At 38.9% G+C, this 288,358-nt stretch overlaps 10 protein-coding genes and 1 long non-coding RNA gene across 34 annotated transcripts in view; 6 read left to right on the top strand and 5 right to left on the bottom strand.

Moving 5' to 3' along the window:
* Window positions 1-62,842: 62,842 nt before the first annotated feature.
* LOC142036641 (uncharacterized) lies at window positions 62,843-79,426 on the top strand. Of its 2 annotated transcripts, XR_012652177.1 has the most exons (4): window positions 62,843-63,697; window positions 64,506-64,550; window positions 66,467-66,625; window positions 76,375-79,426. It is a non-coding gene; the product is annotated as an uncharacterized LOC142036641 (long non-coding RNA). The 2 variants fall into 2 exon arrangements; XR_012652178.1 differs by lacking the exon at window positions 64,506-64,550 and having other exon boundaries at window positions 62,844-63,697.
* A 7,916-nt stretch (window positions 79,427-87,342) lies between these two features.
* Window positions 87,343-92,565, bottom strand: PDP2 (pyruvate dehydrogenase phosphatase catalytic subunit 2). 5 transcript variants are annotated; one of them, XM_075040022.1, is made up of 3 exons: window positions 92,505-92,558; window positions 91,424-91,515; window positions 87,344-89,587 (listed from the first exon to the last, which is right to left on the bottom strand). In XM_075040022.1, the coding sequence occupies exon 3, from the start codon at window positions 89,526-89,528 to the stop codon at window positions 87,927-87,929; it is 1,602 nt and encodes a 533-aa protein (XP_074896123.1). In that variant the 5' UTR covers window positions 89,529-89,587; window positions 91,424-91,515; window positions 92,505-92,558; the 3' UTR covers window positions 87,344-87,926. The 5 variants fall into 5 exon arrangements, with proteins under 5 accessions (XP_074896127.1, XP_074896123.1, XP_074896125.1 ...); XM_075040024.1 differs by having other exon boundaries at window positions 91,424-91,489; window positions 92,505-92,525; XM_075040023.1 differs by lacking the exon at window positions 92,505-92,558 and adding an exon at window positions 92,211-92,366.
* Window positions 92,566-102,891: 10,326 nt separating this feature from the next.
* Window positions 102,892-111,958, bottom strand: CA7 (carbonic anhydrase 7). The gene is made up of 7 exons (XM_075039373.1): window positions 111,919-111,958; window positions 109,683-109,880; window positions 106,982-107,100; window positions 105,242-105,337; window positions 104,941-105,003; window positions 103,298-103,453; window positions 102,892-103,014 (listed from the first exon to the last, which is right to left on the bottom strand). The coding sequence occupies exons 1-7, from the start codon at window positions 111,956-111,958 to the stop codon at window positions 102,892-102,894; spliced, it is 795 nt and encodes a 264-aa protein (XP_074895474.1).
* Window positions 111,959-117,468: 5,510 nt separating this feature from the next.
* NAE1 (NEDD8 activating enzyme E1 subunit 1) lies at window positions 117,469-132,848 on the top strand. Its single transcript, XM_075040021.1, has 20 exons — window positions 117,469-117,581; window positions 118,722-118,825; window positions 118,916-118,976; window positions 119,925-119,955; window positions 120,563-120,634; window positions 120,940-121,019; window positions 122,154-122,263; window positions 122,624-122,733; window positions 123,333-123,395; window positions 123,647-123,710; window positions 124,795-124,886; window positions 126,131-126,190; window positions 126,279-126,412; window positions 128,032-128,107; window positions 128,468-128,507; window positions 129,555-129,641; window positions 130,705-130,797; window positions 131,278-131,392; window positions 131,468-131,517; window positions 132,557-132,848. The coding sequence occupies exons 1-20, from the start codon at window positions 117,526-117,528 to the stop codon at window positions 132,664-132,666; spliced, it is 1,608 nt and encodes a 535-aa protein (XP_074896122.1). The 5' UTR covers window positions 117,469-117,525; the 3' UTR covers window positions 132,667-132,848.
* TERB1 (telomere repeat binding bouquet formation protein 1) lies at window positions 132,823-154,167 on the top strand. Of its 14 annotated transcripts, none has more exons than XM_075040008.1 (20): window positions 132,823-132,912; window positions 135,899-135,957; window positions 136,879-136,989; window positions 137,180-137,308; window positions 137,779-137,910; window positions 138,374-138,434; window positions 138,532-138,647; window positions 138,776-138,898; window positions 139,437-139,589; window positions 140,729-140,860; window positions 142,285-142,410; window positions 143,376-143,533; window positions 144,304-144,665; window positions 146,294-146,355; window positions 147,269-147,361; window positions 148,711-148,881; window positions 149,371-149,451; window positions 150,925-151,038; window positions 151,437-151,549; window positions 152,095-153,024. In XM_075040008.1, exons 2-20 carry the CDS (start codon window positions 135,924-135,926, stop codon window positions 152,377-152,379), a joined length of 2,556 nt encoding a protein of 851 aa, XP_074896109.1. In that variant the 5' UTR covers window positions 132,823-132,912; window positions 135,899-135,923; the 3' UTR covers window positions 152,380-153,024. The 14 variants fall into 14 exon arrangements, 12 of the variants coding, with proteins under 12 accessions (XP_074896109.1, XP_074896112.1, XP_074896115.1 ...); XM_075040011.1 differs by lacking the exon at window positions 132,823-132,912 and having other exon boundaries at window positions 133,042-135,957; window positions 152,095-152,212; window positions 152,888-154,167; XM_075040014.1 differs by lacking the exon at window positions 132,823-132,912 and having other exon boundaries at window positions 133,042-135,957; window positions 152,254-152,307; window positions 152,888-153,065.
* Window positions 154,168-155,403: 1,236 nt separating this feature from the next.
* DYNC1LI2 (dynein cytoplasmic 1 light intermediate chain 2) lies at window positions 155,404-183,968 on the top strand. Its single transcript, XM_075040000.1, has 13 exons — window positions 155,404-155,589; window positions 156,535-156,608; window positions 157,036-157,152; window positions 163,443-163,673; window positions 170,160-170,326; window positions 170,668-170,761; window positions 171,331-171,466; window positions 171,806-171,917; window positions 173,001-173,060; window positions 173,807-173,848; window positions 174,296-174,413; window positions 175,419-175,535; window positions 180,955-183,968. Exons 1-13 carry the CDS (start codon window positions 155,495-155,497, stop codon window positions 181,059-181,061), a joined length of 1,470 nt encoding a protein of 489 aa, XP_074896101.1. The 5' UTR covers window positions 155,404-155,494; the 3' UTR covers window positions 181,062-183,968.
* An 11,156-nt stretch (window positions 183,969-195,124) lies between these two features.
* On the top strand, window positions 195,125-236,394 carry CMTM4 (CKLF like MARVEL transmembrane domain containing 4). 4 transcript variants are annotated; one of them, XR_012652173.1, is made up of 5 exons: window positions 195,126-195,851; window positions 214,914-215,090; window positions 227,505-227,603; window positions 228,550-229,376; window positions 229,697-236,394. XR_012652173.1 is itself a non-coding variant. In XM_075040002.1 (4 exons), the coding sequence occupies exons 1-4, from the start codon at window positions 195,666-195,668 to the stop codon at window positions 228,721-228,723; spliced, it is 636 nt and encodes a 211-aa protein (XP_074896103.1). In that variant the 5' UTR covers window positions 195,126-195,665; the 3' UTR covers window positions 228,724-236,394. The 4 variants fall into 4 exon arrangements, 2 of the variants coding, with proteins under 2 accessions (XP_074896104.1, XP_074896103.1); XR_012652172.1 differs by having other exon boundaries at window positions 228,550-229,497; XM_075040002.1 differs by having other exon boundaries at window positions 228,550-236,394.
* Window positions 236,395-241,207: 4,813 nt separating this feature from the next.
* Window positions 241,208-259,244, bottom strand: CMTM3 (CKLF like MARVEL transmembrane domain containing 3). 2 transcript variants are annotated; one of them, XM_075040004.1, is made up of 5 exons: window positions 258,415-259,236; window positions 249,210-249,365; window positions 247,301-247,396; window positions 245,909-246,026; window positions 241,210-244,236 (listed from the first exon to the last, which is right to left on the bottom strand). In XM_075040004.1, the coding sequence occupies exons 1-5, from the start codon at window positions 258,526-258,528 to the stop codon at window positions 244,208-244,210; spliced, it is 513 nt and encodes a 170-aa protein (XP_074896105.1). In that variant the 5' UTR covers window positions 258,529-259,236; the 3' UTR covers window positions 241,210-244,207. The 2 variants fall into 2 exon arrangements, with proteins under 2 accessions (XP_074896106.1, XP_074896105.1); XM_075040005.1 differs by lacking the exon at window positions 245,909-246,026 and having other exon boundaries at window positions 241,208-244,236; window positions 258,415-259,244.
* Window positions 259,245-259,521: 277 nt separating this feature from the next.
* On the bottom strand, window positions 259,522-262,674 carry LOC142036635 (chemokine-like factor). 2 transcript variants are annotated; one of them, XR_012652174.1, is made up of 5 exons: window positions 262,508-262,674; window positions 262,247-262,405; window positions 261,535-261,630; window positions 261,123-261,244; window positions 259,522-259,919 (listed from the first exon to the last, which is right to left on the bottom strand). XR_012652174.1 is itself a non-coding variant. In XM_075040007.1 (4 exons), exons 1-4 carry the CDS (start codon window positions 262,583-262,585, stop codon window positions 259,815-259,817), a joined length of 438 nt encoding a protein of 145 aa, XP_074896108.1. In that variant the 5' UTR covers window positions 262,586-262,670; the 3' UTR covers window positions 259,522-259,814. The 2 variants fall into 2 exon arrangements, 1 of the variants encoding a protein (XP_074896108.1); XM_075040007.1 differs by lacking the exon at window positions 261,123-261,244 and having other exon boundaries at window positions 262,508-262,670.
* A 34-nt stretch (window positions 262,675-262,708) lies between these two features.
* TK2 (thymidine kinase 2) lies at window positions 262,709-277,135 on the top strand. The gene is made up of 10 exons (XM_075040001.1): window positions 262,709-262,886; window positions 263,443-263,480; window positions 264,357-264,431; window positions 265,876-265,929; window positions 267,508-267,597; window positions 269,052-269,125; window positions 274,672-274,760; window positions 275,069-275,148; window positions 276,450-276,530; window positions 276,930-277,135. Exons 1-10 carry the CDS (start codon window positions 262,724-262,726, stop codon window positions 277,026-277,028), a joined length of 843 nt encoding a protein of 280 aa, XP_074896102.1. The 5' UTR covers window positions 262,709-262,723; the 3' UTR covers window positions 277,029-277,135.
* Window positions 277,136-281,245: 4,110 nt separating this feature from the next.
* Window positions 281,246-288,358, bottom strand: part of LOC142036629 (uncharacterized) — an 8,082-nt gene continuing 969 nt past the window's right edge. The window contains exon 2 of the mRNA XM_075039999.1: window positions 281,246-286,800. Within this exon, the coding sequence (XP_074896100.1) occupies window positions 285,295-286,800 (1,506 nt within the window). The 3' untranslated portion in view covers window positions 281,246-285,294. The remainder of the gene's footprint in view (window positions 286,801-288,358) is intronic.

The following is a 288,358-nucleotide window of genomic DNA, read 5'->3' as shown; positions in this document are numbered from 1 at the left end:
GCCTTTCCTCATAGGTGAGGTGTTCCATCCCTCTGATGATTTTTGTGGCCCTCCTCTGGACCTGTTCCAACAGCTCCATGTCTTTCCTGTTCTGAGCTCGACACAATACTAGTAGCAGGTGGGGTCTCACCAGAGCTGAGTAGAGGGGTAGAATCACCTCCCCCAACCTGCTGGGTTTTTTGATGCAGTCCACGATATGTGTGGCTTTCTGGGCTGTGAGTGCACACTGATGTCTCACATCCAGCTTTTCATCCACCGGTACCTCCAAATCCTTCCCCACAGGGCTGGTCTCAATCCCTTCATCCCCCAGCCTGTATTGATACCGGGGGTTGCCCCAACCCAGGTGCAGGACCTTGCACTTGGTTCACGTGGGTCTACTTCTTGAGCTTGTCCATTGTTCTGAAATACCTCATAACTGGGACTTGTGGTATCTGATGAGGCACTTTATGATCACTGTTTCAGCACACTAGCTCTAATGCTTCAAAGGGCATCTCACTCATCTTTTGGAAACATTCTGGAAAGTTAAGCTGAAGGGATTTGCCCAGCTTCCCAGCAAAAGGGTCTATTAAATTAGCTCTGTATCTGCTTCTGGTCTACTAATGTCAAAAAAGGAGCAAAATCAGGTGCATCAGGGTTTACAATGCAGAAGAACGTGTGTGGACCACAAAGTAAAAGCAGTGGGTTTAGACCACCTTAGGTAACACATTATTGACATCATCAAAGACTGGAGTAGTGACAGAGGAGATAATATGCTATTTTCTTGAGCTGATCCTGTACAGGCACACTCAATATATAGATCACCTTTACCTGCAAAAATATATTAAAATGTTCTTTTTCACAATATACTTTTAAAGCATGTTAGTTAACATATTTTTAGAAGTCCTCTTAGTCATATCTAAATGCATCCCGAAGGGATTTAATTTAGATTGCAATTAATTTTCCTCTCCCCTACACAGCAAGTACAAATGGTATAAAAAGCTCCTACATGAAACAGGAAGTATTTTAAAGCCAGCACAGATGTCAGGCAGTCATGATGCGAGGCAAAAATCAGCAGAGTCTATGACCTATTTGGTACTATATTCTTCTCACATTGTTATAAATCAGGAGTAACTCTACTGAACTCTGGTTTATTATACTGATGAAAATGAGGTGTAAGCCAGAGAATAAGATCCTTGATTAATCACAAGAAGTTTTTCTGTCTGAAATACTTAATTGCCTTCAGCACGTTGGTTTCCTCAGTGTATTCATTTGGCTTGCATTGGTCATGCTGTTTTGCGTCATGTCTCAGAAGGTGGCTTTTAACAGCAATATTCATCGTATTGTAGACGTTATAAAAGGTTTGCTGTGCATTTCCATATGTTCGTAAGAGAGGCAAAAGTTACTTCATGCCACAGCAGCAGGATTCATAGTGTGAAAGCTAAATGAGTTTTAATGGGTACTTGTTTGCTCCAATTTGTAACAAAAACTCTTGAGAACAAAGTAAAAATAGGTGGAGAAAGGTAGTGCTACAATCCATAGCGCTACGTTACTGACATTTAATGTAATAGCACTTTCCTAATGCTATTTTCTAAATATTACTACTGTTCCAAATATTAACCCTTACATGGTCTGTCCCCACCTTCACATTAATGGGAACACATTATATGGAATTACATGCTTTATTAATGTTTACTCCTCAGAACAATCCTGCAAAACATTGTTGGACCTCTACTATCCCTCATGAGAAGAGACAGACACATTTTTGACTTGGCAATTAGCAGGTCCTTTGGGATTCCCCGTGCATGTCAAACCATAAGATCCTGACAACACCGTTCAATTTGCATTTAGCAAATGCTACGTGATTGCATAAGCTACGAACACATAGAAATTCTCCACTATGTCTAGAAAATCCCACTTACATCGGCGTATAGTCAAAGGTACAGTTTAGTTATGTTTTGACCATAAAGACAGCTACCTCTAGTGTAGAATACAAAAGCTAATTAGCAGCTGTTTAATACACATACAAATGTAAAAACTGGACTATATACTTCAAAGTATGTTTCATTTTGAAAAATTAAGCAACACTGTATTAAAATATAGAAAGAAAAGAATGCACATTGTTCACATCAGGGAAACTCGCTGAGTCAGACCAACAAGGCCACAACCCCTCTAAGCAATATATCCATTTGTTGTCTACTTCACACTCTCGCTAAAGAGACAAGAGAACTGGGTTTCACTCACACCACGTGTTAAAAGAAGAATGTTGTAGAAATCCTACCACCCCTGAGTAAAGCCCTAGAGAGGCCTAGGCCTCAACTCATGTTTGATCTATTGCTGCGTTTCTTGGGCCATAACTGAACTCAATGCAAAACAAAAGGAAACACCAGCAATCCAGGAGGAAGTACTCCACCCCATTTGGAGCGGTACAGATGACTACAGAAGACAAGGTGCCCCAATATCTGGGCCTTGTATTTCCATAATTTGTACAAAACATTGTATTTTGTTTTAGTTTTGTAACTTTGGCAAGCCTGTCACCAGGAGATATAGCTGACACACAGAGACACACACAGGTCCCTGAAGACTCTCACTCAGCATATGTTCTTACTGTTGACTTCCCCCCACACATCACACATACAAACATAACATACACCCTAGTAAGTTCTTTGACCCCACATTCTCAGGTTAAGCTCTCTTTCTGACAGTTTAAGAACAAAACCAGCAAGGACTTCTCTGTGCCTTCTCCACATGCTTCCAAGACAGAGACCTAACACAAGATACATACAGTCTGTAAAAAAAAAAACATCTCCAGCTGCTGAGCTGAAGGGTTTAAATAGCAACAAGTGGAAAGAAGAACCACCTGTGCTTAAAGCCCCAGGCCACACTTTAAAGGTTTTCTGTGCAATCAAAAAAATCATGTCGTTCCACTACTAGCCTAAACAAAACTGCCAGTAAATGGGTTAGTAAGAAAGACAACAAATATAATGAGAGCTGGCAACTTTGCGACTACAAAACGGGGCTGATAAATACTGTAAGGCTCTTGAATGACTCAGAGAAAAGGTGCTATAGATTTGCTCTTGCTAGTGTATCTCATTTACAGCAGGTAGCTGACGCAGTCCTAAGATTTAAAAACTTACAGGATGTAAGTTTAAGAAAAGAAACTATTGAACAGGCAGTGAATGCAGAATTGCTTGAACACAGTAACGATGGGTAGGTACACACTGCTCTGTCTTTTCCACCTGAAAAAACACCAAACTCTCATACAAAATGCCTATTAAGTACAATGCATTTAATGTTTTCAGGACAGGCATATGCTTGCTAGGAAAACAAATGTGTCTATAAAAAGTATTTGTCACGTTGAACCTCACTGTGTTTTAGATTAATTACTGTTCCACCAAAACCAATTTGCAGTCTTTAAACCTGGAGTATCCTCTATGCCTGGCTGTGCCACTGATTTGGATGACCCTTCCACACCAAATGCTGAGTTACAGTGTAAAATCCTCACTCAGACTTCAAGCCAACCTTCAGAGCATATGTTACAGATGGATTCAAGGACATGGGCTATTTCTTTAGCTGTAGAAGGGAAGCTACAGCTGGGCAGTTCTCCCTTGTTTTCTACTGAAGTGTTTGAACAATTATAGACCTTAAACCTCAGGGAAACAGAAGTCGGTTACCTATTTTGAAACCATGTAGAATGCAGACAAGCATGTGAACTAAACAAAGGAATGTTTTTGGAGGCTCAAGGATGTACTGTCTCTTTTAGAGCTAGGAATAAGCTCTACGTTTGGAAAGCTGTTTAGATGCTGTTACCACAAAAAGAAAAAAAGTCTTGAACTCCCTATACCACCCCAGTGAGTAAACTCTGAATAACCAAATTAATACACAGTAGAGAAACAAGAGCACACAACACAGCAGCTCTCATATCATGGAACTCCTTGATTTTATATTAAAAAAAAGGTCCTTCAGTAATATCTGGTGTAAAATTTTCCATCAGGTTTTCAGTTCTGACTTTAAGTTACCTAAGCAGTAGAAATGTAATAGCTTGGCATTAGTCAGAGTGGCCCTTTATAATGATTTCGGCAATGCTGATACTTTCTGTGACTCCAGGCAGAAAGCTTTTTACTAGACTGTATCCCAATGCACCTACCACTAGATGATGATGCCCCCGATGACTCCTATCCTCATTTCTTTTGTGAATAAAATCTAATATGCAAAGTTTTATTTTATAGCAGGTTTTTTCTGAATCTACAGATTATAAAGTACAGCTGAGAATGTGCAAATTGTTATCCTTGAAAAACACTGCCTGATGCTTTATGTACACCCACACGATGCATCACCAATAATGACAGGTTGGATTGGGGCTTTTTGTAGTGCAGTGAAAGGTCTTTTTGAAGTTCATTTTGTGTGCCTGCAGTCATTGTGTACTGTATGAAAGATTCTCGAAAGACTAAGTCCATACTAATGTAACAGCCATAGAAAATGTTGGAAAGTGCAACTAAAAGAAGTCAATACATATGTTTAGGGGATTAAATAAATCTATAAATATTTTTTTAAACCCATAACTTGGAATTGTGTCAATAAACTGTGCTTATTATTTTGCATCAGTAGGAAAGAAAAGAGAAAGGGAAAGGGAGCAAAAAGACTTAGGGAGAAATTACTTTCCTTTAAAAAAACTACAAAAAATTTAATAATTTCAAATGTTGCAAGACAGAACTATGTCTGCTCCCCCAAAACAGAATATCCAGCCTGAGAAGTTTTTAATCACATGCTATATTGACTGAAGAATTAATGTCTTGGCTTGGGCTTCAATTGGCTGGCTCTGTAGTAGATTCTCCTGCCTTAGACATTTTGCAAATGACATTTTATACAGAGAAAAATTACCTGGGAAGGCAGAGCAATCTCATCTTTTAAGAAGCTAACAAAGATTACAATGCTCTGTTTAAACGTACATCACAGCATTGTGTTACAATGGCACACAGAGGTGCATTCCTGGTCACGTCTCCGTATTCTTCATGCAATAGCATAGAAAACACCTATTATTTAATTATGAAATTAAAAATTCAAGTCTGTAAACTGCTCCTCAATGTATTTTTCACTTATTTTTATATTTCCAAATGCTATGTAAGGCTGTCCACCATAATGGGAAGGGCACCTAAAAACAAACCCAAGGCTGAGACAGTAATTTTAAGTGTTTTCATGGAACTGGGAAAAGAGTTTTCCCCTCTGGAAAAACAGCTGGTTGCCCTCACTTAAGAAGGTCCTTGTTTATGTTTATGTTTTAGATAAAGGCTAAGGTCAGAATAACAGTCAGGAACAATGACCAATCTGGACAGCTAGTTTCTTAGATTATAGGAAGGCTGTTTAAACTATCACTGAAAATGTGTGTCAAATTAAGCAACAAACTCCAAAAAGAAAGGTTCAGATGAAATCAGATTTTTTTCCAGCCTTCTAGTCTAATATTGCTCCTCTAATGTCTAAAATACCGCTGTCATTCAGTTGATTTCTTTTGTACCAGGAACAGTTTAACAGTGAAACACATCATCCATATAACTCCGTTTTGGGTAAACAGATTGAAAAATACCAGGCTTTCCTAACTTCTCTCTCCTGGCTGCTATTACTTTAGTACTGACACAGCAACCTGATATAAATCTCACCCTCTGATACAAAAGCAAAAACATCCTCTGCCTCCCTTGTGATAACAGAAGAGCACATCTTCCCTCATTCAAGAGTTCAGAGAAATTTCTATAGCTTTCAGGTATCAGTCACTACAGAATCATTAGAAAGCTGCATCACCAGCTCAACAGAAATGTAGGAGGGAAGAACATTCAAAGATAAATCTACATCCCCCTGCCAAGCTCCTTTAATACAAGCTTAAGGCCTACATCCCCTCCCACTCCTGACATTCCTGACTCCAGTCAATGAGATTACTTATACAGAGGAAGTGGGAAAGGAACTCAGCAAAGTTCTGAACTAGAAAAAAGGTCCATACAGAGCAGATTGAGGAGGGCTACCTTCTGTTCAGAGAAGCCAGGCAGAGTGAAAGGTAGGAGGTGGCCTGCAATTCAGTGACAAATTGCTGGAGTTCTCAGGGGTCTGCAACTGTCCTCACCAAGGAAACACTGGTAATCATGAGTCAGCTTGACATCATCTCTATCCAGCCTTAGACAGTAATGCCCATCACATTGGCACGCCAGGCAGATCAGTATGCCTGGAGCGTAAGGATTTAGGAGCTTATGTAGCTATGTTAGCTTGTCTGAATGGGCCCCTCTGTTGGAAATGGGAAGGGGGACTTTCTTAAATCCAACTTCTGAAAGCTCTTCCCCCGAGTGCCTCCAATAACAAAGGAGTGACCCATGCTGTATGCTGTGCAGTCATATTGCTATGATAGCAAACATTACCTCAGAAAAGTGATAGTGAATATAGGTCGCAGCATTGCCTAGAACAAGATCAGTATGGTATCTAGGTGGCTGTCTTTCATTTGCCCACATACTCCTTCATCTGTCCCTCAGCAGAGCAGCTCTCTCCCCAGAGCCCAGGAGCTGTGCTTCTCTTTCCTGGCACCTCTCTCTTATTCAGGGCTGCTTGAAGACCTTTTCCTGGCAACACTTCATTTCCTTTCTAGCAGCAGATGCTGCAGTCACCTTAAAGTGAAGATTTAGCAGCCAGCAACCCAGGATTATCAGCAGCGAGTAATCAGTACAATCATTACAAGCCTCTGAAAGACACATGAAAAGTATGGTACAGATCTATCCCAGATGCACCCCAAATTCTTCCCTTCTAGCATGCTCGGCAGAGGTGTCGTGTCCACCACCTTACTACCATTGGCAGTAACAAAACTGAAGCTAACCATGAGTAAATAAATACCGAAAAATATACAAAATCAAGAATACAGAAATATCCCTGTACCAAAGCAGCTGCTCTAATTATTTAGCAGCAGCTAACAAGAAAGGGAGCTTAATTTCACATTCTGAGACTGGCTGTCATGCTTTTGCAAAAGAATTATAAATGTCTTTGATAAGTTTCTCTTATTTGTAGACAGCTCTGTGCTAGACACATCCCAGGTCAGCAATTATCATCTAATTGTGCAAGTCAGATTTGGAGAATCAGTCTCTAGGATATTGTGCCTTAGCAACAGTGGTAATTGCAATTGTAGAAAACATCCAGGTACCTCCAGGTGCCATTTTTCTTCCAGAACTTCTGAATGTGAGTTATCCTCAGACAATTTCCAAGTTAAGTCAGGAGATCCCAATTTTCAAAAATCATTCAACTCAGATGAGATTCTCCTGCAATCTTAAATCTACTCTGGGTAATTCTTTTGTATTAGGAACATTGGCTTTGATACTGCAAAACCTGTGATTAATTTAGGCTTAAGAATAATCCCATTAAATTCAGCCTTCTCTTGTGTATTTGCAGAAATGCTGCTGTGTACACAGGTTCACTATGAAAAGCAGGTTTGCTGTGTGTTGCACATTGGAAAGCAAAAGGGAAATGTGTATGGCAACAGGCCAATTTTAATTAGGAGAACAGGAAATGGATCTTGGGTATATGATCTTCAAGTGACAACTGATGAAAGTGTTTCATTTACATGAAGATGTTTAAAATCATTTACATGCCTGTGTTTTGGACTGACAGTCTTATTTTTCTCCCCGAAAGGCTAAACTCCACACTTAGACATTCTTACCCCTACATTCTTGGAAATACCTAAAATCAGTGCTGCATTTTCCTAGTTTCTTACTCCAACCCTAACTGCCTCTTCAGCTTGCATTGTTTGAGCAGTAACAGAAACACAGGGGTGTCTAATGCACAGAGTAAAGCCTGCTGTTGTTCTATTTATTGGAACTCCAAAGGGAATCCCTCAGGCATGCAAAGATGCAAAAGGGGTAGGAAAAGGTTGCTTAAAATAGCCATCTTATTTTAAACATGGATTAGAGATTGCACTGTCTTTGCTCATAGCAAAGCAAGTAACGCGGTGAGGGAACTGAGTCACATGACTGTATCCACATACTTTGGGAATACAGTCATATGGGTTAAGAGGCACAAAATCTAAACAAGATCACCCAAGAAACACATTAATGCTAGCATAAACAAATGGATGTTTAAATTAGAATGAGGCCCCCATAATGGCTCTGCCTTGTTATTTTGAGCACTGATGAGGCATTGCACAAATCCCATTTATAAGTCACCTTCTCCTTTCTCCTTGTTAGGAACTGTTCTGCATCCATGGAGTTGAAAGGGTTTATGTCTTATAAAAACAACTGACAAGCTGTATTTCATGAGGACTGTACAGTCTAAACACAGGTGTTTGTAGCTACATTTCCATGGTAACAGCAAAAAAATTGGTTATAATTTTTTCAAAGTTTGCTGTCCATTCTTCCTTAGACTATCTGGCATAAAAGTGTTTATTGCTTTTCACCAGTGCAGTACTGCAGAAATATTTTTAGCTCCGCTAACTCAATTTCATATTTAAATCTATCTGAAAATGAGTTAACTTTCAGTCTGCCAAAGGATGTCAGGCAAAGCTTTCACCAGTTTGATTTTGCTTTGGCTTGTGATGATGGAAAGATTACACCACGTAACAACAAGGAAATGTGTCCCAAAGTTCTAGAAAAATTTCATTATTTTATTTCAATTTCATTATTACCCTTTTGAATTTATTTGATATAAAATACTGCTGTTTGTTGAACTGTGGAGGCTTGCACTATCTCATCAGAAGTCTGAATAATAACATAATTATATATTCAAAGGATCTCAAAGCAGATTGAGAAAATTACATATGCAAGTCCTGCAATATTGCAGGAAGCAGGCAAAAATTGTTATATTTGACAATAACTGAGGTAGAGATTAGTGATGGCTGGGTATTTAGATGTTCTTTCATAAATCCAGTTAAAGTCAATAGAAACTGGTTAACTTCAGTGTCATAAAAAGCCTGCGTACTGATACATAGAATGAGTCTGGCAGAAATGAAGCTCCAAGTCCAGCATTTCTTGATTCCCAGATGCCTTCTATAGCTAATAGACCATATCTCAACATTTTTTGATAATATAAATTAAGAAGCCTATTATGGCAAAAAACATTGTTGCAGTCTTCAACCACAGCTGCTTTAAGAGCAGACACTGTACTGCAGCTAGATGTAAGAGCAATGTTGTCTCTAGTTTCATCCCAAGGCCTGTTGCCTGTCTAAAAAGACTAACTGATAAAAGGGATTAAGTTCTTTTGATAAGAACAAATTCTGGGCTGCTAACACCAGACACAAGCTTCTTGGTTCATACTCAGGATAGGTAAGGAGATGGAATGATAGCACAAGAACTTCCTAATGTTCACCCAAAGTGCCTGGACAGCGCTCCAACTAGAAGATTTCTACAGGGCAGTTTAATTTCTGTGCCTACTTATTCTTACTAACAATCTTCTGTAGTTGCCAGCAAAAATTTAATGGTGTTTATGAGGGACCCTTTGTCCTTGAGACTGAACCATTCCAATGTTACTAATACTTTTTTTGAAACTTGGAATATTTCCATTTATAATAATGTTTTACCCATGATTCCAGGTTCAGTGGCAAAGTAGAGAGGTCTATTACTATTTGAAGGGGAGCTCCCCTCAGGGCTTTTTTTTCAGTTGATCCAGCCAGAAACATTTATGCAATACTAGAGTTTGACAGAGGAAGTCAGGCAGAGGTAAGTATAAATATAAGGAACAACCAGTCTGAAGTTGTAGCATGACTTCTTCAACTAGTGCTCAGAAGATTCGAGTACACAGAGTATTTTGTTAATATGGATTAAGGAAAATTTACATATGTGAAACAATAGGATTCTTAAAGATAAGGCCAGGGAAACAGTCTTTTGCCTGCCAGTAACTCCTTGTCTCACAGCACTAGGCTTTATGACCCCATGCTGCCCTGCCACTCAATGGATAGCTCTTCGCATTTCTGGGCAGTGGGAAAATGCTATTATCTCCTCCTACAGAAGAAAAGACACGAGGTAGAGTCACTTACCCAAATTCATACAGGCAGCCTGTGACTAACCTAGGAATTATATTCTGTTCAGTACCTTATCCATTAAACTCCTCCCTTCAAGAATAAGCTTCTGATATCAATTGCAGAATGCAGTTCTATTTTCCAGTACAGAAAGACTGTACTGGATTAGGAGAAGGATTTGACCCTCAACTATAAAACCAGTGATTTCTTAAATATAACTAACTTGGACTTTAATTCTGATTTGAAGCATTAAATCTGTTTGGATTTTTACATCAGTATTGCATTCCTTTATACTTCCTCCATAGTTATTTTCATGGGACTAAAACTCATGACCTTTCACTATGTAATTAGTCGTAATTCCCCCCAAATACCAGGCAAACCAACTGTAATTTACCTGAAAACAGTCAGAATGAAAACCCCAGCCTCTGGCCCAGTGAGGACAGAAACAGATCACAGTCTTAAAGGTGATGCAGAGGGCCCTCTGATCGAACGGTGAGCACAGAAAGCAGTCCGCGTGCTCCTGCAGCAAGCCAGGTCTGGCAGCAGCACTATTATTAAGCAAATCTGTGCTTTAAATACTGTTTCATGTCCTCTTAAACTTGATCCCAGAATCCATCAGCCTATAACAAGCATTAATAAGAAAGAATACTAAGCCAAATGTTGAGCTGGGTAGACATACAGTACAGATCTTATTGTCTACACTATCTGGTCTTGGATTTTTTTGGATGTCCTTACTATGATGCTACTGTCCCACTTTTCCAAAGGGATGTAACAGAAAAGAGTTTACTGATGTTTCAGTGATGTAGGAACATATGGTCCTAGATATTTATAGAAAGAGCCCTGGGACTTCCATATATTAGGAAAGCCTGCAAGCTGCCATCTGGGATCCTGAAGTCTATTTTCTGTCAGTGATAACACATTTTACCTTTAGGCTTTAGATTTTTCTCTGGAATATATAAAGCTGAGTATAGTGCATGCAATGAAGTCCTGTTTGAAGATCTCTATAGACAAGCTCTCATTTGAAATACTGTCATTTGAAATGTGATCAATACTTGTCAGAGAAATTTATAAATATAAAGTAATTTTAGCTGTGTCTTTGTCGTCCAGCTCATAGCAGAAATTCTCAGCTTATGGACAAGACTGACTACTTAGCTTCTTTTGGTGTTGCATCACTTCCAAACTATATAGGCTAGCAGTTGAAAAGTTGAGTATCTACCAGCACAGTCCACATGCTGCATGGAGTAGTGTAAGAGTTCATTTTTACGCCTCACTCTAGCTGGAGACACAGTTGGCAGAGGGGGAAAAGGAGTAAATTTTTTTTTTCTTTTTTACACACTAGCTGTCCACTATTATATTCTCCTGTCCCCTTCTTGTTTCCATTAGTTCTGCTAAAATAACACTAGGCTTTGTGCAATCTATAAAAAACCTTACTGAAAAGTTTTATGTAACACAAGTTACAAGTAGCTTTTGCAGCTCAACACAGAACTTTAATAATCTTAGCCCCTTTCAGTCCTACACATCCTTATAATTTTTCCAGATTTCTTTTTTTAGTATTAAAAGGGAGTTGAATGTTACATCTATACTGCAGATCATGCCAGAGTTTTTATATGAATGGAAATATTCATGCCAAATTCCACTAAGATTAATAACAAACACTTTAATCATATTACTTAAATGGTTTTTTTCATCAATTTGAACTGTATCAGCATGAGATTCAGGTTCTTGCTGAGAACAGGCTACTGTACAGTGATCCACTTACACTGCTGATGACAGTGATGGATGAGAATGACAACCCGCCAGTATTCACCCAGGAGTTTTATCAGATAGCACTCCAAGAGAATACAGCCAAATGTGAGAATGGTTCTTATGCAGTAACACAGGCTGTAAAATTATGATGAGTCCACCACAGCTCTGAGAAAGAATAATAATTTATTTAGGACTTAGCTTTAGGACAATCTTTACTTCAGTGAGAATCTTACCTTAGTAGCTGCTAAATGAGAGAAACCAATTCATGCTTTTTTTTGCACAGGATTTGCAAGAGCACTTGAAAGATTCATAGATTTTGATCTAGAAGAGGCATGATCATTCATGAAGTAACAAAAAACCTTTAAGGAAAAGCTTAGGAATCAGCAGTGGGGAAAAAAAAATACTGAAAGGTATGAAAGCCCTCATTAATCTAATTGGAGGTGAAACTATAATATCTGAATTTTCACTATTTATTTCTCATGTCCTTCAACATATGCTTTAACATCTTGTTTTATTTGTATTTCTGCAAAGATAAACTCATTACCACATTCTTTATATAATGTTATATTACATAAAAATTGTCTCAAACCAGTGAAATTAAAAACAATTGAATTTAATTCTAAACAATTTTTTTTCCTGAGAAGTTATCAAAGAATATATATCCTTAAAACAACCTTTAACTGCTGTATTTATAGGGTTTTTTTCATTCACTCACAACTCAGTATTTTTACTGTTTGCAAGAAGTGAAATCATCACAGTAGAAGCAGAGAATATTAATGACCCAAAGACTAATAATTCTAAAATTGCTTATGAGATACTGAGCCAGGAGCCTCAGGTATCAAATGGCTTTTAATTTCATATTGGCAAAGAAATTCGAATGATAAGCAATGAAATTGGAGTGATAACCTTGCAGGATTACAATTTGAATGCCAGTGCTGTGAAGCACTGTCAGCCTCCTTGCTCAAGCAGCAGCCCTTTCGAGTGGCTCTGAGTATAGCAGGTTTTCTGTAGTCCATAGGAAAGAGCAACTGCTAACTTCATGTTCATTACACTGGCCATTACCATGATTCAACGAGGATGATGCAGTGATTCCCCAGTGACACAGCACTATTGCAGCCCCAATGACATGGCTATTTCTATAGGAACTTTATAAATACCAATGGCACTCAGTCTGAAGTGACCAGTTTGGCCTATAGATCCATTTTACATAGAATATCCACATACATACACTCACAATACAAACAATTTTACAATTGAGACTGCTATAGAAGATCACTTACTGGACAGATCACTCCAACTTTGTTATCCTGACTTCTCTTGTAATCAGATTTAGAACAGATCTTGAATCCTAAGAGGAGATTATCTCTTGTCAAACCTACAACATCACAGACCCTGCGGCAGACAGTCAGGACAGCATCCTGTTAAAGAATGTCTGCTTCTGTATCAAATATTTACTTTGGGTCAAGAAGCCTTGAAAGTTCACTTGTGTTTCCTTGCCAGATTTCAGCAGCTTTTGTAACATTTTCATTAATATGGTGGATGTAAACAACTCTCCTACCTTCTCACAAAGGTAAACCAGATTTTTATTAAATTTCTGCCCCTGATAACAGCGTATTGCTTACTATAGTAGTATATTAGTGACTGGGAAGCATTCTCTAGTTGCAAAGACTTTCTCAGAAGCATCACCCACTAAGTGATTATCATTGCAGCCATATTCTTTTCTCCTCTCTGTTCTATACATGAAGTCCAAACACATAGTTGACACTCCAATAAACAGGGGAAAAAAAGGGACACAAATTAACAATGTATTTATCAGCAATGAATAACAAGCCAATATTTTAATGAGTTGATTGGTACATACCTCTTGTGGCCAATACATGGGTGGTTCTCTTAGCTGTACATGATCGTACAGAGGTCTGATTTGTGCGTGACTGAACACATATGTCTACTTTTGCACCTTTAAGCACGTATTGGAGTAAATATCTTTTTTTTGGCTAGCAGTACCTGTATTTGCTACTTTGGGTGTGCATGTGTGAACCATCTATATAGGTATGCATGAAGATTTACCTACTCTTGCATGGGCCTATATTTGATGAACAGTCAAGAATCTATTTGTGTAGGTTGTTCATCCAGTCACTGAGCTACAGAATGGCTAACAATCTCGAGATGTTAAAAAATTCAGAATGAAGGCTCCCAGATCATGAAGTTATTCTAAATACCACATGCGTACACCCAGACACATTGACACACACATTATGCAGGGGAGAAGGGGAGAAGAGTTGCCTTTTGTTTTTAAAACCTCTGCATTTCAATCAAGTCACATTTCTATCCTGTCTCCAGGAGATAAAGCTATAATCAAAGTACCAGTTTTCTGAAGATTTGCATTGACAGCATGAGCATTGGGCATACTAACTTGGATGTCTACACACCTGTAAGAACTCTTCAAAATACCAAGTGCCTCTTGAGGCTTTTACAGTAGGTCAGAGTTTTGACCTACTCTTCCAGGTTTTACAAGGTCTTCTTTCCTTGGTGCAAAATTGTTTTTTGAAGACATGTCTTGCTTAGGTTAGAAAAATACTCTGATGAACTGAGACCAACTTCGATAAGATTGACAGCTTTTTCTTGCAATCTCAATATTTCTCTGTTGTTTTTAGAATAGCAAGTGAGGGCTTAAGGCTGAGATAAACACAACAACAAACATAGAAGTGATTCCAAGCATCCTTGATAACTATCTGGCCCATTAAAATGTTGTCATTCTTATTATAGAAGGTGCAATGTTTGATCTCAGAGGGGAGAGATTAACACGCCAGACTTGGAAACTTTACTCTAATAGCTAGCTGTTGAAGGAGTGCTGACATCTTAGAGAATTGCACTCTGGAGTATTGAATAATGTTCAGTTACTCAGCAGCTTAATTACTTCCATATGTGGAGAGCTACGACAAGGGTTAAGGGTAGACCTAACTTTGCTCCCACTAAAGTCGGTAATAAAATTTTCATTAATTTCACTAGGAGAAGAATCAGGCTAATTGTAGTCTGATACTCTGTCACAAAGATTTGTTCATTGTTTTGAAATCTAATTACACTTACATAAATAGTGCTGGAAGGGAGAAATTAATGTATTGCATGGTATATTTATTAATCTCATATAGAGCATCAGTTTTTCTATGCAAAAATACTTTTCTCACCTCTTCTTCTCTCTACTCTGCTTTTTTTTTTCTCCTTAATTCACATGGTCAATTTACCCTAAATTGTGATTTTAGGATTACTAAGAGATGGATAATAACTACACAGTGACAAAGCTCACAGCACAGCTGGACTTTGACTACTTGAACTCCTAGATGTTACAATAATGCTTCCAAAAGAATATAATATTAAATTAATTAATTTTAAATTAAAAAGTGGGGGAAAAAAATGTCTATCGGGCACTGTATATAAACACTATAGCAACTATCGTAGATTGTACCAATCTCTCTCCTGTTACTATAGCTAAAAGTAACGTATTTCAAGATATAAGCCAGAAGCACAATAAAAGCTACTATTTTTATAATCTTTTTCAATGTGAAACAGACAACTCATTTTTCATGAAGATACAGAAGTAGATATACTGATAACAAATACGACCAAAACAGATAAAGCTATGATATTCAAGTTCATTCCGGTTTTCTGAAGAGGGAACCTTCAAAAGTCTAAACGACCCACAGACCAGCGCTGTGAGCATCTGGTCTGCAAAGGTACCACAGGATTTTAGCTGGGGAAGAAATAATTTGAAGCTTGTGAACCAATGGGTTAAAATTGGCTCAAATTAAGAGGTTATGACACACTAAAATCACAACTTTAACTCAGCCAGTAGCTGTTTACATATTCGGGTAGAGTCCCTTAAAAAACATGTTTTGTGATACGTAAAAGGTTCATAGCATTGCAAAGCTGATATTTTTAGCTAGGATAATTCACAGGTCAAAACATCTCACAGAAGAGAATTACCAGTTTAAGCTAATTTCTACATTTAAACCTCTGGGCTAGATAGAAAGTTTCATAAAAAAATAACAGAAAGTTCCATACAAAACCAATCCAGAGTAACTATGAGTTTTGTTGAGTAATTCTGGATTTCTCTTGGAACTGGAAACAGAATCTCACTATTTGTGTTTTCACCTCAGACATTAGACTAATTCAGCTAATAAATACTAGGATACTGGTAGCTCCTAATACAAACTGTAGAGCTATAAATTCTAACAGCAGATGCATGGAAAACTAATAAGAACACTTGCATGATTTTTTTTTTAATTACTTTTTTTTCAGTCAGCTCTGTCCATAGTTTGCTCTTGCTGTGGTACCATATGACAAGGTAAGTGTAATTAGTACTGAATTGCCTGAATATGATTGAATCTGACAAATTAAAGTATATTCTCAGATATTTACCAGTCTATGGACTAATCTTGTATAGCTCTTTTGCCTTTTGTAATATAAGACCTAATAAGGATTATTTAGAAGCAGTCCAGTCTGACCCATAAATCTGAAGGTCTTTTCTTCTGAACAGTTAAGGTAACCACGGTTTGTGAGAATACCTTAATGACTATTCTGAGCCTCGCTTTTACTGTTATAAATGTTTTTTTCCCTGACTGTAGGGCAAAGTACACAAGCCCTTCTGAGGTAAAAAAAAAAAAAAAAAAGAAAACAAAACAAACAAAAACAATGGAGAAAAGGCACTTTAGTCTTACTGCAAAGTATATTAATCAGGGTTACCACTATGTCTTCACCCAGGGTGTATTGTATTAAGTTTACCTCTCTGTAGAGCTAACCTTTAATATTTTCTACCTCCTATTTACTCACATATAATTAACTTACAAAAGACCACAAATTTATAGGTGTGAAACCAATCGTAGAGACTTTTTTACCTGTCCTGTGTTTTAAAAAGGATATTTGCCATATCTAGTGTCTCACAAGGAATATCTGAGAAACAAAGTCTAAAAAAAAGTTTTATCACTCGGCATTCCTTTTCCTATAGTTTTCTACCCAAGATGAGGATCTAAAAAAAGCCAAAGCAAATGGACAGTAGACTATTGCCAAAAAAAGCAGTTAGAACTCTACTCAAACTTTCCCTATCAATTTTTCCACGTTTAATTATTTGCTGAAGTACTTCCCTCCTCTTACTATCACAGTGCAAGTACCGGTTTCACTAATTATTTGTAACATAGTAGCACCTAGGAATCTACTCTTCAGACTGGACATTATTATACTAATCTCTGCAAAGACAGAATGGGACAAAAGCTCCCTGTTCCACACAACTCACTGTACCAGTAATTCTGCTTTAGTACGGTAAAACAGATACCATCCTTGAATAGATTCTTACAATACAGAGGTAAGAACTGAATGAAGCTCCAGACTGGAACTCTGCATTTACTAACAGTACTTACAACATGCCTACTTATCACAGGCAACCATTATCACTTTCCATGGAGCTGAAACAGTATTAAAATGAAAGAAAAAACCCTCAGTTTGTTGTAATCTAGTTTCCAGCTAACTCCACTTTTCTATGAGAAACAGATATTTCCCTCTTTTCCTGTCTGGAAAAGCTCAGCACAATGCGATATAAAGCTACAGAAGAAAAAAGGAGATACAAACATTTTTTTAAAATTAGAATTAAATTATTTCCTTCCTAAAATATAGCCTTAAGCTCCTGGAAATTAGCGTTTGGTTTTTCCTCGACTTTAACCAAGCAATTTGCCTGTAATTGAAGTGGCAAGTGACACTACAGAATAAGTAAACAATTAAGTCATTGCACTTGTAAAAATAACATGAATTTTTTCTACAGTCATCTCCATTAGTAGAAGATGGGGCTGTCAAGACCTGGTCTTTCACTCCTTATACTAACCTCTGCCCCACTGTAGTGGGAATCCTGCTTGGTAAGGGCTATGAAATGAGGTATAGGGATGCATTTTTCTTCAGGTTTAAGAGGCAACAATAGAAGTCATTAAAACACGGTGTGGATTTTGTCCTGGGACCATATGAGTCACTAATAAATAAAGGCAATGAAAAAAAGATTACCTTTTAGTAATTGTATAATGCAGGACATCCTTATTGGTTTACTTCTGTGTAAACCAGCCTTACCTTTCCACTGACGTCAATGAAAGGGTAAAACCTGGGCTTTTTAGTGTCATCAATGAAAGTGCTAATACTCTTAAGCAGACAGCCATGTAAGTGATATCATCCTTTCAGTGAGGTCAGCTAGAACAGTAGGTTTTTAGTCACTGCATGTCACTTACAGGGCAGTTTTAGCTTCTGACAAAAGTGGCATAAGGTAAAACAGACTATTCAAAACTAGGTACCCAGTGAGTTCTCAGTCAATAAACTAATACGTACAGATTTGGACAAGGCTGGCCATTATCAGCAAACATCAAATTTAGTACAAACTCTGTCCAAAACAGAAGTGGAAGATGTTAATTCAGAATTAGGCTTTAAAATTTTTGTTTAAATGTGAAAAGTTTAAATAGTGTTTTATTCAGTTTTCAGATTACTAAAGTAAGGAGTTTGGTATTGCCACCTAAAGAGATATTTTGTCCTTTAACACATGATACAACCTATTGCATCCCAGCAGAGACTCCAGAAAATACTCTGAAGTGAAACAAAAGGAATATGGCAACATCATATTTGAGGGACACATATTGAACTCCAAAAACCTTGTGTGGAAAAATGCAAATGGGGGTTACCTGTACTTCATGGGGCTCTCCAGGCTTTAATCAATCTGTTCAGCTTGAGTAGAGGTGTCACTCCTGGCTGCCATCTTCCCTTGGGGGCTCTCTCCCTTTCACACGATGAGCATGTCTGAGCAGCAGTAAGTAGCACCACTCAGTCCCACTCCACTCCATACAAAAGCATCTAGAGAAAACAATGGTGGAGAACACACTAGCAGATTGTGTTTTCATGCGTTGCAAGTCTACGCGCATTGAGGCTGAAGGGGCTTAACATACTGTCAGTGGGAGATGTGTGGCCAGCATCTGAAAAGTTGGAAACAAAAGGAAAAGACTAAGCTGTTTTAAAAAAAACATCAAAACACTTATAAATAATGTAACAGTGATCCAGAAAATGCTGGGTTTGAATGGAATGGAATTTAGATAGTTAGATCCCAAAGTCTGAGGAACAAATCCATAGCCCTCTCCCAAACTAAACTAATTTGGTCTTACTCTCCAGAGTCCTTAATTCCTTTGATTCCAATAAGCTTGGCTCAGATTTCTAAAGTGTAGAATTTGACATGTAAATTCTTAACTTACTAAGAAAGATACAGTCAGTTTCCTCCCTCTGATCAACACATCAGTCACATTTCTGGAAAAAAGTTCCATAGGGGAAATGCATTCAACTCATCCTGCCACTGAAAGCTACAAAAATGAATTCCTGTGTCTCTGGACGAGAGGTGGAGAGTTGCAAGCAGGCAAACAAGGATGACCTAAGTCCTCACACTGTAACAGGAATCCCCAGCACCACACTGCCTGTTCTTCTGAAGTCTCTGTATCCATCACTGTTACCTTGCAAGATTGCGGAGATTAGTTTAAAAGAAAGGCACACAGAAAACACAAGTGCTCATTTAACTGCTATTAAAACTACAGCTAAACTAACTAGGGAAGTAAACACATAATTGTTTTCTACTTTTTCGTGAATCTGTTTTCCAGAGGGACACAAAACCAGACATGTTTACAGGTAATCACAAATATAATCACTTAGGAGAGACCACAGATACTAAGTGCAGCACAGGGTAGTGCTTCAGAACACAGATGTGTCTATTTGATTTGTGTTTATAGAGTAGCCCGTAAAGAGTGATGACGATTACATTATTATAATCTCATTTTAAATCTTTGAGATAAATGCTGACTTTGTTTTAGTGTTTGGTAAGCCATCAAAGTTACGAATAATTCTACTCTGTCTCTACAATTTACTGTGATATGTGTACTGTCTTGACGCAAGCCAGGCATGTCTGGAAGTAAATCACCACATTCAAGACAGTTGGAAATTTAAGTATCCATCAAATTATTGTGGTATTCAGAGAAATTGTCCTTACTAATTCTGATCTGGATCCTTTATCTGTAGCCAAAGTTTTGCTTAGGTAGGAGATAGTCATCCAACTACTTTACTATTTTTTCTTCTCCTTCAGAGGAATATTTATCTGGGGATGATACAGGCTAGATGGAGGAAACAAAGGTGTTTAACTTAATTTGAAGGTTTAAATCCTTATTTGTGATGCATTATCTGAAAAAATACTAAAAACATTGAATTATTAAAAGTGGAAACTACATCCAGAAATGAAGAAAAAGGGCCCAAACGAAAAAAAGGACTATACCTTGGTGGTTCTCTGTAACTGTATTCTGTTTCAGTTTTACCCTATGGGAACTGAGGATTGCTCTATCTATTAAACTCACCTGGTGAGTCTCAGGTTCTTTTTCTGTGGAATGAGTGAAATATTATTAAATGTCAGTTTTTTGACTTCCTGGAGATGCTGTGGTGAAAATGCATCTTCCTTTTAATGATTTTGTCATATCTTCATTATTATAGAGGCCACATGCCAAAACATCCACAGGGTCCATTTACTATTTACAGAACAAATTAGGTTCTTAGCAGGAGAAAGCAATGCACACACTTCACAGAATGCACTGGGAACTGTGCCCTGACCAAATAGGAAGAAAAGGAAATTTCCACCCCCAGTGAAATCTTGCATGTAAATCTGAGCTGTGCGTCCTGCACTCACTGGCCCACAACAGATGTCTTAAATAGCACTGCTAATTATGTAACAGGAGATCCTTACAAAATAGTCGATGTATCTGACAACTGAAGTAGAAGAAATGCTAGTGATTCTTGTTACATACATAACAGTATGGGCTATGGAAAGATTTATCAATATCAAGAACAGCAAACATCAAGAGGCAAAAGAAAAGAAGGCACCAAGAAATGGGCTGGTGTCCAGATGGATTTAAGGCAGGATTTGGCCAAGAAAGCAGGAAACTCACTAGATCTTAGTTATAAGCTCTATTTCTGAGAAATTTAATGGAAGAACATAAAATTTAATCAAAGAAAAATATTTGTAAATGCTAGATAAAGCCTAAAGCAAAAAAACCTAAGAGTTTTGGATGTGAAACCACAAACTGTTCCATTAGAAAAATCAAACAAAACTGGCAGCTGTTGTCAGTTTTTGTGCAAGTTTATTAGCAACTACATCTTATAACCGAAGTGGGTGCTGGCTGAAATTTGTCAGCTTTATTTTAGTTGTTCATTAATATTTCTAGTCAAAACTATATATCTATTCCATAAACTCTTGGAAAGTTTCAGCATTGTATCAAGAAGTAGAGAAATAAAAAAGTTACAGCCAAATCCAAAACATTCTTCCCAAAGGTTGTCCTGGCAAGAACTGTAATATGAGAATTTTATTCATAAGTTGTAGCTGGTATCATTGATGTATTATTTACTCTTTCTTAATTATACCCATATTTATATGCTTCGCTGTCTAATAAATATAATAGCCAAAATCTATAAGGAATGCTAATTGACAGAAAATTTTGTTGAAAAAGACATGTGGACTTTGTTTTCTTGATGTTGGAGAGGTTGTTAAATTAACACAAGAGAACAAACTATATATAATAGCATCTGAATGCTACCATTTGAGGAAAGGGTATGAAAAAGATGTGGATGCTTTGAAAATGCTTCAGTCATTTGTGGTCAACCTTAAAACCTATGGGGTGTTTTTTCATGGCACAGCAGATTGGTATTTCATTTTTTATTCAGAACCTAAAACGGACATTGCAATTGTTTAAGGAACATCCAGGGTAAGAGTGAAAATGTTGCCCATGTTGTAAATGCATGAGTCTAGAATTCTGATTAAAACTGAAGCAGTAAAGTTATAGATGCTTTGGCACCCTGCCAGCAAGCACACAGGCACTAATGAGCTAATGCATAATTTCTTTCAAAGCACAGTCTACAATTCAAATTATTTTTTTATTTGCCTTGGTAATGTGTACCCAAACAACATTAACACAAGAGCATAGATTCTTTTTGAAGTAGATAAACCACTGGTTAATAGGACTGAATACAAGGGAATACCATATAAAAGAACTTAAAAAAAAGTCTAGATTTTTATTTTCTGCCAACGCTCACAGTACATCTTTTCATGTAAGTTTTACCATGTCTGTATCCTATCTTGGACTCAAAGCTTGTTAGCATTGATGTTTCTTTTCCTAGATTGGTTAGTACAGCTGCTTCCTTTTCAATCCTCCTGATTCAGCTTCCTCCCACTTAAGGCACTGATTTACTCTTCTCTACCATTTTGGATATCCTGGACATCTAAGTTCCAGGTAAAAGAGGTGGGCATCCCTCTAACACGGCACAACTATCTGCTGTGATGGAGCTGTTGCAGTCCTTTACAGTCATTCCACAGTGCAAAAAATTCCAAGAACTGTAAGAGTTATTTCATCTGCAAACAATCAACTGTAAGGCTGTTTTAAAGCACATATTACACACAACCAACCAGCTTTCAACATCACAATATACAGAGTGCAAAAGTATTTCAAAAGGCAGGATATTTTTAAAAATCAAACTAAAAACCAATGGCCAAGAATGTTATTCTGCCCTGGTAGTAAACTACCCAAGTCCTCTCCCAATGTTCCTTGTTCCCAAGCTCCTGCTCCATTTCAGTCACCATGGCTCCAAAATACAAAAGCACAAAAGTAGTTCAAGCAAAAGGTAACTGGAATTTCTTAAATAAAGCCCAAACATTGTCATTGCCTAGATTTATACCTGGACATGACTATAAAGATTAAAACAAAACCAAGAAATTACCGCTTTCATTTAGACAATGAAGATGGAATTTTTCTTAATATTAAGGCAAAATTATTAGCAGTTGAAAATCATATCTTACAAGTGGAAAACATCAGGAAGCCCTAATAGGCACATGCCTTTATGTCTTTTTCACTACTTCTCTTTGGCATGTCAGCCCTAGCTGGGTCATATCCCTTCATTCCTGTCAATTAAATCATTACATTTGACTGAGGAGTAAGCAGTCTTGAATCACTTTGCAACTATTGTAGAATAAAAGCATATACAGTGACCATTAGTGCTTGATAACAACAGATGTTGTGAAAGTAGCCTAATTTGACTTGGCCTTTTGTTCACCTGCTCATTCTCTTAAAGGGGAATTAAAGTCAGCTTTGCCCATTACGAACCTGCGAATGACAGTACAGATGCAAAGCTGAATGCCAGGTCCTTTTATTTTTCACTTCTGAAAACATAAATGAACTTCAGTATAGCTCACCACTACATTTCACTTTGCAGCTGCTCCCTGAGAAGTGAGTTGCTGAAGTGGTTTGCCATTGATGGGCACTATGGACAGTTTGGGTCACAGAGGGCCTAGACAGGGCAGCGACACAATGCAGGTCGTTGCTCAGGATCAAGGTAAGAATGGTTTGGGGTTTGCAACAGAAAACAGCATCTTTCTATCCATCTCTCTTTAGGACCAGCACACCAAATTCTGAGGTGGCACATATGGATACAAGTTGCACATTGGTAAATGAGTATGTAGGATAAATGATTGGCAGAAAACATACTTGCTGTGTACTAGGTAATCTCTGACTCCACAGTTGTCCACGGAAGAGTGCACCTGTGAAAATCCTATGATTCTGTTAGTTTTGAAGGCAACACAAAGATAAAGATTTCTGGCCTCAAATTCCTGTCCTTAGACTGAATTGTCAAAATTGATAGTTCCCTCTTGCCTAATATGAAATACTCTTTCAATAAAACTCTTCCTTTGTGGGTCATCTATTACTGGAAAGGCAGATTACCTGCACACTTGGACCTGTGGAGAGGATTCTGTGGCACAGAGTGGATACTGCAAGGATTGTTAGAAACCTTTGATGTGGTGGTTTATTCCTGCAAAATTCTATTGCTGATTACAACAGAGAAAATTTACTGTAACCTATTACAGCAGTGTGATGAAAATCCTTTTCTTTTACACAAAACATGTCTTTTCCTGCAGTCTTTTCCTTTGATTTAAAAATAAAGTTAGCTGTTTCATAACCAAATTGAGAAAGTATCTCTTAATGTCACAACATCATATCATTAAAAACAATATGAATGCACCTAAAGAAAAGCTAAATGGCTCTTACTGGACTTAAGGCCTTAACAGCAATACACCCTGCTTCCAAACTGCATACACGGCAGCCTTGTTGAAACAGCTAGACTTAAAAATTGTCTCAGTTTTTTAGTGTCAAGGGGGTTGGCAACGAGATAATCCAGTTTACACTGAGCATCACAAACATCAAAAATTCATTGAGACTTTTCTTCCTCAAAAACTGCTTCGAAATCAGCAGACACTGGGAAGCAATCTAATTGTAAAAAATAGCAGACTATTTCTAATGACCGGAGCTGTTAACTCAAGCACAGCAGCATAGAGGCATCAGCCATTTATTGCTCTAGAAGCTACTTCTCTGCAGTGATTCACGCTTCAGTGACGTCACCAACCAATTTACCTAAAAAAACCCTGCAAGTAAGTTGGATAGGAACGTTTCCTTTTCAGTATCTGTCTGAATCACACCTAGCTGTGACAGCAGATGGGGAATCTTCTCTTGCCATTGTGAATGAAAGAACCATATGTGAAAGCAAGTGCTGTAATTTAAACATTCATCTGTGTCACATGAAGTTGTAGTGAGCTGGCTGCAGTGGATAAAGGTTGGCACTCAGATCGCCTCGAGCCAGCGACAACTTCTGAATGGTAAATCACTGAATATATTAGAGGGTAAGGTCAACAAGATGACTGTGATCACATTTCTTTATAGACAATTACAGTGAGAAGCAAATGGGATGATTCATTCTTAAATATAAATAGTATCCAGCACTCCAAAAGCCCAATCCTGAACAGTTTCAAAAATCAGGACTGGAAGGAGCTTAGCCTCTCATATGAGAAACTCAATAGCTTCTACTATTAGGCTTTAATATCTTAGCTTCAGGTTCACTGGTGTCAGAGGGACTGCATTCCCAGCCTTTCTTCAAGAGTGCACTCACAATCTGGGCTGCTGGGAGCAGGATTCTGCACATGGGCCTAACAGATACTGGCTTGTTACTTTTACTAATCCACTACTGTTTGCTTGAAAGATTAATCACAGTGTGAGATTCAAAGGTAAGCAGTACATCACTCCTTCCATCATTTGTTCACATTGTCAAGGAAGAAAAAAGAATTCATGGCTTGTTTCGCATCATTTTTTTTGTCCACTAGCTTTGGAAGAGATTTCCTAGCCACGCAATTTATATTTGTAATTTGAGAAATACTAACATGAATTACACATACTGATTGAATCACTTGGAATTCATGAACTCACATGGATGAGACTTCTCTTGTAATCCTCCGAGCATCCTTTCTCTGCCCTCACTTCTAATTTCTGATTTAATAAAGGTTGTTTTTTTTTTGTGGGAGGCTAAAATTATGTGTATTTCTTTAAATGAAGTTGAATCAATGCAACACAAAAAGGCATTATACTGCTTCTGCTTCAAAATCTCTATTTTCCAGACATCACACGATATCACCTGAGACATGACTCATATAGACATTGTAAGATTTCTTTTTAGCAATGTTGTAATGACACAGCAGAGACTGCATTTGCAGCTGCTGCTTCTAAATCTATCCTTACAAAGTAGCAGACATTTGTGCATGCAAGTAAGGATGCATTCTCACAAACTTGGTATTCTGTAAAAAATATTGCAGTATTTTCCTTGTATGCACATGATCTACATTTTTAAATAATTAGAGAACAATTGAAAATCTTGCTCTGGAAAGTCTACTCTTATTCCCTATAAGCAAAGGCATAAAGACTTTTTGAATACAAAACTTCAAATTCATAGAATAATTGAGGTTGGAAGGGTTCTCAGGAGGTCACATTCTGGAGAGGTCCAATCCCCTGCTCAAAGCAGGGCTAATTTCAAAGTTGAGTCTAGTTTCTCAGGGCCTTATCTGGTTGACTTCTGAGTATCTTCACAAATGGAGATGCAACAAAATTCCACATATTCTGTATAATAAAGATACACTTCTTCCTACCATTATTAGGGTCCTCTAAGACAGAATTGCTTGAATTGTCTTCCAACATTATGGCTGGTTTAGGTCGTCTAAAGACTTCATATAACACCTACTGGCTTCTAATCTAAAATATTATAGTAGACGTATTCCCTATGAACTTAATTGCTTTCACATCTCTACACATCTACCCATTACTATAAACTATGCCACTTTACCACATTAGAGTTTATAATTGGTTGCTGACCAAAATGGGGCAGAAGACTTTTTTTTCCCCCCTTAGGTAACTATGCAAGTAAAACACAGTGAAAGTGCATTTGCATTTGGGACTTACTGCCTTAGCATACACAGCACCTTACAGGTAAGAGAACTTAGTCAGAAACAGTACTTTTCATTTTGACACCTTCAATTACACAACAGATGAATGTTATAGGCAGCCAACCACTCAAAAGCACATTATTTTCTACTAAAGCTAGAAGAAAGAGGATGTGTTTTGAAGCCATCTGAGCATTCCAAATTCTTGCACGTTCACTTTTTCTGTGGATATTGGTGCCTTCTACATGTTCTCTTACAGATGCACGTCTAGATCTAACCATGGGAAACACCTGGCTGGAACCCAATGCATACATTGTTCACATTATCCTGAAAGAGAATAGAACTCCATCTCAAGATCTAACACATACACATAGTAGACAATAAGAAAACATTTGCTTTCCAATTGTCTCCACTACAACAATAATGGTTAAGACACACTATATGCTTATATTTTAAGGTAATTTTTGTTATTTATCACTGTAGAGCATCCCACTGACTTTAGATCTTAATTTTTGAGGACATCTTCAAAGACAAGCACTTATAAGTAAAATTTTCCTTCCAGCATTTTGGAAGCTCAGTGAGAACACAGGGAAGGGTTTTGTTTCTTGAAGATCAATATCATTAGCAAAATTTTAGGCAACACTGTTTCCCTGTTACCTCAACTAGGCAACATCTTTGGGAAATAGAAAATACTGTGAAGAGATAAGATTATAAAAAGTGAAAGAAAAACCCAGAGAGGTTTTCCAGATCATATTTAATCACAAATAGTTCAGCTGGTCCATTCACCCATCCTGAGGAAGGCAAGAGGATTCAAGAATAGTCTCTAGGAAATGCACTGATGGAATCGGACAGTGTGGACCAACTAGATCAGTAGAGTTCCCAGAACTCTCATGTCCACAGTGTGTAGCAAGGGTGGGTAAAAAAAATCATGTTGTTTCCTTCCCTAGTGAGTGATCATATTAGGATCTCACCATAACTGCAATTACAGGTAGAAGTTCTTGGAACACCTCCCCACAAACAATACGTTGTGCTTTGTTCTTTGTCCACCTTTTAGAGAAAAGTGGGTAAGTTAAATATTGCCCAGAGGTGGACCAGAATATTCACAGGACACTTTGCTAATTTGGCAAACTATATTCCCTTATCCTCCCTGATTAATCTGCACCTGCTCATGAGGATTTAGGGCACCATCAGATTGGTGATGAGAATGGTGCCTTTCGGCTTTATAATCCATGCATCTATGAAATGAGGGGTATTCATAGTAAGCATTTCACTAATCGTCTAACTTGCCAACTCATTCTAAGCTTCCCAGCGTTCATGTTCCAAAACAAGATTAAAAGAAAATGGTTTCCCACTTAATTCCCAAAAAGCTGAGGAACATCTAGGTATTTGCTTATATATTTAGCCAAAAAAAGGAAAAAAAATCACCACATTTTTCAGAGAATTGCATGTTATAGCATTGCCTTCCTAGCAGCCTTATGTTAAGGTTGCTCCATGCATTCTCACTGATGCTATTTTTGCTACCTTACTCTAAACTGTTCTCCATGCCAAAATACATTTTTAGAAAAAGCAGTTTTGTTAATCTGACAACACGTACATGAAAGCTCTCTTTTGCCTTCTGCCAAGAACAAAAACTCTTAAGTTTCTGTTTTGCTGCTGAGCAGTTGCCTCTGCATGTAGTAAGTTACCTGCAACTTCAGCAGGATATAGACAGTAAACTATTTTCTTGTCCTTGTTTCTGTCTTACTACCTCTAATGCAGGAAATGACTGAAGAGAATAAAGCTTGTCCAAGACTGTTTATTTTTTCTTACACATCCAATCTGGATTAGGTGCACTCAATGTCCCAACAGTACACCATTCTAATTATCAGTTCAGATATGGTATTTTAATTTAAAAAACACATTTTAATAATGAAAACTGTTAATGGCATTTATCTGCTCAATCACTCTGTTAGCAAGCAGTTTCCCAGAACTTTTTTCCATGCCATAGACTCAAGTACCTATGGTGATAACTGGGTGGAAAAGCAACTCAAATATACTTTGAAGAAATTGCTGGCATAATGGCAAGGGTTTCCAATAGTGGCATTCACTTTCAGAGAAGGACTGTAGAGGAAAAGTGAGTTACTGAATAAGCAGGGAAGGAGAAATCAAGAGTCTGCTTTCTGTTGCTGGCTAAATCCTTGACACATGAATCAGAGATGAAATCACAAAACTAAGAAGAAATATGAGCTGTTAAAAACAAGTCTACATAAATAGTACATCTTGTTTGACAGACTTAGTGAAATTTATTTAAGGGCTAACGCAGAGGACACAGGAGGCTGAACAAGGCAGGAAATAACATAATCCACAGTGATGAAAAGACACCTGCTGCCTTGCAGCCTAGTGGGCTAGTGAGTGAAGGTAGCAACAGTGACAATACTGAGCAAATAAGAGTAAAATGTGAAAAAGGAGTCATAAGAGGAGTATGGAATGGGTAATCATCTGGACCTGCACCACAGTAGTTTTCAGCATTTGTATCCTATGAGTCTGAGGAAAACAGCCTTCAATTTATACTGTATACTGAACTTTGCCTCTGGCCTTGAAGGTCTAAGTTGTACCTGCTATTGAAGAAGTCATGGCATCTTAAAATAGAATTAAGAACAGATTGCCAACATGGTTTTTTCCTGCTGTTGTCAGTGACCTACAAGATCCATTTATAAATATTGCTCACAAATTTCTCCAGGCCCTTACTCACCAGTGTGGAAAGGCCAAGGACTGTTACTGCTGCAGCACAGCTGAAGAAAATAATTTCCACCCAGAGAAGAGGGAAGTGACTTGCTTTGCTCTTATATTAGTCAACTGGCATCTGTGCAGAGCTTCCTGAATTGTCCTTGATTAAGAACTCAGATCTGCTTCTATTAAAGGTAAGAGTAAAGTGTAAAATTAAGAAGGCTACCAGATAAGTTAATTTTACTTCGAAGCTGGAGAATAGGATACTACCTGGCCACAACAACTGTTCAAGGCAGATTGAGTATTGTCCATCTAAAATGTTATTTCCTATGTTATTTCCATGTTCTCCTTTCCTTATTTCCAGAATATTGCTTATTAGTGCTTGGTTTCTCCATACCTGAAATAGTTCACAGAAATGTGCCAACCATGGAGTCTACTCTCCCTGATGGCCCTCAACATCATGAAGGGCTCAAATCAAAAGAAAGCTCTACTGTGACACCTGTGAGACTGATGCCAGCTACCTGCTCATGAGATGTAGAATTCCTGTTGGAATGAGGCACGGTTTTCCTCTTCTGATAAGGTGTTATGGCCACTGTTTTTAACTGCAGTAAACCAGAACTGGTATCTTTTAGGTCACATTAAACTTCCACTTTGGACTGGGCGCAGTCTAGTACCTTTACTCAGTGCGTATGTAATATGCCAAAAACAAACTTCTACTCCCATGCTTGCACTAGACTGAATTGTACATAATATGAATGGTGGTTTCTCTAATGTGCCCGAACCCTCAGTGTCTCCTTGAAAATCAGCCCTGTTATACTGAACAGCAGGTATGACAGGAAGTAAATAAGCATGACCAAGCAGTAATTATTCAACCCAGGACAGCACACATAAATCGATCTTGCAGAACAATTTAAGCTTCCTTCTTTGGTTTGCAGCTCCCAGCTACAACAGTTACATGCCTGTGAGATGTGCCTTCAGGGGTATGTCCCTTTTTATTAAGTAGGCCACTGCATCAGATGTCAACTGTTTGTTGACAAACTGGAACATGAGAAAGTAAGTTATATACCAGGCCTTGTCTGGCACAGCTATGGAGTCATCTGGCAGTATTGGTTGTGGATATCGATGGATAAGGACACTAAAGCGAATGCAAAATACCGACAGAAAGCCCAGTAATTATTCAGGGCCTGATCTACAGTAAGGGCGCATTAGCTTTAGTGACAGTATTTCTCACGAAATTTCATTATTTCATGAGATGTCTTCTGCATTAGGGTCCTGACCCTGTTCCCACATTCTACATGAACTGGAAACAGATGAAATTGTATGATGGTCTAATACACAATTTGCCACTTTAATGAGTTAGGGTTTTTAATAGCTAATGCACTGCAGTGTGCTCTGGCTGAGTCCCTAAGATGTTTCAAAAGCCCAATTATATCTTATAAGGCCAGCAGGCACTTATTTTTAAGAGCCCGTGATTCAATATATGCCTGGGTTCAATGCTCCCTGTAATGTTTTGATGTTTTTTATAAAAATTGCTACAGCGATTCATTTGCATGTATTTCTCCTTTGTTTGAAAGGGAATCGTTTAGAGTGACTATTTTAAGGACAGTTAAGTGGAACCTCCTAAGCGTGAACACTCTGAAAAGATAAATGGAAACATCTAATATTTATGCTGTGCTATTTTACTGCATCTCAGTCACGTAAAATCAGATCACTATCCTACAGCTCTTGTTTTAAAAAAAGACAGCACTAAAAGTAATAAAATGTAGCAATAATTGACTTAACACAGGTGATGATTTAAAGATAAACAATTCAGAAGCAAAATTCTAGCACTCTTACAATGCTGAAATTCTGCTGAAAAAATGCTGAAAGACAGGAATACAAAAGAAAAGACTCATCTACCCTCAGACAACAATTTTACAGTGTCCTTGCTTCAGTCATAGCTGCATCCGAAGTGATTTTGGGTTGCATCAACCTCTTGCTCCTGCTTCCAGTACATCCTGAAGATGTAGTTCATATGTTCTGGCAGTGACCCTAGTTTCCACTAACTCTTGCTTCCCTCAATATTATGCCTACACAACTGCTTGTGGGGTTACAGTACAAACCTAGTCAATGATACTTGTGCTAGCATAAAGGGACAGTGAAATACAGCACAAAATCTCCTTGAATGGGCTTTGCTGCAGAAATCAGACCCTTGTCAAAATACAGCCTCACAAGACTGCAGGAAAGATACTGATCTCAATTCTATGAGCAATGAAACTATGGATATGAATATGCATGTTTTACCAAATCAGAGCTATACTTAATCCAGTACCAACTCAGGAACTGACTGGTACTTCTGTTCATAGGGTCCACGCACAGTGGCATAAGGACCCTACAACAGCAACCCTGAGTGATAATCACAGCTTCATGTTAGACAACATTATCCCTGGTAGAGACTTCTTCAGGCCTTCAACTATGAGACTGAATACACCAATTAAAATTGTCTTAGTGTCAACCAGTATAACTTTAGCTAGTCTTCTTGCCCATATAAAGATCTAGTCCCTCTTTGAATCTAAGTTCTCGATCCTTAAATTTCAAGGATCAGGATCCAGTGTGCTAGACGGTCAAAGGGTTTCTTTGTTAATAGTATTTTGGATCAGGCTTACACAGATAGACTGATCAGTGGATTTGCAAAATTTGTAATAAGTGTTCAACTTCTGGCACAACTTGGATCTCTGACTGAATTCTGAAAGACTATTTGTGTGCTTGGAGTTGAAGTTGACAGCTATATTAATCATTTCCCCATAGGTTTTGAGGAGCGTAACACAGCTATTTTTTCCTCCTACAAAACATTTGCCAAACCTTTTTGACTGACAACATTTTTATAAGTGCAGACATTTGCAGACAATATATGAACTAAAATTCACCATTTAATTGTTTCAAGTCATTCACCTACTTCTAACAGTGTCTAGTAGTATCCCATATTAGGGTTAAACCTTCATTCTCAGAACTGAAACTTGGATGCTAAATATAAACTTGAGCCTAATCCAAGCTCTTGCTTCAAAAATGTTAGTTTATACAGCTGACTGTGCTAAGTGGGGCTGGAAAGTTGTTATTGCTGAAGAAGTTCCTTACTATTTTAAAGCAACCTTACCAGCTATTTCTTTGCTGTATCTCTCACTGTCACATTGCTGGTCATTGCTAAAAATACATGGAGTATTTCATCCTTTCTCCCCAGAGCAGTAGGTGAGAGCAGTGAAATGGTTAGGGGCTTTCACAGCTGACATTCTGTACATCCATCCACACATTTGGCTAGGAACAAAGTTGGGTGAAGAAACATGGGCAAAAATAATCCATGAAGATAAAACAAACTCTTAACTTGCTAATAAAGGTCTGTAAGAGCACTGAGAATACTGTATGTCCCCCCAAAAGAGGGGGGTGCACCACATCACCTGGCATGACAGTCATATGGCAGTTACTTTCCTCCTCCTCTACTAGGGTGCAACTTGATCTAGCCTTACCTGTCCTTTAGAGTTTGATCCATCTACAGCTGTTAACAGAATCACAGAATTGTTTAGGTTGGAAAAGACCTTTAAGATCAAGTCCAACCATTAACCTAGCACTGCCAAGCCCACCAGTAAACCATGTCCTTCTACTCAAATCTTCACTTGTGCTTTGTTATCCTTCTCATTGATTTCCAAAATGCAAAGAAACTAAAGCTGAATTTAGTTGCCAGCTCAGGATTTCCTACTCTGTGAATGTTCAGAAACACTTCCACAGATTTTCTTTCACTCTATTTCCAAAATTGGCAAAGGAGGTATAACTACCTTACTGCATGTTAATAGTGACCAAGAAGAGCTAGAAAGTTCTGGTCAATATTAATAGTTTTTAATATTAAGATTTCAAGCAGGATCTGCTTCTGTTAGGAGCCACAGCTCTACATAATAGACTGTTGGTCTGGGTCTCATTGCAGAATTGGAATTTAATCTCCAGTTTTTCAGACAAGAAGGTGCTTCCACATGAGGCAATTTGATCTTGTGGTCTTCCTGTTTAGTGCATTTGTTCATGACAGGCTCCTCTTTCCTTTGGAGGAAGGGGTGCTTTGGTCTCTTCTTAGTCTCAGTGACTATTTGCTTGTGTACTAAGGATGGACAATGCAAAGAAGCAGCTGGGAGGACAGAAGGCAAGTTTACACCCATTTCTGCAGTGATTTTGGCATCCTTGTTGGTACCATTGGAACTATAGGTACATAACTGTCCATAAAACAAAAAATCTGAATCTATTTTTTCATTGGAAAACCTACAGCCCCTATTTTACAGCTAATAACATTTCATTGCTGATAATCTCTACAACAAGTTCTGTTTATTTTCCCTTTACTTCCTTAATTTAAAAATTATTTAGATGGAAAACAGTGAGGACTTTTACAAATTATTCTGGTTAAAATTTTTAAGTGTCTTTAAATATTTTTTTCTTTCCATTTTATTCCCCCAGAAGGTTTCCTTGTGCTAATTATCTTTGTTCATTTGGTCTTCTTGGGAATAAATAAAAAAGCTCATGAGACAATGCTCTTACAATCCAGAGTATGCTTTGGCAAAATGAGATCATTTATTTTACAAAACGCTTGTGAATGCATGGACCAGCAAAACTGTGCTATATTCACTTCAGTATATATAAGTGTGTTATTGGAACATGCAAAATTTAAAAGCCAAACTCAAAGTTAGGTATCTATCAGGAATTTTCCTTAAGCCAAGAAAACAGTGATTAGAACTGTAATTACTGGTCATCCTAGCTTGAAAGTTTGAGTTGGTTTTAAAAGTAACAAGGAAGAGCCAGAAAAAGCCGGAGTCTGGGTGTTGGAGTTTACACCATTTTCAGTACAAGAAATGCCACTCTTTTCTCTTCATGGGTCAGATCCCAGAAAGTACAAAAAAAGAGAATCTTTCACTCCGCTCCCATTTAGGTCGAAGGTAAGACTCCTCTCAACTTGGATGAAAGCATACTCAGGCCAGAGAGAAACAGCACAAAGTAGAAGTTAGTCTGGTCTCCATGGCAGCCTAATTAGGTAGAATTTGTTCCCCCTTTTCCCACATAAGGCACTTATTATTAGAAAATAGCCTTGTGCCCCTGATGAGAAAAGTAGCATTACTGTGCGTGGTGGTACAATAGAACATCCTGATCACATTGTCTATGGATAATTCACTGTATTTCTCCATTGTATGACTGACTGCATTTTTAAACACCCATTACTGCCAAAAGAAGTTTTCATCCCTGTTTTCTCAAACAGGAATTTCTCCTCCCTATCCCCTAGCTTCTTGCTCCTAATTATCAACTGACAAGATCAAAAGCCTAAAAAATACTCTTCTGTTCTTTGTGCTCCATAGTCCAGTACAAGTAGGAAATGAGGACATATGCTTTAATAAATAACTACAGTAAAGAGCTACAGATTTGTCTGGGAAGCTTTTTAGTAACTTTGTACCCACTGTGAATTTATGGGACACAAAGCAATTCAACAGTAACTGGTGATTAGAGCTTATGAGTTTTATTGTTCTAGAAACTGTATAAATACAATAAAGTTTATTCAATATTACAATTAAATGACCCTTTGGTTTTATCTGATAAACTAAGTGATTTGTAAGCTAAACTATTCACTAAAGTATTTCCATAGTTACTCCTAAACTGTACCCATGAAATGTCAGACAATGAATAAGCATCGTAAGAAATGAAGGCAGTAGCATTAGCACTCATTTCATATCCCCATTCTTCAATACTGAAATTCAGCAAGAAAAAAGTACTACTGTTCTATATTGTTCTCTACGGATATAAAACATCAACAAGCAAACCACCAATAAGCATGAACATGTGAGTTTACTGGGGCCATATACTAATCCAAATGTTTAAATGCCTAAGGGATCTCTTCTGTAATTGAAAACCCTGTGTTGGTGCCAGGTTTGTTCACACTTTGTCTTGAAAGATTCTGCCTGTCATCTGGAACAACATAAATGCTTTGTCTATCCTAACTGCAAAGGAAAGCTAGCAAGGTTAAACTAGCCATTCTGCTTTGCAGTAGGGTAGTTTGGGGCAGTCATGGTGCACATCAGCTGACAGATGGCAACTTCTCAGGACAAACTAAATCAATCTCTTTGCAAGTGTTTTACTGTATCCTATACACCTAAGTTAGCAGAAAGGAGGAATTCTTCTCCAAAGTCATAGAAGTGTTTTTAACAAAATGTGACTTTGCTCTTATTCACATGGCAGATGCCAAATACCCTAGGGATCTCTGGATCCAAGGAAAACTTGTGTTTTGGTGGGAAAGGTAAGCATATCTATTTCTGAAACAACTCTAGCGACTACCTTTAAACAGGCTTCAGTTTATGGGAGGTCAGTTTTTCAGCTACACATACAGGAACCAGGCTTTTCGAAGGGGACAGTTTCATAAACCAGCAAGAATTATCACTTTTCCTTAAAGAGTAGCAACTAGAGGGTCTCATATACTTCCTATTATGAAGGGAAAAGGCAAACTGGTTTACATTCCAGTCTTCCTGTTCCCTTCCACTCTGAACAAGAGTGAACTGTTTTGTTTATTTATATTCTGTACCCGTCAATCACTTCCTCTTATATCCACTAAAAATATACTACTTTTGTCACCTGGTACTTACAACTTTCTTAAATAAGAACATGCTAACTTACTAGTCCAAGGTAGGAAATACTTTGCATGACTATTTAGGGTGAAGCTGTTTCTGTGCCAGAAACCAGCAACTACCTATTCACAATATAAGAGGGAATTGACAGTGAGAACTCATCTTGAGTCAAGCAGCAGAAACTGAAACACATTCCGTGCTGCCCCCCCCCCCCCCCCCCACGTAGCAGTAAGCATCTTCTCATTAGCTAATCCTAACGTTGAACATAATCAACAGCTTTCTGTAAAACTGCAATCTATGTGCAGTATCTAAATGCAGTCCATGCTTACAGTGGCACTTAAGACTAGTGGAATAAAACTTTAGCCCCTTTTTACTGGGATGCTATTTGAACAATCCTTTTTGGAAATTGAAATACAGCCAGTCAGCTGAGACTGCTTTTGCCAATTTAGACTTCTGATTTATAATTCATAGAAAATAAATACCGAGCCTAAGTGGTTGAGAGGAGTGTTTTTGTACTTTTGTAACAAGGAAGGGAATTTTGTATGAGGGAATTCCCTTGTTTTGTAATAATGGGAGGGAAGCTTCCTTATAATTGAGGCTGATTTCATAGTTTTGAACTTGCAAAATAATTAAATCTACCACCTGTGTGTTTGGACCTATTTTTAGTAGCTCTTAACTGGAAATACAGCTGAAATACAGCAGCTGATGGGGCAGGGAGATAGTGTAAGTGCACCCAGGGGCATGCAGTACAGCATGTTTTGTTTAAGCTTGGTCCTGAACCCTACACAGACATCCAACTGAAAACCAAAAAAACCCTGTAAAGTGAAAAGGACATCTTCCAGCAATTTTTCAAACTGAAAAAGCCCATCTAGAAAAAGATATTATTGAAATCAGGTAGAAATATTGTGGAAGACAATTTTATAAACCTGTGGAAGTTTGCAGGACTGCTCTGTCCCAAGGGGTTTCCAGGCAAATAATGCCATAGAAGAGCTAAAATGAGTTAATGGGTAGGAACTCCTTTAGGCCCAACTAACAAGCTTTTTGGGGACAGAAGGAACTAACACTTTAAATAAAAAAGGTTCTGCAAAACAGACAAGCTTGAAGAGAAAACTTTGATGAAATTTACATTTTGCTTACTGAGAAAAGGACCAAGTTTAATTTAAATACAGAGCATTTAGAGCAAGAGGGACACTCCCCCTCCTTATCTAGGGATTCTTACCCTTTGAAAAACAACCCATCATTTCTGCCCTTTTTTTTTTAAACGACTTAAAGACAGTTTTCTAGCATATATTTCTGCCAAGTACAAGTAAAGTATTCAGGAGAATGCAGAAAATATTAGCATCTTTTCATAGCACAGGATTCTGACTATGCTAGATGTCAGGCAGTTAGTCCATCAGATTAACTTCCTCACAAAGTTTATTTTTAAATTTGTTCCAGGAAAATTATGTATTTCCCAGCAAAATTATCACTAATGTGCTTAATAAACAGTTTTGAGCCAGTTGGATAAAACTTCCCCAACAGATACTCAGGGATTCCCTTTTTCTTCTAAGTATTCATTTCCTTACAATGGTAATACCTACAAATGAACCAAGTCTTTTATCAATATTTGGCACATATCTTAGATGGACCCCTTTAGTGAATACTATTTTGTTTAGATAGAATCTAAGAGAATTTAATGTCATTTCAAAAGTATCCTCATGAGCTATTCAGGTCCACTGTTCCTTGCAGTCTTGCAAGGACTTCTTTCCTTGCAAGAGCATCACTGCAAGAATATTGGTATATTTAGCTGTGAAATTCACAGTAAAAAAAAAAATTAACCTTTATTGTTTAATTCAGGCTGTGCAATTTAATAAACAGGCAATGAGCAACCATCTTAAATTTGTCATGAAAGATCAAAAAAGACTGAGTATAACATAAAAGGTTAGTGGTAGGTAAGAAGCAAGTTAGGCATTTAGCATTTCCAAAACAAGATCCCTTCTACACAAAATGTAAATGATTGTACCACAGGTCCTCAACTGATGCATCTGAGGAAACAGAATTGATATTATCTAATGATAGATATATTAATGGCTCCAGATTTCAGTAAAGCACATTGATTAGTCCTACGACATTTGCTTTGGGCAGCCAGGTGTTGTTTATTCAAACATAAGAGTTGCCTAAACTGCTTTACCAATGTGTCTCCAGGTCATTAGCATTCTACTGAAATCATTAAGATGAACTTCCTATTTTTAGCAGTCCAAAAAGCATATTCTGCCAGAATTACCTTAACATTCAAGCAGCAAGCAGTTAGGGGAGCTGAAATTGCATTCATTAAAATCTAAAGCCTGACAGTTCAAATGTCAGATGTTTATAGTGACATGCTGATGATTTTGACAAGTCCTCTCAATCTCCCATACATAATTTTTGCTTTCATGGTGGAAATGTGCAATACTTACTCAGACCCAGAAATAACACCAGCTAAGTGGCCAAATGAGGCAAGTTTCCAGTCCAAAAGCAGCTTAAAAATGAGCAATGAATGATTAAATAAACGAACCAAAAATGAGAATAGAGCCACTAGTGTACAAGGAATGTAAACATGAAGTATATTTTTAAACTTTTTTCCATCCTCAGAATAGTGCAACACCTTAAGGCAAGTGTTTGCTCTGGAGCCGAAACAGAGGTTTGTAAGCATGATCTTGATCTCTTCAATTGATGTACAAATGCATCTATATTGACAAAGTTCTGTTAGTTTAATCTGCTCCGTAAACCAGTAATGATCCATTAGTATCTAATTTGTGGAGTTATAACATATTCCATGTACACATGGATACACATTTCCATTTTATATGTACCTACAGAAATATACATATTCAAGTTCCCATTTCACAAAGATATGACTAGTTAGCCTAGTAACTACACGCAAGTAGAAATCTGTGATAAGGAAATGCATTCTCAACTCCTGTGAGTTTTAATGAGAAGTCAGGTTATTCAAGTGTACCCCAATGTTTTGGATTGTCACTTTAGTTCCAAGATTCCTCTTTCTGTTTGCCAAGTTGAGAACCCAACAAGGCTTACAATCTCAGTTGAGGCATTTGCATATGAAACTGACAGAAAAATATTTCTACTACTTCTAATACTAGTACTTAATAGGAAAGGTTAGTGTAATAATGGTAAAACAGAGGTTTAGTCCTGGGCAATTTACTTCTTGTTTGTATACAACAGAGATAACATTCAGGCTTTGATACATAGTGTCACATGCAAGTAAAATGCAGCAATTTTAAATGGAAATGCTACATATTTAAACATTTTTATTCTTGTAATCAATTAGGGAAAACAAGAAAAATCTCCTTCTGAAATACTCATCTCAAGAGGCAGAATGTTCTCCTGGAAACTCTCTCTTCATTTTCAAGATTGCTATACAGTTCCTTCTACCTCTGGAAACATCACTAATTACATATTTCAGTCACTAAAATGCACAATTACCCTGAAGAGATGTGTAGCCAGAGTGCTAATAGAGTAAATACAGCAATTAGACTGCTATCCAATCCATGCATCTATTCTACATACATATATGCACTCTAACATTTTTATTTAAATGTCATTATTTCCTTGAAAGCTACAGATTTCATATATTTCATGAGAACATGTTTTCTCTCTGAGTTTTTTAGTAATAATTTTTACAGTTGTAATATCCCATCTTGCTTCCCCTCCAAGCTGCAGATGGGGAAAAGAACAGCCATATTAGGCCAAATCATAGGTTCATTGAGCCCAGTAACCCCAGAATAGTATAACAATAGGGCTGCATGTAGAGAGATTCCTGAAGAATATTCTCCAACACCAAGGAATTTGCAAGACTTAAGTGTTGGACTCTATGATCTTCAGGGTCTTTTCCAACCTTTATGATTTCTTTACCAAAAGTACATGGGAATCCTTTTTCACCCATTTAACAAAACTTAAGGTAACTTGCATTGCCTCCCACTTGCTGCAGGAAAACAGCATGCACCAAGACCACTGTCACTGCTTAGCTGGAGTGTGGTAGCTGTTATACTGCAGTTATGTGGTTGTTCACGTGAGCCATAACACTGCCAGAAGGGCTTCAAACAGTGGAAGCCACAGTGAGAAGGAGATTAAGGACCCAGGTCTGGCGTTACCTTGTACAAATGACTTGAGGTATGAAGTGTTGAGGCTTGAGAAACAGCATAACGATTGAAGGTGTAACTTATCCTGTAGAACCACCATATAACACCAGATCTTGCTCTTAGGTAAAATCAAACAGCTTCTTTTAGGTCACATATAGACTGGTTTCTTAAAGAACTGAAGCTTACACATCTATATACTTACATATTTATGTATAATCAATCACTTGTGCATCTGTCAGTCTCAAAACAAATTTTAATCTAGTGGACAATTTCACATAATTAGCAGGGCTGTTAGAGAAATGTAATACTATTAATAGAAGTTAAATTTAGGAGGCCTCCATCCAACAGAATAAAAACCATGCAACCCCTGGACAGCAGACAGTTCAGTCACCATGTATATGGCTTCAGATCAGCTACAGTACATACTGTAACTCAGTCAGCTGGCCAAAGACAGACAGGTAGAAAACGTGGGACAGCTGAGTGTACTGTAATGAAAAGCCAGTGAACAGTAGCAGAGAATCCTAGGAAACATGGGAAGGATCTGGACAATTGCAGTAAAGGTTATGGGAAATGTGGCAGAGCTGAAGATAATATGGTGAGATGAGGAGGCTTTGCATTTATAAACTGATGCCTTTTTGGCCTCCCCAACTGCAATTCAGCACATGCCCTGCAGGTTTCATGAAAATAGATAACAGAAAAGTAGAGAAAGGACAGAAGATAAATGCCATTCTTTTACATCTAAAAAAGAACCCTATGGAGGAGATTTACGTGAAACTACAAGCACAGGAGACATATCAGTTGGAACTCACTTTCTTCAGCACCAAGTAATCCCTAGTCTAGATTTAACTCCCATGTAGATTTTCTGATGTCTAATAAGCACACACTCCAGCTGCAGCTTTTCTAAGTGTACATTCAGCTCTTCCTGTGTCATTTCCCCATCATATAATATGGATTCGTATCAAGTTTCAGCCTTCTATAATTCACTTAAAGTCCATCAACCACAGGAAGCAAATCCTTAGACAACCAAGTTACATTAATATCTTCCAGTGAGAGTGGCACTACTTGTTTCTCTTGAAGATCTTTTTAGATGATCTGCATTACTTTTTGCTCAGTCTAATATTGTCTTACAAGTACAAAGTACCTTTATTACCATGTTGCCTGCATATCTTGTGCCTGGGAAGGAGAATATTTTGCACATACCTAGTTTGTCTGAAGACAAAGAGCATTCACCATTGACTTCAATGAAAAAGTTACATTCGTTATGTGCATCCTAAAGCTGTAGTTTCACAGGCATTTGAGATATCAATAAAATTGCATTGTCACTCAAAGAACAGATCTTCCAAACATCTCCCTTTTCTTGTGCAGAGCAAGCATTCACAGACAAGCAGTGAACAAGACTAGCAACAACAGTATTTGTCAGTCTGCTTCAGTGAAAGGATCTTTTCCACCTAGACTTGAACTTTTTCCTGAGGCCTGACAGTCTCTCTGACAGTCAGACATCCCACCTTTTGACTGTTTCCCATCACCTACTTGCCTTACTAGGCAGAGCCAACTGTTTCAAGCATCCAGATAGGGCCCACATACCCTAATTGTGTTCCTCATGCTATTTTCTTGCAAATACTGCCAACTTAAACAGTTCCTGTTTTCAGCTGCATCCACATTGCTCCTTCCACTGTGCCAGCACAACTTACGTGCCAAATGTGTGGTGAACAAGATCAGGGAACCAATCCACCTTAAAATAACATTAAAAATAAACGCTTAAGCATTTTAGATGGTCATGGCTTATTCCAAAGGAGTCCTTCACTGCTGTCCATGTGAGATGGTGACAATTAACAGGTTTTAAAAGATGAAACATTGCCCTAGATTAAGCACAAGGGAGTCAGTAGCTCTGCCTGCACTGAGTGAACATCACACATGGAATTAGAGCTCAGGAATTCTTGGATAAAAAGATTAGTAAAACCCCCATGTTTAGTAACCAAAACAGAATTAGAAAGAGTAAGACTATACAAAAATAGTAATAAAAAGGAATCCAGTAAAGTGAAACAGAAAAGTCAATACAATACCTTGCACTTTGAGGCTGGGAATGAGTTTTAGAAATAGCATAGGCATTAAGACTGACCCCTCCCCATACATTCTCAAAAATAGCACATCCTCAAAAGAACAAAGTCACATTTTTTTTTGGGGGGGGGGGTTGGTTGTTTTGTTGGGTTTTTTTTTGGGGGGGGGGGGGGGGGGGGAACACAGGGCAGAACACACCAAAAACATTTTGAAGAACACCCTCAGGCAAAGTAGTAATTTCACAACACTTACCAACTATAAACCTAACTATCAAAATCGGTACTTTCCTTTGTTAAAGCCACTGAGCTTTTTAGTTTGGAATTTATCTGAAGATGCCATGAGAAGCAAGACACCGCTATGGGGAATACTCCAAATGCCTTGGAGGAACAATAGTTATATAAATATTGTGTGCAAAGCAGCAGAGGAGGGACAGAATTACTATGGTTATTGAAGCAAAGTCGTCTTGTGGCTGCAAGAACTGCCCATGCAAGCAATCTGTAAGATAAATCATTGATATCTTTGTATATCATCTGCATGACAGTTGAATGCAAAAAAAAATAATCGAAGTCTCTACATTTTGTGTTTTCATATGTTTACATACAAGTCATAGCACCACTGCTACAAGAACCAAAACCTGAATTCACTTATGCATTCAAATTTAAAAAAAATCCTCAGTTTCAAAGATTAAGGAAAAGCCTACATCTGTGTTTGAAGTTAGCAACCAAGGTGAGTCTCTAAAAATGGGCAATCAACTAGCTTGAGCAGACTCTTTTTGTAATAAAAAGAGCAACCTCACAGATGATACTGTTAGCAAACCCTGATTAGAAAAAACTGCCCTTATGCCTTGTCTTTATCCTGTCCTTTGGCCAAGTACATATAGAGCATACATTTTAAAAAGAAAGCTAAATTGGGAAGGCATTGAAAAGGTAACTGTAAGATTCCCTTCCCTGCTGGCCAGGGCTCCCTGTCACTCACAGAAAGGGCACCAGAACTACAGAAAATCAGAGGCAAGATGACTACCAAGGGTGAGGCTAGTTCAAACTCTGCTCTTTGATTCTCTCCATTTGCTGAAACCTTTTCATGAAGGCAGCATTACTGTGTCACAGCAACATCGCTGCACACAAATAGCCCCCCTGAGAGGGAAAGGTAAAAAGAATGGCAGAAATTAGCCTTTGGCAAGGTGAGATTTTAACATTTGGGTATCAAAGATATGCATCAACCTACTGCCTTGGCATACCTGGTGTTCCTGAGGGGTCCTGTACCTGGAGAGCTGCCAGCTGCCTCAGGCCAGGCACATCCATGTCAGGCAGCACCCTCCTCAGTCCACAGAGTCTGCCAGTCCAGAGCAGCCCTACAGCACAAAGATGGCCACCTCACTGTTGGTGGTCACAGCCTCCCCAGAGTTAGATGCTGGCAGGAAAAGCAGCCTCCTCATCAGGCAAATCCACAGCGATAAGTCCAAGGCCACAGCAGAAAGCCAGCCCAAAGGTGAGGGTACAGACCTACAAGCCCATGTCAGGCACAGCCATGGCTGAACTGGAGACTACCACCAGCACCTCACAGCTCAGGAGGAGGTGACAGCCCACATTTGAGCTTAAATGGAGCCCCAGGGCCTGTGGGCAGGGGGTGTGTGTGGCCCCCAGGTGAGGCTAGTCATGGCCATTAGGGCCGCAGGGCACTGACAGCTGCCTCTCTGTCGGTGGTCACAGGCTCCAGCCATCCTAAAGCAGGGCGCTGAGGAAAAGATGGCTGCCTGGTCTGGCCAGGAGGGGGTGGTCACAGGCTGTTGTATCAGCTGCCCCATAGCGGGGCACTGGTGAGGAAAATGGCCACCTCGCCTCACTGGGGGTGGTGGCAGGCCTTGGTGCTGGCCTGCCCGAGTGAGCCCTGCACATCCACAGGCAGGGTGCAGGGCAGGGAGAGGAAACAGCCATCTTCTTCCTCGCTGACGGCACTTGGCCGTTGTCTGTGGCCCAGTGTGTCCTTCAGGGCACAGAGACAAGGAAAGCAGCCCATGGCCAGGCAGCGGTGGCCAACCCTCCGCCCGGATCAACTGCATGTGGCCGTCCCATCAGCGGTGTCAAGCCTGGGAGGACTTCTTGCACCGCAGCGGCTGAGTTGTGATGCCAATTTATATTCAGATGTTAAGGCTTTATAAGCCATTCCATGGGATTTCTGGTAAGCAGCTTCAATCTAAGAGTCCTGAAGGGAAGGAAATATCAGAAATAAAAAAGTAAGCGGTTAAAAGCAAATAATCAGACATCAAATTACAGGTTAGTGTAAATCAGTGTAAAATCAGATTAACCCAATTGCTTTTCTTATCATTGCAGCTGGTTTTCTGTTCACAATAGGATTAACAGGAAAGAAACAATAACTGGCTAAACAGGAAGGTTCAAAACTGAGTAAACTTTAAATTGTAATCAGCAAAAGCCCCAACTCGCCCATTGCATTTTATAAATAGCAGTTTAAATTTGTTAGTTGGGATTTGTTATTCAAATGGGAAAGGAAGAAGGAATTTAAAAATCAATGTAAATGGGCAGATGAAAAATTTAAAGATAGTCCATTGGAAATGTCATATGAGCCTTAATTACAAAAAAGACATCCCCTCAAAATACCTTCCTTCATTTAGTTTGTGATGCAAGTGTGCAGTAATAGCAACAAATAAGTTAATCTACTCAAAAATTTCCCAAACCAAGGCAAAGAGGTTACCCGCATCTCTTAGTAATTAGGATAGAGAGATATTGTTTTGTTGACCCTTTTACAAAAATAAAAAGATTCATTTTGGTTTCGATTTTTAGGACAAAGATGGGGATGATGACACGCAAGAGCTGGCTAATGTCATCAGGCTCTGCTAGTACAGGATCAGATCTCCAAAGCGTGCGACGGAAGTCAGTTAAGCTGCCCACAATTTGTGCCTCAGCTTTTCTGCCTGTTGGCTCTGGATTCCCCCCACGTAGGTGGGAGTTCCCCTCTGAGTCACAGAGTAGCCTGGCAGCCTTCCTGATTTCATCCCACCCACAGCTCCTCTCAAAGTGAGCACTCCCTGAGCAGCCTCCTTTACCAAGCACAGATATTACAGTTTTTCTGTCAACACACCGTGCCTTCGTGGGTGTAAGGCCTTGCACAGGAAACGCTCTAGCATGTGTCTGCTTGCAGTTGTTCAGCAGTCCTTGCAAGGCCCTTACAGATTGTGTAGATTTATGGACTGTAGCTATGGTTAAACTTCCCACACTGTGGAGGAAAGGAGTACCATTTAAAAATCCTAGGTTATTAACTTCAAAAGAACATTCCTAGTATCGACACACAAGAGCTTTGTGGCTCTGGCTGGGCATGCATCTCAGTGGAAAGTAGCATTTTGTACTTTATGCTTCCCTATGCAGCACACTGGGTGGCCTCATTTCAGACCACATCACTTCATCCCCAGGAGCTGGTGGAATTAACAGAATGCCCTTGCGAGCTTAGCAGAGATGACAGGAACTAAGGAGCTGCAGGACTGTGACAGAGGCAGCTGGGTGCAGTACACAGGCTGAGCTGTCCTTACTCAGCAGTGATACAGGAGCTTTAATCTCTAGAGTCCTCCTTACAACGCCTTTAACCAACCGCCATTGATGTCAACGTTTTCTGTGTAAAAAAATCAGTCAAATGTTTGGATGCTCCAGGTCTTTGGTCAAGATGTTTCTAAGTGGTATTCCAGAAATAGCACTAGCTTTTATTTACTCTGTAGCAGTCCACATTAATTTGCCAAGTGCCATTACATAACAGCAATTAATTACATTATTTCTTCATTACTAGCTGTGAGCATAGACTGTTTCCACAACGTGCTGAAATGTATTTCTGAAGCTCTCCTCAGTAGCTCTGAAGGGAAGATAAATGAGGACAAGCAGAGTGCCTAGATTAACAACAAATGATAAATCCAGGCCCCTCCATTGAAGCCAAATTAAATATTCTGTTGTAGGCCTTGACCTAATTCCAGCTACTTGTTATTTTTCTTGTACTTTTTCATTAAACAGATTTTTTTTTTTTTAATATCTGGGTCTGCCATGTGAATAGGCTATATACTTCCTTTAGACATATATACCTTCAGAAATTATTCTTGCAAGCTATGGATAATTTCACATGGCCTCAAAAGTTGCCACTAATTTTGCTGGAACCAGAATTCTTTATCTAAAGAGAACTCACGTTGTTAAGAATAGTGTTTTATCTACCTTGTTTTAAATGCTACAAGCTGTGTCTGCTTGCAAACAACTCCAAATGTTACTGTCAGGATATAAGTCTTAGTTTTAATCTTAAAATATTACTTCCTTTGCTTCCTTCCTTTTTTAACTTTTCTTTGGTTATTCCTACATTTTAGTATACTAATGTGTCCAGAAGTGTATAAGCTGGTATGTTGTATACTATGCTAATATATATACTGTATGCTGTACTATACTGTTTCATAGGAATTGTACTGCCTTTCAAGCACTTGTAAATAGGAGCCAACACTAATGAATTATTTAGAAGTATTTAATTAATTTAATCTTGTCTGGTTTTACAGCCTTAAAATCTTTTGAATTTGTTTTTTAATGCTCTCTTATATCTCTCTACATCTTCCTTGTAATAACTGATCCCACTGTCCCTAGGATTCAATCTCCTGTATTAGAAAAGACTCCTGTGTCTCCTATCTCATAGATTCAAAAGCAACCCTAAACTACACTGACCTATTTCACCACTGTATCATTGTCAGAGAGGAGATTTGCCAGATGTCTTAGACGTTTCATTATTCCCTCAAGGAATCTGACCTATCCTAGAATAAAACTGAGATTGCACAGGAAGGACCAAAGTCTGTTTTCAGGGATAATGAATTTACTGGACAAATTCAGACAGAGTCTTGGAAATTAATTTGTATTCATACTGGTGCAACTGGGGTTAGAATCTAGATCAAGATCTATTCTCAAAAGTTTTGCCAGCTGGTTAATAAACTGGGTGTTAAACTGAGTCCCTGTATGTTAAGCTCCTATGCTCTTAAATTGCCTTTAGCCCAGGTAGACTCTAGATATGTGTGTGTGGAGGTGTTCATGATATCGCTAGTGCATTTGCTGAGCAAAAGCTTATTATTCAAACACAGTGTCAGTTCTGCTCCTCCAGAGGCAAAATTCCAACCATGAGAGGCCATAATCATGGAAGTAAATAGGTCCACACATATGCTTGTTAAGTTACTTAACAATACAGTTCTAAAAAAGCTCAGAACACCTGACTTTTCCATGCTCTTTGGGCTTAGATAACGGTCCTCCAGGATCCTCCCTCTTCTTCCCTCAGCCCTGATTATCTCCTCCATATCACAGTTTATTAATTTCTCTTGTGTAGCCCATATCTTTTGTTTTTGACTAGTCCCTCAGCTGATTTTATTATGCTTACAAGGAATTCCTTTCTATTCTTTGGCCCTGACAAAGCTTCCAGTCATCCCTGACCATCACAGGCCTGTGGCCCTTGCAAGCCAGCACTGCCACCTGATCGCTCTCTTTGCTCTGCTTTGCTGTGTTTGCTGACTCCACACTTGCTGAGCAGCTCAGTGATAAAACAATTCTACAGCTGGAGCCAGGATACAAAGAAGTTTCAAACCGTCAACACATAACTTACTGCTCTGTTGTTTTTCAATATTATTTCCTCAGTTCAACTAAAAAAAGAATGATGCATACAGAAAGAAGAGAAAGTGCATTTTTAATCCTCCCTACCATCTGTAAGCTCCTAAGGGTATGTAATTTTTTTTACTGATCTGAGTTAATAAGAGAAGATAACACAGATAAGGTAGTCCTAAGACCTGAACTCAGTATTGTAAACATCAGCATTGACTATCATACTTCCTGCTGTGAAAAATACTTTGCATTAGATCTTTTAAAACAGGAATTAAACTGGCTGCATATCTTGAGTATATGCAAGGGTACATAAAGAACTGTGTCTGCATTTTAGAACTTTCTACTGATTCATGATAGAGATAATTGAATTATGTGCCTATTCTGATTAAATGCAAACCATACCAGAAAAAGCCCATTTGATGACCTCTGTACTGCAGTTCCTTTTTTCAAAAACAATGTTGCAGTTAACAAACAGGAACTTATATTGAGCTGTTTTGGTAGAATGGGCAGTGACAGGACAGCCTTGAAGGCAGAATAACCTGATCTTTCTCTGAGATGGCATCTCTAGCAAATCTTTTAGCATAGGGGCTGACAACAAAGGGAAGCTTACCCTTATTCTTCTTCTGTCATACAAGTTATTAATCTGACACCAAATACAATTTACTCATCTAATCTAAAGAAAAACAAAAAGTCAGTTCATAGGTATAAGCACATTCTTAGGCATGCTTACAGTAAACAATTTTACAAGGTGTTAATTAGATTTCTAGGACTGGAAATATAGTCAGATCAGACTTAGTAGGTCCAGAGCCCAATCAGAACAAACAGAAACTGTAATCTCTAACTGTTCCCCATGGAAAAATTTGGGGTGTCTTAATTCAACATGTCAGTATTGAAAGGAAAAATCCTCTGATTTATGACAGCAATGAATGCATAGTCCGTTGTCATAAGGTCTGGAAAATCTGTCTACTGCTTGAGGGGAAAGGAGACAGTGAAATCACATACACTGTGAAGATCCATACAAATTAGATAAGCAAATTCTTATTTTTAGCATTTGCCCAACAGCAAAGACAAGGGAACAGCACACAAACAACTCAGAAGGGAACAAGTAACCTAGGCTAATCCAGGGTGCATTGAAACAGTCAAGTTCCAGATGCAGGATGTTCTCATATAACTGAAGAACATGTAACTCATATAACTGAAGAACATGTAACTCATATAATTGAAGAAAAATTGTAATAGGCAATCAAATAGGGAAGACAAAACACATATTTCTGTCCCTACCTTACCACTCCAGGAGTGATCTTGCAAAATGCCAAGTGTCTTTTGCTCAAAACTGAGGGACGGAGCAAATCAGAAACTTCACTTGCCAAGATTTATGAGAGTATCTTGGCACTTCACTCTCATTAAACATCCGCGGAAGTCAAATGGGTTTTAGGAAGATAAAACTCTGAGGATCCAGGCCTTTGGTACCTAAAATAAAACTTGGGCTTAATTTGAAACCCAGCACCAAAACAGTGATTTTGAATTTTTTTTTAACCATCTGGACATGCCTGACATTTTTAGTTATAATTTTCCCTGGTTTTCTGATAGAGGCATAAAGATAGAACTCTGTAGCATAGGGAATATGGAAATCAGTCTTGAGCTCTTTCACTCTGACATATTTTAAGCAAAAAGGATGAATAACACACATTTCCATACCTCCTTCCCGAGCAACTGCCTCTACCAGAAAAGGAGATACCACCAATACATTTCCTCTCAAGGAACCTCTGAAGATAAAAAAGGAGGCCCTGCTCTGTTCTGTGAGTGAACGGGCAGAAGTGGTATCATTTAGAAGAGGAATCAGAGCTTTGGAATCTGAATGGACAGAAGATCCTCCCTGACTGTAGAGAGTAAAATTGCTTGCAATGAAGAGTGTAAGATCCAGCTTGTTGCCACTACTTCCCGAGAAAACAGCACACAGTTTCCTGCTCAGCATGCAACTCTTTAGATCCCTTCTGCTTGCTCTTCCAGATTCTCCTGTAGCACTGGATTATGCAGTCTACTCCTGAGATCAAGTGCCTAAACTTTAGGAATAGATCTGTTACTGAATCTGACCTTGAAGGCCAGTCATAATTCCACACAGATTGAAGCTCTTGTGGAATACCTATTAAAGTAGTACCATTTGATAACTTGCTCACATGTTTGCATAAGACTTCATAATGAGTTGGATAAGACTCGGTAGAAATAAGCAGTGTCTCAGGTCGTGTTATAACCCCACCATTTCTACTGTTACTGGTTCACAGATTTCAGATAGAAGGGGGGGTTGTCCAAGCAAAACTAACATTTCTTTGATCACTCATGTATTAATCCCATAATGCTACATGTATGTAAAAGTCAAGGGACATAGATCCAAATGAGTCATTCCCTGTCCCAGACAGAATATAACTGCAGTTTATATTCTGCAATAAACAGGAGAATATAGCATATGTGTCCTAGGATATAGGGATATCAGAGAATATAGGATATATTCTCCTAGGAGCTTATCTTGTTTAAAATAACTAAAATATGATCAGGATTTGTTCATGCTATAAACTGAACTAAATTGTAACCCTGTCCACTGATTCAATTTTGTTTGCAAGTAAGGACAGCAATTAAAGATGCCATTAGTCTAGTGATGAGTATGTTTCCGTCCTCCACGTGACGCTTACTTGAGCATCTGTGTTCTTGTGAGCAATCCTGTGATTAAATTCATGATCTCTGTAAAGATAATATCCTAATTTCTGCTTATTTTCTCTGAAAAATGATGTTTGTCTGTAACCTGAAGACCATACAATTAACTATATGCAGTTTAAAGTACAGCCACATTTTTGAAATTATATAAATTGTACCTAATGAATGATGTTCTCAATTCAAGACAAAGATTTTTGTTAGGATCTCTTGTTAGAGATTTTCAAAATGTTATTGCTTCAGGCTCTGTAGGACAAAAGGAAATGCTTTTATATCTGCATTGTAAGAAGTCTGAACAATAGCAGTAAAAACATTTTCCAGAGCAGAATTTCCTGGAATAGGATCTGTTCGTTATATCAGTGTGTGGCAGTATACCCACACACTGCTTGTAAAAAAAAAAATCTAAGGGAAGTCTCAGTACTTTACTTGGAACAGATCACCAAGTGGCAGTTCTGGAAAAGACTGAATTGTTTACTAGCTTTTTTCATCACCCCTTTAAAAAAGATCGGTTGCAATAGCATGGGCCTAGCATAATTAGTACCAGTGAAGGAGGGATAAGATCTTAACCTAGAAGAGGAAAAATACGGATTAGGGAGTTTTCATATCAACTGGGCCGGATGAACTTTGTCATCCTAGGATATTTAAAGAAGTAACTGAAGCAGTTCCTCAGCTCATAATAGTTCTCTTTAAAAACTGGCACACAAGGCTACCAAGTGAAAAAAGAAAAAGAAACGTAGTTCCTATTCTAAGAAAAAGTAAAGCAGTTAGCAGCTGGGGAATTATAAGTCACACCTCTTAATTAAAATTCCTGGAAAAAATACTGAAATATTTTCAAACATATTACATACAAACACATGGGAAAACCCAAAGATTCACAGACATCATAGATTTACTGAGAACAAATTCTGTCAAGACAATCTAATTCCCCTCTGTCAAAGGTAACTGGCCCTGTGAATGGAGAAGAAGCATTAGGAATCAAATGTCTTGGCTCCAGTAAAGCTGTGGCCTTGGTCTCATATAACATACACAGAAGGAAGTGTCCTCTAGATGAAGCTGCTGTAGGATGGGTGCAGCACTGTTTGGAAACTATATTGAGATTGCAATCTTCAATGATTCCTAGGGAAAACTGAAGGGTTTATTATGCTGGATTCTGCAGCAGTCTGTCCCAGCCAAGTGCTGCGCACTGTTCTCAGTAGTGACTTGGAAGATGGAATAGAGACTGTGCTTATTAAATTTGCAAATGCTAGCAAGCTGGGAGAGACTACAAGTGCGTAGTATAAATTTGGAAAGCAATCCGAAAAGAAATGCAGGTCAATAGCAATAAGTGCTATACTGTTCCAAACAGAAATAGTCAGCTGCAAAAATAAAAGGTGGGGAATAGATGATAAGGCAACATTAAAGCTGAACTTAGGAGTCTCAGTGACTCATAAGCTGGACATGAGTCAACACTGTTTATGCAGTCACAAAAAATATAAGATAACGTGCTGAGAGGTTTAAATGAAAGTGTAGTCTAGAAGACATACATGAAATAACCTTTTACTCTACTTTGCAATGGTGCAGCTTTGGCTGGAATACATTTTGGGCCCCAGTTTGGGGGGCCATTCTTCAAGAAAGATTTTGCTGAGATTAAAAAAATTCAAAGGAGGGCTACATGAGGGATCTTTTAATTTCTATGCAAGAATGAACAAAATGGGATTGTATTGCTTAAAGCATTGAATAACCGGGAAAGCAGTGAAATTCTCCTGCCCAGGATGGACAGGAAAAGAAACAAAAGCCTGAATGGCAGCAAAAAAAAAAAAGTTCAGATTAGACATTAGAAAAGCTTTTTAATGATAATAGAGAAACTCCAGAACAGTTGACCTAGGAAGACTTTGGTCTCCAGTGCTGAAAGTCTTTAAGGACACTAGTGAGGAAAGGCACAGTATAGTTTTCTATAGTGTGGCTGAGGCTTTCTAGAAAAATTTTCTATGACTTTCTAGAATGCATTAGTCTCAAGCTGCTAATAAGTCTCCGTTCAGGAGTAACGATAAGCCCATTTGTATCCACATATTATTTTTTTTACTGAGATACTCCTGTGTATATCCATAACTGCTTGCTCTTGTAGGTTCCATCTATGCAACGCCCAAACGGTGCTCTCCAGGGCAGTGCTGAGTCTGGTGCAGTTCCTTAGAGGCAGCTGCCTGCAGTGCCCATTGCTGCACACCGCTGCAGGGCCAGGCTGGCAGGCAGGCTGCAGGCAGCCAGCCCAGGCACGCCAGGCAGCCTACCAGCCTTGTTAAGCTGCTGGGCATACTTGAATAAATAGTGTCCCTGTGTCATTCAGAGGGTGCCTGACAGTCGTGCTTGTGGGCTGATTGTTGGCATGGTCAGTGAGTTTGGTCTCGATGGTGGTGTTGGGCCACTCTGGAAAGAATAGCATAGATCTGCCATGGTCAATGAGCATTATCTCTGTGCTTTCACAAGCAACATTGAAAGCCATTTACAGCCTCCCTCCAGACAACTTTTGCACCTGATTTCAGTGCTGTTATAAACTACTAAGTTTCACCCACCTACCATTCCTTAACACTTAATGTTCTGTTAAAGACAAATTCTCTTCCTAATGGCTTTATTTAAAATGTATTATCTTTCAGTAACAATCTTTATTTATCTAATTTCAGGATGATGGATATCCAATATATTGATTTTACAAAACATAAATTACCTTTTGTAATGCAACAAAGTGGATATAAATTCAATAGAGCCATGTGTGAAGATACTTGGACATAAATATGTTGTGGAGTTTAAACAGACACAAAGAGCAAGTTACATAAATGTTTTAAAGCAATAAACCCTTATTATTTGGGCGAGAAGGAAAACACTGCAACATGTTTGTTTAGTCTGTGAGTGAGTATACTTGAAACAGATTCTCCTTGTACTAATAATCTCATAAATGGATCAAGCCTCAAGTGGCAGAGCTTTTACCTGAATTCAAAGCTGGCAATTTCTACTTACATCATGCAGAATACATTCTTTGAAAACCTCACTTCTAAATAACACCAGAACCCACCCCCCACCCCGAAGTTAAAAAGGTTTATACTAGTACAATACCCCTCAAAAAAACTCCCTATGTGTTAGATACCTTCTTGAATTTAACCTGAAATTATTTCTTTTGCTCAGTGACATGTCTATGTATAAATGGACCATATAATAACTTAATAATTCTCTTATTTCCAATATAAAATTATTCTATACATCAAGAAACACTGATTTAATAAAGTAAACCTTCTACTCTTACATTTTCCAAAGGAACCTCTCAGAAAGCCAGAAACCTATTCATTATAAGATGGTCTATTTATGTTTTTATAGTATGTTTATCTCTATCATATCTGATAGCCTCACAAATAGCCTATGAATCTCAATTTTCCCACTCTGGGCAAAATTTCAAATTGAAAGCAATGAGGTGTCTGAGGCTACACTTAGAACCTGTGCATACAGTGATGTCAACAGAGATTCCCTCCCTAAGTGTTCCACAAATATATTGGCTCATAGAAGATATATTTTTCAGGAAGCTGAAGAAATAAGGAAAAGTTCAGGAAGTCAGTCCCACTTTACTTCATTGAAATGCATGTTGTTCATTTCAGGAGAATTTACTGAAAGTGCATTTCACTTAAGTCTGTTTCAAAGCTACTCAATCAGAGTAACTGAGCTTTCAGTGAGTTTTGCCCTCTGTATAATACCAAAATATTAACATTTCCAAGTAATACACAATCTCAAAATTATAGGCAATTAATTAGTTCAATCACAAAACCTTTTTCTGTCTGCATCAAGCTGCCCTATGACTCTCACCTTGTCTGAAAGTCATATGTGTGCAAAAGTAAGCGATTGCTACCCTTCTACTCAGTTTGCCTTACCTACTTCATAGCTGCATTCTGCTACGTGACAGTACATAGGCACATTACAAATATCACTGATAGTTTAATGTAACTAGCCACTTTCCATATACTACCTCCAAAATTATAACAGTAGAACATACTATATAAAAGTCAAATAAGAGTTGATGAGAAAAAACAATGTACAAATCAAGACTGTTCAAATGCATATGATTTTGGCTTTGACTTCTCATGTGCATTAGAGAGTTCTGTTAACCCCCAAATTCTTTTTCTGAAAAATCAGATAAAATGGTTGTTTATGATCTGATCATGGGTCTAAGCACAGGCAACTGGAGGAAATACTGGGCTACTAATCAAGGATCTGGCCTTTCTTTCTAAATACTAGCCAAGCAGTAATTCTGAAGAAAACTATAGCTTCCTAGCAATCATAGGTCACTGAGTGAAATAAGAAATTCAGTCTGTCTTGGGCCCCATTACAAATACAACCTGAGTGAACTACAGTCTGAGCACAGCCAGAACTGGTAAAGAACACAGACAATCTTTGCTGTCACCATTGCTAAAGACAGTCAGCAAAATACAAAAAGACTCAATGTACAATAAATGTGATGAAAACTTCCAAAGCTGGGTATAATAACATTAAAAAGAGAGACTTAGTTTCAATAACCCTGGTTAACCCCAGTCTTTTTTAGTACTAATGCATTTTTAGTGCCTACTCCTGCTTCATGTGGGAAATCTTTATTGTGGTTACAGCAACCAACTGACCTTCTTTGAAAAATCATATACATGATAAAATGGAAAAGAATATGTTCTAGTTAGATATCAGCCAGTTGTCAACCATATGCTATTTTGGGAATCACACTTCCAATACTGTAAGACAAGCCAAGATATTGGCTTCTGTCAAAGATACAGCTTTATATGTTTATAAGGACTTCAGATTTTCTACCAAGATCTTAAAAAACTGTTACTGTAAAGCTACTTGAATCAAGAGTATAGTAATTCAGGAGGTTAATTATTCTGTAGTGAAGAATATTGCATGCACCTTTTAATGGTATTTGAATGTAATTTAGCAAGGTACTTAATTGTTTACTGCTAGTATATACTTCAGGATATATGTATGCGCCTTGCTGAAGTAAAACCTAAATTACTAAAGATAAACTTCTGGGTCGAATTTTCAAAAGCAGCTTTTCATTTTATTGCTTGACCAAATTTGTTTATTGCTAAGAGTCAAAGTATAACACTGCGGAAGAATTCCAGCATCTTTGCAGATCTCCAAATTTCTGAAGACTCTGATCCTGGAAGACAAGTTATTCTGTGAGCACTGGAAATAATGAGAGACCTGCTTTCTATCAATTTGTACTCTTTATCTCCACAAATGCTCACCTACACCATTGTATTAACACAGTTTCTCTCTCCATGTGTTCTAAAGCGTCCTCAGACAGCGCTTGCCTGTAGATTGGCTAGCTGGCCTCTGCTAAATGGAGTTTTTGGCACTCAGGTTGTACCTCTGCTTCCCTCAGTGATGGCAGTACTGCAGATTTTCTCTTCTGAACAGCCTTCAGTTTTATTGAAACTTAATTATGAATTAGACTTCCATGTTTTTTTGTCAAATTTGGCTAAAATTATCCCATGGATGTAAAACATCTTCAGGGAGATAGGACTGTGCTATTGCTAATAATATGATAGTATAAATCTCATTTTCATAAGAAGCTAAGCTATAGAGAAAAAGACTGTCAGCATTAAAGAAATGTGCTTTTAGGAGAGAGAAAGTCCTTTCCCAGAATAAATCTGGGACCGCATTTCAGAAATTAGCAATGTTTATACCAATAACCTGTAAGCATAAATCTTCTGTACTATCAGAAGGTAAGAATCTGCTTTAGCATGGAGTTCTAAGTAAACAAACACAAAATAAGTAACCACAGGGTTTCTGTGAAAAGAAGGAAAAAGCAGGGGTGTGGGCAGAGAGCACAGGAAGTAGGCAAAGGGAGTAGTGGTCACCATTTTATTTATTTATTTATCTGTCTGTTTATTGAGTATTTGATTATGAACACTATATTCTCAATGGACAAAACCTGCTGTGTTTATAACTTCTCTCAGTTCAGTGGAGTTCTCCTAGGACTTCAACTGATTCCTCCTTCTGTCAGAAGACAAATCTGGGAGAGGATGAATAGCCTCATTTCTTTCCTTGGCTGAGAATATCCAGTGATTGAAGTCTCTGTCCTCAAAAAAGCATTTTTACCATCTTGTCTAACAAATTCCAGAGACAGTGACCTCCAGAGTATAAGATTTTTCTGCTGTCTAGGTTTTCCAGAGACACTGACAAAAGACAGATGGAAGGGAAAAGTTCAGTGTGTACCATGGGAAGGCCTGGTGAAGATTTTCTGGATCCAGCTCATGTTCTCTTTTTACATTTTTACCTTTCCTGGATATTGGTGGAAAACAGATTAAAAGTCCCAGGAAATGTGTGGTTAGCTGTAAAAACTGAATAGTGCCTGACACTAGCAAGTCTCAAACAAGTAGGTGCTTGTTGTCTGCCATTTTTACTGGACTCTTCAGAAATGCTTCTTACAATTAGCATTTGTGTCCTACCTAGTAACTTACTTTCATTAATTCAAACAGACTTTTTTATTATCTTGTCTTAGAATTTAACAGTTTTATGACATATTTTTACTAACCCCCTGAATGACCTAACCTCCCCATTAAAGTCACATTTCTTCCTCATCAGCCTCACAGGAAATCATTTTTCTTCATGTGATCCAATGCAATATGCAGTATGCCAGAGGTTCTCACAAGCCTTTCCAATCTTGTTTCAGATGTATCTTGTAAGTAGAATGGAAGTCCAGGCAGCTGAGGTTTAGTGCACACAACCAGTGAATTTCCTTTCTCAGTAGCTCAGCCTGCCCTTTTTGTACTGTGGGGAATGTTTTCCTGCCTCTCAAAGGGGCTGTGAGACTTCTGAAGGAGCATGAGCTCATCAAAGAAGATACACTGGGAAGGTCCAGCTCTGTGAAGTGTTATGCCCATAAATGAGGTTTCAGAAAAGCCAAGCATTCTGAAAATTTTAAAGAGCCCCTCAGTGATTTAGGTATTTATCCTTTCTAAGTTCAGCTGGATCCCCAAATTCTGTTTTAATACACCTCACATTTTTCTTCCTTGTTACTTTGGATGAAATTCAAAGCATTATAGCAATGAGTAAGAAACAGAGTAATCCTCCTAGTCACTTACTAAAAGCAAAAAGAAGAAAAGTTTCTGAGACTAGAATCCCCATCTGATTTTTTTTAATGCAAATGGCAGAAAATTACTAGAGTTAGTAAGAAAAGAATAAGAGATTCCAATAATATAGTTTGTTTGAGGGTATATTTTATGCTAACTTCATGACCACACAAATTCGGATAACACAACATCACTAAGATTTTCTGATTTGAACAGACTAGATCTAAAGAACAGGGCTGACAGTTCAGACTGAAGGGCTCAGTACATTTGCCCAGTGCTAATAATGGCTCTACGAATGTTTCCTCAGGCTTCCAAAACTTCAAAGTAGTGAAGTATTTCTTTGATTTATTTTGAAAACTTGTAAATCATACTCACTTAAAAGGCAAACTTTTACATCTCTTTTACTCTAATGACTCTTTCCTAGTAGCTTAGAATTGTGCTTTACATACAAGCCCTTCTTTCTAGAGGTGGAATTTTTACAGAACTCATTTGAAATCGGTGGCTGATTCTCTTTGCATGTGATCAAAAGAACACTGAGCTGTGAAAAATACCAAAAATCCTCCCAGTTGCAACCATGTGCCTGGAAACTGTTTCCAAACATATTTTTGGAGTTTACACATCTCTTGTAACATCATTCCAGAATGCCATTGTTGTCTAGCTCACATCTGAGCAGTTTTGCAGAAAAGGTCTTATGTTCCCTCTCGAGTTGGACATGTGCCCAAATGCACCCAAGCATAGGGTGCAGTAGGATAAAGTCTGCTTTCAGTAATACCAACTGCCAGTAAACTCAAGAGGCCTATTAAAAATAGAAATAGACAAGCAGTGCAGCCACACAAATTTTCCTGGCAGGAAAGAAAAGGGGTGCACTGGAGCTGCGACATAAATTTCAGACTCATAAGGATTCCCTCTGCTGTGGTGATCTCACCATAACTTCTTAAGTCATCAAGAGGGGCTGCTTTGTAGTAACGGTTTAGCTACAAAGTAGCATTTTACCTCATTCAATGAGGATGACAGAAACCTAAAATGACCACCCTCTGCTCTTTTCTTAGTTTCAAAATTCACTCATTTCAGTGACACATTCAGAAAGCCAGGATATGAGAATGAGTTTCTGTTTGTCCATCTCCCTATCATCTTCCAATTTGATTTATACTTCAGCAATGCTTAAGATTAGGTCTTTTGATATATTGGAGTTTTGGAGAAATTAGATAAAAAAAGACTGATTTTTTCATTTCAGCTTATTGGGAATGAAGACTTTGCAATTATTTGATGACCTGACTGAGGAGCATTCACAGAAGAGAATGAGAAGAAGGAATCGACTTTCACAGACAGAGTGAGTAGAAAGACACAAAATAGATTTGTATTTCAGAGCTTTCCATAGTGACAGCAAAAGCAAGTCGTTTGTATGGGTTCAGAAAGATTCAAAAGAACAGACCTAAAGAAGATGAAAAACATGATGAGATCACAGATCTGAGAAAGTGAAAAAGAGCCACCTTCTTCCTGCAAAATACCCTTCAAACATTGGCATGTAAAAACTAAAAAGTAAACGAGCAAGCAATCAACCAGATAGAAATCTGGAATCCAACACCGGTTCTTGCATTGCTGTTGCCTCCTTTCCCTGTTCCTGCCACCAGGTCTGGCAAGACTGGGATGAGAAGCCTGGCGAGGAATGGAGTCCTCCTTGCTGGGAGCTGCACCTCCTCTTAGGAACTGATGGCTAAGAGGGCTGTAGTGTTCTCCACATGGCTCCTTTGTGTGGAAGACCTAACCACCTCTCCTGTCAAATCAGTGGCTGTGAATGACACACAGAAATAGGGTGAAGGTACGATTGCTCACTTATGTCCTCATTACTCTTATGTGTTGCAAAGGTTCAGCTCTTTTCAGTGGTAGACCTGCTGGTACCAGCAGGGACCCAACAAAGACCATAAAATCAGGACAGTGTCTCGCAGACCTTCTTGAACAGTCAATCTGATCTCATCGTGGAGAGTATCTCAAACTGAAGATATAAACAGCCTAGTAAAAGGACTGAAACCAGTTACTCAGCAGAAGGGAAGCCTCCTTCCTCCCCCGCTCCCTTTAGTCTGAGAAGTCACCTTACACATTGCAAGAGCTTTCTCTGCCTGACAACTTGGCAGCCCTGACAAGAGCAATTTGACTTTGGGTGGAAGCTGGATCTGTGGCAAGCATACAGTTACAAAATAAGTCACGCTTTCCTTCCATTGAGTGCATGTTCTATTTATAGCACATTTCAGATTATGCAAGGATTCCCAGAACACTGCAGACTCTAGTTGAAAATTATATCTGCATAGCATGGAGTATATCAAGCAATATTTTAAAAATCCCATTGTTAGCAGAATGAGCATCTTGCAGTTACATCTACAGAAAAGCTGGGGTAAATTTGGAAAGATACCATATAGTAATGGAGAGTAGTTACAGTTCATTTTATTTTGTTTGCCAAATAATTTTGATAAATTGTATCTTTTAAAAAAGCAAAATAGTAATTGCATAAAAAAAGCCTGAAAAGCCAAGGTAAATAGTTCACTTGACTGAAAAGTGAGATTTTTCTGATGCTTGAGAGAGTATGTATTTTAGAAAATATGAGGGAATATTTTAGAATGTGAATTATTTAAGACAAGAATATCCGAACTCTAACACTTTAATGTCAATTTCCTCTCAAAGTTATGACAAAATACAGTATCTTGCTATCCATTCAGCCATAGAATAGGAACTTTCAGTGAAAGTTTGTTCTGTGATGCAAACATTACAAATTTCTTAAATTTTCACGTTGAGGGTACCAAATAATAAAGCTGGGACTTAAAATATTTCAGTGACATTTAAGGACTTCTGAATCCTCAAGAAAAGCAATATAGCAGGAGAGCCATGCAGATATAAAAGTAAAACATATATATCACTGAAGATACCTGTTTTCAGTGCAAATATACTGTAAACACCCGCATTCTTTTCCCTCAACTCTGATGTCATGTAAACTTAAAGTACTCTTATGCTTTGAAACAGGCCAATTGGCAAAGCTTATTCTGAATTTTTAAATGACTTATCACTCCTAAAGTGTGAAGCAGGAATTCCTTAAAGTCAGACTCAATAAAAGCCATTTTGAAAATTTGGCTGAGTTTAGTCAAAAACAAAGAAGATGCATAATTCTATTACAAAGTTTATTACCACTGAGTCATCACAGGTTTTCACTGAAACATCAAATACAGACACAGCTTTGGGTCAAGATTGTTCAAAAATACAAACAACAATTACTATTTTCATACCAGTACATTGTCAGACTTCACAATCTTGACTAATTTTAAATGGATGTATTGATTGGATGTCCTAGTCTATTTTAGACAGCAGATTCTCTCTAAATTCTGTTAACTGGTTTGCTGGCTAGCTAATCAATCCAAGAACAAATTGTACTCTTTCAATATATTTTTTAGTTTACTACAAAATTGTCAAGCCCTGTTATGAAGTGGACTTTACAGTCTAACAACAAAATACACCTATAGAGAAAGTCTGCAAAGTTATCTTCAATAGTAGATTAAATTAGCAACATACCCGGCCTTAACTGTAAAGTTTAACGGAAGTGTGTTTAATGTTACAAAGCAGAGGTTATACAACTAGAATTAAATATCTTACCTTCAAAACCACATTTTGTGCTTGATTTAGCAACTGAGTGTTAACAAAGTTTCTTAACAAACTAATAATGCTGTTGCCATTGTTAACACAGCATTCAGGCCTCTGTAGCTATGTATCAGATTCTGCAGTGTTTCAGTCCATTAAAAATATAAAATAAATGGGAAGAGGGGAGAGAAGAAAGGGGGGTATTTCTAGACCCCAATGTAATGTGGAAGAGCATTTTTGTGGTATTTTGGTTTGGTGATATAACCTATACTTTTCATGTCACTCAAATTTTGATCTCTGAAGTGCTATTTTTCCATCAACAAACTATGGAAAGAAGGCGATGTGAGCTCCTCAGTTGTCTATCCAATTATTCATCATTAATGGGCTGAGTTGCAATGTAAACCTTCATGCGTAACTTTAGAGTCAGAAAGGAGCCAGATTAGGCAGTTTTAATTACCCAAGAGTCATCATTTGAGCTCTCTCTTCTCATACCCTTTCATTTTTAAATCAAACGTCCACTCTCACACGTTAGTTTTCGCACATCATCCACTAGATATTGGAATAGTTTACACAAGGTGTGAAGTAGTCTGTTTTTAGCTATCTGTTACAAAGTTAGCAATGTTACTATTCTTACTGGGCACAGTGTGTAAGATATATTCCCACACTAGGAGAGTATTTAGTAAGGTCACAAGGATGCCCACTCCTTATCAAACACATTCCCTGGAAACTTGGCAGGGGTTTCATTTTACAAGAATTCAGAGGCAAATTAATGGTATTGGGTTTAGACTTACTTAAATTTTTCAATGTTTTTGCAGAAAGAGGTTTGTATTACCAAACTGTAACAGAAAATTTGTCGTCAGCAGTATTCAATGTCTAATTCTGCTTTGAGTAAATTGATTTTGAATTTATTTAATTCACTGGCTTTGGTACAGTTGCTTCACTTTTGCATGAGAACCAGGCTGTATTCACACGACTAAGATTTATTTTAGTCTCTTTTATCATTTAATAAGGAAGAAAACTGAGCTTTTTACATAATTTCAAAGATGATAACATCAAGGCCAGAGGCAAACACGGAGTAATATATGCAAGGACTAGATGCAAATATTTCCAATGTTTAAAAAGGATTTTATGTAACCCAGAGAAACAGAAGCGATAGAAGTGTGGCTCTAAATGGAAACAGAACCCTGCAGAGGTCAGAGAGCGATGTCTCTACTTCTAATAATCTGTGGGAAAGAGGGAAGTCCCCCACACACTTTGTTTCTTGTAATTTTTCTGACATTTTCCTTAGACTCTATCCTGTAGAAAGTGTCTGTGTGTGGTAGGCATGTTGCCAGAAACAGTGAGGTGGAAACTGAACACAACCAACCATTGAAGATCCTTGCAGAACCCCCAGGCAATCTATGTAATCGCAGGAGGCTCTTCAAATTCTGCTGCCAAGCCAAACCAAAATATATGTCCCAAAAAGTTGTATTAAATAACACATCACAGTGTACCCAATGGAAAATATGTAATCTGCTGTGCTTGTGAGGATCAGAAAAGAATGGTGAGCAGGGAAATCCTTATTTTAGGGAAGAGTCTTTTTTAAAAAACTTAGTAAGAGGGAAAAAAGAAGAGCAGGAGCAGAGTTAGTTATTACCATCTGCAAAAGTTAGGTAAAGCCTCAATAAATGAATGAGGAGATTCAGATCCCTCTGAGAACCCAAGAATATGTATAAAACTAAGTTATGAAACTTAGTGAATATTATATTCAACTATGTATCCTGAAAGCAAAATATATACAGCTAATCTGCAGTACAAAATATTTGCTGTGACATCATCAGATGTTTTTTGCCTGTCTGCTGTGCATTGAGGCCTACCCAACTTCCTCAGCCTCAGCAAGAAATTGGAAATTGAAGCTGAATAATTCATTAGTTTCAATTAATAGGAAAAGGACTAAGGCCTAGATCCTACCTCATACTACACCTGTGCAAATTAGAGACTAGGGGTCACCAAGAGTCTTTTTCTACCCAGGCACATCCTGTCAGGCAGCACGTACTTTACAGCAGGCAGCAGTGCTCAGGGGGAACAGCTGGCTGAGCTGCCAGCCTGCACTCTGCTCTCTCAGTGTTATGTCTTCTTCCCCAGCACACTGGTATGGCATCTTGCCATTTGCAGCATGTTCTGGCCAGAAGACGGCATTTGGATACAACTGCACTCCAGAAGTCCAGCAAAATAAATTGACTCAGCCTATCTGTCCGAATAAAGTCTTCTACCAAAGGATACCCTTTGTCAGAAGTTGGCAGTCCTGCAGAGGACAGCCACACTTAGGAAACTTGCTTTCACATCCTGCTCCATCAGAGATTTCTTCTGTGACCTTGAACAAGTAATTAGCTTGTCTATGCCTCGGTTTGCTGCCTGAAAAATAATTGCAGGGGTTCTTGAGGGTAAGATTGCAAAGCCCTCAAATACAATGGTACTGAGGACCAGAAAAGTGGACAGATACAAACTTTATTTGGAAACACAGCTTTCTACTTCAACTATCAAAAAAACCCAACTGTACCAGAGTTCAAGTATGGGGGTCAAAAAAGGCTGTGATAACAGAGAGCCTTCAAACTCTGCTCTTGGTTAATGAACATGTCTTCTGACACTTAAACAACCACTGCTGCCTGATAAACAACGCAGCGTCTTGCCCTTCTAGCCTACAGAAAGGGTCACCACACGTAGGACCTTTGAGTTGTTCTGGGAAATGCAAATCTTAGAAGACCTCACCGAGAATGATTTATTTCTGTGTTATATAATTATCATTTCTCTGCCGAGATACAAAGCTCTCAGACAGTAATGTTCCCTGGCTTTCCTCATGTGAGAGTCACAGTGCCCTTTGTGCAACATTGCTCCTGGAGCTCACGGTCCAGTAACTTTCTATCTGCCTTGATTGTAAGTGGCAGTGTCAACACTCATGCCAAAAATAAACCCTCCTGACGAATGACATGGATACTCCACAGGCTTAGAGGCATCTTTTTATAGCAATCCTTTGATTTCAGATACCAAACGTTTGCTATTTTTGGCACAGAGGCTTGGAGAAACTTTCATGATCTTTAGCCTACATGACTACTTCTGCACACAGCTGAGGTGCTGTCCGAGTACTTGTGGCTTTTCTTAAAGGTAGGGAAACATGTTTATTCTACTGGATATTTGTACTCAGTAGAGAAACAGCTGACCTAGAAAAGGGAGACACTGCTATCACATGAGGTTTTCCAAATTGTTGCTGGGGTGTTAAGGACTTGTCACTTCAAGAAGTTCTAAGATGTCTGATAGTTTGATATTTAATGTAACTACAAAAAATAATTTTTAACTGAATTAACTAGAAGTGAAATGTAACCACAGGATGACTTCAATGTATTTCCTCATTTCATGACCTGTAGAGGATATATTTACTTATTTATTTTAATAAGAGAATGTGGTACTAATGGCAGATGCCGAATTCACCCTCTGGCAGATAGAAGTTCACTATTCATTCATAGTGCAGATTGAAGGTGTCCTTATTCAAACATATTTTTTTTAAAGTCATAGTTTACCTCTAGTATAGCTCTACCAGCCATAAAAAGCACTAGAAGCTACTGTGTAGGCAGAGCTCTTGTTATTTTACCTCACATCAGTTCAGGACAACTGGATAACAGAATAGTAACATTTTGGCAGCACCACCTGATTTAGTCATTGCTATCAACATTCTGGTGAATTATATTTCTGATATTTACTGTTGAAGTCAGAGCCAAATCTCAAGGAAATGTGTATCGCTACTAAATGTTCTGTAGCTTAAGAAATGCTTGCTGGATTAGACCTAGTTTATCACAGTACATAAAGAATCTGGAAGGTAATTTAATTTTCCCATCCTTATAAATCTTAATATCACTAGTAAGATTTTTTCAAACAAGGATTACCATTTTCATGACGACAGTGTCATTTGTTGTAGGGTTCGGCGTTCAGAAGATCTCGCGATGTCACGGAAAGTTAGAGGGTTAGTCGCAGCCTTGTGATGTACCTGTAATCCCGCCTCCCCTTGTTAGTATAAAAGGAATTAACTGCGCAATAAAAGGCGGAAGTTGGCGCTCACACTGTGTGTGTTATCTGTCTCTTTCCCTGGTCCGGGCCGACCAGTGATCTAAGCGTGGTACCTTGATATGTAGGGAACGCTACAATTTGTAGCTGACTAAATACTAGCCCAGACTATCAAATCAACTTTTACCTAGGAAAACATAACACCAGAAGACAGAAACAAGTAGACTCTCTGGAAGGACAGCTTTAAAAGAAAGAAGAGGCTATGTGAAGGGCCACATCTGGAACACTGTGTCCAGTTTTGGGTCTCCCAGCTCTCTCCACTGGAGAGAGTACAGTGGAGAGCCACAAGGATGGTCAGGCCTTGAACATGTAGTGTGTGAGAAGAGAGTGAGGGAATGGGGTTTCTTTAGCCTGGAGAAGAGAAGGCCAAAAGGGAATTTAAGTGGTGTCTTCTGCTACCTAAAGGTGGGGCTTATAGAGAAGACAGCAACAGACTGTTCTCAAAGGGACAGCACAAAAGCGCAAAGAGCAGTAGTCACAAGTTGCAACATCGGAAAGGCATAAGAAAAATATTCTTTATAACAAGGGTGGTTAAGAAAAGTAACAGATTGCCCAGAAAGGTTTGAAAATCTCCAAGGCTAGAGGCCATGAATTCAGCTGACAAAGACCCACATCAGCCTATAGAGTTACAGTAGTTCTTTTGTGATTGAAAGCTGTTGGTTGCCTAACTTGATGTTTTCCAACAAACAATTCTTCAAATTGTGGCAGAAATGATTAGTTTTATGAGGTCTCATTTTAGCACTACTTCTGTTCATGGGACTGAAGATTTGCTTTCAACTTGCTTTCAGACTTAGTATCTGTAATGCTAGTTACTGGTTTACTATTCTTTAATGCCTGCAGTTCAGCAAATCTCTCTCTAGTCCTTGTACTTGGCACCATACAGACATAGAACAAAGAGAGCAGTCCCTATACATTATTCAGGACAGACAAATAGTGGGAAGGTAAAGTAGTACAGTAAAAACAAATCCATGGCTTATCACCAGAAAAACTGGAACAGATCCCCATGTCTCAGTTTAATGCTTTTTTTTATTGATGTTTCTTGTATGTGTTCCCTTTCTGATCAATATAACTTAACAGGCATTCTATGTAATAAAAATACAAGGAAAAAAAAAATCAGTGTTATGGACACTTTACCAATATTTGAAATAATTTTAAAAGTTAATTTCACAAGAAGTCTGTGAATAGGGCCTTATTTCTTCTGTAAATAAATATGGTCCTAAATACCAGTGCATTAAGGCTGCTTACGGCTGAAAGTAGGATGATTCCAACTTGTCCTATTTTAGCAGGGTAAGGTATACTTTTTAAGACTACTGAATGCAATTCATTTCACAATTACTTTGAAAGGATTGAAAATCTGACCAGATTAGATTCAAAGCCTGGGCAGCAATTGCTACAGCTGAATACAGAGCTTCATATACCTATCCATTTTAGCTGTTCACTAATGTTAATATCCACTGGTCATTAAGTAAAAATTGAGTCCTTTAGACTTTCCCCCTAAGGCATGCTAAGGAATTTATTCATGGTTGTTAATCCAACTAGTAAATTGTTCTTCTCCCTGTACATAATTTCCCTCTCCTTTAGCATTTGACCATTTCAAATGCTGAAAGAGAGACTATAACCTCCCATGGAAAGCTTTTCCTTTAATCACTAAAATGAAGAGAACAAAGGAAAACAAAAGGTTCAAAAAGTTACTATGCTTTTTGGTTAAGTGAGAAAAGTGAGGTTTGTTTCTAAAAGCTGATATACAATGTATATGCATATATCTATGTATGTATATCCCTATGCTTTAGCAGATTTCTTCTTTGCCTTCTTCAGGTTTCCAGAGTCAGGTCTGACTACAGGGAACAGCCCATGGAAGAGTATGTATCTTGTTGTACTATATCTGCCAGAACTTCTTTATTTGGGAAAACAACAGAAAACAGGCTCAACTAAAATTAATAGAGAGTCATAACTACACTGTCAACAAGATTACAGGTAACAAAGAAATATACAGTAAAACAATGAACTGTTTTGGGTAGGAGAAATTTCCCTTCCTTTACCTTAGAAATTCAGCAGTGATGTTTAATTCTGACGCTTGACAGAAAACATACTAAAATACTGCTAAGTATCAAAGCTTAAGAGAGATGCAGCTATTATCAGAGAAGAGCTGCATTATCATACACCAGATTTCTCTCATTTTTATTAATATTATAAAACCTGAAAGTTAGAAAACTAAAGAAGAAGAAACCTCTTTTGCTAAACTCTTCTAGGGAAGACAATCTTTGCTGAGGAGTGACTAACAGGCTTGTCTACATCACGACCATTAAGCCAGGGTAAGGAAATACTACTTATTACCTATTTTGCACTACCTCCTGTGCGCAAACACTTCAAAAAGAAAACCAGTCCACATGCACAAAGATGCTCCAAGCTGAAGGCATGCCTTCTCCTTAAAACGAAAGATGGTGCAGATCTCCTTCAGCAAGCTGTGACCAGAACCAAAGCAAAACAGTCATATCATCACAGCACTGTACAAAAGGTCCCACCAACAGGTTTTTTAACTAAAAAACAACATTGCACCCCAGTAACTATTTGCTGTCTTTGGAGTCAAAGCTGGTCACTCTTCAGTGCCATGCTGTAGCTAGCTATATATATTGTTCAGTGAATGGCATTGCATTCCACTGCGCACCACTTTTCATTAAAGAACTGTCTTAAGAAGACAAATAGAGCTACTGCAAAGTAGCTAGCAGACAATTCATACCATTAATGTGCAGTAATTCACTTTGTAAACAAACTCTGGTTCAGACTACTACTCGTCTTACTATTGACTTATCAGCTTACATACTCACTTTAAAGGATGATAGTTATAACCTGCTGTGGAAAACTTTCTGATACATTATAAATACCCAAGCTAAGTCTCCAAATACATTACACTTGTGTGGATTCAGTGACCCCAATGGCATAAGAATTTCTCCAGACTGATCCCCATACAACAGGTCAAAACCACGATTCTTTTTCTACTGGCTTGGTTTTATGTTTTTAACTGGGAACACTATTTCTGTATCTTAAATACATAAGGTTTATGATTACATTTCTCAGTCTCAGTCAGACAAGCAATAAGAATACTTGGAACAATGCACACAACCCACAGTCAACAGCAGGTTGCCAGGTAGAGGGGGGTAATTCTGAATTCTCTTCATTTTAGCCTGAAATAATGTCAAAAAAGGTGAATGCCATTATGCAAGCTACAGACAACTCATAATTAATGTCTGAAATCCCCTTGTAATTTAGCCTTTAAAGGGGAAGAATCAAAACAACTATCAATTATAAAGACCATAGAGCAATATTAGACTTATTTTTACACATAGATGTTATCAGTTTATTTCCAAGATTTCTTTAAAAACTTGGTGTCAAATGTGAGCATCATTGAGTACATCCCATACAAATTGTCAAGCACATAATCTTTAGGGAGGCTTTTCTCATCCCCAGTTTGATGTGCTAGGTGGAAGTGAGGACTCTGCTGACAGCAGGCCAGATGACTGATAAATTACACATCTAGCATTGAGTCAAATGCTCCACAATCCCAACGTATACACTTGACAGAGACACAGACATTTGTGTAATTAACATTTGGCAAGCAAGAGGCAGATAAGTAGTCAGTAGGCGGTTTACCGAGAACTGAATAGTTCTAGTCATCTGTGTAATACGTGTACCAGCTGTCAGACAGAGCTGGGGGGTTTCTCTAGACTGACAGAGTCATGTGTGTTCACCTTTTCTTAGCTCACAGAGGAATAACCCTCCCTTTCCAGAAACAGACATAAATAGACTTTTCAGCAGATGTGAACACAGTGTAGATTAGCAAATCTCTGAATGCACAGGATAAGGATTGGAATCACAGTAAATTTACCTAGTTTAAAGTATTTCCATAGTCAGAACTATAAAAGGCTAAAGAATCTGTACTAAAAAATAGATGCACTGAAAACACATTTTTGGTACAAGTTCTCATTAAGGCTTCTTCCTTGTTTTCCCTTGCTGGAAATCAAGAGAAGTCCTGCAGGTGAAGGCCTATCCACTCATAGCAAGGGGCACAAAACCATAACATTTTTACCTTTTCCTGAAGACAAGTATCTCTGAATACTGTACCTCTGCTCCTCTTAACTCCAGATTTCAACAGTGGATTTACTGCCTCTTTTCTGGAAGAGCTGTGATATTTTTACCATAAAGCAGACAATGCTCAGCATCATATTTCAAACAAGCTGTCTTGCCCACGTGCTCCGAGTTGTGAGGCATCAGCAAAGCAACCTGGTTTTTTCCTAAAGCAAAAATCTGGAAAGATGCCTTTATTCCCAGACAGTGAGACCTTCTTCCTTTGATTAACACAGAGACTAGAAATTCTACCCACAATTGACATGGTTCCTTCTTGTATTTAGTTCAACTCTTCTGTTTCCTACATATACTTGGGAAAAAAAAGTGTAAGGTGACTAATGAGGATCTGTCTTTTGCCTAAGTGGAACTGTAAGAAAGAATACATTCTTGCTTCTAAAACGCATTTCTTGAAACATAGGCTGTCAGCCTATTAAATGCAGATCAGACACAAAACGTTAGCCAAAATAGATAAATAAATTATGATATTGCATTTCATTTAGATTGTGGTGAAATGAGCTACCTACTTTGCTTTCATATGCAGTCACATTACTAAACCAGAATTGTTCTATTTCTCTTTAGACCAGTTGCTTGAGCATTCTAGCCAAATTTTGAAAGCCTGATTAAATTTTAACTGCTACTACTTCTACCCTTTTTCCACCCCAGTGTTTGGGTTATAGCTTGACTCCGTTCTTGCAGTGAGCCACAGAGATGGCCCAAGGAGACACAGCTGAATGCTGCTTCTGTAACTTGTTTTTCACCACCTGAATAAACTGCTTGTGTGTTTTTATACATCCAGTGCCAACACTGCTCTCTCTGGAGAATCAGTCTCACTAGTACCCCATTTCCATGTGTAGAAGTAATCGCAATGCTTGTTGTCTACCAGACAAATTTGGGGTATGATTAGTCATAAATGTGCCTCTATATTAGAACACAACAATATGGCGTTGTAATGCAAGACATAGCTTTGCTGCTACTGTAGGGATGGCACAACTTGCTGTGCATAAACTAACTCTGGAACCAGAATCCTGTTTGGACAAATCCCATAGCCCAAGTATTAGCTACCTTAAAACTTGGTATGACAAGTGCTGTCTCGTACTGTGGATATGACTTGATCTATTTAAGACTTTAAGAACTCTTTGGGAAGCTTGGTTAATAGTTTCAGCAGAGTACTGAAGCACTACTACTTTTATACTCAGAAGGAGATAATTTTAGCATATCCATAGATCAAAAAAAACCCTTCAGTCTCCAAGACCGGAGATTGAAAAATATCTTCTTGTTTTTCAAAAACATGGGAAACTTTTTCTGTGAAATTATTTCCAAAAAATAGTCTGTAGTAGCCGTAAAGCCTATTCAAGTTATCCTTGCTTTAAGAGGGCCAGGTGCCCTTCTGTAAGATGGTTTATAGACTTGAGAAGAATTTCATACATTTATGGCAGCAGAGAATTTGGCTCTTCTCTTCAAAAAGTGAAGTCAATACAAATATAGGTAACAGGAAATTCACACTGAAATGAAAACATGCATTCCAGTCAGAGGCATTCTAGGTTTCATACTATCTTACTAGCTCAGTAATTTTCAGTCACAATTTTGAAAACATTTGCAAGAAAAACTGTATGAAAATTGTTCATTGACAAATATATCTTTCTACTGTTGTCTGAAGTGGATAGAACTTTAACTGGTACTTTTCCATGCAAAGAGTCCCTCCACTTCCAGAATACAAATACTTAGGCACAGCTACAGGAAAGAAAATTTCCAAGTGACATGGATATATAGCCATTAGCAATAGAGATTTCTGAAGTGTTACAAAGCATGTCATCATTGGTCTTTTCAGAAAGATGTGCAAGTAAACTCAAAATAGCAGCCACAGAAAATATTCCTCAGTTCACCAGTAAAACAGAGGTAGTCTTGGATACCATACAAAAGGCCTTACTAGCAAGCAAGCAAGTCAAATGCTTAAATATGTGTCCTTGGCTTAGACTATATCCCTGTTCCCCTGGCAAGCCCAAAGCACCAAGCATAATTGCTCAGGCAGAGCAAGCAGTACAGTGTAGTTATTTGAGAAGTACATATTAATACAAGTTCATATGCATCCACTTGTGTTTTTAACTGAAAACATGCCTTCTGAACTGTAAACAAATTGTGTTCTATTTGTTCCATCTCCCTGTCCTTTTCTGGACAACTGTTGGCTTGAAACTGAGTTTTGAGTTAAATATAATGAGAACGAAATAAAACCTATCATAGAATTAAGGTTTAAAATCCTTTGTACATTAGGTTCAAGGTAGTATTAGTACATCTTATTACTTTGCCATTTCCAATGCCTTGTAAAAGATAAGATTATCTCATAAATCCTGTTGTGCTCCCTCTAAGGAGGTAAAACGCTACATAAAAGAATACAGAAATAAAGCAGTTGATAAGTAGTGTCTGATACTAGAGTATCAGAGCAAAGCTATGCATACTGCCAAGGCATTTCAAGAAATACAAATTAAAATTAGGGATCTTCACATTGTGTATCTCCCAGCTAGACACAAACATAAAAGCCGTTCTTTTTGCCCAGTCTAAACTGTGGTAAAAAGCAGTCATGTTTCATTCACTGATGCAGTTGCTCTCTAACTTTGTCTGTAAACAATTCACAGTCCTCATAGAAAACTGTGCCAAAAGAGAGCATTTTTCCCCAATTGAAAGAAATACAACAGTAAAAGATATCTTAAAGTATATTTATACATATAAACAGATATGAGCCTGTTTTCTTTCCCACCTTCCTAATACTTTCATCTTGACAGAAATTACTATTTCAGAAGACAATAACGAAAGATAAAACATCTTAATCAGCTGCATTTATATTAAAAAAAAAAATGCATAGAGGATTGTGGGAAAAGCAAATAAAGTTAGAAGTACATAGACTAACATAGGCTACATTTTCATAGTTATTGTTAAACTAGTGGGAACTCTGCAAAGTTGGAAAATGCCATATTTCAGTCAGGGTTCCAGCAATAGCAGGAGAACACTGTGAAGAGCGTCAGTAGTATTTTCAATGTTCAGAGGTCTTCAGCTGATTTCTGTTCACACAAATATAACTTTAGTCAGTCATATCTCCTGAACATAACTCATGGAAAAGTTTTGCTCCCCGTTTTGTGCTTTTACAACCAAAGAAATGCTTTCACATTGAATGAGCTTCTTGAAGAAGCTTGAATGATAATCATGGGAAAGAAATAACAAGCCCTGAAGAGTAAAAAGAAACATGTGAAATAGAGTTGTCATCAGAATTGTAAAAAATACATTGTGAAAATCAAGTGTCCCAAATGTTTATGGACATGAGGATTGAATGCCAGAGATGGAAGTTTCAGAGAGAACCTATGGAAGGTGACAGAGATAAAAAGCTTCCACACCAACCATAATGCTGGAGACCATCAATCCTTACCTGATTCAAGTGGACTTTACTCAGCTAGTTGAAGTCATCTTCAGATACTCAGTGGTATAAGAACAGAGGTTTTATATTTGAAAAGTGAGATCAGAATCACATAGGTACAACAAAGAATCATTTGGCTTAGACTTCTCCATTTTCTTGAAGTTTACAGTTAGCATCATCTTAAGCTTGACTGTATGGCCTTTGGATGGAAATAGATCTTGAAGACAGGGTATCTGAAAGCTTATCATGGATTTACTTTTACCTGTAAAAACTCCAGGTTTTAACATGATGTTTTCACCCACTCCCTACACATGTTGCAACTAAGAAGGAACAGTAATTTCTAACAATCATTTCATAACAAGGAAAGCTTTCTGGCCTAGTGACCAGGACAAATCTGTTTTCAGATAACTACTTTACAGTATCATTGGCATAAAGTCCATCAGCTCAAAACACACAATAACTTTTGCAAAGTTTCTAACATCCTGTCTCAGCATTCTCAGTCTCTGAAACAGACATGTTCGGTAAGGGAGAACTAATAGTTACTGCTTGCCAAAGACTATCTGAAAGCCAAACAAAGCATTTTGGACCAGATTATGGGAATAATAAATGCTAAATGTCAGATTTGCTTTTACTATTATTTTTCTTATTATGAATAAAAGTATCCCCAAATGAGTCAGTTTCTTTAATCTTGAGATGCCAAAGAACACTCACGATTTGGTGCCATTAGTCAGCTCAGCTCTCCCAGCAGTGTGCTAGACCCCTGGAATTCCCAGGCAATTTAGTAAGATGTGCACTAACACTTAAAAAAAAACCCCAAAATCGAAAAACAAAAAAACGCAAACCAAAGCAAAACAAAAAAAAAAACCACCCCAAAACAAAAACCCACAAAACACCTCACCATACCATTGCTAATACAAGTCAGCCTCTAGCTAGTGACCATTTGTAAAGGGATTTGAAACGAGCAAGCTTTCACTAAGGAATGATCCAAATTTCTACTGTGCAGGAAGCAGCATGTTTCAAATCCAGTTATGGCACAAGTATCAAGTTTTTCACAAGGTAAGAAGAAACAAACGTGGCCTTAAAGACTAATAGTACTGTATTGTCATGATTCAATCTGAATCGGTCTGCTCAAGTTATAGAAAGTGAAACTTTAAAAATTAATACTTCATTTCATTTAAGCTGTTCCTGAATAAACCATTTAACTTTAAAATGTGCTGATGGAAGTTCTGAATTGCCTTTTCATTGAAACTTAAAGTTTTTCATCCTTTCTGTGAGGGGGGGGGGGGGAAGCAAGGTTTATTTCTCTGTAATATTTCGTTGATTACCTCCAAACTTTCCAATTTTTATCCTGTGAAAATCAGTGTGTGACTGAAATGTGTATAAAACATTTCAGTTTAGCTAAACCAACAGAAAATTATTGATATTTTCATTTTAAAATGAAAATTAGAGTTCTATATGCTACTGAAAAAGCTGTGAATGCTTTGAAACTTTTTTCTAAAGAAAAACCTTTTCATAATTAAAAATGACCACTTTAAATCACTTCCAGATAGAGATTGCTCTAATGCTGTAGCTTGGCAGGTTATAGGTTTTACAGACAAGCTATAAATCCTCCAAATAGACATCAATAGTAGAAATAATTGCACATTTTTTATAAAGCAATATGAACATTTATACTGCAATATAAAAGTCTATTTCCACTGTAAGCAGCAATGAATCAGATGCCCACTAATGAATAAAGGTTGTGAATCTTCATCTTTAAAAGATTTAAGACTATGAAATGTAACAGCTTCTTAAAATTGGCTCCTTAGCTTGTCTGTATTAACAATTGCATGACCAGAGATGGTTAAGAAATAACTGGAGTTTTGGTTCAGCAAGCTAACCTTGATATTTGTCTGATGTACACCACAGTTGTTTGGCTGTGAAATGAGCCAACTTGCAAGGACACAGTCCTTCCTGTAGTAAATTGGGAAAGTACTGTGCTCTCATCTAGACTGTACAATACCCTACCTATTAACAAGGCTTTTTCACAAAGCAAAAGGGCCTAGTTTAACACAAAAATATTTGTAAGCAGTTTCTTATTTTACCTGGAACAATTAACTCATCCATCAGTATCCAATTAAATGCAGTATGAGTCAGATGATAACATACTATATTGGCTGCTGATGACTAATAAGGCAGGTCAACATCTGTAGATCAAACTATTTAGTGAAGTAATGGTGATTGGCAACTTTGATTGGAGACAGTGACCATGAGCACAGTATATACGTTTTAAAGATGTGTATTACTATATTTAATCCACTAACATAAGAAGGCAAGGTACACCATTAAGACTTTCATATTGAATAATCCCAATTTAGTATTGCTTGCTAATGTTCTGTGCTTTATGATTGGTTTTTTCCCACTGTATCAAATACATTCTTTCCTCACATAAACACAAGTCACAGCAAAATTAGTATCTAGTGCATATGCCTAAAAAAATGTAGGCAATACATTATTTTTAACCTCATGCTTTCATAAGCATTGTATACGATATAAATCAACACATCCTTTACAAGAAAGAACATAAGGTTTACAAATCCACAGAGACCAAAGGCAAAAGGCAAGCATGAAAGAAATACTTCAGCAATTTTTAAATGAGCACAGCAAATTTATTTTTTAGGTCACCACATGATTTTTTCTAACTTTGTTTTCCTTAATCATTCCTGGCTTACACTACCCCTAGTGTAATTAAGATCATTAATTTAATCTAAAATTGAAATAGATTTTAACAAGTCAGTTTGTGCTTTCAGCTTGGATACTACATACACAGCAAGTTAGCTGAATGTGAGCATGGTAGTTTTGAACTGTGTATGCAGGGGTTTGCTACAGTCTCCAAGTCGTCTGAGCTTCACAAACACTAAAACATCTGCTCAGATAGACTGCCCATTCATACTTGCTTGTTTTTGAGAGGATAGAATTTGCTTTCATGGAGCTTGGGTGTTGGTTTTTTTTTTAGTTTTTGGAGAAGGGACAGAAAATTGTAATAAAGCACAATTTAAAGGAGGATACAGTGATCTTTGAGCCTTAGTTTTCCTTCTTCTGACTTCTGAATACACTAGTTACCTATTTTAATAGCTCTAATTTTGCCACAAAATGCTTTAGTCAAAGAAACATATCTACACAGCTACACCAGAAATGTCCTGTTTTAGGGAAGTGAAAGAATTATTTTTAAAATACGTGTCAAAAAACACAGGAGGAAGGACAGACATCACTTTGAAGTTACACGTATTAACAATAGAAATGACAAGCACAAGAAAAGTATCCAAGCAAATTGTCCTCTTTTAGTGAGGAAAATTAATCCATCAAAGTGCCAAATTACTACTATCTAGGTCCGCAGTTAGCTCAGGTACCTCTGTATTGTACTGCATGCTCTACAGCATCACTGAGACGGGTCATGTATTTAAATTGCTGATGAGAGAGCACCCCATATTTCTTTAAATCCTACAAGCTATGCAGGCTGTGAATACTGAGACTGACAATGCTTCATGTTTCTCTAAAAATAATCTGCACTGTGTAAGAAAAGGCAGCTTGTCAAGTCACAAACACAAACCCCAACTGTAATTTCAGATACTTCGTATGTCCTTCCTGTTAGGTTTGTATGAGTGAGTCTTACAAAAGCTTTTGCAGTTCTTTCTGTAAGTCCAGCAATCACCCTGATCACCCAAAAGACGTGAAGAAAACCAGCTGGGAAAATTAACTACCTGTCTTGCCATTATCACTGCTTCTTTTCTTAATGCAGTACTGTAAACACAGCAAAGTCTTCTTGATCTTTCAGATACAAATGTTAGATGTTTTATTTCAAAAAAAGATTTGTAGTCAATACATTTTTCAAAGTTAAAAGTATCTCTTTAAATGGTCTTCTCAAAAGATCCAGTTCTTGGTATAACTAGATTAATTTTGCAGTTCTGGATATGAACAAGACAACAACTGGTGTCAAAGACATTTCATTATTCCATACTCAGGAAGAGGAAGTGGGACTTCCATAAGGCCTGTGTGTCTATGCTGTGTGACGGAGTCTGAGCTAAGAGCTGTGAGCTAGCACCAGGGGACAGCACACTTATCAGGATTCCCAGATTTTATCTGCTCCTAAGATGATCTGATCTCAGCAAATTTTCTCACTTTTTCACTAGTTCCCTTTCTATCTTTTTTTCCTTTTTAGGTATTTACAGTATACGTAATTTCTTGGACATTGCATATAGGGGACAGCAGGACAACCGTGACAAGGGTCTCCAAGCTGCACACTTCCGTAACAGTCACAAATGGTTAACAGCTGGTTTTCCCTGACTTTTTATTTACCAAAGCTATAAAGTCTGCTGCCACTCAGAGATCCCATCCCATACCTGCATGTGTTTTATCTCACTCATATTTCACAGGCGACTTACTTAAAGCACAATAATTTTAAATATATAAGTTATAAAGAAAACAATGTCATCAGTTTCTTCTGTAAACTGTTGGTTCTAGTGGCAACACATGGACTCACCTGGTTTCAGTATGCAGTGAAAAGCTAAAGTTAAGATGTCCTAGGAGGACAGTAGAAAACAGTGAGGTAATGTAATTCTTAAATAGCAAATATATATATCCTAGAAAAATGGTCTACAGCTCCTCCTCAGTTACTTACTGTGTCTCAAGATTATAGGGTCTTCACCCTGCACAGCATGCTTTGTTTCTCAGTAAGGGAAGAGGAAGTAAAGACATTAGTTAGGATACTATTTCGCAATAATAAAACTAACCGACTTAGTTCGGCATCCAACCATGTTTGAAGCCTGCCAGTAAGGGAAGAAGTCTTCATGCATGCCCCAACACCAGAGTTTCAACTTTTGGGAAGCACTGTGTGCCAGACACTTATTCAGAGCAGAACATACACACAGTTATTCACAGTGTTCCTAGAGGACATATTTCTGGGCTGATGCAGTAAGCCTTTAGTCTTCCATGAGACTAGATAGTTTAGAGGATTCATGCATTTTCCATTAGCAATTCTACTTGAGATATTGAAATAGAGTCACATATCCATAAATTTACTTCAGCACTTCAGCACCAAGTGTTGCTAGAGAAGACATATCTATCTGCCTCTTACATATGAGGAAGATAGGCAGAGATTAACAAGATTTTAATTTTATGCCAGCCTCACCTGAAGAAGACAGCTCAGAATACCAGAAGGTACCAGAAATCATTTGTTTATCCCACTGTATACACTTCATTTATTTTCCTTAATATTAAACTACATTAGGTTTTTTCTCCTTTCTCTCCTTCCAATATATGCTGCCTTGAATCTCTTTTCCAGATGGTTTCTATCACCCTTAAGAGTAATACAAAAATAGCTCATTTGTAATTTAAAGGTTTAGAACCAATTAGCTAAGTTTTTGCTTTCATTTCATCAGCTCAAAACTTCTGTATATCAGATCACATTGTTCCAGGTAAGATCCTAATGAGCTAGAATTTCTCATTTTGGTGGCCCCTAAATTCTATTTATAGAGTCCTTTCCAACAATGAATTCATCTGTTCAGAAAACAAGGTCTGACTGTGCTCAAAAATAAGTTATAATGAGCCATGTCAGCATATACTAGATAAAGGTAGCGCTGAAAGAGGGAAATTAATACTTCAAGCTCATTTATGATTTATGAGTTCAGGGTTGAAATGGAAGTGGCACATAATAATAAGCAATGGAAATACCTCTTGTTTGGAGAGTGAGGATGAATAGAACTTTGGGCTTGAATAGGTTATTAATAGGTTATTGATCTAACCTATTTCTGCTACAACAAAAAAAGACCAAAGTTCAAAAACGGGTCAGCAATAAACAAAAATACACTCTGTCAGCCAATAGCCAATCCTGCACGGCCATAAGAATATAGATCTGTAATCATCAGAGTCATGGGTATTGCATGTCTAAAACTACGCCTCGTTTGCAGTTAGAATGTACACATCCAGGGGTTTCACATTCTTATTCCTTCTAAGTTTTTCAAGGAGAGGTCACTGGGCTCAGGACCGAGTCACAAGATGTTATGGCAGTGAAATCTTATGTGATCTCAGGGGAGAGCACAACACTGCATTTTCTACTCCAGGCCAGGGAATCAAAAATCCCATAGTTTTTTAGAGGTGGACATTTGCTTACTTTCTACTCTACCGGTTTCATCCACTTCTATGGCTCAGAGGATAATGATCCTATTGACCAGTGCTTCAAGTGATCTGACTTCAGAGGCAATGCCTACATCATTGGCATGTTTTGTTTTAATTCAACACCATCTTGAAAATCAGAGCCAGATTTTGACATGTTCCTAAGGAACATGTCAGAAACATGCAATCATGCCTCTAATTAAGTTCATGGGAAAGCTCTTGAAGCAATCAGAATTTCATCTAGTTAAGTATAGAAAACCTCTTTAGATAAAAAAAGTTTAAATGGACGCACATTCATACCTCTCTTTTCTCTTCACAGAGCATAAAAATCACATTTTTGTATCACAAAAATATATTTAAAGTAGCAAGATGCTTGTACTCATGACTGTCTAGGATACTAGCTTGCCTACAGTTCTTGCTTTTCATCTGTAGACCAAATGATGGTTTTTAGATACACATATATAAGATACATAAAGCTGCATAAATCAGTTGGTCTGGTGAATACTACAACCTGTTTCAAATGTATTTAGTAATTTTGTTACATTTTTAACTAGATATGTAGGTTCCTACAACATTTTACAGTTTTTACAAAACATATTTGCGAAATACAACTTGAAGAAAGCTGTTTGATTACAGCTAAGTTATTTGCTAGTTTTTAATAAAGAGGTACCAACAATTAAGCTGAGATCATGCCATCAATAGCTTGCATAAATCAGCAATTTCCACTCAAGTAAGAAAAAAGAATTATCACTTAGCTGGATTTCATTCAGTGGTATCTCCCCAAATTCCTACATAAGCACGCTCATACCCTACATGGAAAGACGAGAGTGAGTATTGTGGGTGCTTCCTTTTTTCCATCAATACACATTGCCAATTAATTTATTCTCAGCTCCAGTTCCCAAGACACAAAATTTTACAAGTAACCATTCTCTTGCATGTTTGGTACCACTGCCATAATGCAAGTGCACCAGTGTCTGCGGAATAAGGACTTTAGGTACCACTGCACGAATCCACACCTCTGAAGTTTTGAGGAAATATAAGGACAGCCAGTTTTCACTTTGGTACCACATCAGCATTTTGCAATAAGAATGTAACGTAAGTGCAGGTTCACCTGTTGCTACATTTACTGGGTTGCATTCTTTCTGTTGCTCTAATTAAACATCAGAACTTTTCAATTCCTAACTTCTTCAAAAATGTGTAACAAAGTAATAGAAAATTCTTACACTAAGCTGAAAAGATATCCATTACATCCATAACTGGAAAGTTTTTGAACTCTTTCAGCAACAGAAGTTTCACAGGAGATTGTTTTCATCAGCAGGATGAATAAAAGATGAGTTGGCAGGTGAATAAGGTAGAAATATTTATTACTAGCATTCACTGAAAATGACACTAGAATGCCTCCAAAAGCCTGACAGGAAAAAAAAAAAAAAAATTAACTCGCACTCCAGAAAAGGAAGTGAAGATAACTGAGTACGCCTACTTTTATGTCAGGTGGTTGGAAAACCACACAGATATTGAAGTAAAAATGAAATTGAAATCCCTTTTTGTTTTTGTAACATAACTGTAAAAGGGCAGCAATGTTGCATTGGTTTTGGCGTTTTTACAGAGGGTTCTACACTCTCATCTGCGTAATGTCACCAGAGAAACTTTCAGACTATTGACTAGTGCGATCCGTTCTACTGTAGCCAAAGATTTGAAAGACACAGGGCTTACTATAAACAAAGTCATAATAAAAATAAATAAATAACCATTTCAGCAGTGTTAGGCACATTTTTTTGAAAAAGGATCAGGGTCATTAGGGAATTTACTCTCTACTAGTATCATAGTTTTAAAAATACAGCAATTATCTCTTATTCATAAACACAGCTCTGCAAATGAGAGAAAGGTCCTATGTACATGCCTTCGGAATTCACAGGGAATATCACAGCAAAGAAAACCACTGGCGAACAGTAAGTTTCTTAATGCATAGCAATATCAGAATTAGGGATGGATGCATAGATTTTATTTGCTTTACATATGCTTCAAAACAGTAAGAGATAACTATTTTGTTTTGTTTAAAATAATATGATACAAAATGAGCTCCACGCCTGGAAGATTTTAATCATGACCTGATTCTTCTCTGAAAATCTAGCCAAATGACTAGATTTCAGTTTTAATAGAGAGCAAGCATAGCAAAGATCTGATTAGCAAATATATCAAGTGGGTTTGAAATCAGAACCTGACCCAAGTCCATGTATGGAGCAAGCCCATGGAGGATCAACTCTGTAGCCCAAACGCCGCAGCTTTTTTCTGCCCCACTACTGCCCATCATTTTAATTTCTCAGTTGAGTTGCCAGTACTGTCTGGTTATTTTACTTTCATGGTAAGTGGTTAGAAACAGAGACTCAAACATATCTCAGGCTGAAGTTTGGGATTAAATGGAAGGTAAAGTTGGGTTATGAGGAGGATGTATTACTTTTTCTGTGATAACAAAAAGGACAAAAAGCAATTACTCTGCATCACCCAGCACTTCAGATCTTTGTTATTTGCTGTGCTATACTGCATTACTGTAACAGCAGCAAACAGTTGAAAAAGCTTTGCTATAGGACTGTAGGATCACTCACGTACGCACCTGGCTGAAAGCACGTCCTGTCACACTAGAATTCCCTCACCTGCTGTGTGTAGAAGAAAGTCACATTGCCCTTGTCATATTGCTCTAAAAAATGCAATGTTGCCCCTTTTTCTTGAAGTAGTTGCCCAGAACAATAAATAGAAAATGAAACACCATGGAGTAATGGGAAGAGAAGAAAGAGAGAGGTAAGAGGTGGAAAGAACAACAGTGAGAATACATAAGAGATGCAAGTTTTGATAAGCTACATCCAGTACAGGCAACTATGTCCACAAGAAAGAACTGCAGATAAAAGAAAAAAAGAAAAAAAAAAAAGAAAAAAAAAAACCAAACCAAACCAAAAAAACCCCAACCAACAACAAACACCCCAAAACCTGCACAACTAAACAAACCTGTCCTGGTTTCGGCTGGGATAGAGTTAATTTTCTTTCTAGTAGCTGGTATAGTGTTATGTCTTGGATTCAGTACCAGAAGAATGTTGATAACACACTGATGTTTTCAGTTGTTGCTAAGTAGTGTTTAGTCTAAAGTCAAGGGCTTTTCAGCTTCTTGTGCCCAGCTAGCGAGAAGGCTGGAGGGGCACAAGAATTTGGGAGGGGACACAGCCAGGACAGCTGACCCAAAGTGGCCAAAGGGGTATTCCATACCATGTGATGTCATGCCCAGTATATAAACTGGGGGGAGTTGGCCTGGGGGGGATCGCTGCTTGGGAACAAACTGGGCGTCAGCCAACAGGTGGTGAGCAATTGCATTGTGCATCACTTGTTTTGTATATTCTAATCCTTTTATTATTATTGTCATTTTATTATTATCATTATTGTTTTCTTCCTTTCTGTTCTATTAAACTGTTCTTATCTCAGCCCACAAGTTTTACCTTTTTCCTTCTGATTCTCTCCCCGTCCCACTGGGTGGAGGGGAAGTGAGTGAGCAGCTGCATGGTGCTTAGCTGCTGGCTGAGGTTAAACCATGACAAAACCAAACACTGATTTATTTCTCAGTCCCTCATCTTACTCAAGGATCCCAGCTGACAAAGAGGTTGAACCACCTCTGCGAACACCTAGACTGAAAGTAGATCCCCATCTCCTCACAGCAGCAAGCTCCTCCAGGAGCATTTCAATGTCATTTCCAGACTAGAAGTTTGTCCAAACAACCTAAGCCATAGTGTAGCCATGCAGCAGCTGCGGCCACCTGCAGCTTCTGAGCTGCACAACAGCAGGAGCTAGACACCCAGGTAAAGGTTGAACAAAGACTTCCTCAGCTTAGGAAGCATCTTTTCTTCTTGTGCAATTGAAGATTCTTCAGGAAACTCAGACAGGTGCCTCTTGGCTTCACTTTCGTGTTCTTGTACCTAGCAGTGCCAGGACAAGGAGACTGTTTTCCACACAGCTTAACCGCTTAGGGTACTCGGGCCATTAAAACTTGGTTTTGGCAAAGAATTAAAGTTAATCAAACTCTTGCTCAGATTACCCAGTTCATAAGCTGGGAGTGCTAATAAATCACATAGAATTTTTAAGATGTGTGTAGGTAACTGGTGGGGAGTTTTTCTCCATTTTCCAACAGCACCTGAAATTTATGTTACGAACACAAATGTAACAGCAAGAGAGACTTAATTCGTAACACAGCTCTCCTTTTGCAAAGATCAGATGACATCTTCTGGCCAACCTCGGTTCTGCAGGTACGAAATCAAAGATTTATTCCGTAAAGCACTGAAATGAAAATCCTTTTTGTTAAGAAAGACACCACAGAACTGTGGAGCATGAATTAATGATATAAGAGGCACCTCAAAGCAACAAAGACCATTTCAGAGAGCATGAAGGAAAGCACACTGAACAAAAATAGAAAAGAGCATGTCAAATGCTCCACCATCGGAGCTCCGAACCCCCCTGAACTGACAGTAAGATGCTGGTTTCTGATGCACTTCAGTAGGCTGCAGCCAGGAAGAACTGTTTCCACTGCTAGCATCTTTTGGCTGATTTGAGAGAAGTACGAAGTCAGAGTCTGAACCAACCCGCTCTAGAACAAGTCCTTATAGGATTGGCTCCAAAATTTCAGCAGGGAGGCATGAGAAGCATGCTTTATGATCCACTTATCTGCTGCCTAGGGTCCCAGTACCCTTTTAAGCATTGCTCGTTGGCCACATTGTTCCCCTCTCCATTATTTCTAATTCAAAAAAGCTCACCAGAAGGCAAAAAAGTACTTTTTTTTCTCTTTAAGAAAAGTGTCCAGTTGAGTTTGCTTAACCCAAATAGAAACCATAATTATGCTTCCTTTCCACAACTGCTTGGCTCCCAATCATCTTTTTCCCTCAAGTTGTTAAAGAGCTTCAGTGAAAGCATTCTGAGAGTCTCTGACAGCACAGGCTCAAAGAAGCCAGACTTGAGTAGAGACCCCACCACCTGTTAGCATGGTGCTGTAGTGCAGGCCAATGGGCCATAAAGTCTCTGAGCAGCAATTAACTAGTGCAATAAGAAATAAGACTAACTCTTACCTGACTGACAACCGCAGAGATCCAACAGTAGCAGTTTGACCTGGTTCTTCAGGATAAAGACAAATATTTAGTAAAATTTCAAGTGTTTTATTTGACAATACTACTTCTTTGAAGGTTAACCTCTCCGCAACAGATATAAAGAAGGAAAAACTTTTTTGTTTCCATGTCACACCAAGAGAAACACATGCCTTGCATTTTTACTCTTCTACTTTCTACTGAAGTATTAAGCCTGTGGTAGTACAGAGCACACACCACCAGCGCGACCAATTGATATCTGAAAAAAGCACAAGGTGTGCACAGTTCTCCTTTTAGTTCTCAGTACAATTATAGCTCTGAACAGAGAACCTCTGTTCGACTAAAACAATACCAAAAACCTCTTCCTCAAAGTTTAGACAAATATCTTCTTTTGGAAGAAAAAAAGAAAATTGTCCCAAATAATTTTCTTTTCTCTTTTACCCCCCCCCAAAAGACAAACACTTGGAATTAATGGAAATAAAATTAAGCCTCAAATACTAAGTACATGAACATTTGCCTTGCTACTGGTCTGTTGTAATTCAAGAATTTAATCAATGTTTCTATAGATATTGTATTTGTAGGGATTTTTGCATTACTTTTAAGACAATTACAACACATACTTGATGTTAATGTTACAATGATGTTTTAACTGCTGATGAACAGATATGTGCATGTAAGCCTATCAAAGTTATAATATTTTTACGTAGATTGTCAAATTAAATAAAGCACAATTTGGATATTTTGGCCAGTGAACTCGTGCTCCCTCTGCTGACTGGTTAATTTAGTGGAACCTCTAGTATCAAGATGTCCTTACTTCTATGTATTAACAATTAATTCCATTGTGGGAAAACCACAGAGCTACAAACACTCCAGCAAACTCACAATGCCTACTCAAACTATTTACTTTTACCCCAGCTTGAACATTTACGCTCTCTGACCTGGAATCTGGCATCTTTTCATAGGAGCATTCAGCAGAAAGAATGCCAGATTCCAGTACAGCAACCGAAACATTGTCTTTCATCCATTTAATAGAAATTAGTTTTAAGTGTGAAATGAATATTTTTACTTACAAAACCAGCAATCCCCATCACTACTTACAAATAAGTTACCAAAACAAACAAAAAAACCTGCCCCCCCCCCAAACTCCAAATACATTACAGAGGCCTGAATACTTAAACATAAATAAGCATCATCATTTTAACCCAAGTTGTATTTCAACCCAAGGTTTAAGTTTTAGGGAAGAAAATAATTTTTTTTTCTAGTATTTACATCAGTGCTTAGCCTCAGATGTTTTACTTAAGAGTCATAATGACCATAACACCACATTTTGAGAGACAGAATTTGAGTGACTGTGGTTTTGACTATTGCTTCTCTGGACTGCTATGGAAATAAAGAAAACAAATGCCAAGCAGAACTATCATCTAACCTAAACCAAACAGACTGCCTGCAGAGATGTTTGTTCCAACATATTTTCAATATTGCAGGACTTGCGTCTAAATGTGCTATCAAATTTTCACATCATTGTGCTTGCAGGAGCAGATTAATGCATTTAGTTCCTTCATTTAAACATTGATGATTCTCCCTCCAAGATACAAAATACTGCTTTCATTAATGCCCATTAGCTGTGTTTGCAGTTAGAGACGAAAATGTCTATGATCCAATTCAAACAGGTAGAATCATTATGTTCCTTATCACAAGTATTGGGGTAGGGTTGCTTTCACTGGCCTGCAACAAATTCCAGGGAGTATGCAGTTAAATCCGTGATCTGCAATTAAAAAGAAAAAAAAAAAACCAAAAAAAACCAACAAAACCAACAAACACCCTCCCCCCCAAACCCTCTCTAACTAGTTGTTTAATGTTATCCTTTTCCACTGTAGGATAATTACAGCATTGCACATCAAACTGAGCAAAACTAACATGAAATTAGAAATAGTACCTTTCTTACTTTCAGACATGTTCCCCAAAACAATCATTAGCAATCTGCAGTTGCAGTTACAACAACCCATGTACAATAACATATCCAGGAGTAATACTTATAATGACATAGTGCTACAATGACTCTTTCAAAAGACAACCTAGATTTCACCACTGGGTGGTGAAAAGAACAAAACAGCTTATTTTTATTTTATGACTATACTAGCTGGTTTGCTACATTACTTTTTGCAGTCGCAGGTTTGTTCTACATCAAAAGTTTTCCAGATTATCTTCATTAAAAGTGTATCACTTCATATCAGCTTTAATATGGTTTAGCCCCTTTGTCCCTTTAGCTACACTGTTAAGTAATTTCTCTATTGAGAGGTAGTCTAGAAATGCATTCTTTTACTGCTTTATGTCTAAATTTCAAGCAATGAAGCATGTAACTAATCACACAGAAGGATTTGTAAGAGCGAACAAAACAGCCCACTTAAAGCCAAAAGGGTTCAGGAATGCTGCTGAAGAGCTCTCCCCTCCTCACTCAAGTTGCCTTGTAGGTAGACCAGACCCCTCCCAAGGTTAACACAGGGCCTGACCTTCACTGCCTTTTTTCTGGCAGATGAAATCTCAAGTCTCCGCAGTACCAGCCTCAAGGATGAAGGCAGACTTTAAAGTAAGTTGAACCCAAGCAATGAGAATTTCAACAACCTCTGTAACATCTTGCACATACCTAAAGTCTTCCTGCAGCCCATCACCAAGATCTAAGCGTGAGATTTCTTGAGGCAATCCTGTTTTGTAGATATCAACGGCAACAGACCTACTTATTTTACCTGAAAAATAGGGCTACCTGCCTCCAGGTTGAATTGCTGTATGTACTCCAAAATGTGCTAGATGAAGAAAACTTAAGAGTAAATTAGTTTTCCAGAACAGAGGCTTTCTAAGGATGCCTTCAGTGATTGCAATTGTAGCACTGAATTACAGGTCAATCCTGAAGAGTCAAAAGCATGAATATTTTTTAAACACTTTTATTTTCCTTCTAACCTATCTTCAAAACAGATTTTTAAATGCCTGAAAAAGCACTGAGAATTTTCATCTGGAGGAAAAGTATACAACAAGCCCCAAACCCACAACTGCTGCCAGTTTATGCCCCAAGATCTCACCTACTTAAGATCTTGAGAAAAAAATTAAGCACTTTTTCATCTGCTAAACTGCAGAAGGATAACACTTTTATTTTAAGTGAAATTCAGGGAAAAAAAGCAGCAATATTTTTATTTGCTCTGCTGCACTCATACGAGTTCTTACTCAGTAGCAACAGCAGTAAACAGTCCTATATTCCCAGTATGCACATTCTTGTGGGCAACAGTTACTGCTGTGCGTAAACAAGGAAAAGAGTCACTAGAGAACAGCATATGTGAAATTTAAGAAAATACAGCTAATTTGCAAGCTTGGATTGGCACTCTAGAAAGCACAGAATAAAATAAAACCCTTGTAAAATACACCAAAGCATACATTTAGAGATTAGAACATATATTCGTTAGAGAAAATAACTCTGCACCTATAAGGAAAAGCTGGTATCCAAAGGCAAGAATAAGAGTAAAATAAAGATTAAACATATTTATTTTGGTGAAATATCAGCACTGTTATTTCACTCTTCTAAGTTAAATCTGAAGAGAAGGGTGTTCTCTCTTTTGCTGTATTTACATTTAGATGGATTTTTGAACTTCTGGATCTGTCAAACTTAATTTAAATTACAGTTGGTAGATTTGATGCACAGCACTTCATAGATCAATACTTAATAAAAGGGTATATTCTTTAAGCAAGTGAAACACCTAAATGCTTTAGTACTGTTAATTCCTAAACAGGGAATCGTGAAGTCCCTCGTGTGTTTGAGCTGTAAATTGTCACACAAATCCACACACAGAGTTAAGAGAATACACATTCACGCTTCAAAATAGTTGCAGAAGAAAATATGATTTTGTTTCCTAGCTTACAAAAAATAATTAGGAAAAAAAATGTCTGACAATCCCAGGGCTCTTCGAACAGCCTTCTTTAGTGTTGTCTTCGCATATACAAGGCAATTTATTAAAGTATCTGACACCGTTACACCAAATAAAGGTTCGGTAGTTTGTTTATTTATTTAATTCAGTTACAGTGCTTCAATAGGACGCTACTCATTTCACACAAGAGCATAAACTTTCTTACACTCCATGCAGCTACAGGTATTATCCATCTCTATTAAATTGTACCAGTCTCAGTGAAATTTCTCTCATTTGTTCATTTGGAAAGTTTTACCAGTGGTTCCCATGGAATCAGAACTGGGTCAGCAATCTTTAGTTCAATTACATTTCAGTAAGCTTTTATCAAAACATGTTTCTTCAGTGTGTACAGACCTGGAAACCCAGGGAACTTGCACCAAACTCACTTCTAGAAAGTTATTTTCAAGACTAGTAAGTAACAAAAAGATTTAGGAACTTCCAGACCATAACACTGGTAGCAGCTTGACTATCAGAGAAAAACAATCATGGTTTCAGTATCAAAGTTGGCTAGTGGTATAGAACAACAGCAGTTCAAGTCTCTATTCATTGTTTCTGTAGTAATTTTCAATTGTTTCTGAATTAAAATACACCACAGTAACAGTGATATCATCTCTGTACATTCTTGCAAGGTCTTCAGGCAGTGTTAGCATTGCAGCAAGTTTCTCTTGGTCCACCTCCCCATACTCATTACTTCCAATTGCATGCCTTATTAAATGAGTAGCTATGTTCTGGTCAAGTGAGGCAATGCCTCTGTTTTTCCTCTGAAGTAACAAGCTGTGCATATAACCCAAATTAACTGGTTTCTCAAAAGCCAGTTGTGGTTTCTGCACATTAAGCTCTGTAAGGTGCCCAGCAACAAGTTTTACAACCTTCTCATTACTTAGCATCTCCCATAGTCCATCCGAAGCAATAACTAGAAACTTATCCTTGCTTCTTAATTTGTGGTATGTGACTTCAGGCTCTGCAGTTAAATAAGGGGGTGTATGGTAGTTTGGAGGAACGTACTGATAAATATTTAAAGACTCAACATCACAGCTATTCTCGAGAACACTGTGTTGCAATTCTTTACTCCATTTTAATTGCACATCTCCAAAAGCTCTGGAGGGCATAAGAATCCCCAGTAATCTGTCATTCACAAATAGGGTTTTCTCCTCAGATCTAGGATGTTCTCTCTTCAGTCTTCTAATTTCAAGTTCATCAAAGGCATTGTGGTCTCGGGTCAGAGGGAGAGTAGACCACGTTCCGTCTTCTTCATGAACACCTAAAATTGCTCTGCAATCACCAGTATTTGCAACATGTAAGTGAACACCGTCAATGTGAGCTACACAGGCTGTTGCACCAGAAAAAGCTACTTGAAGGGCAATATTCCTCATCAATTCATTTTCCTGGGGAGCCTGAACTTCCAGTGATATATCCGAGTCTAACCGTTTGAATGCACATATCATGGCTTCTTCTAAACTAAATCCTGGCTCAGTGTCTAGGTCCAGTAAGTGTTGCCAGTAAACCCGGAGGTTTTCAAAATATTGTGAAGTTATTTCTCGATACTCTACATCATTTGGATGCTTGTGCCACTGCAGAATAGGCAGAACTGGTTTCATGCAGTCCACAGCAAGCTCGATCTCTTCCAAGGTTTGCCGAGACATGAGAGAAACTGCTATATAATGGAGCAGTCTCTCACTTACTGCCTGAGCACACGCAGAACCTGCATGGCCATCAAAGACTCCAAACATCATCCCTTTGGTCTGCAAGCATGTGGCTGCACTTCTGCGGTCTTCAATAGGGGTGTTGGATGCCAACTGGTTACTTTCAAACTTCAACACAGAATTTGCATTTTTACCATTCAAATCCAGTATTTTATGGGATAATTCACCTGCTCTGAGTATATCATTGATTTGTGATGGAGACAACTGGAAAGAGAAATGTTCTTCTTCGGTGGAAGTGTGTCGGAATGCTTTTTTTAAGGAGAAAGTATTATCTAAGCTGCAGCTCCCAGCAGGGTAGAGACGTGTTTTGGAGAAAACAAGCTTCCATTTTATCTTGTTTCTATTTGGGATACAGATGGAGTACAAACGTCCTTTTCCTTGTAAAACAATGCTGTTTCTTGCTGAGCTTAAGATCCAGGATGATACAGTTCTTGACATTATAAGTCACTCCACAAATAGGAGCACCTTCCTTCAGTAACACAGAATGTCCTTACAGCCTGGAATATAAGAATAGGAAAGGTATAAAACTTAGAAGGTTCACAAGAAGCTTTCTATATAGCAATACAAAAGTAAGTCTAGAGCTCACGGAAATATTCAGAACTTTTTTCTAAAAAAGACCACTATAGACAGAGGCATCTTAAAAGTGATATAATTTCCATCACTGAATTATAACCTTAGGATATGACTGCCCCTCTCCAGCTAACTCATCAGAAAAGCTACTTTTTCTTTTCCAGGCATGTTTTTCCTCATCGTGGCAAGGCTAAGAAGAAATTCCAACATTACAAAAAATGTAATTGTAAACTGTATAGTGAAAAGCCTTGTCTAACATGACACAAAACAAACAGATCCAACAAGTTAGAAAATAGGAACTTAAGTGACAGTTAATGTGCAACTTTAAAAAAGCCTGCTAGAGTACAACTCTCTTAATACACTCTAAATAACAAAACCAAGAGAAAATCAGTACTCAAACCCTCCAGAAAAACTGAAAGATGTGGCAAATTAATGGTTTATATGAATCGCCATGATCCTCACATCTAGAACAAGCTAGTCTACCTTTCCAATTCTGTTCCAGCTTGTAAGCTCGACTGTTCTTTTTTTTTTTACCTTCAAGGTCTTAACCAACCTTCACACAGGTAGGATTTTTTTGCGCCACTGAAGGCAGATTCAACTGCTGGTTAATTAATGCATTTATCAGAGCATTGAGCATTTTGATGCAGTGAAAGTTATAGCACAGTTAAATTGACAGCTTTTACAGGTTTACAATTTGGATTGTTCATTTGGAGTGCAATTAGAACAAGCAGCAGTGACGAGCTCTGCTGCCAACAGCACTAAAATCTAGTGTACCTGAACAGCTGAAATTCTTCACTTGCCATGGGGGAGGTCCGTCATATTGTCTCCTGCTTTAAATAAGGCATTCAAGCTGTGCGAAATTGCTAAGCACAACCAGATGCTTACTCCACAATAGAATTTTGCCCCATGGATTTCAAAAGGTAAATGGAGAGCAGCACTGCAAATACAATTACTCCCAAAAGATCATGCTAGCAGCCAGTTAGAACAATACAGTTTTCTGTGAGCTCTGAACCACTTTCAGGCAGCCTGTAGCACCATGTGCTCTAGGTCTCAGGCCAAAGATGCTACATACTACTGCAATATTGGTTTTTTTCAGCTGGGCAGTTCATGAGAAATAACAAGAAGCCAGCCCAGACAGTTGCATGAAAGTCTTTCAAAGAAATCAGCAGGAGCTAAAAACAAATTTGAACTATTCTAAACAAAAGGCCTACTGATACAACCCAAGGACTTTACTGAAGTCCCATTTCAAAAGCGTCACAAAACAATTCTGAAGTGTGCCACAGAAACACTGTTGGCTTAACAACAGAAAAGAGTAGACAAGCCATTCTAACAAGGACCCCACCGCTATAATTCTGGGGACCCTATGAGGACAGGCAAAGGCACAGCATAATTTTACTACTGATGTCAGGAGAGCAGATGGAAAAGGCAAGGCAATGCCAGTTCATTGCTCAAGGCTCGCCTGCAGTCTCCTGGGACACTGGCAACTCTCAACAAAACTGACACCTTTTGTTGTACCGCAGAGGGAACACAACCAAATAAAGCTAATAGGAAGACAGCTGAGTAACTCCAGCATCAGCTAAACCCAAAAAGCACCAACAGTGCAAGACAAGCCTTTGTGCTTCTTAACCTTTCCCAGGCTGTTCCCCATCCTTTTTTTTCTTCTTTCTCTTCCCACCCTTCTGAGCCACATAAGATTGAAACAATGACAATTTCATGTTCTTCACTCAAAAAGCCGATAGAAACAGCGTTTCAAACAAACTTACCCTGTTCGAATCAGCTGGCTGACAGACACAGCAAGGTGGTGGTTTTTTTCCTAGAAGCAGAGTTGCCTAATACCATTTAGACATGTGTTTGCCTAAGGTCAGGTAGTATCGATCAGTCCTGGAGCACATTTCTGAACCATCCCTACTCACTGTCCATAACTACAATTTTCACATCCTCAGGTTCCTACCCAGTCGCACTGTTACAGACTTCACTGCTTCTGCCCAGGACACCCACCTGCACCCAATAGCCACCCCAGCACAAGCCACGTTAAAACACGGTAGCAGTGCTAATAAAAGCGATGTGGTAAAGACCATTATGTAAGAGCCAATTACATAAACCTTACTCTCCCCGCCTGGCACACCTACCACTTCAGCACCAAACAGGGCACTTCCTCACCAGCTGAATTCGTGTAATCACCAAAACCCAAACTGCCCCCCTAACACAGCCTGCTCGCTGCTGGCAAGTCGGGGTACGCACTGGGGGCTCATGGAAGAGGAACGCCCGCTTTTTCCAACAGAATAACAGATATCCATTACATTCAGTTTTACGGTCCCCCACCCCACCCCATATTCCCCTCACGCACTCTCCCGACACTGCCCACACGCACCAACCCCTACCCCACCACCCCCCCAGCTCCTCACCTCCCCGGCCCCTACCCCACACCGCCCCCTCACTGACCCCACACCCCGCCCCGCGTACCCCATCACGCACAGACCCTTCCCCTCACACCCCGCCCCGCATTACCCCATGACGCGCAGACCCTGCCCCTCACACACCCCCGCGGACCTTTCCCCGCGGAGCCGCCCCACGGCCTTTCTGCCCCCGCGGCTGCCTCCTCCCGCTGCCGTCAGGGCTGCCTCGTCAAGTCAGGCCCGGCTCCGCTCCCTCTGCCCCGTGACATCGCCCCCTGCCCGGCTCAGCCGGTGCCACGGCGGAAGGGCGGGCGGCCCCCGCTCCCCCGCGCGGCTCACCCTCGCGGCGGCGGCGCCTTCTTCCCGCCTCCCCCGCCCCGCTCAGGCGGCTGCTCGCCCCCCCCGCCCCCCTCAGCCCACCCCGCGCGGCGCCCCCGGGCGCACCCACCGGCCGCAGACAGCCGCCACGCGACCCCCGCCGCCTGCAGGTTCCGGGCTGGCCGGCGCGGCGCGGGCGGTGGGAGCTGACTGACAGCCCCGCCGCCCAACCCGCGCCTCCGACGCCACGGCCGCCCTGGGCGCCCCGCCCCGAGTAACTGCCGCGGCGGGGGGCGGCGCGCGGGTTCCTGTCAGGACACGGCGGGACGGATGAAGCGCGTGGAGCCGAGCCCGGCCTCCCTCCCGCCCCCGCGCCATGTTCTCCTCAGCGCTTGCCTTGGGCCGCAGCAGCTCCTCCGCCGGCAAGCTCGGGCGCAGCCGCGGAGGGGCGAGGTAAAGCTCGCTCCGGAGCTGCCGCCAGGCCCAGGGGTGAGGAGAGGTCCCCGGGGGCGGGCATCCGGAGCCTCCCGTCACCTCAGCTACCCCGCGCTCGGTCAATGGAGCCGTGCCCTTGGCTGCCTCACGGCGCCGATGAGGTGCTGAGGGCGGGCCAGGCGACCTCGGCCCTGCGCTTCTCGGTTTCCTGCGTATTTTTAAGCAGGATAATAACGTGAGCAGCAAAAGCAAGCGGATGAGATGTGTTAGGAAAAAAAGCATCAGCAAGATGTTTTTGTTTCCCCATTAATAACGTTCAAAAACGTTATCCTCTTGAGGGAGGGTCCTTAGGATGTTTGGTTGGTTTGTGCCTTTTAAAATACAATTCTACACTCCTCTGTGCCGAGGCCACCAGCTGATGAGGCTCAAAATCCCAAAGCCCGTTTGAAAATGATAGGCCATATAAATTATGGAGAACAAAAATTAAAGCCTCATTTTGCTGGCTCCCCATTTTTTTTTTTTTCATTTCATATGTCTGCTTGTTTCAGTTAAAATTTCTACTGAGTGGTTTTATACCATGTAACAAGACAAGAAATTGGCCCCAAATGCATGGTGGTTAATAAGTAGTTACTGCATATAATGGATTGGTTACTAAGTACTCCTTGCTTTAACCTGTAATAGCGATTTTGCAAAAACCGAGTTGACACGTCACAAGAGGCTTTCATATTACCCGTGCATTTTTTTATTCTCCTGGCTTCTTATACTGAAGCATTTTTCATTTAAATAATGTGTTGCAGGTATCATAGATGAGATAAATGTGTTCCCAGGTTATCTGAAGTGGAAGGATGTGCAATCGTCTTCGTGAGTCTGACCTTTCATTTGTTTCTTGTTTTATTAATATAATGAAACAGAGTTTCATGCCAAATAAAATATTTTAGCACACATGAAAGAATTATCTTAAGTTTGACATAATTATTTTATTTGTCTGGCAAATATGCTGAACTGAAAGAGGTCACCCACAGCAGGCCTCACCTGCATCTCTCTGCTTTGGTCCACTGCTCAGGTATACTAACAGTAGTTTCTGGGTCTCAAGGCACTCTTCATTCTGACCTACCAATTTTGTTCAGCTTCAGTACTGTTTACAGCAGTGATAAAACCTCATACAGCAGCCTGAAAGCTAACTTGACTGCTCTGAGTCTCCTGTCTTCCTAGCATGTTTAAATGGTTCTCTTCAGCTGAAAGCTATTACTTATTGCTCACATGTTCATACAGTAATAGTAATTTAGAAAATGTGGAAATGAAGGTGAAACAATTAAAAGTCCTGCAGAAGATGGTGTTGCTTTCATTCCATATTTTCTAAGCACAAGAAGGAATACCATATTGAAGGCTTCCAAGAAACTTAATGGTTTTCAGTGTTAATATCCAGTACTTGACAGGACTGGATATTAAGTTGAATTGAGATTTAGATTCTGCTTTGCAGTGTTTGGTTATGCTGATGAACCACAGTGATATACAATTAAAGTTAAAAAAAGTAGCACTGCTACTCTTTGATATGATTTGAGGAAAGAAACAGTATTGCTCAGGCTTGCAGTATTTTTGCCTTCAGGAATATCTAATTAAAATGGCAAATTTCTGTGGCAACAGTGGTTTGGTTGCCATAGTGCTCCATCTTCTTGATTTGCACTGAAAAATTTATAACTCAGGTTTCTTTAAATAAAACTAAGATTATTTTTTTATTATTATTTTATTTTTTTACTTCCCTGTTTAGAGGTGAGCTAACGTTCAGTATCAAATGTCTTGTGCCAGGAGAAACTTCCTACCAGTATTTAAAAGCAAATGAGTCTAATTCCAGGGGCATTGTATTAAGGTCCAGTGACAGGTTAAAATGTAGCAAATGCTATATTTAGATTTTTTCAGGGTATAATTTTATCTGTTGACTTGTACAGTCAGCAGCTCTGATTTTCTTTGCAAACACATTTTTGTGCTCATTTTTATGTTGCTTGTTTAGGCCATGATCCAGCTCCTAAGAAAGTCAATGACAGTTTCAGCAGACTTCAGTAGGTTTCAGATAAAGTGAAATGTTTATTTGAGCCTAAAAGGTCCATTTGAGAAAGGCCATTGGATGAAACAGGTTGCAATGAGGCCACTCAAGCACATGGCATCTTTACTTCTGACCTGAAGTTACTATCTCAGGAGTTGCTAAGTAGACAAATCCTGCCAGGTACTTGAGACAGGAGTACATCGATTAAGTTAGTTCAGCCAACTTATATGTTTGTATGAATGGAGAAGTGTGAGACTATGAAAAAGACTTAATTAGTTTCACTGTATGTTCAATTTGATGTAATTACTGGATGCTGTTTAGAGATATAGTCCTATTCTCTCCCAGAACCCAGCTCTTCTGTCATATTTAGCTATCACATGACCATACAGTAAGTCAGGCTGTCGTCAAATCTGACAAAATAATAATTTTTCAGGGGGAGTTGTAATCCAGCTTCCTGCATGGCAGTGTGATTGTTAGATCAAATGTAGGAAAAGAAGACGAATGTGGAGTGGGGAGGGGTACTGCTCCTTCTGGTATCAGTTAGTTTGAATGAATGACACTTGAACCCATATCCTTAGGCTGCATGTTTCTGGATATGGGGTACAAAGAATGGAAAAGCTAGTGCTTCCTTCTTCTCCTGTGGTGTATCTCAGCAAACTTTTGGAGTTATGACATCACTTACTGGATGCTTATTGGAGAATTAGGGTTCCAAGACTGAAGGAAGGGGAGATATATTTTGGTAAGCGCTTTGGGGGATTACCAAAATATTAACAAATTGCTTTATTTCTGCTTATATTGCATACCTCCCATTGCATAGAGACTTGAAATAAGCCTGGGTTTACCGTTTTGTGATCTTTTATGACTTGATTTCATTTTTGATTCTATGATGATCTTAATATTAAGGCAAAAATTACTGTTATTATTCAGTATCTTAGCCATATTAAGTTTCTTAGCAAAGCATTAAGAATGATCTGAGGAGAATAATTAGCTCAAAATTAAATTACAATATACTGAAGATGCTGATGCCATCAGAGAAACAATTGCATTTGTTCTACTTCATCAATTCCCAAAATCTGTTTACAAAGACAGAAGTAAATGACTTTGTGCAGCCTTTGCAAAGCGGATATATTTCAGCAAAGCAGATATATTTCAGCAGCCTGGTCTGAAATTTAAATGTTTGTTCCAAAAAATTAATGAAGTATAATTGAAGATGCACAATCTTATATAGCTGGAGTAATTCAAGTAAGTTAATACAGAAGTACCTACCTGAATTATTCAGTGGTAACAGAGAATATTTGCACAGTGAGGATTTTCATACACAGGACTGGAGGTAGATAATGGCAAAACCAATAAGAAAAGCTGACTTCTTGGGAGACAGTGTGGGGAGGTGTCCCACAGATTGTAAAATTTGCTTGAGGGTTTTAGCACCTAGTATTCTGCTTTGAAAAGATCAGCAGCCAGCTCAGCTCTGGGAACATCTATGTTGCTGAAAGAATTGTAGTTAACTGAAGTTCAGATAACTGTGGTTCCATAGTAACTAGACTCCTAACAGCACTATATGACCCTTTCTCTCTAAAAATCCAACACTATCTAGAAGAACTGAAAAATACAGGAGGCAAAATACATCATATATATGCATCGCTGCAAAATGGCACATGAAAGTCTTCTTGGTATAGCTTTGACAATTTGGGATAATGGGGTCTTTAGTTGAAGTTAAGAAATAGCCAGAATGTATCTAGGAGATGGAAGAACAGCCATTTCTAATTTTTCATGTCCTTTTATAAAAGGAGGCTAATTCTGTGACTAACTGGACAGGGAAAATTAAAGTTTTCCATCTGACTTTCCTTACACTGCTACTACACTCTTTGGCATTTCCTTTATTCCCATGGAACATTACTTTTTTTTCCTCCCCTTGTTTGTTTGGGCAACTGGCTGTGGCTAATTTGGTGCAATATATACAGCTTCTGCTTCCAGAAGCTGCAAACAGATGTCCATCAGTTACTGCTGCCTTCACAGCAGGTGCCACGATGGATTACTTTCCACTAACTAATTGATATTCATGAAAGGTGTGGCACTTCTAGTGCTTTGTAAACATTTCTTGTTATGGGGACACATGAAGAACAGAACCATCAAATAAGCCTGATGTTCCTAAGGAAGCAAGTTAAAAATCAGAATCATATTTCTAATAAATAACTAATTTTTTCCCAAAAAGCTGACTAGTAACAAACACAATTTGAATAAAAAAAAAATAGTTTACTAGAAGTTTTCCTGAAGTGGAGAGAAAGACTTAGTCTAGTGATACACATTAGAAAATAGCCATAGCTCCAAACCCTTTGGAAACTTGTGAATAACCATCATGCAAAGGAAGGTAGGTCCTTTGAATGAATTGAATCTCTGATCCATCTTGGAGAATACAGATTGAGTCGGAACTTGCCTTTACACAAAAAGCACAACAGTCTAGCTAACCAGCTTTTTGAAAGAAAACTAATACAATGCCAGTCCACAAAACACTTGGATACTTTCCTGCTGAGAGCCTTTAAAAATGTCAGCTGTTTACTCTATGTATTTTGCCCTGTGAATAGTGACATACATTTCATTTGCTGTATATCATAGTTTGACTCTTCACAAAAGGTAAATTAGCACCTTAGATGCAGAGATCCCTTCTTATAAACAAAAAAAACCCAAACATGAATGAGACTGGGAAAAATAAATTTCCTCTAGGTCTGTTAAAGCAATTGCATTTTCCTAGTTTGGTTGCAGCAGATTCCAGTCTTTGACCTTCCTGTATAATCTAAAACAAATACTCAAATGCTAGGAAAGAAAACAAGCTGCAAGAAATGTCAATGAACAGAGGTAAACACAATGAACAACTGTAGGAAAAATGCCATTCCAACTCTCCAACTTCATTTAACCTCTGCTGTTACAGCAGAGGCTAAGCAGTGTGTCTATATATGAAGTTGAAGAGGTTAAACTGAAGATTATGAAGTTAATGTAATTGGACTGGTGCAAAGGCCTATCTAGTTGCTGTAATTGGATCTGAACTCCACATATATAATTTTTACCAGCCATTGCTTACAAAATGGTTCAAGTTAAACTGAAATACATGTTCAGTTAAGGTTCTTACCACTGTAAAAGTGAGTTTAAATTTCTTGAGGACAGCTTACAAGTGCAGGAGAGTCTTCTGGCTTGGTATGAAGTGTTCATGTGTAGAAAAGTAATTATACTCCTTTCCTCCCCCTCCTCCTTCCACTTTCTTCCCCTCCAACAGATGAACAGGCTGAGTTGACTCCTGAATTGCTGCATTTCATGTTCCACTACACTAATGTGAAATGAAGTGAAATGACGGTTTGCATTACTATATTGCTGTTCACAACCTAGAGTGAGGGGCTGAAATTTTACTAAAATTCAAATGTAATGCAAGTAGTGGTATAAATGGAACATCAGAGGTATAAACATTCTCTGCCTTACAGCTGTGCAAACTGGAAATAGTTCTGTTAAAGTCAGTCAGGTTTCATCACTATACTGTAGTTTCCTCAGGGTGAGAAAAAAATTGAGACCCTAGCTCTTGCATGCAGCATAGAGCAATGTGCTTTGATACACAGTGTCTTTACTAAATGGACACTTTTGCAGGCCGAAGGAATTCAGAGAGGAAACCAGCTAATCTGAGGTATAAGATAACATCTCCTTTTTTTCAGGCTTATCTCTGCTTTTTTCCTGAAATGCTCCCTTTTTTATCTTTCTGACCTTTGAACACCACCAAAAGCACCATCTGGTGACAAGGTACCTTGCAACACTTTTCCTCTAATGCTTATATTTGGGTTAATTCACACTCATCATGAAATTTATCATTATAAATCACTGCTAGGTCATACCAACTATATCACTGAAACTGCCTAAAAATCTTTCTGTTTGTAGAGGATGGGGAAAAAAACCCCTAAGTTGAACCTTAACTTTAGCTGTTAAAGTTAAAAAGTTAAAAGTTAAGATAGCATGCGGTTTACCAGGCAGAGGATATCTCCACTCTATCAGTGAAAAGAGGAACAAAAAATTGTAACTGATTTATTGAGTTTCTTTTGTAAGATTGATTCTTATCTGATAAAGGAGTTTCAAGGACTGTGTATGTAGAGCCAGCACAGGGATTTCCATTACACTCACCCATACCTTTAAAAGTAATTATTGTCAAAGTTCAATTCTCTCTTCTGTTGTATTTTGACTGAATTGGCCTTAAAAATTGTTTTAAGCGTTGTGGTAAGAAATGGAAACAGACAGCCACTAGATGGCATTTTTAATCTAGATTTTTACAGCTGTGCAATTTCAGTCACTGTCCTCGCGTTCTCTCAGCCATGACAACTGTGACCCTATTACAAGTTAAGCTAAGTCTTGCTGGAGTAGTTAGATTCAACTGCTATTTTTCCTTCAACATAGTTGGTAGAAGATAAAGGTAGCACATGTTCTAGAATTTGAATGACCTTGATGGAGGAGCTTTGCTGAGCAATGTGTGTGTGCAGAGGAAGACAGTTCAGAAAGAAAACAGAAAAAATGAAGTTTCTGCAAATCCTCAAAAAGTACTGATGCATAGCACAGGTATTTGGCCCTATGAATTACTTTTGAGGGGAACATTTGTACTAGAGGTGCTAGCTAGAATACTGTTAGGAGTTCAGATAAGCAAATTGGTAATAGTCATTTGAATCCTACGGTCTAACAAAACGCAGCACTTCATAATTGATGGTCACGTCTGTTGCCATGGTTTAACCTCAGCAACTAAGCACCACGCAGCCACTCACTCCTCCCACCCAGTGGGACTGGGGAGAGAATCAGAAGGAAAAAGGTAAAACTCATAGATTGAGATAAGAACAGTTTAATAGAATAGAAAGGAAGAAACTAATAATGATAATGACAATAATAATAATAAAAGGATTAAAATATACAAAAGAAGTGATGCACAATGCAATTACCACTCACCGACCAATGCACAGTTAGGTCTCAAGCAGCGATCCCCCCCACAGGCCAACTCCCCCAGTTTATATACTGGGCATGACGTCACATGGTATGGAATACCCCTTTGGCCACTTCGGGTCAGCTGTCCTGGCTGAGACCCCTCCCAATTTCTTGTTCCCCTCCAGCCTTCTTGCTGGCTGGGCAGGAGAAGCTGAAAAATCCTTGACTTAGTATAAATGCTACTTAGCAACAACTGAAAACATCAGTGTGTTATCAACATTCTTCTCAGACTGAATCCAAAACATAGCACTATACCAGCTACTAGAAAGAAAATTAACTCTATCCGAGCTGAAACCAGCACATCTGTACATGCAAGTACCAAAATGTAGCTCAGATCAAAAGTGGAATTATTAAATAACAGAAGTTTGTACTGTTATAGTTAATATCTTCCGAGGGCTTCAAACCATACTATAAATATAGTACACAGTCCTTGGCTTTGATTATCCTCATGTCATGGACAACAAGATAAAATAATGTTGGTAAAAGAAATAAAGGTGTTCTTGCTATAAGGCTCTCAAGTTAACTATATTTCAACCAACATATTAACAAGTCAAGAAACTGTATAAGGAATACAAATGAACTTGGTTCCTTGTACCTCCTCCAGAACATTATTACTAGAACTTTGCTAAATGAGAACAAATCACCAGTGAGGCTCTTCATACTACCCCTTCTGAAAAATAACTTAAATTGTTCCTTACCAAAAGACTTAAAATCACCAGTTTTATTGTTATTGGTATTGCTATGTTTTTCTGGTAGACTGTATTTTCAGTTACAGGGAAAATACAATACAGCAAAGCTTAATCTGACTGAATACTACACCTTCATCATACTGATTGCATTATTCATAGAGTATACAATAAAATTCACTATTTCGTATTACACTTGATATTTCTTATTTTGAGATTATAAAAGCAAACTGCAAGAAATTAAGTGCATTAAATTGTAGAATGTAGTACATAGCTTTAAAACCACACAAAATTTAAATATTTTTACTTTTTTATTGGATGACCAGGGTTTCAAGAAATACCAAAGAAAATAAAAGGCTTCCTTTTATATTTTGCTTCACTATAGTAAAAATATATAAGGTTCTTTAATCCAACAACTAAGAAAACCCCTGTAGCTAAGATAAAATTTGTTTCTGAAGTAAGGTGTAGTTTAGTTTCTCCCAGAAACTGAACACCTTGGGGGATTCAGCATTTAAAGCTCTTTATGACAGCTAAGCTTTTACAATAACCTTGCAAGCTAAACATTATCCTTCTGTTGTTCATGAGTAAACCACCCTTAAATAAGCTTAAGCACTGTGTTCAAGGTCACAGAATGGACACATTCTGTGGATAAATAAGATTTTTATTTTATTAGACTGAGTGGTTGTAGCAGGGAAAAAAACAAGACAAAGTTTTGAAGATAAGTTGAAGATATCAAACAGCATTTCTGTTAATGAAAGTCCAAGAAAAACAGTGCTGGAAGTAGAGAGAGGTAGGTCTATTCAAAAATAAAAGACAAAGGGATGCACACTTGATTTTAAAGTCTCATTTATTTCATTTGTTAAAGAAATTAAGATACATGAAATAGATTTTCTGCAATACCAGTTTGTATTACTAGCAAAGTTACATTCATAATAGCTAAAAACATTGCATTTATTAATCATTTTCTGTTTCCTTTAGCATCTGCTATATAAGAATCTCACATTTAAAACAATGTTGAATTAGCCCTCACAACATCCCTGTGAGGTAGGTCAGTGTTACCCTCATTTTATAGAAGATGAAACTGAGGAACAGAAAACTTTAAGTCAGTGTACCAGAAAAACTTAGAAGAGTTAGGTCTAGAATTCTAGTCTTCCATTCCTTGTACTGTGCTTCACGTTTAGTGTCTTTCTCCCCTTCTGAAAGAGGAGAACAGCCCATAGTAGCTGCTGCTCGCCACCACTCCCTGCCCCCCCTCCTCGGGTAGTGACAGATAACATCACTGTATTTAGTACCGGAGACACAAGTCTGAATTTTGCCACTAAGCTGCAGAAGCAGTAACACTAACACATGGCTTTTCTAAAGCAACTTTCTTTTCAAGTTGTAAAGTGACTCAGGACTGATATCTGCAGGGAGAATCCCTGAGAGGCTGCCATACTGAGGGGATGATTTGTGCAACAATGCACATGCAGTGCAGTCAAGGTCTACCCATATTAAGTCCCTAAAGTAAAGAAAATATCTACTTTCTTTAGGGCAGACAATGAAAGAGGTCGTATTGCAGAGCAAACCACTTCACTGAGGTAGAATTTGAATAATTAAGAACCACAAAACACGTACCTGAATTGTTATAGATGTTCTTTTCAAGAAAATTGACAGGGGCATTATAGTTATGTATGCTGCATGGGCTAAACGAACAAAATGTCTGAACAACACTGTGCAATAAAATGGCCTGCTTTTAAACACAGCATTTACATTGTTATTTTAAATTAGTTATAAAATAGCATCTTAGAACAGCAACTTTAAAATATATATATGTAGTGCCTACTTGAGGTGAGTAAAGAACTTTTTTCTAGTGCTACTCATGTGCACTGTCAGACAGCAAGAATACAGTGAAAGCAATCTTTAAATCAGACCGAGCTCAGCAAATAGTAACAGGAGACCAGTAACAAAAACTTAAGTCCAATTTGTCCAAAATTCTTGACTACTGTTTCATCATGTATTAAATGAGACAATTAGAAGTTGTGGCCACCAGTGCTAGTAGATCACTACATAATTTCCCGTATTATATTAGGCGGGATTTCAATTTCATCTTAGTTTTTAGAGTTTCAGGTCTTGAAGAACATTCTAGTTTACTTTACTATCCCTTATATTAAAAAGTACTAGTTAAAAAGATCCCATTTCTCAAAAGAATAAGCAATTCAAACAAAATATAAAATCAAAAGATTGTCCCCCTCCAAGTAGAGCATTCATGGAAATGTATATCTTGTGTGTTCCATGAACGATCTGAAGACCAGAGTTTCTGTCTGTAGTATCTCAGATGTGGAAGCTCTTGGATATCTCAGGGCCATTATCAGTTTTCTTCAGGCCTTGAAGGAAGCTCGAACTACTCTCCCCTTAAGAGGCTGAGGTGGGCGAAAATTATTCACCATTTGGATCCTCTGGTCTTCCTCACTGGTGAAGAGGAGCATGCGGAATTTCTCCAGCTGTAAATTCAGGTGAAATAATTTACTGCTTAAAAGGACAAACAATGTTTTTTAGAAAAGGACCAAAGGAAAGTATTCAGTACATTTTAATCTGTTAATAGAACAGTTTCAAGGAAAGATCCTAGAGAGTATTAACAGAAAAAAACAGAAGCCCTGATTATTCAACAGGCTGATTATTCACAGGCTAATTGTCTTAACTTAGCCTCATTGCAAATCAAAACAGTCACTGCCTGTTTATCCAGTGTTGAATCCTACAAGAACTGGGAGGTTATCAAAACTTTACCTGTTTCTCAGAAATTCTGATGGGTTCTTTCAGCACTATCCATGTTACACTCTCATTAAGGGGAGGTGTTGTCAAAGAACCAAGGTATGTCCAATAATCTAGACTCAAAGGCAGGAGACATTTGGGGTTGAAGCTTCTAAATTGAGCTTTTGTTCCCTGGGGAGGGAAAAAAAAAAAAAAAAAAAAAAGAAAAAATCAATACTTGAAATTTATCTTTTTACTTTTAAGGGCAGGCTAAAGATCTCTTTGAAAGAGAAAAAATGCTAATGTAATATTAAGAAGTAGGGGAAAGGAAAAGTCAATAAAAGCTTGGCTGCCTTATAAAAACTGTTATCTGAGAGTAGCATGGCAAGTGTGATGCCTGCTGCTGGCTTACTGGACTTTGAGTTCTTGCCCCATTGCCTCTACCAAAGTTCAGCTCTTGTCACAAAAGGTCTAAAAATAATGCAGGAAGTGTATTCTGTATATAGTGTTCAGTATGGGCTATGGGTAGTAACATGGCAAAATTCCTTGTCTCATTACTTGCTATTTTCTATGCTATGCTATTCTATTTGAGTAGAAAATTTGAAACTATGGAAAACTTGGCCTCAAACAGTCATTGTCTGCTAGGACAAATATTGGCTTTAAAAAAAAAAATCAAATGTTCAAGTCTAAAATTAGGGGAAGGTAGATCAACAAAAAGACCAGTAGAAATAGAAGGAGGTGCTACCTAAAGTAGTAGCACAGTCTATGGCAAAATTTTTCAGCCTGTAGGAGTATCTGAAAGGTACTTAGTCACTCAGAAAGCACTTGTCCAACTGTCTGTAAAATTGCACATAAGGAACAGAATGAGCAGCTTATTGCCAGTGCTTATCCCCCAAACCTGCAAACCTTCCACCACTACAACTGAGGGATAACTATTTCTTTTCTGCAAGCAGAAGAAATCACTTAAACATCAAAGTATCATTTAGTGTATCTGCAGCCTACATATTGCTATGTAACTGCCTTCATTTCCCTTCTTTCACAAGCATGTACAGAGGAGCAAGAAGTAATATGCCCACTGAAGTATTAGATCTAGTTTATTTTACATATTAGAACTTATGCTTGTTATAGAATGCATTAACCTCATGTAAATCCAGAAAGGATAACATTTGTAGTTGTCTGATCAGTCTGCACTTGAGAAAGTGCAGCAGGTATCAATCTTCAGCAAAGCTCTGAGATACAACTGATTAAAGACCACCTTCAGGTACCACTGTAAGAATAGACTAGCTCAGGACCTCATTAAGATTGTCCTCTGACAGAGCTTTCCAGCAGAAGATAGACAGCCAGCTTTGACTTGTTCCGGGCTAGGCTCAATAGAAAAGGATTATTTAGCTGACTGTAAGAGCTGAACCTGAAGGGTCATGAGGCTTTTGATTTTAGATACTCTGGGAAAGGTAGAACCTTAGAATGACCAGCAGGGTCAGCATAGCCTTGGGAGGCACCCGAGATCAGGCAAATAAGATGAACTTTGGAGGGGAAGAGGAGAATACAACTACAGTGATGTTCTAATGATGGGAGGATTGGTGGTGGGTGATTTTCCATTTTTGTCTCAAACACATATATGAACTTGATTTTTAAAGGATATCCCAGAAACAATTAAATTTAAAGAGCTTAAAACTTACTTTAAATTTTACCATGTACAAAGCATCAGTGAGTCTGTTCATATTGACATGCTCTTTCCCAATCTAAAATAATGGAATAGACAGGTTAAATAAAAACAACTGTAATTATGCTTTGAATAGGTGTTTTCTTATCTGAATCTGAACATTCCTACTAAAGTTTAACAGCAATTTGCAATGAGTTACTGCTTCCAGTAAGTCATCTGTTTTCCTTAAGCACTTCTTAAATATGTGGCTTAGTTCTCAAACACTTGACAGCATAATGCTTTTCATCATGTAAACATGCTATTTTTGTGATTTTTACCTCCAAGAAAACACCAACTACTGCCAAGCCATCTGGAGCTGCTGCTGCTTCTCCAAATGTTGCATATTTTCTGGCATTCCAGTGAACTAAGTGGAGCTTTAAAGAAAAACAACAAATAAGAATTAAACAAATTAGTGATAGAAGCTGTGAACATAGGTTGTCTCATGTTAACAGGCACTAACAGTTGTTCAAAACAGCATGTACATTTTGCTCCAAAGGCATCTTAGGAAAGATGAGAAGTTCAGTCTTTTGGACCAGCCCATAAGCATGGGCAGACACATTAAAAATGTTTATATATATCAGCCTGTATTGGGTTTGCACGGCAAGGTTTTGGTAGCAGGGGGGCTACAGGGGTGTCTTCTGTGAGAAGGCACTGGAAGCTTCTCCTACATCCAACAGAGCCAATGCCAGCTGGCTCCAAGACGGACCCACCGCTGGCCAAGGCTGAGCCCATCAGGGGTGGTGGTAGCGTGTCTATGATAACATATTTAAGAAGGGGGGGGGGGACACGGGACTGCACAACTGCAGCCAGAGAGAGGAGTAAGAATGTGAGAGAAACAACTCTGCAGACACCACAGTAAGTGAAGGAGGGGGAGGAGGTGCTCCAGGCACCGGAGAAGAGATTCCCCTGCAGCCCGTGGTGAAGACCATGGTGAGGCAGGCTGTCCCCCTGCAGTCCATGGAGGTCTGCAGTGGAGCAGATCTCCACCTGCAGCCCGTGGAGGACCCCATGCCAGAGCAGGGGGGTCCCCAAAGAAGGCTGTGACCCTGCAGGGGACCCTCGCTGGAGAAGTCTGTGCCTGAAGGACTGCATGCCATGAAAGGGATCCATGCTGGCGCAGTTCGTGAAGAACTGCAGCCTGTGGGAAGGACTCACGCTGGAGAAGTTCATGGGGGACTGTCTCCCTTGGGAGGGACCCCACAGTGGAGCAGGGAAGAGTGTGAGGAATCCTCCCCCTGAGGAGGAAGGAGCAGCAGAGACAACGTGTGATGAATTGACCGCAACCCCCATTCCCTAACCCCCTGCCCCACTGCTGGGGAGGAGGTAGAAAAAAATCAGGAGTGGAGATCAGCCTGGGAAGAAGGGAGGGGTGGGGGGAAGGTGCGTTTGGTTTTTTTTAAGATTTGGTTTTATTTCTCATTATCCTACTCCAATTTGATTGGTAATAAATTAAATTCATTTTCCCCAAGTTGCATCTATTTTGCCTGTGACAGTAACTGGCAAGTGATCTCTCCCCGTGCTTATTTCAACCCATGAGCCTTTCGTTATATTTTCTCTCCTCTGTCCAATTGAGGAGAGGGAGTAATAGAGCAGCTTCGGTGGGCACTTGGCATCCAGCCAGGGTCAACCCACCACACAGCCTTAATTTGAAACAAATCAGGCATTAACCTGTGACCTAACTTCCCTGGTACAGGCCTTCATCCCATGAAGCACTATGCTCCAGTACTCATTGGTAGATTCCAGGATGCTACGCTACTCTAGTATTTGGGATAGAATGTGCTGGGAAAGGCCTGTGCCTTGTCCTAGCTTTGCAGAACTTTCTCAAGAGCCCCCAGATGAAGCCATTTCTAAGCTATGGATAGCACGAGCATGGTCATTTAATTCTCATTGAAGTCTGTGCTGACCTAACCATGGTGAGTAAGCGGTCAGAATCCTAAGGGACAGCCAGTCCCCACTGCAAAGTCATTTGTCAACAGCTTTTACATGAATTAATCCCATCTGTAAAAACACATCGTTACCTCACAGGGAAAAGGTTTGCCATCTATTGTATGCTCCGATCCCTGGCTGTGCTTTGTCCCCCAGTGAAAGTGAAACTGCTTTAGTCGAAATGGATTCTCAAAGGGACCACCACTGATTGCTAGGCAGAAAAAAAAAAAAAAAAAAGGAAAAATCTTAAGCATTCTGGCTTTTTACCTTCCTGTGAGTAAAAAACTAACCACTTTTGGCACAACAGTGGAAAAAAGCCAGCAGCATTCCCAGTTGCCAATATGAAAGAGGTGCATCATCCACACATTTGGAAGGGTTGATTTCATAATGGAAAGCACCTGAATACATGTAAAAATTTAAATTAAAAACATTGAGTAGCTACTTGTACAGAATCCTGTAGCTTTTTTGAAAGAGTGTATTTGACATATGAAGATATGGTAGCCATTGTTATGGTTATGCTTTTCCTGTAAATCACAATAAATCCAAGCTGTATATTAAAAAATAAATCACAATTTGAAACTCATGTACTTAAAATATTTTTGACAGTGCTACTTGAGATTTTGTGCAAGAGTGTAGATAGCTGAACTGTGTACCTGATAATCAAGGTAATAATTTCCTCTTTAGAGTGCCTTTACTTCCAGTGGAGTTTACCTATACTCTGTTTCCTTTAAATACCTGATCCCATAGAAGAGGTAATATAATAGCTTGTACTTTACATGACACCATTCAGAATCTCAAATCACCTTATAAAGATGAGGAAATGCTACAGAGAAACCTCACACATCATTTAGAAATAACACTTAAGAACAGATGAATATTTAAGATGCCACATATAGAAGATACTTTATCAACAGCATCAGTAATCCTCCTGTAACTTTATATGGCACTAAATCAAATAAATTTTGCCCAGACATGAAAACCTGATCAGTCTTATATTAAGAAACTTAAAATTACATTTAGTATCTGTAAAGTACTTATCCTCAGTGTAATCCATATAATTTTATTTAAAAAATTAAAGCTGGGGCTTACACAGTGCTACCACATGTGCATAGCTCCAGCTGGCTTCTATGCAGGAAACTGGCCTTGCCAAAGCAAAGGTTTTAGTATTAAGAATATAAGTATCTCCTAGTATGTTTTTCTGAACTTAGCAATGGAATGCATCACCTGTCTCAGATATTATTTTAAGAAATCTAGCTATGATGTTTTACTGTCAAAATTCTGTTGTGCCATTTATGCAGAGCTGTGAGTCACTAGATCTATTTCAACACAACTAAAAACACTTTAAACCATGTTTTCCACTCCTAGCAGTCTTCCTTGAAAGCGTTATTAAAACAAGGCATGTGCTTAGTGTAGAAAGGGCAGAGGCCCTAATTCCTGCATGTGCTCTGAGTCCGTATCTCTAAATGCAGAGTAATAGATGATGTTCTTAAACTTCTAAAGCTGGTTAAAGTTCACTGTTATGTAGATATAGTTCAGCTTAGAATTGCACGAAAGTAGTTAGCAAGCCGAGATAACACTTCCAGATATATTTTACAAATTCTCTTTGTAGAGTAACATGCTTAAAGGATCTGTGTAGTAAGATTTTGGAAAAGGCACATCCAGTCTTCAGATTCAGTAAAGACGCTCAAAAACATGACCCTTCAATTGGGCAGTTTCTTAGATTCATTCCAGAAGAGAAATTTTTAAACAAAATGGCTGGAATTTTAACCCCCAGCCCTTATTTCAAAGTGTTACAAGCACAGACAAGTCACTTCACAGAAAAAGTAACTTGTTTTGAGTATCTAGGGTATCCTATGTAGCTAGAATCAATAAACACACCCAAATAGAAGACAAAAATTAGCTGAGAGGTTTAAAAATTGTTCAGTTGTTTGTGGGGGTTTTTGTTTGTTTGTTTTAAATGCACTCTTTCCATTTCCCAGCTACTTTATCATCTCTATTTGAATGCTCTTCCCCTACTCCCCAGATGTAAAAGCAAGGTCTACCATGGAAGTAGAATTAGCAGCAGTAATCAATCACTTAAAGCATGTATATTCTCTGCCAAGAGCTGAGACAAGAATAATATACAACTGCAGATAGTCCAACATCCACAAGCTGCTACCAACTCAGAATTCTATAATTTCTGTAGAAACTGAACGGCTATGAGGCAGGGAGGAAAGAAAAAAATGCAAGGTAACAGTGACTGGTCCAGATAGTCACTATACCAAGTTGTATGATTATGGCTAGGCTGTATGACCTGATCTCTGGTAATCCTCTCCTCTTCCCTACCCCTGTGGATGGACACTGGGCAGTGAGCCAGGCAGACCTGGCATGTGCATTAGTATCTTTGGTTTGGGTGATCATGGCAACAGGGCAGTGAGGACTGTACATACCTTCTCTACATGCTGGATGTGGTCTAAGAGTGCAGGAGAGATGCATGGATTCCCTGTCTAGCAAACTGACAACCCCGATTTGAAAGAGAAGCACTGCAAACAAACTTCTGATTTTTGTGATGCAAGAGCTTTTCCTAATGCAGCAACACTATTCTGCTGTGCAATATTGCATTGCTAGAGAGACTCAAGTGACAAGAAATGCAAGGCTCAAGAACACAAAATATAAAGGGCTCTGGTCATATGTCTTGTTCTGAACTGAAATTATACATCATATAAAGTAGACTATACAGGATGTACTTAATTGTTTCCCCTCACTAAGTCACAAAATGGTATTCCACATTAGTTGGCTGTGTGTTAGTCTCACCTGTCTTGTCATCAGTGTCTTCAAACTCAACCATAACTGAATGGCCATTGTTGGAGATGTTGAGAGATGTACATGATTCATAGGAGATAATAAGTGGCTTCAGATTAGGGTCATAAACTGCTTTTGCAGAAACTATATCAATAGGTGACTGGCGGTTCCCTTGGGCAATAGGATAAGATTTGTGCCACTCTGAAGGGCCTTCAAAAGGAAAGAAAGGAAAGCACCGTTATTTTGTTCCTACTATACACAAGATAATCATTACAGGTTTTCATGAGACTTGAAGTAAAGCTTGCTGAGCAGGAGTGATTTGAAAGTTTGATATTTGAGAAGTCCACTTAAATTCTAAGCTGGTGTGTTTATATTAGCCCAAACAGGCTGCAACAAGATGAGGGATTCAAATACCTTGAACAAAACACACCAAGGAAATCACAGCACATCAACAGACTGCTGTATCTTCAGTTACTTGTGCTACTAATTTTCTGCAGAGTTTGTAGTTACATTGCTAAGGTATCTGAAAACCTTCCAAGGTGGGTGCAGATGTAAACACACTTGCATGCGCACATACACTCCCCCAAAGAAACAGCATTTAATTCTTCCTGGGAAAGATAGTGTAAAAGCTCCAGTGATTCAAATTAGATGCAGATGACTCAATCTCTTAGCTACTGACTATGCAGTTATTTTTAAAACCATTTTATGACTGCAGTAAATCTTTGAGGCAGCTTCATTCTTCACTCATGCCCATTATGGTATCTCTCTACCCTGAGTGAAGGGTACATTGTGATAATTAACATTTTTGGACTTCCTGACCCCAATAGAGTGGGGAGAAGCACCAATTTAATAACACAGCTCTCTACTGCCAGAGCTGGAACATTCTTATCCCGTTTGAGATAACAAAACCTTATCTGTATCAAAGAAATGCTTATTCTTACAACTTCTTTTTCTACTTTGGTATGGTATGCAAGAAGCAATTAAATTCTTCTACTGCTTATGTTCCTAAAGTATTAGCAGTAACAATTTTATTTTAAGATTCTCAAGAGGCACATTTTTAATTGTAGCATTCTCACATACTTTCACAAGTGGAAACTGTTTTAATCAAGCACAGGTATTTACCCTCCTTGAGTTTATGTAACAAAAACACTGATCCATTATACTCATTTGTCTCTGGTATTTTCTGAAAAGCTGATCCTACAGAATATCTTTTCTCAGCCTGCCTATAAAGCAGATTTAGTATTTAAATGCTGTTACACAAGCTTAGGCAATATAATTTGTCTCTTATAAGCTTCATAAGAATATGCATGGCTTTATTACCACTACTGATATGCCCAAACACATAACACTATCTACTAGCACTAACCAGCTTCAGTTAGAATTCAGACTTGCTTTGGGACTCACAGAAACTAAAATAATTGCTGTTAAGAGAGAGAGAGAGACTGGCTTCTGAAGGTTATGCGAAGACTCTTGTTGGACACTCAGCAGCTAAAATAATTGCTGTCAAAAGAGGGAGAGACTCCTGAAAGTTATGCAAAAGACTGTTGTATTGGACAACAGCAGTCACTCATCCATCCTTCTCTGTAAAGGATACAGGTGCTATAATACACTATTATAGGAATCTTTCAGTAGCTTCACATATTCTCTCACTCTGTGACACACATTCTTGGAGGTGGGAAGCAAAGGAGGATGACTAAATTAAAAACTGTCAAATCATAAAGCATAAATTGTTCTATAAGAGATTCCTGATACTGATCTGTACAATTTATTGATGTTCTAGAAATATATAACATATACCATATTTTAGTCACTTCGATGGAAGCCTAGATATCACATTGCATCAGCTGCACAGGATCAGAAGATCTATTACTGCTCTACTAAATCTTCTTTATTTAAAAGAATTGCTTTTGGAGAGACAGACACGGTTAATCCTTTTCATAACAGCTTTTGGGAAAAGGACCCATGTATAATATCTGCAGCCTGAAAAAAACCCTACTCAGTACTGCTTCCCTCCTTTTAGGAGCATTGATTGCAACAAGGAAAGGCAGCAGGCTTAAGTTTGTGCATCTTTTGGTGCCACTTTCTGGGTGCTATATATTATCAATAAGGTAATTAATTACCTGCTGTATATGACCGATGCTTGCAGACATTGAAATGCAGGCAGCTCTGCAGGGCTCAGGCAACAGTTCTAGAAAGAAAACGAGTAGGGGAAGATAGAGAGATGCAGCGCAGAAATGCCATAACCTACCGTCATCCTGCCCATATCCCCAACCGTGGTGGCCAGTCATTATAGGGGAGCTGCACCCCGCTTTGCTCTCAGCTCTTTGATCGGGGCACGGCTGCTTACCTGCCTTTATAACGGCTCACCGTGGGATGGGGTCAGCCCCTTAAAGATACAGAGCAGCCAAAGCGAATCCTGCAGGACAGGGGAAGCACCGCGCTCCTCCTGCTCCCAGCCTTGCTGCGCCTGCTGCCGCTCGCTCCGTTGGCTCACTCAGCACGGGAGAGGGAAAACGTGGCACCGAGTAACTGAAGCAAGTCCCAGGACTTAGAGAGGAACCGACACTGTCCAGGTGGCATGGGGATCAAATTTAGGGAAAAGTAGGAGTATTTTCCCATTCTACACCACGAAGAAGCAAGAGCTGTAACCTGCTCTGAGCATCAGGGCGCAGTAACGCGTGTGCAGATTGTAAGGGGAGCTGCCCTTCTCTCTTTTTTGTTCTGCAGGGGGAAACATCACCCAGCTACCGCCTCTCTTTTCTTAAACACTCTCTCCAGCTGCAAAAAAATGAATGATGTTTCCACCTGCTTTGTAACTAAAACTTCAGAATCAGTGCTTAGTTGAGATGGAGAACATTCTCATCTCAGAAACAATTACTTGTGCTACTTTGGAAAAAGGTAACAATCACACCAATTAAGACCAAATCGGCAATCTGATTTGTTGTTGGTAATGCTAAAGAAACTTTTTCAAAAGACAAAAAAGAAAAGTGTGGTTATATTAGGGAACAGAACACAGCAGACTGGAGAAAGGAGCTGATTTATGAAGCCTCAGTTGTCTGGTATGATCCAGTAGTTGCCTGCACCCTGCTAAACCCATGAAGAGGCTACAATGAGATACCCAATCTGCAGCTGTAAAATGTCTTGAGATATCATTGTGGCAAGAAAAATGGCTCCTTGGTAGTAAATTTGCTAGATCTGAGGAAATGCTGTCAAGGCTACATTTTATAAACATATTGATTTTCATAAAGACAATAGCAAACAGAAGTAGGGATTCTTCTATTATGCAATCAAGAAAATGGAAGAAAAAAAGCAATGAAAGCATTTTATGCAACTTTTATATTGTGGTACTGCCTTGTAAGTATTCATGTCCTTTTTCAGGTGTTTTCCATAGAAGTCAGCTGTAAAAACTTTGAGATTCACTGGTGCAAGCTAAATCACTCAATAAGGGATGAAACAGCTCTAAAGGTGGCCACAGAGTAGTTTCTGCAACGACTTACTCAGGTCAACTTCTCAATTTATTTCTGTTAAACTACTGTGATCTACTCAGGTCCCTGCATAGGCCTGACACACACACTGGGCACTGACTCTGCAGCTATGTCTGTGGCCAAATAGTCTGCACACACAGGTCCTCATGGTGACTCAAATACTGGAAGTAGAACAGCTGCGCTGCCACTGGGTTAAAATACTTTGCTGCTTACTAGGACAAATGAGCTTTGAGAAGTTGTGATGCTTTGGTTCTTATTCTTGTGTGGCTCTGTGCTGTGTTTGTAGACAGGGAAGCTAGAGGTAGGCAGAGTCAGTCAGATGCAAGTAGTCAGGAAAGCTTTTCTAGACCATGGGAGATAGTACAAAAAATACCAACATACCAGCAAAAAGAAGAAATGGAGGAGGAATTTTGTATGTTAAAAAGCAGACTATAGATTGGGGAAAATCCATATGCAAGGTAGAGAATGCTGGGCAAGTGTTTTCAAGAGAAACTTGAAAACTGAGGCTCAGATCTCGCTCGCAGGGCAGAGTGCCACTGAAGTGGCCCAATGTCTACATGCATTTGACACCGTTCACCACTTTAGCATTTATCTTCTCACATTCAAAACCACATAGATGTCTACATATGTGGATTACAAAGGCAGGGCATAGGAAGAGCTCTGAGACAAGAGAAAATGTGCTGAAGACATGGCAGGAAGTGGACTCCACAAAATGGAGGTTTAAATGGTTTGATTTAGAAAAAGTGAAAAAGGGGAATGACAATACCTGAGAGGAAAGAAAAAAATAGCTTGAATAAAGTTTTAGCTATAAATGATAGCCAGTGTGTATGTGACAATCCAATCAGCCTTCTTTCTTTTTGAGGAAAATATTAAGTTTTCCTTAAAGCTAGGGTAATACTGCTGCTTATACAAATATCACATTAGTCTGTAACCCTGATGCTTCTTGATATTGGCTGCCCCTAAGAATGGATTTTCACTGATTCTGTCCTCAAATTATCATTTATCACTTCAAAAGTTGTGGTAGTAATCTAATTCTGATCTCAATTTTACTAGCTTGAATCAAGGAGATCTCTCATGAACTTATGGAAGTGAGAACAACAGAGTGGTAGGTGCTTAAAGGGTGGATTTCTCCAATGCTGAGCTAAAAGTGAAGCACTCCTGATTTCCACAAATTTCTCATGGGCTTTGACTACATCTCAAAAGTGTCTGCTTAGCAGTGAATGACAGGAAGACATAATTCCATCCACTACAGTGAAGCATTTCAAGCTACTTAAAGAACAATACTGTCTTTCCCAGTCTTTGTACTTACAGTTTTATTCCTCTCTGACAGTAATCATGAGTGAACAGAGGAGCAGCTGAGGACAAATACATGGGTTCTTCTGAACCTGTCACTATGTTGTGATACAGAACTAACAACAAATGCTTCAGTTTTCCCATCCCTATGTATGGAATAATTTTCTTCATGATTTAATTTGAGCTCCTTTTATTAAAATTGCTATATAAGAACTAACCATTACGGTTAGAAAGCTTCAAGATTGGCATGCCAAATAGAAGTTAAACATAATAAGCTTTGCAGGCTTGAAGAAATTGGATTTTTGAATCTCTAAGGCAAGTTGTCTCTATAATACAGATCTGGAGTCATTGGGAAGTATTTGCACAAGGAGATCATGTCACTTGAGGATAATGCTATTGCTATATATTACTGCATCACTGTAGAGGGGCAGACCTGCATTTTAGAAGATGCAAAATGAAAGAATAGTTATTTGTTTCCAAGGTGTATGGCTAAATGGCACTCTAAGTGTATTTGCTTAAGTAACTTGGCAATCATCTGAGCTTATTATGCTGAGCATCTTTAATAATGGCTACATATATTTGAATGAGGTGTCATGTGCCTTCTTTAATGCATATGAGTGTGTCTGATGTGTCATTGCCTATTAACAAAAATATGGGAGAAATACAACCAGTTTGGGCACAGGCTGCTTACTCTAGAGCCTTTGAAGTACAATAGGTAGGAGCAGATTAAATGTTAAAACATTCATCACTCCAGAGCTTGCCTACACCTGAGGTTCTTGAAAGAGTATCTGGTTTATCCAGGTGGCTCATCTCTCTTCTTACATTGCCATTACTAATGCTGGCAGTTTCCAAATGGGAATTATACTAAGGTGACATCTGTTCTTTATGTGTGTGTTAAAATAATTTATAATGAATACAGAAACTGCACAAAAATACCTCACAAGGTACACATAAACAGGAGAGTTTACTGCCAACACTAAACATTAAAAAGCAGCATCATTCCAGGTATTTTGGTTTTTTAAATTTTTTTAGTATTTTATTTAAAAAGTGACTGCCTACGCTTGTTGATTGACAACAGAAATTTCAAATTTTATATTCTCAAGTTTTTCTTTGCAAACATAAAAACATGATGACTGTATATTGAGATTCTCATGCATCCAGTGTAACTTCAGGAGCTGAACAGCTACATAGTGAGATTCAGGAGATTTCTCAGGGAAAGAACTCAACATTTATTTACTGAGAATCTCTTCCTGCCATAAGGGGGAAAAAAACCCAAACCAAAATGGTTCCTAAGCAAAGAAGGGATTGAGAAGGACAAAAAGGACATGCATAAAATTAACAGACAATTTTGCAAGAGAAAAACTTTAATAAAATATGGGCCAAGAGGAAAGAAGGAATTTATTTGGAACATTCTTGCGGAAGTGGGGCAGAAAAAGAAGAACTGGATACCTGGCTCCCTGGGAGTTTCCCAGCCTTCACGTGCCGTTATTTATTATTACTTGTCTTTGACTTTAAAGCTATACACACTTGGCTGCTTTACACCAGAAATGGGGACCACATTTTGGAACCAAGTCTGAAGTAATAATTCTTACAATTTATGGTTTGTCCAGTTGAAACTGTGTAATTGTAGCAGATAGCAAGAACAGAAGGAGACAACTTCTGATTTTGGTAAACAGAACATTCCTACAAATATTGCAATAGTCATAGAAATGTCAACAGAATGAAGGATTTACTGTGACACAGCAAACACAAAGCCTGAGAAAAATGAACTTTGGAGGAGATACGGTATATGGGAAAACAAGAGAGGAAGCACTATATTGTATTACAACGTCACCTGCAAGGTATAAAACACCAAATTATAATCACACTGTTGTGTACTTCATTCCAGCAGATATAGAGCAAATAAAATTTACTAAAGAGAAGCAGATAAAAAGGACAACAGAATACCCTTTTATGGGCTAACAAATCAGCTGGAATGATGCACACATTTTAGGACCTCTCTTTTGTTGTTGAAACTTAGTGCCAGAGACGTTGGTTGAAATTTTTAAAGAAAGTTTTCTCTTTTTTTGTACACTTTCATAGTACAATCTATATCGATCCTATGTGGAAAGGTTTTCGTAACAGAAGTACATAGACACAACACATTCCAGACTTCATTGTCTCAATACTAAACAGAAATAATTGTAATAATGTACACCACCTCTGCAAAATACATCTAAACTGATTTTTCTGAATGCAGGTATCTGCAGGGCTTCTGACTCAGACTGCTGTAAAATGCTTCAAAACTTTATAGCAGAAAGAGGGTTGAGATGGAGAGAAACACCCATTTTGAACACAGATTCCGGGAACGGTGTCTTTAGAAGCATGCACCTGAAGAAAAGAGCATCCTGTTTCTACGCTCGTGGTTCCCATCAGCTTCAGTGTTCCCCAGACATCAAGGCCTGCCTTGTCAGCACAGGTTTTTTCTACCGTTTTCCAAATTGCCATCTCAAACCCCACTGAACAACGACGGCAGCTCCTCTCATCGCCCGACCGTCGGATGTGGCAAGATCTCCGTGTCAGAGCAAAGGAATGCTTTCACCTATCTACGCAAGACAGAGGCAGCGCCCGCGACTCACAAAAGCGGGACGAATCCTGCAGCCCCGCAGCCCAGCCTAAGGTAGCCCCCGATACCGGCCGGGAAGCCTCGGGCCCAGGACCCCGGGTCAGCCGGGCCGGGCCCAGCGGAGAGCAGCAGGCAGCCGCAGGACGCTCTTCGCGGGGCCTGCCGCGACGGAAGGCGAGGAGGCGCCGGCCCTCTCCCGCAGGGATGACCCGGGCAAGGCAAGGGCTCGGGGCGCGGCGCCACAGCCCCCCGGGCGGCTCCCGGCCCTGAGGAGACGGCCCCGCCCGCGGCCCCGCCCGCGGCCCCGCCCGCGGCCCCGCCCGCGGCCCCGCCCGCGGCCCCGCCCGCGGCCCCGCCCGCGGCCCCGCCCGCGGCCCCGCCCGCGGCCCCGCCCTCCCCGCAGCCGTCCGGCGCCCCCGCGCATGTGCCCGCCCGCGCCTGCGCAGCGCCCGTCGCGGTGGAGCGCGCGGCAATGGCGCAGCCGGGCAGGGCCAGCCTGAAGGAGCAGAGATACGACCGGCAGCTGAGGTACCGCCGGGCCGGGGGGGGTCTGTGGCGTGCCCCGGCCCCGAGCCGCGGGGGGCCGTCGCCGCCGTCGTCCTGGCCGGGCGGAGAGCGGGCTGTCGCGGCGCCGGGCCCTGCCCTGCCTCTCGCTGCGGGCCGGGCCGGGCCGGGGGCCGCAGCCGGCGGTCCCGCGGCTTCTGATTGCCCGTTCGAGCCACAGGCCGCCTCCGCGGCCGCTTGTGAGGAGAGGGACGGCCCGCCCGCCCGGGGCTCCGGCCGTCCGGGGCGCGGCCTGTGGGGCACGGGGGGAGCCCCTGGGGCGGAGGAGGCTGTCCCCGAGCCGGTCGGGCCGTTCTGGGCCGGTCGGTTCTCGGGGCAGGCCAGCGGCTGCGTGAGTGTTTGTGCCGGCGTAGGGGAGAAAGGCAGGAAAGAGTGAAGCTTAAAAATGCGAGGAGGGCGGCTTGTACTGGAGCCAGCCGGTGTTTGGAGTATGGCACGGGTTAATTTTCACATGCTTGCATGCGTTTGAAAGTAGTAGTTACAATGCTTTGGCGGGTCTCTTCAGTAACTTTATTTTCTGCCGCTGAAGAGAGTAAAACCAGTGCCCGTGTGAAGTCAGCCGGGCCTTTGTGGTTTGAGTACAGTCAAGTCCCGATTTCGGCCTGAATGTTATTTTACAGGTGTCTTAAATACATTACCGAGCTCATCAAGACTGATTCCCATCTGCTTGTATGTTTCAGTGCATTGTATTATAAATTATAAATGTATAAAAATGTATTATTTATAATAAAACTTACGAAAAAGAGAGTATTCAGTTTCAGGATTGTGTAAGGAGTGTTTCAATCCATGCTGATTTTTAAAAAGTTAAATATGTTACAAAGGAAGAAGGTGTGCGCATTAATATGGTGTAGAGACTAAAGATGGAGAAAATGAAATGTCAGTAAAAGTGGGTTGCTCTTTAGAAAGTTTCAAGTTTGTCACAGTAAGTTTTCTTAAGGAAAGCTCATTTTGGTTAGTGCTATTTAGGCCCTCTCAACAGTGAATGGGAAGTAGTAAGCTAGCCTCCATTTATGATTGTTTAATTTTTTTTTTTGTTTCTTTATATTGGCTTTAAAACCTGACAGGAAATAATTTCAGAATGTTTCTGTTTCCATCCCAATATAGATTGTGGGGTGATCATGGACAAGAAGCTTTAGAATCTGCCCATGTTTGTGTAATAAACGCAACAGCGACAGGAACTGAAATACTCAAAAACTTAGTGCTACCAGGTGAGTACGTCTGTCTTCTGTATTTTCTTTGTAATGTATCTGATAATTTCATAATGCCTAGTTATTCATAGTAAATTTTTTTCCCCCAAGGTATTGGTTCATTTACAATTGTCGATGGGAATCGGGTCTCTGGAGAAGATGTTGGAAATAAGTAGGTTTGTTACTAGTTTCCGATACAAATTGAGAAGTAACAGGGTTTCATAAGTAGTTCCATCTCTATACTTGTGAAGAAATCCTCTAAAATTCTTAATAATTTTAAAAGTCTCTATATGTTTCTCCAAGTCTTTTGTGGTTTTGGATGTTTGTGACATACACAGCGTGCACAATCATTTTGATATTAGCTGCTAAATTTTACATAGTCTTTTTAGTTGCTGTTTCTGTATCTTACAGGCCTATTTGCTTCATGCATCAAGTTTATAAAGACAATAGTCTACTCAGTATAAAAATATGTAAAAATAACTTGTTTGCTGTAATCTTGAGATATGACAGTGCAAGATTTGCTTGTGTTTTAGCATGGCTAAATGTATTTTCTGTAATTTTGGTGATGAAAATAACTCAATTTTTGTTAATTTATCATTGTGAAACTGTGACTGGTAGCCATTTATTAGCTTTCATAGCTTTGAAAGGCTGAGTGCAGCAGGGGAAAGGATAAGAAACTTTACAAATACTATAAAAAATAATTTGTTTACTAATTCGAGATCACTTTCTCTTATGGTTCAGGTAGATACCTACAAATATCTGTCTACTTAAAGGGGTTATATAAGGGCGAAAGATATTCCATTACATGAAGAAATGAGTACTAATGGGACTTTAATTAGCCTAGTGAAAAAGAATCTGCAGTGTGATCCTGGCTTCTAGATGAGTTTGGTCTGTCTTATTTTTCAGATTTGTGGCTCAGGCATTGGAAAGTTTCCTTCAGAAACTGATCATGAGGAAAATTATAACAGTGGTGGGGAGAAGAAAAGCAGATTTAAGGGGGAACTTGGTTTGTTGTTTATGAGAGTCAGCAACATATTCTGCACTACAAAATGTAGCTTTAATGTTGTTTTTCTTCAAAATAAAACTTCACATGTAACTCTTTTCCTTGTCTACTTTTCAGTTTCTTTCTACAAAAAAGCCATATTGGTCAGGTAAGGAGATAACAAATGGCACTTTAGGTGTATTGAAAGCATGAAAGTGTTGAGTAAATACTCAAATGTAGTATTATGAGTAATGCTAAAAACTTGTATGCATAGGTTAAAATCTCATTATTCTTTGGCAAAATTCCCCATGCTTATTTTTTAGTTGCTTATAAGTGAGAAGATAAGTTCAATTCTGGCAAGATTGAATGGAAAAAATGAACAGGATATAGTTAAGAAAATCTTTGGAAGGATAAGGTGGAAGAGAATTGTGGCTGAAGGAGTAAAGCTAAGAGTAGAGACGTGGATGGGGGGAATCACAAAAACAAGAGAGTACAAAAGGCATAGGTGACTCCTTGAAATTAATAAACCGCTGTCACATGATTCTTGTTTTAAAAATTATATCACTAAAAATGGTCTCAAACAAGTGCCTGCTGTTAAGGGATTTATTTTTCTTCAGATAAGCAAGGCTTGGAATAAGAAATCCTAGCTTATGATGAAGTCCTTTTTTTTTCTTTTTTTTTTTTTCCTTTTTTAAGCATGTAGCATATGTAGTGCTGATACACTATATAAATTACATTTCAAGAGGTTAAACTTTGTTTTGATTGTTCCGAAACAGAATCGTGCCCAGAGTGCCACTGAGCTCCTGCAAGAATTGAATAATGATGTTTCTGGACACTTTGTTGAAGAGGTTTGTTGTCCTAAATTAGTTGTACATTTCTTGTTACACAATGTGATAAAAGTATGAAATAATAGCTATATGTTGTCTTTGTAATGTTGCAGTTTGAGTAGCTTCATGGTAAAATGACATTTGAGGAAGAAGATCTAAACTTATTTGCAAAAAGTCAATTTATGTATTTTAAACATGATTTTATAACTTCATGATAATTTTATAGCTTTCACTTAACACTTTACAGTGGATGTTGAACAGACTTGCTGTGTATTCAGAAGTTTTCACAGTGTTTCCTGACGTTTTGTTTTTTTCCTACTATTTAGAGTCCAGAAAAACTTCTAGACAATGACCCTTCCTTTTTTAATCGGTTTAACTTGGTGGTTGCAACGCAACTACCAGAAAGGTAAAGAATCATCTAAAGTTGTTTGTTTGTTTTCATTCAGTTGTAAAAGCATGTTTCAACTGCAGGCATATTCTTGCAGGAAAACTTATGCAAAACAGAACTGTCATTGTGAAGGAAGGTTACAGTAAATGATGGCATTTTACTATGGACCTGATTATATATTAATACATAGTTTAAAATCTCTTTCAGATCCATGCCTGACTCCTAAGTGCTGTCTCCAGGTGTATTTGTCTGTGTCAAGTACCCTTTTGTAGTGACAGTTGTTCCTGGTCCAAAATCACTGTAACAAGTATTCTTTGGTCTGTGATACCTTTAGATTTTTGCAAATGTATTTTATCCTTTATATAGCTCTTTCCATTTTACCCACTGATGTAATTGTATTGCCCATATAAACTTTGTCAGGACCAGAAGTTCTTGATTATTTTTTTTTTAACCTCTTCCTGCTGAGAGGCCTCTTGCATGCTGCGTTCCAGTAAATAGTACAGATGAAAAATGTCAACTCTCGGAGTATTGAGAAACTTGGGGGAGAAGAGCATGCTTCTGTTTCAGTAGACAAGCTGCTTCCCCAGAGGCAAGAGGTTGCTGGATAGAGGAATAGTTAAATCTTGCTTTTGTAAGGAAGTGGCTGTTGTTCATACTTTATATATTTTCTCCCTCCCCCTACTTACAGAGGAGCTAGAGATACAGTCTTTTGCAGAAATAAGAGCCAACTTGCCTTTTTGAAGTGGTGATTGCCTTGCAGGCGCATTTGTGAATAAAGAGAATTTCTTACGTGCTATTCAAAAACCTCTGACTGGAATTGCCCCTACTGGAAGTTATGTTTGTGCAACATACAGATCTAATTCTTTTTTTCTTTCTTTCACAACTCATTGAAGTTTTTTGTTTAATTGATATTTGGAGCATTTGGGAGGATGGAGTTAAATAGAAGTAAGCTAACGGATAAATCTATTTCTAACCTAGTGTAAATTAATGTATAAAATTAATCACCTTATATGTGCTTAGAATCATAATACTAGACTTCTCTCATAGAAAACTTCCCTTTCACAAGTGACTTGTACGAGAGTTAACTTTATAGTTTAGTTAACTGTTGTCCTCTTGTACATCTGAAAAAAAATTAAATGTTTTCCCTTACAGTACGTTGCTGCGCTTGGCTGAACTTCTCTGGAATTCTAATGTTCCTCTTCTGGTCTGCAGGACTTATGGACTGGTTGGTTATATGAGAGTCATTATTAAAGAACATACAGGTTAGATGGTTTTCTGAGATAAAGACCTTTCTAAAAAGTTTAAAGCTTCAGTATGTAATGTCACTTTGATTTTTATTTATTTATTTGTTTTAATCTGGTGATGTATTTGGTATTTGTTAAGTCTTAACATGGTTTGCAGTTCATCACCACGAGCATTCTCTGAGGAATCTGTAGAAATTATGGACTGCAACAAATAGTAAAATTGGAGATTATCCTGACTTTAAAGCTGACTTACACAAAACACTAATTTTGAGAATTAAGCAGTTAATTGAGCAGGTGATGCACTGCATTTGATGTATAACTCTGTTTTGAAGGCCGGACATAAAACTGTGAAATGCATTGTGTAATTTTTTTCCGCAGTTGTTGAATCTCATCCTGACAATATGTTAGAAGATCTGAGACTGGACAAACCGTTTCCAGAGCTGAGGGAACATGTTCAGTCTTATGACTTGGATCATATGGACAAAAAGGTTGGTATGTGGTTTGCACTATGTGCTCTAAGACGGAAGCAGACATAGAACAGGGATTCTATGAAAATTACTCTTGGCAGATGACTTTTTTTGGTGCCAAGTCTCATCTGAGCAGAGGTAACTGTAGAATCAGTCATGAGGTACTATTTTTGGCCTCTGCCCCAAATGTTACAGTCTGTATTTAAATCTTAAGCAAGTGGGGGTCTTGAGGTAAGGAATATTCTTGGATGACTTGATGTTTTGTTGGATTGATTCCTTCTAACCCCCCACCCCTCTTTTTTTTTTTTTTTTTTTATGATGACCTACTGCTGCAGAGTTTTGCAGTGTGGATATTTGTGCATAACTTAGGTTCTGCTCCAGACAAACATTGGAGAACTTGGCTCAGCCACCCTTCTTTTAGTAAAGGAATAATAATTTAATGATTTGTTTTATAGTAGTTAGTGAATATTATTTCTGAATCAAAATCTGGAACATGTCCTGTGTTTTTACAACAGTGGAAAGGATGTTAGCAGTTTACATTTTTGAAATAGGTTTTTAATTTGTCTCCCATTTTTATTTTTTCACAACTTGACAAAGATTTCTCTTCTGTTCAATTACAGGACCATAGCCACACTCCATGGATTGTGATTGTAGCCAAGTATCTAACAAAATGGTTCAACGAGGTATATTCCAAACTGGCTAAGTCATCAGTCTGTTGTTATTATTATTACTTTAGATATGTCTTTTCTAAACTAGATTATTATTTTGGCAGTGTAAGAAGGAAGACAAGGTGGAATCATTAAAAAAAATTACTAATTGAAATACAAGTGAATGTATGTGAACAATGACAAATTCTAGAGTTCAGCAGTCTGAACACAATGAGGTTAGTAGTAGATATTTTAAAGACAAAATGTTTTTGTGTTTTTAAATTTAGAAAAGTGATCAGTTGCCTAAGAGTTACAAAGAAAAAGAAGCCTTCAGACAACTGATTCGGCAAGGTAATATATGTCCTAGGAGTCATTTATTCATACTGGCAGAAACATATAAGGCAATGTCTGGAAAATAATCAGAAGTTCTCTCAGCGTTTATTTATGAAAATCTGCGGCCATATACAGTACGGTTCTTCTGCTAAGTCATTGTTTTATACAGCTGGATCTTAAGATCCCAGATTTGCTTATAAATGCAGTTTGGCAGTTTCTTACTGTTTGCTGTGTAAGATCAAGAATATGTTTTGATTTGGGTGGGAGAAGAGGCCTTAAGAGAAAATCCTGTGGAAAATGTTTATTTAATACGGAAGATGTGGCAAAGCAGAAAGCAGGTGATTGAAAACTGCAAGTATTTGGTTGGTCATTTGACCCACCAAACTGTTGTTAATCATTGCAGCTCTAAGTAACTAGTTTAGAGAGAAAGATTATGTATCTATTGAATACACCATAACCAGTATGTGAGCAGACTTCATTTTTGCAGATGCTTCAATCTAATACCTTTTGTGGGTGCTGAAAGTGAGGCGTTTTTATTATCTTAAATGATTGTAGAATAAAAACATTAACTGGATTTTTGGCATTTCCTCATTTAAAGCTGGCGTGTGTGCAAATCGCTGAGTGATTGTGTCATCCCCAGGTTGGGCTACAGAACTGATCTGATCTGTAGTAATTAGCTTTGGTTAAGCTAGGTTTTTAGCAGAGTCCATTTCTTGGTCTAGCTTGCTGTGTGGGTTCATAAGTGTTTGCCAAATCTGATGAAAAAACAACACAGCATGACTGGGGATGGGAAGGAGAGTTGAATTGTGTATTTACCACCATCTACGTTAATTTAGTGATTATGAAACTTTACTCTCTTTCTCACACAAATAAACTGGTATTTTTGAGATGAATAACTTCTGTTTAAACATCACGGGAAAATTCATCATATGCAGAATGTGTATGTAGTTAGTTTTATCAGTAGGTCTTACTGGTAATTCAGTTTTTTGCTGATTAGTTATTATGCCACAAATACATCCAAAGCCAGTCTGCTCTGTTGGTAAGATGTAAATGATGAGATGTAATTCAGAGGATTGTGTATTTTAAATTTTTTTTTAATAAGGTATTTTAAAGAATGAAAATGGGACCCCAGAAGATGAGGAAAACTTTGAAGAAGCTATAAAAAATGTGAACACAGCATTAAATACCACAGAGGTAAAATGAAGTTTCTTCAGTTTTGTCATATAAGTGTTTAACTACCTCATTTTTTTTCAAAACATACTATGCACTTTTAGGACAGGAATTCCATTTGCAACATTTATATTTAGGTTAAACAGGATTAGTACAATTTTTAGAGTTGAAATCATGTAGTAAAATAGACCTAGACTAGATGGCACTGTAACTTATGGAAATTCTTATTTCCTTGCTCATGCAAGGAAGCTACATTTCCTTCCTGAAGACTTGAATTCAAGTATAGAATGACTCAGTAACCAGGGTTCATTAGTAGTGTATTCCTGTCTTAGACTTTATCAGATTTTCTTTGACAGATTGAACTGTAAAGTGCTTGGTACAATTATAAAGAATTTGCAGTCGCTGGTGTGGATGATGTCTGATTTAAATACATTGCTAGGAGAGAGACTCAGAAAGCATTTATTGAAGTTGTGCTATATTGAAGCTGCTCGCTATAGTATTTATTCTGTATAGAAATCAAGTGCTGCAAGGGACTTTTGACTCGGCAAATTCAGAGCTTTCCTCTTGAAGAAACACGTTATGAAATTCCTTTCATAGACTGATCAAGCTTAAAAACATTAAAAGGGAAGTTTTCATTGTTTTTAAATAATCCTGAAGTAGTAACTCACAGCTTAGAATTGACCTCTGATTTTCTTTATCTCTTGCCCATGGTAAATTGCAAAAGCTACATTCCATTTTTATTTGAACTGTGCTGATCCTTGTTCGGACAGTCACGTTAAATCTCCGAAGAAAGCAGCAGGTAAAACTTCGTGCTTACATCTGTGCCACTACAAGCTGTGTCCTAGGCTATTAGTGATTTATTTCAGATTATGAGCCAGACTGAACTGCAGCAGTTGATGAGTCAAAACACTCACTTTTGCAGCCCCTCTTCACCTCCCCAGCCTTTTTGCTCCTCTGCCTCTGGCAGGTAGGATGGGTAGCTGGGACCGGTAGTACCTTTTGCTGATGCAAGTTTTTTTTAAGTCTTCCATGTAGAAGATGGAAATAAGGTGAGATTTTGTTAGTAACATTCATCTTGATCAGAAACACGTGCCTTGTTCTCAGGCAGGGCTAATGTTTGAAATATGAGAAGCACTGACTATGTATGATTCAGAAGAGATTTTGGTATGAAACTCAGGTCGCTTAGAGTTGGCTCCCTTATGTAACGAGTGTTGAGATCAAGAAATCAAAAGTCAAGTAAATATAAACCCAGTTTATTTTTTTTGTAGATTCCAAAATGCATTGAAGAGATTTTTAATGATGATTGCTGCATAAATCTCACGGAGCAGGTAACAAGTAATTAAAGGTAAGGCTTAAATGTAGGAAAAGCATTATAAATAACATTTGTGTACATGACTGTCTCTTGTGCATTTGCAGTCACCCTCCTTCTGGATTTTGGCTCGAGCTGTAAAGGAATTTGTGGCAAATGAGGGGCAAGGAAGCTTGCCTGTCCGGGGCACTATTCCTGATATGATAGCAGATTCCAATAAATTTATCAAATTGCAAAATGTGTAAGTATACAATTTTTTCTTTAATAGTTACTAATGATAGTAAATGGTGTTGACTTCAGACCTCACAAAGTGCATGAATTGCTGTATTTAAAAAAAAAAAAGAGGGTGTATGTGGGACTGGGGTGAGGAGGGGTGTGGGAAGCACGGCAGCCTGGGACTATCTGATCCCTGTATAGATGCTATCTGCTGTTTGGAACCGGTGCCTAAGCCTTCAGTGCATCCCAGTTTCCTGAGGCTGGGTAGCGAGTGATTTCTTCGTTTCAGATCTAGTAAAGACCTTCCTATAGACAGTAGATCCCATAGCCCAGCTACTGCTGTCCAAAGCAAATTGTTGCCTAAACATAGCATTTGGTTTTTCTCCTCAATATGTATGTCAACTTGGTTACAGAAATTCTGGTTTCCTAGATATTTAATTCTAAATACTTAATTCTAATTAATGCCCTTTGAAGGGATTGCTTGGTGGATAAGGAAAGGTGTGAATAAACATTAACTGCAAATTCTAAACAGCATCAGTGTGGATTGAGATTTTAGGAAGGCCATCTTTGAATGCACGTATCCTCAACATGAATGTACTATTCCTGTGCATCCTGGACATGATGCAAATTGTTGGGCCAAAAAGACTTTCTTAGAATGTTACCACATTTTCTTTGCAGTTGGTTGGTTGCTTCTTCCTCCCTTTTTTTTTATCTTTAAAATGAAGCAGTGTCTTGCAGAAGACTTAAATTTATTGTCTGTGCAATTGTATTGTTGAATTGTTCAAACAGGAAAGTATTCTTTCTAATAGATTTCGATTTTCTCCATAGATTCTGGAACACAGCCTCTGCTAGAAAAATTATGTGCCTTAATAGTGTTTACTAATCAAAATGAAATCTGTAATTTTAGAAGTGCATTCCTCAGATCTGTGACAATAGCATTAAAAAGATGGATATAGAAGTACGAATCTGTTACATGTCTAAAATAATTGATTGCTAGTGCTTTATGGAACTTACTTTGTATAATGACAGTAAAGCCAAGAACTTGTATCATTATTTTGCTAAATGAAACCATAATTGCTTGAATTTGCAGAGATACCCTAATTTGTAAGTCTGATTTCTATAAGCATCAGTCCTGAATTGCCAGATCATTATGTACTTCAGTTCTCAATTCCAATAAGCATTATAGGGTTTTAATTTGCAGATAAAACAATTACAGTTCCTTAAAATGAGCTCTTAAATTGAATTTTATTAAATACTGTGTTGTTGAGATGTTTGCATTGTCATAGGTCTTAATGGAACTAATATACTATGGCTACAAATTTTAAAATACAGAAATTAATGAAATATTAGAAGCCCAATGAAGGACATATAGCTGTTCTGAAACTACTTAATATTCTTCCTCTGACTGTTTGTAGTACTATTCATTTTAATTTTAACCGGTTTCTAAGCCACAGATTTAGCAAACAGCTCAGGCATGCCAAACAGTCATGCAGGGAGTTTGTAAGTGCATTCATGGCCTTGAGGTAGCTCACTTCCATTAATGTGGCTTGTATTTTGTCTTTATAATATGAAACAAAAAGCAATGGTCTTAGCATAAAGCCAACTTCACAGTTATGATTATTAAGACTTCTTTATTATTAACAGGTACCGTGAAAAAGCAAAGAAGGATATTGCTGCTGTGGGTAACCATGCTGCTAAATTGTTACAATCCCTAGGCAAGGTAATTGCAAATGTACAGCCATTCTGACAAGATAGAAATATTTTTACCCTGACATTCTGTACAGAAATAAGTCACAGGAGACAGATGTGAAAAGAGAAGGCTTAATTACCTCATTCTCTTCAAAAGGCTTAAGTAAATTCTAATGAAATTTAGTATGTGTAGTCTGTTTTATTTATCACTTGGTTTGGTCATATAAAAGTAAAAGGCATACAGGGATATATTATTTACAATTTAAGATACTTTTTTTTTTTTTTTTTTTACAAGAACAACTAGTTATTTCACAATGAATATAGGGTATCTCTGAAAATACAAATTCTCTGGTCATTGTATGTACTGGAATGAGTATATTCTTTCTTTTAGGCACCCGAATCTATTTCAGAGAGAGAATTAAAATTGCTTTGTGAGTATGGTTGGATTCTGTTGCTGTGTTTATGCAAATGATCAAATAATCAAAAACTGTTGAATGATAATGTAGTTATTAATCAGTAACTCAATATTTGTATTTTTCAAGTAAGTGCTTAGCAGTTGCATCTCTCATCTTCAGTAGAAGTAACAGATGTTCAGCATCTCTCAATAGTGAGTTTCTAAAGCTTGGCTTTTAAAAGATGGTATTTTTTCAGGTCCAAAGAACAGGTAGCATATGTCCTCTACTTTCTGTGATTAGTACTTAATCACCCTTGCCCATTCTGTGATACTGACTTAAGAGTGCAGGCTCTGTAAACTTCTGGTAGTCTGAAAAGGTAAAACAGTGATGCAGTGAGTAGTACTGTTGATGGCATTTTAGGTTGTGTCTGTTCTTGGTATGTATACATGTCCACATAGCAGCCTGGCTAAGTCTCCTGCAACTGGAAAATTTTCCTGTAAGCATGTATCTAAGAGCACACTCCCCCTGTGTCGATATACAGTTTGCTGGGAGCTTTGAGAACCTCACAGTTCCTCATTTTTGAGTGCTAGGTAGTAACTGCACATTGGGTTGTTTCGTAGCAGCAATACTGGAGAAGAACCTTTTCCCGCTCATAGCTATACTGTTAGAATATTAATTGAGGATATGCGAGACAGCGGTAGGTGTAGTGGAAGATGAAAAGAACCTGTGTTCATTTGCAACATGGGAGAGGAAAACATGACGTTGATGGCTATGACTGATGAATTGGTATAGAAGAGCTACACGTGTTGTGAGCTGTTACGTTAACATGGCAGATGTGTTTAGATTCTAGAAGTAAATAAGCATTAGGTATTTCACTAAAATACTTGTGATCATAGACCTAAATGTAGTTCAGTAGATTTTATTACTGCAAGCTACTGGAAGAAACAGAAAAGTGTTTGTGAAATTATGATAAGTTTTAGTCTTTCATGTTTAACACAATAGAGATACAGACTTACAAAGATACAGTAATTGGTGATGCATTCAAGTGGGTCTAATGCTCTCCTTTCCGCCCCCTCTGCTTAGGCAGCAACTCAGCTTTCCTCCGAGTAGTACGATGTAGATCTCTGTCTGAAGAATATGGTTTAAACACTTTCAACAAGGATGAAATCAGTAAGTACTTCTTTTTGGCACATACTTTAATTGCATTTTCAATGTGAAATGGTTTTGTGATCAAAAAGAAGTATATGTTACACGTTCATTATGCAGTTTAATAATTTGGCATCAACTATGCAGTTTAATAATTTGGCATCAACTAGAAGTATGGGGTTTTTTTAAGTCTTGACTGTTGAATTCAATTTGATTTTGAAAGGTCAAAAGTGACCGTATAGATTGGTGCATATTTCAGGTGTTTTTTTCTTGCAGATGTTATTTTTGATAGTACATAAATAAAACATAGCTTTCTTCAAATTTCTCCTTTCTGTACCTCAATTATTTCTGACAGAACTCGAAAGGTGCTTTCACCTGACCAAAGATATGAGAATAATTGTCTTGGCCCCTCTCAGCTTATCTTTTCAGTATGTGAACTAGCAAACTAGTTATTTAATATTGCGTTTTATTTTTTGAACTGCATAAATTAAAAGGGGGGAAAAAAATTGGAAATACTTTTAATCAAAGTTTGTTTAAATTAAGCTTATACAAGTCTTCTGAATGTTTTGGACAAAAAGTATATACAAAGTGAAAACATTTTGTGTATACATATCTAATATTTATAATTTAAGTGAAAGCTCGTTGAATTAGTTGGTATTATGCAATGTGATTTAAGTAGTAGTTAGTATTTAGAAGGACTACTGAGCTGTAAAAGGATTTAAGACCTGTTTTATAGTTAGTCATTACAGTTAAATATGGAGCATGCATTTCAAATCACAAAATTATAACTAAGGAATATCCCATTTAATGTTATAGCAGCGGTCAGAGTTGAAACTTGAGTATCTTCACTGAACAGTTTATATCAAATACATACAATATGTTTTTGTCATACACTCTGGCGTCAAAATTGTGTATCTGACAGTTGACTAATTGAGATTCTCAGTTGCAGGTTGTTTTCATTAATATTCCTTTTTACTGCACATTTTACAGTTTAAGCACATGGGAAGTAACTTGATTTCAATTAATTCAGAACCTTTCTTTTTCCATTTCACCTGTACCAGCTAACCAGTTCTCTTCCTGTTTTCAGTTTCCTATATGGACAACCCAGACAGTGAAGTAGTGCTGTACTTGATGCTACGGGCTGTAGACAGATTTTATAAGCAGCATGGTAGATACCCAGGTATGTTAATACAAGAGTTACTTAATGTCATCAAAAGAAATACAAAGATCCAATAGTTACTATAATACTAGTTATAAGCTACAAATATAGCAACTACATATATATATATACATATATATATATAGCAACTACTATATAAACTACAAATTAGTTGTAGTTAGTTTCCATATTAATACAACTTTAAGAATGTGAAAATTCAAGTGAGAATTTTTTCTCTTTGGGAACTTAAGGATTGATATCTGAATTGATACCACTGAAATGGGTTGCATGGATTATGAATCAGTTCAGCTGTGCAGTAATTTGTCATTATCAGGAGTGGCATCAACAGAATATTCAATTATTATTAGTCTAGTATTAATAATTTAATATATTAATTGGCTTAGAAACTTTTCAGAAAAGTAAAATACTTACACTGCCATTTGAACCCATTAACTTTGGTGTTACAGTTCTGTGGTGAAACAGGTTAACTTAATTTTCCAGGTGTCTACAACTATCAGGTAGAAGATGATATTGGAAAACTAAAATCATGCCTTACTGGTTTCTTACAAGAACATGGGTTGTCTGTAGTGGTGAAAGATGACTATGTTCATGAGTTGTAAGTATTATATCTTAAGCATTGCTTTGTCTGTAAAACTGACCTGAAAATACTAACTGTTACTTTGCTATCCAGTTGTCGCTATGGAGCTGCTGAGCCACATGCTATCGCTGCCTTCATGGGAGGTAAGAATATCACTGTATTTCTAAGGTCCATGCAAACAAACCAACCTGCTCTAGTGCATACTTGAGTCAAAATCTCCACTGCTTTAATTACTTTGTATTGTCAGAGCAAAGACCCATCACAGACTGTAGTCAAAGATACTATTAGAACAAAATCCTCCCCCTTAATTCTCCAGATGTGACCTCCTATGGTATATAGAAAAAGTGGACACAGTAAGGGGTTTAGAGTCAGTAGAAGAAAGCAAATAAACTTAAAAAATAATCTCAGTAGATCAATTCTAGTAGCTTAAAAGTGTCTTTAAAAATGAAATGCTTGAAAGAGGCTTTGAGTTAAAAAAAAAAAAAGGGCAAGGAATAATTGTAGTAATATTAAAATTAACACAGTACACACCTTCCTTTAAAATAACACAATACACTTAAGTATCTATTAAATATAAATAGCCTTGATTGCTTAATTCAACCTGTGGGCATTATTAAAACTAAATATATGTTTTAATGGATGCTCAAAATTGATGTATCAATTCACTTATCTTTATTTGGCTTCATGCAGTGCTGAAGATAATTGTATTAAATACTCTGTGGATGTAGGATTTTTTTCCTGATTAAGCGAACCTTGGTATTTGCAGTGCTTTAGAAAAATATGTAAAGATATCTTCTGAAGAAATTACAGAATATTTCATGCTACAGAAGAACACAAAGGGATCATAGTGAAGTGACCAATTTATTTTACAGTTTGTACGTGATTTTTTAAAATTTAACTTCTCAATTTCATTTAGAGACGTCACAACTTGCATGGGTCTGCTCACGCATTTTTACTCTGTGTGTGTGTGTATGTACATGGAGAGAGAGAGTGAGAGAAAGCGTATACAGCAAAGTGTATACTGGGAAGTACTGAAAGGCATCTTTTCCTCCTAGGATTTGTATCAGGTGCTTCCGAAATAATTCCTGTGTAGTGAGTTCTAGATAAATAGCATTCTTTTACTGGTTTTTAGGTATGACCTGCTAACTACCTTCTGTTTTACTTTTTTTTTTTCTTTTACAGGAGCTGCTGCACAGGAGGTTATCAAAGTCATTACAGGGCAGTTTGTAATTTTTAATAACACCTATATTTACAGTGGAATGTCACAGACTTCAGCAACTTTCCAGCTGTAAGATAACGATCTCGCATTTGTTGCCACCAGGCGCTGCCACTGTGTCCTGTAAATACTGTGGTGGTCTGCCACTGACTGGACTGTTCTGTATTACCTGCAAGTTAAAGTTATTTTATTTGTAACGATTTTATCTTTTTTTTTTTCCTGAGGACAAATAAAATCATACCAAATACTGAAAAAATATTTTTAATCTAGAATTTTCTGTTTCACCTTTGAAAGAGAAAAGCAGCAGCTGTTCTTTGGCATGGTAAGTTGCATTTACAGATTGGCTTACCTGGTTTGCAGCAGAGCTGGATTTTTTTTAATAAAAGCTGCTCTTCAGACCGAGGGGGGAGGACTTGCAACAGGTTCAAAAAGGCTAATGTAACTATGATGGCGTGGGGATCTAACTGTGAGAAGAGCTAGGGAAAGCTGTAATACTTCTTATTGATTTCAACGACATCAGGGAAAGGGACTGTGTGCCTGAAAGTCTGGTTCTTTCAGCTGTATTCATCTAGTGAAAGATTCTTTTTCCTGCGCCCTTTGTGTCTGGTAAACGTCAGGTGACAGCTAACTGCGTTTTGTGGCGTTGTTGCAGTTTCCAAAACGCAGAGTATGGAAACCGAGCTGCGTTGAAACCCGAGTGATTTCCCCCTAGCCTAGGCCTGGAGCCACGCTAAGGCTGGCACAGCGCTGGGAGAAGGTTAGCAGGGCTCTGTCTCCTGGTGCCGAGAGGAGGCGCGGCTGGCGGCGCCGGGCGCTGCCTGAGGTGACTCCTCGGAGGGGCCGGGGGAAGCGGATGAGGGCCCCGCGCGCGCCGCGGCGGGGCGGGAAAGGCGCGCGGCTGAGGGCGGCGGGGCGTCGTCTCGCTCTCCTCAGGCCGGCGGAGAGGGCCCGGTACCGCGGTGGCGGCCCGGCGCGGCGGGGGGGGAGGCCCGGGCCACCTTGGTGGCTGACCAGAACCGCTCCCGCTGCTGGATCAACAGGTAGCTAAACAGAGCCCTATTTCCGATCCTCCTGGTACTCCCCACCCCTCCCGAAAGCTCTGGCAGAAGAATGCTTTTGCTGTTTCATCTTTAGACTCTTGGTCCCCCCTCTTTTTTTTTTTTTTTTTTTTTTGTTTTTTACAAATCTCTCTGTTCTTTTTATATTTGGGATGATCTGGAGTACTTGTTAAGACTTCTACTTCAAAGTCGAACTCTGACGAGCTATAAATCATACACGGCTCTTTTGAGAGGGAGAAGGTTTGGGATGAATGCTAAAATAGCACTGGAGGACTTCAAAGCTCTGTTAACGCTGGACAGTGTTTCTCAAAAGTTAGCAGATGCTTCCTCAGCTGCTGGTGTGAATTTTGATTTCCACGGGACACCAACAATCTGGACTTCTTCCAGTGTACAGGATTTGACCACTGGGTTTTAAAAAGGAAAAAGACCCCCGAGACTGGCTGTTTCTGTCCTGGTGGGGCTGCACGGGGATGAGTGAAGCAGCCCAGGCCTTGACTGACTGGGGATGTCCCCATCAGCCTCCATGTGAACTCCCTAACCTCCTGTGTCGGTCTTTCTGCATGTTCAAGCTGTGTGCTCTAATGCTGCTGAATAAACAGATTAATATATCTGTACTTTTTTTTTTTTAAGAGAGTTTTTTTGAGGCTTGAAGGGATGTTACTGGAGGGGAAGAGGTAATCTGTTTTCTTTTATATGCAACATCTGCCAGAAGTCTGTTGCAGCAAATCCTGTTACTCATCTTTCCATCTTTGCCCTGTGATGCCACAACAGAGTTGAGCTATTTGCATTTTAATGTAGGCTGGCTTGTAAGTATTATTTTGTGTACCTTCTGTATGTTGGAAAAGAAAAAGATCTAGTTAAAGTCAAGCCATTTTTTTCTATACTGTTTAAAAAACCTTGTGCTTCTTTTATTGAAGGCTCTTTAGTTGTGTAAATGTGTATTTAATTAAACTTTACTGAAATGAAATTAGCTCCAAACTGAGCTCATTTTTACAGCTTTTCTTTTGTTAAGGAGTATGTAGGTAGTTTTTGTTTTCTCTTGGGCTAACAGAGTGGTATCAGTAGAGGCAAAAGGAGATGAGGAAGTCTTCTAAGCTTTCTGCTACTATGGCAGGGTTAGATTTGCAAGAAAATGAAATGCCTGTATGTTATCAGTTCTGAAAGGGTAAAGGAAGATGAACTTTTAAACTTTTCCTCTCAAAACATGTGCTTCACCAATGCTACTGTAAGGTTGTGTATGGAGCATATGAACTAATGGAAGCAGCAAAGGAATGGCAGCAATCAGTAACCCTAAATGGAAAGCAGGGCTGACTGTCTTCATTAAGATGACACTGATGTTTCTTAGAGCCTTTGCTCTACTTTCAGAAGGATAACTAATTTATTATTAACATGGATTTATCACTGATATAAGGTTTCTACCTGGAGCTAAATAATTTTTGAGAGATTGAAATAGGTTACTGTGATGCTTGCATCAACCTTTCTTTGTGTTTGGGACTTGGGGTGTGGTTAAGTGACCATCTTTCTGGTTCCAAACCTGAATTTCATTCTGACTGCTGCTCAGCTAACTCTCAGATGCTGGCACATTAGGTTTATGTAGAATCAATGCTGTGGGTTTTTCTGGTTTATATGGTTCACGTAATGTGATAATTTCTTTGGTGAACTAAAATAAATTCTTAGTTTAAGAAATAACATCTCTGTTCATGCTTATTGTCTTTGGTTTTAATCAATACCGATAAAACAACATAGTAATGGTTTAGTGGCTCACTGAGTAGCAGTAGGAGGTTGAATGTTTTGTAGTGGATGTCAGGCACACTTGATCCCCACATAACATTACTTGATGGTCTTACTGCTAGTTGTTGGCTGATGATAGAGTTGGCAACCTATTGTAAGGTAAATTGGATCAGATTTATTGTAATAAATGACACAGAGCTAGGTATATTTTTAATGACAGAGATGGTTTTGGTGCCACACAGTGGTAGCATGGAATCATCTGATTTTTGCAAGATGTTAAGCTTTCAAAACATAACACCACAGTAGTTAAAAATGCAGTGTAACTATAAATACTGTATTTCCAAAGAAAATCTTTGCCATGCAAGAGCATATTAAACTCTGTGTGTGTGTCAGATGATAGTGTAAAACCAGAAAATTGGAGTATATTTTAAGAAAAATTATTTCATTTATACTGCATATGGTCTTACAAACACTGCTAATCTAAACAGAAAAGAAAACACTTTTTCCTTGCTATTGTAGAACAAGAAAAGGGATACAACCAAAAATGGAAAATCAAAAGGTGCAGAAAAAACAGTGTGGTAAGATACCTAATGTAATTTTCATTTATCATCTGCATCAATTTTACAAAGTTTTATTAGACTGTCATAGGTCTGTCATGGGGTGGTGAGTTGTTGGGGAAATCTTCACTTTCCTTGTTGCCAAGTTTGTGGATTCTGTATTGGATAGCTAAAGGACAAATCTAATTACAAACCTTCAAATAGTAAATACCACCACCACAAAGTCACCTTTTTTGCTAATATTTACCCATATTTTTATTGTATTTTAACTTCTTTAAGAAACCCCAAACCTTACAAGTTTTTAATATATATATAGTATCTGCTGTTACTGTTGCAAATAATTATCAAATAAGTATTTTTATTATACCCCAAAGAGTAAGAAACAGATTTTCAAAGTGGTTTACTTACCTAGGGTTGTATGTAGGTGCCCCGAAAATGCTTTGTGTTAACTTGCTAACCTAACAACCTGATTCAAGATTTTAGCTGCTATGGTAAGTGATTAAGTGTTCTCTAACTAAATATCACATAGGAAGCCTTGCTTTGTTGGATTCTTTCCCTATTCACTCTGTAGATTTTCAGTTGTATTTTCATGGTTCTGTATTATTCACTTAAATACACTTAATGCACCTTGCAACTGTGAATTTAATGTTTAGTAATTTGCATCACATTTACTAACAGTTACTAGTAATGAAAGAAATATTAAAAGGGGGCTATTACTTTAGCAAAGGAAATCATGGTCAAATAAACTATGGAGAGGAATATTTTTAGGTTAAGTATGTTTGTTATTTAAAAGTGGATAGAAGTGGCATAGCTGCATTTTTGCTCACCTTTTTTTTTCCTGTAAATACATAGATATACTACATTTTTGGGCAGGTTTATTGTAATACTAAATAGATTAATATAAAGAAAACTTACATGAAGTTTTTCTGTGTTTGTTCTTAGATATGAAAACAGATCTGAACTTACTCCTTGAATGCCTTAAATACCAGATGGACTGCCCTGTATCTCAGAAAGAGGCTTTGATCACTATTTATTCAATTTGTCAACAAAACAGTAAGAAGCATTTTTCCCTAGAAACAACACAATTTTCTGTTTGCAATATATGTTAAGAAGCTGGTTGTCACTGTAAAAAAAATTATCTAAAGGATGTAAGGCTTGAGAAGTTATAAAATCTTGGAAGGTTTTCATTTTACAGAGAAACAAAAGCAAAAGTTTAACTTTTGTTCTTTTTTTTCTGTTATAGGTGAAGCAAGTGAATATTTTCGAGAAATTGGTGGTTTGATGTTTATAAATGATCTTGCAAAGTCAAGTGTTCATTGCATAGTAAAGGAAGCAGCTTTGTTTACATTAGGAATTATAATAGAGAGTAATGGTAATAATAAGTGATATTATTTGTTCTTTCTGAGTGAGTTATGATCCCATGTTACTACTTTTGCTTTGTCTCCATTATTTTTTTCTCTCAAAAAATCAGATTACAAGATTATCAGCTCAAGTGAGGGACGGTAAAGGTGCTACTGCTTGCTTTACTGTCCATCCCCAGATTTGGAGAAGCACCTTGCTGATTTGTGTAAATAGCATGTGTTTATGATACCAGACAGCTGTACTACTACTCTTCCTCAGCAGCAAGTGTTAAATGACTCATAGATTATTCCAAAGTTTGCCTAGGTACTGGTTGGTTTACAACTGACTACAGGGGGAAGCCCTCAGTCACTATAGTCATGTTTTGTCTCCACTCACCACATATTGGATGCAACTGAGAGTCTAGTTACTGTATTACAAAAATAATTTAGGATTATGAATGTCTTGCTTTAGGACTTAATGGTTTTTATTTTCTGGTTTCAGTTTATTGTCAACAAACTTTGTGTACCTCTGCATTGTTTGAAGACCTCATTTTATTGCTAATGAATAAGGATTCTGGTGTGAACTTGAAAAGAATGTCTGTTTATGTCATCTTAGTACTGGTTTCAAATAACAGTGAGTTGTTTTTTTTCCCCTCTGTTTTATAACATCATTTTTTCTCTTTGCCAATCTGTAGTACAGAAATTTGGAATGCTCAATAAATAATGTTTTGGTAAAGTTATTTATAAAGATGAATGGTTGCATGTAACTGAACCCAAAGTGTGTAAGTAGATCATAGCTCACTGGGATTTCCTTAAATGGCAGAAAGTGTTTTAGTTCTGAAAATGAAATTATAGTTTAAAAAAAATAAAAATAATACAAACCAGTAGTTTCTGACCATGTATAGAAAAAAACCCAGAAAGATATGGAACATTTTTGCCAGTGTTGGTGTGATTTTGTTTTTTTGAGGGGGATAAGCATTTAAGTATATAATGCTTAGGAAATGGAAACAGAATACACGTATGTAAATTAAATTTGACATTAAGATTTTCTCTTAAGTTGCATGTGTCTTCGGAGTCTTGTGTGTGTTCTTTTTTAGAAAGTGGGCAAACCTATGTCAGAGATACAGGCTGCATTGGTCTTCTGCTACGGTTATTCAGGTAAACAAACAGTTGCAATTCAAACAGAAAAATGATAGACTATTTAGGACTTATGTTTGCTTGACTTTTTGGGACTCGTTTGCATTGTTCTTAACAGAACAACACTTTCCACATCTGAGATGAATCTGTCAGGTGAAAATACTAATGAGTGCTATCAGCTGTGGTCTTCAGTCTGCAGTGCTCTCTGTGCTTGTGTTAACAATCCTCAGAATGGTAAGTGTTAAAATTATGAAAAAAGTTTAAAGTATTTCTCCAAAGTGACAACAGTTTGTTTTCATTTTTACTGTTCAATTGAAATTTCATATTACATTTTGATTTGTTTTTTTTTTTTACTTTTCCAGAAGATAATCAAAACATTTGCTGTTCAGTTTTTCCATATGCCAGAGAGTGGCTCGAAAGTTGCACAGAGCCTGAGATAGTTCGTCCTATTTGTTCATTTGTTGGTCTCACAGTTGCAAATAACTGTAAGTTCACCTCAAGCTTTAAATAGTTTTTCTTTGGTAAAAGTAAGTTTAATTTGATAGTTAAATGTTTTATTTCTTTTCGTCAATCTCTACAAATTGATTTGCTGTTATTCCAACTTTTACTCTGAAAACCATATTCCACCATCTCTACATACACTGCATTGTGGCGAAATGCACAAACAGCCACAACTGGCTGCATTTAGTAAGGTCAGTAAAAACTATACGGAAGCTATTTTGATTAAAAGTATTTTACAAATATTATCATTATTACATCTCTGAAAGCAATGACTTAGAACTTGGGCATAATGTTTGCCATTTGTATGCATGTATTAAGGCCATGTGTGTCCTGTAACTATTGTATAAGACAATTACTGCATTTCTTGAGATTAATATATATCCAGCTTCAGTTCTTTTGTATGGGTAGAAAGGTAATGAATAATACATGCACAGAATAAATGTGATGATTGATAAAAAGCTAAAACAATTTGCAACTTGTATTATTTAAGACACTTTTTTCTTTTTTTTTTTTTTCCCTAAGCATATGTGCAGAAATATTTTGTTTCTGTTGGAGGATTGGATACATTAGCTAAAGTTCTCATCAATCTTATGCATGATTCCTCTATGAGTCACTCAAGCACAAAACTTGCAGTAGTGGTAACAAAGACTCTGGATGCCTGCATTGCTAATGACTGTAAGTGAAAAGACCACTACCATTTTTTATATATGGTAATTTTAAAATGCAATTTTAAAAGTCTGGTTTTGGTGGAAAAGTGATATAAATGGATGCTAAAAGGCAATTAAGTTATATACATCCCAGTTTATATTGCACATTTTTAAAAAATTCAGATATGTATATGGGGAATGATTCAGTTCATCTGAGGTGGGTTACTTTCCCATTGTTGCTAAAATAAACACAGTGAAATTTAAACTATACTGAAAATTAAAACTAAGATGCTAGAGCTAGTTTTGTGTAAGTAAAGCTGAGAACTGGGCGTGGCAGTCAGCTTTGATCCTGGAGTTAGAGCTGTGTTTCTGTAGGCCTATGCTTAAGCTAATAAACTTTGTAAGCTTTAGGAGGCTTTAGTAACTCAGGTGTGGAGCTGAACAAATGTGGTATGTCTGCATAACACATTTTTACTCTGATTTACTGTGTGGCTAGTGCTACCCTAATGAGGTCTGTGTGTATTCCATCAGAAGATTTTGAGAAACCATGAGCCTGATGAATCTGTGCTGTTGGCCACGATTATATTTGACATTTCTGCCATAAGTGCTTGCTAATGGAAGTTCAAAAAAGTTTTAAAGCATATACCTGCACTAGTTTTGAGTCTAGTTTCAAAGAAGTTGGTATGTGACAGGATGAGGTTTCAGCATGTATGTACTAGCAGTGGTGTTCCCAGTTTCAGGAAGACGTTGCCCTCTACCAGAAACAATCCTAGCTCTGTTTGTAGCAGGTAGACTGTGTGTCAAACCTTATTCTCCTCTTTCTTGCTCTGTTCTGGAACTGATAAAGGATGTGGAGAAACTCAGTAGAGGTTTACAAAACTTGCACATTGCAGAGCCCCTGTTTATCAGATCTTCTACCACATCTCTGTATAGCGCAAGCTGGGAGAAAGGGCAGTGTTGGATATGGGGAGTAGCATGGGAAGAATTACAGCACCAGGAGGGGTGTTGTAATTTGAAGAGTTAAAATGAAAGAGAGAGAAGAGAGGGACTGTGCAGGCCCAAGGCTTTTTAGAGGTCTGTAGAGTTCTCTTGAACAACAGCATTTTATACTTGGATGATGCCTTACTATGTAGTTTATTTTTCTTCAAATTATTTTCAACATAATAGCTGCCATGGGTGTTGTCTTGACAAAGTATCACACTGTGTCAGAGCTACTGAAGTTGCTGTCCAATGACACTCTGGATACTGGAGAAAAAATTAGTATTATTCTAACAATTGGGCACTGTACTGAAGTTTGTGGTAAGATTTTTTCTTTTTTCTTTCTGTCAGTTTCTACTAAATTCTCATACACTACTTCAATGATGTTGTTTCATCAAGACTGGAACATGAGAAAAAGGTCTATTAAATAATGTAATATTAACATTCGGAAAAAATGCTTGTTATAATGTTCCATCTTTAAATTTTAACATGTGTTAACAGATAGTATCTTTAAGAGCTTAGAAAAAAGTAGACTATTATGCAGGAATTCAGAGCTGGGCTTAGGTATCAGAGGGTAAAATTCATCCAGACCTGAAAACTACTACAATACATACATACCAAATAAGTCTTTTTGAGCTCTATTTTGATGGCTCTTAATATATACAGTGTTTGTCTACTGTTTACACAGCTATTTTTTTTTAAAAAGCTATATGACAGTATTGTTTTTGAAGTAACGTAAGCAGTAGGTAACCCTGAAATGTTTTTGCCAGGCTCCTCAGGGCTTTCCCAAGCATAGCTGGTGGACATGTAACACTTAAGTTGGTATTTTATGGTAGTACAAGCAAACAGAATGTGAGGTTGTGACATACTGATCATTGTTTATTTATATTACTGTTTTTTCTCATGTATGTTCAGAAATTAAAGAAAAAGTGATTATGTTCAAATATCCCGATTGATTATCATCCTCTAAATGTCAGCAACAAGTTCAATAATTAGTTCAGCAGGTCATAAATCTGATAATTTAAAAGACACTTTTTCATGAAGAATTAATTGAAAGAAAGCTTAATGGAAAATGTCTTTCAAACAAATATGATTAAACCAACAGAATAAAAATTTTTCTTAAAATGTCAACACTGACAAAAATCATATTTCATCTTTTGTTGCTTCCTTTGTTTTATCAAGTTCAGACAACAAAGAACTATTTTTATAAAGTTGTCAGTTTTATGAATGCGTACTGCAAATGAGATCACAATAAAAAAATCTAGCTAATTACATAGTTAACAAGGAGGAACAGATTAGCTAGACCAGGATTAAACTACTAATTTTATTAGAGTTTTGCTAATTATGAACTTTAAGCTTTTGATATCTCTGCATCTCAAGGCTTACATAAATGTAGTGTATATACTTTAGGAGTATATACCAGAGGAAAAGAAATACGGAAGCCATAATTAAAATATTTTAGGTGACAATTAAATGAGTTTGGATCTCCATCATAGAATTTGTCTCAGTCATCCTTCAGTTTTCTTACAAGAACTTTGAGCTATGGTAAAATCATCCTGTGTGATCTAGAGCACTTCTGCTGCAACCCAGGTAGTAGGTCATTACAGCATGCTTGGATCCATAATGAAAATCTCTTTTTCAGAATTACCCTGAAAGTTCCTAGTATTAGTTTCTGAAATTACTGTAAGATTAAGTGTGTATGAGGCTGAAACCAATCTATTTTCCTGTACAATGTCCTATTTTAGAAGAAAACCAGCGTGAACTGCTCCAGAACAATGGTCTTCCACTTATGATTCAGGTATTAACTGAGTCTCAGGATGAGGAACTAAACAAAGCTGCTACTTTCGTGCTACAAAACTGCAAACAAATGAGTAAGCTTACTGTTACTGCTTTAAAAATTACAGAGATAATTTCCATCTTTAAGTTCTGTTGACTTTCTACATGATTTTAACTGTAGCAGTTTTGTAATTAAGTGTACTCCGAGATGTTTGTTTCTGCAGAAAAGCTGTTTATTTGCCACCATGGACTGATTATGGCGTTTAGGCAGAAAAAAGAAAAGTAAAAATTCCATTGATGTTGCAATAATGCATTTGTGAAACCTGCATATGTAAGGCCAGTTCTCAAAAGCTTTCCCTATCTATATATTATGTGCAAAATATGAACATTGTCATTTAACACGCAATTGGTACTCTATTTCCTGGGTATGTACCATTGTATCTAGAGACAAAACCAGTAGATAATGAAGCCTGAAATCATCATGACTACAATTATTTTGCAATATTAAAAAAATCTTGATCTTTATTTTTAAAGTAGAGTGTATTTTGAAGTATCTTAAGTTTTTTTTTTTTTTTAATTAAGTGTATAATACTACCAATGAAACAAAGATACCTTGTCCTTTAAAGCATGGAAGGTATTATACAACTGATAATTAGTAAAAAGTACATATCTACATTTTTATACTGAAAACATAACTGAGAGTTTTAAGATTGAGGAGGTGCGGTGATTTTCAGTGTCCATTAATATGGAGATCCATACTGGTAAAGGACCTATAGAGTTATGATTAAGTCCACGATAAAGTAATTTTTTAGAGCACAGCATTGTGTAACCAGCTAATAGTAACTATGATTGCAAGCTCACCTCTTCTAGCTGCCGTTTATATTTGAAGTGTATTAACATTTATGTGTAAATTTAAGTTATATAAAAATTATTATTCAGAGGTTATATTTTGCATTAAATTATTGGGGCTGTCCCTCAGCATACTAAAATATAATAAATACTTATTAAGCTGTTAATTGATAAAATTTGCAATAATAATATTGGTTTTTATTTCATAAAGCTGAACAATTGTCCCTGAAAATAAATGATAATTCATTAAATGTGAACAATGCAGAAGAGTTGGACGTGCAGGTCAGAAAAAGAAGTCTACAAGACTACTGGAAGAAAGCAAAAGAAATTTTTCACAGAATAAACTTGATTGAAAAAGAACACAGTGAGGTTGGCCTCTTTACCAAAGTAGGATAAAACTTAGCAAATCTTTCAAGAGTTTAGGGAGAAATAGAAAGTAAGCTCTTAAGATAATTGCAGTGTGCGCTGGAAAAGTAGAGAAAACATTGGATGTGTGTGAAACTACAACCTGCAGCTTTTACCATTACTGTATATCGTACAAAGTTAGAAGTATGCAGGGCAATCAGAGAATGCAGGTGTCTGTATTTTTATGAAACATTTTAGTTTATTATAAGACCAGGTTTTCTACAAAATTGAGATAATTTAGGTTGGAGAAACAAGAGTTGGATTTATTTTTAATTGCTGGTCACTTAAACCTATAATTTTAATATTTGCATGCATGAAATGCCCATGATTATACAGCTATGATGGGATAGATGATAATGGAAAATGTGCACATAAGCGGAAAAAGTTGTTTGATATTTTCCTTGTTCTGTGTAACTACTTGGTATTTCTGGGTGTGGAACAGCAAGTTTTTGAGTTATTTAGCTGGATCTTAAGTTAATTAAATATTTTAATTTCTATAAGTGCCTTGTATTAGTAGCAAATCCATTGCTTCAGCCTGGAATTATCACTTAACTACACCTTCAGCAGCAATGCTGTCTTGTTGGCTCTCAGCTCAGTCAGGGTTTTTTGAAGCTTCTCTGGAATTTGTTTTGCCTTCAGAGTTAGACTGGTCTATCCTAGTTAATCTTGTTACTAGATTTATTTAATATTTTTATAGAGCTTGTATAGTCACTAACTAATATTTTTCAATACAGGAAGCAGTACAAGGAAGAGTATTTGTAGGCAGATCTTCAGAAGCCAATATTGAAGCATCAAAGTACCATGAAGTGAATCCTGCTGATTCAAAAACTTATACAGAAAGAACACATAAAGAAATACATTGTCGACAGTTAACCTCTGAGTTAGATGATCAGGTTCTTGCTCCATCTGTAGATTCTTCTCCACTGAAAAATGAAATAATGAACACTATGGATCCAGTAAATGCTTCTACTAGACAAAGTGAACAGAGTAATATTCCATGTTCAGTTAATGAACTGCAAACAGACAGTGTACTTCAAAGCCACAATATAAATGAAAAAACTGCTTGTGTAAAAAATCAGTTTATTCTTCAAGTAAGGTAAGTATCTTACACCTAAGCAGAAATACTAAGTTGCTTTTCTTTAGTAATTTCCAAATTCAGTGTCAGCCTTTTAAATTCTCTGTTACTATGTCTTTTCACTAGAAAAAGTGAAAAGACATAGCCATTTGGTGGCTCACTAGAGAATATTCTGTGGAAGTGTTTTTTGACATCACAGATCAAAGATTATAGACACTGTAGTTAGTAATAAAAGCTTCTGATCTTTTTCTCTGAATGGTAGGCTTCTGATGGATTGTATAGAGAGCCCGTTACAGGCCATGTTCTAATGCCTTCAACATAGTGCTGAAAAAGCATCCATAGTGTTTGCCTCACAATTCTCACTGATTCAGTAGATCAAGATTTGACACATTGGTTTGGATGAAACAACAAAGAACTCTGTAATATGCACTTACTAGGAAAACAGCAGTTATGGAACTGCTTTGCAAAAAATTGGAGTACCTATAAACTAGGGAAAAAAGCTCCCCCCCCCCCCCCCCCCCCCGCTTTTCTCCCCTCCATATTCAGTTGCTTGCCTGCACGGGAAGAGAAAGATACAGCCTTGGTTAGTCATTCACTGTTCTCTTGCTTGTTGCTCTCACACGAATTCTTACTTTCCTCTTTTGCTTCTTACGGTTATCTTTCCTATTGATAAAAAATTAATTATAGGCAACATGCCAGGATAAATACAGATTCCGTTATCTTGAATTTATATCTGGAATATCCCTCAAGACAGGCAATGAGAAAGTAAGAACAAAACTACGTTTCTCCTTTTTTTTGAGTTCCACATTTTTATTGTGCTTTTTTATGTGGCTGGCTGGACCCTGCTCCTATGTAGTTTCCTTGTGTGCATTATATTGTAACTTTTCAACTACCACAGAAATTATCAAGAGCCCTAGGGTGTTTTCCATAGAACATACAGGTAAATTTTGCTTTGCTACTGATTAGCATAATTTCACACAGCTTCTTTATTTGTTATTCTGACCTTTGAAGCACAAAACTATTAAATTAATTTTTTTGCGGGGAAAAAAGCTCTCTCCTTGCATATGCATTTGTGTGAAAACAGGAGTTACCCGAGCATAATCGTGGATGAGGCTCCTTGCTCCTGCAGTATTTGGAGGTAGTCAGTGACATAGAAAAATACATGATCACCATATCATAGGAGCATGTTGGTTGCATAAAAGTTAATCAGTGTAAGAAAAGAAGAAAATCAATTACCTTTTAGAGCAATTGGTACATCTGATGAAGGCTGCAGTATTTTGAAGAACTTGTGAAAGTTCTATGTGCACTAAGTAATCTTGATGTGAATCAGAATTGCAGATGGTTCTGGAAACCAGCACGCCTTGAAAGCACTGCATCCAAATGCTGGAACAGGCTTGCTGAACAGCACTGCAAGGAATGTTAATCACAGATCTCTGGTAAAACAGATTTCTAACACGCAATGGTTACGTGCTGGATACTACAAGCCCTGTAACTTGGGATAATTAGAATAAATTTTTCAGAGTTTTATCTTTTATATATTTAATGTGGTTTTCATTCTGCCTTTACAATATGTGTATTAATTTACAGGTAAATGTATGTTGTGAAGTTTGATATTTTTTTTAAATTTGTTTACATTTTGATCTTCCCAGTGAACACTTATTTAAACAACCAGCAGAGATTGTTAAAAATATGAAACAGACATGCAGACCAGGTACAAATAGCTAAAGATACTCCTTTTTTAGATAGTATTTATAATATCCTTTAACTGTTTGCATAGTTTTGGAATTTTTTATTGTATACAATTTTACCAGTAGCATATTTATTCTACTCTTCCTCTAATACATATTTTAGCTTTCTTTTTTTAATTGATTTTAACTATTCAAATTAATGTATCACAGATAAATGTTTTAAGTTTAGTCTGAATGCAATCCATACTGAACAATGGAAGTCATTAATAGAAAATGCACAAGGATGCTGGTTTTGTTCTGTATTTGTAAGACTGGGGATAGAACCTACCTGCGAGAGTGACTTTTGCCTGACACTATTCCTACATGTTGAACACGTGTTTAAGATTTGCATTGATGTTCTTAGTCTGATACATTTATTTCAGAATTGGGATCTGTTCAATCAAATATTTACTCATAATTTAGTTTCCTGTTAATTTATAAAATTTATAATTATTCATTAGATTAGTATTTGCCAGGATGGTTGCTTTACAGGTGACCAAGCTGATCCCCAGGTTATACCTACTTAAATTGAGAGTAAGTATTATTCTAGTACATCACATCTTTCAGCATCTGATTCCAAATGGAAATGAAGTTTGTAAGGCTTAGTTCAGCAATGTAAGTTTACAAGGTTATTTTGCTGTGTTCACGTTGAAGTAATATGCTTTGCGAGAGTGATGAAAAAGCACTGAATTAAATGTTATTATTCTGGATTTACAAAACTGTAAATGCGATCCATTTAACTTCAGAAATTTCATTTGGATTTTCTGCTCTTATTTAAATTAAACTTTAATAGTCTACAAATAGAAAATACAATAGAATATAGGTACATTGTTGCATGATTACCATGGAAAAAGATAGGTTGCATTTTCTTAGTGGGTTTTTTCCTTCCTGATTTAGATCAACATTCATTCTACTCAGAGATAAACAAGGAAGAAAAAAGTACTTCAACTACATCTGCATCCCATAAAACGGCAGATTTAAGATGTTTAGGTAAGTATTATCTTAAGTCTTTTTCCTGAGTCCATAAAAGAAGCCTTAAAGAGTCAGCAATGCAGTAAGTGAACTGACATTACAAACATTTTAACACATCTATTGGATTACCTATTATGTGATTCTTAACTGCTTCCTTTCCCTTTTCTGTGCCTAAAATAAAATGTAAATATTGAAATAAAGCTTACATATTCCAGTTTTGGTCTATGTATCTTAATGTCGGTTTACTAACAAAAAGAATATACAGCAGCTTAAAAGACGACACACTACTTATAAGAACAGTGAAGAGTGGGTGTTTTCCTCCTTTCTCTGATTGGAAGGAGGGAGGAAAAACATATAGCCCTGCTTAGTTTCCTCATGTATTCCACTGCTAAGCCTCCTAACTATTCTGCAGCGCTTCTGTTTCTCTGCCTTACTGCTATTAAATACAGGCAGGCAGTTTTATAGTAATTCATGATTGCAGGCCTTAGTTACCCCATCTTCTACTTCCTGAACATGGTCTATCAGTAGGTTGTAAGAATGCTGCTGGTACTCAGGATTCATAAGTGGATTTTGTAATCAAGCCTGTGTCTCTTTATTATCAAAACAAAACAACAAAAAAAACCCCAAAACCACACAAAAATACCCAACTGCCAAAAAAAAAAAAAGGCCCATAACCCACCTTTAGACGTCATTTAGGCATATGAATCCAAGTTGTCAAACTAAATTCAACCTGAGCTTTAGCACTGCTTTATCTTAGGCTAGAATATTGCAGATCTGTACCAGTCAGTGCCCTTGTTGTAATTCCTCATAGTGCAGAAGTTCTCCTTCAGCTGATGTAACTAACTGTGAGAACATACAAGAATAATTAAACCATAAATTACCCTAGGAATGTCCTCAAAAACGAACAGGAAGGCTTCTTGTGAGGAAATTCATACCTAAGCTAGACTTACTTATTCTGGTTAATACAGATAACTGTTACAACACAGAGAAAGTTTCCAAGTATACCAAAGATAACTTTTATGTTCTGTCTCCCGGATAAATGTGCAAAGGGAACTGAAGCCCCTTTCTTCCCATCCCACTAATATTTTTACTTCTGTAGAGGATCTGTGCTTCATTTAGTACTTCTGGAGTTGAAGTGCAGTGTAACTTGGTCCCATAGGTCATGTTGAAAACTTTTTTTGAGAGCAAGTACAAAACAAGAAGTATTTTCAAGAAGGTATGTAAAGTGTAGCCTCTTTTGAGATGTGTATATAGAAAACTGGAAGTCAAATTGTACATTATAATGAGCAAAATGAAATGCTGGACTTTGTGATGGCTTCTATAGCATTCGTGCTTGCTGTTTCTACCATATCCTATTTTTTTTCCAGGTTGTACAGCACGAGGACTATCCTTCAATAGTAAAACCTTTACCAAGATGTTGCAAAGTTGTCCACATCAGTGTGACCGTCATAAAGTCATTCTGGAAGCTGAAGAAAGATATAAAAAGGAACTTCGCCAATCAGCTGTTTGTAACAACAGTAGATATGTAACTCATGAGAGTAATTGTGATTTATTTTTTTTTTAGTAGTTGTAACTATTGTTTTAAATTTTATTTAAAATTCTGAACTTTTTTTGGTCTGATTCTGATTGTCTGTTATTGTAAACTCACTCATTAATTTGATTTACCAATGATATCTACTAAGTGAGATCAGAACTATCCACTTCAGTTTTGAGTATCTTGTGTATTTCTTGGCAGTAGTAATATATCCTCATTATAGGCTTTGATGAGACTGTCCTGTTTGCCAGAGTTAGTCAAGTACTAATAGAAAGGAATATATTAGGTTGAAATAAGTGTGAATGGATGTATGACATCATAACAAGGTAATTTCATTCTAATATTACATACTTAGGGATGTAAGATGCTTATAATTCTTAATGAATTAAATAAAAGCACATCCTATATTTTTCTGGTTTAAAGGAGGCATTTTGAAAATTAAACAGTTAGTACTTACTGGCATTTGTACTGGTGTCCATCTTATATTTTGCAGAACTAGTGCTGACTCCAGTGAAGAAAGAAAGACTGCATACAGAAATAACAAATTCTAGGAGCAAAAAGGATAGCTTCCAAAGTAAGGGCTTGGTTTGGAAATTAGTGCAAAAAGCCCTTACTGTCTAAGTAATACTTTTGCAGGTCTTTACCATGAGATGCTGTGGATAGGGAATTAGTTTTTTTTTTCTTCTGTGGATTCAGTGAAAAATCTCTATATTAATAGGCCAGAAAATGCATATTTTATAATAATGAAATTGCATTATGCACATTAGTTTACAACGAAGTTATCTGGCGCTTTGTAGATACTTCTTTGAATCCTGTCAGGGGTACTTCCATGCCATCTGCTATTTTTCAGTTTTGTGGCATTAATTTTTAAAATGGAGAGGTATAGTCAGGATCAGAATACAGTACAGTTGCCTGTTCCTGATTCAGCATCACTCTAGTAATAGCCATGTTACCCTATTACACCTGTTTCTGTTCATGCTTGGAGCTCTGCTAAGGACTTGGATCTGTGTGCGCTAAATAGCTAAAAGGATAAACCTTAATGTCTACAACAATGTTAGAGCAAGTAACTGAAAACAACCTATCAGAAAATTAAGTACAGGAGATCTATTTACCTGTCCTGTATTGTGAGCTGTTGAATAAGATGTTAGTAACCAGGTAGAGATGGAAAAGTGAATATAAGTTCCATCAGTGCAGTTTAGGAACACTATGTTTACAGAGCCATCAGTTGCCCATAAAAACTGGTATTCTTCATAATACCCAACTGTCCATTTGTAAATAGCAGAGTACGTATCTTTTACAGTGTTTTATTCTGTAATGTAGCAAAAAAGGTAATGGTTATAGTTTTTCTCCTTACCCTGCAGATACATATTTTTACATAAATCACAAGGAATTTTCTTCCGAATGTGGTGTTTGTGGGTACATCCTGCAGAGCTCCAACTACAGTCATACGTTACTACATTCATCAACTAGTAACCAATACTGTTTCTTATGACTGATGACCAGAAATTTTAAAGTAGGCTGAAGCAGCTCTCTAAATTAGTACTTAAATTCTAAAACATGAATATTACTTAAAAAAACATTCTCTTTTGAAAAATCAGCCCACCCATCAGGAATTTATTTTTAGTCTTTTATTTCCAAAAACCTTGTTTATGTTGTCGTTTTATTTAACTAATTTCTGGTAAAAGCTAGGAGATTGATTTTTAAATTTTTAAAACTTTTTTTCCTCTCCAGATTCAGAAATTAATTAATTTAGCCATGATAGCCATGGAGGACTTTTAAAATAAATTAAAAAAAACCAAACCCAAACCCAACTTTATTTCTCGAGAGCCCATTACACTAATATATTAGCTTTAGCAAGCAAACATTTTCTGAAGTAAACTGAATTTTCCAGTCTTTGTTCCAAGACCAGATAGTAGCATGGCTCAAAAGATGGTTCTCTCTTCAATTTTAATTCCTAAAACATTACCTGTGTTTTGTGTGTGGTGTTTTTTTTTTTTTTTTTTTTTAAGAAAGATGCATAATGATTTATTGTTTGGGTTTTTTTAAGGTATTCTTTTGACTCCAATTAGAAAAAACAAATCTAATACTTCAAATAGAGATGAACATAGTAAAAATACTAGGTTGACTGATGACTATAACTTGATACCGACATATGAAAAGTGTGAGTATTACCAGAAAATCAATTCTGTAATAAGCGTAAGTTAACGATCAGATTTTGCATTTAGGTCAGAGCATTGAGAAAAGCAGCTGTGCTTGCTATTGGAGACAAATGGCTGAGAATGTAGATAGATATGTTTGTGTACTTCCAATCATAGTACTATTGACGTTTGAGTTAATTCCTGTTATTTGGTAGTAGCTTCCAATGCACAAATAATCCTTATGTGTTTATGTCAATGATGAGAAAAAGATCTAGTGAAAATGAGATATTACTAATAAAGCAGCATTTACATATTCAACTTCATTAGAAGAAATATTCCTTTATACCACTATATTCAGTTTTACAGTAGATTTCAGTTATTTTAAAGTAACTAAGAGGTGGCCTTGTTCACAATTTCATAGCTTTCCAGAAAACCCAAGATGCTAACTTGAAGAGACAAAGAGTCAAAGAAATGTGCAAACAGGAATGTCAGCGCTTAAAAGAAAACTGCATATATTCACTTCACAAAGATACGGTTAGTTATGCAAAGCCTAATCATACACTTGCATATTTATAAATGTCCAAATAAAATCACTATGAATCACATAGGTTTTTTTTTTCTAAGTCACCTTTAACAGGAGCCCAGTAGCAAAGTGAACCTTATTAAAAAGATATTCCTCTGTTGATTGTATTCTAGTCATACTGATTTATCTCTGAAATGAGTTCAGCATTTTTCAACTGACAGTTCTTTCTGAATAATGGATATGGAGTTACGCTTTTTCCTGCACTAATGACAACTTGCATAGTATAGAAATAACAGAAGCCTAAAGGCATAAACATACTAAAGGTATAAACTGTGTAGGCATGACAGAAATGAAGGTAAAAGTAATGGAAAAATGCTGTATTTCACTAAGTGGGTGACCATGAAGAAACCTTGAAGAGCCATTGTTATCTTGACACAGTGATCATTTCTGTAGAACTACTTAAGATCATATTGTTGGTAATAATGTGTTACTTCGAAATGCAAAAGAGTATGCAAATTTACATAATTTTTAATGACACCAAAATAAATATTTGCAGAACAATGAAATATGTTCCCTGGACGTGAACAGAAGACCTTTAAACAAGAGAAAAAGAACCCGAAAAGATTTCACAACTGAAGAAATTAACTGTCTTTTGAGTGGAGTAAAAAAAATGGGTAATCACTGGAATTTAATTTTGTGGTCTTATCCATTTCAGAAAGGACGGACAAGTGTTGATCTTTCCAAGAAATACTACAGGTTACAGTTGCAAGTAATCATAATTTTATTTTCTACTAATCATATACGCTGTCAGCTTAGTTTTCAGCTTTTGCCCCTGAACTGACTTGCAAAAAAAAGGACAGGCTATTAGAATTTGGAACCAATGGGATTGTGCTTTGTGTCAGTTCAATGCTGTGTGCATGTTAAGCATTAGAATGGTCTCCTATGTAATTCAATCAGGGCTTGTGCTTGGAGAGAGAGAACTAACCTGGGAAAATACCAGAGAGCCTTTGAACCTTCCAGTGCCACCTGACAGGATACAAAGGGGATAAGAATTTCAGTTAAGGACTCTAAATTAATCCCTGTGTTTATTAGAAAGTTCATATTTAATCTGTTCATCCTCGTCTCTGATGGTTTGTGAAAATCTCTCTGGCAGTTTTCACTGTGTTTAATACGTACATTCCTTACACAGAGGTGCTATCTATGGATGGGGTAGATAACATTTCTGCTGTGCTTTGGATATGTGGGGGAGTGTTTAGTGGCAAGTGTTCTTTTGCTGAAACATTTTCTAAAACTGTGCAGTGTTTGGGTCAACATACATCTTGATATTTTCTGTTACCTCCATTTTATAGAGGCAAGAAAAAAACAAAGCTCATCAATAACATCATTCAAGAGTGTTTTGGATTTTGTTGCAGAATGTTGAAGAACAGCATTTTTAACAGCGAGGTATTGTCACAACAGTATGAGCCCTTGGAGAATTTAGATTGGCTTGGACTCATGTTTTTCAATGATAACATTCTCTGACAGAGTTGTTACACTTAGCAAATTTAAATTGCATGTAATTTGATAAGTTGTTCTTTTTTACTTAAATAATGCTAACATAGCTAACAATCTTTATCAGTAAAATTTATGTTTTTTTTAACTTAACCTTCTTGAACATTTGATTTATGTAACATTTGATTTGGCTTTTTGTTTGAATCTTTTTATAGTTTGCTTTATACCATTTGTAAGAAAAGGCTATATTGCTAAAATGAGTATTTTACATCAGAAACTGCTAAATGTTTATGTTGTTGTGTCTGAATTTGTTTCCTCTTAATCAGTGAAATGTTTAATGCAGGTAAAATATTTTGTTGTGCGTTCAATGTGCTGTATGTGCAGAAAAATATATCTGTGACAGAAAACACCAAATGTACGGTTAAACGCTGCTGCATAGAGTAGGCAAATCTTATATTGGTGTACAGTAAGTAAATTGAAATAGAAAGCTTGTGGAAATGTCAGAACTTCTGGGTAGAAGATTTGGTGTGTGGTTCAGCTGCAGTATTTCTTGGCTGATACTAATGACAGGGATAACATTCCTGGACCTACATAAAATACTTCAGTGTTGAACTAAGTAGGATGCAGGTACTGATAAAATTGGGCTTCTCTTCACAGTTAGACATTTTTTGGTGTACTATTCAAGTAAGTGAGCAGAACGGTCACTTCTGCTAATTACACAGTTTTTACAGAAAGCTTTAGTGAAAGCCTTAGTAACTTGATTTTTCAGTGATAGCCTTAGTATTTAATTTCTATTTTTTATCTATTCTGATAAAGGAATGATTAATTGATAGTTGATTTATTATGGAAAAAGTTTAGTTATCTTATTAGCACTAGGCTTTCACTACGAAGTAGCTTATATGCTTAAAACCAACCAAGAAAACCAAAAACTGAAAGACCTGCAGTAAAGATGATGCCAATGATATAATAAATAGGTCTTCTACTATTTTCAGCTGTTGTGCTTTTTTTTTATATTATTAAAATATTCAAGCATCTATAGAAGAAGTCTTTGAATGGAGCTGTTAAAAGCAGCCTAGGTAAATATTGGCATATGTATTTGCAGAGCATGAGCCAAAAGGACTGCCGGGGAGGGGTATGCACAGCAGGGAGATTTTGGTCCGTTACACACTCTACAAAGTGTTTTTCTAAGTACTCAAAAGCTGGTCTAGGCGAGCTGCTATTGCATCTATGGACTGAGTGTGTATTAGTAATCCGTATTATTCTGGCCTAGATGTATTTCAAGTAGAGAAAATATGTGAGGTGTAAATCTTCACTTGACACAAAGTCAGCATCTCACAATACTGATAACTGAGTTAATCTGAGGTATAGCGTAGGTTGGAAAGGACCTCTGGGGGCCATAGTCTGCCTCCTCCTCAGAGCAGGGCTCGTTTTGCAGTTAGTCAGGTTGCTCAGTGCCTTGTCAAGTTCTGAAAACCTTCAGGGATGAAATTCCCACAGCCTCTTTGGGCAACTTCTTCTGGTGCTTCAACTACTCTTGCAGTGCAAGTTGCTGAAAAAGACGTCATTAAAACATTTTTTCTGTAATCCACAAGGGAAGAGCCATGGGCCAGAAGCAAGCAGAAACCTGTTGTGTGAATTTGTGCAAGTCAGTTAACCTTTTTCTCTCCTTTTGATTGACTGTACAATCTTGATAATCTTGTTTTCTTGCATAAAATGCTTTGAAATCCACACATAATGGGAATAGTAAAAATATAATTGGATAGGGGTAACGTCATTTTTTTTAGGCTGCTTAAGCTACGCAGCACTGTTTGAGCACTTTGAAAAGCTGACTTGACTGACACATCCCGAAGGAAAGCATGTTTACACAAAACCTTCACCTTGCTTTGTAGTTCTACTGGAAGAACAAAAATTAATGGCGGGGTGTAAGAACGAGGGTGGTAGCTAAAGCTTGCTTTAGTGGGAGACAATTTATAACAGGCGGTTTCCTCTGAACACGAGTTAATTCAGCCTGCACGCTACACGTGGTACTCCCGCGCACCGGGGCCGCGCGGCATCTGCAGCCAGGCCAGGAGCAGGGGCCGTGCCGGCAGCTCGCTGACAGACCTCGCTCACCCCGGGACCCTTCCCGGGCGGCGGCGGCCGCACGAGGAGTTACCGGGGCAGACCCGGCGGCGGCGGCCGCCAGCGCCTCGCCGGCACCAGGGGGCGCTGCCGGCGGCGGCCCCAGCCGCCGCGGAAGGCGCCGCCCAGGGCGGGGAGCGGTGCCGGGGCTGCCCGGGCGCCGCCTGATCGGAAAGCGGCGCGGCCGCGGCGGGGAGCGGCGGTGCGCCCGCCGGCGGCAGGGGCGGCGGCGAGCCGCGGCGGGGCCGGCGGCGCGGGTCGCCCGCGCGGGCGGGGGAGAGAGGGAGGAGCGGGGTCCTCGGCGGGCCCGGGTGAGGTCACTCTTTGTGGCTGCAGTTGGCAAGATGGCGCCGGTGCTGGTGGAGAAGAAGCTGCTGGGGCCGGACGGGCCCGGCGGCGCCGAGCTCCCCAGCGAGGAGGAGGAGGGGCAGAACCTCTGGTGAGCGAGTGAGGGGGGCGGCGGGGAGGGCGCCTGCCGGGCCGCGGCACGCCGCGGCTGCTCTCGGCCGTCCCGTGCCTCTCACGACGGGGGTCTCGCTACGCCGCCGAGCCGCCTCAGCCCTCCCGCGGCGGGCGTGAGCCCCTGCCTGCGGCGGGCGTGAGCCCCTGCCTCTGCCGGGCTGGAGCGGAGCAGTGCGGGGGCCCCCCCCTGGGCCGGGGCGGGGGCGGCGGTGGGCGCCGGCCGCGGGGCCGCGCTCGGGCCCCGCTGACCGGAGCGGCGGGTGGCGGCGCCGCGGCAGGCGGCTGCCCGCGGCGGGGGCCGGCCCGCCCGGCGGCTGGGGCGGTGAGGAATGCTGCCCTTTCCGGCTCTGAGAGGGATCGTGGGGTGCGTGAGGGGAGCCCCGCACCCGCACGAATGAGGCCAGCATCGCTGCGAGGGTGAGGGAGAGCGGGTGTGCGGAGTCCGAGAGATCCGGCTCTGTCGGATAGGCTCCAGGAGACTCCATCTCTTGTTGTGCCGTCGCTTATCTCCGAGTAGCGCTTTTGAAAATACTGATAACGGCAGGAAGAAAATCGTGCATAAAATACAGTAATGGGTTGTGGGAAGAGTTAGTCATCAGTTGAAAAATAATGTTTTGTGGTAACGCGACCTCTTAAAGGAGAGAAAAACTTAAAATGTTACTGCACGTGTTTTAGAAATTATAAAAGCTTTTCTCAAAAAGGTGGCATAGTTTTGGTCTTTTAAAATGAACGTAAATCTTTAACTGTAACATTATATCTAGTTTGTAAATAGAATGAATGTAACCAGATTGGTCCTGCAGATCTGCTGAGCTCATCCATGCTGTCAAATGGGCAATGTGTGGGTTGCGTTTGTGTGTGCGCGTGCATATGTGTGCACATGCGTGTGCATGTCAGTCCACCGAGAATGATGCTGCTTTTCTAGGTCCTCGATACTGAGTGAAGTTTCTACCCGGTCAAGATCTAAATTGCCAGCGGGCAAGAATATTCTTGTTTTTGGTAAGTAATATATGCAAGCAGTTGGGTGGTTGTTTTTTCTTTTGTAGAAACAAAGTGCGTTTAAAACAATGACGTGAACAAACAGATACAGTAGTCTGTTAAAATTAGGTTATGTAATATGATCTATGGTATTACTGTCTTCAGGCTGATAGATTTACTTTCATTTTGGTTTCTGCTGTTAGATTTAGAATGTATATTTAAACAAATGGAATGTAATAGAGAGTAATTAAGTGCTCTGTTCTTATTGTCATGGTATAAGTTGTTGGATTTAGCTGGAATACTTGAAAGAAAACAACAAATAAGTGTGGCCCAAAAATGTACAAGAATACTTATGATTGCTTAAACGTGTTTTGAAAAATCTTTTCTATGAAGTAAAAATTAATTCTGAAAGTGTCTTTTTTTTTTTTCTGTAAAAACTTACTGGCAGGTGATGATGGTTCAGGGAAAACCACACTTATGGCTAAAATACAGGGAGCAGAGCATGGCAAGAAAGGAAGAGGGCTGGAATACTTGTATCTAAATATTCACGATGAAGACAGAGATGGTAAGTTCATTTCATATGTAATATCTTTACTGTAATTAAGGAGCTGACATGCTTTTTTAATAACTGTGGTTTCATCAGTGTGTTTTGGGTTATGCCCAAGTAGCTGGTTCCAGCATTGCTCTGTACGTTTTAGAAGCCATATCAATTTCTTAAAAGTGAAAGGCATTTTACATTCAGTGTACATTCTTCCTCTTGCCCTTCTTACAGCTTGACCTGTGTATGAGAAGAAAGTACACTTGAGCAGCTCTCAGGATCCATTTACTTTTAGGGTAGATACATTTGCTGATGTTGACTTACTAGCAGATTTATTGTCATTTGGTATGACTACTTGATAACTATAGAAAGTAAGTGATACATTAATGAGAATTTAATTCTTAGTATGGATTTCTGAGTGTGGGTATTTTCTTGTGGGGGCTGTATGTAGAATTTTGGGTAACTAACTGAGACAATTTAGTAGAGTTGGATGAATGAAGAACAGAACTTTAAGTCAGAATTAGTATTTCCTTTTCTCAAATTGGAGCTTTTCTCTTTTCCCTATTGTCTTTCTCCTTGTTATTGCGGATGATTGCTCTGCTATATGGAAGGAGGATGACAACAAGAGACCACTTAAAAGCAGATCTAATGATCAGAATACTCCTGTTTTTAGGAAGGTTAGGGACAGGGGGAGATGGGGAGTGAGTTCATCGTCCTTGCTTCTAAATCTGCCTCTGCATGTCTCATTGTGGGCAGACTGCTGGACCTCTTTGTGTTAGTTTCCATCTTCAAAAATGGGGAATTTCAGTCTTCCTGTTCTTGACTTCCTTCTGAGTTTTCAGTTGAGAAGAGGGAAGCAATGGTGGTGGTGCTTCCATGTTCCTGAAAACAAATGAACTAGGAAGATCCTATAATGGTATTTTGAAATGGAAATGGAAACGTACTGAAGGCTTGCACGAGTGATTAAGTACCATATGTGACTGGTTGTTATGGAGATTGGTCTTGCGCTCACATGGTTGTAAACTGTCTTTGGATACTAAGTTAGGCACAATGAAATCATGAGTACATTGACTGTGTCTTCAGTGGCCACCTAATCTTGCAGTTCTAAAAAACTTTTGTCCTGTAATTTTAAGTGCTGAGCCATTCTCGGCTTCTTGAGGTTCTTGGTGTGCTTTCTCACCATGCACAGTCTTCTTCAGTACTGCATAAATACTTCAAGGGGAAAAAACCCGCTATGATTAGGAGTGTTAAGATAGCCTGTGACATCAGTCTTCTTGCAACATCAAAAGAGATGGTATTATAAGCAGGAAAATGTTTGGTGTGCTATTTTTCCTGGTGCTGACTATCAAACCTCAAGTATGTCCCTACTTTGGAAATATTTTGGGGCTATTCCTGAGTATCTGGAAGTGATAAGTATTTGAGGTGGTTACAAGAAGCCTGTCATAAAAACTCAGGCAGCACTAGCAGGAAGAAAAGAGAGCTTTTTGACTACCAGACTCAGCTGGAGAATTCAGGTCTTCATGCATCCCTTTAATGGATGTGTTAGGATCTAATAATACATGCCTTTTTCCTTTCTGTCTCATTAGTGTCATCAGCAAGCAAAATAAATAGCAAAGTGGGTCAGGACCTCCCAGCAGGCAAAGATAACACTCCTCCTTCTCTAGGACAGGTTTGGGTTTGTTTTTTAAACTCTTTGCATGCTTTGTACGTATGTATGCTCAGACACAGATTTGGGAACAAAGCCTTTATAACTGACCCACAATTCTTGGAAGCCATAAAAAAACTTGAGATGGGCATTCAGGAGCTTACTATCACATATTCATTTTTGAGGGTATCTGCTTTTTATTATACCCCAACCTATTCAAGTCCAGCAAACCACAAGGATTTCCAGGGGTGTCAAATCAACACTGGTAACTGAAACTCTGTAGTGGAGTGAGATCTTTTCAGCTTCTTTTCCAGGTGCGAGAAGATTTATTTGCCATCTTTGCCTTTTTCTTCTTTATTTCAGAAGAGTTTATTCTGTCCAGGAGAAATATTTTGGTCATAGTGCTGAGTCATTATCTATCTCCCACCTCTCTTTGGAAATCTTAAGGAAAATCTTCTGTGTTGCTTCTTATCCCCCCCCATCCCCCTCCAAGGGATATTTGAATCTGGCTCCTCCTACATTTGAAGTAGAATTACTCTAGGTTGCTAGGTGCATATTTTAGTTTACAGTTACTTTTGTCTTTTCCTCAAAAGATCAGATCAGTGATTAAATTGTTGTTTTGTTTTGTTTTTTTTTTTTGTAGGGAAGTAAAACAAATATATAGAAAGCATCTCTTTTTTTTGAAGGATCCCTGTAGCTAATACAGGTGCCCATTAACTTTTTGGTTTTCACTGTCATCTGCTTGTTTCTTGGCAGTGGCTGATACCTAGCTTGGATGGCAAGACACACATTGCCACTGCCTTGGTAATTAGCTGGTTCAGTTCTGTTAGATATTAGTTGTTCAATGTAATGTGCAGTACTTTGGTCCCTAGGTCTCAGGATAACTTAGAATAAGTTCGCTACTGAATCTCTACCGGAAAAATCTCCTTCCTAGGGTACTACCCCAAATTCTGCCTAGGGTAAGGCATTTGTTTAAGAAGAGGTTTGGGAATGCCTGAGAAGCAATCCTGAAAGAGAGGATTCTCCTAGATCATTAGCCCCAGGTACCATATCCTTGGAGCATATGGCTGCTTCTGCATACATGACACCATAGATCATCTGGATGAAAGCACACAGCACTAGCTGTAAAGTTAACTCAGAATATTAAACGACCTTGGAGCTCAGGCCCGAGAGTCCTCTGTTAGTGGTATTTCTCAGGTAGCGTGGCCAGTTTTAACTTTTTGCCTTTCTTTGTGATGAGCAGATGTTTTGTGTCTATGCTGGTTAGTCTGCTTTTAAGAGCTGAGAATCTTAATTCATAGGAGGTAGAAGAGAGGCTCTGCATAATTTTCTTAGAGGATGTGTGTTTTTAGAGTAGCTTTCAGAGTCTCTTGCAGTGATGGGGCAGAGTAAAAGCGAGGATGTACAGCAAGACAAACTACATCAACTGGTTTAGTAGCGGTACTGTATGGGTTAGCTGGCAATTACAAACATCACAGAGAACTTTCAGTTGAACAGCCTGAGATTACAAATGCAATACAGTTGTCCTGACTGTGCCAAATGTGCCAGTGAAGTAGAGCCATTCCGTTGTTGCGTTCTTACTTGTAACAAAATCAAGTAGTCTTGGTCTTTTGCGTCGGGTTTGGACTGGCCTCAGTCATGTCATATATGCATATTCCAGTTGAACTGGTTGTTCCGGATTGAACCAAGTGCTGCTGGTACACTGGTTTCTAATGGGAAAATTGTCTTTTTGTCCACATCTTTGAAGTAGTTCTCTTGACAATTATTTTTGCCTGTTTTGCTTCTCTTCAGAGCTTGGACAAGGGATATCTAATTACCATTGATACCTTCTGAATAAATGCAGGAAATGTAGTTGCAGTTCACAGAATCAACCATCTGCAGTAAAATTCGTCAAAGCTGGAAAATCTTTGTCCTGGCTAAAGGGATAATGAAGTATTGACAGGATTTAGAAATCTAGTTTTAGCAGCTATTGTAATAGTCTTTAATATGTAGCACCTGCTTTTTCAACAGGATCTGGTAATTGTTTGCTCTGTTTTGGTGTCTGATGTCATAACCATTATGAAAGGCCCAGTTAACATTCACATCATATGACTAACTAGGAGCTTGATGTGGTGCTGACAAAGTTGAATTTGCCATCAAGTCTTTGCCAAATTGTGAACAACCCCTACTGTGTTTATAAGTGTTTTATATTTGTAGCAAATGTAAATCACAAGCCATACCTCTTTACTGTAAGAAAGGAGCAAAACCTTTCATTTTCATATGGGTTTTTTTTTTGTTTTTTTTTTTTTGGAGTACATTTTAATGTGAGTGCTAGGCTTCCAGTCTCCCTAGCAGATTGATTTCATTTGAGTGATAGTTCCAACTGCATTCTAGTTCCAACTCTATTCTAGTTCTAGTCTGTATTCTGGATGTTAAGCAGAAACGAAATCCTTAAGTAGGACAAAGGTGTTTAGCAAACAAAACCTGTGTAACTTTTAGATACTGGCTTAAAAAAGTGACTTAGAAGCAGTGAATTAGGGTATTTATTAATTTTTATTACTTGCTAAGGTGTGAAAGTCTTTTCTGCAATCAAAGCACCACAGGAGAATCTATGAAAGTGCTGATAAGAGTTGCAAACTTTCATAGACTATAGGTAGACTTAAGTTAGGTTTTTAAAAATTCCATATTTGCTTCAAGGAGACAGTTGTGCATAGACATAGTTAATGTCTATTAATAACTTTTAACTCATAGAAAGCTCACAGGATTTTATTCACTGGTAGTTTTCTGCTTTTGGGAATATACAAAGGATGCTTCTGGAATGCAGAGGATAACAGAGTCCTGCATAGATGTTTCATTTACTGTTGTGTAATAGTAAATGTGTTCACTTTATATCCTAGCTTCCTTTCTGTTTTTCTAAACTTTTACCAGACTTTCCCTCTGTCCTTAGAGGTCTTCCGACAGCTTTAGATTTATATGTTTAGTGTTGTGAGAATCCTGTGTGATATCGAGACAATTTCCTTAAGCGGGGGGGGGGGGGGGGGGGAAGGGGGAAAACGATGAATATGCAAAGCTGCATTTTTTAGGTACACAAAAATTATCATAACTGTTTACTGCAAAGGGTAGATCTGAGATGGACAGTTGGAAGTAAGATCTTTAAGGTAAAAGCATAACTGTTGGCCTGTTTGTGTGAAGACTGATGTTTGAATGTCGTATGACAGCCTAACAGTACTTAAGTAGGAGCATAACAAATGCTAAATGAAGACTGCCCACGTATAGCATCTTGATGTAATCTGACTGTAACTTGGCTGTTCAGTAATTTTATCCAAGACCTGATTAGAGGGGTAGTATGTATATCTCTGTACTCTTTTCTCCTTCCAACTTCCTTAGTCAAGTTTCTGCCTTTTTCTAGAGCCAGTGTTTTTGATCCTTCTGGGTTCTTTCCTAGAGTAAAGTTATGATAACCACAGCAACTGGATTTATTTTGTGAGGTTAAAAGATTTGGAGTGCAGGGCAGGGAAAATACAGTGAGGCAGAGTAATTATGAAGCTCAGTAGCTGTTTTGAAAATCTGGGCTCCGCAGTGATTGTTTTGCTGATCCGTGTATTTCAGAATTCACATATCTCGTATGGAATACTCGTGGAGACCCACTGTTCCCTCTGGACAGCTGTAGTAGTAGAATAGGGAATACTTTGGAAGAGGTACTAGGAAGAGTCTAGAAGATAGAAACAAATGGAGTTGTTCTTTTTCAGGAGGAAGTTCTGAGGATAATGTAATTATTTTATTTTTTTTCTTTTTTCTTTCTTTTTTTTTTAATTTGGACAGAATTGTTTGTTCAGAGTACCTGATACATGATTCCTGAATGATGCTCCATTTTCAGTTTCTTCTATTCTTGCCAAAGTTCATGTTTGGGGTAAAACTCCTCATGCCAGCTCTCTGTCCCAGCTGATTCCCCCTCCCCTTGCATTTCAACAAAAAATGTCCAGTCACTATCAAAACACTGGGAGGGGGTGGGAAACACAAAAACTAAAATTCCAAATTGTTTGTCCAGTACTCATTCTGTAAGGAGCCTGCAAGTAGGAGCCAATGTTAAGTCAGTGTGAATTAAGAGCAGGTAGCACAACTTTAAAGTTTGGTAGGTTGTAAGTTTATTCTGTGTTTGCTCCTCCTACCTCTGTGCTAGAAACATAAGCTGCTTATTGCTTGTATCTTGTTTGCAGCTTATTTCTGTTGTGAGTCTGTCTTTAGTATGTTAAGCCAGCTTATGTGTTTGAGGGACACCTGAGGCTTCCCTGCTGGACTGAGCTATAACCACCCCCTTTTGAACTTGGAGTTACATGTGTGTCACATGTATTCTGGTTTTACTTGGAATACACATATTTCAAATTCAGGAATGTTGTGCAGTATGTAAAAACTGTTGCATCAGCTGCCCATGGTAAAAGCCAAAGAACAGAATTATTTTTTTTTTTAAATGAAAAAATTCTGAATGAACTAAAAAATCCTGTTAAATGAAAACATCTAGCAAATAATGTAGGCATTTACACATGTACCCGTCTTAAAAATAAAACAGGCAAGATCTGCTGGTAGCTGGGCTTTGGTCTTCCATCTAACACTAATGTACTCATCTGTTTACTTGTAGTCTAGCAAAGCAAAAAGTTGGCATCTCTTGATTTACAACTGTACCTTTTCCTTTCAGATCATACTCGCTGTAATGTTTGGATTCTGGATGGAGACTTATACCATAAAGGGCTATTGAAGTTTGCAGTTTCTGCAGAATCCCTGCAAGACACCATTGTAGTCTTTGTTGCAGATATGTCTAGACCTTGGACTGTTATGGAATCTTTACAGAAATGGGCCAGTGTCTTGCAAGAACATATTGATAAGATGAAAATACCTCCAGAAGAGATGAGAGACATGGAACAGAAGTGTAAGTCCTTGTGCATCCGCACATTCTTGTCCATTTTTTCCTTTCTTTTTCTTTTCTTGTTTTTTTAACTAGCTCTTGCAGCTTTCTTTTGTAATGATAAATCTCTTCAGATTAGTGTTTTGAGAATGGATTGGATAAGAATTACTTTGAAGTTGTGATTACAACTCTCAATCAAATAGACTCTATTAGGCTTTAAAATGACTCTTCCAGTTTTGCTGTGCTAACAAAACATCAGGTGAATTAATGGTCTAAATCCTTTGCAGTAATGAGATTTTGGCAATTTGATTTCTAAAAAAGGCCAATTTAAAAAAAAAACACCTCCATACAGAATCACATTTTTAAAAATAGGACAAAATTCAGTAGCGAAATGAGCTGTCTGCTTTCCTGTGGTATCTAAGCCAGGTCCCATTCCCATACTGTGTTTGTCTTCCAGTAGCTCTCTTTGCCCTTGTTTTTCACAAGGTTCAGACTGTGATCCTGGTACATCTAATTGTCTCTCATTACAGCCATTCGTACCCTGTGACTTTAGGAATGTTGTATAAATTAACTTTATTTTCTGGCATATCTGTGGCAGGAAATAATGTGGCACTGGCAAACAGTCATTGCTGCAGTATTGTTTCCTGCAGCTTCTTTTCTTTCCTAAAATAGTTGTGAATGTTTCTGGAGAGTTTTTTCTGTTTTCATATTGAATTACTCCAAAATAAATTTCTTCAGTGGAAAAGACCTTAGCAACATGGATTCCGTTTCAGCTGAAGTATAGATTCACACTGATCCTTGCTGGTTGCTGCTTTTGTTCAGGGCTGGTGGCTAGCTCTACTGTAGTGTTTAAGCCTTGCAAATACTGTCTAATAGTTTCCTTAGACTACACCGCTCCCTAAAGCGAACCTGTTTGGTCTGTGAGCATTCAGATGTTTTTTGATAGCTGGTATCCTTTCTGAATGTTAAATACTACTTTCCCAAAAGGCTAGTGCCTACAGCATACTAGCTAGAGTTTAAACTTAGTGATTGAAACCACCTGGATTTGATCACCAGGTTATATAAAAAAAAAGGTAAAAATCTGTGAATTTTCAAGGGAGAAGGCTTTTTTTTTTCTTTTTTTAATGTGTGAGAGATTTTTGGGGAATGGGAGATGGAAAGGCAGTTCTAGTTTCAGAATACAGCAGCTAACCCGATTTGCACTTTTCTGAGACGCACCAAATCTTATGGCAGTCCAAATAAATGTGGAGTTTGTGCACTTAAATTTTACTTTTGAAGAGCAATGTTTTCAGCCTTCTCTAAGAATGTACTGTGTGGAGCCAGTTACAGCTATGGCAAAGCTTTAGCAACGTGTTTGGGGAACTTAGAAGACATTCGAGTAGTATTGTCTTAGAGATTTCTAAATTAAAGTTTTGTAGAAATTCCTAGTTTGTCTTGCACTTTAATAGAATCGAGGGAAGAGGAGAACTTGAGAGCTGCTTAATTCACACGCTTGCAGGACTCTGCTGCCATCCTATGGCTGAGCGGTGAACTTCGGTCCAATATCAGCATGCAGGTGAAACGGAGGCCTTAATGTTTCTACTCTGAAACTTTCATCTCACTCCTTTTCTCAGTCACTGTGTAGGACACTTGTGTCATCTCAAATACTTGTCTTCTGAGTTCTTGCAGACTGTCCTAAGGCCAGATGCATGCTCAAAACTTTGGCCACCATATCTTGTAATTCTCTTAACAGCAAATTGTGCTAAAAGAAATTCCTGTTGTAACTGTGGCTATATTAGCGTAACTGCTTAGGCAATTCAGAGCACGCATGCCTGAAGAACGCCTTGTGACTACAGTCCATCAGTAAAGCTACACCAGCAAAGTTTTCCGTACTAAAATCCTGCTGCATATGCTTCTTGAGATAAGCTGACACTTAGAAAATGGAGAATCACTGTGTTGCAATAGCCTGCATATGTAAGAACTGCAATAATGAAGTGCACGTTTGACGCAGGCAGTCAAAACCTAAAAACAGGGTGCAGAGTGAAGAGATGTCCTAAACTAATTCCAGTAAAGCCCCACTGCAGCATAATGCTACATGGATGTGTATGTTTCTTGACTTCACCTTAAAGGACCATTTTCCCTTACACTTGCTTCTAGATATAAGCTGGGGCCCGTGGACCAAGCTGAATGTCCACGGTGCTTTCCCTAGCTATTGCACTCAGTACCAGTAACCAGTAGTTCTTGTTGACCATGGGGAAACATTTTCTAGTATTACCCCATTAGCATCCACTTAAAGTGCTGCTAGGTTGTTCTTTCTCCATTACCAAGATCTTATTACCAGTTTCCAGAAATCCTTTTGTTGGCTCATCATTCTCAATGGAATTGAACTTTGGGCTGCTTGTCTTTTGCTTTCAAGGTTTTCACAGCCTTTCTCCACCCAGCCTTTTTGTCTTGTGTTTGCAATTTGAGATACTGACTCTTGGCTTTACTGCTTGGATGACGCTTGGCTCCATCTGGTATATGAGAAGCTTTCCTTTTGTGTTCAAGAGCTTCCAGAGTGGGAGGCAGGACACACACATACGGAAGCAACAGGCTGCCTTGAAAGAAATTGAATTATTCAGAGTATACCAAGAGCATTGTTTGTTTGCATTCACTCCTGTCACTGAGCTGCTCTGGTAGTTCCTTGCTAAAAGCTTGGCTAGTGTGGATTCAGATAAATTATGTCAGTTCAAATGTTCTAATTTAATTCAGGCTCAATTATGATAAATCATTGTTTAAATAACACACATTTGAATAATTATTTCAGGGAAGATCTAAAATTTGCCTCCCTGTTTATGACAGCAAAGCAGAGAAGAGGACTGTCAAGAATCAAGAAATGCAGAAAGGAAGTATACTGGTAAAATGGCTATTATATTAATGTCCTCTGGAGCATTTGAAGCTAAAGACTTGAAACAAAATTACTTAATTTTCAGAAAAATATGTTGTGTCCCATTCAAGCTGAATTAGTTTCAGGTTCTCTGCCTTTTTTTTTGGTCTGACACATAGCTGAAAGAATTCTTATACTAAAAGATAAAAGAAACTTACTTTGCCCAGATATCTTTTGTCTAGGAATTCTTTTTGCAAGGCTAAAATTTATGATCAGTAAAGATAGTACACAAAAAAGCTAAAAGCTGCATGAATTGTGAAATTTAACAGAGTGTAGATATGGAACGATTGTCTCAGAAAAATTGTCTGTGTTTTTCTTGTTCTGCTGTTCAGTGCTTTTGTGATCTATCTAGTTAAGTAAGTTGTAGTGTTTGTCTGCCATTTCTGTATTGCAGTTAAACAGTACTCCAAGACTGAGGATTTTATTGTTACTAGAACAATCAAACCTAAGAATAATTGTGGATTGCTTTCTTGGTGGTACATAAGTCAATTGCTCCTGTGACATGAATGATACATTTGTTCTTGTTATAGTTAGCTTTCAGTAGCTTTCAGTAGCTTGTGGGCCTTACTGATAGGTAGCAGAATATTACAGATTTGTCAGATGAACAGGTGTTTTTCTGGCTTCCTATTTTATGTGCATCTTCTTATCTGTATTTCCTGTTCAAAAAATTACTAAACCAAAGTAATTTCCCCTACTTCTTAATAAAGAAAACAGTTATTTCCAACATCATATAGAGTGTGATTCCTGAATATGAATTAGGTGGAGGAGAAAATATTCATAGCTCACTAGAAAAATAGAAAAAAGAAAACATTTATACAAGCTGTTGGGTGTATGATGAACTTTGTCTGTTAAAAGTTTGAGAGTGGAGATCAAGTGAGAAATAGATATGGGAGGTAAGGAAAAAGTATTAGATTGCTGTGTGACAAAGAAACGCTTTAACTGAAGTGAGCTTTACTAGCTGCTTAGATTGCAGTTTGTTTATAAGAGGTAGCCTGACAGCACTTGTGATACAGGTTTACTTGGATTTAACAAGACTAAATTTTGAATAGGAATGGGGGTTGAATGAGGGTCTCTAAGAAGTGTTTAAGAGCCTGTTGCTAACAGGCACTTAAACCAAGTCAGAAACAAGTGTATCTGCATTCAAGGTACAGTAGTTAGAGGTTCTTAGTATAGCTTTTACCTTCTTTTAACTCTAAGAGTTACTTGTTGAGCAGATGCCGTTGTTAACTAAAGCACCATGTTTTCTATAGCATTTCTCAGTCTCTAGTTGGGGATTAATGCTAGACCATATGCATTATTAACAATCCACAACAAGAGCTCATCTCCACAGTGAAGTTTTTTTCTCCTTCCGTGCATGGATCAGCCAGAGTGAGATATGGCCTTGTTGATCGCTGGGCTGTGATGCATGGTGTTTCCTACTGTTTACTCTTGTGGAGAGGGAAGAGTTGGGAATCTCAGCTCCCTAGATTATGGTTGTCATTCCCATTCAGCAGAAATTAATGAGGATGTGCCATCAGATTTCTGAAGTTTCAATGTTGCATTTGCTATTATTTGTATTAGTAAAATCCTTGGGGTATCTTGAATAATGGTTTGTATCATGTCGTCAAGAGTCTTCTGTTTTCAAGACAGGCTTTTCTTTCCCAAATTTGAGGGGATTTATACTAATAGATACCTCGGTAAAGAAAAGATGTTTCTGCTTTGATATGAAGAAAACCTAGGAAACTAATATTGTCTGATTATAATGCTGTAGTAAATTGAGAGCAGTACTGTCAAATATTCTTTTACATCTGATTAAGTCAGAGAGGCTTATCTGAATGATTGTAGTGGATGTAAATGGTATTGTGTTACCTGCTGTAATAAAACTGTCTTCAGTAGGGTTTTTCCTATCCTGAGCTAGGAGGAGTCTGAGTAATGAAATAAGTACTTTTTTTAAACCCTTTTCTAGTTAAATGCTCTGGAATTAATTTGCTTTCTATGAGATAGTCAGTAAACATATTTAATGTGCAGAATATATAATGGAATTTTGATTGCCAGTTGCTGAACAGGAAACAGTACTAGAGGAAAGCATCTCTTTGAAAGCATTGTTGTTTCCTCTCCTCCAGAAGGCACTGTGTCCCCAAGTTGAAAAGCAGCTGCGTTCAGATTTTTTTTTTTTTATTTCCTTGGACTTTGGGATGTATTGAATTGGTGATTGGAAGTCTTACAGTCTATATTTAATGGGGTTTTTTTTAGATTTTCTCTGGACTAGAGCTCTCGTTTTCTGCAGTAATCACACCATTTTATATTTCAAATAAAAATTGTAGCTTGTGCAGCTTGAACAGATGTATTTTTCTGATTTGTTCTTCCTTCCACATGCCCATTCTATTGCAGGAATGGTCCTTATTTTGAAAAGGTACAGTGACTTCATTTTGCAAGATTTGTATTACAAACTTTTCTGAGGTTTTACCACTTCCTAAACCTCAGAAGTATCAGATGGCCTGCAGTACAGTTGCAGTTCCTTCCCTGTCACATGGATGGATGTACTGGACAACACTCTCTTTGTGACTGTGCTGGAGATTGGGAACTTTTTCAAATTTTCCTTATTGTATGTATAGTCAGTCTGCTCCCACCATTTCTAAAATAAAGATACCTTCATGGGAGCAAATCATGGAGCTTTTGCTTGCCTCTTTCCTGAGGGCTCCTCGTGGCTGAGCAAGGAGGCTTCAGGTGGGATTGTCATGTCAAGGAGAACCCTGGGCCTTCGGGAAGTGCTGTGTCTGGGAGCAGACACATCTAGTAGGCAGATTTATCTGGTCTGTGGCTTTCATCCTGAAGACAGACATGAAAGCTGTAAGTTGCAGCCCAGTTTTTATAAAGCGTGCGTGGGATCACAGTGCGCTTCCAAAATGGTGTTAAAACCATTTTTTAGGCACTTCAGTATTTGATAGTATTCAGTATTGTTGGAAAACTCATCACTGCCATAAAATTAACACATTGAAAACACAGAAAGCATCTAGTTTACTCTGGACTCCCTTGTCGTTTTCCAAAATATGTAACTGAGTCTCTTCAGATAACTTTTGGAAGTCCTTGACTCTGTGTTTATGCAGTGTATTTTTTATATTTTGGGCACGGGACTTCTGCAACAGAAATGTAGAGTAATACAAACTTAAATTGAGTATATAAGAAAGAGCAGCTGTTTCAGCTTGGTGTTTTCCGTGTCCATTTACATTTTCACCATGCTTTCTTCCAAAACGAGGTACCAATTGCATTGAGTACAGGCTGTGTTACTAAACTACATTTATGTTTTCTGTGTCAGCTCCCCTGTAATGAAATGCATTGAGATGAGAAATGTGCATTTGTGCATACTATAGCCCTTGCAGCTAGTTTTGAGTATTTGTAATGGCTCCAAATTGCACTTGATTTAGCTTGCTGTAGGTTCTGGTGGAGCAGAACTGTTGTGTTTGAAGTACCAATAAGGCTTAAGCTTGCATTCTGTTCTCATGTAGTGCCTCACTATAAAAGGAAAAAAAAAAAGTTGAGATTTCTAGTTAGTTGTAGATTAATTTTGGTTTAAAAAGAAGAACTAGTTCCTTTGTTGTACCTTAAGAAGATCTCTCTCTTAATAGTTATAAAGGAGTTTCAAGAGTATGTAGAACCTGAAGAAGGCTACCAAGGATCACCGCAGAGAAGAGGCCCTTCTTGTGGCCAAGAGGATGAACATGTTTCTTTGCCACTTGGAGAAAATGTGCTGACTCACAACCTTGGTATTCCTGTGCTGGTAGTTTGTACAAAAGTGAGTTTTTAGTTCTGTTTGCTACTATGGAAAAGTTTAATTACTTTTCTTTTAGAAGGCATGCTTTATACAGACATGCAAAATGAATTCTGGATTAATAGTAAAGGGATTTATTTTAAAAGTAAGCTTCTGCCATCAGTGTCAATTTTTAATTTTGCAGAAGGGTAATAACCTTATCAATTATATGTTAATTACTTTATCTTTTGATTTATTGGTGGCATTTTAAAACCAAAGGCTCAAAGTAAATGTGATGTATGTGTAATATTAAGGAAGATGTTTTAAGATGTGCTGGGATTAAATAAGTGGGTTTTTCTGGTTTTGTTATTCTCCCTTTCTTCCAGTGCGATGCAGTGAGTGTACTAGAGAAGGAGCATGATTACAGAGAAGAACACTTCGACTTCATTCAGTCACACATTCGTAGATTCTGCTTACAGTGTATCCTTTTCTGCGCTGAAGAGATTTGCTGTAACCTGGAAGCAAGAAAGCAGGTTTTAATGTTGAATTGCACATAAAATTAATCCCAGAAATCGCACTTCAAGATTGCTTGGTATTTAGTTATTTACTATGTAGCATTCGTTGTTTTGAAAATGTTGAGAGATATGTAACACTTCTCATAGTTTTTAAATTGTGCATGGGATTTGGAGCTTTTGCTCCTTTACAAAGGATTTGTCTTGCATTTTGTGAGGTGGTTTTTCTTTGTTATCCTCTCAGAACTTGCAATTTCCATGTAAACCTCAGTTCTCAGCTGTCTCTTAAAGTCTTGACTTTTTCAGAGTTAAGTGCCTGGAGGGTAGGTAACTTTTGTGTATGTCAAAGAAAAGTATCATGAATCTTCTCCTGTTACACCCCCTTCCTCCCCGTCAGTACTAAATGGCTATAGTTTTGCCTTGAACTACTTCTCAAAATTAGGTCTAGTAGATACATGTCCATTAGCTCCTGTTTTGAAATTCTTACTATAATTTAAAAACTGTACCTTACGTAATTTTCCTTAAATAAATAATCAGATGGGGCTGCCTTGATTTATACATCAGTTAAGGAGGAAAAGAACCTTGATCTGTTGTATAAGTACATTGTACATAAAACATACGGTTTTCAGTTTACCACACCTGCCTTAGTGGTAGAAAAGGATGCAGTTTTTATGTAAGTCAATTGAATAAGCAGCATGGTTTGAGATTGTTTTCTATTAAGCACTACACTTCATATAACATATATATAAAAATAACTTGAATGGTTTGTGTTGTTCAAAAGCTTAGCATGTGAGTCTTCTGAAATCCTGAATTAAAAAACCAACTTGGTGCATATTATGTGGGTTACTTCACTCAGAGTATACCATTCCAGTTATTTAGTATCTTTGAAATTTAGCTGGGGATTAGGACTGACATATAATAAAATTGCCTTATTCAGGTAGAGGGTAGTAAATAAATGGTCCCTGTAGAAATGCTTTTTGTGACTGAAAAGGCAAAGCTTTCCTTTTTATAGACCTGCTGGTTGGGACAATGAAAAGAAAATTGCCATTTTACATGAAAACTTCACAACAGTGAAACCAGAAGATGCATATGAGGACTTCATTGTAAAACCTCCTGTAAGAAAGGTAAAAAGGGGTAAACTCTTCCTTGCCTCCTGACAAATATGCGCAGTTTGCTCGAATGGCTACTAATAACTATTAATATTGAAGAACTCCAAATCTAAATGTAGGGGGGGGGGTTTGTATCCAAATGTGTGAAACATCATGCTTTCATTTTTCGTTTTTTTAAAATACTGCAAGCAAACACAGAAGTCATTCACTTTAGTGAATGAAAGGCAGTCGAAAAATAACCATTTCACTTGAACCTTTTTGTATGTGTGGGGCAAACCCACTTTTTAAAAATGGAGAAGACTGTTGTAGGACTTCAACAATTTACATATATACACACATGGCATTGAGGTTACCATGTAAAGGCAAATCTTGTAAAACAAGACAGTGTATCACTATTGCATTATCATATTATTAATGACAGATTTTTTCATGTAAGGCAAGAGCAGTAAATAATCCATATAAATTCTGTGTATTGCTAATTTTGTGAATATAGGCACACAGGAATAGGATATGTGTAAAATGTATAACATGGATAATTGCAGATGAAATTGTATTCTCGTCTGTATTGGAAAGCTTCTTCTACAACTTTCATACATGTTTAATGTTTCTAGCTCAAGCCTCAGTATCTGGAAAAGGGAAGAGATGTTTGAAGCTTTCATGTAAAGGAAAGGTTTAATCCTGTTGTGTGTAACTCATGGCACCTATAAGAAATAATCATTGTCTAATAGCAGTGTTATGACTGATAATGTTTTTGGGGGTGGGGTTTTACGGAGCAAGGTAACCTCAGGTCTTTGAAGACATGCTGTGAGGTTAATATCTAAACTTAAAAAGATGAATGTGGTTACTTACCAAATACTCATCTTTCTAGGAGAATACCCACAGGCTAGCATCAGTGCTAGTCTACTCCATTCACTTACAATATTTTTTTTTTTAATGACAACTTCTTTAATGTTACTAATCTCTTAAATGTGACAGAATTTTTTTTAAAAAAAGAGGTAAAGATGTACCTCTTTTTCTTTCCTTTTGATCACCAAAACATAGAAACAGTGACAGTAATTTCAGTTTTTACTTGTAATAACAAAATATTTTGTTCAACAGTTAGTGCATGATAAAGAGCTGGCAGCAGAAGATGAACAAGTATTTCTTATGAAGCAGCAGGTAAGAATGGAAGAATGAAAATATGTCCTTACTAAATAAGATTTCACTTTAAGCTCTCTGTTGTCAATACCTTCAGTTTTTCGTTCCTCATTTAAATCACTACATAGCCACTTTTCAGCTTTGCAAATTCAGATATAATTGTGAATTAAGACTTGCCTTTATTGTAACAAGTACAAGTAGAAAATTTGGCCACTTATCGTGGCAAGTTGAAAGGAAAATATGCTGAGAACAGAAATAATTTACATCTCAGAGGAGAAGAACATGAAGATAATTTGACATTTCACAACATAGATGTATTGATCTGTAAAATATAGATACTTGTAAAACATAACATCTTAGTGTTGCAGTTTCCTTACTGCCACAGGCTTGAAAGACTTTAAGGTGTCAAATTTGGTTATGCTGTATCTTGTTACTTTCTTTACTACCTTATTGTTTGAAAAATCTAATAATACTTTCCTGTATAGTTGATTATAAATATCATAGAGGTTACGGACTTGGGTGTCTATGGGTCTGGTTTATAGTTCTGCAACAGCTGTGTAAGGCAAAGGACTGAAGTTTATTTACTCATTTTAACTCTGTCCTCTAGTGGTAAAGTCTGGAAGTATATTAATATCAGAGAGGAAGCCTGTAAATACCTGAAAAAAAAAATTAACAAATAAATTACTGGTTAGTCAGCTTCACTGTGTTTTATTCCTTTATATATTTTCTGAAATATTTTTAATATTCTTAATATGTTGTTTTTGCAGTCATTCCTTGCCAAACAGCCAGCAACGCCTACAAGAGCATCAGTAAGTAGATCGAAGAGAAGAGTAGGAGGTGTTTTGCTTCCTTCTAGGGAAGAGGGAATGATTCTAACCTGTAGAAGTTCATTTTGTAAATGTAAATGTAAAATACATAATCTCCCCAAACTGCAGAAAGTAAATGGAAAAAAAAAGGCAATATTTTAAAATGTTGCTTATAAATTACTTCATTCTAATTCACTGTGGAAACATAGAAATATCTGATGATTACTGAACTGTAAATTTCCTACAGTGATTCATCCTTTCTTTTAGTGGAGGCACATGCCCATAATAACTGGTGGTGTTCTGTTTGTTTGGATTTTTTTCCCAGTGTGCATACACTACAGTGCTAATATAAAGGTTTAAAAAGTAATTTGTATGTAATGTTACATTTGCTTTATATAACTAATCCATTTAAGTTCTTCTCTGATTTGTGTGATTTGGACTTTTTTTAAGGAATCTCCTGCAAGAGGCCCTGCAGGATCCCCAAGAACTCAAGGCAGAGCTGGTCCCGCCAATGTACCCAGTGCCTCACCAATAACATCAGTTAAGAAACCAGATCCAAATATTAAAAGTATGAATAAACATTGTACTGTTTTTATCATGTGTTATTTCCCTTAAAAAAAAAATTCCTCTTCTGTACAAAGGTTTTGGAATTTATTCTCTAGTGGAATCATTAGTTTAATAACAGAAATGAATTTATGACATAGCTTCAGATTTGATATTCTTTTTTTTTTTTTTTTTGTCATTCATATGACTTGAAGTAGAGGTCTGTTATTGCCAAGCAGTCAGACAGAGTTCAAATACATTATTTCCTTAAGTTGCCTAGATACATTTATTATGCATCAGTTGGATTATTAGAGTGGGGACTGCTTTAAACTACATGCGGTTTTATACTTCATATCGCTTATTCTGGAATCCACAATGAAACCTGTTCTACTAAACCCTCTCTAGAATGTCATTTTCTATCGTACATGAAGTAACTTGGAAATTACACCCTTTCCCCTCCCTCAGGCCTAAGATGGAGCTCCATGTTGTTGAGTGGTTTCTTTCTTCTCTGTGCATTAAGAAAGTTGGTAGGGCCAATATTGTTTTTAATTATGCACTGTGGTGCCATATCTCAGTTACAGTGGATAAAATACTCATGCAGTTCTGGATCATGTCTCATTGCTGTATATCCAAGTTCTGATTTATGAAAAGCAATGTGGCATGAAAGACTGCACTAAAACATCTATGCAGTTTGTTAATGGACTTGTAAATCATTGAATTGCACATCCATACTTAATACTTTGTTTCTTGGCTTCTACATTTAGAAAAAGGAAAAGCATACAAATATTTAGATTAAAATTTTGTGAACCCCTCCCCATTCCAGAAGAGCAGTAATGTGCTTTTAGTCGTCTCTAACTTTGCCAAAGAATGCAAAGGACTAGTGTCTTAAAATTGAGCAAGGAGAGACTCTCTCATATTTGAGGTTTATTTCCTTGATTGGTAAGAGAGTTATGTATGTAAACAATAAGTTCTATCATTTACCAGCAATAACTATTCTGTGATATGTATATGTTTGTTTTGTTTTTTTTAGATAATGCTGCAAGTGAAGGTGTCTTGGCTAGTTTCTTTAACAGTCTCTTGAGCAAAAAGACTGGCTCTCCTGGGAGTCCTGGTGCTGGAGGAGTGCAAAGTACAGCCAAGAAATCAGGTACTGGACGTGTTATTGCAGGCTGTTTTGCATATTTTTAATATTTCATTTGGCCCACATTGGTCTAACTGCGTTTATCTTTTAAACTGGTCAATAAAGTGACAGACCTTGACAGATGACAGTGCCAAAATGTGCAGTCTTTAAAAAAGAACTAAACTACTGCAACTTCACAACTCCAGGGCTTCTATTAAGCCTGTTATAACTTGATTCTTCGAGTGAAGTTATACTGCTGGGATGTAAATAAGATTTGAGTCTTGATCATATTCAGAAAGTGCTGATTTCTTTTTTTTTTGCTTTAGAATTCCTTCCTTTCTTGACAATTAACTGTTGCTTGAAGGAAATGCATTTTATTGGTTTGGACTGTAGTTCCCAGTCAAACTATTGAAATCTCTCCAGAGTTCAAGTTTAAATGAATTACTTCTTATGACAACTTGAAGTTATTCTATCAGTAATTAGTTAGTATTTTATCGTGATCCAATGCAACTGATAACACTGATCAAGTGGATTCATTCTGTATATGCGCCTATGACTGCGTTATATGAGCTACTTGCTAATAAGTAATTGCACCAGTTTAGGTGAAAATAAAAGAAACCTGTCAGAATACTTGGTACCTATACAAAACTCAGTGTTGTAAAATGCATGGTTGTTCCAGCTGATATTAGAAATTTACTGCTTCGATTATTTAACTGTTTCTTTTTGATACTGGTGTTCCCATCACACTTGCATTCAGGAGCTTTCCTTCCAGAATTATTTCACGACTAAATTATTGATAGATTGTTCTACTTCTGATCCCAGACTTGTTTTGAAACCATGTAAAATTTAATGGTGATGCCAAACCCACGGTTTCTGATGCTTGGAGGAGAGTGTAAAGCCCAGACGTTCTGAACTGGAAATGAAAAATACTTGATGCCAGCCACAGTGCTGACATTGCCAGTAAGAGAACCAGAGCAGTTGTTGGAGTGTGGGTATTTGAACTGAAACTATTCCTGAAGGGGGAAGTAAAGTTTTTTTTTTTTTTTAATTGGAAAGGGTTTTATATGACATTACATGCTCTGAAAGCTCAAAAATGGCTAGAATTTCACTTATGGCAAGTCAGTAGTTTATTGGGTGTGGGGGTTTTTTGTTTGTTTTGTTTTAGCATGATGAATTCTGCAATTTATCTTTATTAACTTCATTTATTATGAAGATAACAATAAAATAATTATTTGTATTATTTATTACTTACATAATATTGTTGTATCTACATTATAAAAATATTTAATTAATTCTTTCTCAATCCAGAATGCCCTCTTCAGTTAAACGCTGAAAGGTGTCCCCTGCTTCAAGTGCAGCCTTGTGCTATTACTGACCACAATGCCAAATTAACTTTTTATAGAAATAGGACTAGATATAATTTTTAGGGGTTATTTCATTCATGGTCTTTATCTAAAGCAGAATCAGTTAGGGAGTTCCTGGGTAGTGATTAAAAACCAAACAAACTCTGAAATACAAGATGTAATGTCATCTCTCCAGGAAGCCTATATCAGTACTTAATTTCTTAGTTATTTTTTCTCTTGCACAGTCAGTATTTCTTAATCCCAGTACTATTTGTCTTGTTTGAGGGGAGACAGGGAGCAGTGTAGTCCCTTCATCTTTGCAGCGGTCTTTTGCATATTTGAAAGCCACTACCCTTTTGCCCGTGACATTTGTCTGGACTATAAAAATACACTTCTGTCAGCCTTTCCTCACAGGACGTGTTTTTATGGCTCTGATAACTCTTACTGTTCTCCTTTGGGCTGTCTACACAGATGACCTGTTTCTTTTGGTGCTCAGAAGTGAATGCAGTATGTCAGACAAGGCTTTGTCTGCTCTAAGTAGGGGTTACTTAATCTGTGTTATGTATTGTGCTTCTGTTTAGATGTCTCAGTGTGATGCTAGGTTTTTTTCATCTATATGATATTGATCAGGATTTGTTATAACAATACAGCCAGTTTAATACAATATCTGCCTCCTAGTAGGAGTTTTTCTAGTCTGTATCAAATTACCTTAGTATTTCAAAAGGTTGTACATTTGCTTAATTGTTGTTTTCCATTCCATTATACACCACTTTGGTAATTTATTTAAATAACTTTTTACCTCCAATCCTGTTTTTCAAAATCCTTTGTAGTCCCTTCAAGCATGCTTGCCTACGTATGTGATATCTTCAACAGTTGGACAGGGTAGGTTGCTGAATAAAAATATTGACCAGTACTATGGATAACTAATGGGTAATTTTATGAATTACAATACATTCATTTTTCTGCAATACCAAGATTGTTTTTTTTCTAGTTTATTTATATCAAGGTTATGTGAGATGTGATATCGACCACTTCTCCCTTCTCCACAGGACCTGTTATCCTATCATAGAAAGAAATTTGGTTGGCTTGACACAACTTGTTGGTAACAGATCTGTGTTGATTGTTGTGCTGGTAGGCTGTTTGTAAGCACCTAAAACATAATTGCAATTTCTGGAAAAAATACTAGAGTAAAAACTAACTAGTCTGTACTGGGCTTTACTCTTTCCTCTTTCAATCTTCTAGAACATCATGTTCCTTTCAGGAGTTTTCAAAGATAACAAATGGCTATGTGTACTTTTTTTTTTTCCCTTGTGTCAGCATTAACTTCTAATTTAAATAGATTATTTCTCTCCTGAAACATCTAGAGACAGCAGTCATATATCCTTTCATAACTTTCTTGTTTTATTAGACTAAATTAGACAAGTTCTCTTCTAGTCTTCTGTTAGAGGTTGAGCTCTGTTCTCCCTACTAGTTTCTTCTTCATTAGTTCCCATCATTGGCTTATCTTTTCTTGAACATGAGTGATTAGAATTGTATGCAGCACTCCAGATATATCTCATTGTAGTGCCTGGTACAGCAGTTCTCTTTCTTTGGTGGAAGTACTTCTCCTGAGTGATCTCAAGATTGCAGTTGGCTTTTATTGGCTGCATCAAGTTGGCAGCTCACGCTCATTCCTTGACTTTTGGAACAGAACAATCGGCTTTCACTCACAAGAGAATATGCCTGTTCCTTGTCAGCTGATGTGCTCACATCTTATGTTCAACCAATATAACATTAAACTTTCCTGAGAAGGTAAGGGCTCCTAACATTGGTATTTGAAAAGCTCTTGTTGAGTTTATAAGGTAGCTGGTGCTGGTGATAACAGAAGAGATTACTTGCTTTTTTGTGGAAGAGTTGAGGAGAATATCTTGGAGAAAGTCTAATTTACAGCAGCATCCTCTGTGCGAGTAAACGTGCTAAAATGGTCTTTGTAGGCATTTTAAATGTCTAATCTAAACTGTTTAAAGAGCCCTAAGTTTTCAGAAGGTTGACATTAAAAATATTTAGCTTTTATGAGACCATCTGTTTCTCCCATAGCTATGAATATTCTGTGGTTGAAACGTTGAGATTCTGTCACAGGAGGAAGGAGATATTGTGGATCTCAACATATTGGTCAGCCTAATTGATTGATTAGTTTCTGCTATGTTAACTCTTACTTGAGAGAACTCTCTCATCTGGGCAGATGCTGCAATGTCATGTCTACTTTTCATGCTGCGTAATTTCTCACCCACCTTACTTGCCTTTATGTTTATGGACTGTCTTTCTTCCATGTGTAGACCATGATATTTCAAAGAACTTCAATTGGTGGTTTCTGTGGTTGATTATATTTCTTTGCATGGACTTCTTCTAGACTTAAACAGTTACTTCATTTATGTTCACAAGAAGATTCTTGCAAATTCTAAGATTTGCCTTTACCCTTCTATTCCTGTGCAAGAGATAAGGAACTAGGGTTCTCTGCTCTCACTCTAATCTAGAAAGGAAAATACATATAATTGTATAGAACACATCTAATTGACTAGGGCCATTACTGTCCTTGACAATATTTTTGTAGGGAAACTGAAAGCAAGTATCAATTTAATTTATAATGGAGGGGAAATTTTTATTTTCTTAAAAACAGCTCCTTGTATTTCTTCTCCTTTGAAAGGTGCTCACCTATGATGGTGGTAAAGGGGATTATGTAAACCTACATATCTTTGAATAGTTTGGCAATATTTTTCCTATCCAGTATGAGGGAATTGCAGGAGACAGCTGCTTGGTATTATTTTGAAGGCTTAAGGATCCAGTTCATCTAGCATTAAAAAAAAAAAACACAGTTTTTGTTTAGACCTACTTTTGTTTGAGCAAGAATTTTGTGTGTTTTTTATTGTTTTAGAGTTTAGGGTTTTTTAACTCCAAGGTACCATTAGTCTACATGTAAACTGTCTTGTGTTATAAGCTATATTGCGGTTAATGTACTAATTTTTTAATTTTGTTTAAATACTCACGCTTTGAATAGATGCTATTAAGAGTACTGTGGCTTACAACTAGTGCTTAAACCTAAAACCTTTATAGTAACCTTTTAACTTAGTTATGTCTTTGTACTTTGGAAAAAAACACTTAAATCTCCAACAGTCAAATCTTGCCTTCTTAATGTTTTCAGCATGTACCCTGGAAAAAATCCACCTAATATTTCACACACATTTGAGTTGGAAAACAGATGCTTGTTAAATTCTTTGGCTATGTAAGGAAGCTGTACATGGTTATATAATCTACTTTTTGTCTAAAAATATAGCTTTTTAATCTTAAATGCTTGTATGCTCTAAGCATTAGAATATATTGTTCCAATTTTAGTGATTAATTTGTCTGTGGTTTTATAATTTTCAGAATGAGAGAATTAAACTGATGGTTCAGTTAAAGAATTGTTAAAAAGTTTTGAGTCTAATATAAAAATGTAAGATACGCCTTTCCATGAAATTCTTCAGTGTGTCTGTTTCCAATTGAAGAAGTCCTTTGAAATGACTGCTCTGAGATATTACATGAATATGCAATTCATGTCCCCTTTTTTTTAAGGGAAACATTGTCTGCAGACATAAAAGAGTTCTTCCTGCTAGTTGTTTAATATTAAAACACAGCAAGTTTAAGTGTGACCAAACAAATGCGATTTTTGTAGCAGGTGTCCTACATACCTTGGAAAACTTGTGGTTAAAATCTGGGTTTAAATAGAGTCCTTGCTATCAATACTAATAATGGAATTCTGTACAGTTGATTTTTATAGAAAATTCTAAATGTGGTTGTTCTTAAAATGTTAGTTGCTGTAAAATATATCACAGACGTTTTTGTGCTTTATGCTGCTGTATAATTCAGCATTTCATCTCTTTAAAGTGAATCAAGCCTTAGTATTTATCAGTCCTTACATAGACGTTGCCTTGTATTGTGTCAGGCCCTGTGTTCTTGGGTAGGTGGCAAAATAATGAGAAATTAAAGAAATATTGTCATATAAAAGTGATTTTATGAATACTTGTACTCATTGGTTAAAAAATTTCATTGAAATGAGATTGCTTTAACCTTGTCCTTTTTCGTTTTAGGACAAAAAACGGTTTTGACAAATGTTCAAGAGGAATTGGATAGGATGACTCGCAAGCCAGACTCTATGGTAACAACAAACTCTCCTCCAACAGAGAATGAAGCTTGATAGCGCATAAAAAAAATGCATATGTAAATGACCAAATAACTATGTATATTGATCTGATAAGACCAGGAATTTTCTGCTATGGCAGATGCTATCAGTTTTCTTGGGGCAGGGGAAATGAGCTTACTACATCATTGCCTTGTCCCAGCAAAAAGTGCACATTCAGGAAGTTTGCATATAAAATCCCTCTGTATAAGATAACCATTTAGAGTTTATATAGGGCAATTCTTTTGGTTTTGGAGGTAAGCAGGTGCAGCTGCATTTCCTGTTGTGAAGAACACAGAGAAGCAAAATGGAGACTTCGTACTAAAATACTACTACTGACTGCACACAAGGCAAGAAAGAGAAATGAAATCCTCTTTCAGAGTTACTGGAATTGGCTACTTGTATGTTTGCAAATGCATTATATTCTTGGAAAGGTGGTGGTGGTGGTGGTGTAACAGAGCATTAATTAGGTGAAAGAAGCCTAGGTAGGGAATGGAGCCCTAAAAAGGGAAACAGATTTGAGACAGTGAGAAACTAGAATGTTGGATTGACTGGTGAGGAGCAATGTTGTTAAATCCTGTGTTTCACATGGGGTAAATAATCACTGTTTTAGAAAGACTACTTTACATTGGAGAATTCCAGGCCAAACACTAAGCATCATGGGAATTTATTCTTGTTATAAATCTTGTTTTAGTTTTTAAAAAAGTCTAAGAGTGTGGATGCCCTTTCTGGTGTAGCTGACAAAGGGAGAAACTATAAGTTGTTTAGATCCAAGTGCCTGGCACTGTGTGATGTGTCTTTAGAAGGTGCTTGAACTTATTGTGCACTGTAGTACAAACAGTCACTGTTTGGTTTTATTTTAAAATCAGTAGTTTGGCGATTTGTATTTAATTTTAAATCCTGTTTCCTGATAGCTTCTGCCTTTTTTTATGCCAAGAGGCTAGCCTATGAAGAATGGTGGGTGACGTATCATTTTCCCATAATGAAATGTGCTACAGAACACTCTCAGTATTTTTTTTCCTTACTTTTTGTAACTAAAAATTAGCTACCAAGCTAAAATTGATTCCTGCCTTACACCTATGGAGGTTTTTAAAAAAAAAACTTTCAAGGCCCTTAGTTCCAACCACATCTGCTGCAGGTGCAGCCAACTCCCAGTTCTTCTGAAGGTAACCTAAAAAGTATGAATGTGTACATGATGAACATACTCAATAACTTGTTTTGTATTTTCTTTAATGTAGCATTTCATTTGGAAAGATGGGTTGTGGTTGTCCCTGTTGCTCTAATGGAGCTCTGTCCATGGTCACATAAAACCATCATTCTGTAAAAACAAAAACTGCTATGGTTATTGAAATGGCACTTTGATTTTATATACGGTATGCTTGTTTTACATGTACACACTACCATAAATTAAAAATACCAAGCATATTCTGTGCTCTTAACGCTGAAGGGAAAAACCACAATTTGAATTATGCAGAGTTTACTTTTTATTGATATGAACTTGTTGTACTAAATCTGATGTCTGGATATAACTTCCCTAATATATATTGTTACTTAAATATACAGAATTAGATTGACCACTAACACAGTACTGGATGTTAACTTCAAATCCTATGTTACATCAAGAGGCTGTTCTTGTACATCTGTCTAAACATTATCTAGAAAGCTAAGAGTATTTACTTGCCTCTTTGACAAACATTAACATGAGTATGTTATTTGTGCCAGTTTTTTTTGTTGAAAATACTATATTTTTCTCTTTTTTTTTACTTTTTTTTTAATAAACGGTATGACCTGAAGTTATACAGTTGTCTAGATAACAGTTAGACTAAGACTGTAGATGGATGATGGGTAATGTGGATGTACTTCCTGGTGTAATGGTTGCCAGTTGCAAGTTACCACACCAGCAGAAGTAATTACACACTGTCCTCCTGACACTGAGAATTGAGATTGGAGACTAAAACATCAAAAACTCGACAGGAAAATTTAAAAAGTGTGTGATCATAATGGGATATAGCTTGAAAACCTCAGTCTGAAACTGCGGGTTTTTTTTGTCATCTAACCTGATAAGCACTTTCTCTAGCAGTATGGCTAAAACTTAAAATTGAAGTACTTTCCAGTTCTGTAAAAATGTTATGCTAAAATTGATCAAAACTGATAATGTATAACTTACTAGCTTTGCAGAAAGATGCTTCTGACAAAACAGAAACAGATTTCTGGTTTCTACTTGCAAGTGAATGCTCCTAGTTTATTGAAAGAAAGTTGTAAGTAATGTAGCACCCTGAGGTTGCCAAAGTCTGTCCACTTTGGTGAGCTGCACGGTTGTTCTTCTGGTGTCTTCAAGCATTGGAACCAAAGGCCAAATTGCAAACAGCCTTTACATTTTCAAGTGAAACTTCATTTTATTTGCAGATACACTTGTATGGTAGACTGTTTAAACTATTATATATTTATATGCATTATAGTGACTGCACCTACTGTTCATGTTTAAACTAAGAAAAAAAAAAAAAGATGACAGCATTCAACTTGAAGCAACTAGAAAAGTTTAAAGATTGGCCCTCCATAAAAATGCTATGGTTATGCTGCTTGATTTTAAGTTTGCACTTTTTTTATTGGCATTTAAAAAAACTGTTTAAACTGAACAGAATTTCGTATTTTATTTAATTTAACTACGTTGAAAGTGACTGCTCTGTACATCATGAACTTAACAATATACGTGCTGTAAATGAAAGTTCACTGTCCTGTATACTAAGTTTATTGGTTTTTCTTTCCAACTTACAATTAGGACTGCAAATGTATGAAACAAACCTTAGTCCAGTTGTATGGCTTTAACCAGGTGCAGTATGCAGTCATGTGGAATCTTGCTTTCTAGTGCTGGCAAAATGAGGACGTCTTTAATAACTGGCTTCAATAAACACGAATCCAGACTGCTTTATGCTGTGCTTTTTTGTTGTTTTTAAAATCCCCCTTCTAGAGCTGTTTCTATGGGAGCAGAATATTAGTGAGTTCTGTGAACAGGAGAAGTAAGTTGGCTTGTACAGTTGTGTACAACTTAATGACAACTTCCTTCTTGGGAGTTCTTGTACCAGCCTTTGCTAATGCAACTCCTCTCCGGAGTTTAGAGCATGCACCTTGTGTAAGTAAAGCAAAATTGCTATAGCTACGTTTGTAGAGAGAGGTGTGCTGGTGATAGCTTACACATAAACAGTTACGTCAGCAGAACTGGTTTTGATGCAAAGTAATATATTTCATGAGAATGGGGAAACAGTTGTGTATTTTCCCAGGTTAAGATGTATACCTTCTAATACATTTTGTGGAATACTGTATCAAAGCAGAGCACTGGTCCTAAATTTGCAGGATTAAAATCCAGGTTATGAGAAGCTGGAAGAGTAAACTGCTTGAGTCATGCAAATGCCTCTTCTCTGCTGACAGCAAAGCTAAGTTTTGTCCCTTTGGTGGGTGTAACAAGTTCTTCCTAGTAAGCATAGAAAGAGTAGACTGATTTAATTAGGATTCAACTTGTTTACTTCATTGTTACTTTAACTGGATGCCTATATATTCCCCTGCATAGATTGAAGTTCTAGTTGTTAATGTTTCTTGAGTCACTCTGCCTCTGAAATACAGATCAACTAAGCTTTTGGTTTCTAAAATACATAGTTTCTCTAGAAGTTAATCCTTATGAGGCCATGAAACAATTATCATATTAGAATTGCCATCATGCTTTATGTTTTAATGAGTTCATTAATGTAAAGAATTAATTTTAGTCCTTTAAGATGGGATTTAGAAAATATTTTTTGAATATATGAAGAGAATTATCTATTATGTTAATTTGGGAGGAAACTAAATGAAGAGTTCATCTTCAGACGTGCTGAAGTTGAAAGTGACTTTCTTCAGAAAGACCGTAACAGTGGATTGAAGTGGAAGAATACCCTAGTAACTTATGTTTATTTTGCTGTGGTTCAACTGTAATTTGGTTTTTTTTGAAAGAAAAATATCTCCAAATGAAAAAAAAAAAAAGGATAATAAGGTTCTGGTGTGGAAAACATCTTGCTGGAGGCTCTAAGCTACTCTTACAAGATGAATCTTTCACTGCCTGTACGCTTCCAGATGGTGGTGTTAACCCCTCTGGCTTTTCAGCCATGCCAGGATTTTTTTAGGGAATGAACTTCTTAGATAAGAACCTTTGCTTGAATGAAGTCATCAGTTTCTGAGTCTTTGTAGTTCAAATACATACAAGGGCAAAGCTATAGATTCTTAGGTTGTTATTGATGACCTAAACAAGACTCTAGTTATCTGGGTCTGTATGTAGACCTGCATGGAATATCTAAATTGAATATTTAGTACCAAAAGCAAAACTTTCCTGTTACTTGGTCTTTTTAAAAAATAAATAATACATTTATAAGCAAAAGCACACTTTTGCTGGAATTCAGTTTCCCCTTCAAGGAAGCATTGACATAAAACTTCCAGCCTGTTCTGCTACAGTCTTCATAATAATTAATTACTACTACTCTGATCCACTGTAGGGAGAAGATAATGTAAGCACAAATAATTAAGAAAGCCTGCAGTCTGAACTAACGCTTTGGGACACCACATGGTTCTGAGACAAACATCTGAGATTTCTGCAGACAAATGTAACTGTAGTTTATAAACAGACATTCTATGTAATGGGAGTTGCAGAAGTGCAGGTGAGGGCAGAATCTGATCTAGCACGCTTTCTGTTCTCTGGAAAAGTGAAATGAAGTAAGCTCTGACTTGTACGTGTACATCAATGCCTCTTGACATTCAAATGCTTAAAAAAAGCTCAAGGAAGTTAATTTTCTCGAACTGCTTTACAAGCGGTAGTATAAATGTGTTAAAATGCTTCAAAATCATGCACGTCTCCCTAAATCTTAAGTGTAGGGCACCTAATTCTGCTTTAAACTGGCTTAAAAAAAAAAAAAAGTAGTAGTATTAGCACCTTAGACTTTTTTTTGCCAAATACAGCAGTGCATCTAAGAGCATGGTGCTGACACTGTTTAGAAATGACTGATGCAAAAGATTTGACTTGTCAGTGTAAGTTGATATGGACCACTGTTGCCCTCTGAAATAGCTACGTAATCGCTTTGGTTTGTGTTCTGGTCTTCATAGTCACAGACTTGGAGTTACTAGAGGGGTTATATTGAAACCACGCTAATATTTACATGCAAGAGGTCTGTAAGATAATGTTGTAAACAAGGGAAACAATTTTCTCTGTTGCCTTTGTTTGCAGACTTTCTGTGTGGCAGAATCAACATTGCTAGTTGTAACTTTTTATCTGAAGAAAAAGATCCTTGACTCCACTCTCCCTGACAATTAATTATAATTATGTTTTCCTGAAGGTTTCTGGAGATTAAATGTTCCAAGTCCAGAAGGTGGCAGACTTGGGATCAATGCCTGTAGGTAATGCTGCTTAATGTGCCATTGCAAGATGCTATAGACATTGCTTGTGATGTTCCCTTAATAGTTCTTGTTTGGCAGATTTATTTTTTTTTTATTTAGGCTAAATATCTTTCAAAGAGTAAATTGCTACATTTTTCCCAAACAAAAGCAGTTTCCTTCAGTTCTAAGAATTTTGTTAATATGGGTTAAGCTTTTTTCTTTCTATTTTTGAGTTGTCTTAATTAAGACACTCTTGTTCGTTTCTTTCAGAACAAAAGCTGAAATAGCCATGTCCAGCACTAAAAGAAAACAGTTGTATCTGTGTACAAGCAAGCTGAATTAGGTTGCACAAGCTGCCTTCTAAAGTGTTTGATTTTTCAGTATGACTGTTCACTAATGAAACTATTGGTACTTGTTTGTATTTAACAGTGTAGCTTTATGATGCATGTAAAAATGTCATCCTTGTCTCAGAATTGCCAAATGCTTAAAAACAAAAAAAAATCCTTCAAAATATGCCAGAAAGGTGGTTGCAACTAAAAGGTGCTAGGAGTAGTTTTGCACGAATATTTGCAAGAATGTGCAGTAAAATATGGAAGTTCTTCAGAAAAGGAAACATGCAGTTGTAAATCTCTGGCACTCATCTTACCAGATCGACAGCATTCCAAAAACCAGGGACTTTCCTTTTAGAGAGGGAATGAAATTACAGCACTACAATTGAGTTGATTGACAGAACAGACCAAATAAGACCACTGAACAGGTGATGGATGGAGATGGCTACTGAGGCTTGGATGAGATCAACTTTACGTATTGTTCCCTGGACTTACAGTCTGAGGAACTAGAGGACAGAGTACTGTATGACTTGCAGGTGTTGGCCCAAGTGACTGGCTACCATTTTTGTCTTGCCCTGTGTTGCCCATTTCCCTCTGTGAAAGAGCCCAGCCAAGTTTTTGGTCTGACACCAGCCTTTTGACTGTCCTGCAAGGCAATCTGAGCTGGTGGTAAAAGCCCAAGCCAGGTACAGCAAATTCACAACATGGTCACAGTGCAAATAGGAATGGTGGGCACGTGTTGTGGGAGGGTGATATATACCTAGGCAGAGGTCCAGTAATTAAAGTACGTATCTGAACACAGACTTGACACGCATTCTGGTTACAGAGCAAACTTGAATGTAGCGCTCAAGTTTAAATGACCATACTGATCATGTATGTCTTAAATGGTAGGATAAAGGTGGAGGTGAATGTTACTTGCTGTGATTGGATGATAAAAACATTGATAATAAATCACTAAGTACTATCAAATTCTCTTTTCCAGAGGAATCAAATGATAATCCATGAAGGACTTGGTATACTGACTATGCTTTGGAGATTATTAGAAAGTGAAGATGTTCAAAATTTTCAGATGGTCTGAAAGACTTAAGTTACTGTGCCCATAGGCAGAGAGGGAGAAGTAGGAAAAAATTCCATTTTATTAAATATCAGTCACTGACTGCACAGAAAATCTCTTAAATCCAAAACAAAGGCAAAAGGCTAGGGGGAGAGCTCTTGGTACTTCCAGACAAACCCAGAACTGGATTTATCTAGCTTAGGTGTGGAGGTCAGTAAGGAGAGTGCTGTAATCTCACTGTGTGACTCAACTCACAAATACTCAACAGCTGTCAGCTGACAATATCCTTTGGTAATAACTGTTAGTTCCTGTTGTAATGGGCTGGTTTTGAAACAAGCAAGTGATATATTAGCCTTTGATATATGTAAGAGATTGGGGTTACTGAATTAATACTGAAATTTGTTTATGTTATAAACCTGAACTGTTACACACAGGTTTATTTTCCTGGGAAAAGCATGCATGCCCCAGAAAGGTACTGGATTGTCAGTAGGCAACTATAATTAGCAACTGTTTAACTTGCTGTATTAGGATGTTTTGACTGATACTTTGCAATGTTGTTTTGCTGGGCTGAGAAATTGCCAGTGAAATTGGCAGGATCTGAAATAATTCAAATTTAGCAAAAGCCTGTCAAAATCCCTCCAAGTCACCTGTTAGCTGAACAGAAGTACGACACAACTATTAAGAGAATGCTGTCATATTTAAAATATTTTTAGTCTGGTTTCTTCTGCTTTTGCATTTGTGCTCTGCCCTATTCTACCCCCTCCTCAAAAATAACTTAAATTATTCGGCCAACTTCAGTAACAAGAAAGATCTCGCAGATAGCTGACTTAATACCAGTTGCATGAAAATTAGTGGCTTGGTGGAGACGATAAATCCAAAGATTTCCTCTGCTTAGGTAGGGATTGCCAAGTAAGTTTGGCTAGTTCACAGGCGAGACAGGCCAAACAAAAATCAGTCGGTCTGCACACATGGAACCTGGCATAGCACTTGCTTCCTTTGCTCAAGCAGTAGTTCGAGGACATAAATAGGAGCTAAGCCTGCTGTGTGTGAAAAGGGACCCTCGGGAGGGTGCTGGGTCATTGGGCTCAGTGGGAGGGGTGAGGTGGGGAAGGTAGGAAGAGAAGACATAAGTCTGCAAGGAATCAGGATTTATTAGTTCCACTGTGTATGGCTTTGTAGAGTTGGGGCCATGTGCCTGCCTTGAGTTTATAGCCAGTGATGGAAGACTTGAAATTATTTTTCCTGTTTAAAAAAAGAAAGAAAGAAAAAAAAAAAAAAACCAACCCAAAACTTTCCCTTGCATGTAGACCCATGTAACTAAAGAAATACTATGCAAGGGAATGAGCCAAATTAGCTGAATACAAAGTTTTGTCACATGGAGGAATTAAGTGCTGTTAAAAAAAAGGAATATTCTTTGAATTGTTGTCATGTTAGCTGATGTTAGCAATAAATGGTAGTTCAGCTGTAAGTAAAACAAATTTAAAAGGATAATTAAAAAATTAGCTTTTTTAACATTTGCAATTCCCCACCAGAAGTGCAGGGGACTGATTGGTTTGGTTACGTAACAACAAACACAGATTTAAAACAGTTGAGGTCAGTTGTTTTCGCTGGCCCATTTCATCCGTGGAAAGAAAGAATGTAGTGAGTGTACTTCATCTTTCTTTTTTTTTTTAAAGCCTGCTAAGGGACCTTTAAAACTTTGCTTATAAAACATGGTTTATACAATTTTTTTCATCCTCCCCTTCAGCTTCCCACCTCCTCAAAAAATAAAAATCAGCTCTTTCCCTCCAAAGGCCTGCTGTACCCTACATGTTCCATCTCTTGCTATAAAAATACTGGATATTGTGGGGCAGCATGACCATGCCCACGCAGTCAGAGGGAACTAGTGTTTTCTGACCTTCTGTTCTAGGCCTGTGTGTTTTTATGGTATTATTGGAAGACAACTACCTTTTTTCTCGGTTCAGGGCTTTTTTTCCCCTCTGTTCCCTGAATAAATGTAGTGCCATGAATAAAATAAACACTGCTGTCAGTCTCTCTGCATATTTTTCAGTGTGCTTCATAATACAGGATTCTTGCAAAAGAAATACAACCCACAGTCTTGGCTGGTTCCCAGCACCATTAAAGGTCTGCTGGCACTTTTCTTAAGAATATGAGGTTTTGCTTCTATTTTTTATGGAAATTAATTTCACCTCTCTGCTATGTAGAATGTCTGCTGCCCTTCAGCCCAGCTGTGGCTGCAAGGTAACCCCTCTCTGGCACTTGCAGATTACAGATGTCCTTAAAAGTTTTTGGAGGTGAAAGGAGTCAGTGACTGCTTCATCAGTGATGAAGGCAAGGGGAAAAAAAAACAACTTGGAGCAGTAGACAATACTGAAGGAGATGTCAATCTAATCCTGGAGTTAAAAAAACCCAAAAACATAACGTTGCTCTGTGAATGGCTTATTGTTAATAGCATATAAAGTCATGTTCGTAAGTCTGGAAAGTAAGGGTCTAACTAATTTTATTGGCAGTGTTACCTTTCTTGGTTTTGTTTTTTGGGGGATTTTTTCTTTTGGTTGGTTTGGTTTTGAAGGGGAAATGGTGTTTCCTGATGGTGATGGTGGAATTCCAGGAGTGACACTTTTACCCATCCCCTTGAAGGTGAAGCCAACCCTGTACAGCTCTCTGGGACAGGTCCTGTGGTGACTTCCAGCCACCGCTGCCTTCTGGTCACAGCTGTGAGACCTGATGGCTGCCCCATGGTGCGCGTGTTGGAGGAACCTGTCGCACAAGCGTACAAGGCCTGTAGGGCCTTCCAGGGCTGCTCTGTTCATTTGCCAAAGCATAAGGGCTGGAATACAGGTGAAGGTGTTGAAAGGATGCATAAGCTAATGTTATAGCATAGCTGCAGGACAGGAATAGCATTCACTAACACTTCCTGTTACTAGAGCTGCACTTTTTCAACCATATGAAAAGCCAAGAGAGTCACTCGCTGTGCTGTGTCAGTATGTGCCTTGAGTACCCTGACCAAAGTGTCAGATTTGAGAAGTGGGCACTATGCTGTCCGCCTGTGAAACTTTTCTGGATATTCAGTGGAAGAAGCTTTTATAGGTTGTCCTTCAAATTAGTTTCTTTCTGTCCTTTCTGCTTCTCTTGGTACTTTCCTCAGTTGACATGACTGTGCTTTGACTCCTAGCTGAGGAATTCAGTTCTCATTATTGTTCCTGAGGTGCCTTTATGCTGAGTGGTCTTACCCTGGGAGGTTGCGCAGTGCTATTTCAGCTGTGGTTGGACATGGTGAAGTAGGAATTGTACCGTTCAGCAGCAGTTATCCTCTACCAGTTAGAGATAACTGACTGCATGACTCGCCACCATTCTGTCCAATTTTCCTTCTCCTTAAAGGCTGTGTCAGAACTTGCAGCTTATTCCTGATGTATTAATTCCTAACTCTGACTCAGCAAAACTATTTGCCTGCTTCCCGTGCCACTCATGGCTACAGAATCAAAGCGTGCATGCCACATTCCCATTGAAAATGGACAATTTACTGAACTAAGGCACTTAAAACTACCAGATGTTTTCCTAAAGTTCTTTATTAGCTTTTTACGGTGGGGTGCGGTTTTGTTTTTTTTTCCCCAACTGAAAAGTTGAGCGAAAGCTCCAGCATTTTTTACATTGAGAAATTCAAGGGGAAAAAAGCCTCCTCTCTGATGCCAGAGTTAAACTCTAATCACTGCTCAGCTCTCTTGGAATTTGGCAGCATACCAGTGCTCCTTCCCTTTGGTAGGTCATGTGGAAATACTGGAGCATTTTCTTAAAGAACCTCTCAGCTCTTTTCAGGTACTTGCACAGATGTAACTTTCCTGTCAGTATTCTAATTCCTTTTGCGCTCTTAACTATATTTAGTGCCATTCATAATAAGCACCATTCAGATCTACCAAATTTTATGTATAAACATTAAAATGCTTTTAAGTGTGTTAAAACTACATAAATCCAGCTTTAAAAATCTGGTTTTAAGTTGATATTCCTATTCAGTTGCAATAGAATCACACTCTTTAATCTTGAAAATAAAACTTACATGTGCTTAATGAAATGAACCCACAAAAAGTTCAAAAGTTTATTAAAGGCTGTATGAATAGCCGAGATGAAATTTGAGAGATGAGGGTTGTTCTGTTCAGTTTGATCAGTGATAATATTTAGTATTCTCTTTCCACTGCTTTTTATACCTAAATCACCAGTTGGTTTTAATTTATCACCACTGTCCTGGAGATTCTTTCTGATGGGGAATTTTTAATTCTCTCAAAGCTGGCTTAACTGTTCTGTAAAAATACAGATCTTTGATCATATAATTGTAGTGTCTATGAATAGCATACTTGGATTTCCTCCCCTCTGTGCTATTTCTTCCTTGATTTCACTATGCAGTCATATTTTATCTGGTTATGAAGTTCTCTCTGATGAATTGCATGATCTGATTAGCTTGATACTACAGTGGTGTCTTGAGTGCTGATCATTGACCTGGTTCCCCATTTTCCTAGTCTTGGTATGCAGCCACACAATGAAATGTCAGGCTGTGCTTGAAAAGCTTATGAACTTGGAAAAACAAAGTTATCTGAAAGCAACGTGATCTGCCTCGGATGAATGCAATGACCTTTTTACTGGATCAATACTTTTATTTACATATTAAACGTAGACATTTTTTTCCTTCAACTGCTACAGAGCAGGCTGAAAAGGTGCCGTATCGGGCAAGAATGTGTGTAAAGGATTCCTTTGTTAAATGTTGGCAGCAAGCTCACAAGCCCTTGCCAAGTCTGTCCAGCCCACCCACCCGTCCAGGAGGACGCCAGAAAATCCCCCAGTATGGCTTGGTATTGGCACCATGCCATTCATAGCAAGGGGGACGCTAGCTGTACAGACCGTGGTGCCGAAAGGGGCACCATGGCTATGGACGGCAATGCTGATACCCCGCTGCCCTAGGAGCTGCCTGGAATGTCTGCGAAACCGCAGTCAGTGACACTGTCAACACGCTCCCTGAAAACATGCCTCACAATTGTTCAAATAACACTTTGGATAGAGCAGAGACAACACGGACTGTGCTTTCGCTACCTAAGCAATTATCTCACTGAAGAACAGAGGGTTCTCGGTGTGTCTATACTTCGCAGCATTCTCAAAATGCTCTGATGATTTTAAATGCATTTAAACTTTGCGTCCTCCACTTTATAGAACAACTAAGCTATTAAGGTGTTTGCCCAAAGCTGTGCAGGAGGCAGTGGCTACGCCAAAAACTAGCATCAAGACCTTTTATTGCCTAGCCTTTTTCTTAACTCACTCAACCATCTCTCCCTTTGTCCTTCATTTGCCTTCTGCAATACCACCTTTTGATTCTCCTTCAACATACTGTTGTTCTGCTTAGAACTGCAAAAGATCCGTCGAAATAATCTTCACTGGATGTTTCAAAAATATTTTTATTATTTTGCTCAGGATAGTTCTCTAGAACTGCCACAGCAGTCCCTCAAAACAAAGGTTAAATGACTCTGTAGTTAAATGTGGAAATGCTGTGTTCCTGAAACAGCTATGGAGCCTTAAGTTAAAAAGAATCCGAAGAAGCTCGCCGAAGCGGCAACCACCTACCCATGACATTTCCTGCAAGAAAAGGAGCTTTGTGAGACTTGTGATTTCCCCAGAGTTATGCAGGAACTGAAATAAGAGACCGTAAAAACCTATTAGTCCATCATGGCCAGCCCCGTGCCAATGCAGGATCTTCCCCTTACATTTATGATTTCATATTGTTAGGCTAGTTTCATGTGACCCAAGCAACAGAGTTTCCATCCTTCTCCATACCTCGCTCATGTTTTCTTTTCTTTTTTTTTCTTTTCCTGCCATTTGCCCTTCATCAAAGGGCAATGTTTTTGTTTTCTTAAGCATGTCTTCTAACTCTTCATCTTGCTTGAGAATATTGGCTTCTTTCAGCACCAGGGTGTACCAGAGGAGCTGTGAAAAGTCTTCCATTGGCTGCGTGCTGTCAGCAATGTGTCCAGTTAACCAAGCAATGACTGTAATGGTAGATAACCCCCTGGACTCTTTCTCCATCCAGTGTTCCTGGTCTGCTCTCTGAGTCTGTCTCTTTGGCCCTACTTCTTCGGGTGTATTTATACAGAGGCGAAAGAAAAGAAGAAAAATCTCTTGACATTAAAAATCACGTGGTACTGGGCAGCACCCTCTAAAAGAAGGATTAAAGGGGCTTCAAGAGAATTCAAAGGGAGAGATTAAGCAAAACACAAAGGTAACTGGAAAGGAAATCACAAGGTTGGTAATCTGCAGTGTTCATGGAAAATAGAAAAACTGTAGTGGTAAGAAAGTTTCCTGGAGGCCAGAGTAAGATGCTAGAAGAATTAATACACGTGGAAGCCCTGTACTAGTAATGTGAAAGAAGAGAAAACGGCGTAGACTGACAGTGACAAGAACAAGAGTGGGGCTCTGGCTGATAAAGATGGCAGATCACGGGATGCAACACTGAACACTTGAATTTCAGCTTGGTTTGTGGTACACAGCAGTCTGTCTGTCTCCATGTTAAAAAAACCCCAAACTTCAGCTACATTTGATACACCTGTACTTGCCAGATTATGTTGCAATTTCTCCTTATTGGTGGTGACACAGCAAGTGAAAAAGTGTCTCCAAAAAGTGACTCGGAGCCTGTCAAAACTAACCATTTACTGGGAAAACATCGCTGTTTAGAATTACGCTTTTTAAAACGCTTCTAGCACTCACGGAAGAATACGCTGAAGGCTTCCAGCCTTCGAACTACCGCGGGTACAGTATCGCAACAGCTTGAAAGCGTAGTTCTGAGCAGCGTGAACTGCTTCACGTATCTCGAAGGATTAACTCCGAGTTCCGAACACACTGTAAAGCGTCACCACCGTTGACTTTCTTCAGCGGCACCCGCTGCGCGCCTTAAAAAGCCCGAAGTCAAAAAGCCCTTAACGCCGCAGACCGCTAACGCCTCCCGAAGGGCCAGGCCGGCCGGGGGGCAGCGGCTGTCCCCTCCGCCGGCTCCCGCCGAGCAAGGTGACCCGGCGGCCGCCCCAGGCTCGGCTGGGCGCCGCCGGCGGCGGCGGGGCGGGCAGCAGCCCGGCGGGCGGGGGGCAGGTGCCGGCCCCTCCCCTGCCCGGGCGGCTGCGGGCCCGGCCGGCCCGGGGGCGGGGACGCGGCCGGGGGCAGGTGCCGGCCGCGGGGGCGGAGCGGGCGGAGGGCCGCGGGCCGGTGGAGGCACCGCCCGGCCGCGGCGCGCCCTCCGGGGCGGGCTCTCCCCGCCCTTTCCGCTGAGCGCAGGGGGAGGAGCGGCGGCGGCGGCGGCGGCAGCGTCCCCGCTCGGAGCTCAGCTGCCCTGCCCTGCCGGGACCGGGGGAGCGGAGCGGAGCGGAGCGAGCCGCGGGGTGGTGGCCGCGCCGCCGAGGGGGTTGAGGGCGCCCCGGCGGTCTCGTCCCAGCCGGAGCGCGGGCCGGGCGCGCCGCGGCGGCCCCCGGCGCCCCTCGGTGGGGCGAGGGCGCCCCCGAGCGGCGGGGCGCTGAGGGCGGCGTGCGGCGCTGAGGGCTGCCCGCGGCGCTGAGGGCTGCCCGCGGCGCTGAGGGCTGCCCGCGCACCGCCGCTCTCCCTCCTCCTCCTCCTCCTCCTCCTCCCGCGCGGGGCCGGGGCTGAGGCGGCGGCAGGCGGGCCGGGTCAGAGCAGCATGCTGCCTTCGCTCTCCCCGCGCCGCTCCGCCTGACGGGGAACGGGGGGGAGCCATGCAGCCGGCGCTCCGCTAGGTGAGCGCGGCTCGGCTCGGCTCGGGCCGGAGCTCCGCGGGCAGCCCCTCAGCAGCGCGGCGGCACCGGCACCATGAGGAACGGCGATGACCTGGAGGGCTTCGACGGCGAGGCGTCCAGCACCTCCATGATTTCGGGGGCCAGCAGTCCCTACCAGCCCACGACGGAGCCCGTCACCCAGCGCCGCGGGCTGGGCGGCCTCCGCTGCGACCTGGACTACCTGCGGGGCACCTTCGGCAGGATCAAGCTGGCCGAGGTGGTAGGTACCGCCGGCGGGGAGCGGGCCCGCGGCCCCCCGCGCTCGGGAGAGCCGACCCCCGCGCCCGGCGGGCTACCTTCCCCCGTACGGCTGCGGGCGGGGAGCGGGGGAAAGGCACCCCCGCGGCGGCGGGGCTGTGCCGCTCTCCCGGCCGGCCCGGCGGCGAGGTGCGTACCTGCGGGCGCGGCGCCTGGCGGCGGCCCAACCGTCCTCCATTTCAGGCGGCCGGGAAAGCCCGGCGCGGGCCGGGAGCCGCCGCAGCCGGGCCGGGAGCGCCGTGTCACCCGCCGCCGCCGACCTCGGCGCTGGGGCGCGCGCGAGCCCTGCGAACGGCCACCTCCGAGCGACCGGGTCGCGTCAGCCCGGTGCGGGGCGCGGCGGGGGGGGGGGGCGCTCGGCTCGGTTCGGCCCCGGAGCGGCGCCGTCCGCCCTCCCGGCCTCCGCCGTCCTGCCCCGGCGGCGGGAGGAAGTGCCGCTGGGCTTGGGGCGGCTCGAGGTGCGTCCGGGCTCGCTCCCGTCAGGTGGCGTGTCTTCCCCTTGCAGCGGGAAGCGGCCCGGGCTGGGCCTCCATTACGGTCGGTTTCGCAGGGGTGTTGAGCTGTGCCGGTTGGTCGCAGTTAGAGGTTTTACCTCCCTGTGCGTGCCAGGGCCGGCCTGCGCCCCTAGATCGCTGGGGTATGGAAAAAAACTCCACCGCTACAGGTTTTGTACAGGGTTAAAAAAACCCCACTTCTCCGTACATAAGTCCTGCAATTTAAATACTAAACGTTCTTTCACTTTGACGGGCGTACCGGAGAGAGGCGTCGGAGAGCGGTGTGGCTGGGGCTGGCAGCGGCCCCGGCAGCCTGCCCGGGGGATGCGCCGCCTGCCCCGCTGCCCGCGGGGCTCCTGCCCGCCGGGCCAGGCCGGGCAAGGCCAGGCGTGTGTCTGTCGTGGTCCTGTGTCCCTCGGTGGGGGCCGCTGGGTGGGAGCTACCCGAAGTGCTAGGTGAGGAGCGGCTGGCGTGGGTCGTCCCGGGGGGTCCGCTTGGGTGCCTGCAAAGTACTTGCTTACCTGCTTGCCTTTCACAGGCTGAAGTTCTCTTAAGTGCACAGAGTAGAAGGAGAGAAACCCTGGAACACCCCCCTTATCCCACGTTTTACCGTTCTGAAATAAAACGTAAGCTGTAGTTGTTCACGTCCTTCAAACAGCTAACCCGTTTAGTTTGATGGAGTCCGTGCAAGTCTTAGAGCAGCACCGTGGCAGCTAAATGCGTAGTAACACCGAAGGGTCTTGTCAGTTTTTCCTGTTGATGATGCTGATGTTTGTCTTCATCTGATCCGCTTTCAAAGTCACTTTGACACATTTCTTAACAAATGTGTTTTTCAGGGTATTTTAAAATAGGTGTTTTATGAAAACGGCAGTAAGCTTGAAATAAATCATGAAGTAGTTTCTTCTAGGGTGCTACAAATTGTTTGCCCTTAAAACGGGCGAGTTCTTTGAGGACTGTGATGGCAGGAACATTTTAATATTTCGTATATATAACTTCAGCATTTAAAGCCACTGCTGGTTAGTACAAGACAAAGCTTGCACAGACAGGTTTCACGTGAAATACATTAAAAGTATCCTAGGTTCAACAGTGACACAAGTTTATAGAGGATTGCATTGATGAATATATGATCATTTTTTACAAATACCCAGTAACGTCCAGGATTTGGAAGTCCGATTTGTTTTCTTCTCATCTCAGTGTAGAACAGAATCTGTGCTCTGCAAGTGGTAGCAATGAGTGTGTTACCTGAGGAGCCTTAACAACAGGGAATAGCTGTATTTGCGTGATGTGTTCTTGGGACTGAAGCCAAAGAATCTGTCATTGCTGTGCAACATCTACCTGTCTTTGAACTGTTAGAAACTGTACATGTGGTAGAAATCCTGGGGTGGTGCTGCCTAATACGCTGAAATAATCTGCCCTCAGGATTTTTGTTTCTGTTCCTACTGCTGATCCTTTCTGTAGTACACTAGTAACTGTGGCAAGTCACGTTAAAAGCTTGTAATTAAGATGAGTGATTACTGATCATGAGTGAGTGAATCCTTTATTATTAATCTCTAATTTGCTTGGAACAAGTTCTACAGACACATGGAGTACACCTCAATTTTTTTAAGTCTTGTAAAGAAAGATGGGGGGGAAAACCACTCTGTGCTGGAGCTGCAGGTACAGAGTTTTCTTGTCTGTTGAACAAAGACGTTGTCGCTTCTTCCAGTACGTTGTTAGGAAGATGTATATGTGCAGATTAGTATCTTCAGGGGAACTGAGTAATGTGTTGTGCCTTTTTAATAAGAGTGATCTGAGCTATTGCATGTGGTTCCTACAGAGTGTATGAACCCAGTGAGTCAGAAATTAACAAGAAATTAAATTAGCTAGTATAGGGTGGAATCCTATGTACCATCTCAGCATGTTGAGTTTCTGCACAATTGTACTCAGAAGAAGCTCTGTCTAATTCATGGTAATGACTGCTAGAGCAGACTACTGAATCTTGCAAACCAGTGGAAAACTGAGTAGTTTTGGAAAAGAAAGAAAAGAGAGAACACATTCCACAGTGTACTTAATTTGCTTATTTGCCAAGTACAGTTATTTTTATTATAATGTTTAATAATACCTTTACAAAAATACTGTGAGAACTAAGATGTATCAAAGTCCATAGTATAGAACTCTAGCTCTTAAAAATGAGGAGGAGCTCCCTTTATTGCACACAAGAAAACTTAAAAAAAAAAAAAGCATTGGTTAAGATAAAAGGTCTCTAAATTTATTGTAGTCAAAAGAATGCTACAGGAAAGATTATAATGCATGTGCTTCATTTAGCATCAGGATTTGTCTTAAAATACATATGTGATTGGCAGATGAAAGTATCAGCTCAAGACAAACATTGCTGTTTATTCTAATGTTCAGTTGAAGGGCTTTCCGCAAATTAGTTCGTAGTGCTGTGTGTGAAGGATAACTGTTGGACATTGTGGCTTAAATGCCTCTTCTTCCAAATGCCCATTCTTGATTGTCAAAAGCAGAAGGAGCAGGGAATGGGGGGAAAAAACCCACGTGACTGAAAATAGGTGGTTGTAGGGCTTTATTATTTTGTGGTAGATTTGTCTTTATTGAATCAAAATATTGTTACAGGAGTTGTTAGAAGAGGGAAAGCAGTATGACATTTTAGGCACGTGGAGTAATTTTAAGTGCTGCTAGAGGGGAGAATAGTTTAACTCGTCTTCATTAACATTTCGAGAGAATATGCCCTGAAGTGCCCTTTAAAGGGGCACTGACATAATGGGTTATGATAATGATTCATGTATAGTATTGTGCAGGTTATTTCTCAGTCTTATTTTGGCTTTCTTTCCCTTGACTCCCAGAAAAGGTTGACTAGCATTATGGTTTTTTGTTAATTTTAAATTGGGTATGGAAACTAAGAAAACTGTATTTTACTGTTTAGGGCTTTTATTAATATTCGTGGCTAAGTTGAACAGTTATGTAGTACATACATCTGCCTGCTAATGGTCAGTAATATCAATATGAGGAATAGGGAGGAAGTAATAAAAAGGGCCCATGTGGAACAGCTTAGTATTGAACTGATTTTCCTCTTTTTGAAAGTTTTATTGTTAGGTAGGTGAGCTTTTCAGAAAGTAGCTCTTTTGCCTATATCTTATTGTTCTGTTGAAATAGTTGCATGTGTGTTTATTTGGATCTGTGAGGAAACATCTGCTGTAACTGGGCCTGCAGCTGTAAGCCTCTTTTTAAAGAAGAAGCTCGAAGGAAGGAAGATGGTGAGTGTCGGACCATATCAGGAAAGGAGTGTTCAGGGCTACTGGGGTGGCTGAGACACCTGATGGGGTGTCATCAGGCAGGTGGGAAGTAAACGGTGTGAAGGGAAGTGAATGGGGGGGTGGGGGTGAAGACTTAAAGTAGCATGGAGTGCTCATGTTTGGTTTGGGGTTTTTTTGTGTGTTTTTTTTGTTTGGTTGGTTTTTTTAAGATGAGGGTTTGAACTTGAAATGGAAGTCAGGGTGAAGCCAGTACACTTGTTTACTAACCAAAGAAATGCTTTTCCTTTGGGGAAGTTGAAATCTAGGTGAAAATTGTCTCAGCTGACTTGCCAGCATTTAGATGGAGCAGTACCTTGCCTTGCGGCAGATACGAGAGATTAGATAGTTGTCCTTGGAGACCAGAGCAGAAAAGCTCTTCAGAGTTTATTTTTATTACTCTCTGGCATGGTTTTATGTTTCTCATGCTTTTGGGGGCTTTAATACTTCCCATGGAGATTATTGGGCAATAATCAAACAGATACTCGCGGGAGAACTTTCCTATGGACATCCTCAAATGATTTGTTTCGTATCATTCCCTTGAATTTCCTAAGGAGAGTCTCCCCTTTTTCTGAGTGTGCTTGCTGAAGAAAGGTGTTTAGTATGTGGAGAATCAGGTGGGGCGCATTGCCATCATCCAAAAGTGATGGGCTGGTTAGCAGGTACCACCTCTTTACTGGAAATAGTTTAACTTTAGATGAGATTGCCTGCTTTTTGTTACTCACTTTATTTTTCTCTTCAGCTTTTCTAAATGCACTGCTATTTTTTCTTGATTGTTATAATTCTGCGCCTTCAAGGATCTTACTATCATTAAAGTTGGGTGTAGACATCCATTTCCCACTGAAATCCCCATGGTGATTCATGACTGCTTGTTGTCTGCTGCTCGGTTTCTTTGGGAACAGTAGCTCCAGGTGGGCTGTTCACTAGGCCAGCAGGTGAGTTATGAGGAAATCAGGCAGGATCCTGTTGGGAGCGTCACTGGTTGTCACTAGGATCCTCCCAGGTTTTCACAGGTACTTGATTTAAAGTAACATAGATCACCTTTAACAGTTCGGACAATTGATGTGAAGAATGGTGCCTGGCCAGTTCTTGTGACATTGTCAGTAGTTGGGAGTGGTTTAACTGGAGCAGGTCAGGTCACAGAGCAGCCTTCTGGTGGAAGTAGCAAGTGTCAGAAAACCTGTATCATGTGCCAGCTTAAAAGAGGATGGCATTTGTGGTGGTTAGTGACGGCCTCTGTGGCTCAGACAGCCCTAGACTTTCTTTTCTTCATGTGTCTGTTCCAAATGCTACAAAAATCCGTCAGAGACTCCTTTTAAAGAAGATAATACTTCTGCTTGGGAGGTCTCTGAGCTACAACTTGCTGATGAGTGTACTGGGAAGTATCACTGCGTGCTTGCTCTCGTCTTGTTCTCTATAGCATATGCTGTTGCCCGTCAGTGGAGGCAAGATTTTGAGCTAAATGAAATCTGGTGGGAATAGCAGTTCATATGTTCACAATTTTCAGAATAAAAAGTTCCATCTTCATTGGTGGAGAGTAGTTGAATGTTGGAAAAAGTTGTTTTGTGGCTTACTGTCGCTATACATTTCCAGATCCAGAAACTGGTTAAGGCCAGGATGACAGTAAAGTTCTTTGCTATCAGGATCTATTGCAATGAAGAAAACAAAATTCAAAAAGCCTGTAATACATGCCTACATGGGTAGTGAGACTATTGAGAATTCTCATTGTTAATTATATTAAAAAATTAGAGTAATAACATTTATGTTCCAAGGAGTAAGCTAATTGCTAACTATTAGAATCTGGTTGAAAACTATTACAAGGTGTTCAGTAATCTCATGCTTAATTACTGCTGCATTCTTGTGCCTTCAGCTCAGCATCTCATTCCGATCATTTCTGGAGGGAGGATCAGATGGAGTCCCCAACCTCCCACCCCAGTCCCATGTGTCACATCTTACGGCATGTGTAGCTTTTGCCCGCACCTTTCTCCTTGGATCTCTCTGCAGTACTCCTATGCAGCTGCACAGCAGCGTGATTACTGATCTGCTTTGTTTATGGCTTGTTAGAGCGGGGAGCCGAGTGCTTTACAGGCAGTTGTCATTCTCTAAATCATACAAGTTACCAGTTGGTTGCTGAATGCAATGTGAATAAATTGAGGTTTTTCACATTAGTTATTGTAAAGTTTGGTTTCATGTAAGTGGGGTGTTAATTAAGCTACAGAAAATTAGACCGTACCTAACAGAGGTCAGTGGATGATGTTCTCTGCATGGTAAGGTCATTCCGCAGGGGTCAGGTCATTGGTCCTGACGGAAAGCATTCAACGGTCTCGGTGAGAAGCAGAGCACTGCAGGAGACGTCTGAGCCTCCTAATGCAGCTTCGGTGTCACAGGCAGCCCTGTACCTGACTTTTTTTTTCCGTAAGTGTTAGTTTCACCCTGAAGTTAGCTTTGTTCATTTATTCTGCACTTCGGAGCTATAGGAAACTTCCTCATTTCTGGGGTGAACTTAATTCCAGCAAATTTATAGCCATTTGTTCTTGTGTTAATGTTGCCACTTGTCCTAACTACTTACTCCTTTGTGCACTTCGAAAGAGCTGTCTGCACTCAGCCAGCCTTCATCTCGCTGCATGAGGCAAGATAAAATTGTTTTGGACTCTGCTCGTAAGAGGGGCTTTCCGGTCTCGGACTGTCCAGCAGCCCTTCATTGCACCACTGTCTGACCGAGGTAGTTGTTTCTTAGCAGGCACAACCTGAGTTGTAGGTAGCCTTTCCAGTGTGTCTTACCAGTGTGTATGATGACGTGTCATTCCTCAAGCCTCTGCTGGAGATACCTCTCCTGTTATGCCCTGGGATTGCATTGGTAATTTATAGTCATTCTGTGATTAACTGTATCTTCCATCTTTTATAATTTCCAAACAATAAATACACGTTTATGTAAGAAATTGTTGTCACTTTATTGTACATTGAGCTTTGATTCTCAGTGGTATTTGTAGCTGCTTGTTCAGAGGATGTGTTAAGTATGACAGTGGATGCTGGTGGTCTTTGGCATTTGGTCTTCGAAAAAGACTGTTATAAATTAAAAGGATCAAATTTGTAGTACACAGATATGCTTATAAATCCTCTTTAGGTAAACCATGTCTCTTCAGTGTCTCTGAAACTCTTGATTTCTCTTTGGAAAGATTTCTCTTTAAAGATTGTAGGTCTGCATTGCCGTGTGGTGATGTTTTGATACTGACATTTACCATAGAGGGAAGAATGATGAGATAACTCTGTTTAGCTTTGCTTTTTGTTGTTTCTGTGTGCAACTAAAGAAAAGACTGTGGTCGTCTTCCCACAGAAAGGTGAGTGGGTTTTGGTCTCTTTCATGGTGTCTCTTAACTACCATCTGGCCATGGGCTGGTGTCCTACTGTCAGTAAACTCCAAACTCCTGTTATAAATTTCTCTCTAAGATGGTGGATAGTTTTAAATTCTGCTTTCAGAAGAAATTTCTATAATCTCTGTAATAAGTATGCTCTATTTTTTTCTTCCCGCTCTGAACTGGTGTAATAGTAATAGATCACTATACTAATTGTAGATGCTATAGTCAGAAATGTAGTTCTAATGGTAGTATTATTTGAAAAGCTACCTTCTTTTCCTGTAATCTTTCTGGTAATGTCTTTTGTTGATGAGCCTCCCTAGTGATTTAATTATCATCTTGAGATGAGACAAGGACTAGAAATCTAAGAGGCTGTGTTTTACTTCTAACATAACCAGTATAGGAAGAATCTGTTATTTCTGAAAATTTCTGGGAATTAATGCATCATTTTGTCAAATCAACTTGCACACTTTTTGATAGTTGTCACCCTGTGCTCAAAATTGCATTGCAGAAATACCTCTTGCTTCTAGACCTCAACAAATAATTTTGTACTGAAATTTTGTACACAAAGAGGACTAGATGTGCAATGTATAGACATCTTAACAGTGGGTCAACTGCTGTTACTCCGTAGTGGTAGTAGTCACTCCTTCTAAATTAGAGCTGGATTAAAAAAAAAAAAAATTTTTTTTTTTTAAAGTTACCTAATTCTCAGATGATTTGTGTAGTCTGTTGCTTCCAAAACGTGGAAGTAATGTTTAGATTTCTCTGGAACTTGAACCATCAACTCTTCAGAATATGGGAGGAGGAAAGCAAAAGCTGGCTAACACCAACCTGTTGTAGAACAGGTGTAAGAACGTACAACCATGAGTAGAGGAAAGATGGGTCAAAAATATTACTGACTATGGGCAAAGAGGTCTTAGAGCTGGTGTAGCGCTCGCCCAGACTGAGAAGCCCATGCAGTATGCAGCGGTATGAGTCGGGTAACGCAATCTTTACAGGGACAGGTTTCAAGCATTGTTTGTTTAGTAGATGTCCAGGATGAAATGTGTGCTCATGCTGCAGTATGTTACTAGAATGGCATAATGCCTGAAAGGTGGTTTCAGGTAAGCAGAGTAACTTTTAATGTTTTAATCTCACTGTGTGTGAATTAAACTGGGAACTATAACTCTGAGTATCCCATTTCTGACTATTGTATTTAATTAATAAAGGCTCTGGTTTTTAATGCCTTAGCTTGTGGAATAATATGATGCATTTTTACCCAAACAAGTGTCTTCAGCATTGTCTGCAGTTAAACTTTTCTTAATAGGTAACTTGATACTCAGCTGTTGATGCTTGAATAATGTCTTGTTCAAGACACTTCTTTAAATTTTCTTTAGCTTGTATGTACATTCACAAAGCGTTCATCTTGCAAGTGAGCTGAACTTGTTCACGGTAGTTCCCTTCAGTACAGTATAGCTTAAAAGCACAGCGACTGTGTGCCCGATATGGAGAAATATGTCCTGTGCTTAGATCTGGAGTTGCATATGGTGATACTTCTGCTGTAGCTTTACTTAAGCTAAACATTATTGTTTTCAAATGCTGTAAATCTGCCAGCGATACAGCACTACTCATAACGGTTCTGGCAATTTTTTGTGAAATTATTTTATGAATTAACTGTAAGCATTTCCATGTTAGTAATTTTCTGTACTTTTGTACATTTTAAACTGAAATGTTCATGCAAGAAAGCAACAAGCATGGTTGTGAGTATTATGAAATGCTGAAGTTCTACAAGTCTTTAATAATCTTCTGTAACATTTGTCTTATGAAATTATTTTCATGCTAGGAACTGATATTGCCACTTGAATGTTGTGAATAAATTAATTAGTTGTTTGATCATATACTGTTCTAGAAGAAACTAATTGTTGCATTTAATGCTTAGAAACTTTTTATCTAATGTAGGTGAAACCTTTTACTAAACGTTGGGATCTTTTATATGATGTTATCACTTAGTAACATTTTTAAAGTGTTTTGAAGAAAGTGCTCTTCCAGAATTATAGGATAGTCTCCTAAGTCCCTGGGATGTTCAGTATGTTTAGTTCATGGTGGCAGTACAGTAAGAATCGTGACCGAGAATGCGAAAGCATTTTTGCCAGAGTCTTAGGGCTTTTGTGCTGTTAACAACATTTTATAGTCCTCTGTTTGCAGTGTGCCAAGTTTGTTTGCAGTCTTTAGGCAGATCTGTTCTTGAGTTATAAAATCATGAGTAGGTGGATTTGCAGTTATGCAATGAAATTTTGTGGGCTCTTTTCTATTTTGGATGAGATACTACTGTATAACGCTTCTAAGACAGTCTAAACAGCAAGACGGGCTTGAAGGTTTCATGCATTCCCCAGTACAGCTGGCAGTGCTCTTTAATGTTCTGGCCTACATCTATTTTTTTAATGTTCTGTTTTACCAGTATGTCTAGACTCTTTTTGCCTTTTAAGGCATGGCATCTAAGGGGGCCTTCAGATTGCAATCTTGGGAACGTTGGGATTGCAAGGACATTTTGCACCATTTCCTTTAAACAAAAACAAACCCAAAAAACTTTAATGGATTCCTTAGGACTACTCTAAGTTCTTGATTGTTTTCTCATTAAAATTCCTTTCTTGTTTTAGTATTTGTGGGATGTTTGATGTTTACTCATAATTGGGATTAAATGGGGTTTTAAAGGATACAGACTGATTCTGATAGTCTTAAAATAGAACTTTCACTTTTTAAAATAGCCTAACAGGCTAGTTAAACAGGAGTCTGTGCAGATCAAATACTTGACAAATTTTATAAGTACACCTTTGCTTCTAAAACCAATTAATTTATCCTACTTTTTGTTATGGACTTACAGTACTCTGTTTTAATATTGTTTTGGCTAGCCAGGTTTCCAACACAGGCTGGCCTGTGAAGGGGGACACAAAGCCAGGTCAAAAGTGTTGATTCTTCTCTTTTTTTAAGAGCCGAGTAGAGAATTCTCGTAAGTGAAGCAATAGCCAAATTTTTTTAACTTTGTTTAAAAATCTTACAAACACAATGGCAGTAACATGTGTTCCAGTAGAGAGCATGTGTCTGTGTATGTACCATACAGAACATGTGTGTGCAGCCTGAAGACAAAAATAAGGTTACTGTATTTATCCATTTTGTTTTAATAGCAAAGATATGGTAAGTTATGAGTTCTTACAGTCTGACTTAATAGAAAATACTAGGAAATGGACTGGAGAGGATACTGCACCCTTGCTGGAAGATTGGGGATGGGAAGTTTGACAATTTACTGAGAGGCATCTCTTCTGGACAAGCTCTCTTGAGCATCCTGCACAGTTGTTATTAACTAATAAATGCTGGTTCAAAACTAGTGACTTTTAGTGACACTATTAAATTAGTCTTTGAGACAAACAAGAATTACCAATGACTTTTAATTCAGTTTATTATAGATACAGAATAAGCCTTTCCATTTATGAGTTCATTTCACTGGGTTGCATAGGAATTAAGTGATTAATACAGCATATAAATGGGAAAGTTAGAAATGTATAACTCAGTAGTCTGGAATTTTGTTCATTATTGTCTTGCAGGACCTGTTGCTTATGAAAATATTTTGAATTATGATACACATGAATTGTAGTTTGTGGGGACTGGAGGCACAGGTTCCTGTGGAAACAAATTGCTGGGAGGAACTGGTTGTGATCTGCATGTTTTGTTTGCCTTTGTTTAAAGCGTGGCTCTGTATGATCTTCAAATGAACGTACCTATAGGATGGGCTTCCTACAAAACTATTGATGGGCTTTTGTTTATAGGACAGGTGGCACGTTATATTCCTTTTTTGTCTAATCTGGATGGTATGTTGGAATTTTATTTAGGTTTCTGTGAGGGAATGTCATGTGCCTAAAACAAACACCTCCTTGCAAAGTGCCTTGGCTTCAGATTCTGTTCAGTGGTTCTTTTGGTCATCTGCTTGATTGGATAAAACCTGAAATGTACCTAAATCAGAGTGATTTTGTTTGTTTGTGGGTTTTGGTGGTGTTTTGTTTTGTTGTTGTTGTCGTTAGGAAGGTGGTTGTGTTTTGGTTGGGTGCGAGTAAATAAGACAAACTCTCAGTCGGGTCTGCCAAGTCACGTGAAGTAGGGATAAGCAGCTTTTTACAGGTGCCAAAATAACAGCGGTTGAGATATCGACGGAGATGGGGCCGAGAGCGGGGGTCGCGAGGTGACTCTTCCAGTCCCAGCGGGGTGCCCCCCTGCTGCCAGCAGGCACTGGTGTGAGGGGCCACCTGGTCCGGGACCCTGCTCCTCAGGAGAGAGGGGAGATGTGGTGGCTGCCGCAGCATCTGACGCCGCAGCCCGAGGCCGCCTTGTGCCGAGCAGCGTGGCATAGGTCTGGTCACTGACACCTCCAGAACGAGCCGCCTGGGAGTTGTGCAAACCAGTGCTTCACAGCTGTCTGCATGTCCAATTATGACGTAAAGTGCTGAAACGGATTTACTTTGAGGACGATGTAAATGTAACGTGAAAAAAAGTCTTAAATTATTTAGCAGTAACAGGAAGGACTATGTTTGGTTTTTCTTTTAAAAAAACCCCAAACATAAAATATTTCCATACTGTAAAATACTATTTGTTTAATGGTATTTGAACTGGAGTCAGTTTTGCATTTATCTAGCAGATGAGGATGTTTGTTGTATAGGTGTGTCCAAGCAATAAGCAAAACTCTGTACTAAATGCATAGGTAGCAGGAAATAAGTCACTACTTCATGTCTGCAGCTTTTTTTTCATTCTAGACTCTATGATTAAGTTCACTTTTAAAATTGATGCATTTCTATTTTAGCCAGTTCAGAATCTTTTCTGTTGACCTTAGTTCAGTCCAGTTAATTTTTTTGAGTGTTAGTTCTGATGTACTTAGTGTTTCAAAACAGCTATCATTCTGTTGTTAACTTTGAGTGTTACTACCCTCGTTCTTAAATATGCCCCTTTCTCATAATACACCGTCAAAATGTTTCTGGCCTCAGAAACATGTTCTGTATTTAGAATTGGTCTTTTGCCTAAGTTGAGAAAGGGAAGTCAGCAGTAGCTGAATCTTTCAAGGATTATAGAAAACTGCTGGAGGTGGCAAAAGATCAGCTGATTTAATAAAGATTCCACAATATTTAATGCGCTGAAGTCTTGCCACGTTATATCCAAAAGTAAACTAAGAAATAATGAAAACTTAAGGATTGCAGTGACATGTAAAACCCTCGAGGTGCAATGAAGTTCTGAAATTTAAATATTCTGCTATTATTTCTATTGTTGCCACCAAGCCCAAATCAGAGTTGCATGTGGAGGTCTGATTGAGTTTCTCTGGATTTGTTCAGTGTTGTATTTTGTACCATGAGAGCACAATTTAGTTTATCCAGGGTGCTGAATCATTGGTGCTTCTTAAGCTTCCCTCTCTGGTGAGTGTCATTTTCCTAAATTGTCTATCTTGTAAGAAAAGTTTAATGCTCATTTGTGATTTAAGGCTCCTTGCAGTCCAATTACCAGAGTTAATAGCACATTTCTTTTAGTCTTAAGGATGCAGACTAGGAACAGGCGGGAAATCAGTCTTTCTTCTGCTTAGGGTAAAAGATGGTTTCCTGCTGGAGAAGCAGGACTGTTTTTAAGCCATACGATCCCAAATATTCGTATCTGTGCCAGCTGTTTTAGATGTGGGAAATGCATGTGCTTTGCAAGGAATGAGACCCACTTGGTTTCATACATTAAGTTGGGACTGCTGGGCCAAGTAAATGAGAACAATAAATCTAGATTTTAATTCAAGAAAGTTTAATGTCTTCAGATACTTTAAGTGGTGTAAAAGCAATTTATTTCTTCTCTATTTTGTGCATATGTATTCTGCTGTACCATTAATTTAAACAGTCTGGATGTTAAAATGTCTTGGTAGTGTGACATTCTTACTAAATTCTGTGGGTATTTTTCAGGCAGAAAAAATGCTGACCATTTTGTGGTTTTTTGGAAATCATGCGTAATTATGTCATTTAACCACACAATAAGGCTTTCTGTGGTAACATTTTAGATAAACAGGAAAACTCATTTTTTACTTTGTTTTCATTGCAGAACTGTCTTTTTTGTTTTTAGTGCAAAGTTGTTTGATTATTTTCTTCAAAAATAAAACACAACATGTTCTGACAGGAAAAATACACCATTAGCAACCTCCTAAAAGCTCTCTTTCAGCATTGGTGCCTGTCGTAGCACATTTTCTCCATTTTGGGGAAATACAGTGTTTTATGTCTGACATGGCTCTGTTGCCAAGAAAGTGATGTAAATATAAGCCATTTACATAGCCCAAAGGCAGATGATTTCTTCATTAAGGGCCCTTCTCCAGGGGAATTTACAGGAAAGTTGAGATGAATACAATAATGGTAGGAGGCTGATGTGGCTAAATTAAAGGACACTGGATCCCAGTATAGAAGCTCTCTTTCAGGAATTAAATGGCCTTAAATTGTGGTCACTTCATCCCCTTCCAGTGAGGGGCTGCTTCACTCTGAATGGAGCCTTTATGTGGGGGTTCAGTGCTGTTTAATAGAAGTGCAATAGCTTTACACTGTCCATGAGTTCTTAGCGGTCCTAAATGTCCCAAACAATAAAATTGGATAACAGTTTGCCAGTTTCTTCGAGATATAAAGCACAACAAAATCATTATTGGGAAATATATTGCATACTTAATCCTCTACTTGGAGATTTTTCTCTCCTGCCTTTGCATGATGTGGTGGTGGGAGACGAGGGATGAAGGGAGGGGAGGTTTGCTCCGTCGCAGAGTTAGAGCTGTATTGCAGACCTTGGGCTGCAGGGCTGGGCAGACCCAGACCTTTTCTCAGCTTACCCTGAGGCTCGTTCTTGTTGATCCTGTTTTGTTGAGCAGACTCTCCCATCTCCTTTGTTCAAGAAAAAGGTGCGATCGCAGGTTGCCTAGGATGCCTCTGTGTGGACCTGAGCATCCAGTAGAATAAACAGACGTTTCCATCGTGACAAAGTTGCAAATCAATGCAATATCCACTGTACTTTCTTCAAGAAGAGTGGAAGTAGAAGGGAAATCAAAAACAACTGTTAAAAAAAGAGAAAGATAGTAATAAAAGAGAGTTATACAAATCTTAGGGCATTGAAGCAATTAGGGTGGAATAGAAAACTCTCAAAAGTACTCAGTGCAGAGAAAAACAGATGAAAAGGTTTGTTTCATCCATCAGAGGAAACTTTCTCTGTTGACTCTGCCTAAGAAAGCTGTAGCTGTGTCATTTGTGGGAGAGAGCAGTAATTCATGTAAAAGGAGATCTCCACCACGTTCAGCTTCTCATTTTTCCTCAGTAAACCAACCCTGAAACTTCTGCTTGTGGAAAAACTTGTCAAAACTCATCACCCTAAGCTATGAGAAGAGGTGTGACTCCAAAGTGAGGGTCGCCTCCAACGCTGGACAAATGGCAGTGTGCATTTTGTTGGCTGAGACCTGTGCTCCAATCAATATGATCCTGGTGTGGTTGTTTTGGTTTGTTGTTTTTTCTCTCTCTCTTTTTTTTTTTTTTTGCTAGTCCTGTAACTGCCATCATGGGAGGCAGACACGGGCCTAGCTAGATCCTGTCTCCTGGTTTTCCAAGGTTGCATTGGTGACTTGTGTTACAAAGCAGAGCTTTAGCAGCTGGGGAGCGAGGGTTTTTCTCTGCTGCAGCTTTGTGCCGCAGTCATCTGGGGCAGCGCCGGTCTCTGCGCCCTCAAATGGTGTCTGGATGGAGCATGGAGGCTTCCAGGAGGGCTGGAGGGTCTTTGTCCTTCCTCCCTCTTCCCAAGAGAGTGTATATAGCCAATGTCGCAAGGCAAGGCACGGCACCAGTTTTATCTTGGGTCTGTGGTGTGGCAGAGGGAAGAGCGTAGGAAGCTCTGGAGAAGTGACTTCTTAGGTCTTTGAGCTTTGGTAAGCTGTGAGCTGCATGTAGATCAGCTAATTCAGTAGGCAGTGATGGGTGGTAGACGGGCAATGGAGATAAACATAGGTTAGAGAGATGTTTGCAGTATAGTTACAGAGCTCTATGAGAGAACAAGAGAAAATTGTTAGTGCTGAACCTGCATTGAAGTCCCTCAGAAAATAGGCTGGGATGGCTGAGACCAAGACTGACTCTTGTCTGCCTGCAGTTTGCAGTGGCACACTCTGGGGGCACGCTTATGGTCACATCTGTCTACTTTACGGCCATGCCAATCAAGTAGTATTCTGGGTGGCAAAATTATATTAATTCACAACCTAATTTATATAGCCTGTCTCATAAATTATTTACTTCATAAATTTAAAAATGCAGAGAAAATGAAGCATTTTTCTTACAATGTTAACTTTTTTTTTAATGAACTTGGTCACTGGATGAACCGTGGCCTTTGGCCAGCTGCTTTGGCTCATGTTGCAGCATTTACACAACACTTTTAAGTAATGTAGCTGTCTGAGGAAGTAATGGGTTTGATTCTATAATGTATTTCACTTTCATTTTGTGTGTTCAGAGTAGTTTGCATTTTTGTTAGAAACAAAATTAGCTTAATGTCTGTGTGGAATGGCCAGTGAAAGCAACACTAGTGTGTTTTTATAGAAGATTCTCATTACTTGTAGTTAATTAGAAGGATGCTTCTGTAGGAGGCATAAATCTGTGGGAGGACAAGATTACCGTGATGTTTCAAAGAGAAAATATTTCATATTAAAGACAAGTTTTTATTTTGTTTACGAAAAGGGAGGTTTCTGTGGGAGGGTAGCTTTTTCTGATGTAGTGATTAATTCGGATTTCATTTTTTGCTATAGCTTTCGTGAGACAAATAATGGGCAGTTAACAGGAAGGTATTGTGTAGCACTGGCAGGATGGATAATCTTTGAGAAGGGTGAAATACATTTTTATTGCAAGAAAAATAGTAACACATTTAGTTGGAATCTTACTTGAAGTACAAAAGTGTTACAAATAAATTGTGTGCATGGGAATGTTCTCCTTTCCCTGTCCCCTCAATCAACAAGTGTTCAGGTGTGCTGATCCACTGTGTCATGATAATACTCCTATTAGTAGTCAGTTATTGTGCATGTTTCCAAAACATAGCCTGTGCTTTGTGGCCAGAACCTCCATCATAAACTGAAGCAATTAAGGTTTTCTCCCAATGTTTCTGATAAACATATCAATAGACGTGGGCTGCCACAACCCAGACCACTGTACACTAATGCCACTGCATATTACTTAAACTGATGGCACATCTTTACTTGCTTTTGAAATGGTTTGGGTTAAGTCAAACCTAAGTGTACACAACTAACACTTTTTTTATAAGGGTGTGTCACAGGTAAATATATTTTATAATTTCTTAAGGGATAAAATGAAGTCTTAAGGTAGAATTGCTCTGAAATTTATTAATTCTGAGCTTGGGAGTATGTAAGAGTTCATTGCTTCAAGTGCCTCTTCAGTACAGAGTTTATTTCTAATGCTGTATGCAAGAAACTCTTTCATCTTTTTTAAGCTTTGACTGCTAAGATGGGTACCTTAGCCTTGAGGAAGCAATGCTATCTGGTATGGAGAAGAGTCAATGTAAGGTTTTTATCAGCAAAACAGCAGAGACTCCACATGCCGCGTTGCAGGTGCCCAGTTCAGCAATTGGTGTGCCAGTTTTTGGCTCCTTCAGCCTAATGTTAGTGGCACAATTCAGAGCTGTTCATATTTTTAGAAAATGAACCTATTCTATTTGGGCTTGTACTACAGGATTTTTAGAGAATATTGCAGAACTATTTCTTTTTAAAAGAATAAAAATTTTAGAAGTGTCATATCAAAAATAGTGGCAAGAACAATGGAGACTTTATTATATTGTAACATCTATAAGTCAAAGTTTTGCCAGCTAACATTTAATGTTGGTACTGATCCTGCTTGAAATGGCTAAGACGTTTTTTAGACCCTTACTTATTATTTTTTTTTAAATGGTGTTCAGTATAATCTTTAGTTATAAGGCTTGTGTTCACAGAAAAGGTGGACTTCATTACATGATAATACTGAAAAGTGAAGCTGTGTTCTGGACAGTATTTTTGTGTGTGTGTCATTGCTGAAATCATAGTTTGACTTTGATTCTGGTTTTCTGAATGTTCCATTTCACGGCATATTCTTTTTCTTTTTTTCCAAAGCTATTCAATGTCAAAGATAAAATCTGAAATTAAGTGTTTAGTCACTTTGTATCCGTTCAGAATTTGTTTGATGTGAATTGGCCTGCTCTATTAGCTGCTAAAAATTAGTATGGCATGTGCTCTTTTTAAGAGAGCATGCTAAGTGAACTGTGAGAGACTTTCTACCCAAGTGTGAGTTTTTTGATTAAAACTTTTGCTTTGTTTTAATCAATTTTTAAACTTAAATTAGCTACTGTATTCTGAAGTATGTGGCAAACAAAGTATGTGGGGCATTGTTCTTTGCTTAGAATTACTGCTGATGTTGGTGACAAATATGGTAACTTCTTTCAAAATCCTTTTTCTTCATTTTGCTAGTTTTGTTGTAGGAGGCAAAGACAAATTAATGGATGAAGCATAAAAAGTGCTGGAAGAAACTGTATCTGCAAAACATTATTGAAATTGGCAAAGAAGGATTTAGCAGAAACTGATTTGTATTGTAGCTTCTGTCAATCTTTTAAACTTAGGTTTTGTTTGTGCAAAACCTTCAAATTATGGAATATTTACCTCTGAGGAGGCTATCTCCCAGAGTTCTTCATCCTCAAATTGAAGTGACTTACTACAGTCTCATTAGAATTTTGTGGCAGAGCAAAAAAAGTTAATTCCTTCTGAAAAATGTAAGTGGGTGGGGGATGGTGGTATTGTCTTGAAAACCAAAGCAAAACACTCTTAAGGCCTTCCTTGCTTGCTGTGGAAAATTAAAAAAAACAACCCCAAAACCAAAACAAAACTGTCCATGCAACTGTTTTTCTTTTACCAGTTATATTTAAAGAAGAATCAGTTTGAAACATAGACTTACATGTGTAAGTTGAATACTCTGGTAGGTAATCAGTGGTATCTAAGTGGTAGCTGTCAGTGATAGCTAATAATGGTGTATGGTTTTTATATATTTTAGTTTTGTCCATTGGGCAGATTTTTTTAAGGATAGTGAGTTTCACTGTTTTATCCTAAATAGTAAATTAAACTCGTCTTGCAAAAATCTGCATTTGTGTTAACTCCACCAAGATAGCTTCTGAATTTAGTGTGATTAACCTTTATACCAGTTAGATGTATGCATTTGCAGCACCAGGAGTTCTTCCTTCATCTATTAGCTGCTCATACAGTCTTACAAGGGAATGATAAAATACATTTTTGTATGATATACAGCATATTGATGATAAAAAACATGAAAACTGCATTTTTGGAGGCTGGTAGGGATCCTCAATCTATTCTACTTTGAATTTATTTAGATCCCAAGTTGGTAATGAATTTTAAAGAATAGCTTTATTGTAATGTCTTTCACAATCACACTATATTAATACTATCTAATTTAACTTGAGGTTGGGCCAATAGACACATGCATTCCATCTTAAAGTTTTGGAATAGTATATCATGAGTGAAAAATGAAATAAAATGTTTGAGGTGTTGTTTGCATATTAAGCCAATGGCCTGAAGGGGCTTCATGCCTTTCTGGGTGTCTCAGTCCTTTTGATGTTAGATTCTGTGTAATTTTGCTGAAATATACTTTGTTGAACAGGAGATTTCCAGAAAGTCTTGCATTAATTTGCTTTTGTTTTTGCTCTTTAGACAGTGCCCTGTTATAAACTAAAATCACACATTCCTGAGTGTAAACTGATCATGTTCCCAATGGAAATTTCAGGAATACTTGTGGCTACTTTCAAAATGTGGAAATCTATTTATATTTTTTCCACTTGTTTTTCTTCCTAGGTTTTGGCACTGATTGCATTCATCTGCATAGAGACCATCATGGAATGCTCCCCTTGCGAAGGCCTTTATTTCTTTGAGTTTGTGAGCTGTAGTGCATTGGTGGTTACTGGAGTTCTGTTGCTTATGTTCAGTCTAAATCTTCACACAAGAATACCACAGATCAACTGGAATCTTACTGTAAGTTCATACAAATCCTCACTCTGTTAAAAATAGCTGCAAATCTGTTTTTAAGTTTGGTCTTTGAACTTTACTTTCTACTGTTGTTTAAGATTGTGTATGAGTGTTCTTTATGCTGAGTAAAGTATGTATTTTACTTATATTTATTTTGAATGCTAATAGCAGAATGAACTTTGAAATGTAGCAAGATTGAACTACATTAAATAAAACTAAAATTCTCTTCTAGTAGATTCTTTTTGGAAGGAAAAACTTCCTGCTAATGCCAGCAATTACTGTTTGTGGATGAAGTGGATAAAAATGCAGCCTGTAGTTATTTAACTTTGACAGATGCTGTATTTACAGTAGCCTGTTGTTCTCTCAAGCTGGTTTTTTTGTGGTTTTTTTTTTGTGAGGACAGCCATGCTACATATATTTTCTTACACAGATTAATACAATCATCCAGTAGTAGTGTAAAAAATTGTGCTTTCTGTGAAAATCAGGTGTTTTGAATTGCTTGCACACTGAACTTAAACATTGACTAGCAGTGCTTAATGTGCTCTCAAATATGAAGAGTTTTACGAAGAGAACTGCTGGCAGTGCACATTCCTTTTGTACAAGTCTCTATTTCCATGCTGTATTATGAGTTAAACTTTCAGATTGGGTTGCATAAACACAGGTCGCAAAATCAACATGTTAAGTCACTCTAGCAAAAGATCTGTCAGCTTCAAGGACAATATTTATATCAACTTTAGACAGTACGGATAGGTATGTGCCTATGTTCTGTTTTATTCTATAACAGTAATTTTGTAAGTACTGTTGGAGACCAGTCACAGAGGTTTTTAGGCTTCTGTGTGATTTTTTTAAATTTGTTTTTAATGTAATTTATTAATGTTGCTATTTGCACATTTGCAGTAACTGTTTATAAGCCTAAATGACGTCTAAAAATGAGACTGGAATGTGGAATTAGATAATGCTTTGTACCCTGGGCATGTATATGCATGCTCTATTGAGGAGCTCTTCCTAAGACTACTTAGTAGATAGATTAGATGGACTGAGAACTGTGACTGTAGGTGGGGGAGATCCAGGTGGCTTGCAAAACAAAACCAGCGGATCCACTGGAATGTTACTGGGTTGTCTTGCCTTTGCTCCTTTTGTCTCCATTCTGCCAGTATTGTCACCACTTATCTTGTGGCAAGCTGAAAAACAGCAGCTGCAGAGAGAAGGTAGTCTCCGTTTCTGTTGCCAGCTTGGTTGTTTAATGAGCATCGCAACAGCCTGATAGTTGGTAACAGCAATTGAAGACCATCTTTTTATACCACACAGTTCTCTACATGCTAGTAGGATGTACAAGTGCATGATAACAAGCATGTGTAAGTGCATCAGTGTCAAATGAAATACATGATGGTTTTCCTGGTGCGATGCGAGTGGTTTGAGTGAATACTATATCTGGCTTATGTTCGAAGTAAGTTTGACCAAGACTTTTTATCAAGAGACCACAGAGTAGTATGCGTGGTGTCCATGACTGCATTGAAGTTTTATCTCTGGAAGAGTCAGTTTAATGACTTTGCATACCCTTGGTTCTGCATGTCTGTACCTTTTTGTTCTGTTGTTGAGACCTGTGGCACGCTTTTACTGGCTACCAGAACACTTTGACAATATGTTGAAACTATACATAATTCAGAAGCCTAAATGCAGTTCTCTGCCCTTCCCCCCAAATAATGCAGTAGATAACGGTGTGTAACTGGTAGGTCCTTTCAGCTACTCTGACTTCTTGATGGTATTTGAGTGGCAAGAATTGCCACTTTTGAGTGCAGTGTTACTTGTCTCTGCATAGCACTCTGTTAGAGATCTTTAGAGGAGAGAGGGCTTAAAAATCCAACCAGTTGTGGTGTGGGGTTTTTTTTGGTTTTTTGTTGTTGTTGTTGGTTTTTTTTTTTTTTTTTTTTTTAAGTGAAACATTTTGGTTTTTAGGGCAATGGTCACACTCTGAATTCCCTACCTAAACAGCATGGAGCAACATGATGCGGTCAGAGTTCAACTTGAAAGGCAAATGGAATACACTGAAAATGCTTTTGCTTTGGTTCACATTGCCAGATCAACAGCAGTAGAAGTTAATTGTCATGATCTCGCAAGTCTCATTCTTTCAGTTATGTACTGAAGATTAAATGCTTCTTCCATCATTATACCAAAGACCTCTAACAGAAGTGAGAAGAGAACTGGAAGTTTCTGACTTCCATTAACTGATAAAACTATCCTTCTTCCTGGTATTGCTTTGTGATTTTAACAGTCATTATTCTAATAGGGCTGTTACTCTGAGAGGAGTGTGGGAGTATCTTCATTATTCAGCTGTATTCTGCTGTTGTGTGTACAGAGCAGGAGATTGAAAGCTGCTGATAAAACACCTATGGGAGATTACTTTGGCAAAGTTAGTAGGAAATTTAAAGATGTAGAGTTGTGGCTGAATGTTGGTTTTGGCTTATTTTGGCATTGTATTCTTTACAATTTGGATGTATATTCATACATTATTTGTCTCTCTCAATACGTAGTACTTTCTTGTGTTTTGATGGTTATTTTGATAGGTTTGCAGCTTCTGTACATGACAGAGTTACCACAGTTTCTGAGCAACAGACTTTCACACTCTGAATGCTTTAGGAGGACATTGCTCCTGCTTATGTATGAATTCATTAATATACAAGCTTTAAAAAAGTATGTATGGCTTTATAGTGGGTATTTCCCTTGTGAAAAATCTCAAACTTGCTTTTAGAAGCTGTGTGAGAAGAAGAGGCTTGTTACAGTGCTTGAAAGAATTTAATAGTCTTAAATTTAGGAAAAAGTCTTTCTTTAAATACAGCACTGGCACAAACTTCCTAGGCACCATTTGAAACCATTTGCTTTCAAATGATCCTACATATTACAAAGTACCAGGCCATCAACTGCTGTTGTCCAACACAGGATTGTTTTCTTTAGTACTTTATTCAAATTAGGCTTCTTTCTAATGCATTCTGGATATTGTCTAATGTCCACTGTCCTTGGTTGGAATGAAAATGTGGATCAGTTTATACTACCATCTAACAGATATGCAAATTTACTAAATTTTTTAAAATATATATTTTTAGCCATGTGAGGAAAAGAGCTTTGTTTTGACTCTAATTAGAGACTTGCCAAGCATTTTCATATTTTCCTGACGTAAACATGAAAGAAATGTCAAGATGGTGAGGCCAGAAAAGAACCTTGCCTGGGTGTGTTGGAAAGAGGCAGGTCTGTTACAGTAAGATGAAAGAACAGTCACTTGTCTGTGTTGTGCAGCACTATCAATATTATGCAAAAATGCAAAAGCTGGGGAACCTGTCAGTGGAAATTTCCATTTCCTTTATGCTTCGCAGCTCAAAGGGAGCCTATTCTGCAAGGAGACTAGCAAGTGGCATAGGGGAATGAAGAACACACCATAGCAGAAATTCCTGCTTAACTGATGAGCTGCTGCTTTGAAATGTTTGTTTTCAGAGTTAACTAGTAACTGAATGTTTGCTATAATTTTGTGTTTGGCTAAATTACTTTTTTTTTAAAAATCTTTATTTGAATCTCATGTGGTATACAGGGAGAGCTTAAGATCTTGGAACCAAACTGTGTGTGTGACATGGCCGTCTAGAAGTAGGGATTGGGGTAGCGTCATGGTTTAACCCCAGCCAGCAACGAAGCACCATGCAGCTGCTCGCTCACTTCCCCCCCACCCAGTGGGATGGGGGAGAGAATAAGGAGAAAAAAAAAGTAAAACTCATGGGTTGAGATAAGAACAGTTTAATAGGACAGAAAGGAAGAAACTAATAATGATAATAATAACAATAATTAAATGACAATAAAAGAATTGGAATATACAAGTGATGCACAATGCAATTGCTCACCACTTGCCGACTGGTGCCCAGTTAGGTCCCAAGCAGCGATCCCTACCAGGCCAACTCCCCCAGTTTATATACTGGTCATGACATCACGTGGTATGGAATACCCCTTTGGCCAGTTTGGGTCAGCTGTCCTGGCTGTGTCCCCTCCCAAATTCTTGAGCCCCTCCAGCTTTCTTGCTGGCTGGGCATCAGAAGCTGGAAAATCCTTGACTTAGTATAAACACTACTTAGCAACAACTGAAGACATCAGTGTGTTACCAACATTCTTCTTACACTGAATCCAAAACAACACTATACCAGCTACTAGAAGGAAAATTAACTCTATCCCAGCCAAAACCAGGACAGGTAGGAAAGCTAACAGAAGTGTTTGTAGTAACTTTGGTGTTCTGGTGAATTTGCATGTGGTTTGCCAGGCTTTCTGACAATTACCGTCACTGCAGAGTGGATCTACTGTAATGCTGCAGTACCTTTTTTCAGGGCTGGCAACTGAGGTGACTTGGGGAGGGGGAAAAGTGATGGCAAATAGCTGAGAATACTGGAATTTGACAGTGTCTCTTGGATGAGAGTTTGCATGTTGAGAGAAATCCCAGTCATTACAGATGTGATCATTGCATAATCAGCCAGTAGAATGGACTATTGTTGTCTGTGTGTAGGAAAAAATATCTTCCAATGGATTTTGACTATTGATTTAAAAAAAATTCTTAATACATCCACTGGAGCTCTGGTAGTGTATTTTGTGTGTGTGTACAGTTGTGAATGCAGAATTTTTCAGCCTAGAGCAGCCTCAAGATGAGACACAGAACTGAGCACAGCACAAACTTTAATTAGAGTTCCACTGTGCTTATTAGCCTGGACTCAGTCCCAGGGAAGCACTGCTACAGGGAAGAAACATGAGGAGTCAGGTGTGTCTCTTAGAAGACATAGATCAGTGGTTTTATTTTGTGCTGCCTGAAAACTTGTTTCATCATCCTTACAGGGTTGGGTTTGTTTCAGTTGTTGTAGTGATGAAACGTTGTGTGCAAGCAACTGATGCTTGAAGTAGCTGGCAGAAAATTTGATGCGGTGCCAGAATGACAGACTGTCTTGTGCCAGCCTTGGCTCTGAAGAATGTAATTACAAAGCTGTAGTTCAAAGGCCTTCACAGGGCGATCTTGATTTCTTTTTTCTTTTTTTTTTTAAGATTTATTTTTTACCCCTTTTGTTTCAGAAAAAACTCTTGGTTTTCTTTGGCTTAGCTGTTGAATGAGAAATTAAGCCAGTCATCCTTCGCTTTTATGTATACTGCTGTCAAAATAGCAATACCTATTAAGGATAAAAGTGAATATTTTATAAATTGAAAAAAAATCAGAATTAATTTTCTCTGGGTTAGTGCTCTTCATGGACAGTTCTCATTTGGTGCAGCATAGTGGAGATGATGCACTATTCTGTAAGAAATAGAAACACAATTTTTAAATACAAGAAATATTACATGGTTTGGTAGTTATTGCTAGTAAGGTCTGTTGCTTTGTGACAATAACTGCTGGTCCTGTCTGTGTGCAGGACTGCTTATTGGAGGAAAAAATGCAGGGAAAGCAGTGAGGAGCAGCTAAGAAAGAAGTGAGAGGGAAATAGGTGATCTTCAGGAAACCAAAATGAAATGGGGATTGTAGAAGCATTCATTCAGGAACATGTTTTGTCATTTACAGCAGAGTTACTACATTTAACAGAACTTGTCAGCCAACTCAAAAAATAGTTAGAAATAATAAGAAGATCATACGAATCTTGATTTTGAAGCCACTTCTTCCATTTCTTCAAAATCATAGCTTGTCCCTGACCTTCTGGAGAGCTGACTAAGGTCTTTGAAAGTCACTTGTGTTAATTCAGATTTTTTTTGACATACTTTGCTTGAGATGCTGGAAATAGAACTGATTTCCAGGAAGTGCCAGACACCTGGGACTAGATCAAAGTGCCTGAACAGGAGCACCTGCAGACAAATGCTAGAGACCTTTGGGGGCTGCTGTGTGTGACATGGGACCCATGGGGACCTTCAGTCCTGCATGGGGCAGGCAGCGTAGCCCCACACTGTGAGATGGGCACTAAGATATCTCTGTTTGCACAGTGTGAATCCAGCCCTCTGGGTCACTAACATATTTCTGAAACTGCTGGTCATGGACTATTTTATCAGGGCAAAGTGATGCTTATGTGAATCTTGGAGTAGCAGAATCCAGTGTTTGAGTAAAGGCTCCCATACCTATGTAAGCCTAAACAAATGAGGAAAAAAAAGAGAGGGGAATTAATGCTCATACAGTTAATTTGGTTCTTTCTACCTAGGACTTATTTTTGCTTGAGAAACCATGTTTCCATTTTTTAATTGTGGTGCAAAATACTCATACAATGTTTAATAATATGATTGTAGAGTAAAATTATGGGAGTTTGACCAGAGGTGCTTGGTTCAGAGGACTGACTGGTTTGTTTGTAAATTTCAAATTAATAGCTTCCTGTAAAAATGAGGGACAAATTTCCTGAACCTTGCAAGTAAAGTACTGGTTGGAGGAAAAATTATGGGCATTGTACAAAAAAAACCAACCCAACCAAAAACCCCCAACAACAAAAAAACAACAAAAAAGTCAGTCAGTAACCACACTCCTTTTTCCTTTCCCTGTTAGCTGAAAAAGAAGCCACCAAAACCCAGAGCTAAAAGGAAATGCTACTTTCAGCTCTCTTTCGTGGAAAATAACCTGGACAGCAGCAGGCTACTAACTTCTGTCACCTTTTGCGACACAGTCAAGCCGTTGACACATGCAGGCTTCTTTTCCAGATTACATTCATTTAGCTACTTTAAACTCCATCTGATGTAAACTCTTGGATTTCAAAAAGCAAATGACAAAAGCAACCACCAGTTTAAATGTCATGTTTTTGTTTATACAAATTACAATTGCCATATGGCACTGTCTCCCTTTTAAATAGTACCTGGCCACTTGTGCAATCTTATTCACCACGAAATCAGGATAATAAGGCAAAGCATGTATTTTGTTTGAAGGTCTCTGAAAAGTTTGCATGTGAAGTCATGGAGAGTGATGGATAAAGGCACGTCGATATTACTGATGCCTCTGAGCGTCAGAGCCAACTCCTGGTAATGTACCAATCTGGAGGACTAAACAGAAGCTTTCGAAGCTGATGTTCCTTCCAGCTTTCAGGAGCTACTTAATGGGAGTTTTCAGGTCTGTTAACAGACCTCTCATTCACAGTAGTAATTCAGCTTTTCCATCCTCATTAATCCAGGAACCATACCTGCCCAGACCCTTAAAAACAAAAGACTGTAGGGTGCTGTCCACTTTTCTAGAGTTTCCCACCTTTACAGCAGAATCAGCAGAACAAAAGCCTCACCTTTTTTTAGTATAAAATGCTGTCTTGGCATAAATGCATCTTCATCCACAAGTTAAGTTGCCTCCTCTGCCTTACACTCCTTCTGAGTGGGACAGATAGCTGGTGATGGCAGTAGCAAATATACGTCCTTGAATACTCTCCTTTGGATTAATAGGACCAGTGGTGACTGAACAGAATGACTTGCAAATAACTAGCAAGTGACCAGAACTCAGTCTTTAATTTTAAATCGTTTTGGAAAGGAGAAAGGGAGCAGCAGCAGTCTAGAGTGGATTTCATTCAGCTCATAGATTTTATTCTCTGTTATGGATGGCAGCTTTGTACAGTATTTTATGGCACAGCATACTGTCTCATGAGGTTGCTGTAATTTCAGCAGAAATTCTTCTATCTGTGTGATGTGGTTTTTACTTTGTCTATAAATATAATAGCAAGAACTTCAGCTACATCATGGCCAGATTTGAAACAGCTCATCTTTTTTCAATTAGTTTATTCTTTTTATTGTCACGATTATTCATTTTCTCTTACGTGGAAAAAAGCTACATTATTTTAGGGAGTGTCCTTTACTTCTTGAATTCTTGCTGTAGTTCATTTTCATTCTCTTTTGTTTCTGCTTTGACTTCATCCAAAACCATTGTATTTTTTCTTTTCTTATCTTTTTGCTCTAAGTAGTAAGTACCAAATTTTGAATTAAAAACCTCCACTGATATTTTTATCTGTGGTGTTATCGTTACATATCTGCGTGACAATGTTATTGATAAGTGTCATTGCTCCTTAAGCTCCAAACAATCTAATCTGTAGATATGAAAGATTGTGTTAGTTCTAGCTTTTTAAGAAACCAGCCTTATTGTACGAATGTGAATCAGTTATTAATTGCCTTAAAAGGTTTTGACCTGAAGAGGGAAAATGGAATTGCAGAAACGAATGAATTGGAGCCTCAAGATGGAGGCTTGATTGGATTCTTTGCAAGGACAAATTTGATACTCTTTGTAAAGAGTACAATAAAACAAAATGCCAGTGATGATGACAGTTTCTAACATACTTACATCTTTGGTTTTATGGAAAAATCATGACAAAGCCACCAGCGGTCTAATTTCAGCAGTATTTCATATCCTGCAGTATCTTAAACTTCTTAAAAGAAGCCTTCAAGTCAATAAGTACATGGAGATACATGATAATGTCTGTCATGTTGTGGATAGGTCTAGCCATCTTGCTTATACTATTCTCCTTTGGCAAGATGATCAAGCTGACAGATTCAAAAAGTTAGAGGTCAGCAGGATTAATTAATAAGCACATCTGACTTCATAAATCATAGAGCATTATGTGTCATCCATTTAGTCTTTAAGTATGGTACTAAGGAAGTACAAAATGTGTGTCTGAAAAAACATAATCTGGATTATAAAAAGTGAAAAGGTGGAATACTAAGCACATCTTTGGTTGTTTGTTCTGATGGTTAGCTTCCTTACAATTAAAACTTACTTCATTTTGAATATGACTTTTGTCTTAACTTTGCAGCTGTTAATTTTGTTACACTATTAGTTTTGTTGTGCTTTTCTATGTTAAACTTTTAAAACTGCTAGTATTTTTTTATTATGTGAACACTGGAGTCTTCATGTACACAGCTCAATCTTTTTAATATTCAAAGCAGTTTAGGTTCTTTGATTCATACTGTGAGAAATTTTATCCTCCTTTTAAATAACTTCTGTGGCTCTTCTCTGTACCCTGTCCAATTTTTCAACATTCTTTTAAAAATGTGGATACCGGAACAGGATGAAGCATTCCAGTGTCCCTTGCAAAGGTAAGATTACCACCTTACACCTATTGTGTCCATATGTCCGAAGGAATGTATAAGTGCTTTTTCTCCCTTTTTTTTTGTCATGGCATCACATCTTGAGATGCTCACCTACTGTAATTACCAAGTTCTTCTGAGTTATTTCTTCTAGGATTTTGTCTCCATTCTGCAGGTCTTTCCTGTAGGTGGCAGATGTACTCTGGTAGTAAAATACCCAACTTGACCTTGGGTTGAACTAATTTTTTATTTTGTTTTAAATTATTCAAGAGCATAGCTACCCTCTTCTCAGTATTTAGTTTCAGCATTCTTGGTGACATACATATGTTTACTCTAGAGACTTGATGAAAATGTTGAATACTGTTGAGTCTACTATCTGTTGTCACATATAGAATCATAGAATAATTTAGGTTGGAAAAGACCTTCAAGATCATCGAGTCCAACCATTAACCATGCCCACTAAACCATGTCCTGAAGTACCCTCTCCACTCGCTTTTTGAATACCTCCAGGGATGGTGACTCAACCACTTCCCTGGGCAGCCCATTCCAACGTTTGACAACCCTCTCAGTAAAAATTTTTTTCCTAATATCCAACCTAAACCTCCCCTGCCGCAACTTCAGGCCATTTCCTCTCATCCTATTTCCAACCACCTGACAGAAGAGACCAGCACCCACCTCACTACAACCCCCTTTCAGGTAGATGTAGAGAGCGATAAGGTCTCCCCTCAGCCGCCTCTTCTCCAGGCTAAACAACCCCAGTTCCCTCAGCCGCTCCTCATCAGATTTGTGCTCCAGGCCCCTCACCAGCTTTGTTGCCCTTCTCTGGACACGCTCCAGCACCTCAATGTCTTTCTTGTCGTGAGGGTCCCAAAACTGAACACAGGACTCGAGGTGCGGCCTCACCAGTGCCCAGTACAGGGGAACAACCACCTCCCTGCTCCTGCTGGCCACACTATTTCTGATACAGGCCAGGATGCCGTTGGCCTTCTTGGCCACCTGGGCACACTGCTGGCTCATATTCAGCCGGCTGTCGACCAGCACGCCCAGGTCTTTCTCTGCCGGGCAGCTTTCCAGCCACTCTTTCCCCAAGCCTGTAGCGCTGCATGGGGTTGCTGTGACCGAAGTGCAGGACCCGGCACTTGGCCTTGTTGAACTTCATACAATTGGCCTCAGCCCATCGATCCAGCCTGTCCAGATCTCTTTGTAGAGCCAAATATATATATATAGTGAGACTTCCCCTCTAGTGAGAAAAGGTTTGTGCAGATGAGAACCACAGCTCTTCTTGGCAACCTCAGAAGTACAGTTAGAGCTGCTAAACTCGAAGTTGGAGAGGAGGATACTTGGAGAAAATGTGAAGTGGCATTTATTTTCCGATATCTCTATTTCTTAATTGTATCTCTGCAAAGCAAGAAGTTATATAATTAAAACTGCAATAAGTATTTAAAAAAAATAATCTAATTTTGTTTGATGCTGTAAGTACCAGATAACATTTCAGTAAGCTTGAACAGAGGTGACAAGTACCCAGAATTTGCTTTTGTTTCCTTACTGTTTGGTAAGATAGTTTAGGTCCTGCTGGGCTTATGAAATCTGAAGATGTGGATGGAAATAGCAATGGAAACCTCTCAGATTTCTTGGGAAAGTCCCCCTTTTAGGTGAAGAGCAGACCACAGTGATACATCATACAGGTTATCCCCAGGTATGCTTAGCTGTCGCTGAGTACCCTCAAAATAGATAGTTTTCCCTGTGAATAACACAGCGCCAGAAACTCAGTTTTTACAATTACTTTCTAAAGCATTCTGCAATCAGGCTAGAAAAACAGATGTTTTCAGGCTGGCTGGATGACACTGGTCTTTTCAAAGTCTTTGTGCTATGTAGCTTGGAACATAGTCAAGGGATTCATACCCAGGGAATAAGTTTAGATTTATATCTTCAGGTTTCTAAGCCTAACTTCTTATAGCACGTCGAAAGATGCACTTTTGGGAAAAATAATTAAAAAAAAAATTTAAAAAAATCTACTTGTAAGTGGAGGAGCAGGAACAGGAAGTGAGTCTGGCTTGTCTGTGAAGGAAGAGTGTCAAGTAGAACAAATTTGTCCTTGAATTCTTATTAAAGAGTGGCGATGGGATTTTTTTAATGGTGGGAATTGGTGTGTTCAGTGTTTTTGTTGGGTGTTTTGTTTTTTCTTTAACTCAAAACTGTAACTTGCACAGCAAACTTGTATACAGGTTTTCTTTCCATCCCTTTTGGCTATGATAGTATTCACCTCTCGCTGATTTCATGTGCCTTCAGGATATTTGTGCTGAACTTCCATTTCCCGATTCCTCCACATCCCTCCTTGCTCCCTGACTTCACCTATTCATTCAGTTATCAACCTAGTTGGTTATTTCCTACATCTCTGTAGTGTACATATAGTGCAGTGTACATATGTATCAAATGTTTTAAAAAACTGTAAAAGATGCACTGAGTAACATACTGAACAGCCAGTCCCTAATGAATCTAGCCCTTTGTTTCTTCTCTTATTTTAAAGTCCCAACTCTTGAACATCTTTTTTTTTTTCTCGAGTCTGATCAGATAGTCTTGTATTGATGTAATTATTCTTGTGCTAATAGCTGCCATTCAGAATTCTTACTTATGTTCCAATGATGTGTTAATGACCCTGCTTTATGTAAGGCCTGGCAGTATAATAATCTGAACACTAAGGGACATATGCAGCATATGTATAACTGAATTGCATGTTGCCTGTCATCTTTCTGTGATTGGAGCAAAGCAAGAATTTTCCCTCAATGTAGGTGCCCCTGGGGTGTTGCTGTGCATATGTTCTAAAATGTCTGCTTGAAACATCAATTTTATGCAATAAATACATAAAAATCTGTGTATTCTCACAATATGGGCAGCTGTTATACATAGAAATAGCATAGGACATGCAGTTTTCTACAGTGAAGACCTCAAAGAATTTCTAGAAAAATTCATGACTGTTATCTGGGCGGTGCATGGAGCACTGTTGTGATGTGAAAGGGAACAAGGGGTTCCGGGAGTGCTGGAGTTTGATACTCAGGTTACTTCAGTGTCAGCTGAGGTAGAACAGCTTTACTCATTGTTTATGCTGACAGTACTTTTCTCATAAACCCAGTAGAAATCGAGGTAATGCATCCAGAATCTGCACTGTTGCTTCACGTGTACATGCTATTTGACTTCAATTCACAGACTAATGTGCACACATGCTACGTTTCCTGTGTAATAATCTTTGCCTTTTTTTGTATAAGTGGTAAACTGCATAGAAAATGGGAAAGTATTGCAATAGTTCTTGTTCTAACCTTCTTCTGTTTCATCACTTAATGAAAGCAAGCAAAGAATCACTGTTTAGTAATGCTAATGAATTTATTTTTTTAGGATCTGGTCAACACTGGACTCAGCACTTTCTTCTTTTTCATTGCCTCTGTAGTACTTGCTGCTTTAAACCATAAAACTGGAGCAGAAATTGCTGCTGTGGTAAGAATTTGAACTTCTTTATATATGACTCTTATCTGCCATTAAAACTAAGAATAAATTTTCCCTCGTGTTCATGAATACTCCTGTTGCCTTTGCCATCACAGTTTACTTCTAATTTTACAGTTGGCTATAAGGTAATTCTGATTTAAGAAGTATTGACAACCTTTGAGTTGTTTGTTGTAAAGCTGGAAGCAAGAACAAGCAGAAAAATGACTTGCAGAGAACACTTCAACAGTTGAACTTGCCTTGCTTCTTCCTCTATTGGTAGCTTAGATGATACTGCTCTACATTGCAAGCCTATGGAAAAGATAGAGCCAAAAATTCACAAGAAATTGGAGCTGTTTACACATAATTTGCTGAATTCTTTTTGTTCTCTACAGATCATTTTTGTTCTGTGGAGTGAGTATAGTAGTACTTCAAGATTTTGAATCTAGAACAGTAAGGTCAAGCAACTTAATTTTGTGCTTGAGTTGGCACCCCCCCCCCCTTTTTTTTTTTCTCCTTTCAAACCTGGACATTGAAAATCACACAACAGTTCTGCAGAAGCATATAGGAAGAACTGCAAATTAGCTCCTTCACCAGGCTGATGGTCTGGACTGGTCATCTGTTATCTTGTCATTCATTCACTATTATGTGCACCCTGAGGAATGAACTGTTGGATGAAGAGCCGTTTTTTTCTTTACAAGAGTTTCTTCCATTGAAGTTGCATTGCAGGATTTAATTGTCATGTTTGTAGACAGAGAACTTTGTTTTCTGGGATCATTAATCTTAGTCGCTTTTGCAGATTCTGTAGTTCATTGAAGAAGAAAAACATCAATTTTACAGGTCATGATGATTTGTCAGTGCAAATAAAGTAGAAAACTAAGCTTCTGGGGAATTTGTTGTGAAACTACTATTGTTCTTGTTTTCAAAAATTGTCTTTGACAATTCTTTCTACTTCTTGTAGATATTTGGTTTCTTGGCAATGGCAGTGTATGCTGTGAACACATATTTAGCTATTAAAAAATGGCGAATGAACAGCAGACAACAAAATAGTCGGCAGACCAGTGATTACATACGTGCCCGGACAGAATCCAGAGAAGTAGATCATCGCCCTGAGATTCAGCGTCTGGATGCATGAAAATGACATTCAAATGGGACTGCAAAGGGAAAAGAAGAAGTGCTTAACTCTCTCATGGAATAAAGGGTTTTTGTTTTATTTAAGGAAGAAAAGGAAGATCAGATGGTGGCAAAGAATGCCCAGCCCTGCATATGTGCAGAGATGCATTGAGTCAGCAGCCGTTGTCATGAAGGCAGTAAATGTTGGCCATTCAAAAGGAAGATCGGCTTAAGAAGTCCACATATATATACACATATATTATATAGCTTATATAATATATAATATATATATGTTTTGAAGTATGTTATTGTTTTGGATTAACTGCACAGTACTTTTCTTCCCTCTCCCAAGTGCAAGCTCTGAATATACATGTTCTGCCACTGTTTCTTTGTCTATTGTAAACACCAAGACTAGCGCTACATTGGTTGGTTAATATAGGAAAGAAATTCCTAAGTAAATTTAATAACACGAGAAAAGGAAGTGAGGGGCAAATAGCAATAACTTTAGCCATGTATTGTGTCCAACAAACTCTTCTGTATCCATCCTTATGCAGCCTTGGCAGTGCAGCTCAATTCTCATCTGTGTGATCTCCTGCATTTTTCACTGTTGGTGCACTTACACAGCTGAAATGGACAAGCATTTCACTTTTCTTGTTTGATGGATATAGTGCTGAGGTAGTTACCCTATGGGTTACTTGTGAAATTGCCATATTCAGTTCGTGCATGACCTTGGCCAGATCTGAATTTGTGCAGTTAGCACGTTTACTGAATGGTCACCATAATGCATCAAGTGCAAGTATGTGGTTATCTGCTAATGTTGGGATACATTCTGTATTTCACTCTGAAGTGGGAATATAAATATGCTTGGGAGACAGGGTGGAGAAAAGGGGCTTGAGGGGCACAGTAGAGAAAGAAGGGGTTGTCATCCAGTAGACTTGCATTCCAGTCATGGCTGACTTGCTTTTTTTTGTTTTGTTTTGTTTTTTGTTTTTAAGGTTCAACCTTTCTGAGAAGCCTAGGGTAAGCAAGAACTAGCGGAAAAATGATGTGCTTATAAAGTGTTTCTAAGGTTGCAATATTGTGATTCATGTAAGATAGATATTTCTGGTTTTGGAGGGTTGGTTGTTTCTTCTAAAATGAAAACTGTTGGTAGTAGGTAAAACTGATTTTTAAAACTTTTTTTTAATTAGGTGTTTCTGCAAATTTTTTTCCCTCATATTTCTTTGGAAAATGAGTTTAGGTAATTGGAGAATAATATGGTTGTATTGATTTGTTCAGAAATAGTTTTACGTAACTGATATTTTCTTATTTTAATTGTACTTCCAGTGAAGAGAAGGATATTTTCTCTACTCAAAACTCAAATTCTGCAGTAATCGGTTAGACAATATGATAATGTTATTAGGAAGATGTCCCTTGATATTTTTCTGTGGGTTTTTTTTTGATTGGTGTATTTATCTATGTAATTCATTGTTTGGCATATGCATGCCTGCATGTCATATGAAGAAAGTGTGTGTAGGGGAAGATCTCTCGAGCTGAATTCCTTTCTGATATAAGCTGATGAAATCTTTGAATTTAGAGGAACCGTATTCCATGTATACCTGAATTTCTCTCACATTTTGACTTGAACACTTTTTACATTGTGTTCTTACGTAGCTGTACTCTGAAGTGGATGAATGCAGTTAACTGGAGTCTTAAACAGGAGTATATTGCAGATAGGTCACTTTTAAACATGATAAACAGGTTATACCAAGCAGAAGATCAATAGAAATGCCTGGGCTTTTTTAATACTGGAGGGAACTGGGATAGTGACAGGTGTGAACCTAACGCTGCAATATTTGAATCAAGCAACAGAGAATTATTTTGATGTGTGAAAAACCAGTGACAAAACTAATGTCTTTTCATTTTCAATTTACTATGTCTACTGTGCATTTCACCTTAGTGGTTAAGATGGAGATTAAAATTCAGAAAGAGTTACTAATGAGGTTAAAGAAAACTTGCATTTTCTTAATGAGTAATGGTTTCCCAGTTACTGTAGTAACATTTTGTTGTGCTTCATTGAAAGTTAATGGCAAAGGGAACACCAGTTTAAAAAAAGATCGAGCCATATAAACCAACCTCTAGTGTTGGGTTTAAAACATTGACATTTTATTGAGGTGGTGTCTCACCAGGATTACTGTGTGTTTCGTGAAAAGTAAATGACAGTTCCATGTTCAGTATGGTATGAAATAATGAAGCTTATTATTGCCAGTACAGTTGTTACAGCCCTGCTGTTTTTCAGCACTCTGCCTAGTATTGGCAAAGTTTGCAAGGAGAGTTTGTAGATGCTGTCAATTATTAAAAGAACCGTTTTAAAAGTAGCACTAGCATACCTAGACTGGAATTGTAAACTGGCATTAAAGCAATTTGTATAAAGGTTGCAAAAAAACCCCCAACAAAACAAGCCAACAAAACCAAAACAAAAAAAATGCCACCCCCCACCCCCAAAAAACCCCACACTAAAAAAAACAAAACCAAAACCCCCTACTCAAATACAGAATATTTTCCTCCGGAAGATCCGTGCTTTTAGAGTGGAACCCTCATCTGAAATCAAGGAACAGAAGTTAGTTGATGCATAGCAAAGGTTTTTCATTAGGAATGTATCAGGTTTGCTGGTTAATGACAAGGACTGAAATGGTTCATACATAAGAGAACACCCTGTTCCTCTCCTGTACTCCCTGTGCTGATTATGTTTTTTTCAGAGGTGTGGGAAGTCTCGTGCATCTATAAGTTTATGAATGTTATCCTTCAAATCCTTACATTTCCTTACCTAGAAAAAGGATAACATCACTGAGCTTTTTCTGGAGTGAGATCATGAAAAGCTTCTGTTACCTTTTAGCTGGAATGACAAATGGAGAGTGGTGCAGTTACAGTTCTAATACAGCGTAATACTTCATTGTGTAGTATAATATACCTGAATGACCTTGAGTGCATTTACATGTGAAATAAGTTTTCTTGAGCTAAGAACCGTATGCCATTATTTATTACTTGCATCATGACTTGAGCTTAGCACAGCTTTCAGGGTAGAATTCAAAGAGAATATTAATTTAAAAAATACTATGTGATACACTTTGTAAAACGAAAACAAATGTAAATTTGTAATTTCCTTATTTTGGGGACCAAAGATTATTTTAGTATTGTATAGTATATACTTTCTAAAAATTAAGTTAAGCATTTATTGCTCTACAGAGACATTATTTACTCTTTGGATTATATAGAAGGGAAATAAATTAGCTGTGAGAGACAACTAAATTTGAAACACTAAGTTCATATGATATATACATGGTTGATATCCTCCCCTCCCCCCAACTTAATTTTACACAGTGTGTTGAAGAGGTGGTAATATTTTAAGATTGTTATCCAAACTGCAGTCATCATAAAAAAAAAAAAAAACAAACAACAAAAACAACAACAAAAAAAACAAACTCTGAAGGAAGAAAATAGGGTAGAAAGTTTAATTTTTTTTTTAAACTTGCTTAGAAAAGTGACATTAAACTGCTTCTTCCAGCCAGTTAGTCTTGCTTGTAATTGCTGAGCATATAGGCATGATTTCTTTTAGTCCTGAAGAGTGCTGTTTAGCTACATAAAGGGACTCAAAACCCACTGTAAATAAAACTAAATTAAAGCTAAACAGTTGAACCTTGTAGGAATGGGATGCTCAAAACTGTAGTGGTTCTGATTAGTCTTCTTTCGTCAAACTAAGCCCTCAGATATGCAATCTCCATGTATTTCTGCATGTAGAAATGATGGTAAATTTTGCAACCTATGCACAGACATCAAAAGATTAAACAATAAGATACGATTGGAGCAACAGCATAATAATTGTTGTATAGGGTTGTGAGAATATATGTTTTCCTCTTAGTGCTATGTATGCTCAGTTTTGTCAGCCTTAGTTCGAGTTCATCATACATTCCTGTAATGATATGCAAACAGCCTACAACAGGAGTTTCTAAAACCATAGTTAAGAACTGATTTGACAGTATCATCACTTCTTAGTAAAGTCGATTCCTTCTTACTCTCCGCTTGTTCCTTTAATTTCATATATTAATGCCTCATCTATCTTATGTTTTAATATTTAATTTTTGTTAAGCCTTCTTCATTGATCCTTATAGTGTCTGCTTCAGTATAGGGAGGATAAGAATGCTGTGTCCAACGTCCTTTTGCTTAAGTGTGGTACTCTTTCTTTTTATGGTAGCTTATGATGTTTGTGCTGGGTGTGCTGGGGGAAGTGTTAGTCTTTTCGCTAGGGCTGTTGAAGCTAGCTGGTATACTGCATGTGTTTCTGTGTAAGCTCTCTGGTAGGAGCCCCATGCTTAGAGGTTGAGAGGATTAGAGATTCATCTACCTCTGCTTTTTTTGAGAGACAAAGTACTGACTCTAGGGATTTGATGCCTGTACTTCAGTCTTTGCTATTCATCATGGGCTTCGTATTCAGAAGCATGGCATCAGCAATGAGCTGTGCCTTGGGAGCAGCCTCTTGTCTTTTTCTTATGTCTCTTACATGTGAATTCAAACAAAATCAGTAATGTGGGGTGCTGCTTCATAGGCTTTGTCATGTGTTTCAGTGTGCATCTCATTACACAATCTGTAATTGTTTTACCTATTTGTATTTCATTGTTGATTCTAGAAAGAAGAGGGGAAAACTGGGGAAAGTTTCCAATCTTCCCTAAGATGATCTTATTTTACTTTTTCTTTTCCCCTGTGAATTATTTTGTATAATATCATGATTGCCCATTCCTAACACAGCAGACTTACAGGTTCTTAAAATAGCGTGGAACACAGCAGGAGAATTGATCTGCTACAAGCTGCGTGTGGACTGTTATGAGTGAATTAACCACTAGTTTTTCATGAACTTTAAGGTCCCTGAACAAATTTGGTATTTGTTAACCTTTGTGCTGTTTTGGGGATGTACAGGCACAGCAAATGCTTATCTAATATGTGGTTTTATTAATACAACACCCCCCCCCCCTTAGTCCTTGTTCTATATCTGTTATTTTTTTCTCATGACAACTTCGTAAACATTCCTACTTATTTGGGTTTTTTTTGGCGGGGAACCACCAAAATAAGTAAGAGTAATGTTTTTAGGGCATAATTTAAACAGACAAACTTAATAGCAATTCAAATAGTGTAGAAAATAATACCCTGTCTCCTACTCAGATACTGAACAGCTTTGTAGGTGAAAATTGGAGCATAAAGAACAGGTCTTAAGCTGAAAGCTCTGGAGCCAAACATCTTCAGCAGGTATTTAGTATAAATAAAAAGGCAGGCACAATCTGTTCATGTATTTGAGATGTGGTAAAGGGTGAGAAGAAGAACAACTTGATGCTTAATAATCCAGTGCTTTCAAAATGATATGTGAACATTTATAATCCCCAATCGCAGAAGGGAAGATTGCTTCTGCACTTTATAGAGAAGGAGAGAGACACCTTGAATCAGTAGTAAAAGTAGGTGTAGAAGCGTTTCTCTGTTCCTAACTCTGGGCTGTGCTGGCTGTGTAATACAGTTGGAGAGATTCTACGCTGACGTTAATGGTGCATCTTAAAAGCTGCAGTATGTTGATAAATCGGTGTGATTATCAAATAACTTCTGCTCAGCTGAAGTGTGGTAGTTGGTTCACAGAGACCTGCAGAATGTAGATGCTTGCATCAGAAGAGCTCTATGTGTCTAGAAGAAAGGATAGTTTCAGACTAATTTCTGCTCTGTCCCACTGAAATGAGTAAAGCAGCATGTAGCATTTCTGAAAATTGGGTACTTAGTTCTTGTTGTCTAGAGCAAAAAATATTGGATTGTTTGGAGGGCCAGCAAAGCTCAAAAAGACTGTGCAGATAGAGATGTTGTGTATATGAATTCTAATAACAAAAGTAAGAATTTAAAAATGAAACTGAAATAGGTACGAAACCCAGCAGACTGTTTGAAAATACTTTTTAGAAATTATGCCATATTCCTCTCCATTTTAACAGAGGGAGCTGGTTAAAAATGAATTTATACAAATATTCAGGAAATCTCTGAATGCCACTTCGGAGTTTTTCCTGTTATGTTGTTTTCCCTGTTAGCCACTTGGCCACCCAGATAGATCTGTTTCACAGTGTCAGAGCAGTGCTGTCCAACTTGAAAGGGTTCCTTTGTTGTTTTGGTCTTATTTTAGCATTGTCTTTTTTAAATCTGTCTATAATTTAACCATTTGTATTCTAAAAATAATCTTGAAAAAATCTGCGTACACTGTGATTTATGATAGCCTTTAATTTAGAGTATACAACACAATCTAATTTTCTTTTAGGATATGCAGCTTTCAAAAGTGTTCTTATATATGCCCAGAAATGAAAGTTGTCTATTTATCATGAGAATGTGATTAGATGAAGTTACCTATCCAGAATCCCAGTGCAACTCTTTCAGATGTGCTGGCTGGATGAGTTAGTGAAATTGCCTTTTAATCTCTATGGGTTAATAAATATTTTTTTTTTTATAACTAGCCACAGATATTCCTTTTTAAATTATACTTGGCAAACAGAAGATATTTAATTTTATATACAATATACATAGTTACCTTGATTGACATATTTATAACATAGAGCTTTGTGTTTACTATGAAGGTTTTATCTGTATACCATGGACTTCATGGGTAAAATTTTAAAAAGCCAGTTAGCATATATGGAAGGGTATGGAAATTATCTTCATGAATTCAGAATGAGGACTTAGGAGCATTTAAAAAAGCAGTAGCCAGATTGTATAAACAGAGTATCTGGGTTTTTTCTTATTTTTTGATTGGGGCTGGTCCCTACAGCTATTTTAATAACATCTGGATGTGAGTAACAGAATGAAATATGACCATCTGCCTCTTCTGACTGTCACGGACTAATGTCTAGAATATGGGAAATTTCAGGGTATTGTATTTGTTTTGCTTTGGACAAATGTCTCAATAGACATATTTAATTAAAACCTTCATGTGTTTGAAAGAAAATACCCTCTCTTAACTAGGCTGATTTATCACTTTTGGTAACCTTTTAATCCCCAAAGTATTATTGTCTAAATATTTTTAGTAATGTTACATTTATCCTGATGTCTACAGGTTAAATTGGTTCTGGCTAGCACCCTTTTATTACAACAATTGCTACCTTCATTTTTCTACTGTTTATACTTTAATCTTGAATGTTTACCGGTTTCTACTTGTTGGATATTGTGGAGGGATATTGTGGAGGGAGAGTGTATCTTAGCACTACAGTTCATCCAGCTTTAAATCATACATTACAGTTCTGGATTAAAAAAAATATTTTGATTTATATATTGTGGCCAATTTATTGCGTTTTAAAATGATTTCTATACTTAAGACACAACATTTATGACATAATATAATAAATGACTTAGCTAATCATTATATCTGTCTAGGCTTACTCTCTTCTACGTTAGTGTCATTTTGAAACTATTTGTATATGTTGAAGTTTGTAAGGGTTCAGGAACCCACAATAAAATAGTAAAGTATGTATTTATTTCTCATTATAATGCTCAGTTTTGATTCAAAAGTTGACACTTTGTATGTCTTTTCACAGAATTGTAAACAAATACTGAAAAACTGCTTCACCTAGGGTGCCTTCCATGTGTGGTGTAAACACTTGTCATTCACAAAAATAGAGATGTAAATTTATTAAACCAGTAAACACTATTTTTGTAATGTGAGTCACTAATGCATCTCTGGCTTCATTGTGCTTTGTTTCCACTAATACCAGTTTTACAGCTACTGTAGTCATTGACTTCCCTTTGTGCACTAAATAGTAAATCTGATCTCATGGCGAATCAGAAGATTGTATTACTTTTGCTCTGCTCTGCCTTCAGCTGCTACCTGCAAGATAAGATAAAGCACATTGCTGATGAGAGCTAGAAGGTACTCCAAATTTCCTTCCTTGAGACTTCTGTAAAGAGATGCTTGGTGTGGGATATCTGTATCCTCGGTGCTGATTCTGCGTCCTCTAGAAAAACATAGCAGGTGTAATCTAAACATTCTGATTCTAGGTCATAATTTACGATTTATGGTGTCTGAGGAAGGAGCAGCTAGGCCTGACTGCAAGACTTTATCCCTCGGGGATATAGGTCCTATACTGTGACAGATTTCTAATTGTGAACAGCTCAGAAGTATTAATTGAAACAGTGGGTTAGAATTCCATTTTGGGCTGAGCAAAGGGGATGCAATTTTCCTTTTATCATATGAGCAGAAGTCTGCTTGTGTTTCGCTTTTGAAGTAAGAAAAACTAACGTTTTGCCAAGGAAAATCTGACAAGCATACTGTACGTGTGGATGCATAACCTGACTGTTGTCCTTACTCAGGCAAAATTCCCCATTGACTTAGGGGACTGCAGATCAGGTACCCATTTATCACCAAGTCCTAATCAAGGATTTGAAGACTATCACAAGTTAGCAAATGTTCATATAGAGACAATTTACAGCCTTGAAGCAATTTCACATTATTTTGGTAAGTGTTCTTGAAGTTCTCAAACTGCACGAGGCCAGCTGATAAAATAGATGCTTTCCATAGCGGTACCTACCAGCTGTGATCACTGTCTTCTCAGCATGGTCAGCTCTAACTTACATGTGTAAGTGTAGCATCTTCCAGCTCTGTATGTGAAAGTTGTGGTGTTAATGCTTGACCAATTTCAAAGGCAAGGTAACTCTACAAGAAAACGTAACCCCCAACTCCTTTTTTACACCAGTAATGATTTTTTCAATATGTTGTGTGCTTCTTTTCTGTTGGTGTTTATGCTAAACGAACACAAGCTGAAGAACTGTAATGTCTTGCAATACAGAAAACAGTCTTGTTTTTAAAATCCATACTGTTACAGCCTAATTTAAATTGTGTATTTATCAGGTTTAAATGTCATTTTGCTTTTCTAGTCTTTTGTATATGGGCACAATACTTTTTGTAAATTTTTTTTAATTTAGTTGTCTTTCTGTCTTTCTGATATTTGAAGATTTGAGCTCTATGGATTTTCATGGTACTCTTCTGATCATGTCTTCATAGTGGTAAAAGTCTGTATTTTTGTATGTAGGGAAAATGGTAGTTTTCTAACACTTATCTTGATCAATATAGTATGGAATCATTTGTGAAGGACTTCCTGTTTAATAAATGGACATATTAAAGTACTAAAACATTGTCTTCATCTGTAAAGGCAACGTATAAACTCAGTATACCAAGTGTTGTGGTTGATTAGTTGATAATGCAGTAAGTACAGTGGCTTAAATATACTTCCTATGCAAGACAATGGCGTAGGGGTTAAACATGAAATAAACCAACCCTGTCTGAGGGTTGTTTGTTTGGTTTGGTTTGTTTTTTTTTTTTTTTTTTTTTTTGTGTGTGGCTATGTCTCTGACAAGACAAACTTCATAGCTGCAGGAGTTAGCGAAAAACCATGAATAAGCAGTCCTTGATGGGAGGTTATATGGAGCAGAAAGCACATGGAACTGCTTTATTGCTACAGTGGTTGTGGTGGCATTGTGGAGGTTTCTCCATCTGGTGCACTGTAATGGGCCGAAATGCTATATCTTGTGGTTTGCAGCAGCATGTTCTGGACTGAAAAGGAACTTTGGGGCTGAAATGCCAGAGGGAGTGGGTAATGCTCTGCCACCTCATGGGCTGTAGATTGCAAGTCCTACCTTGATGCACACAGGGTTTTTGGTATCACGGCGCTTTAGGTGCAAGGTGAAAGCACTGAGTTAATAAGGGTAAGAACTGCAGAAATGCACGGATAGTTGAATGAGTCTTGTGGAAAGATTTGGGAATATGGATGATGCTCTTAAAACACTGTTTAGGGATAACGTGTGTGTGGGGTGGTGGTACAGTTAGGCTTTTACAGAAGGATTCACTAAGGAGAGTCATGTGCTTGTACAACTTTTCTGGTACAGGATGGGGCAGTTCGTTTTGCCTTTGGGGGGCTGTCAGCAGCGGTAGATTCTCATCTGTTGTGGTGGTGTATCTACTGGACCTGCTTAGAGATCAGGCGTTAATGTAATTGATGCTGTTTAAGAAAACAAAAGAGTTAAAAGTGCTGGACTTACTGCCGTATTGCTGCTGATGTTATCTGTGGTGTTGCTGGTCAAGAGAAGCTATGTCAGCTGTCAAATTAAAAAAATAAAAAAAAATTATTCTAACTTTTAAATACTGATTCTTCCTTTAGTCTCCTGGGAAGACTATAACTGATTTTTTAATGTAATGGATCAGGCTAACAAAATGTGATGGACAGCATCCAAAAATATACAGAATAAAAGCGCGAGTATTACCTGGCCAAAATTAACATTGGAATCACTGTTTTCTTTTTCAAGGAAATAGATTGAAAATTTGACGACTTTTTTTTTTTTTTTCTCCTTTTAAAAATACACTTAAATTTTCTGGGTAGCATTGTTTTACCTTCTGACCTAGAAATTTTACAAAACATTCAGAGTAATGTGAATTCTTCCAGTAAAGGAGGAATCTGTGTTTCGGTGTGGATTTTTTGATGCAGTCCTGTTTATATAGAAGAAAAATAAGAGATGGTGTCTCCATCCTGACTTTTAAACCAATACTCCATGCAAAAAGGTGTCTCAAGTATCTTGTAACAAGACTCACATTCTCGGTGCTTATCTAAATTTCTTCTGCTTCTTCCTTGATGTATTCCCTCTTTCTCTCTCCATGCTCAAAAAAAGATTAAGGTATGGCTAGGTGGAGCTTGTATTTTTGCATACACATGTTGATACATATCTTGCATTTGCTTTTTGGGGGCAGTTTGTGTCCTGGTCTTTGGAATGAAGCCACTAAATTTTATTATTTTTAATCTCTAACTAGGTTGGTTACAATCTGCCTGCTATAAGGTTTAGGTCAGCCTAGTAGCATTATGTATGTTTTCTCATTTATTTATGCATTTTAGAAGTGCAGGTGTCAGAAACATGCACTGTTAACGTTTGGTTACAAGTGCATGCTCACTTAGTGGTACAGGCTGCTGGTCTCCTAGCAGGGAAGGATGCAGCTGTAAAGTTCAGGCTTGGAAATTTGCACAATGAACACTTACCAGAAGCATAATGAATGAAAAACATCTGCTTGCTATGCAGAGCATTAAATTGTCTTCTGCTTTCCAACAAACTAGGCTGGTGGAAGCATTCTTCTCAAATACCACATAGGCTGAGTGAGATACACCACTTTTCACTTAGTATCTTGGATATTACTTTGTCAGTTGGAAATTTAAGACTTCCAGAGCTTTGAACAGTATCAGATGAAAAGCAAAATTAAGTGGAGTAATGGACAGAATGTTAAAAGGACAGTTGAGCCTCTTAGAATCTAAAGAAGCTGCTTGGAAAAGTCCTCTGAATTCCTTAACATCATCTGTCCAAAATCACCACACAAGACTGAACAAATCTTCCACAAGTAAGTATAAAAGTTTTTTGATAGAAGAAGGTGGGAGGAGGTAGAGAGACCTTCAAACAGTGTGACAGCTGTATGAAGTCATTCATCTGTGATGCCAGCTGATCATTTTTCCTTCCTGTTAGTGGCTTTGATTCACAGTGTTTAGATCATAAGACTTCTTGCATAGTTTCTACAAAGATTTGTTCCACACTTGGTACTGGAAACTCTCCTCGCTCCCTAGGTTTGTCTATGGCTAAGTGCTGTTGAACAAGCACAGGAATTCAAAATGGGAATAGTTGTGCTGTGGTTGTAATGAAGGCATATATTAGCCTCTATGCGTTTTGGAAACGGCTCCTGTTTGGAACAAGAACGTATTGTGATTGAAGAGAGATGTTTGGTTATGACCCTGCTGGCACACTAAGAACTTCAATAAGGCCTCTGTGCTGCAGGTGTAGCATGATGCTTGTGTCGTGAATCCTGAATTGCAGGGAAATCGGTGCTCCCACTATTTTCATCTTGTCAGTTGAGGAAAACCAAGCAAGCAAACAAACAAAAGCCAAAGAAACAAGCAGACTTTTTCTGGGCCCTACACCAGACTGAGCTTAGTGCAGTATTGCTGGTGGGAGATGAACAAAAGACTGAGTCAGCCTCCCACCCCCTGTCATGACCCAGAATGGAGAGACCAGGGAGTCGGGTTTAATTCGAAATTGTCCCGGGCTAAATTAAGGTGAAACGACACCAAATGATCAGTTAAAGATTTTATTTATGACAGAGGCAAACGGAACTGGGGAGGCGTGGTAGTAGGTGGCAGGGTTACTCACAACAGGAATTGGCATAAGACTACTTCTGTAAACCGTGTAACCATATACATCAATTCAGGGAATAAGGAGATCCCTCCCGTTGAGTCGGGAGGTTCCGAGCAGACCTCCTTGCTTTCCAGACTCCTCCTCAGAGAAGGTTCTAGGGGCAGCTGGATCCATTTTTAGTCTCAGACTTGGTCAACAGTTTCTATCTTGAAACGACTGAGGTGTAGGGATTTGGAAAAGGAAAGACAGAAGACGATGGAGAAAAAGGAAGAGAGAAAGATTTCACCGGTCCTGGGTCCAGCATTGGTTCAGTCAGCTGAGGGGTCCAGTCCTGGTGGGCTTCCACACCCGGGGCTTCAGTTTGTGTCCTTTTACCAACCTTGCCCCTCCTTGGGGTGGGCACCCGAACTCCTCAGGTTAATGAGCAGGCTGTGAGCCTTTGGGCTTGGGGGTTGTTTGGGAAGTAACTTCTCCTTCCCTGCAGACCTGGCCGTTGTTTGATCTTTGTATCAGAACAGCTTATCAGAAGAGGGAGCTGCGCACCCTCCAGCACGCCCTCCCCCTCCTGTTGCTGATGTCTGAGCTGATGGGCTTTTCACCTTGGTTCCTTGCTGTGCAGGGTTTGTCTTTAAGCAGAACTTGCCCCACCACAATGTTTGAGACATTAACTCTTTCAGTCTCTCACAACCCCCCCATCAGAATTGGATTTAAAGTAATTATTTTTAATTTAATTATCTTTTCTGAAATTATATTCATAAAATACAGAAATGTATTTTATTTCAATCATGGGAACAGATCTTTTAAATAAAAGGCTGGAATCTTACACAAGTGCTTGACCCTGGGAGCAGACTGCTTAGAAATAAATCAAGTACTTGAATGCTAATAATTAAATTCTCTGGATGGGCAATTGACTGCATGCTTGCTAAAGCAGTCCTGAAGCAACTAATGAGCAATTTTGTCTGCTGCTTCTGTTGATTTTTAGGAGTATTCCAATGTGAAAAAATTACTAGAAAATCTTAGCAGATTTAGGTTATACCATGTCTGTGAAGGGTAAACCCGAAGGGGATTGTTGTTTATAATGTTACTAGTTGCCACGTAATAGCACTGTATCTCTAATGTCTACTAAATATGCTAAAACTAATTCTTGGTTAAATTCTTTCATGCTTATGCACTAAAGATGAAGTTTCTCCTGCAAGACATGTAAGCATGAGTGAGTGGTGTCCAGTGCTGGCTCTGTGCTTTTGTCCGCCTCCCCAGCGCACGGCACCCGGCCTGGTGGAGTTTCTTGAAACACGGTTACTCTCGCTAGTCAGAGGCAAGGCAGTAGGACCAGGTTTTAAAATAAAGACACCCAACACTTCTATTAAAAGAGGTTTAATCCAGCACAGTTTCTAAATATTAACCATGTACTAGTTTCCAGCTGTGACATGCAGTACATTTTTTAATTAAAAAAAAAGAGAAATACAAAACAATTGAATATAAAAATAAGCCCAGGTCCCCTGACGTCACAGTGCATGCCAGTAAAATACAACAACAGAGAAGAAAGAAATGTGGAATTTCATACAGGAAAAGGTCCAAAGAGCTCTTTCTCATAAAAGCAAAGATGATTTGTCACATTTAGAAGCAACCATTTGTTTTGCTTTTATTCCCTCAGTGGTCTGGAAACAGGAGATGTAGGAGCTGCCTGTTAGACAACTCTGAATCTGGCCAGCACCTTCCCAAGCACCTGCTCACTGTTAGGTACCGTGTTTGTGCCTGTTAGCAGCCAGCTGCTAGCAGGGAATTGGAACCCAAGCGGTAATTTTTTTCCAAAGGAAATCTGCCTTTATTGTTTTATCCCTGTTTTTCATTTACTCTGTTAGTACCATCTGCTCTCATTTTAATTACTTTTTGTTAAGGCCACCTGTTCTGGTACTTTATTTTTTTTTTTAAATGTATACAGGTTTCTTTGAAATAGACCTATCTGATGCCATATATAAGGAGCATGCCATGCTCTTTCCAAGCAGTATGCGTGTATGGGTAGACACAAATGTTTCAAGGTAGATTGTGCTACCCATGAAAACACCTTCTTGTAAATTCGGAAGGCTTTTCCCCCAGAATACTAGACCACGAGATAAATCATGTTCTTCCAGGGGAAAAAAAAAAAAAACCAACCCAAAACAAAACACACACACACACACACACTCTCCCACCCTCAAAAAAGGGGTCTTGGAAAATGAATTTCACTGCAGACATTCTTTAGTTTGGAGGTTGGGTTTTTTGCCTTTTCACAGTGGGAAGGATGCATTGCCCTCCTGGGGCCCAGGTATCCTGAGTTTTACGAAACAAGTTGTCTGTTTTGCGAACCCAGTGGACTAAGTCCAGGGCTGCTTCTCGTGGGAGGACCAGTGTTCGCAACACAGAGCATGAGATCAGACAGTGATATCTTGCACACAAGTATTTGCAGGCTTTGATAGGCAGATACTGTTGCGTGGTATTTGGCAAGCCTGCCTTACCTGTATGTGCAAACACATTCAAGGGCTTCCACGCAAATGGTAGGAAGGGGGCTGGTAAGACGATGCCTCATCTGTTCTACCTCGTATCTGTGGTGAAATTGTAGACGATGGGATGTGACCCCATCCGAGCAGCTTAAAAAAGTGATATCGAATGTTTGACGAGCCAGCTACCCTGTGGCATGGTTATACTTTGAGGTTTGTTCTTGCTGCAGATTTCCAGTTGTCACTTTTTGTTGTTGCAGATAGGCAGTACATATAAATGTATTGAAACCAACATGTTAACTATAATCTATGCCTTCAGTGCTTGAGATAGTGGAATATTCAGACTTCAGATAAAGAAATACTGTTAGTTAATCAAGAAAAATACAAATAAACTCGAGGCATTCCAAGCCTCTCTTCTTTGGCACAGCAAGAAGTATAAAAGCTATAAGTGTTAAAGATTTGGAATTAAGAAAGCATATTATAAGCTCCACTTACACATTTAAAATACTATGTTCCCATTTCCTCAGTACTTTGCAGTGCTGAGTAAGGAGAGGCAACAGAGAATTGAGATGTGTTGTTTGGATACTGACCTCTGTGGTAGGTTGAATTACTGTAAAATTCGTAGTTCTGAAGGACTGTCTAATGGCGTTGGGAATAGTCTCCTTTTCCACATCACTGCCCTGTCGGTGCTTTGGTGATTCCAGAAACAGTGAGGTGGAAAGAGGACACTGAGGCTGAAACAAGGGAGATATTTCAATTGGCAGTGCATTCAGCAGAGAGGAAAGTGCTTGATCATCTTCCCTTCACACTTGGTTGGTGTTCGCTTCTTCAGTCTGAGTCAGAATCGGAGTCCTCATCTGAAATTTAAAACAAGGAACAAGAGCGAAATTGAAAACTGGAAATTGGCTTTAGCTCTTGCTGGGAGAGATAGGCTGCTCTTCAGCAGGTGTTTACTTCAAAGGAGGTGGCATATTTAGGAAGAGGCTTGTAAAATGACAGTTCTTACTAATATGATGGAGTTTTAAATGGCATTTCAAAGGACTTGAGGAATGCTGCTGAGAGGCACTTAGACCACTACAACGCAGATAACAGTTCAGATGAAAGAAGTTGCAGAGATATTATTGCTAGCATGACCACCAAGAGGAAGTCTGCTGAAGACATGCTTCCTGTACTAGAATATTGCTGTTTGCTGTGGGTCACGGTTATGCACTGCCAGTTGAACGTGGCTGAAAGCCAGAATCTTTAAGATGTGAAGAAATCCCAACAGGCCTATAGAGGTACATCTTGCCCAAGCTCGAGGCTCTGCTTGCAAGGAAGCGAAGGATTTCCAGCCTCAGCACTCTAGAGCCCAGTGTGAACGTGATTTGGTGCCGGAAAACAGTGCGAAGCCCTTCTGGCACGGTCAAATCGTCAACACAAAGCTGCATGACTGTGCATTTTTAAGTTTATATATTTCTCTCTCCATCTAATCTTTAGCCTAATTTTGTACCCTTGTCACCTTATCTTCTCCTGAGGTCAGTTCAATTTGTGGGGATAAACAGTTTCTAGTCTTAACAGTCTGTTTCCTATGATCTGTTCCTTTAATTCTTTTCTTTGTCTCTTTTTGTCGTAAAGCTTGCAAAACATTTAACAGTCTACTAAAATACCTAGAAAAGACTGTTAGCATTACTATATACCTGCCAGGATTCTGTACATGTCTTGGGTGCTTGTTGTTGAGGGTTTTGGTTTTGTGTGGGGTGTTTTGGGGGGTTTGGGGATTGTTTGATTTTAAGTGTGGAGCAGTCTTTTTCATCTGTGTGGGTGCAATGAGTAGTATCACAGGGGCATGATGCCTAATTTGGACTCCTGGGTACTGCAAAATAGCCACCTGTGTCCTGACTTGACTTGAAATGGGTTTGAACTCCCAAGAGCAGATCCTTCTTTTTATCCTTTTCTAAGTGGATCTGTCTGATTTGAGGTAGACTGTACCTCCTAAATTAGAAAGAAATTTGATAATAATCTTGTTAATTTTATGCTGTGTGGCCCTTAGATTTCAAGGCCGTTTGCCCACATATGGTCAAAGCTTGACCCTGAATAAGAGGTAACCATGATAAAGAGATGATAAAGAGAAAAACAATATTAGACATAAAAGACTATGGACTAATGGATGTTAATTACTAAGTTATAAAAAAAAAAGGTAGATGTTTGTTTTTAAAAGAAGACATTTTGATGGGAGGAAAAAAGTCTGTGCTGCACAATAATTTCTATAATTGGATTTGGGGCCTTTCAAAGTTAGATGGTGCAAAACTCTGAGGAACTTAACATTCCTGGCTTGCTAGTTATCTTTATAAATCACTGAAATTCCAGTTGTTGTATTTTAAGACTAAGCAGCTTCATAATTCACCGCATTTGTGGCATACAAAACCAAGGTAGCCAAGAATAGAAACTGTTCTTACTGAGTGAGTGCTCTTGCTCCCCTGTGAAGGGTGAAATGTAGAAGAAAATCTCATGTTACATGCTTGTATAACCAAAAGGGGGAATTTTACCTACCTTCTGACGTGCGTCCCTCAGGGGAATCAGAACTGCCTTGCTTGAGAAAAGTAACCAGGTCATTGAAGGTTATGTAGAAATCAATGGCGTACACTATCGTGGCTATAAATCCAAACACCTAAAATGGCAAATAATACTCTCTCTAACAACAGGTCATGTCCATCAGTGACAAACCAGAATAAGCCTAACTGACAGAAGAGCAATTCTTAAAGAAAATTCAGGCTTGATTTTTTTTTTTTTTTTTGGCCTGTGCCTTTCAAAAGAGACAGGGAAGGGAAATGTCTCATGACCCATTGGCATCAACTAAACTACAGCTAATTTGGGAGCCTGAGTAGTGATGCCTGCAGTTGCTCTATCAGATGTGTCCGTAGCCCTTCCCCAGGCTACATCATTCTGAGCATCAGCATTGCCCTGTGCTAGGAGCTACAGCAGAATGTAACCTGCACCTCCACCATCCCAGGGCATCTCTTTGCCACCAAGAAATCACCTCAATTTCTCTGGAAATAATTTTTTTACTGGTTTGCCTTGCATGTCTATTGCAGAGTGAACCAGATTGAGATAAAATGATTCTGGAGTTACCTATTTAATGTCAAAGAAGCAGCAGTGTGGCAAGAATAGGCTGCTTTTCAGTCCAAGAAGCTAGGGTAAATGCTATTTGCATTGCTCCATGTCTAAACCGAGTGATAAAGATTAAAACAAGGTCTTTGTTTTGAAATTGCGTATGACTTGGGATGGTTTGGTAAGGGTTGCTGGCTAACACTACTGGGTATTGTTCTTCCCTATCTTTTAAAATTATTATGCAATTTTTATTTATGTTGCATGCATTATTGATGCTTAGAGTCAAGTTGCAGATGGAGAGGCTGTATCTTATTTCTGAACACAAAATGCTGACGACGAAGGCTCTCCCCTGGGCACTCCATATACTGGAGGGTAAAATGACACTGCTTTTGTTTCAACTCATCCAAGTAAAATTAAGCAGTAGAGGGAGGAGGTTGAAATTACTTAATTTAGACTGTCCATAGTAGTTACAGGTTTGATTTCTTTTTTTATTATTATTCCCTCCATTCAAGGATCTTGATGTTCTTTGCAGGAACAGAGAAGTTTACCTTCCCTGTACAGCTGGTGAAATTAAAAGCAGAGTAGGTGCCTTCTGTAAGTAGTACAGTTAACACTGAGCAGAGCACTGTTAGGATGAAAAAACTATTCATTGATTCAAAACCTGGTTTTCTAAATCACTGACCATTTCTTCCTTGCTTTAGGCAAATCTAATTTTCAGCCAGTTAATTGAAGAAACTTCTGTTACTCACAATGGGGACAAAATTGAATGGTTTCTAAAGTACGTCAATACACAGTTCACCAAAATACTTAAGTGGAAAGCTCATGTCTACTTACTCCTGCTGCTTTAGATGCTCCGTCGTTGTATTTTGAGACAGCAGCAATTGAAATGGCAAAGTAAATAATGGCAGCAGTGACGCACCGCAAGAAATCCTGTAAAATAAGCAATGTTGCATTCTCAGGTTAGTCATGTAATTCCAACATACAAACTCCTCTAAAAATGATTTCAGAAGTGACCACTAAAAGCCTTTGTTGTTGTGTCAGTGGACTTGCCTGATGCTGGAGTGTGACTACAGCCTGGTATTTTGTAGCGGATGAATTACTCATCTGGGAAATACTTTTAAATGAGAGATGACCGGAATCTTGGCATAAGCTTCTGCTCTTAGAGATGCTGTATAAATCCTACTTCTAACATGCTTATGTCAGGCAGACCTTTCTTCAGGCCAAGAAGGGCTATCTTACTGTGGTGCTGAACTTGGAAGGCAGCAAGGGCTCTAATGGAAGAATCGTTTGAAATGCCTTAGAAAGTCTCATCTTTAAGCAGAACTCCTGTGGTACCAAAGGCTCTGGAGGAGCAGACCAGTTCCCATGGGGAACAGGCGTGTGCTTGTTTCTATATAGAAGTTGGCCTGTCTGCAGAAGCTCCTCATTTAGGAACTAAACACTTTGTTTAGTGTTTAAAACTATTATTTATACTTAGTATGTACACTTGTAACTCCAACGGCTAGCCTGCAGTGAATGTACCCGTTGCTCTCACTGAAATATGTGCTTTTGTGCCCGAGACTGTAGCTCTGCAGGGCAGGGGCTGTGCCCTATAATACAAGCAGTGATGTGCTGGAGCAACAGTGTCTCTGAACTGTATATTAAATAAAGACCCGTGATTCCCAGGGTACGTGTAAATCATGTGAGCTGGAATAATGGTATCTTGACCTCTGTTCACAATTAGATCTTCTGCTTTTTCAGAACAGATGGATAAGATACTGTCTCAAAGCACAAATCCTACAAGAAACTTGACTCTTCTGAAGTCAGGACAAGGTCAGTTATCTACATTTTGCGGCTGGAGTATATTATGGTAATGGACATAACAAACATACAAGTGCTTTTTTTTTTGTCTTAGTTCTGGGATCAGATGCATGTAGAAAATGGGAAAACAATGGAACTGAGATTACTGGCTGAAACCCATGCACACTGTTGTAGTCAAAGTCACCACTATTGTTTTATCCACCAGTGGCCTTGCTAATGCTATTTTTATACATTGAGAGCTCTAATTCAAATCTCACTATTGCTAGACTTTACCAAAAGAGAACCCAGACGGATTAGATTAGCGTTTTTTTTGGAAGTATTTGTACTGCTAGACAAATGCTCCCTTTACAATGTATTGTTGAAGCAACAGAGACATCCAGTGGCCAGTGTGCAGTAATCACCTGCAACTGCAAACCTGAAAACTCCCCAATGAATAGCCAGTGGTTTCCTTTGTGAGAATGAGCATCTACTGGCAAAGAGTTGCAGTAGCTGTCAGTTTGTTTGCACGTGAGTATGACTCTGCTTCTCAACAGCACTTACCTGAGAATTTTAAAACATTTTCATAAAGGATATGCATTACTATATAGCACCTTCAGTTTCCCCATTTGTAAGGGTGGCGATATTAAGGAGCCCCCAGCAGTGGTCAGACTTAGGCTGATGTTGCCTGCTTCTGAAGATCCAGCCCTAAGCCACTTGCCCAGAATTGGGGATAAATTCTGTGCTTTAATAAAATCATGCTTTGTGTCAGCACCAAGAAAGCTGTAGTACGTAGTATAGCAGTTTAAGAAGTGCTTTAGGATCTTTTGAATGAGAGGCAATACAGACAAGTTTCTAATAAGGGGGTGAAGTTGTTAACAGTCAGCCTAAACTCCCATATAGTCCCTTTTACTCATGTTATACTGTAGAGTTAAATCTGTGTTTTTATATTGCACATTTCACTTACCGTCAAAGGCCAGTAGAGTCCTTTAAACTTCTCATTAATTTTGGAGGCGTAGGCAAAAAAAAGAAACAGTGCCAGCAGAAACTCTAGGAGTGGTGCCATCATGAAAGAGGCAGCTAGAGATGCAATATAGCAGATAAAGATGATAAATGACAGCACCTAGAGTAAAGGGAAAACTGTAGTTATTCGCAAGGAATAGCAGAGCCTCACGCAGCTGAGCAGCTTTGAAGCATTATTCTCCCTGCGTATTCCTGTCAGTGCTGCTGGTGATGGCATATCTTGCTGCTTACTTTTTTTTTTTACTTGGGCCAAATGAATTGTCTTGTTTAGCATGGAATAAATCTAAAGTAATGGTGTTTATTTCAATGCGTGCGAAATTGACTTTCTGGAGAGCTCGGTGGATTTGCACCTCTCTGAGACAGTAATTTGCTCTGGATTGTAAACAGTTCTGACAACATAATTCTGAAAATAGAGTGGGGCATTGCCAAGCAAACAGAGCTTTAAGCTTTCAACTGTGCCAGTTCTCATTTGAAACCCAAATCATTGCTCAGATAGCCAAAGTAACTCAGCATTTATAATCTTCTCAGAGTTGAAAGAAAAAAGCCTGCTGCTGATGGATAGAAAAGAGCTGAGAATTAATTATTCTGTCATTTCTGGAAGTCTCTGGTTCTAGTTTTCCAGTGTAGACAGCTGTTTTAGAGAGTAATAGGGTAGATAACTCCTATAGATTTGTTTTATCTCCGTGATGTTTTCGAACTCTATAAAATAATAAAAATGGCATTTGTTTTTCTATTCAATTAAAATACCTTAGGATACAGTTTATGGCTCAAAATAGAAAGTTTCACAATGGGAAAATGGCTGAAGAAAATGCATTTTCACCTAAACCAGACAGTACCGAAGTGCTGTGCTACACTTCTGGACTTTCAGCTACTGTACTTATGAAAGCGGGAGGTGAGGGAACCATGGAAAAACTTAATAAAATTTTCAAATGATGTACTGGGAGTTGGGCTCCAGCCCTACTGCTCTACTGCCTCCCATGGTAACTGGTTGCTGTTTTCTTCAAATTAGCTTAAAATAAAAAAAAAAAGTAGCACACCGAATAAAACATTTTCTGCAAAGTGTGAGTACTACGTGCTAGTTTACACCTGAGCTGCTTTATCCAGCCTTTCCTCTTGGAGACAAATCTCTGCCTTAGCAATGCTTAGAGATGCTTTTGGTCAACATAGCAGTAGGTACTGTTTGAGCATTAGATTACAAGGATTTTTTGAACTTCTAAATTGGGACACTGACATTTTCGCTCATATAATACTGAAAATAGATGTATTATCATCCCCCAGATGGCATATCTGAAGGCAGATGTGGCTTCTTGAAAAGCATAAATGTTTGTACCATGACAATCAAGGCATTTGCCTCATTAAATTTCAGATCTATGGGTTTCTTTGCTTGCTGCTACCATGTGTTCCTGGGAACCACCTGTACCTCAAAAAACCCCATTGTTATACTTGAATCATAAGGCTCCTCTAATTAATTTTTGATTAATAATTACTCCTATGAGGGGTCAGTCAGCCCTCAAATACATGTATCAAAAGAGCCCATTTAGGTTTAGGGGGCAACTAAGTAGTTCAATCCTGTTGAAATAATTTCTTAGTTTAATTAATTAACAAGCCTTTCTTCTAAGCCTGGTTTTGGGGGAAAGCGGTCTGTTCTTGACCAGGATGATAATAGCTGGACTATATTGTTTTGATCCTTTAGGACTGGGTGGTGAAGTTTGAGAGGATGTGACATTTTTAGTAAGATACTATATTTATCTTAAAATGCCTACGCATTGTTCTGATTTCATTGGGTTGTAAGAAACCCATCTGGTATAATACATAGAGTTCAATTCTGCATCAAGGCCTGCTACCTGTTAATATTTACCCTATTTGTTTGTATTTATCCTATTACTGTTTGCTTAGTGCTTACATAGGCTCTTTGCAGACTTTATTCTAGAGTTTTCATATAGTGGGGGGAACTCATTCAATATATCTTATCCCTAATGTGGTATTTTATTTCTGTGAATGAAAAGTGGTAAGTACTGTTTGAAGAGAAGTGGATGTAACAGAACTTGAAAACTACTAAGAGGAGAGAGGACTTCTTCCTCCTTCCTATCACACTGCCTATTCCCTTCCCACCCCCATGGAATAAATACAGAAAGAATTGGACTTTAACTTTGTGATTCTGCTTCACTCGCATTTGTGGAACATAATTTAGACATGGTTTCATGTTTTCTTGGTTTAAAAAGAAATCACCATGTAGCTAGGACTTTTTTTCTTTGTTGTTCTGGTGTTTAAAAACAAAAAGATCTCTTCCTTTTTCTGGCTAAAGGAAAGCGTGTGATAGCTGACACGCAGAGACAGAGAAGTATGCAGGGACTAACAGCAGCAGGGAGGAGACGTGTTCAGGATAGGTCCCACCAGCCAACCCCCTTTCAACAGCAGAACGTTAGACTTGAACTAAACTTGGTAGATCTCTTATGAAAGGATTAAATGCAGTGTTAAATAATACATCAGCTACAGCAGCAAGGGGAGGTAGAGAGGGAAATTTCAGATAGGTAAGCTGACGATGCACAGTAGAGATCACTTTGATCTCGATTCTGTTCGATACAGTAACTCCTGTGCTCTGTCTGCCTTTATACAGAGAAAAAGTTCCTCTGTCAGAAGCGTTAACTGTTAGGTGAAATGAAGAGCCTTTGTGTTCTCTTAAGATCACCCTTACGGTAGTTTGTGTACCATAAGGTTCCCGCTGTCTTCGCCTCGCCCTGACGGCCGTGGGCAGGTCCGCATGGTCTGAAACGCAGTACAGTGCCCGAGACCCTGCTGTAAGGCGGCTCGGGATGCAAACAGAAACTTGTTTTGTGGCAAGAGCACGCCACAGGACTTCTGCTCCAGGCTGCTGGTGGGATTCCTGCCTGGGTGCAAGGTAAGCTGCTGAAGAGACAAAAGGATCAGTCTGAGCATTTCAGCTTTCTAATTCAGCCTGATCCGGAGAAGCTGGCATCTGGGGAAATATTAGTTGTCCATTTTAAAATCTAGTTAACAGGCCAGTTACTTGCTCAGACAAACCCCTCGGTTATTGGTAGGATCACAGCAGTCTCCTGCTGCCTGTTCCTCAGCCCTGATGGGACAGTAACTGTACTCTGGCCATCACCACCACTTTGAGCAGTGGGCTGGAGTTCAGCCCGTCCCAGCTCTGCGCTCCCGACTCTACTCGTCAGCATCCCGCTGTGCAGGGGAAGTGCGTGTCAAGGCCATGTTAAAAAAAAAAACAAACAACACACCCGTGATTTGCAAGAAGTTCCTTGATTTCAATGGGTTATTGATGATAATAGGAAAAGGGAAAAAATCTGACGTGAAGTGTGATAATTGCTCTCTAGTTAAGCACCATCCCTCATTTTGGAGGCATTCAGAGACTGAAAAGGCCCAAGGAAGACTTTACATGAAATACACACCTATAAAATAGTGGACTAGATTTTGAGAAAAAAGGTTTGAAAGGTAGCGTTTTTAGATGCTACAGCCTTCATTGAGGCAAGGTTGGAAGGTGCTAGAAGGGGAGGCAGGCAGATGTTAGAAAGAGCAAGAGAAACAAAAGGAAATTGGTGCTTGAAGGCTCTGTCAGGTGACAGCTACGGTGCGACAGCTTGTTCTTTGGTTTTCTTCTTTTTGTCTCCCTGGTGGCTACGTCGCAGCCCTGATGTAGATTTTAATGCCAGATCCACTCAGTAACTTGGGGACAGCCCTGTGTAATACAAGAGCCCGTAAAGCTGATAGCTTTTGATGATGTTTCTCATTTCTTTGTTTAGAGCTCATTTCCCCTTCTGACAGGTGGAGTGCATGGACTCCCTGAGCAATACTGGATACTATCCATTACTGTCTTTTCTGAATTATGAAAGTGAGTAGGTATCTTGTTACCCTGTCTGACCTTTTAATTGCAGTGCTGCTAACTGAAGCATTTGATGTCATCTAAATATTTTGTAATTTTAAAAATATAGCTCTCCTCCCACAATACAAATGTTGATGTGCCAGTCTGCACCCAGAAATAATGAACATCTGCTTAATTACTCTTCCAGACTTCAAGTCTTTGAGACAAACATCTGGCAAACTGAAAGTTGCTCTAAAAATGACAAACTCAAAAGCAACCGTCAGAATATAGCCTCACCCCTCTGAAGACTGTCAAATGATCCACTGCACATCACACTTGTTCTGCACCTTTTTTCCTGAAGCTGCATCTTTAAAAGTGATTTCAGAGAAGGGTCAAGCAATGGGATCTTGTCATTTTTTTAACAGCTCTGTGTCTATGCTAAAAAAAAAAACAGCTAGAGAGGAAGTCTGTGAGGTTCAATGCAGTTGCAAGTTCATTTCTGGCACTTTCAGACTCAGCAAGCACTGCTGCTTCTGGGAAAGAAAAATAGTGTTTCATCAGTTTTGTCCATTTGTATTTACACAGAGGCTTTCTTTTTCCCTTGGGATTACATCCTCGGCACTGATAGCAGCTAGGAGTCGGAGTTGTTCCTGCGCTGCTGTTGAAGGTTAGTGTGATTGTTGGCAGCTTAGCTGCGGAGGAATATTTGGATGCAGAAAGCTCTAGTGCAGTGAACAACAGAACAGGATCCTTTCATAGTCTGGCAGTGGTTAAGATTATAAAACCTGGCAAAAAAGCAGCCTGATTTTCCACTGAGCACCTTTTTTTTGGGAATGGGAATGTACATAAAAGAGAAAGAACCATTACGTATTACTTTCAAAAAGAAAATGGAACTTTTTTGGTATTGTTTCAAAAAGTAATTTTCTCCTGTGTAATTATTATTTAATATTGCTGGGCTGCTTAAACTGGCCAGGCATTATGAAGTTATACTTTATCATATAACCAGCTTGCAACTTAAGGTATAAAAAATAATTAGTCACAATGGTTAGAGAGCAGTGGGCTCCTTAAAGGAGGGAGGACTGCTGAAGTGCTGAGGTCATGGCAGAGCACGAAGGCATTTGTCTTCTCCGTGCAGGGAGAACAGACCCACTGCAGCCTGTCGGGGACCATGCGGATGCCGGGGAGGCAGCCGACATCATTGCACGCTGCTACACGTGCCCTGGTGCCCTCCGCTCGCTGCTCCGTGCGGTCAAATGCCTGCTCCTCATTTCCCCTCCACGGAAAAGCACAGGTTTGCTTAAACAGTTTTAAAAGTGGCTAGCGGTGATCTCTTTTGGTTAAGAGTGCATTTTGTTATTGTTTATTGGCAGAGAGAGAAAGTAGATCATTTGGTGGTCTCTGCTATTTAGGTACTTCATCTCCGTCGTACTTGTCATGGAGGTGGAGTTCTTGGTTCACCCAGAATTAGCTGCAAGGGTTGCCCTCTGGCTACAGACCCAGAGAAAGGCCCAGGGGTCTTCTTCGAAGGAGGCTTTACACAGAACAGCTGGAAGTTTCAGTTATGAAGGTCAGTTCAGAGAAGACTGAAAAAACAGAAGACAGGAAAAGAGGAGAAAAATAGGCACAATGATTTCTGCATCTGTTATGTCACCACAAAGGTGACACAACCTTATACAGGACAACCTTACATATTCATATTACATTTTTACTAAAAAAATATGTAGTCCCACTGCATACTGGCTTCAGGGGACTAAGGAGATGCCAATTAAAGTAGTCACCAGGACAAACGCAAAAGCTTGACTAAAGTACCTGGGGTGAGCGGCAGAATGTATAAATGTGGATCTTGTCTGGACAAGCTCTGGTGGCAGGTATGAGAGTGGCTGTTAAATGGTTCCAGCATGGGGGAGAGGGAACTGAAAAATGCTTCTTTTAAGGGGGGAAAAGAGCGTGGATGAGATGCTGACCTTCAAGACAGCAACTTGAGTATTTAGGAAAAATTAGGCGCTTATGAGCAGTGTTAAAATATATGGAAGAAATAATGGTATGGGGAAAGAACAGAAAGGAAAAAAGGAGGAGGAAAAAAATTAACCTGGGAGATAAAGACTGGTGATTAGAAAGTGGACAAGCAAGTGAATGAGATTAAATAGCATCAGCAGAGACAGCAAAGCTTATATATGTACTTGATGCTACTGCTGCTTTGTGGCTGCGTAGCTCTCCCAGGTGGGATAAAAAATTAGTAAGGCAAGAAGATCAAAAGGAAAAGGAATGGGGGGTGGAAGCTTCCTTCTCTGAATAAAATTTGAGATTATAATTAAGCTTCTAGCAGTAACCAGCTTCATCACCAGCCTAACTTGTTCTAGAGGAAGCACCAGAATGCCCAGACCTGAGAGCCCACAGAGCAGTTTACACGCTGACATGACCATTACACCCAAATGTTGTAAAGATCCATACTCACTTCATGTGAAAATATGTGTAAATGTTATTTTTAAAAATAAGTGGCTATAGCAGTTTCCTTCAGTCTGACCAAAGCAATCCTCGCTGGCAGCGCTGAGCTCCCACGCTCCCGGTGCAGCTGCCTGCGTGACCTTCCCTGGGACGCCCTGAGCTGCAACGCGGGCACCAGTGCTCCCAGCCGCCTCCAGCAGTGCAAGCGAAGGGAACGGGCTGGCGTGAATGTGGCAGCTGTCTTAATTCACAAAGACTGAGTCGGTCCGCTATAACTTACAACAGCTGAACCGATCATTTGCCAGCCCCTTCTACTGGGCGAAACAAGACTTTTTAATGAGGTTACTTCCACCGAGTACAAGCCAAGCACGGTCACTGGGCTAAGGGAATTTGCTGAAGCCAACTCCAGTTCCCTTTCTGCCATAGTCTGAAGAAGAGAAGTATAACTGTCTACCCCAGTCAAGATATGGTTGTAAATTGCTTCTTTGGTAATATATTTTTCAGTATATGGTAGTTTGCTTTTTGAATGTTGAAAAAAATGACTTGGCATTTCCTCCAGCTGGACAGAGAACCCCTGATGTACCTGCAGAGATTGCCAGTATTTGCATGACTTTAAAGATGGAGAAATAAAGCACGTTTCTCGTGACTTGCCAAGCTGCCAAATAATAACGTGACAGAGATATTCGGTAACAATAATGAGAATCCCATTTTGTTTCTAAACAAAAGACACTATTCAAAGTCTGTATCCATGAATATTATTTGCATACATTTATGCAGAACCCAGCCCCGCCTCACACTAGTACTGTGTCAAAGAGGAAGAATCAAACATTCAAGATGAGAAGTACAAAGCTAAAGATAAAACACAGATTTCAACTAGGAAAGATTTAACTTGGACTCATCTTCAATCATTTGGCACTGCATTTCTCTAATTGTATACAGACTGGATTTATTCTGGGGCCTGTGTTGTCTTCAAGGATTTCTTCTGGCAAAACTGAGACAACTGGAGGGAAACTACTGCTGTCTCCCCTCGGCCAGGAAACGACATCCTAAGCACATGGGCTGGCCTGCAAGAAGCACATAGAAAGCTTTGCTTCGGCAGATGGGATTTTAGAGCTGCTTTCAGCTGGCCAAACCCTCGGGAAGCCCTGAGTGGCCTTACAAGGGATAAATCCCTGTTTTGTCAAGACAGAGCAGTTTTTATTACTCCAAGGAGGCATAATCAGTACTTCTCTATGACAACAAAAGGGTGAGTCTCATCCCATGACCAGAACAGTATTCCTCAAATACGTCATCACTCGGAGATGTTAAAAAGCCAGGCTCTCTCTGAAAGTTGTAATTTACTGGCTGTAAGCTTGTTTAGGAAATTCTAGTGTACGTTATTCTATGTAACAAAACCACGGCTTTGGTATCTTCTAAACGTGTGGTTTTGTAAACTATAGACACCCCATAAGTGATGGGGGGTACCTGGAATTTTTACAGCTTTTTTGGTGGAGCCGATCCAGCCCGTGGCCTGCTGCTACCCAGCCCGAGGCCCCTGTTCCCCACCACAGAAGCCACCCTCATCTCCCAAATGAATGGTTTTTCCTCTCAAAGCCGGCCTCGCATCTCCTGGCTCTTCCCCATGCTGTCTGCCCCAGGGCAGTGCCCGCAGCCTCACAAACTCACAGGGCTGGTAGAGAAGGGCCGGTGCTGCCTCCTCCTGCCTGTTCCTTCCCTTTCTCTTGCTTGATTTCCTCGTTTTCTTCTCTGAGCTACCACGGTGGGTAGCCAGAGACACCTTATGCATCTTAACCTCGCTCCACATACTTGAATACTAGTTTGGGCTATCCTGATATTTGATGACCCATTGTCAAAACTCCTGCTAAAATTGCGGGGAACTTAGTGTTTAAATTTCTCATTATTTCTAGTATAAATGATGCTGAAGGTCTACTTTCAATCAACTAACTTCCTCTTAAAACTTAACTTTTGATTGTCAAATACCTGCTACCTATGGGCGTAAGTTTTCTTTTTCCCTATCACATGGGTACGGTTTCTATCTGTCAGGCTCTAAGCCTCTACAAGTAAAATACCAGCAAGTGTTACACCAAAAATCAAAGGCCTTATAGTTACCACCAGCCCAGATCTCAGAACTTGGACCTAAACAAAAGCAACGGTGTATTTCTAGGGCAGCAGTGCTGCTATCACCACACCAAGCTCCTTTCTAGTGATTATTATTTGGTACTTTCACAGCCAGCTAACTGGACCCATAGCAGCGAGGAAGCGTGTCCTCCTGTAAGGTCCGGGACAAACCCAGGTTTCGGAGCACTCAGGACAAAAGCGGAGCCATCGCTGTCCCCTATATAATGCCACGCATCGCAGACTGAGGAGTTGGCTCTTTCTTGACGTACTCGGGACAAGCTCCCCTGTGAACCGTGCCTCCCTGACGGCACTAGGAGATAATGCAGATCCGGATTCACGCTGCCAACGGGTCAAAACACAGTCACAGCCCGCTGTAACCGAGCAGGGTTCCTGCTGAAGGGGGACGCTCTCAAGGCGCTGGAAGCTTTAACGCGACAGGCAGTTCGGTTTCCTAAGGCGCCCCGCCCGCACTCACCCGCCGCCGTGTCCCCCGTGTCGCTGTGGCTGTTGCCCCACGTTGTGCCCTCCCTCGGCCGCCACCACGCCGCAGGCGGACGGCACCGGGGAAGGTTCCCCCGTTCAGCCGAGAAGCGGGGAGGGCCCGCTCCCATTCACACCGCCCCCGTCTCCGGAGGTCACCGGCTCCCAACCCCGGGGGGGGGGGGAACCCCCGGAGCCTCACCCGGACCTCTGCCCTTGGCTGCCCCCGTCCCCCCCCCGTCCCCAGGGGGTCTGCCCCTGCCCTTACCGACTCGGCGAGGAGGAGCTGCCCCTTGCGGGAGCAGAGGAACTCCCGGGGGGGCAGGAGCGAGCGCAGCCCGGGCGGCGGCGCGGCGGCCCCCGCGGGCTCGGGCTCCTCCATGGCTGCGAGCGGCTCCGGCGGCCGCGGGCTGGCGGGGAGCGCTGGCGGCTCGGGCGGCGGGAGTGGTGGTTTTGTGTGGGGTTGGTTGGTGTTTTTTTTTTTTTTTTTTTTTTTTTTTTTGAAGGAGGGAAGCGGAAATCGTGACACTGCGGAAACGTGAAAAAAAGTTTCAGCATCCCCAAATCTGGGCCGGGCGGGCGAGGGGGGCAGGGCAGGGCGCCGACGGCCGAGCCCCGCCGCCGCAGCTGCAGGGGGGGGATCCCGCCGGGGCAGCGCGGAGCCGGGCCGCAGGCACCGCCGGGAAGCGGAGCCGAAGCGGCGGCGGCCGCTCACCGCTCCGCCTTCGCCACGCACGGCCGGCTGTGCCGCCGGTCCGCCCGCCTCCCGCCCGGCTCCCGGCAGCAACGGCGGCGGCCCGGGCCGCCCCCCCGGGTCTGTGCACGCCTCGGTTCCTGAAGAAGTGTTTTAACGCACCCGCTCCCCGCTCACAACCTGTGCCTTTGTTCGCCCGTGTCCGTGGCACCTCTCCAACCCCGAAAGCCTCTTCCATCGGGGGTGGGTGGGGTGGTTGCCCTTCGGTTTGGGCAGTTGGAGTAATTCGGAGGGCGCACAACTGCACCCCCGGCCTTGGAGCGTCTGCGGCAGCGGTCCTCACGGCCGCTTAAACGTGACTTACTTGTAACACCGATGTAATTTTAGCTACTGTTTTCGTTGCACTGCAGCCCGGTCACCATTGCGCTACACTACGGAGGCAGTGGGGTTATTTTCAGCACGATTCTGAACGTAAAAACGAAAACCTGGGGCTCAAAAGATCCCACAGCAGTAAAGCATTCACGCAGCATGAGAGACTCACCAGCCAGGACACTGATCTATGCCACGAGGAACGCAGGTAAGGGTGAAGAAAATGTGTTCCCAAAGATGCTTACTGGTACCTTAAATCAAGTAATTTTTACTTCAAGTGGTCTTAATAAATAAATAAATAATGCACTTAGGCCTATTTGTATTTTCTTTTTATTACAGAGAGACAAGTCTGAAACATTTTCATACAGGTGAAAATGTAATTAAGTTTAGAAAACCAGGACAATTTTCTGTGAAGCTCATACTGGTGAAATTGCAACACTGAAACTCCATTTGTAAGCGTAAGAAAACTTAGGAACAATACTTTCAAAAATGTACATAAAGGCACAGGAAATTCAAAGGTGAACACCTGACAATACAAATTTTTTAAAAGGGAACAGTAAAGCGGTCATCAGTGAGAAAAGTGTTCTTTCACTAAAATGGTAATCTTATTTCGCAGGAATATTCCTTCCTCTTGGTGCACCAAGGCTAATCTTCTGGAAAAGAAGAACTGCATCGACAACACAGAGAACAAGCAATACAAGGCCAAACACCTGTAAAAATAACAATAATGTTACTTTCCCCATAGAATCTCTTATCTTCTATTGTAGTTACTCCTCTACCGTTCCTCAAAGAAGCAGTAAACACATCTTCCTAACTTGCTTCTGGCCTTCTAAATATATGTGTGATGTGAGACAGCTGATAAATTAAGTAACATCTGTATTTAAATCCCCTACAGCAGTCTACACCCTGGCTTTTTTTGCTGTTTGTGTGATGCCTTGGAGGTGATGTATTCTCCTTGAAAGCTAAGCTAATGCTGCATTATGCTAGACAGTGCTTTTATCCTAAATGAAAACCCTTCTGTCTCTTCAAGGACTGCCTAATTAATGGTATCAGCGTGGAGAAAAGTCAACATTTGTAGAAACGAGCCTAGCAGGAAAAAAAACAGTGCTCCTCTCCTCTGAAGCTCTGAATGAGAAACATGTTTCAAATTAATTGAAGAAAATGTATGTTAAGTATTTAAAAAATATAAAACTTCAGGCAGGCAACTGGCAAAAGAGCTCCTGAGTTAACTCACTCAGCTCTTGCCCTTTGGCCCGATCCCACATGCACACAAGTTTTTTTTATGCGAGCATGTTTTAAAGTGGAATTATCTGGTCAGTGGGAGTAATGCTAAGGCAAGCTCTTTCAGGAGACCACAGTTCCAGGCAGTTTGCGCCCTAGGAGCGCAGGCCTCGGGGGCAATTCTGTTTCTCCCAACATTGAAGATGTCATATGTCCTGCCCGAACTTGTTTTCCAAGCTGCCTGCTTAGTCTCCTGCTTCCAACTTAACTTCACAGTTGAGAATATAAATTAGATTCTAGCATAGCCCGTCACTTTATCAGAAAGTCTCCTTTTTGCTTTGGATGTCGTTGCCAGCAAAGACATCAGCTTTCCACCTCATTGCCTCTTAAGCTGATTTTGAAAAACCCATGTGGCAAGTTCTGCGTTTCTTTTGGTTGCTCATCACATTTTAGCTTATCTTGTACTTCAAGAGACTTAAATACATTCAAAACTGATTCCCCCCGCCCCCCCTTATTATTAATGTTAATTAGTTTTTACTTGAATTAAAAATACCAGTTGTTTAAACTATTAAACTGGCTTGATCTTAATGGCACAAAAATCTTACAATCATAGTCTGAAAAAACCTTTTTAACTGGTGTAATTTCTCAGTTTGTGTCAGAAAAAAATAATATACACATCAGGAGGGAGGTACCAGCATGTCTATTAAGAAGTTTCAACTCTTTTTAGCAGGATTGTAGGCATTTCTTCTTAAACAGTGTAATCAGACTGGATAGTCCTAAAAGAGCCAGCGATTCTCCCACCTAGAATTTCAAGCTGTGGAAGCAAATGCAGGTTACTCAGTTAAACTTTAGGAGTTTTCAGTCTTAGTACTTCTCTGTAGTAATTCCTAAGTCTAGTAATATCTTTAAATTACTAGTGATTTGAGGATTATATTTTTTTTTAGTGAAATACATTGAATGTGTGTTGACTTTTGTTTGCGACTTCTGCATATGTTTTTCCATGACAGAGTTGTTTCTGTGGTCTTACTGCAATGGAAGTATACCAAGAGGTTCACATCGTGTCTACTGTAAGAACTGAAATTTGTTAATAATTTTCCTACTTACTCCTCCAGCCAGTGTCCCATTGTTGGTCTTGATTATTATTGCAAACAGGCACACAATGAGGAGGAACAACGCTGCAATCACCGAGTTGAAAATATCCTGAAACAGCCAGTGGAAGCAAAGTATTTATTCTGAAATACACACCTGAAGAAGAACGTGAACAGCTCCCGATCTTGTATGCATCATTAAGAATTGCTGTTTTACTATGAAAAAGGCATTACACTCGTATCCACCCAGGATCGACAGTGACACCCAGTGGTTTGATGTTAGAAAGAGCGTTTGTGAGAAAAACTTCCTCATTTTACCCACCTTCTTTTCTGGCAGGCAAATTTATGCAACTTGGCTGCGCTCGGCAGACTAAACCAGCAAATAAATTTAAAAAAGGGAGGTAAGAGGAGACCTCGTTAACGCTGACGTGAAAGCACATCTTTAGTCTGTGATGTGAAAGATGAAAAGTACAGCGCTATCAGGTTGAGCAAATGATGCTCATTACCGGAGGGACTGCTAACGGATGCGAGCCAGCTCTTTAGGAGCCGATGCGAGAGAGCACAGCACTGTCGCCTCTGTCAGGAGAAACCGGCTCCACGAAAGCGAAGTCCTGCTTTTTGTCTTTAGCTCCACGGAAGCGGCGACCGGGGGGTGGCCGGCAGCCCCTCGGGGGGGCACTCCCAGAAGGGGTCGCGCCGCTTCCCCCGGAGGGCCGGCCCCTACTCACCGCCAACGGCCAGAAGAGCCACCTCAGCCTCTTGTCCAGCTTTAGCAAGTACAGCAGGAAAAACAGCGCCGTGATGACCGTCTCCATGAGGGCCAGGGCGGTGTACGCCCCGCCCGAGCGGGACGCCACGAAGCAGAGGAACGTTACAAACGCCACCACCTGAGGGGACAGAAACGGTCACCGGCGGCGGGGGGTTAGTGCCCCGCCGGAGCCGCCCCCTCGGCAGCGGAGAAAGCCCGGCCCGCTCCCCTCCGGGCCTACCGCGCGGGCGATCTTCACAGCGCCCCGCGGGGAGCGGAGGAAGCCGCTGTCCCACCGCTTGTCCGCCGCCGCCGCCATGGCGGCCGGTCCGGTGCGGGCGGTCCCGCGCCCCTCAGCCGCCAGCGGCCCCGGCCCTGCCCGGCGGCGGAAGTGAGCGCGCGGCGGGCGGAAGCGGGGCGGGGCCGGGGCCGCGGCCGGTAGCGGCGGGGATGGGCCATGTGGCGGCTGGGCGCGGCCTGGGCGCTGCGCGGGGCCCGGGGCCGGCGGGGGGCGGGGAGCGGCGCGCCGGGAGCCGCCTGCGCGGGCGGAGCGGCCGCGGGGTCCTCGGCGGGCGGCCTGGCGCTGCGGGCCCGGCCCGGCCCGAGCGGCGCTGGAGGCTGTAAGTCCGGGCGGGCGTCGCAGGCGGACGGGCCGGGCCGGGCCGGGGGTGTGGGGGTGTGTTTGTGTGTCGCGGTCGCGGCGCAGCGGTGGGAACCCGCTGGGAAGGGCGGAGGGGACGTGCGGGAGCGGCGGCCGGGGAGCGGACAGCCCCCCTCCGCACGCGTTGCCGTTTCGGCGCTGCCCGAGCGGTAAACAGGATGCGGTGGGGAGTGTGAAATTCTCTTTTTTTTTTTTGCCCAATGGAAACTAACTGGAGAGCAGTCAGCGTGACAAAAATCTGCTGAAAGAGCGTAGGCGCTCACCGTTCGACTCGTCGTAGTGCCAAGGAGAATGGAGAACTTGGGCTAAAACTGTGTCAGCGTGTGCCACAGCGTGTCTGTTACATGACCCAATGATTACATAAAACCTTAAAGATCGGTAATTTAGCAGATACTCATACTGAGCAATAGAGAGCCTAAAAACTTCATGGAGGGGCTCACCGTAAGAGGCTCAGTATAACTGTAAGTTAGGAAGACCTCCTTCTTGGTTGTAACCCCTGTTTATTTCCATTCTAGATAAACATCTGATAAAAGAAGGTGATAGAAAGACGGTTGTAAGTATTTGCATTTGTTCAGAAAACTGTATAAAATGTGCAAGCTCTAATGTTGTTATAATCTGAGTTGGACAGGGCTGTTTTACTGAGTGCTGGTCAGGTGGGAGGTCCCTTACTGGGTCTTAATTCGGTGCAAACCCACGCTTACCAAGTTCTGTAAATCACAACAAAGCCGTGAGGGATTTGTGCAAAAGCATGGTATTGTGTAGGGACAAGTGTCAGTCTGGCGTCAGTGTTGCGTGTGTAGCATTGGAGTTGCCCTACACAGCCCTGCCTGTGAGGGTTGTTTTTTATTTTATTTTTATTTTTTATTTGGAATCTAATTACTTTAAGCTATAAATTATTTTAAGACAGCTGAAACAAAATTCTTTCAGTTTACTGTAACTGTGCAGGTTTCTGAAAATAAAAATCTAATGCATGTTAATGTTTAAGCTATCTATTTAATGGATACTGAAATTACTACTTCAGTTGGACTTTATTTTAAGTTGAAAAGGTGAAGTCTCTGAGGTGAGTTGTGGCAGACAGGGTAGAGGAGCAGCAGCACAGCGGGTGACCCTCTGAAATGCGTGGGGGCCATGGGAAGGGGGTGGGAAGCTGGAAGAACTGGCAGGCTGCTGACTCTGCAGGGGGTACCAGAAAGTAAGGTTGCCCCTTGCCTGGTAAAGAGACGGTTGGTATATGTATGTCAGGGAAAGAAAAAGTGGTGGTCTACGGGGAGTCACAAAATCCAAACTGATCCCCAATGTCTTCCTATAAACTAATCTATTTACATTATAAGGAAATAGTATGTTTGATATGGAAAGAGTATATTTTTACATCGGCCGTTCACTACTATGTGATAGCATGATTTTTAAAGGTGATACTGTTTTTCTGCAGATATGTATAGAGGGGAACATTGCAAGTGGAAAAACAACATGCCTGGATTATTTTGCACAAACTACCAGCATTGAGGTACTGGATGTACATTTCTTTGTCTTTATTTACATCATTCTGCAGTTGCTTGTCTTGACAGAATTGACAGTTAACTTTTGAAGTGTTGTCCTTTCTTCAGCTAATGAGAAAGGAGCAGCAGGTTGTGAGCCAGTGCCCTTATTGGTGCACATGTTTAGGCGCCCCCCCCCCCCCCCCCAACTATTTATAGTCAAATTGTAGAAGAGAGATTTAGATCATACGTAATATAGTACTGGATGACAAAATATCAGTAAAACCTGTGGATTAGAGTTTGTACCTCTGTAAAATAACTGCAACCCACGTGGATTGGGCATGTTTGGGCATGCTCGTTTGCTCTTTCATGTCACTTAAATCTTAGATATATCTTGTAAGAAGCAAAGTAGAGACAAAGAAGTAATGATGTAAAAATACTGATGTCATGTAACTGAGATCCCAGTAAATTGATGGCTTTTTTAAAAAATGAAAAATCTGTTAGAATTCTTTCTGGAGATTTCTTAGACTGTGATGGTATTTGATTTCATATTGCTTAGAACAAGATTAGGGGAAGGGCAGGCTTACTATATTTTAAACAAAATCAAGGTCAAACCTCAGTGAGCAATTGCTTTTGTGTACGTCAGATATTAATACTTTTCCTGGCAGATCTGGAAACACATTTGATAATAAGTCTCAGGATTCCTCATGGAAATGGTGGGTTGCCAGATGTTATTTGGTAATGTTATTTTGGTGACAGGAATGATCCTTATGGAGTAAGTAACTACTAACTCAAAGGACAGCAAACTTCAATTTGCATATAGTGCAACATTTTTTAAAAGCTAGTTAACTTCCCAGGCTTACCAGATTCTCCTAGGCCTGGCTGTGCAGTGTCGTTGGGCTTTTAGACCCTGTTTGAACCAGATAAGTCACCTGCGATTTTACTTGCTCAGGGTAGAAGCTTTCTGATTAATTTCGTAAAAGTTTTGATTACATTTTGTTTGTTAGATCACAAAAATAAAATGAAAAGTAATATGATAGCGTTCTGATTCTCTCTTCCTTTGCTGAGAAGTGTTAATTTGTGAGGGAATGAGCAGGTCATTGAAATGCAGTCAGTGCTCAGCTGAGCCATTCTTGCCCTTACATTGCACTGATTTTTGCTCAAAAAAGTGCCAGAAATTATATCTAGGCTCGTTAGGTAATCAATCCAGTGTTTTATTTTGGAGGTTTAAAAATGCTAAAAAGATGTCGTATAATGACGTTTCTCTATTTTTTTTAACTGTGTCGATTATTACCTTTTGTATTACAGTATTCAGTGCTGTTTTTTGAAGAGGGATGAGCTTTCCAGTGCAAGTCCTGAATACTCTGACTTACTGAATGGAGTATTCATTAGAAGTGGTTGTAGACTTGTAGGGTAAAATTACGTATTTTGAATCTAAAACACGTTTAACATGGGCTAATTCTTTTTAACAAGGTTTTGACAGAACCGGTGACTAAGTGGAGGAATGTTCGTGGTCATAATATCCTGGTAAGTGGCACAAATTAGTTCTACAATTACAATTACTGTTCTTCTAGTCCGACATGCATGAGGACTTCTTACCAGTCAGCAAAACTGTTACAAAAGGTGTGGTCATAATCTTATACAGCAAAAAATAAAGCTCCATGATGCAAAAGATATTTTACTGTGATTAAGACATGCGTATAATAGAAACTTTGCATATAAAATGTGGTTTCAGCAAGTACTGGGTCTTTTATTTGGTATGAGCTAAAGAAACTCACAGAAAGGTAAGCCCTGAGTGTGACAGTTGTTTCTAAATCTACTTATGCCTATTTCAAAGAAGGAAGGAATGTCTTTGCTATTAAATTACCTCAGAAAGTGAGAGGTGCATCTGATCGGTTAATATTGTTTGACTGCTGAAGATACGGAAAATTCAGTCTTGTGAGGTGTTGAGAGCCTCTGTTGTCTTTTGAGTAGTCATCGCTTCTTGGAACCATTCCCCATAAGTATGTCCCTTTGTCACAGCTGTGCTTGGAGACAGCAGTCAGGGCTCTGACTACATCTGCAGATAATGCTTTTGCTGGGATGGTTGAAGTGGTTTCTGACGTCAGTCTTCCCTGCTTGTATGATCATCTCCATCGCAAAAAATCTCATTGCTGGCTGAGATGGGTACCTGTGCTCAAGATCATGTGGAATTTGCTGTCAGCACAGCAGTGTGGATACACTCCAAACCACATGTGCCCTAACGCGTATTTGATGTAATTACTGCTAGCATAGGTCCTCTGGAAAAGTAAATTCTCCCTACTAGGAGTTGCTGATGCTTTACTTTCTTACTATTAGTAGAGGGATGGGGCATGCTTGGCTGTGTCGCACATTATCTCGGCAATCTGTGCACTTCAGCATACTTTCTCATTCTGATCTTGGACAAGGAGACAAGGAGGAGGTCAGATCTGTGGACTGAAGCCATGCTGCTGACTTAAAGCTTGTCACCTCAGCAAATAGACACTGAGCGATGTTTTATTTTGAGTCAGATCTTTTCTCCGTGTTGCAGGATAGACTGTTGCTTGTATGTGTGTGTGGAATTGCAGCAATCAGAAAGAGTGGAAGATCTGAGAACTGCTTTGAGGATCCTTTGGGAAGAACAGTTGTCTGTGTTAAAAGACACCTTTTCTGAGGCCCAGAACATACTTACTGGAACCATATTTGCATTTCTGGATGGACTGGGTGTACTGAGAGTCTGTCAGTGCACAAAAATAGAGTAGCAGACATGTTTTTTTCAATTATTAAATGTATTTGAACTGTCTCATATGAGCTATGCCTTGGTGCTGGCTGTTCCAGGTGCAGAGTAACTAATTCCTATTGACTTCAGTGAGCATTCCAAGTGCCCCACTTAAGTGTCTCCAAGGACCAGGACTGTAATTCTTATATCTGCATTGTGGAGAGCAAGCGATCCCTTAATTCTTCTCAAACCTGGTGTCATCTGTTTTAGTGCACTACTTTTAGCAATTCTGTTGAAGTGCAAAAGCTTACGAAATACCCAACTTCACTTTTTTTGCTGTTTGACTGAACTGAAATGTCTGTCTGTCTTGCTTCTATCTCTAACCCCAGGGCTTAATGTACCAAGATGCATCAAGATGGGGGATAACGTTACAGACTTACATACAGCTTACAATGCTGGAGCAGCATACCAGACCAATGGTAAATAAACATATTTTTCTTTTAATTTAAAAAGGAGTTAGATGCAGTTATAAGTAATAAATGTTTTTAACCTCATATCCAAAAGTTAAGATGCTGTTTACGTTCCTTTTTTGTTCCTGCAGTGAGTGTGAATTTTTGTGGTGCAGAGACATTGTTGATATGCTCAGCTCGTGCTCCAGGGGTGAAACGTCCGCTTCCTACCTGCTCAGAACTTTTACTTCCCCAAACTAATACTGCTTTTTTTTGCACCACCCTTATGAGCTAGACTTGCACAAATCTCTTCCTCACCACACATCAGTGACTTGTCTGTAATTGGTCTCGATATAAATTTAGCTATTTCAAATCTTTGGCAAACATTAGGTAATCTTAAAGATGGTGTTAGTATTCATTCTGCTGCTCCATGCTGTCTAGCACAAATTTAGCCATTGCTTTTTGTGTTTGTCCAAAATACTTCCACTAAAATTTCTACTGCTTTTTTTCAGATGGTTTGCATCATTTTTTCCCTTGTCATTTTTTCTTTTCCTGTATCGATTCACACACTCTACCTTTTTATCAGGACCTGTTCATTTTTCTTTCCATCAAACACCTGTTGTTACATTCTGTGCTAAGTCCTCCATTGCCTGATTACAAGATCTGATCTTAGGTGGCATGCCTATACCTTAATGATTGTTCTTGCATTGTATTTTGTGAGTTTGTGTCAGGGCAAACTTTCAGAAGTACTACATATGATAGGGATACCGCACATACAATCATTAGCTTTTTGGAAGAGGTGTTTTTTTCGAGATAATAGAAATCTCATTCTGTTGCAGAAAATGTTCATTCAAAAATTCCTGAGGATCGCCCTGCGTTTCAGTCTGTGCTTTGCTGTCATTTGCGCCTTGCTGGAGCAATTGTTGCTTCCGTGGTCATTAAAGTGCAGAATACCTGGTTGGAAAGAGCTCTGCCATGGTTGCTGTGCTCTGCAGGGGCCAGAGAGTGTCAGAGAACCTCTCTTCTCCAAAATGAAGTGCTGTTTGTTTGAACACATGCACAACTGGCTAAGGCCAGTGCTTTGTCAGTTGTAATTATTTCTTTAAAAAGTTCTGTGTTCTTGTTACAGTTTTTCTGATGTTAGGCCTGTGCTGTTGACACAGTGACACACCTGAAGGTGGAAGTTCCTGTTGCTCTGCAAATCTTAAGTGGATTGCTGCTTTTTTGTACCGCTGGTTAACTTCAGGTGCTCAGCTGAATACTTTTGCAGTTACCTTTGAAACTTGTGTATGAAAAACAGATTAGTTATGTAGGTGTTTAATAATGCAGTGACCGTAAGTAAGATAAGGATTCTTCTTTTTATCACAAGATCTGGAAGAACTGAAAATGTTAATGTATTTCATAATGTAAAGGACATGATGTGAAATAAGAGCTTGAAAAGAAACAAACATGCGGAAAAGTGACTGTCAAGTTTTATTTTGTAGATTTCCCCCATAAGAATGATGGAGCGATCAATTCACAGTGCAAAATACATTTTTGTAGAAAATCTGTATCGAAGGTATGCTATATGGTTTTCTACTTTACTTTCTTGGCTTAATTAGATTTAAAAAAATATAATCAGCTGATGATTTCTGTGGTAATTTGGATGCAAGTGGTCTGTAAAATCTGTCAGTTCTGTGTTGGAGTGGCAGTGTGTTTTGTATGGGACGTGGTGCCCACTGGTAGAATAAAACCTGTAGGACATGGGCCAGGTGAGAATCTTTTTCAGAAGCGCTCTTGTATATTTAGAACATCTTATTATTTAGAACACCGTTTATTGAAGTTACCTGCTCTCCAGCTGAATACAAAAGTCTTGCTTAAATCAAAGCAAACACATACTGAACAGGTAAAAAATCATGAGGATATAACGAATAAGACTAGGAGGGAGAGAGCTAGATAGCGTTATCCAACCTTGCATCCAGGATTGGCATTTCTTGCAAGTGTGAACTTGACTGACAAGCAGGAACTTGAGTCACATGCTGTTGCTCAGAAGCAGGATTCATATGATCAAAATAGACCGCAAACCTTCATAGGCTAGTAAGTAAAGAAAGAACAAGAGCTGTTTGTCTCTAAATGTCACTTTCTGAATCAGATCCCCACCTCCAGGTGTGCTTGGGCCAGGGGTAGAGCAGTTGGGTCTAAACTGGGTTATTTTGTTCTGGGGGATAAGATTGTGGCCTGAAATAGAAAAAGCATTTATTACCTGGCTGATGTATAACTTGCCCATCCCATACTAACTAAAATAGTGCAGTAATCAGTGCTGATTTTTTTGTTTTGTTTTGTTTTGAATGCTGACCTTCTATTGAGAAGTGCGTGTAACAGATTGTTGTTTAATGGATTTTTCAGTGGTCTTAAGGGACAAAACCAGTTTCTTGCCCCTGTCTGCAGGGAGAATGGCTGCGTGCCACAAGATGGCATCCATGCTACATAAGCTCCTAGGCTGTTACTGGAACTGCTTTGAAAGTTGGGAGACACAGTAAGATGCGAGGCAAACAGAAAGAGATATTACTTATCTCAGTCTGCATACAATGGAAGTATACTGGAATGTCTTTCTTGTTTTTAATTATTGACTTTTTTTTTTCCCCCGTTGTAGACAAAGTGCTTTTGTCCCAAAGACTGAGAACTTTGTTGCTATGAGGCTGTTCACTTTTGTCAACTCTATGTATTAATTTTGTAATAACATTTTTAAGGGCATCTAAGATGTTTTGTGGCTTCAGCACTTTTTAATGTTGGACAGAAGGCATTTGCATTGTTTTGTTACAGCAAGCTAGAAGCCAGCTGATGCTACCAATAACAAACCAAAATATGATACAAGGGTTTAAAAAAGGATTATAAATAAAACAAGGAAAAATTGGGGCTACGTGAAAATAGCCATTTTGAGTCACATTAGAAAAATAAGTAAATCTGTCCTCCCTTACATCCTGTCTCCAGCGATGGCCAAAAGTACTTGAAAAGTGTGTGAGAACAGGGTTAGCATTTATGGTAATTTCTGAGTATATCCAGTAACTTAGGGACTTCCTTGTTCAGCAGCGGTTTCTCTGTATTTAGTAACCCAGAGGGCATGTATTTTCCATGAACCTGTCCAGTTTTCCCCTAAGTCTGTGTAAACCTCTAGTTTCCAGGACATCCTATGGCAAGCAGTTCTATAGCTTTACTCCATGTTGTTTGATCACTGCCCTATCCTATGTGTTGTAGTTCTTTAAAGATCATCTAGACTTGTCTCAAAAACTAAAAGTTACGTCTGTGTACAGGAAAGAAAATGGCATCTAAGAAGAGAAAGGATGATAATGGGAGTATGGAAATAGTAGTAACAACTATAGTAGAAACAAAGACGATTTGAGAGTTATGAAAGCATGTGAAATCTCAGACTAGGAGAAAGTATTGTAATGCAGAGGCAGTACCCCTGTGACTTAAAACAACTACTGTAGAGCCCATATTGGCGTGCAACGAAAGTCATCTTAGTAACTGCAGGTTTGTTCATCTGCTTCAGTATTTAGCACAACTTCAGAACAAATGATGAAGGAAAGAATAACTAAAGCTTTGGACAAAAGTTAAAGTCAGTGACCAACAACACATCATGTTAGACTAATCTAGTAATTGTGTTTTGTAAAGTGTCGTGTCGTGTCCCCGTCCCCCGTCCCCTCCCCAAACAAAGGCATTCTCATCGATCTGAATTGAAGTCACATATTATCAAGGAGGTTTTGGGAGACTTGCATGAATGATTATTCATAAGTGCAGAAGCTGGTGTTGTAATGTGATAGGAAATCCCATTGAAGGGAGATACTGAAAGGGCACGTATCAGGCTGGAAGGAGGTTACTCCTGTTGGATCAGCCTTTGGATTGATGCGTTGGTACCAAGGGTGAGAGTATGCTGATAAATTCTGTCATTCAGTTGAACTGACAACAGAAATTTCAATTTGAAGAGGAAAGATTGTAAGTCAAAAAGCAGAAATATGTGTATCTTTTTATATATTTATAGATAAATAAAACTTTAGCACAAAATAACCCTAGTATTGCGTAGCTCAGAGAAGAGTAAATGTGACTTTTGCATTTATCTGGCAAAGGGCTTCCAGGAGGGAGATGGAAATATTGGTGCTTTTCTACACAGCTTTTATGAGAGCTTTTTAGCATTACTTTTTACACTTCTAACTGCTCGTTCATGATACATGAACTAGAACTAAAACTGAAACAGGCGTGATGCTGAGATACTGGCATGATCAAAAGAATGGAAGGCCTGTTTAAAGAGACAAAACCAGCTTGACATACTTGTATAGAAAGGTTGGGAGAATACACGTGTCACCTACAGACACACCGGGTGCAAACATAAAAAATGGGAGTTATTGAAATTGCAAGACTATACTAACAAAAGAATAATTAGATACAAAAAGGCTGTGGATATGTTAAGGGCTAAAAATTAGAAGATGGTGTCGTAGCCATCAGAGGAACAAAGAGAAAATACAAACTTTACACTTGATACTTTTATGTAGAAGGATAGTAGTGCCCTGTGGCAGGGGAAAGGCCTTACAACGTAAAACGATTGCTTCCCATGCTGTGCTTTATGTTCAACTGCTGCATGAAAATTTTAAAAATCATTCTTTAACTAAACGGACTTTGCAAAGGAAAATTCCTTTGTATCCTCCAGAGGCTTTTTCCTTCCTTGTTACTATTTCCTAGAAGGAACCTCCTGTCTCTGTAGGGGAGTGATCCTAATTTTTATGTAGGTTAGTCAACATGTGGAAATCATGCAGAGAACACAGGAGAGGTTGCCCGTTGTAGAAATTGAACGATGCCTGTCTGATGAAAGGTCTGGAAAACAAAACTAACCTGACATATCTTTAAACTTTGCTGAAAATGTTATCAATAAAAACCCTCAGGCTCAAGTTATTCAACAGGTATCTTCAGCAAAGGGGTTGTTAAATAGCTATATGGAAGGCATTGTCCCATTAAAACTATGTAAAAGTGAAGTAAAACTTTTTTATTCAAAATAAGACTCAGACTGGGGCAAGCATCCTGCAAAGAGCAGAGGTTATTTTCTGCTTTCTTTTCTGTAAGAGAAGGTATTGCTTAGGGTCCCAGTCTTAAAGGTGGAGAAGAATCCCTTGTTATCTCTAGTCTACACAAGCTCTTCTCCTTTAGGAGAATGATTAGTTTAAGCAAGGGATGAAGAGCTGTGGGAATATCAGGAATACCAGCTCTTCTTTGATCCAACGTCACTCAGTATTTGTGTTTTGGCGTTGCAGGCTTTTTCCCAGAGAGAGAAATAGAGTAAGATTTACGATGATGATGGAAGGCTTAAATTCTGAGCAATTGTTGTGAGCTTCTCCAGCATGCAGAGATGTGCAATCACAGTAAGAACTTGGACACTCATGCATATCTGAGTTTAGCACCAAAAGACATGCTCATGTTAGGTGTAAAACTTTAGAAGAATTTTAAATGAGTGCACGTGAGTATGCATGATATGTTATAGGGTAAGCAGTAGTAATTCACTTTGTCCCATTTGAATTCATAGTTATTTATGATAGAAAGCTCATTCCATTCATGTTTAACTTTTGCAGTAAAAACTTTACTTGGTAGGAGTCAAATGTCAGCAAACTTTGGAAATGAAAACATCCTTTTGTGCCTCCTACGTTACCTGTATCTTTATGGATCTTGAGCCTGATCCAGAATCCTCACAGGATTATCCAGGGGACTCCACTGATGCAGGCAGTGTGGGAGGCAAAGGCATGTTGTCTGCAGGGCAGGTCAATGCAGAATTGACCTGGATGTATATGACTTTTAGGGTAAGAATAGTGGAGCTTTTTCGTATTTCTAATTCCTTTTGACCTTCCTGTTTTCCCCATATATCTTGGAGAAAAGTAGCAGAATCAGTATTTGGCTTATGTATATGCCTGCTACCCAGAAACATATATAATTGATGTATTAGAAGAATAGTGGTGAATTGTGTTAGCCCATTTCTTGGGTGCTTTGGGAGGCAAGGTATTCAGCTGGATGGCAGATAAAGAAGGGAGGTGGTACAAATATGGGTTTTGCTTTCTTGCATACTTAAGCAGAAATATATTTCTGGATTGTCTTTACTCAGTTTTGCCAGTGATCAAAGCACGTTGCCAGGAGAATGGTTTAGAAATCTGTGGAATCTTTTCCTTCAGCACTACTTAAAATGTTGCAGCTGGTCTTAATCATTCAGCTAGAGAGGACAGGAGCCTCTCGACCCTATCTCTTTTTTTATGTTTCAGTTGCAGAGGCATTTAGGAAAGAGTGTGGAGTATGTGTTACTATCACCAGTTTTGAAGACAGAATAATGTAAAACTAGTAGTATTTGACTATTTAGGAATATGATAATAAATGAAGATTCCAATACTAGTAAAAACATAATATGTGATTCTTAGTACGTCCTCTATAGACTCCCTTTTACATGAGTTGTTTGATAGTTTATTATTCTTACTGAGATAACTTTGGGACAGTTGTCTCCAATATTGTCTGTGCTCTCTGAATACAGAGTTCAAATAAAGCATGTTGAATATTTCAGTACTCCTTCCACAAATGTTTCTTACAGTGGGAGTAAATTTTACTTAGTGTCATTATTTTTTCACTGCTCTTTACTATGGCTTCTGTAATGAATTGTCATTGCTGCCTAGTAAATTAAGCCTTTCTTGTGACATGCAGTGCAGTAGTTCAGATATATTTGAAATGAACCTGATATAAAGATCCTGAGCAATAAATACCATTGACACTAATTTGTTGTTATTGTATAAATGTCAATGTGGTAATGTTTTTCTTCTTAGTCACTAAGTAATTATTTCTTAACTGTAATGGGGAAAATAGCTTGTAACTGTTAATAATAGGAACTTTGTGTTTGGTTGGGTTTTTTTAAGAAAAAGATTTGGTCTTTCTGCTGTATAAACAATGCTTTATGAGGCCTTCAATTTGGGTGGGCATAATATTGGTCTTTTCATGTCACATATGCTGGAGTAAATTGGGAGTAATTCTAGTCAGGTGAAAAAAATACGAGTTTAGAATTGATCTGTGCATGCTGTTCAGTGAGTGATGACTTTTATGTTTATTCAGCGGAAAAATGCCAGAGGTGGATTATGTTGTCCTATCAGAATGGTTTGACTGGATCCAGAACAACACTGATGTTTCAGTTGATTTGATAGGTAAAATTTTGATGGGATCTGGAGGGCCATGTTTGTTGGGTGGGTTTCCTTACTTGGAGAAAAAACAGTTCTTGTTTCATGGGTCATAAATAATCACATTATTCAATATAAAGGTGGTTGCAATGTGTAGCATCAGACAGCATGAATTCATGAATGGTTCATGGGTTGATTAACAGTAATGCCAAAGGGGAGGTTCAGTGGTAGTACCCAAGTCAGGATCCTTTCCTTCTATAGTTTGTGAAGTAAGTTTCCTCTTTGCTTTTAAAGCTGATCCTTGAACATAACTATTACAATTTTTGTTATGACAGTATATCTTCAGACTTCTCCTGAAGTTTGTTATGAGAGGTTAAAGAGAAGATGCAGAGAAGAGGAAAAGATCATTCCTCTGGTAAGCAGTTCCTTCAATATATGTGGTTACAACGAGCTTTAAAAACATAATGATTCCAATCTAAATACTAAAATCATATCCTGAGTGCATTGCCAAAATGTGGTGCAGCTGTTTCCACTGCAAACTAAAACTTCAGTATTTAATTTTGATTTATTTAAAAAAAATTATCTATCATGCACACTGACTTGCCCAAGTGTTATGTTTTAGTAATCAGTGTACTATAGCTGACTGTTCAGGTGGAGTATTAATCAACTGTTAATCTTCTCTAAGATGTAAAAGGGCCATTGCTTTTGTATCATTAAATGGCATAAAAGGACCCAGTTGAAGCACAAATACCTGTGCATGCAGGTGCTGAAGATTTATGTGGGCACTTTCTGCTGTCTGCTGTTACTGGGATGTTTATGCATGAAAAGTGTCTCTGCTTGTGTCTGAAAAGCCGCAACTTCTTGAAAATTGTTAGCATGGGAATCTGCTTAAAAATAGACTGTAGTAACTGAATGATCACTTTCTGTGTCACAGTTTACAGAATGGCCTTTCATTAGAGTTTTCTCCTAAAGAAAGCCTAACCAGAAATAAATGTAGTTACAGAAGACATACTGTATACTAACTACAAGGGTATCTCTAGTGTTGGGTAGTTCAGTAGAAGACATTGTCAGTTGAAGATACATGGAAGAGTTAAATTTTGGCCCATGTGGAATTTTGCCTTGGAGAATAAATCCTCCATATAATGGATTTGAAGAGACATTGTGTTACTTTGCAGCTCTACTGAGGGTTGGGGGGGGGGAGCAATTATGAATGAAAAATGTTAAGTGGTCTCTGTGCTAAAAAAAACCAACCCAAAACTGATAGTTGATGACAGGCAGAAGTGCTTTTAGAGGAAATTGAGTCAGAGTTAGGAGAAGTGAACTGGGAATTTTAAGAAAGTGTATAGACACAGAGTGCCTTCAATACATATTCTTTGCAGTCTTGCCCTTTTTGTCCTTACTTCTCTTTGTTGTATTTTTCTCTGTAAAATCTTGAGCCACATTAACACTTATGGGAGAGTAACATGGTTCTTGATCTTAAAAGGAGCTGAGAGCCCTGTGCTTCTGTAAGCTGTGTCTTTGAGGTTCTTCATGGAGTAAAACCTTATACTGGAAATTAATTTTTCTCAGAAACCTTCTGATGCTTTTTATTTTTGTTAGTGGAAATATCTGATGCTGGCTTTTATATATAGTTCTTAACTACTTACCGAATGTATAAAAATTGCAATGTGTGTTTCAACTGTGGGCATATGTGTTATTTGAATGCCTCTTTTCTAGGACTATTTAGAAGCTATTCATCAGCTCTACGAAGAGTGGCTCATTAAACATACACTATTTGAAGTTTCCTGCCCAGTGCTTGTGAGTATTATTTTAGTTAACAACCAATTAAGCATATGGAGGATTGTACTCTTCAAATATTAAGTGTTACTTAGTGGTAAAAGTAAATAAATCTGCTTTTCTAATCACCTTTGGAGAAGGAAAACCTTGGAAAAATGTTTACAGCTATCCCTAGTGTATAGCATAAAAGTCTGATCTTACATCTCTTTGGTGGAATTTCAGGGTCTGTTCACTGTGATTGTTTGCAGGATCAGACATGTAGCTTTTCAATGAATGCCAAATTCTGAACAGAAAGCCAATTGGACAGATCTCTAGGAGTATATTGGTTTGGCTTCAGTGGTAGTCCTGTTCTATTTTGCTCAAAAGCAACCGTGTTTTATGGTGTCAATTATTTCTAAAGTTCATGTTCTTCTTTTCAAGGTTATTGGAGCTGACCATGACATGCAGAAAATGATAGAAAAGTATGAAGAAAACCGGGACCAAATACTAACTCCATATAATATGCAACACCATTTGTAGAAGGCTGCGGTGGTTGTATTTTAAAAAAAATATGTTTATGAAGTCTGATTTGGGGGCAATTTTGAGTATTTTTAATATTTCTAAATATAACTGGTTTTGCTTTTGAATTGTGCTTTGTGGAATGTTGTGGACTTACTGCTATGAAATGTTCAGATACAAGTCATAAACAGAATATAAGCCAATTCCCTTTCATGTTTTTAGGTTCTCCATCAGCTTTACTGTGTCAATTCTATTCAGCTAAAATATGGCCATTCCTCCCATTTCCCACTTCACTGCTGCTTCCTATAATAAACCTAAGTTTCTTATTTTTTTTTCCCCAAAGACAATCCTATTTTTGTAATTTGAAAGAAGTAGTTCCATACAGGAGGTGGGATGTCCTTTTTTGTTATTAGAAGAAGCAAATGAAGTGCATCAAGTCAAAGTAGCTTTGTTAAGTAGGTCTTACCAGGTTGAAACAGGAGGTCTTACTCTAATCCTACCTACACTAGTGCAGTTTCATTGAATTTAGTAAGTTTCTTCTGCTTTACATGAAATCCCAGTATAGCTGTAGTTCTGAAGATAACTATGCACTAGTATAGTCCCACTGAATTCAGTGGCAAAAAAAGAATAACGTTTTTTCTAAGTGATGGCAGAATGGCGCTGAGGCTTTTTTTTAAGCTAGGTTTTTAAAAGGGCTTATTTCTGTCTAGTGTTCATGAAGTCACCGGCCCTGCTATGGCTGAGTTGAGGATTAGTGAAAATACAGGGTGCACAGAACTATATTTGTTGTTCCTTTCAAATGGTTATAAAACCCCCTTGAATTAATTCATTTCTTAACTATTTTGGATTCTTTGATTGTACTTTTTTTTTATAAAGAAAAATACAGATGGTTCTTTGCATTTATATCTTCATCAGTTCATTGTGACTTACAGGTACTTGGAAAGTAGAGTAAAATAGTGGGGGTTTCATTCTTGCACTTCTTTGCTAAAGTGTTGAGTTGCCCTGAATTTCTGCTTTACCCTCTGAGTGTCATCTTCAAGATAATCCTTCTAATGCAGCAGTTCTGACTGTTTTCACATTACTTTTTCTGTTTAATTTGAGGGGAATGATTCTTGGAAGTACAGTATATAAATTTTTTTCTTCCATAAAAGTTTCATTGGTTTAATTGGAGCAAGCAAGGTTAACAGTGCTTTAAAACACACTTATATTAATATAGTTGCGCATCTGTCAGCTTTGTAGTGAATGCTCTTAAAAATGGCTGATGTCCATGACTACAGAACTTTGATCACTTATTACAGACATTTGTCTGTAACTTGCTGGAGGATATAAATTTTCAGTTACTCGTCTTTTCCATATTCTACCTGATTTTGAACAGTATCTGATGGTATTACTTCTGGAGATCACTGCTGTTATGTTGTAGGTAGCTCATTTTGTGGTATGCCTAAAAATCATTGTATTGAAATGAATGCACTGTTTTCCAAGTCAGGAAATGCAGTTCATTTCTTGTTATTTCTATCTAGTGGGATTTTTTTTTTTTTTAATTGGTACAACTTAATAATAATCAGTGCACTGAGAGAGCATTTCCTAGTGAAGTACTACATTAGTATACTAAAGCTTGTGAACCCAATATTGCCATTCTGTTGTTCTGTTGTAAATCTTTAGAATTCTAGCTTAAAAATAAGACTTTGTGTTAAGTAATTATCTTACTTATTGAAGCTTATTTGTAGGGGGATAGTAATCATTCTTGAAACCTTCTGTTCAACTTCAAAATTTTTTCTTCTGTAAGAGACCAAAGGAACTATTTCTTTGGAAATAGTTCTATAAATTTGAAATTCAGTTATCTGCAGTTTGTTCTTAATTCTAATTTCATTATGGGTTGTAGAAGCCAAGGATGTATATTTTGCAGACAGTCTAGAAAATATCACTTAGTTGTTTTGTACAGAGAATCTTACAAAGCATCTTGCTGTTATCTTTCAGCTTTTGAACAAAATTTATGCTTTTTGGTCAGATTTCCCTCCCCCCTTTGTTATATAAAAAAAAGTAGTTTGGATGGAGGTTATTGATACTCATAATTGTAATGAAATATAAAGGAATCATTTATATAACTTATTAAAAATTACAGATGTGATGGGTACAGAAAGCATGTTTATTTTATGTTTTGCTATTTGTTGATTGTCATGTATAGGTTTGCATATACAGGAAGATTGGGGTATTTGATGAAATCCAGGAACAAAACCAAACAGGTTGCTTGATGTGTGTCATAAATGTAAAATGTTTGCAGTCTGCTATAGATGTGTAGATAAAAATATTGCAGTAATCATAAATAGCTGGTTTTAAGCCTGGAATTTATTTGCTTTTGTTTCTTGAAATCTCTCAATTGATGAGGGGAGGGGAAAAAAAGGGCAATCGGCATTAGTCTGACATATATTTTGTTTCTTTTATGACTGTCTAAGCAGCAGTGATTGGGTAGCACGTTGCAAAATACTATAGGAAGTACTCATTTCTGTAGGCAGACTGAAAATCGGTACCAGTAGAATGGATAATACAAACAAGCTGCCATTTCTGTTGGCTTCTAAGATTTGGTCTGCAAGGTGGATGTAGCCTATACTTGTAGACTGAACCACACGTAAATGTTTTTGCATGCATTTTGGCTATTCTGGAGTATATTGTAGGATTACATGAGATGAGTAAAAATAGTGGGTTTTAATTACTTTTGCCACAGTGAGTTCCACATCATAACCACAATATGTGTAAAAAGTTATTATCTCCTCCTGTATTGCCTTTTCTTTATTACATACTTAGTCTGAACAGATGTCTTCTCCAGACTTTGGTATTTACTTTGTCCTGGTCAAGGTGTCTTAGCAAATCAGTAACATCTGGGAGCAGCATATAAATTGATTTGAAGTAAGATAGAGAGACTGGCAAAAATGAAAACCTTTAATAGTTGTGTTCTCTTAGCCTGGCCTTTTGTGTACTTTGTTTTAATACAGGAAGCATGTTTAGGAGATTTTCCTTGTTTGATTAAACATTTCAGAAGTGACTGTCCAAAACTGTAGGTCTTAAGAAACCTTGAAAATTGTTTTCACCAGTGTAATTAGCACACAAAACTACTGCCACGACCAGGAAATAATCCAGCATCTCTCTTCAGTGCACTTCCTCCTGCAGAGACTGTAGGAAGTGCTGGGTATTCTGCCATCAGTTGCTATGAAAAGACTCAGACCCGAAGCTCTCTTGTCCCTCTCCTAAGTAATGGCTCTCCTAGCAAGTTACTGTCCTGTTTCATGACTTGGAGAATCCAGTCCTTCCTGTAGTGTATGGAGGTTTAAGTAAACATTGTGCATTTCTAAAGCATGATAAAGTCAGGTGAGAACTATGGTGGTGGTTTATTTTCCCCCCAGCATTTGAGGGGGTTGACAAAGTTGTGAGCTTTTTTTTTTGAAAATGAAAAGTTTGCAGTTTCAGAACAAAACTAGCAGTAGATTAATTATTACATAAGAGATGTGTAGTCTTCTGACTAGTCCAGATCAGTTTTTTAATTGATCATTTATCTCTTTTTTTAAGAGGCTGGCATGTGATAATTATTTGTGTTGTACCAGGATCAGGGCACCATTTTGCTAAGTGTTGTGTAAACACACACCTGCAAGAGTGATCTCTGTCTGAACGCATACAGAGGTTTGATAAGGAGAGTGACAGAATAGAGGAGCTCAGTTTGTTACGTGTGTATTGCATACATACTACTTGGCTTGCTTTATTTTTATGCCAGAAGGCTTTATGTTGAATCCCCTGCTATACCCTAGAGCCCTCTGCTTGGTAATAGTGATACATTCCTCCCTCACATACACCACAAGAAGTATTACGCTGTTAGGACTCCCACTGTGAGTATGCTGCTCTGCAGATGTCTCTATATTCCATCCCAATCCTAATTTCAGGTTTTTACTATTTAATGCTGTGAAAAGGAGCCTTGTGGGATTTAATCGCTTATTTTGCTTAAGAGAGCTGTGTCAGTTAATTTCCAATGGATGGGACCTTTAGCTGTGGTGGTGAGTTACTGGTGGTTAGTCTCCCAGTGTTTAGGTACAAGTAAGGTAAAAAATGATAAAGCAGTGTTTCAGAAATTGTCTTTGTGTGGCGAGACAGCTTTGAACGATGATAATCTTCATCAGTGCTTTGCAAGTCCTTGCCAGTCCCTCTCAGGTATGCTTTATTTGTGTCTCAGGGAATTGTTTAAAATTCTGAAATTCTGAAGCAAATTGTAATTATTTTATTCATTTACTGTTTGCATGCTTCTCAGTTGTGTGCGATTTTTGTGGGTTTTGTTTGTTTGTTTTTTTTGTTTTAACAATGAAATTTGGTTTTCATTCTTGGCTTTAAAAACAACAAAGTTTGTTCTAAAACCAAGCTGTGCTTCTTGAGCACCTTAACTCCAGACAGGGCAAAGGCGTATGTGTGATATGAATGTTAAGAGGGGAAAAGAACTATCCTAAGATATGCAGCAGGGAGAGGTTGTGCGAGTGAATATCACCCAGCTACCAGGTCTGCTGCCTGAGCTCTGTGTCTACACTGATGAAAGGAGAATTTCTCTAATCCAAGGCTTGGGAGAGCTGAGCCATTAAAAGTGATAGTGTGTAGCATATAAATTTGGGAACAGAATTGGCCTTGTGTCTCTATGATGGAAACACATCCAATCAGTCAGTAAATCCCCATTCAATTAATAGACAATCAGGAACAGCTGTAGCACAATTAAAGTTGACAGCTCACCAGAGGATAGGCACACATTCTACAAACACAAACCACCTTCCTTTAGAAAGGGGCCCAGGCAGCCCACTTGCTGGCTAGCTGTGCTGCTTGAGTGGTTGCTCTGATTTAAGTTAATTAGCCAAGGAGAGGTGCAGTGGTTACTACCAACAGGGACAGGAGGGCACTGGCAGATGGGGTCAGAAATCTTATGGTCCCTTTTGTCTGTCCCTCTTCTCAGGTCTGACTGTATTTACAACTAGGATTTTAAACCCAGTTCCACCTTACTCAAGTGGAAGCAGTTGCACAAAGGACTTCTGCCTAAGGCCTATTAAATACGACTTATCTTTTATTTCAGCTGGTTTTCAAATCCCATCTCTTCACAAGCATCTTTAACTGTGAAGCATTTGTCTCTTGAGACCCTGTAAATTTGCAAGTACAAAAGTAGTTTGTAGTACAAGACCTCAAAACCCTACCATTTGTACAGGAAGAGAAGTTAAAGGTGTTCTTGTACCAATAACAAACTCTGATGAAAACCCAGAGGACTTCAAGTGCATTGTAGCTCTCCCTACAAAGGCAAACAAAATATTGTCCAGTCCTGGCCAATCTGCCATAAAGAAGAGATTCTTCAATCCAAGTACTCAAAACATTAAAGTAGATTCTCAGAACATGGCCATTTTATATTTAATAAATTTTGTGCAGTTCAACTGTTTGTTTGGTGGGCATTGTCCATCATTACTATCTCCACCAGTGTTCCTGTGACTTGGTGGAGCTGTGGACTGGTGCAGTTAGCAAGTTAGAGCTATGCTTCCTCTCTTCTGAAAGACCCTCTGTATATTTAGTTTTTCCCCATGTGAGGTTGTTCGTAAGCTCCTGGACATGGAAGATGCTGGTCCAAGACCCCGCTCAAACAGAGGCAAAGTGAAGATCTATGTCTCCTGTATGCCAGATACCATGAAGATGGAAGCAATTGTGCACAGGCCCATCAGGGGAAGTTTATTAAAGACTTAAAAGAGTGTTTCTCACAGTAGATAGTAACTGAACAAGTTTAATGAAGGTCAGCAGTATGGCATTAATGGAGGCAGATGCCCAAGATAGTGTCTTTTCAAGTGGTAGTCTTTCCTTTTGTATTGGTTTTTCATGTGTAAGTTGTTAAATACTTTTCCTTGTATGGCTACAGTAAAGATAAAAATGGGATGTTAGGTATATGAATCCTGTAGTACTGGTGGTCATCTAAGTACTTAGGAGACATCTTCATTTGTGATGAGAAGGGTTGTTTTTTTTGTTTTTTTTTGTTTTTCAGTTTTAAATTAGAGTCCCTGAGTAATTGACACAATATGAGATTTAAAACATATAATTTTAATAACCCCCACAGGGGGAAAATATAGCTTATAAAAACCAAAGTGGTTAGGAAGAACAGATAGGTACTTCAAAGGAGAGCAAGGAGGTTGTGGTGGTTTGACCCAGCCAGGAGCTAGGCACCTATACAGCTGCTTGTTCTCTGCTTCCCCAGCAGGACAGGGAAGAATAGGAAGAACAACATCAAGAGAGCTTTTGGGTTGAGATAGAGGTTTAATAAGTGAAGGAAAGGAGCAGGTGGTGGTGGTGAAACAAGTGATGTGATGGCAGTAACTCATGACCTCCCCACAAACAGACCAATGCCCAGCCAGTCTCTGAGCAATGGCCACCTTGGTATACAAAAAACCCCCACCTTCTTCTGCCACTCGTTTTATTGCTGAGCTTGATGTTACATGGTATGGTATATCCCTTTGGCCAGTTCAGGTCAGCTGTCCCAGCTGTGTCCTCTCCCAGTTACTCATGGGGCGTGGGGAGCATAGAAAAAGAGAAAAGCTGTGACACTGTGCAAGCACTGCTCAGCAATAGCCAAAACACTGGTGTATTATCAATAATTTTAGCCACAAATCCCAAACTTGCCACCCTGGGGGCTGCTATTAAGAAAGTTACCTCAATCCTAGCCAGACACAGTGCAGAAGTATTAATTTGTGTCTGTTCATAGTATCTGTTGCTCCAACCCCACCCAAAGCTGAAGGCAGTCCTGTCACTTGATGTTAGCTTGGTCAAAGTTTTATTCCTCCTACACTGCTGGAATCAGGTGATGACAGGACTTCAACAATCAGTTGTTCAAAAAGCAGATCTTTATATTTTAGATCCTGGGGTTTTTCTAGTGTAATCCATGTGCTCCTCTGAATTTTTTTTTGGGGGGGGGGGGTGAAAGTCAATTATAAACAATTTATACTAAATTAATTTCAGCTAGTTAGTATTTTAACTATACAAGAAACAACAAAACATTCTTAGCATTGAAGTGCTACTGGAAATGTTAACTTGAAGCAGTATTAAACTGTCTTTCCAGGTAAGAAGTGTATGAAGCAGCATTGAAGATTTTGCTGAAATACAGTACAAGTGACTGTGTGCTTTTCTAAATTTTATTAAATGCTGTATATGACAGAGTTTCTCAATGCTGAGACTCCAGCTTAAAGCTGATCTGATCTAACAATACTGCTTGCTTTTCTTCACAGCACAATGCTTTTCACACAGCACTCCCACCTACAGGACATCCTTTATCCTGGCTCTAATGCTCACTGGGACCCTTCGCTGATCTGATTTTTTTCCTGCTACTAAAATGGCAGAGAATGTAGAAGGGAATGTTTTTTCCCTTCATTTTAGTGAGATGAACTGGCTTACAGAAAAGTCCAGTGAACCCCAAAGCTGGTACACAGTTAAGTGACAGGAACAGGGGTAAGGGAAATGGCAGCAGTAGCTGGATCTCCCTCTTCTGGTAGCAGTGAGCCATTATGATGCTCAGTGCTTCTCTAGAAATTTGTGGTGGTAGCCACAAAAAATTTTGGTTACAAGTTGAGACAGGTATAAAACCTGTAATACAGGTTATTGCCTCTATAAAACCAAAAGTGTTCACTGGGCTGTTTCCTTCTTTACACCTAAAGGAATGTCACCAAACTTTCTAAACTTAATTTTCAACTGAAAACAGCAGCAAGATTAGTTCAGAGCAAAGCTTCATAGGAATGTAATGAGTTAACAGAAGTACAACAGTATAGGACTTATAAAGCTATAAAGTTGGGTTTTCCAGTTTAGAAACATTTACCTGTTTTTACTGTTGTACAGCATGCTATACTTGAAGAATATACCAGGAATAGGTCCGTAAAGCAAAAAAAAAAAGGGGGGGGGGAAGTAGAAGTATGTTTAACTGAAGAAGGCTGTCTGGCATTAAGTACAGCCAGAAGGCATCTGGCTAATGAATTAAATGGATTTAAATTTATGGAAGTTGCCTACACTTTAGCAAGGTGACCATTCAGGTTTCAGCGCCAAAGGTTCCAGATGAGAAGGGACCATTAAGAATTTGATCAACTACTTCCCTTTTTTACTGTCCAAAAGCAGTGGTAGTTTGTTGGGTTTTTTTGTTGTTTTTTTTTTTTAAAACCTTTTTGACAAAGCTAATAATGTCCTTGAAAAGATGATGAAGGCCACAAGTGAGAGGAAAAAAACCAGGCAGATTACAAATAAAGCACTGGTAGAATCAAGTGTGATGGCATAACATTCCTTGGTCAGTTTTGTCAATAATGACATAAGGTTCCTGGATTTCATCTACTTTTGAATTATAGTTCTCCAGCTTTACTTCACTGGATTTGGGAGAGTCCCATTCAGGCTGCAAGAGGTTCCTTCTGCCCTGTGCGCTGGTCCTTCTTATGCGTGAAGACCGAACATCAATACTTTGTGGTGGAATATAGGTGAGATTAGGGGGCTCTCTAATGTGTCTGAAGCACTCAGAGGCTGTATGTGCATTAGGAGTATCCGTTAATAGTCTCTTGCTATCGGAACCAGTTGTGGGATCTTCCATGTTCCCAGCAGTACAGCATAGATCTGAAGATGACTCGGCATGTGCAGCTGCTCTGTTCTGCATCTGAGCATTAGTCAGATATGTATGTTTTATTTTGGAATGATTAAATTCTCTTACATGCCTGTCACTTGTACTTGCATATGATACTGGCTCAGGTTGGCCAGTTTCCTCTACTGGATACATAAGGTTTTCTTGAGTGTCCTTGATTTGTAGTTTTGTGAAGGTTAAAGACAGCTCACAAACTTCCTCCTCCCTAGGGATGCTGCAGTTTTGGACAGACGCAATGTCCTTGTATGGCAGAGACTTCAGCTCATTGGGTTCATCTGCAGGGTCCGGGTCTATGCAATTTATGGCATCATTAATTTCTGCTTCAATTGATTCTTTGGGGACTTCTTGAGCTTTGTACTCCAAAGTGTTTTTGCTGTCACAAGAGCTGTCAGCAAATATAGCGAAGGCTGGCGGACCGCTTGCTCCTGGTGAGAGTGGCACAGGCCTGATCTCATTTGCAGTTGACTCTGCAGCAACTGCCAAAACACATTCTTCACTTAGACTGGCTCTTGACTTTTTTTCAAAAGCTTTTGGAGAAAGATTATCACTGAAAATAGGTGTTTGTCTTATGACAATGTCACTATATTTGATCAAGAAGTCCTCGCTGTCTGAGCATTTGCCCGGAAAATGTACAGTGTTAATGGCCTGCCTCTGGTGTTCCTGAAGCCTGTTAGTGGATTGAGCAACTGCTAACTGAGGCATATCATCTTTGATCTTCAGATTCCCAGCAGCTTCAAAGGATATATCGCTATTAGTTGAAGACTTCTGTTGAGTAGCAAGGCACAAAGACGTCTCACTGTTTTCTTTGTTTTCTAGATTTTCAGTGTCTTCTCTCTGGGGTGTCTGATCCTCTTTGTCCTTATCTCCATGATGCTGGTGCATTTGTGTTCTCTTCTGTAGGGTCTTCTCCAAATTGCCACGTTTTTCTTCATTTGTCATTTCAAGGATGGTTTCACACTCAATTCTTGCCAGGAATATTTCAAATGCAGTCTGCTTTGTTTCCTCATTGTTTCTCTTTTTGACAAGTGAAAACTCTGTTGCTGTTGTTGCAATGTAACCTATTTTCTCCAGTACAGTTTTTACAATGTCATCTGGGAGCACAGATTGAATATAGTAGACAAAATTACCGGTGAATGTCTGAAACAGAATGCAACATTGAAAAACAGATGAACACTGTGGGGGTGGGGTGGAAGGAAGTGTGAAAGACTTCCTAAATATTAAAAGTGCTTAAAAAATTACTTAAATCTTTTTAAAAACAATGTCCCTGAAAGCCTGAATTTTGAATCGAAGTGGGTGAGGCTTTTCTAACAGCATTATTTTGTCAGCCTCGCAAGCACTTGCTGTAGCACATTATGCCGGTTTAAACCTGCGGAGATACTGGCTAAGAGCATCAATATTCAAAAAGGAAGAAAGTAAGAAAATCATTTTAGTCAAACTAGAGAAACTCAGAAATAAGTCTTATGTGCTGTACTGAAGAATGGAAGATTTTTAAACAAATGAAGATTCATAAAATAAATCACTGAGGTCTAATCTTTTCCCAAAGAAACAGACACAATGCACTATTAATTATATTTCTTAATTGGTGACAAGACTGTAACATTTTATTTTTCCATGGTTCAGACTCCTGCGGTAACTTTACTACTCCCAAATTAAGTTGCCATTTCTTTGAAAGCACTTTTTTGAAGGCAGACTATTCTAGCAGAAATATTGCCAGAACACGTTCTCTTTGCACAAGCTGTCTGCAAAACATGACTTGAATAAAATGTCACTGCAGCGTAACAACTTATAAAAAAATCATTCAACATTTTCCTGGTTTTGGAGCTACCCCAGGCATGAAGCCTAGTTTGTAAACTGGAAGTCGTTTTTGGGTTTGTCTGAAACGCTATGATAGGAGAGACTGCGTTGACCTAAGCATGACCAAATGCAGGCAAGTCAGAACAGAATGGAGGTAGGAATACAAAGTCAAGACTTCCAGGACTGGGGTACCTTATTTTCAGGTTGCCTAGCTTGAGACTGACTGATTTACCTACTTTGTAAGGCTGAGACCTAAGCATTGGTCTCACAAGCACAAGCTTGGGAGAGAACAAAAATTACCCCCCCCCAAAAGGCCATTAACCTAAAAGGCCATGGTATAATGTAGGACTGAGCCTCAGTCCATTCTCAGATAAATTTGTCAACAGCGCCTTTCACTCCCCAGCTTCTGTTCCTTCTAGAGGGGAAGTAAGGAGCAGGCACTGCAGGGGGTGGGGGTGTGTGTGACATCAGAGTGGGTTAGAGGCAGGAAACGTGAACTGGTACTCCACGTACAACCAGTAACTTTTTATCAAACCTGTATGTACACAAGATACCAGCTGTTCTGCAACTTGTGCCTTGCAACAGAATTATTTCAGGCCTTCAGAAGGCTGTCTTGCACTTTGGATTACCCACAGTGGTCTTCAAAGTTTGATTTAAATGAAGCCTAGGATTCTTGTGTTATGAAAAGCTAAGTCCACTAACTGTGGACCTGACTATCTTCTGCTTTGCCCTGTTTTCGGGAGATGAACGAGGAGAATAGGAATCTTCAGCTGTTTGAGAATCTGCAGATGGGACCTAAGAGCAGGAAGAAAGGAAGGAAGGAAATGGCTTTTCCTCACCAGCACCTGTTGCTGTAGGAAGGGAAATAAGTTTGCATCTTGGGTGTTCACGGATTTTGTTT

The sequence above is a fragment of the Buteo buteo genome, chromosome 11, assembly GCF_964188355.1.
Source record: "Buteo buteo chromosome 11, bButBut1.hap1.1, whole genome shotgun sequence".
Taxonomy (NCBI): domain Eukaryota; kingdom Metazoa; phylum Chordata; class Aves; order Accipitriformes; family Accipitridae; genus Buteo; species Buteo buteo.
Note: the sequence above shows the minus strand (reverse complement) of the source record. Positions and strands in the feature narration are given on the sequence as shown.

Bases quoted from the DNA above. Each gene is read 5' to 3' on its own strand.
- TERB1 (XM_075040008.1), top strand. From the start codon at position 135,924: ATGGAAAATCAAAAGGTGCAGAAAAAACAGTGTG. The intron at 137,309-137,778 runs GTAATAATAAGT...TTCTGGTTTCAG, and splicing joins AATTATAATAGAGAGTAATG to TTTATTGTCAACAAACTTTG. The intron at 151,039-151,436 runs GTGAGTATTACC...ACAATTTCATAG, and splicing joins GATACCGACATATGAAAAGT to CTTTCCAGAAAACCCAAGAT.
- NAE1 (XM_075040021.1), top strand. From the start codon at position 117,526: ATGGCGCAGCCGGGCAGGGCCAGCCTGAAGGAGCAGAGATACGACCGG. The intron at 117,582-118,721 runs GTACCGCCGGGC...ATCCCAATATAG, and splicing joins AGATACGACCGGCAGCTGAG to ATTGTGGGGTGATCATGGAC. The intron at 126,413-128,031 runs GTAAGTATACAA...TATTATTAACAG, and splicing joins TTTATCAAATTGCAAAATGT to GTACCGTGAAAAAGCAAAGA.
- CMTM4 (XM_075040002.1), top strand. From the start codon at position 195,666: ATGAGGAACGGCGATGACCTGGAGGGCTTCGACGGCGAGGCGTCCAGC. The intron at 215,091-227,504 runs GTAAGTTCATAC...TTATTTTTTTAG, and splicing joins AGATCAACTGGAATCTTACT to GATCTGGTCAACACTGGACT. The intron at 227,604-228,549 runs GTAAGAATTTGA...TACTTCTTGTAG, and splicing joins GAGCAGAAATTGCTGCTGTG to ATATTTGGTTTCTTGGCAAT.
- CA7 (XM_075039373.1), bottom strand. From the start codon at position 111,958: ATGACTGGCCACCACGGTTGGGGATATGGGCAGGATGACG. The intron at 109,881-111,918 runs GTAGGTTATGGC...TTCCTTTTGAAG, and splicing joins GGGATATGGGCAGGATGACG to GCCCTTCAGAGTGGCACAAA. The intron at 105,004-105,241 runs GTAAAAATCACA...CCATTATTTTAG, and splicing joins TAGTTGGTGTTTTCTTGGAG to ATTGGGAAAGAGCATGTCAA.
- DYNC1LI2 (XM_075040000.1), top strand. From the start codon at position 155,495: ATGGCGCCGGTGCTGGTGGAGAAGAAGCTGCTGGGGCCGGACGGGCCC. The intron at 174,414-175,418 runs GTATGAATAAAC...TGTTTTTTTTAG, and splicing joins ACCAGATCCAAATATTAAAA to ATAATGCTGCAAGTGAAGGT. The intron at 175,536-180,954 runs GTACTGGACGTG...TTTTCGTTTTAG, and splicing joins AAGTACAGCCAAGAAATCAG to GACAAAAAACGGTTTTGACA.
- LOC142036635 (XM_075040007.1), bottom strand. From the start codon at position 262,585: ATGGCGGCGGCGGCGGACAAGCGGTGGGACAGCGGCTTCCTCCGCTCC. The intron at 262,406-262,507 runs GTAGGCCCGGAG...CTGTCCCCTCAG, and splicing joins CTGTGAAGATCGCCCGCGCG to GTGGTGGCGTTTGTAACGTT. The intron at 259,920-261,534 runs GTAAGTAGGAAA...TTATTTTTACAG, and splicing joins ATGGGACACTGGCTGGAGGA to GTGTTTGGCCTTGTATTGCT.
- TK2 (XM_075040001.1), top strand. From the start codon at position 262,724: ATGTGGCGGCTGGGCGCGGCCTGGGCGCTGCGCGGGGCCCGGGGCCGG. The intron at 263,481-264,356 runs GTAAGTATTTGC...GTTTTTCTGCAG, and splicing joins AAGGTGATAGAAAGACGGTT to ATATGTATAGAGGGGAACAT. The intron at 275,149-276,449 runs GTAAGCAGTTCC...CCTCTTTTCTAG, and splicing joins AGGAAAAGATCATTCCTCTG to GACTATTTAGAAGCTATTCA.
- CMTM3 (XM_075040004.1), bottom strand. From the start codon at position 258,528: ATGGAGGAGCCCGAGCCCGCGGGGGCCGCCGCGCCGCCGCCCGGGCTG. The intron at 249,366-258,414 runs GTAAGGGCAGGG...CCTTTACTCTAG, and splicing joins AGCTCCTCCTCGCCGAGTCG to GTGCTGTCATTTATCATCTT. The intron at 246,027-247,300 runs GTAAGTAGACAT...TTGCCATTTTAG, and splicing joins GAGCATCTAAAGCAGCAGGA to GTGTTTGGATTTATAGCCAC.
- PDP2 (XM_075040026.1), bottom strand. From the start codon at position 89,528: ATGTCAAGAACTGTATCATCCTGGATCTTAAGCTCAGCAAGAAACAGC.